The 288358-nt window shown below is 37.5% G+C and overlaps 1 long non-coding RNA gene across 2 annotated transcripts; it reads right to left on the reverse strand.

Moving 5' to 3' along the window:
- Positions 1 to 22653: 22653 nt before the first annotated feature.
- LOC127527950 (uncharacterized) lies at positions 22654 to 163586 on the reverse strand. Of its 2 annotated transcripts, none has more exons than XR_007935140.1 (2): positions 163542 to 163586; positions 22654 to 22774 (listed from the first exon to the last, which is right to left on the reverse strand). It is a non-coding gene; the product is annotated as an uncharacterized LOC127527950 (long non-coding RNA). The 2 variants fall into 2 exon arrangements; XR_007935139.1 differs by lacking the exon at positions 163542 to 163586 and adding an exon at positions 104103 to 104201.
- Between the last annotated feature and the right edge of the window lie 124772 nt (positions 163587 to 288358).

Consider the following 288358-nt stretch of genomic DNA (forward strand, 5'->3'; position numbering starts at 1 on the left):
TGCCACTGAAAATTATGTTACTATTCGGTATAACATACATTAATTACTACTTCAAGTGGTAACAAATATTTGCTGGTACATTAATTTTTGTTGGCGTCCTGTTCATTATTGTTATTGAGTTCCCCTCAGAATTTGAGCGCATTGTTATACTGTACATACATTACACCGAACACTGGGATTTCGAGAGCACTGATAGATGCATACAATATCAAAGATCGGCCAGAGGAATACCCATTTGAGTGCGCAGCACACTAGTATATTGGAGCAGGGGCATGGTCAGAATGTGAGGTGCCAGTGTATAACCATTTACTGCAGGCACTCAGCTGCTGAAATGGAATACTGGAAGTACACTGTACTGGTGCATACCGGTCCACTTCAAGCACTGTTTTTAATTATCATTAAGAAAATCTTTGAGGTATCTAATTTAATAAAATGTTGTGCAATCTGTGAACATATTCAAAGAGGCCTGCAATATACATAACTCATATAATACATAAAAAATATTTAGTAATAAATCTTGTTTATAGTATGGGGCTTTAATAACATTTCAACTTTTACCAACTATTTTTTTCCATAAAAGCATATTCAACTTTTAACTTTGACATAGACAACAAAAAAATTGTGTGCAGACTTTTTGGTCTTCTAGGAAAAGATGATACTTGCACCCAGGTTTGATATTTTTCTACATAAAAGAAAAAAAATAAATGTAAAAAGAAAAGAAATATATGTACTGAAAATCCTCTAAACTATGACAGAATGAATGCTTCAATATCCAAGTATAGAGTAACAATTATCAAACATAAACAATTCAGTTTTATGCAAGATAATTTTATTTCGACCTTTCAAGTAAAAAATTCTTGTCTGTATTCATTATTGTCTTAATCATCAGTGTTTATCAAAATAAACTGTATATCATTGTAGAACAAAAATTATTTTGCTAGTATTTTTCACAAACATTTAATACTTTAATAAATCGTCACAAATTTTTAATCTTTACAAACAAGCACATGTTCACTTCCATTGAAAAAGTTAGTGGTAATATATTGAGTGGTTCCAGTTTTTTTTGGACCAAATCCATTTCTAATATTAACTTCTACATTTCATGGCTCATGCTAGATGTCATCATTTATAATAAGATTATATCTATTAGTGTATCCTGTAATGGACAGATGTCATATTCAGAGTTGATTTCTGCCTTATGCTTATGGGGTAGGTTTTGTCTACTTATGTAATGGAAAATGGATAAGTGAATAGATTTTTCGGTTGATACTATTACCACTTTCAACAACAAAAAAAATCTTTCCTTAGATTCTCAAACTAGAAACTCTACAGTACTGATGAGTGAACTTCATGGAGTTTGCTTCACCGTGAATTGGTAAAATAAAGGAAATGTTGGAGAAAGTCACTGAACTCCACCAAATGAATTGAACTCAAAGAGAAAGCAAGAAACTGAACTTGCCTTGAGAGGCATATAATAGTACAATGAACTTTTACATGTCTCTGGGGGATAGGAAAGTATCATCCAACTATTCTAGGCCAAAAATATGATCTATATGCTATGAGGTAGAAGTGCTAACCACAGTGCCACCATGCCTCAAACAACAAATGACACAGATGGAATGATAACCATAAGCAAAATACAACAAATGGCTACAAACTCTCAATAAGTTAAAGAAAAATATATAATTTCACTCAGAGAGTTCCAATATTGGGACATGTCTTGCAAATAGTAATAAATCTTCCATTATTATTATTATTAAGCTGTCCTGTGTTTTGTTATAAGAAGAGGGAGGCCCCTTTAAGGCTTGTTTTAACTTGTAGTTGTGGCACATGGCTAGTTATGCATTCATGTTTGTGGGGAAATCACAGGGACTCGTGTTATATATCCAGTGGCATTAGTCATAATACAGTGATCCCTCGCTATATCGCGCTTCACCTTTCGCGGCTTCACTCCATCGCAGATTTTATATGTATGCATATTTAAATATTTAAATATATATCGCGGATTTTTTGCTGGTTCGCGCATTTCTGCGGACAATGGGTCTTTTAATTTCTGGTACATGCTTCCTCAGTTGGTTTGCCCAGTTGATTTCATACAAGGGACGCTATTGGCAGATGGCTGAGAAGCTACCCAGCTTACTTTTCTCTCTCTCTTGCGCTGACTTTCTGTGATCCTGACGTAGGGGGATTGAGCAGGGGGGCTGTTCGCACACCTAGACGATACGGACGCTCGTCTAAAAATGCTGAAAGATTATCTTCACGTTGCTACCTTCTGTGCAGCTGCTTCCTGAAACGACATGCTGCACGGTGCTTCGCATACTTAAAAGCTCGAAAGGCACGTATTGATTTTTGATTGAAAAACAAACTCTGTCTCTCTCTCTCTCTCCCTGCACCTGACGGAGGGGGTGTGAGCTGCCGCCTTCAACAGCTTTGTGCCGCGGTGCTTCGCATACTTAAAAGCCAAACAGGCTGTTTGAAACAGCCCTATTGATTTGTTTGCTTTTCTCTATCTATGTGACATTCTGTGCTCCTGACGTGCACTCCTTTGAAGAGGAAGATATGTTTGCATTCTTTTAATTGTGAGATGGAACTGTCATCTCTGTCTTGTCATGGAGCACAGTTTAAACTTTTGAAAAAGAGACAAATGTTTGTTTGCAGTGTTTGAATAACATTCCTGTCTCTCTACAACCTCCTGTGTTTCTGCGCAAATCTGTGACCCAAGCATGACAATATAAAAATAACCATATAAACATATAGTTTCTACTTCGCGGATTTTCTTATTTCGCGGGTGGCTCTGGAACGCAACCCCCGCGATGGAGGAGGGATTACTGTATTCTCATGATCAGTTACCTCTCAAATGAAACACATACTTGTTTTTTTTTTAATGCTTTTGAGGTAGAAAAATGGCTGGAATACTGATAGGGTCATGATATCTGGCATGTGTGAAGCAGATTGAACATTCAAGTGGCAATGTCCGATCAATATGATATTAAACATTGTTAACACTGATCAGATCTTCTTTCATACTAGATATTTAGAGCAATTTGAATTGTTGTTAATAAATTAAAATTGAACCAGATATTTTCCTGGTGCAATGCTGATATAGATTTTATTCTAATTGAATATTAGTCTTGCTTTTGGAAAATGAAAGCAGAACATATTATAAATGATGTTCATTATGCATTAGCTATAATGCATTAGCTATGAATTTGTTGACATGTTTTTTCTAAAGTTTAAAATCCGAGCCACCTGCAGATAACATTCATTCATTCATTTATTAATTCGTTCATTCTGTCCTCTCTGCACCAAGTGGTGCTTATCTCTATCAGCCAGTGCAGTGTAGGAAAGTCAGGCCTTGACTTCTGAGTCCTTTTCCACTGTTCTGTGCCTGCTTTCTTGCATTGTGCCACAGTTTCTTTTATCTTGCATTAGTGTCCTTTAAAAAGAGTTGGATGGCATCCGGTTGATATGGCCCAAGCATCTCCATCGACCCAACTGTACAATCTCTGTAATAGTTTCCATTCCAATCCTGCGCCCGAGGTTCTCATTCAAGATGGTGTTTGGCAGATAGTATTACTATATGACAAATGCCAATGGTGTCCATTTACATGAATACCAAAATGTGGTGACTTTTGCTCAGTGCATTATTTATAAGATGCCATAGATAAGGCAGCAGCAGAAGATAAAATCATAAAATGAAAATAGGCATAAAATCATAAGAATAAAAAGCATTTTACACTATGTTTCTCTACAATTCTAGTCTCTGTAGGGGAGGTAAACTTATATAACTAAACCACACAATTTTAACACTGTCTATTGTTCAAATACCTTGAAATATTTTGCAAGAACTTTCTTTGCATAGTTTTATGTAAATTGATTAATAATGCTTACTGGCTGGTGCAGTAAAAACTTTCTACCAGATGATGCAATTTTGTAATGGCATATTGAGTTTACCGAGCTTTCATTATTGTATTTTCTCTTTTATTTTAATCAAAGCATTCATGATCTCAGATTTATAATACAAAAGTCACATATGATGAACAATAAACTGTATTATAAGCTCCTTTCAAAAATACATCAAAAATATGGTTAAAAGATTTTAAACATTTGCCACTATATTTCACAACACATGTCATAGTAGAGCAACTCATTACTGAAAAGTGTAAAATAAAGATAAACCAAAATACAGATTAATGTATATATTTCTCATTCTGTGCATAGTCAGTGACAGGTTTATTGTTACCATCATCTTTATTTTCATGAATTGGGTCTTACAATCAATTGTATACTTCCATCTTCAATATCAAACATAAGCAAGGAAATTATCCTTCTAAAAATAGTGTGGCTGCACATAAAGAACTCATAGAAGACTCTTTCCTGTACAATTGTACTTATCTTTATTGCCCCCTCAGGATAAATCTGTTAAAGAATTACATCAACAAAAACATTACCAGTGTAGCAGTACAATAAAAATGGTAAACAAATGAAATAAATGTATCTGTTATATCTTTAACTTGTGCTTTCCTAAATCTATTTGAAAATGAATTATAAATCCAAAAAACCTTCTACACAATTTTCTTAAAAAATTCCAAAACTTGTATCATAAGCTAAATTACAAAATAAACAAGTTATGTTAACCAATGAGAATAATAATAACTGCTGGCTAATTATATTTCAGTACACTGGGGTACTTAAGCAGCAGAAAAAGAACACAGTGTTTTCTTGCCAAATACAGAGAGTTAATATTGTATGCCTGGTGGGAACTGCCAAAGAGCAGTTTCATTAGCACTGAGAAGAAAAGGAAAGTCTGCAAACCAGTGGAATGAATCTTTTTCACAGTGAAGGGGTAAGTGCTTTCTCTTCTGGTGTATAATGTGATTAAAATCCTTGAAGAAGCAAGATATCATCTGTGGAGTATACAGGCATAAATGAGCAATTAAACTCTTTAAAGCATTAGAATTCACCTACATTATGCATTTTATGGACACATAATCTAAATATGAGCAAAGGTTGAAGTAAAAATTAGAAATTGGAGTATTAATCTCTCAGATCATGATTTCCTTTCTCTTGAGAACTTAGCAAAAAGTTGTTTCATTTTACCCTTGTCTCTGTGTATACTCTTTCATCATGTTTAATACATAAAGAGGGTCTTCTGGTCCTTCAATAATGGTAATGCAATAAGGGGGCCTGCCATCCATATTCAGTTTGATCTGTTAAAATGTTTGACCTTGAATTGTAGAAAAAATTAATTAGAAATAGAGACTGTTTGCATGAATATTAAAAGCAGTGACATTTACTGCTTTTGTTTCTTGTGTGATCTACATTATAAAAAGTTATTACTGCAGACTTAATAATAGTAATTACTACACAGGAATGTCATGTAAAATACAATTTTGGAGGAAGAATAGCAAATGCACGTTCTTAGAATAAAGTTCTAAGGCTAGTGGAAAACAACTTACACTCAGAACAATAAAGGTACTTTAACAGTTGAAGTGCAAGCATGTGCTTCCACGAATATTTTAATTTTGCTCCGGCAGGACCACTCGGTATGATGCCAGCAGCGGGGCATACATAGGTTCAGGAACGGCCTAATGGACATCATGTGTGCCCGGTCAAAACGTGAGCATCTTCATAGCCACCTGCTGCTGCAGAATAAGTAGCGTGCTGTTACTTTAAAACATGCATTATTTCAGAGAAAGGGACCCTGAGTTAATTAAGAATATGAAACAGCAGATTACATCCGGAGAAGGGTTGGCTTGGCTGGCTGAAGCACATTGTGGGTGTGCTTGATCCTCTGGCTAGGACACTGGATATCTCTGGGTTCATTGGTCTTGAGGCTGATCCTCCAATTAGCTGTGAACCACCCAGTCTCACTGAGATTGCACAGGTGGTGAACCAGCTGAAGGGAGGAAAGGCTGCAGGGATCTGTGGTATCCGGGGTGAACTTCTCCAAGTTGGTGGTAAGGCTGTCCTCCTGGCATTGCAAGCAATCTTTGCTTCCATTTGGGAGACTGGCATCATCCCAACTGACTGGAAAATGGTACTTGTCGTCCCTATGTGGACAGGGAAGGGTGATCGCCTGGACTGCAGTAACTACAGGGGGATAACACTGCTCTCAGTACCGGGTAAGGTCTTTGCTAGGGTTCTCATGGAGCGCAAACGCGAATATTGGCAGAGTTTCTTTGCAGCAGTTGTCGATTTTTGCCGGACTGTACAATGGTACTGTTATTGCTGTGCAGGGTGGAGGCAGGACCTCTGTGTTTTTCCCAGTTGATTCTGGGGTTGGTCAAGGGTGTGTTTTTGCTCCTACTCTGTTCAATGCTTGTATGGACTTGGTGTTGGGCAAGGTCATGGGGTCCAGCGGCTGTGGGGCATCTGCTGGTGAAGAAAGATTCACGGATTTTGACTTTGCTGACAATGTTGTGATCTTCGTGGAATCAATGGAGGCTCTGATCGGGGTGCTTGAGAGACTAAGCAAGGAGTCTGAGTGTCTTAGCTTGAGAGTGTCCTGGAAAAAAACCAAGATCCAGGCCTTTAATGACCTCATGGGCACAGCCATCAGCAGTGTGTCTGCGGACAGAGTGTTGACTTTTTTCGAGAGGTTTACTTACCTTGGCAGTGACATTCATGTCTCTGGTGACTCTTCCTATGAAGTCAGTAGACAGATTAGGAGAGCATGGGGGGTCATGAGGTTGCTGGAAAGGGGTGTGTGGCACTCCCGATATCTATGCAAAAGGACAAAGGTCCAAGTCTTTACAGCCCTGGTACTTCCTGTCTTGCTATATGGTTGCAAGACATGGTGTGACAATGCGGGTTTGCTGCATGCTCCCATCGTCCATCTGGGAGCCCTTGAACCCTTCACCGTCGGTAATGTTACCAATGAGCTTGGTAGTGAGGCATAACAATGGAGCAAAGGGGATGGTGTAATTGTGCAAAGTGCTTTTATTTAAAACAACAAAACAGTATCCAAATTAAATAAAGTGCAGTGCATCAAAAAGTCACTAAATAAATAATCCATAAAATTGAAACGTGGAGGTAAAAACAACACAGAAAAAAAACAATCCTTTAAAATGAGGTTAAAACAATGCTGGAGCAGTCTCTTTAAAACCAATCCAAAGCCTGGTGTCTTTTACCTGGCGGCTCTCCTGCTTCTCCCATTTGGGCCACGCAACAGTAGAGTCGTCCTGTCTGCAGCTGGCCTTCTCTCCACATGACTGATCTGGAGGCTCCCCGATCCCTGGCTTCGGTTCCGCTCTCCCGATCGAGACTTGGCTTTAAACCCAACGGCCAGGACGCTCACGATGGGACTCCTACATCCAAGCCTCCCGACTCCCGCTGCTATCTTGGCCTTATGTGGCCAGCCGCCCTTCTTCTCCGGTCACTCCAGCTCCACGATCGCTCAGCTGGAGCGACTGCTTCCTTCTGCCCCACCTAGTGTCGGCCAAACACCCCTGCTAGGGCTCACTATCCAGCTGCCTGCCTGCGAGTCTGCGCTTGCTCGCTCTCTCTCACACCGGTGCTGTCTCTCTCGATGCTTCTTGCTGGTTCCTGCAACCTCCGTCTTTTTTCCTTCCTTCTTTCTCCTTTTTTTTCTCCCAATAGCTGCCTCGTGCTTCTATTTATGCAGTGGACATGGCAGCTGTGACAAATCAGCAGCCCCAGGAACAATCACGGATGCAGACGTTTCTCACCTATGCACTTAGGTGAGAAACGCCCACATCACGTATTCCCCTGGAACCGCTCGAGCCACACTACCACCATGCCACCTCACTAAGCTGCAAGCATTGCGATTATTTATTTAAAACCGGCCTTTTGACGTGAGCTGTGGACCCGCTACACCACACATGGACACTATCCAGTGACCTGAGATGAAGACTGGAGTCCTTTGGCACTGCGTCTCTCCAGAAAATCCTTCGGTACCGTTGGTTTGACTTTGTGTCGAATGAGCGGTTGCTCATGGAGTCCCGAATGAGGCACATTACCTGCATTGTGAGGGAGCATCAGTTACGGCACTACAGCCATGTGGCACGTTTCCCTAAGGGTGATCTGGCTCGTAAGATCCTCATTGTTGGGGACCCGAGTGGCTGGACCAGGTCAAGGTGTCGCTCACGTAACACCTGGCTGTGGCAGATAGGGGGTCATTTCCGGAGGGTGGGACTGGACAGCGTGTCTGCCTGGGGTGTTGCAAACCGGGATCCTGAGTTGTTTCGTCGTGTAGTGGGTGCTGCAACACATTGTGCCAGTGCATGCTCCCCAACTTGACTTGACTTGCACACACACGCAAGGCTGCCATGTAATTTAACAAAGTTGCTTTGCTTTGACCATCTAATTTCCTGCTAAAGTATAAACGCCAACCTCTTTTAAAGTGTGTACCGATCTCACATGCACACTCCTGTGTCCTGCTGGGGACAAAATTCCTCTCAGTAATATTGCCACAGGTTCATCTCAATAATAGGCCTGTTTTTTGAAAACTGCATTCTAAGAGACTAACATGACTGGTGGTTTTACATTAACATTTTTATGGTTAGAATGCCTCCAAAATTGATACAAACTGGGAACTGTTGTGAAAAGGAGTAACAAGCATGGCAAAATGAGTTTTGAGGCCTCCTAAAAGATCCATAAAGCAGGCCAGGACTTTTACTAGTCAGCCCAGAAGATGCTCACACCTGACCAGCTTGTTCCCCATCTACTACCTTTAGGCTTCAGAATGACAAGGCCCAAAATAGTGGAGATGGTTTTAAAAGATCAAAATGTTCTAAATGCCTGAACTCTGGTCTGTAAACAAGATGAAACAAGTATTCTTTATATTTGTTTATCAAAAATCAAAGATAACGAAAAACAATTCAAAAAGAGCAAAAATGTGTTTCCAATAAGGCAATCCAATTAACAAAGTCCCAATATGTAATCCAGAAGAATAATCCAAAGACCACAGCAGAAAGGAATCAGGAATTCCACTCAAGAAATACAATATTTACTGACTCTAAAAACTTGTATGCACCACTGAATAAGTTTCCTCTTCTCTGGACTTAAATAGCAAGAGAGAGGGCTCAGGAGTGCTAATGCTGAGGTGCCCTCATCTCTTGGGGTGCCCCTCACAGAACACATGGAAGAGACACACATTTAAAGTGACAGGACGCAATTACAGAGTAATAAACAAAACTAACAGTAATCACAAAAATATATGGAAAATAATAACTTAAATTGAACAAAAACAGTAAGAAAAAATAACACACATAAACATGGTACCTGCAATTTCCGTAACACTTTTCATAATCTTTATCATTGAGATGATGTCCCATACAAGCAAACTTTAATATCTACATAGGGATGTCATCCTAAGAAAGTCTCAACCTTCTTTCTTCCACCATGTTGATATAAAGGATGTACTGATAGTCCTTACTGGCAGACTGGTGCCATTCAAACATGTAATCTCACCAAACCTTCTGCTACTCAAACATTTAGCTCCCACCCAGCCTCTCACTCATGTCACCACATCCAGACAGTGAAGTGCTTGAAAGCTGCTACCTTTTAGTTTAGACCGTAAAGAGATCTCTGCCTTCTGTCACAATATATTCTCACAAACTTAATAATGGGTACTGAATAATTTATATCATCACATGTCATGACATCCCAGTTTCTCACTGATTTGTTTAGCCTAAAAATACATAAAGTATTTATTTCTATTTTAAAAAATTAAATATAATTTTTCAGTCCCCTAAGCAATTGGATGGATGGTACACAACCAGTGTTGCACCTCTTCCAGAATTCTCTCTTTCTTGATAAGCTTGGATAACACATAACAGTTTAAGCCAATAACCTATACATGGTTAGTGACATTTGCCCAAGAACAAGTATGTGCGGATGTGTGAAAAATGGATGTGTAAAAAGAGTAGAGCTAAATGGAAATGATAGTCCCTTGTACTTAGTACAGTATGTATTTCATGGGGCTTTGATATTCACATTATATGTGTATAGATACGTCCTGAAGTGGACAAAACAGTAACTTAAGATGAAGGGATTTGTATGCATGCTTTGGTTAATAATTAATGTTGATGATGCCAAACTATATTTCTGCAATAATAATTTGTGAATTTTTTTTCTTAAGTGACTGAAATTTTATCAATGTGTTGACACCTTAGTATGTGAGCCTTAATGCTACATGCATACTGAAACTTATATATATACAGTTTTCCACAGGGCAGAAACTTTTTTGCTTGATGCCTCTGTAATATATTCAGAGAGTACAGTATTTGTGAACAATGGAGCAAAAGAAAGATGCGCATCCTAAGACCAAAAGAAAGACAGTCACATTCAAACAAAGACTCACAGCCCTGCATTCTTCACCTTATGCTTCACTCTTACTATATTTATCTATTGTGGTGGATTGCCGATTTCCCATTCCGGCCCTCACCCCCAGGCCGCCAGGAGGAGCTCTCCCGACAGCATGATCGTGCCCCGAGTTCCAGCAGGGCCTCATGGACTATGTAGTGTTTATACACAGCCCTGCTGGATACCTTGGGGGCCACCGGGAGTCGCTGTAGGGGGGCTCGTGGGCTCTTATGTGCCCTATAACCCGGGAGACACGTGACCGTGACGTACTCCCGGGGTGAAGAAAAGAACTGTTTACCTTGACCCGGAAGGAATACGGACTTGTGGGTAATGGAACAGAGGCACCTCCGGGTCAGGGTGTATAAAGGACTCATGGGAAAGCCCAGACACTGAGCTGAGCTGGGAGGTAGGAGGGCGAAGTGTCTGGGCAAGAAGGAAAGAGTATTGAGAGTAGTGTGATTTATATGAGTAGTGTGGTGTGTAGAGTGCTTTGTGCATGTTATTGTTATTTAATAAAAAAGTCTTGGACTTTTATCCAGTGTCTGGAGTGGTACCTGAGGGTCCGAGAGGTGGACAAAGACCTCTACTGCTACACTCCCTACAGATGCTTGTTGCAGAATAAACAACTGTCACCTGTCCTGAGTATCTACACTAATAATTCTACTAGACAGTATACTAAATCAGTATATATGGGCTTGAAAAAAAATATTAATGGTATACTGAGCTAATAAACAAGAAAGCAACAATAAAGTGCATAAATAGCAAACAAAATGCATATTTGGAGCTTTGCTATGCTGGGAACATGTTTTTATTATAATATAGTGATATCTCTAAAACTATTAATAAGGCATAATTATTTACTGATAATTTGCATGAAATGTATTTTGAGACTCACAGGAAGCAACAGTACAATTGCATAGTAAATCAGTGTGATACATGCATTCATCTGTATACTATTTCTCAGTATACACATCATTTGTACTATATCAATACATACATATACTGTATGTGCATTTTAATTATACAGGTAGTATTTAACAAAAAACTATGTAAGTAGAAAAAGACTAAATAACATGTAATGTCATTACAAATCATTAGGCATTAGGAGGGATTCTGTGCAATTTTATCAACAAGTTAAATTCATTCTCTCTGTGTATTACTGGCTTTTTAAATGACATTTTTCTCAAATTCTAAAGTAATAACAATGTAAACATACTGTATATTAAAAGCAAAACAATTGTGGTATATTGTTACAGTTACTAATTTAACTTCTAATTAAACCTTTAGGTTTGAGTCATAACCATCACCATAAAACCATGTTCTTATGTGTGCTTTTGTATGGTTTATTTAAATTGTGTTCCACTTTGCTATAGGACCTGTTTTCTAATGATTTATATCTAAAATAAGATGAAAAAACTGACACCTGTAAAACAGTGTTGTACACATCACTCAGACTGAAAGCAGCATTCTAGACCATGACATAGTTTTTTCCTTTAATCAGTTACTTAATCACTTATGAATATTATCCCTCTGATTATATTTTAATTAATAATCTCTCTTGAGGAATACCATCAACCTCATTTGAAAATGTAGGAAAACATTTAGTACAGAATAGTTTTCTTTTCTTGCTCTTCAAGGAAATAAAAAACAAAAATAGTAAAATAGGAATGGCTGTTCCTAAATAAGCGATGCTTTTTATCTTATCTCCATAAACAAAATTTCTTATGCCCAGTATTGAAATAAGAAGCTTGCGATGTGCTTTGTATGGTCATTAGTCATGTCTGTTTCAGTTCTCATTGGCAAATTAAAATGCAGCCCTAAAAATGGAACATAAATGAAACATGTAAAATTTTACCACATGTTGGAAAAATAATGCCGTAATCAGGTTTTACAAAATTATTTATCTTAAATCCATATCACTTCAGTTTAACAGTGGGAAATTGTAATAACTTGAAAGTGGTGCATACTTTTGCATTATTAGTCCCACAGCAGAGAAAACATGATTTTTTCGAATGATCACTATCTGTGTGATGTTTCCATATTCTTCCCACAGATCTTCGTTTAACTGGTAGGTCCACATCTGCCGAGTATGGGAGTATGAAGCTCATTAAGTCTGCATGCCCAATGATGAAGGAGTTTTGCATCTAGTGTTGATTCTTGCATTGGGTCAGGTTCTCTTGTAACAGACACTGGTTCCCTGTCATTCTTTAATGAGATGAGATTATAATGAGGTGTTAATGTATAATTTATGTGCAAAAGATTTATGTAAATTTAATGACTGTCTACAACTCCATTTGAATAAAATGAAGGAAATTTCTAAACATAGTAGAAAAAACAGAGAAAGAAACAAGGTAATGAGGAGGTAAAAAGAGATGAATCTCTGAAAGAAAAAAGTGAGGAGATGAAGGACATGTTAAGAGAGAGACCAGAAGAAAGAAAAGAGGGAGAAGAACAAGCAAATAAATTACAGCAGAAAACAGAAGATGGAGAATGTTCAGTGCAAGAAATACAGTGAGTCCAGGAGTAATGTACAAAAGCAAAGAAGAAAAAAAAATTTAATGTACTATCAAGGCAGAATTATTCACAGGAAAATGAAGGTCAGCTTACAAAAAAACAAACAAAAAAAAAGACATATTGAAATTGTTTGAGCATGTTTCCATTTCATTAGCCCTGTACATTTAAAATCTTAACTTGTTTATCTGTCTAACATACATGGTACTTTTATTCTTAATAAATATTTGCAACTTGCAGTTTTTGAGGTAGTGCACAAACTGTGTTACATAGCATGTTAACCTAAAAGTTATCATGTCACAAATGCAGTCAACCGGATAAGGAAAAAAAATATGAATTTTCTTTTTAAGTCAAATTAAAACCAAGAAAACCTATTCAAGAATTGTATCAAAACGACCATTCAAACTTAAATACCAACATGGCATGACCAGTACAAAAACATTTCACAAACTCGTTCATTAGCTCTTAAACCTGTATTTCAAATAGTTTTGAGTCCAACCTTTTTAATTACAAAGGTATAAGGCCAAACGTACTTGTTACCTACTTTTGTACAAATTGTACCCTAGATATTACACAGCAGGACTTACATGTAAATAAATAACAACACAGTATCACTTCTGCACTGAAAGATGGGACACATAATTAAAATTAGAGATGTCTATTAATACATTTTCACCAGTTAAAATTAGAAATATTAATGTGTTTCATGGACGTGTATTAAAGATATCTAAAACTAAAAATCTAAAGCTGTATAATGCAGTTTTAACAAGTCAATGTGATTTTTCAAATCTGGAAATTTAATGCACTAGAATGTAATTATTCCTTAAATTCTTATCACTAAACAAACCAAAGACACTCACAGAATTTTAGAATGTTCTACCACAAATTTGCTTTCTTCTCAAAACATGTAGATTTGCTAAATAGTTACAAGTGAGCATGCCTTATAAAAGACTCATGTCTCATGTGGATCTGAGTAATGTTTTACAATTAGTTCCACACTGCCCTGGATAAGTAGTCACATTATCTGGGGGTATGGACACCTTTTGATATTTTAGATAATTAATTAAATCCTTTGGAATTCACCAAAAGACAGAATGAAACATAAAGTCTTTCAATACCTAAAACCTAATTACACATTACACAGCCTTTAAAATCCAATCTTGTAAAATATTTATTTTTTACTTTATGTTGGTAGTCTATTTTATTCCCAGGAAGAAACATTTGAAGAAGACATGTGGCTTCAAACCTAAAACTTGGTTAGACAGGTAAGACAAAAGTGGTAAATTGGTTTTTGATAATATTTGTTAGCATTTTATTTATTTATTTTATTCTATATAATTAACAGAGGATTATGAGATGTTAAAGTGTAATTTAGATTGAGAATCAACTAAACCGAAACTGTTGTTAAAGTTAGAGGACCCTTAAGATGTCATGATATAGCTGAACTTAAATCTTTAAAATGCTCACACAGTAAGATTTCTTTGAAGTGTTAGATGAAGACTGCAGGAAAAAAGAAGTACAAATGTGATCAGCCTTTATCTCATGTAGCACACAAAGTGTTCTAGAAAGTGCTAAGGCTTATGAAAAGGATTAAAACATTTTAGGAATGGATAATTAAACTAACAATACTAATTATAAACAAACAAAATATAACAAAGTTGTAGAACAGTGAAAAACTTTCAGTTAAGAAAAGTTACCACTCAATTTATTATCGACTGTAATGTCTACTTCTCACCAAACATTTTTGATATGACAGTGATTTGAAGTGAAGGTAATAGTGAGATGTAAGAAGCTGATTACTCAGTACACCTTAAATTGCATTAATTTTACATCTTGCATTGAATAAGGTACTGGCCCCTCTTTCTTATAAGTTCAAAAAAGAATCAGAGCAGAACTAAAATACATATGCCATCTCCAAAAAATGTTGCCTATGGATGACAAGATACAGTAATCCCTCGCTACTTCGCGGTTCACTTTTCGCGGATTCACGACTTCGCAGGTTTTTAAATACAAGTGATTGCCCGCCTATCGCGGAAGTTATGTTCCAGACCCATCAGCAACAGGAGAAAATCCGCGATATAGAAAGACCATATAAATAAACATTTTTATAGTTTAAGCCTTAAAATACCCATCCCACATGCTTTAAACACATGTAAACTTATAAAACACACTTTGTTAACACATATGATATGTGGATGTCGGGCTAAGGATATGAGTAACATCTCACTATTATAAAACATTTTAACTTCACGCAAGACAAGACAGTGAGACAGGAAAATTGGTGATGTACAGGCTTAAAATTATTGACACGCAGAGCGACAAGCAGCACAAAGCCAGCACAAAGTCCACTTCTCCTTAGCGGTCATTCAGCTCCCCACCCCCTTGACAATGCGAAGTGGCAGGAGCGTACTGCACTTCAGGGGAGGGGGGGTTTGAGCGAAGGTGCGTTCAGCTCTCACACACCCACACACACACACACACACTCCTCCTTCCGAACGCGCAGAGCGACAAGCAGGCATTTTGGCAGAAGCAGCACAAAGTCCATTTCTGCTCAGTGAGTTCAGCTGCCCCCCTTCACAAAGCGAGTGCAGACACATTGACGTCTGATCGCTGTGTGCAGTGTTGGTCTGAGGTGTTTAAGAATGTAAAAAGTGTTTAAGAGCATAGGAAGTGTTTATAAGAGTGTGGGAAAGGTTAACAAGAGAGTGAGAAAGGTTTATAAGAGTGTGGGAAGGGTTTATAAAGCCTTAAAATATGTATAAATAATAAAATAAATATAGGTCGCTACTTCGCGGATTTTCACCTATCGCGGGGGGCTCTGGAACGTAACCCCCGCGATAGGTGAGGGATTACTGTAGTGAAATTTAGACAGTTCCCTGTATTGATTAAATCAAGAAAGGCACTTGAAAAATGTGCAGTAGCTCTTTTACAGTTTTAATTTTTGCAGCTCAGCTTAGTTTGCATGCAGTGTAGTTGCCAAATATATGCTGTTCACGTATATGGTACCGTAGACTCAGATTTTTATGAAGCTAATAATTATTCATTACATTTTCCCAATGCTCATTTTAGAATGATCTGCTTTCACCTGTAGTAAGATGAAATCTCCATTAAAAAGGGATGAGAAATTCATTGCCAAATGTCCATATAGTATAGACTGTATGTTTTCAAAATGTGTTCTGAAGTGATAGAAGCAAAGGAAAATGACTAGCCTAAAATGGCCCTATTAAGAGAGAGAGGGGTCTTTTAATACCTTAGGTACTAGTGACATATTTGTTGTTGAAGGTCAGGCAATTTCCAAAAAGTTATCATAGTTAACAGTATATACTATATCTCAGGAGTGGAATGTAATGGAATGCTTGAAAGAGTGTAGAAAATTGTTCTTCACCAGTTACTGAAAGAGGAAAAGCTCAAAAGAAATAATCACACAGTGAAACTGTTTGACAAGTGGTATCTCTATAAGCAATCTTTCAACTGTGGATTGCTTGACACTGAATGTTTGTACCAAGTATAACTGAAAATTGAATATATCAAAGGAAGAGAAATGCCACTGGCATCAAGATAAAAAAAGTGATTGCTACCAACACAATGCCCCAATTTTTTTAGCTTAATAGGAGATTCTTCCCAAAAAAAGTTTTTAAAAAAGGCTAGTGCCAAAATACTGAAGTAATGTGGAGACTGGCTGAGCAAAGCAGCACTTCCTATATCATGCTGAAACTGATTTTACTGAAAAAAACTGTAAATTTGAATAATGAAATTATATAAGGAATACTGCACATAACAAGAAAAACAAAACTGCATCCAACAGATGCAGACTTTATATTAAACTCTCTTAGACTTCTGAATTTGAGTATTAAAAGTAAGCTTCACATGTTAAACACTTCCATCCATCCATCCATTTTCCAACCCGCTGAATCCGAACACAGGGTCACGGGGGTCTGCTGGAGCCAATCCCAGCCAACACAGGGCACAAGGCAGGAACCAATCCAGGGCAGGGTGCCAACCCACCGCAGGACACACACAAACACACCCACACACCAAGCACACACTAGGGCCAATTTAGAATCACCAATCCACCTAACCTGCATGTCTTTGGACTGTGGGAGGAAACCGGAGCGCCCGGAGGAAACCCACGCAGACACGGGGAGAACATGCAAACTCCACGCAGGGTGGACCCGGGAAGCGAACCCGGGTCTCCTAACTGCGAGGCAGCAGCGCTACCACTGTGCCACCGTGCCGCCCTGTTAAACACTTATAAAACATAAAAGAACCATATTTTAAAAGAATCAAAATATTTACCCAGTTACATTAGGTTAGGTTTATTAACAATAAACTAGCCCAATACAGAATCCAAGGTCTGTCCCAGGCATAATCAGTTAAAAATAATGGCATTTTCTAAATAAAGAATAATGACACAAATAGTTTAGGGCTATTGCTTAAAATAGTGAGGCATACCGGATCAGGCTGGCTGTTTACCAACTGTGGCACCAGTGAGTCTCTCCAGTTACCATCCTGTGCTTCTCTTCTGAGGTATGGGATATTTCTTTTTTGAAATAATGTGATTTTGTACATTTGTTTTAATAAAACATCGCTACTTAAATCACCATTTGTCCAGTTAGTAGGTAAGATGTATTAGCTTACATAGATGCACTTTAAAGCAATTTTTTTTAACTATTCAGTAATATAATAGTTGTAACTAAGAACAATGTAGACAATATGAAGTAATGAAACCTCACTCCGTGTTTATAAACACTTTACTGATTCACATAATCACATGAAGAATGGCAGCAGAGCAATAGTATCAAGTGCAAATTCAGTGCCGATTTTCATCCAATCAGAGCAATGAAAAGACCTTGCAGTGTCATACCGGTTTATATCCAGTATTGTCATAATGGTCTGAACTCTTGTAACATTTTAGCTTACCTGATCTTCTCATAGAGTTGCAAGTAACAGTTAAAGTCTGTCTTTTGTATACATGGGTTAAGATACAGTGTCTTATAGTGTCTTATATAATGATGATTATTGTGGTTCATAAATTGACTTGTATTTTCTTGTGGAATTACACCATGACTCATTTCAGTTCAGACATCTTTACTTTGGTAACTGCCGGTGGCCAGCTTCATACAAATGAAGTCTGGATTTCAGTGACCCTCAAAAGCAGCTCCCTTTTCTGCGCCATCAGCATAGAACCTAGGATGCAAAGGATAGTCCAGTTCAGAGTCAGAGGGACAGAAACCTTCCTTGGTATCATCTGGCACAAAACAAAAACAAACTCTGAATGAAATTCCAACTCCACAGCAGGATAAATTCAAGCATACAGGCACACTTATTCATAACAGGCCTGTTTAAAGTGTCTGATTAACCTAATGCTCATGACTTGGATATGTGTGAGGAAAACTGGAGTTTAAACATAGAAATTCTAGCATTGCAAGTAATGTTCAAATTGACAGTCTTTATTCATAACTGTAGCGGATCAATGACAAAAAATAACTTTCACAGATAAAAATCTTTTAACTGTGAATATTTCAAGAAAGCCTGTGTCAATGTGCATATGCAGAAGGAAAAAATTGACTTGGTAAGTGTAGCAACCTTGGTAAATTAAGCATGCTTCCACCAAGTGACATTTTTCTCTGAGGTGTGCTATCACCCCTTCTCATTGCATTTCTGAGGGCACATTTTCCTGGCGTACTTTCCCTATAGCAGCCCTTGCATTCCCGAGATAGCATATATGAGACACCTCCAATTGCTAATTTGTCTCTTTCTCTTTCATGGAGACTTTCTGTAAGACTTCCTCTTGTTTTTTTGCCATAGCATACTGGAGAATGCTGTAATTTACCACATTTTACCAACATAAAAGCAGCATATTTACTGTCTGTTTGGAGTGTTACTTCAGACACACCAAAGTGGCCATGTTGCTGCTGCCAGGCTCATTTCTGCTTCTCCTTGAGTGTGACATCAATCAAACTTTAATAAAAACTATGAATTTCAGATACTCAACTTTTTTTTTCAACATGATTTTTCTTTTTGCCTATTTTTGGTTGTCCATTAAGAATTTTACCAATCCTGACACTAACTCAGTCATGGTTTTCTGCCTTTGGCCTTGGGTATAGCATATTTTTTGCTTTCTAATCACTCTCTACTGCACTTTAGGCAGGCACTCGCACTGAACATGTAGTGTCAGGTAAGCGAAGTAAACCCTTATGGGGTCCACTGTAAGGTCTTTGTTTTGAGCTCCTATTTCTCGGTCAAGTGACTGGATTTGTCAAGCATTTTTAAATCACCAGTTATTCTCTTTGCCCAGTCTTTTTACTACTCCCAAAAATTCATGTGATTTAGTGGCTATTTTTTGACTCTGTTTTTTGCAGTTTTTTTTCCATGGTTGTTCCTATATTGTTTTTGTTGACAGACAGGCCGTTAGGCACATTGACAACATTGAGCTGAATGTATAAAGAAGGTGGCACTTCTTCATAAAGAATGATGCAGTTATAACAGATAAAAAGGGATTTCTAGTCAGTGTTAGAACCTGCTTTTCACTCTTTTTTACCTCAATATTTGACTTTGGATGTTACTACCTTTGACATTTTGGCCTTTGCCCCTGCTTGTTTAAATGACTGCTGTAATGCCTAGTCCTTTTAAAAATCTTCATTTACTGGTTCAAATCTTGTTCATATTTGAATCAACCACTTCCATCCAGATTAAAACATCCTGAATAGTTTTATACTATTTGTAAATCGATATTTGCTAAGGTTCACACATTAATTTGATACACTGCACTGGTGAAGTCAACAGTGTTGTATTTCATATTTTGTATTATGAACATATGGTGCTATGAACACAGGAGAATAATCATATATCAAACTAATATATAAATAATTACTAATTTTGGGTAACACTTTAGTTTAGGTACTGCAAAAATGTATATATTTCTCATTTACTATTATGTAACAAGACCTTAACAAACACTTCTTTGAGTCTTCAATAACACTTACAAAGCATCAGTGAAGTGTTTTTTTATTTCTACACTGTGACCGGCTAATAAAATATCCCTTTGGAGTGGTCTGAGGTGGCTTAATTGAGAGATACTTTTCATGATATTACATATTTAGTATTATTCCCGTGAATCCTTTATATTATCAAGTAATTTTACCATCATGTCAATATGCCACACTGCACAGAGATGAATACCCTATCTACTGATATTTTGTGTCATTAAAACCAAAAGAAGCCTTTTTTAAGGTCATCTTATTTAACAGTAAATGAGTAATTGATACATTTTTAGCACTTAAACTAAAGTGTTACCTAATTTTGGATGGAAAGCATCCATATTATATAAAATTAATATTTGCATAATTACTAATTTACAATGGGAAGCAACCACATTATACTTAGAAAAAACTCTGACACTCTTAATTTCTTTAGGTGAGGTGGGGTGTTGGGTGCAGATTACTGCTAGCAACCATTTAGTTAAATCCTTTAAGCTTCCCAAAAATTCAGGGGCTTCTCTTTTTTTTTTAATTTTATTTATTTATTAATTTTTATTGTAATCATTCCATACAAATAGATCAATTTATAACCAAACAAAATTGAAGACAGGGGCTTCTCATTTTCAAATAAAAATATCCAAACAATGGTATGTTTTTCCTATTGCTAAATTCAACATAATTTAATATATACATTGTTAGATGATGCTTGGTAAAAGAACAAGTTTTTTTAGTGTACTATTTTATTTTTATATTTTACGTATACAGCATTACTCAACATATATCTCTGTTGTGATAAAGCATGTACTATAAAAACATTAAGGTTTACAAGAAAACCATTCACTGTACCTTATCAGTTAGTCTACAAAAAGAGCTTGCTTGCTTGATCTTCTTACTGCATGACAGGTCGGTACCAGCTAAAGAGAAATATGAGGTCTTATGAAAAGTCTACTCCTTGTCACAGGATGATCACAGCAGGATGGTGTCTTACTAGTTATATTAAACCAAAGGAATCAGCAGCAGTCAAAACATTAGAGGCTCATAGTTGTTTTAAATTAAAAATACCATAGTTTTATTGAGGAAGAGTCACCCAAACAAGTTTAATGCAGCCAATATGAACAAAATAATCAAAGTTATTCCAAAAAACAAATAAAGTCAAAAACAAAGACTTTAGATCAGCCATCAGCTGATACCCACTGGTATTATGATAACTCAAACCCCGAGAATTTACACACAGCTTCAAAAGCAAAATAGCTGTTTTTAAATGTAGCCACAGACAACTAGTCAGAACTCCCACACTACTCTACTCTCCAGTCACCTTCCTACAACTGCTAAGCCCGAATAGACTCAAGTGTAGGCTTTTCTATCAAAGAGAATAGCCTCCATGCGGTCAACTTCAGGTAGGTATGTTCCATCTATTATCAAGGCATATTGGACACCTAGACCCCTAAACAGAAGAACTGCTATCCATCCAGATTGTATGGTGTAATTTACAAACACATTTACTTTGCTTTCGCTAAAATCAATATCAGTGTTAAATTTATGAGTCAAAATATGCTTCAATCTGAATTTGCTCTGTACTGTATCTGACTGTCTGGGAGCTACGGGATTAAAATATAAATGAATAATCAAAATCATTAGTGCAATCAAACCTTGTGTAGTCTGACTGTGAACTTTACCATCAGTAAAGAAACACAAAGTGATTGAAAACAGGCAGGTGAGTAAAAATATTGGAAGGTAATCTTTGTATTTATAACTACATAATAACAAGAGGACTAGGATTATCCCTTACAACAAAACAATAATGCATTCAAAAAAGAAACGGCATAGGAATATTGGCTAAATGATTAAGTCTTGAAGGGGGTCTTCCCAGACTGTCTTAAGACTGCTGTAGTTAAACCCCTACTTAAGAAAAATAATCTTGACCCCTCTGCTCTTGAAAATTTTAGACCCATCTCTAACCTGCCTTTCTTAAGTAAAATTCTAGAGAAGGCAGTCATTATGCAGTTAAATGACCACCTCAATGAACATGCTATTCTTGATAAATTTCAGTCAGGTTTTAGAACAAATCACAGTACAGAAACTGCACTCGTTAAAGTAGTAAATGACTTGCGGGTAAATGCAGACAGAGGCCATTTATCTGTTCTCATCCTCCTAGATCTGAGTGCCGCATTTGACACCATTGATCATAATATTCTTAGAAATCGCCTTAGTCAATGGGTGGGCCTCTCTGGCAGTGTCTTAAATTGGTTTGAATCCTACCTGGCAGGGAGAAAATTCTTTGTTAGTTGTGGTAATTACAACTCAAAGACACATGATATCCTATACGGTGTTCCACAAGGCTCTATCCTGGGTCCGCTGCTCTTCTCAATCTACATGCTTCCGTTAGGTCAGATTATCTCAGGGCACAACGTGAGCTACCACAGCTATGCTGATGACACACAGCTGTACCTATCAATAGCACCTGATGACCCTGATTCTCTTGTTTCACTAACAATGTCTTACTTGTATTTCTGAATGAATGAATAGTAATTTTCTAAAGCTAAATAAAGAGAAAACTGAAATTTTAGTGATTGGCAATAATGGATACAATGAGGCTATTAGAAATAAACTGGATATATTAGGATTAAAAGTCAAGACGGACATAAAAAGCTTAGGGGTAACTGTTGACTGTAATCTGAATTTTAAATCACATATTCATCAGACCACTAGGACAGCATTTTTTCACTTAAGAAACATAGCAAAAGTTAGACCTCTTATATCATTGAAAGATGCTGAGAAATTATTTCACGTGTTTGTTTTCAGTCGACTAGATTACTGTAATGCACTCCTCTCAGGACTACCCAAAAAAGACATAAATCGTTTGCAACTAGTGCAGAATGCAGCTGCTAGAATCCTAACTAGGAAAAGAAAATCCGAGCACATTTCTCCAGTTTTGATGTCACTACACTGGTTACCTGTGTTATTCAGGATTGACTTTAAAATTCTGCTTATGGTTTATAAAGCCTTAAATAATCTTGCCCCACCTTATATATCGGAATGTCTGACATCTTATATTCCAAATCGTAACCTTAGATCCTCTAAATCCTTAGAATTCCAAGAGCAAAACTTAAAAGAAGTGGTGAGGCGGCCTTCCGCTCTTATGCACCTAAAATCTGGAATATCCTGCCAATAGGAATTCGCCAGGCTAATACAGGTGAGCACTTTAAAAAACTGCTGAAAATACATTATTTTAACATGGCTTTCTCATAACTTCACTTTAATTTAATCCTGATACTCTGTATATTCAATTCATTATAATAACTATTCACGGTGGCTCTAAAATCCGTACTAACCCCTACTCTCTCTTCTGTTTCTTTTTCCGGTTTCTTTGTGGTGGTGGCGCAAAGCACCGCGATGTTCCAACATTGATGGATTAAAAGTCAGAAGTCTGCATGACCATCATCATCAAGTCCTTCCGTGAGAACCCTAAATACAAAGAGGACTATTTCATTTATGTTAGGTAGAATGCCCAGAGGGGACTGGGCGGTCTTGTGGCCTGGAGCCCCAGCAGATTTTATTTTTTTCTCCAGCCATCTGGAGTTTTTTTTTTTTGTTTTTTCTGTTCTCCCTGTCCATCGGACCTTACTCTTATTCTATGTTAATTAATGTTGTCTTATTTTAATTTCTTACTTTGTCTTTTATTTTTCTTTTCATTATATAAAGCACTTTGAGTTACTTTTTTTTGTATGAAAATGTGCTATATAAATAAATGTTGTTGTTATTGTTGATGAAGGGCCTGTGCTCATGGTAAACCACCTTGAAATATGTAATATTAAGGATAGGAATAGCTTGTTCTTTTAAATATTAAATACTGTAATTTGTAATGTGTTTCTTTGATATTCCTTCCTATAAAAAGAGCGATCATGTATAATGTTAAGAGGGTACTTTGGGCATGAAAAATGCTCTAAAAGATTCTGTGTATTTTCAGATTTCTCTGATATTGGGGGTGTTCCTAGGATAGATATGTGAAAAAGGTGGCTGTTTTTTTATTATGGGCTATAAAAGATAAACCAAATGGTAAATAATAAGAATTTTGCATATTTATTTCTTGTTAACATCTATGTATTAGCTAAAAGAAATGTTCTATATGATAGAGGTTTGAGTTAACCTGTAAATTATTTTCAAGGACATTAAATGTTCTAAAACCAGACTATTACAAGAGAACAGATAAACAGATGTTTACATCTGGCAATGAACAATTCATGTAATGGAATGTGCTATGTCATCAACAAATTATACAGTACATTAAAAACATACATATACACATATATAGATATACAGTGATCCCTTGCTATATCGTGCTTCGACTTTCGCGGATTCACTCCATCGCGGATTTTAAATGTAAGCATATCTAAATATATATCACAGATTTTTTGCTGGTTCACGGATTTCTGCGAACAATGGGTCTTTTAATTTATGGTACATGCTTCCTCAGTTGGTTTGCCCAGTTGATTTCATACAAGGGATGCTATTGGCAGATGGCTGAGAAGCTACCCAACCAGAGCACATATTACATATTAAATAAAACTCCTCAATGATATAAGATATGCTTCCCACGCGGTGCTTCGCATACTTGAAAGACTGAACAGCACGTATTGATTTTTGATTGTTTGGTTTTCTCTCTTTCTCACTCTCTCTGACATTCTCTGTTCCTGACGGAGGGGGTGTGAGCAGGGGGGCTGTTCGCACCCCTAGACGATACGGACGCTTGTCTAAAAATGCTGAAAGATTATCTTCACATTGCTCCCTTCCTTGCAGCTGCTTTGTCAAGCGACATGCTTCGCGCACGGTGCTTCGCATACTTAAAAGCTCGAAACGGCACGTATTGATTTTTGATTGTTTGCTTTTCTCTGTCTCTCTCACTGTCTCTGACATTCTCTGCTCCTGACGGAGGGGGTGTGAGCAGGGGGGCTGTTCGCACACTGGCCTGGAGGATACGGACGCTCCTCTAAAAAATGCTGAAAGACTACCTTCACATTGCTCCCCTCCTTGCAGCTGCTTTGTCTGGCGGTGCTTTGCATACTTAAAAGCCAAACAGCCCTATTGATTTTTGATTGTTTGCTTTTCTCTCTCTCTCTCTCTCTCTCTCTCTCTGACAGTCTCTGCTCCTGACGCGCACTCCTTTGAAGAGGAAGATATGTTTGCATTCTTTTAATTGTGAGATGGAACTGTCATCTCTGTCTTGTCATGGAGCACAGTTTAAACTTCTGACTAAAGGGTGTTATTTCATGTCTAGAGGGCTCTAATAATGTTAAAAAACGTACTAAGAAGGCAGTAAACAGGATTTCTATGCTGTAACTGCGAAAATATTCGATTTATAAATAAAGAATCCTACTTCGCAGAAATTCATTTATCGCGGTAGAGTCTAGAACGGATTAACCGTGATAAACGAGGGTTTACTGTATATGCGCATACATACATACATACACACACATTATATATATGCAAAAAATAAAGAAGTCTTCTAGGAGAAACATGCAATATGTCACCACTCTCCAGCACCATTATAGAGATCTTATTTCTTTCCAAAAAAAAATAGAAATAACACATACTAGGACAAATATTTACATATATATATATATATAGTCACAAGAACGACACAAGACTGTTGCAAAGGTTTGAGGTAGCCACCTGTATAATATTCTCTGGCTGCAAAAGCTTGAATTGAAGCAAGTTGTTTACAAGACTGAGTCCAAAACAGAACTGAATATGTGGAAGTAAAATGGCGGCCTTAAAGGCTGGTGGAGAAAGTAATGCCATTTTATGCCGTAGCCGGAAGTGATGTCATCACAAGCTGCGCGACCAGAAGTGATGTCATCAGGGTCCCAGAAACTGGAAGTGGCATCATTGGGGCACCAGAACTGGAAGTGACTTCATCAGAGGCGCCCCGATTTCGCGGGAATGGTTTGCAAGGAACTGAGAGAGACAGTCAGCACACTCCGCCGCCCCCTGGACTGATGTTCAATTACAATTACTCAAGCCCTTTAGCTGCCTCCTATTCGCACGTGTGTGACAATATATATATATATTTATATATACTGCTCTAAAAATTAAAGGAGCACTTTTTAATCAGAGTAAAGCATCAAGTCAATGAAACTTCTGGGATATTGTTCTCGTCAGTTAAGTAGCAGAGGAAGTTGTTAATCAGTTTCAGCTGCTTTGGTGTTAATGAAATTAACAACTGGTGCACTTGAGGGGCAACAATGAGACGACCCCCAAAACAGGAATGATTTAACAGGTGGAGGCCACTAATATTTTCCCCTCCTCATCTTTTCTGACTGTTTTTTCACTAGTTTTGCATTTGGCTATGGTCAGTGTCACAACTGGTAGCATGAGGCGATACCTGGACCCTACAGAGGTTGCACAGGTAGTCCAACATCTCCAGGATGACACTTCAATACATGCCATTGCCAGAAGGTTTGCTGTGTCTCCCAGCACAGTAGGTTATATATGTATGCTGCATACTATGTAAAATCTGTGGTCACCTGTACACTATTAAATATAAAAACCAGGAAGAAAGCTCACTGCTTTATAACTGCAAGTAAAATGCTAACAGCAGTCGGAAAGTGTAATTATAGGGTATTTATTGCAACCATTGAAAACAGATTATCTAGGGAATCAACAGATGAGTTAATGACAACAATTTCAGGGTTGGTTTTGACTTTTACCACATGATGCTAATTTGCAATATTGCACTAAACTTATTGTATAAATAAACAGGTTAAAGGTTGAGTTAACTTGTGATGCTGGAGGAGGGTGCTGGGCTAGGTCATTAATTTAAGTAGTAAAAATAAGTTTGAGGATACAAGAGCATAAAGTAGAAAAATAAACAATTCTAACAATGTTTTACAAGTATTAGTTCAATAATAAGAATGTTTTTCACTCTTGACAGTGTAATTTGTGGCTTGAAAATTGTAGCTATTTGTTATCCAACAGACCAAAGTGCCAGAGAAATACCAAATGCTTGTTAAGTAATGAGATCCAGTTAATGACTGAAATAAGAAATTCCAGATTGTCTAAGAGAGCTTTCTGAAGGACAGTAGGTGGATAACACATTTAATAATCAATTAGTAGCTGAGAATTTTAATAGTTAAATCATGCAGGAATAAAAATAGCTGTTAAGATCCCTAGAATATAAGAATTCCAGCAATTAGTGGAGCCTGTCTAGTGAGACTGTAGCAAGGATCACTAAGCCATCTTATCTACTGGAGTTCAAACTTAATTTATTCATTTTATTGTTATTGGTTATTTTTTTAGTCATTTCCTTTTTTGTGATAGCCATGAGGTGTACAACAAAATAACATAATATGTGGATCTAAAAAGGATATCATTAATTTTAGTGCATTTGGAAACAAAATGACTTTAGCATTTTGATCTTTACTTCAGTTATGAGAATCTTTGACAGCTTTGGTGGATATATTTAGCAATCCAAAGACTTTAATGCTCCTTCCTCATCGACCCTTAAATTGTCCTATTGACTGGATGCCAGGTGGTCCATTACCTAAAGGTTGGTTATATGCTTTGTCAGCACCTACATTTAAGAAGTGCATTAAACATGTTTTGTATGTCAAAAAAAGATGGATCTTGCAGCCATGTATTGATTTCTGAAGTGTAAATGAAATCAGCAATAAGAACAAATATCCATGTCTGCTCATGTTCGATTAAAGAAATTGATTTAGAAATTTAAGAAGTGCATAGAGTTTCATTTGCATTGCGAGAAGAGATGCATTATGATTATTATTTTAGAAAATATGGACTTCCAAACACTCTTTTCATTTCTGTGAAATATTTGATATACCTGTATAATCCTGGAAGTATATACAGGAGATAATGTTTTGATTTCCTCTTAAGAATTACAATCAACATAATGAAAATAGTGAATTTATCACACCTCAGACAAAATGATGTTTTTATGATACTTAAGAAATGTAGATTATGTATATCACTGCTTGTGTTTTTGGGTTGCAGCATTTAAAAAAAGGAAATAATTGCATTTTATTTTGAAAATTACAAGCTGTCTTTAATTGGCCTTCAGTGAATTCAAGCAATTTCAGTAGATTTATGAATTATTATTCCTAATTTTAGCTATTGGTTGTTATTTCAACATAACTGTCATGACTTTCTTTGGAACTAATACTAATAAATCATTAACCACAAATCACCACCATAACAACCACATTTACTAAACTGATGTAATTATTATATTATGTATAGTGGGAAAGAGATGTCCAATAATATTAACCTACTAGCCATCTTTTATTCCTTATTCTTTATTTTCTAATTGCCCTTTTTGGATCTTTAACAAATTTAATAACTTATAACATGAGATGATCAGTATAGATTTTAACTGTAAATCTCATTTACACAACCAAAATCACCAAAAATGACTTTTGTACTGCAATATTAAGCTGCTTTAGGGAAACTTGGAAAAGTATACAATCCTGCAATATATAGAAACGTAAAGTCTGACTCCAGCTGCTGCAGAGTCTCAGGCAACAGAGCATATCTGAACACGATACACTGATCACATTTAGTAATGATATTTGTGAGCTGCACATCTGCCCACTGAGCATTGTAACTCCAAATTGAACAGCAGTTGTGTGGAAGGAAATGGAAGCATTGAGTGATAGGAATTAAACTTTAAAAAGAGCTGCTTCTAAACATTTTAATTTACATTTAAATGCCCTAACCCTGCAGATTATTTTAAATGAGGTTTGTTGTTCAAAGCTGTTGAAAGGATCACTGGCATTACTGAGAAAAAGGAGAGATTAAACAACAGCTAATTACTATCTGCGGAAATTGGTCATTAAGCTATAATGTACCTTTGTTGCTACACTTACCACATAACTATTTTTAAAGTATGATTAACAATGCTTCACTTAGAAAATATCCATATATCTCATTTGTTAAAACGTCTTGACTATATATCCGTCCTCTTGAATATTTATCCATTTTTTTACCCTGAGTTTTTTGGTGGAGAACTGATGAACATTAATACGCAATAGTACCTTATCATCTTACTGCTTATGAAATGCTACATGCATTAATTAATTTATTCTTTCATTTCCAGGGTTGTATATAGGGTTAGCCCCTGAAATAGATACTTCAGGGAATTAACCAATGTTAAATGCACTGATTTTTCTGCTTTTTCTATTACAAACTGTGTGTCAAAGCATATCCTGACAGAACTGTGTTTGTAGGAGGATCTACCCGGATCTCACAGCATGCTGATACCTACATTAACACTCACTAATAACTGGACAATTTAATGTCAACCAATAATTAAACTGCTTGCCTTTTGACCTCAGGAAAAGAAAAACTTCAGCAGCCATTGAAAACCCATAGATACAGTACATAGGAACAACCTATCTGCTGTCTGATAATGAATAGATAATTCAATTCAATTTGTTTTACATGGTACGCTGGATATTGTCATGACCATATTAACTTATTCATAAAGACTAAATTAATGTGGATATTTTATTAGATAGATAGATAGATAGATAGATAGATAGATAGATAGATAGATAGATAGATAGATAGATACTTTATTAATCCCGATGGGAAATTCACATTCTTCAGCAGCAGCATACTGATACAATAAATAATATTAAATTAAAGAATGATAATAATACAGGTGAAAAAAACAGACAATAACTATGTATAATGTTAAATATTAACGTTTACCCCCCCTGGTGGAATTAAAGAGTCGCATAGTTTGGGGGAGGAACGATCTCCTCAATCTGTCTGTGGAGCAGGACAGTGACAGCAGTCTGTCGCTGAAGCTGCTCTTCTGTCTGGAGATGACATTATTTAGTGGATGCAGTGGATTCTCCATAATTGATAGGAGCCTGCTGAGCGCCCTTCGCTCTGCCACAGATGTTAAACTGTCCAGCTCCATGCCAACAATAGAGCCTGCCTTCCTCACCAGTTTGTCCAGGCGTGAGGCGTCTTTCCTCTTAATGCTGCCTCCCCAGCACACCACTGCGTAGAAGAGGGCGCTCGCCACAACTGTTTGATAGAACATCTGCAGCATCTTATTGCAGATGTTGAAGGAAGCCAGCCTTCTAAGGAAGTATAACCGGCTTTGTCCTTTCTTGCACAGCGCATCAGTATTGGCAGTCCAGTCTAATTTATTATCCAGCTGCACTCCCAGATATTTATAGGTCTGCACCATCTGCACACAGTCACCTTTGATGATCACTGGGTCTATGAGGGGTCTGGGCGATTATTATGTGATTACCAAAGATTGTTTTGGGTTATAGTCAATCTTAAAGTGAAAAGGCATGCAAGGGTCAGTGATCTTGTAGGCAATTGTGATTAGGGGCACAAAATAAACTTAAAGCAACTTTATTTCTTAGGTGTATTTCTATGGTAGTAAAGTACTAGATGTAAGTGCTACATTTTTGATTAGTTTTCATTTTAATGAAAATTCTGACAAGCTTCAATGAAAGGTAGGCATATATGGTTGAGACTTAGAGGTGGAGTCCGAGAGGGTTACCTATTAGGTGGCAGCAAATGGTGCTGAAGTAGGATAAGGTTTATGAAAGGCTCAGGAGCTGTCAAAAGGCAAAAATCCTTTGTAGTCTTGTGACTTTATAGCTAGAAGTTAACTCAAGAAGTCTAAACATGCCTCATGCAGGAAGCACTTTGAGAATACATTCAGGAGGTGAACTTGGCTAAGGGTCCACTGGCAGAAGGAAGAGAGGCCAGAAGAGAAGGTATGAGAGAGAGAGATAAAGGGTCACAGAAGGGAGTATCTCATGGTATTAGAATAATTGGAAAGTGTGCAAACTGGTAGATCTGGGTTTGCATCTCAGTATCCAGCTGAAAGGCTACACAGTTCCCGTGTTATGGTTGCTTAAAAGCAACTTTTTTGGTCTCTCTAAATTCATCCCTGCTTCTTGTTTGTTTGCTAATAACTGCTTTACTTTCGATTAATTTGACCTTCTTGACATTTGTTTTGGTTGCAGAGAGTTGCTACAAAAGGGCCCTCTTGTGCTGCATGATTAAAAATGTTAGCTATGGAACTGCAAGTAGCTCAAGATCATATACATATGTGGTAATGAATGTATACACTATTGATTCAATAATAAAAATGCCTAGAAAATAGGGAGACCTAGCATTTTTATTTAGAATTTATTTACTGTATATATACACATGCTAACTACAGTTTAATATTATTGAACAGATTATTGAACACAATAAACATAAATATATTTTAAAAAAATCATGGAAATTAATAAAGTTATATTTTAAAAATGTGATATTTAAATTCTTTATTTTTGAATGTATTTCCTGACAATGGTTTAAACTAGTCATTCATACTTAATGGTATATATTGAAACACCATTCCAAGGCACCTTACACTCACATAGCTAGGGACTAAATCTGCAGAGTTCTGATATCCAGGCCATGTTTCCCATCCAGAAGGCCATATTAACTCTTAGATTGTGTTCCCTAATAAATGTACATGAAGTCAGGTGGACTATAACATCCAGTGTGCTGGTTAAAGTGTATTACTTCTTGTTTTCTGGCTTGTGATCCTGCTACATTAGTACCAACTATACATTCTAAAAATATATACATTATACAGTGACACGTATGTGCGCATGGGAGGCAGCTTAAGGGCTCTAGTGAATGTAATTACCTGATGAGCCAGGAGTTGGCACTCTCTCTTTCTCCCGGACGACCACCAGAAGGGCTGTTAATCACCACACTGGGTGATTATTGGCCATTCCATCACTGACATCATCTCTGGTATCCGTCCTCCTGGGCCTGTCCCTTCCTGCCATCTATCTTCATAACCCGGAAAACTACCTACCTGCTTCAGCTCTGTTTTGAACTTGTGTCTGCAAAGACATCTTCATAATTAATTGTTTATTTCCCTCAAACATTTCAAATTATATGGGGTCACCAAGGTGGTACCGCAACTTTTATATGTGTTCCTTACAAGGTTATTATAGTTTTGCCTTTTTATATTAGTTTTTATTTCTATATTTTTTCTGACCTTACTTGGAAATTCAGTTTAGTTTTAGTTTTCCTTCATCGTGTATTTTTAGTTTTAGTTTAGTTTTTATTTCACAAAGACATTTCTATTTTATTTTTATATATATTAGTTTCAGTTTTAGTTTTAGTAATTATGACATGGAGCGCCTACAGAGTTAGTTTTGTGTCACAATCAGACAGAACTGTACACTTAACAGATTTGGATATGAGTTTAATGTTAGTGGAAGCTTACTACACCACATAGTTTATTATCTGGTCTTGATTTTGTCTGATAAAAACAAGCATAATCAAAACCAGACACTGAATATGAACAATTTTACACAATTTTATACTTTTTAAAATATTTTCTCATGAAAATCACAGGGGCTTAGGAAGAACAGGGCTCTTAGACTTGAATGAGTGTGCTGACCCCACCTAGCTGTATTGAGGGAAACAAAGAACAACAAGCATATAGTGTGAAGGTTAAGGGCAGTGAGTCTTGAATAGACCACCATAAAGGACAGTAAACCCATAATGAGCAGAGCAAGAGCAGGTAATAGGAATACGGATAGGCATAAAACAACAGAGACAGCGTTTGAGATTAAGAACAACATATACATTATCTAAACCTGTTTATCCAGAGCAGGATCACAGGAAACCTGGAGTCTACCACAGCAGGTTTGGATGCAAGGCAGGAAAAATCCCTAGTATGCAATATGTATGATAAGGCTGATGTTAAGAACAAAAAGAATATGATGATTTCAGCTATCTATTTTGAGAGAGGGGGAGAAAAACGTTGAAAAAAGGGAGACAAATATTTTAAAATTCTGCTAATGGATTACTTTCACAATATCAGGTATTTTGAGTTGTGAATATGAACTAAAAAAGATAAATTAATAAATATGGAATAAATACAAAAACCCATTAGTATGTTTAGTTTTTCATCACTTGTCAGACTCTCTACCTTTGTTTGTATCGCTTTGTTGTTAAACGATGTTTTTAAAGCAAAAGTGATTGATCAGCAACAATATGCTGATCTTGTATGATGACCTAGTCAGTCTCGATCAGTGCCGTTTTATTTTCAACAACCGGGAGTGGTCTCCTCGAGACTTTCTTGTATACTCAGATATGGGGATGGATATTTGAGGAATAAACCGCAAGACAATGATTATATTTTTATATTATGTACATTAAGGAACCATCAACAACAAATCAAATTAATAATATATTGAACAATTATTATAAAAGTAAAATTGAATAAATCGGACTCTGCAGCTGTATTAAAAAAAAAATCGAGTATGTGTTCAGGTAAAGTACCACTTCCGGGTGATGGATTTGGCCCAAAAGTTAATACAGATCTATGGTGTAACAACCACATGCCGAATTTCATCCATCTATCTAGTTGCATTTTTGAGTTATCGTGTTTACACACACACAGACACACACACAAACACACACACGCACGTGCGTACGCACACAATTCCATAAAAAATAGTATTGTTGGACACTGGTTAGTCTATAACGTCAAGATTCATCAAAATATCGAGGTCGAATTTTTTCATGATTACTATACTTTCTCAATACTTCGTATATGAGAAAGTAAAAACGATTTCTCCTTTGCGAAGAGGCAGGTGAATCGCTCTCAACAAAAAGCAAACACCTGAGAAATAAACTGAAATGTTACTCACTCGTGATTTTTCCAACCATATGGTAAACATTTTGTTGACCAGTACATTCTGATTTCAGCCATTTGAATTACATCTTGATATACAACAAGCACAAAGAAAGGCGGCACGCATATCGCTTTCTATTTCACACGCATTATGCACCCGCACTCAGCTTGCTCTGTCACCGCAAATGCTGTGTGAACAGCTGCCCTCCGTCACCAGCCACCGTTCACTGGATGAATATGTGCGGGCGGTTCGTGGTCGATGACTTTCTGTTTTAGAGTTAAAACTTACAAGGGTTAAAGACTAACGGCAAGAATATTCATTCAAAAACGAAAACTAAAAATATTTTAGTAAATTATTATTTTATTTCAGTTAGTCTTTCCAGCTACTTTAATAGTTTCGTTTAGTTTTAGTTTTTCATTTCGGTTTTGTTAATTATTTTATTTCAGTTTACGAAAATGTTTTTTTAATAATAGTTTCAGTTTTGATATTAGTTTTAGTTAACTATAATAACCTTGGTTCCTTATATAATTTTACCACAGGTAAATTTGTAGTATGCTGTATTTCTAATTTGAACATATTTGTAAAATCAGTGTGACAGGTTCAAAACGAACTGAAATTTGGGTTTTTATTGCTCCCAAAAATTAAAAAAAAAAAAATCTAATAACAAAGTCAATTTATTTTAAGAGATTCTAAATAAGTATAATAGTTTACAAGTTCAAACTCAACTTTATTTTCATGTGTTCAAAGTTGTCACTTTTTAGCATAGTTCAATTTTTGAAGTTTCATTACAAAATCCAATTAAATGTTTTTCCATCAAATTATATCATATGATTTATTTATATATCATTTACTTAAATGTCAAAGTTCTCACAAAGCTGTTGCCTAAGTAGTTATACTTGAACTGACATCTTCAATTTCATCAAAGCAGTAAATGATTAAATAAAAGCTACTGAAAAGCCAAATAGTTATTTTTATGAATAATGTCATAATATAACATAATAAAGTATCTATCTATCTATCTATCTATCTATCTATCTATCTATCTATCTATCTATCTATCTATCTAATAAACCATACTTTGTCTCTACTGTCTATTTTTCAGGTTAATGTTAAGATTTGTCAAAATTTTTCTACCTGATATTTTCTTTCTAGCTCTAATTTCTCTATGGTCATTTTGTGGCATGTCTTGAGGCCTCAAGAGTTTTTCTTAAATTTTGTGCCAGTTTAGTAATAACACTGCAAAGCGTGCCTCCTGTCTCTACCCTTGGTTATTATTTTAGAGCACAGCCAAAACGTGTGTAATATCTAGGTTAGCTATATCAATGCAGTTTGTGGATGATATGGCCTAGTATGACTATAATAATCAAGAGTGACTTAATCATGTTGAAAATAAGCACCTCTAAATCTGAGGTTATAGTCTGCTCTTGAAAACTGTTTGCATTCTCTTTGTAAGACAAAACAAAGCAGCTTCCCCAGGTGTAGAAGTTTAATGGCAGGAAATACCATTTTTGGAATTATGTCTGTGTGTGTGTATGTAAAAACAATAACTTGAATTTTGCATACAAGTAGTACGTACAAAATGTAGATGTCTATCAACTTTTGGGCTATTTCCGCTAACCGGAAGTAATACTTTACATTTTATTCGTGCAGATGCAGAGACTGATTTATTCAACTTTCCTTTTATAATAATTGTTCAATATATTATTAATTTGATCTCATTTGTTGTTGATGGTTCTTTAACGTACATAATATAAAAAATATAATCATTGTCTTGCAGTTTACTCCTCAAATATCCATCCCCATATCTGAGTATACGAGAAAGTCTACGGGAGACCACTCCCGATTTTTAACTTGATAAACCAGAATGACTAATTTGAACTGTTGCATTAGAAGTGTCACTTACAAAAGTACATGCTGTAAATACTTGAAAGTGAATCTGAAGGTTTCTTATTCTGCTGTTCTAGGCAGCTTTCTTATAGAATACTATATAATTGAATTGACATTTCAGTTGAACCTTAAATTATTCTCAAAATCATAACTGGCTAATTCATCTTTAATTTTTTCTAAGAGACCTTTATAATATGTAGTCTTTAAAGCTGCTTCTTCCCATTTAGAATAATGAAGAAATTTTTAAAGGTTATACTATAATCACATCATTTTTCCCTGATTTTATTTTTGGTGCATCAAAAGCAACCTGAAACTTCTCTAATGGAGGAAACTTGTTCACTACACACATTTTTATTACTCCAGAGAGCACTTGTTCAATTCATGGCACAATAACCAGATAACAAGCAAGTAATAAATGACATTTTAGTTCTTTCAGCTGGAAATGAAGAGAGTGGTAGTTCAAAAGAAATTAGACATTGCATGAGACGTCTGTGATGCGTGCCGTAAGATTCTTCTGCTCTAGATTCATTAAACTTTACATTTATAACAAAATGATGCTGCGTTGCTGGACCAGGCAGGTTGTGTGATTTTAGGATTTCAAATTTAAAATGCACTTCTGTATAATTTGTAACATAATTTCAGATGTTTTGCCATACTAGCATCTCCATTTATATGTTTGGTTTCTTGGCTGCTGTTGGCAATGATGTGCCATAGTGTCTGTATCCGCCGAAGTATAAGGCAAGTTCAAGCACGGGTAAAACGCGTGCTGAAAGAAATCTCTCAGTCCAAAAGTTTTTTTTAAAAATATTTAGTGAAAATTAAAAGCAAATAATCCACACAAGAATAAAGAAAGAAGTTGTTACATACGTAGAATAAAAGGCAAAAAAAAGGAAAAATATATCTTCTCTAAACTTAGCTTTTCTTGAGAAACTTTAGTTATTTCTGTACTTAAAAGTTCTTTACTTCTTCTTCTATACTTAAAGATTCTTAACTTCTTATATACTTCCTTATATACTTATAGCTTCTTCTTCTGCACACTTTAAACGTACGGCGCGGCACTTAAATTAAGTGCGTTTGTCTTACATGTTGCTTAACACACACAAAAGGCACGTAGGCATGGTTTAAAACCATGTGCCCTCTACACCGTACACATGGCAAGGCTGGTCACTAACTGAGAATAATGTTTAGTCAGAGCTGTTAGAAATGGCTAGAATATACTAATTCAGTTCTACTTTTGGGGGTTATAGGAACCTCCCATAGATTATGCATATTCATTTAGTAAAACATTTATGATCAGGGGTGTGGAAATCAAATTTTTTTCTACTTGTCCACGGACAAGTAAACTTAGAAAATCCACTTGTCCGCCAGTTAAATTCACTTGCCCATAAACAAATAATAAAAGTGAAAAATAGTTTATTTTTTCTGATCTTTTTTATTGATACCAAAACTGCCTTCCATTTTAAAACTGAAAAAAGTTCTTTCAGGGAGTAGTATTTTGCCATCTTGCTCTAGAACATTATATAAAAGATTCTCTTATCATTTTAACTCACTAATAAACAATGCCTTCATTATAGCTACACTAGTTCTGTTTCACATATTACAGTTACATAACAGAACACTGTCCTGATTCATTTTTTGGCATGTTCTTCAGCTTTTGTCTTGCAACATCTTCTCCCCCAAGAATCTTTACCATCTCAGGCAGCATGGGCTGAATGCTGTTCATTTCTGCTTGAGCTGAACTGCATGGTTCCTGGACTGATGATCCTGCAGAAGTGGATTGCTGATGACTTGTCAGGTTTTTATGAGTGATGTGCCTGTTGCCAGATGACAGCCAGAATTCCACAGCTGGTAGTGGGTCATACTCTTCTAAAGGTTTGCCATTAACAACAATGCGCATCTGGTTTTGAAGGTTTTCCTGAGTCAGGCGGGTTCTTAGAGAACTCTTTACTAAATTCATATTGGAGAATAATCTCTCACAAGAAGAAAAAATAATCACGTCTAAGTGAAGAATTTTATAGATATTTCATAACATTTGGAAACCGTTTGAATATTTTCTTCTTTATTTTTAATAAACTGACAGCGTGAAACCAACTTGTTTTATATGTAAAATTCTCTAATCAAAAACGATCTATAGACAGCTCATCAAAATTGATGTTGTCACGCAATAAATTTCTTAACTCCTCAATATATCACAACCTACACGAAATCGCAAATTTCAGGAAAGATTAACTGCCTAACAAGCTTTGTTATGTGGTGAAAACATTTGCATTGTAAGTAAAATGACCGCTTTTTTATGTAGAAACAATGAATTTTATCAATCGTCTTCTATAATACGCTACCGTGGCTGTTCGTTTATCTGTCCAGGATTTTAAATCACCTGTAGCTCGCAAACCGTTTCACCTATTGACTTGAAATTTGGTACACATATACTTCGTGACGTCTACTATCCGCTTTCGGGGTGATGATTTGTATTACTCTTCATTTTTATTTTATTGTTGAATCAACTCTCAGCACCGCGCAGCAGGGAGGCTGTGTGGCGCATGCGTATATGCGCCGTTCTCATTCCCCACCGCCTTCGCTAATCATTCTTGTGGCAGATTGAAGACTTAAGTGCCAGCTTAAGTGAAAAATTAAAGAAAACATACTAAGTAATTGCTACACAAAAACTAACTTAATCAGTTTTAACGCGAAAAGATGCCAACGAAAGAAGAGAAGCAGTGTGCCGCTAGGGTGGAGAAAAGAAAAGCTGCTCAGGAAGCAGCAAGCACATCAACCTCTGAGCAAACGAATTGTAAATGTACAGAGAAAGAGGATGAAAACTAGGAATGCTCAAGTCAAGTGTATTCACTGCACGTTATCGTGCAGTACGCCGTTACTGGTAATATATAAAAGTTATTGATTAAAATGAAAAATCATACGACTGTATCATAATGTCAGCATGAAAAAAATGACCGCATCTCCAAGCATGTAAATAGTACGGTAAAATACTTATGTAAGACCATAAGAGTGCTTCCCCTTTGAAAAATCAGCCGTCATTTTCTAAACAATATTGAAGACCAATTTCAGACATGAAGAACATGCTTAAGTAGACGGTTTCCGCACGAAGTACATACCCAAATGTTTAAAATTTGAAAGTAGTGGTAAAGATGTGCCCTTCACAGCACATATAATTATTTTTTCTCTTGTCTCTTGCACTTGTCCGCAGACAACTGAAACCAGAAAAACACGCTTGTCCGACGGTCAATTTACCCGTGTCGGACGAGTAGGGCGTTGGATTTCCGCAGCCCTGTTATGAATCTTATGTAACTAGGAAATGGCTCTTACAGTGTTTCCTTTACAGGCATCACAATTTAGGATGGTGGTGCAGTAATAGACACATCAATATTTTGAATGAAATATATTTGTCTGTTAGTAAATCTCTGTAACTTTACTTCAAGAATTACAAGCAGCTTAAAGGCACTACCAAATAAACTTTAGGTGTTGGACCTTTTTTATGTTATCTGGACTTTCTGGACCCTCCATATTTCATTGTTGATGGTGGGTAGTTGGGGCATTTGTAATTACTTCCATAAACTACGCACCACTGATCTACAGCATAGCCAGTGTGGAGTCATCTAGTGTTTGTTAAGAAGTATATGATAGGTAAAACCTCAAAAATGGACTTCCAAAAAATAAACATGGCTGGGAATGATGGGCCGCAATATGAAAAACCTGGAGAAACTAAGTTTTTTTCTGGGGAAACCCAGGTGTATGGTATCCCTAAAATAAACCAGCAACCCGGTATAATCAGATAAAGTTGGAAAGTACAGCTTAATGCACTACCAAACCTACCTCTGCTTCCCAATATTCATTATGCAAATAGCATCATCTACTAGATTTTTATTTTAGGATTCTGTCACTAAATTATAACATCTACGTATGTCCCACAACATAGATAGTGTCAGCAACTGAAATTTAATGTATTGTATAAGGAGTGCAGTCCTTTATACATTAGTATATCATCCATCCATCCATTTTCCAACCCGCTGAATCCGAACACAGGGTCACGGGGGTCTGCTGGAGCCAATCCCAGCCAACACAGGGCACAAGGCAGGAACCAATCCAGGGCAGGGTGCCAACCCACCGCAGGACACACACAAACACACCCACACACCAAGCACACACTAGGGCCAATTTAGAATCACCAATCCACCTAACCTGCATGTCTTTGGACTGTGGGAGGAAACCGGAGTGCCCGGAGGAAACCCATGCAGACACGGGGAGAACATGCAAACTCCACTCAGGGAGGACCCGGGAAGCAAACTCAGGTCTCCCAACTGCGAGGCAGCAGCGCTACCCACTGTGCCACCATGCCGCCCCTAGTATATCATATTAATACAAAATAAAATGAATCACAATTACACAAATTATTATTCATTTTTAAGATTAAACAAAAATCTTGAAAAAAAATTGAAATATGTCACCTATCTGTACTATTTGTAAACAAACCACTTATCCCACCACTAGCTCTTCTGCATGAAAAAAATGCATGCACTCCACCCAACCAAACACCACTACACTGGAAAACATAGTTACATAAAAAATACCTATATTATGTGAAAACAAAGCACAACTCACACATTACCATAAGAGTAAACACTTACTAGTCCAATTATGGATCCATGCCATTTCCAAAGGCATCTTCAAACTGTGAGTCAAACAGACATAAGAGCTATCACTGTTGCTTTCTTCTAACATACTGTTAATAGCTTCCTTATTGGCCATTGCTTTTTAATAGTGATGACCAAACCCCAGTGAATTTGCCTTGCCTCAAGTTCAGCTTGGGTCAAAAAATGAGCGCATTTGGTAGGTTTCAAAGTTTTTCCTCCATGCCCCATAGACTACAAATTAAAGCACTGGTGAGGGTAAAATATATTTTTTTAATTTATAGAAAATGCTTAACTTTAGAACACAATTGTGTATGGCAAATGCATATATTTATAAGTGTTTTTTGGTAAACTAAATTCCAATGTTTGTTTTAAAACGTACAAAAAACACAGTATTATGCTACTGAGACCTAAGTAGCAGGATATTTAATTGTGGATTTCCTGGTCACATAACCAAGGCAATCAAGGTTTTGATTTTGTGGTTTTCCATGCCCCATGAGGTTTTTTCTTTTTTTTAAAGTTCTGTTTAATAAGGTTTTTCTACGCTATTATGAACTAGCCTTGCATTACTTGCATTAAAATCTTTAGGAATTGTAAGAAGCAGAAACACTTCAATAACAAAAACTGTAATATGTTCATAGATAATATTGTGTACTGTGCACCGATCTTTATTTCATTCAACATTATGATGTTCAACATCTCTAAGGTGATAAAATTCAGTCTTTGGAATAATGTTGATTGATTTTATTTGAAGAGAACAACATTCCATGCAATCAAGTCAAACTTAACAAACCAGACAGGAGAGCCATCTGCATGATCAAATCTTTAAAAACAACAAAGAAAGAAGCATGTCCTTTTCCCCGATATAAATTCTTATTCTAGGATTTGAATAATTAGATCTTATCATATTTTTAAAAAGTTTTGTACAGATTCTGTAAGTGAGAATTTATTTTTTTATAATTTGATATAGTATAGAGCAGCAGTTATCCACAGACTTATAACAGGTGAGCTAGGATTCTTCCATTTGAGCAAGATAAGTCTATGTGCTAGTAGTGTAGTATAGGCAATTGCGATCAATTTGTCCTTCTCCACTTTAAACCCATCCAGGAGTACACAAAACACAATTGTTAATTGGTTAGGAGTGATTTTAACACCAAGGCAGCCTGATAGGCATTCCAAGATTTTTGTCAAGAATGATGTTAATTTGGTGCATGCCCAAAACATTGTGGCTCAGTGAGGCTGGAGCTAGATTGCAACATTCACAGGTTGAATCTTGCCCAGGATACATTTTGGACAATTTTAAACAAGATAAATATGCTTGATAAAAACATTTCAAGTTAAATGATTCTTTGAGCATATGGAGCTGGAGTGTATTCTCTGCATGGCTGCCTTCCACTCCTTTTCTGAAATGTTAATGTGAAAGATCCTTTCCCCATCTTACCCTGGGGTCTTTGAAAGGAAGAGACTATAAAATGTTTTTATATATTATTGAGAGGCAGTCTGAGTCTTCAAGTCTGATCAGTATTGCCTCTAGAACAGAAGGAGGGGAGGAAAACTAGGCAGATTCCTTTTTGCAAAGTTTCTGATTTGGAAGTATTGGACAAATTGTGTTAAATTAATGGGAAGTTAAATTTGCATAGTGATTTAAACTCCATGATTAAAGGGTTGTGGTCGGCAATAACAATAGCATCATACTTATATAGCGGGTAATAAATTATTATCTATAAAGAAATAATCAGTTCTTGAGTAACTGTGATGTACTGATGAAAAGAACAAATATGCTCTTGAGTTTGGATTTAAAAATCTCCATGGGTCTGATAAGTTATGGTCCATTACAAACTGTGTGGTTATTTTAGCACTGTTAGATGTTATCGCTGCTGTAGTTGAAAACCTATCCAGGTGTGGATTTAAAACACAATTAAAGTCTCTGGCCATTATTATTTTAGAAGTGTTCACATTAGGAATAGATGCAAACACATTTTGGATGAAATTTTTGTCATCCACTTTAGGTGCACAGATACTTATCAAAATTACTTTAGATTTAAATAAATTACCCATTGCCATCACATATCACCCTTTTGGGTCAGATAATACTTCTGATACTACAAATGAGATTGTTTTGTGTATTAAGATTCCCACACCTCTTCTTTTCTTTGTATAGTAGGAGTGAAAAATATGGCCAATCCAATCTCTTTGCAACTGAAACTTAACTTACTTAACAATAGAATTCCTGAAGCCTACAAAAAAACTCGTAATCCCAGCCCACCTTAAATTCCTTTGTACCTCTCTATCAGCGCCTTTTGTTTTGCAAATGTGTTGATCAGCACAAGCAGCCTGCTATTCCGACAACCCCCCACAGGCCCCCCACTGGAGCAGAGTTCTTCACAATATTCTCAAAGCTCAGGTCTCTTTATCTGGGAGTGAGATGCCTGGAATTCTGTTGGGTAAATAATATATCGTTATTTGGAATACATACATTTCATGTGTGTTCCGTATCTACAACAATCTGTGTAAGTGTAGGATGACAGGAACTGCTGAACACATTCCTAAAGCGAAAACATTTTCCACATTATACTAATAATGACGTGAACTGCATAATGTGTGAAGACTTTAGTCAAATGACAGGAAGTTGATATGTATTCTTGAATAGTGTAGAGGTAAGAACTGCTGCCTTATAACCCAAAGGTTCCAGGTTCTTCAAGATGACCACCAAGTATTCTAACGATTTTACTCATATTTTCCTGTATTTTTTCATCAATTCTTGCCAGAATGTTTTTAAAGCCTACAGCAAAATTGTTGCTTAAATGGACCTACTGATCTTTTATATCCTGAAATGGTATATCTGTTCTGTTGTAAGTTTTCTCAATTCTCTTGTGTATATCCTTCTTTATGTCACTCTTTATATCATTTATATTCCCCCTGAGTGCAGTAATTATTACCTTCAGCTCACACAGTTCGTTTCCATCTTCTTTGTGCTCTCTTCTAACTGAGTCTCTGGCAGACCATATCATGAACTTGAGAACGGTTTAGACTTCGATGAAACTTTAGCTACCTTTCCTTCTCTTTCTGAACCCATGGTCTCCTGCTCATATTATTAATATACTTGTATATAAATCATCTTGAGTTGACTGAATACAAGATACCTCAGAATGATAGCAAAAAGAAAGCTAAATAACACAGCTACCATCAGAGTTCAGTCCTAGACATCCATCTCTTACCATGGATAAGACCAATTCCATCAATTCAGTTTAAATTTACTACTATTTTCAATTATGGAATTAGAAGTACTGTACCTCAGTGTACCAGCAAAAACAGCTTCGTAAAAGATATTTTACAAGGTTTCCTTTTCAAAGGCTATACGACTTCTTTACCGCTACTGGAGAGCTGTTTGCTGCCATATATGTATGAAGGTATGACTGCTGTACTGTGTTCTTATAAATACAGTATGCATTTGTGTTACACCACGGCCCTGTACAGGCACCTGAGAGTGTTATGCCTTATTTTCCCAGTTTGCCCTCGAAAACATGTGACCACCTTGAATGTAGTACTTTGAAATATATATTGTCTTTCTGACATTATTCTGACATTTCCCAGTATAAGGAATCAGGAAGTAAATTAGAAAGCTAATGAAAATGACTTGCTCATAGAGAAAAGTACTGTATTTCCCTCTTTATTCACAAAAGATAATGTGGATAATGCACGTTTGATGCATGGATGCTTACCTAATAGAGCACAGATACATCTGTGTGCATATGTATATGTATACATATGATACAGTATCTGCCAAGTGATGTTCGATCCCTGTAAGGGGATGCAAAGGTGTATACACCTGACAAGTACCAATAACGGTGAAACACGTGTCGTGTACTCTTTGTATTATTTGGTAGATACTGTGTCACATAACTATGATCTGCTTCTCGCAACTGAGAGGATGTGGTGGATGTTTGCCGACTTGATAACCAACCACAAGCGTTACCTGGTAGGTAACCACCCAAATAATCATATTTTGACTCAGACCTAAGAATGTATATATATATATACCTAATGAGATATGGTGAAGCACTCAGCATTCCTACTGAGTAACTAAACGTAAGGGGCAAGTCCAACCTGTAGTAAAGACTAAGAAAAATAAAACAAGTATCTCTAGTGTAAATAGACTGCTAGCACCAAATTCAAGTTGGGTGAATTCTGTAACTAATCTGCAGAAAATCCAGAGTGTGGATATTAGTCTAATACAAGAGGCTCTGAATATTGGAGGCAAACTAAACAGCTCTGAAATTAGGAAGATCTGAATCCCATATGAGGACAGGCTTATTAAAAATGGGTGTAAAACTATGACTGAAAACTGCTATGTCAAAAACTGTCTCCTTAGAAACCCTAATGATCAGGGGGACTGAAACGTCAAAGAAACGTCAACAATGTAATGCAGCTGTAGATTGATAATGGTGGTCAAAGCTGAAACAGCTGAGAGCAGATTTTAAGCCTTCATTCACATAAAGGATTATTGGATTGGTTGTTCCCTTTTCTGTCAAAAAAGTTTAGCGAGTTTGACATAAATCCTGTCATATTGCTACATGTGTAATTACTTAAACAAAAAAAGCACACATTTAGTATATTTCAGTGTGTGTTGACAGGTTCAGGCATCTTTTTTGCATCTGAAGAAGTTATTTACGTCTCTCCCTATTCTTTTTTAAATTCTAATGTAGGTAATCAAGAATTACTGTCTAATAAACTCATTTCCTAGGACTTAAACAAAAGGCAAAACAACCCTTTATGATAAGCCACCACTATATGTATTATTTAAAGACTGCTAAGCATTTAAGCTCCTTTTGAGCCATGTGAGCATTATTTTTAGATTAAATTTTATGATTTCTTACAAACTTGGAGATTTAAAAAGTTAAACGCTATGTTCAGACTTCTGCAGTTCCCTGTGTTATTTCAGCATCTGCATACCACATAGAATCTGCAGCATACTAGTAAAATCAGTTATATTCTATTGCCCTCTTTCATATTTCTGCTGAGGAACAAGCAGAATATTTTCTGCACATCTGAACTTAGAAATGGTTAATTGAAATTAATGTTGATACATGAAATTACACATTCTGTATCTTAAGTTTTAGCTTGTTATTTTCAGCAGGAACCAAAGCAGCAAAGGACACTTATCCTTGCCATTCCTAACAATGTACCTTTCATATTTCTGTCAGTTCAGACTGAGAATATACACACTCCTAGGTGCTGTGAAGAAAGGTCCAGTGCTGTGTTCTGAGGGCCTGTGCTGTCTGTTGAGAGCTCTCTCTAAATCTTTCCCTTGAACAAGCAAGCAAGATAAAGGTTTTAATAAACCAACTTTGAAAAATGAATTTGTGATCATATGTGGTCAAATATATGTGCACATTTTCTTCTAATGTATATTTTACATGTAGATAGATAGATAGATAGATAGATAGATAGATAGATAGATAGATAGATAGATAGATAGATAGATAGATACTTTATTAATCCCAATGGGAAATTCACAATGTAGCACAATAGTATGTCACAGACGTGAGTCATGGAGCTGTTGCAAGTCGGGATATGTGTGACAACACTGTTGGGCAGCTGCCGAAACTAAAGTAATCATCATAAGTAGCAGAACATTTTTTATCACAACCTATCACACAGCTTAAATATATATAATCTGGTCATAAAATATGAAGCAGCTCTGAAATGGAGCCATGAGCAAGACAATTAATCTTGGGACAAATGTGGTGTCCTGTTGTGGTCTAAGATTTTGAATTTCATGTATTCATATGTAATTTGAGTTTATTATGGATCTCTGTCTTTCAAACAGGTATACCACAGGCTTCATTTTGGTAGGTGTTTTTAAATAATAAGACACAATTTGAACCACTTAAGAAGATTACCCATAGCAAAAGGTAAATGAAAGGGGAATACATATGTTCTTTGAGATATAGAATGATGAACCACACAATAAACCTTGTACGTATGGAACTTTTGGTAAACACTATTACATACCCCAGGACTTTAGTGATCTGGCAAAAATCAATCCACAAATAACCATAACTGTGCAAATTGTATTGAAAACCCTTTCCCTGAAAACTATACATCTTTTTAAACTCTTTTAATATTTTATTATTTATTACAAAACCTAAATAATAAAAACATTATACAGTCATAGTGTGCTACTCAGTGCAATAATCACAGACCACTTACAATTTTGTGATCATTACAATGCTGCTCATGGCACAAACTGCAGAAATGTACCGTTTTGCTTCAGATAATGTGGTTTGTGATGTTTTACTCTGCAGCTGCTTCCATACCATCACCTTCAACTTCCTCATCCTCATCTGAGCTCTACCCTTCTAGAACTCCCTGCCCAGAGCATTCTGGATCCCTCTGCACTATCTCACTCTTTTGCCATCAACACCAGGGACTCTGTCACAAGGGTTTGCTGTGCTAATAACTGTCCTGGCATTTCTTTTATCTTTTATCTCTCTAAAGTCATAAAGTCATAAATACCTATAATAATAAGTAACAAGATAGGAATGCAATTGTAATGAACAGATATAAAGAAATCCTAAAAAAATATTTGTAAAAAATATATAATGTTATAGTGCTCTTTGCAAATGTAGTACTACAAATGAAAATATAACAATACTGACACTTGACAGCATTTGGGGTCGCTAGAGACCCTTATAGGCTTTGGGTGAATAAATTGTCATAATAAAATATTTTTAACCTCTTAATCGCCCTCTGCCGGATATATCCGGCTTCGTAGCGTTATTGCTGACGCCTTACTGCCGGACTTATCCGGCACATTTGCCTATGGTTATGTGAATGCCTGGCGCGTAGTATAACTGACAGTTTGGCGTGGGTATTATTACTACATTGTATTTCGACAACTCTGTGGTTGTATTGGCCGGTCACGTGATGTGATTCGGAAGTGATAGCTGTGAATATGGCGAAACGTAAACTGACTTCAAGTGAGGTATTGCAGGCGATTTTGGACAATAATTCTGATCATGATTGTAGCAGTTCTGAAGAAGATTTTAGCGACAATGATGATCAGCAATGTGCGCTGCATGATACTGTGAATGACGACGCATCAGATGATGGCGATGAGTGGGTATATCCCTAGCATCTCAACTGGACTGCTGCCCGTGGTGAACTACCATTTCTGCATCCATTTGAGGCAACATGTGGATTTACTGTTGATGTAAACAATTACACTGCTGAGCAGTTTTATGAGCTGTTTGTGTGACTTGATCAGACATTTTGTTCATCAAACACATCTGTATGCAGCACAGTTTATTGAGAAAAATCCCAATTTACCTCCACATTCCCATGTTCATGCTTGGGTAGACACTGATGAAAACGAAATGAAAAAATTCATTGGGATTTTGATGTTGATGGGAATAATCAGAAAACCAGATATTGAGATGTACTGGTCTACAGATCCTATGTATGCAACACCTATTTTTGCAGCTATCATGAAACGTAACCGATTCTCTTTGCTGCTGAAATTCTTTCATTTGAATGACAACAGCAATGAGCCAGATAAGAAAGATCCAAACCGTGACCGCTTGTTCAAGCTACGTCCTTTGATTGACCATTTATTTGAAACATTTCAGCAGGTATTTCAGCAGGTAAATACTGCTTGAATAAATGTAAAAAAGTAAAAAAACGAAAATTGTTCAGATTTCGCCCGGCATGGGGAATATTTAGGGAGTTGGCGGTTAAAGGGTTAAATTACTTTGGCATATTTTTGGTAGAAAACTGTTGGGGACCTGCTTCTACACTGCATTATTTGACCCCTTCAGGGCTGTACAGACAATGTCATGGGTTGCAAGGTCAGTTACTCGGACAGACTTTGATATTTTTTGTTTGCTGTTTAATACAGTATGTTATCAAAATATCTCACCCAGATACATTTTAGAAGTCATCAAGATTTCTGCTTCAACCTGGGAGTTTTAAGTTGCCATTCTTGAGTATCTGATTTACTATTTAATTTTCATAATTCTGATTGATTATTTTAGGTCAACGACTTTTAGAGAACCCTGGATATCAGATCCCTGCACAATCAAAAAGGGAAATAAATTGTAATATATATGCTGTAGAATGGATAGCCACCAAGCATCACTTCATAAATACAAGGAGGCCTGACCTCTTAGTAAGTTATGTCTCTGTTTTAGTACTGGAGGCTTTAAACTAGTATTGTAGGACTTCCATAAATGTCAGGCAGAAATGTGGCAAAAAAGGACGCTTTTCTTTGTTAACTGCACAATGTAGACAAGCTCTATGATGTTTCACTTGAGTACTGCGTTCTTGGGATGGATTACTTCACACTCTCTGCTTATTAAGAGATGGAATATTGGAAAAATACAATGTAGAAAAAAAGAGATACAAAAGGGACAAAATATATTAGGCACATGGACATTTTAAATTCCTTTGACTGCACAGGTTACAGGCTTGTGATGCAACCAAATATACAAGTTTCTATACAAGTTTAAAACATATATGGCAGATCCTGTGGTTTTGCAAAAACTGTTTTTCAGCAAATTTCTTTAGTGCTGATTTTTTAAATATCTAAAGGAGTGGCACTTATGTACAATTTATATATTCCTAATCATTATTTAGGTGAATATAAATAAAACAAATGTGTTTTTGGCCGATGGTCACTTCCTGAATGTGGCATTGATGGCAGATGGATTGGCATCTAAAAATCAGACCAGTTTACATGAGCATTGTGATTAGACAATTTGACTATGTAAGACCTATTAAGTATTTGTATGCCAGGACAAATTCAGCTGGGAAAAATATAAAAAAGTAGAATTTGCACATCTCAAAGATAATAATAATTATAATTAAAAATAAAAACCCTGTTTCATTTTCCCCTGTTTGTTTAATTTATGACTGAATATAATTGCTAATTAAATCTATGCATGAAATTGTGTAAGTGGACAAAACTAGTGTGGTTTAATACTACAAACGGATAAAAACTTGTTTGTTTTGAATGTTTGAGTAAGAAGCTACTATGGATACATTTGTTGACACAGAGGTCATTGCCTTACTGTAGTGGGGTAACCAATTAAAATGAAAATAATTGGGCTGTCATTAAATATTTTAAGTATTTTTCAGCAAAATTGTTTACAGGACTGAAAAACTATATTTGTCATTTTAAACAGATAAATATTTTTTTAAAAATGTTAGAAAGTAGTTTGTTTCATCTAATACAAAAACAATTATCTCATTTTAATATGGGATCATTTATTTTAGGGCAGGTATTAAGAATTACAGTATTAACCCATATTACTTGTCTACACAAAATGATTAATCACAAAGGTATCATTTTGCTTTGCTTTTTTTATGTACCGTAGTATTATAAATTTTGATCTCTCGGATGATTACAAATTCCAGTAAAATAAACAGCTCAGGGTATTTTGTTCAACATTTCCTTTGGTGTAGTTTTGCCTTTTTTTTTTTTTTGCTTTGCTTCTGATTCTGTCGAGTCAGATTTTAGGTAACTTGGATCTAAGAATTTCAAGTATTGACCTGGAGCCAACTCAGACTACAGTTTTGTGATTTATTCTCCTTACGTCTGCTGCTGTCACATAAAAAGTAACACGAAGATTTTATTTATGCTTGTTTTTTTAACTCACACAGTTAATCATAAGGTCATGGAAAGAAAGAGCCTTTCTCTTTAACATCAAATGCAAAGCAAGAATTAATTTTGAATTCAACACAAGTCCATAAAAGCAATCGTTTACATTACTTTGATTTTTTGGATTCAAGGTGTCAGTTTGACTTCATCAACTTTGGGTTTGGTAAAACTAAACTGAAGTATAATATACGTTTGTTTGTTGCAACCATAAGCCTTTAAAAATTCTATTAGAGTCATTGTGCTTCTTTTAACATGTAAGTGGGAAATTGCTCAGAGAAGGAGACATTCAAGACCATGAAAAGTTATGGAGCTAAGCTGGAAAGATCAGGTGCCTCACTACCCAAGATGACATGCCAAAGGTGGATAAAAACATATTACACAAATCAAGAGTATGTGGAGTTGCCCAAAGCAAATCTATATAACATTAAGTTCAGCAAAACCCAAGACAGTAACTGACATGGATTTACTAAGAGGATACCTGAAAATCTAAATAGCAAAGAAATAGAGGGTAACAATACTATGGCATTGCACTATGGAGAGGATCATTAAGGAATGAAAAATCAGGGATGCAAAATCATCTCAACTATAATTTAATTGAGAGGATATGAAAAGGCCATATAGAAGTTATTTATTGCTTTTGTCGAAGTGAGCACCACAGGACATTTATGGTCTGGATACAATATATGCTTGTGAAAAAAAGGATATTAGTGGAAGAAAGATTGGGTGGATGGATAATGAGAGCTAGAAAAAAATCAGTTTTTGGGATAGGTTATAAAAATAACAGCAATAATAAAAAAGAAAAACACAAGTAGTGCTCTAATCAGGTAGTTCACTGTTCATGACTAAGACTACCTGGAAGAAATAATGATCCAATTTTGCTGTCTTTTTCAGTCAATCAATGGAAACAATAAAACATACAGATGTGAACAGGGTTTATGAGCTAAGTTTATGATAGGTTGTCCTTCTACTTGAACTTACCTTAATAAGGTCTTACGATATCAACACAGGAACTTCCTTCAAGTAGCATGAATGTCATCTCTGTGCAGCTACAGATTTATACTTTGAATCAAAAGCTTATAGTTAACATCTGTATAAATGTTTGTCTAGGCTCCTGGCATAAAACTGAACCCTCAAAATTAAGTAGATAGGCTATAACATAACGTTTCATTGTATAAAGCAATACAATATGTTGTATGAGAATTCAAGAAAACTCAGGTCACTTGTGTTTTTTATGAAGTCTCACTGGAACAACATGCACGGCTGAACAATAAAACATATTAAGCAAAAAAAAAAAACCCAAAAAACTAATAAACTATGCCATCAATAAATTCATATCGTGGCCATAATAAAAATTCATCTTACATACTTCTGTTTTTTTAATCAATATAGCTAGCCGTAGTTGATATTTTAAGTTATTGTAATTATTGATTGATTTCATTCAGATGGCAAATTTTTTATATACACCGTCATTACAGATCAATCAAAGATAACAGCAGTCTATCAGAAGTGCTCTTCTGGGACAATTCATATTTTGCTTAGATGTGTGAGTCTAATACAAACGATTTTCAAGGTTACTGAAATAAGAGAAAAAAACAGATGGGCAATTAGGTTATTTTATGTGCTTTAATTCTCTTAATCAATAATACATTTGGCTAATTAAATGACAAACTAAAAAAAAAAAAATATTTTCCTGGGGTCTTTTTTTTTTCTGGTATAAAATATTACGTTGCATTTACTGGCTAAAATGATTAATGGAACAACCTGAAGTTTATAGAGCTTTATTTATGTTTCGTGAATTTAATGCCTCTAAGCTATTAAAACATATGCTATACAAACATATGTGTCAACAGTTTCCATAAAAGCTTAAGCATTTTTCAGAGTTACTTCTCAGCCAGATGCCAGTGCAACTGAATGTTCTTTAATGCAAGCAGAATTCAAATACTGCAGTACTTAGATTTGCAACAGATGTTAATTGAATGTCTTGATCAGCTTTAATTAAACATAAAGGATAAGTACTAAATGTGTATGGTAGTAAAAATACACACTTTGAATTGAATCAGTGAATAGTCTTCATAAAAAAAATGAATTTTTTATTCATTTTTTTCTCATTTAAAACCTGGTTTATATTTAAAAATATCTATGTATATATGGGAAAGGTAACACGTTAATTTTTGTGATTAATATGGCCTGCTAACATGTTAAAAAATATTGTCGCATCCAGGGCAACAAGGCAAGCATCTTAGGCAGTGCTTTGGTCAGGGTGGTATTTTCTTGTCATTTTTTTTTTAACTTTATTAAACAACTACCTGTGTAAGCCTGTGCTGTAAAAAGTATGGGGTCCTAGAAACTATTGAAATCATCAGAAAAAAACAACTGAAATGTACGGATGTCAAGTAATTGAAAGGAACTACGCTGGGCATTTCTCTCCTAGGAGGTTTCGTTTTGCCGACGTGCTTGCCTCGCTTCTGTATTAGCGAATGACTCTTTCTTCAGAGATTTCACTTTGCCGATGTGCTGGCCTCGCTTGCGTATCCTCGGAGGTGGAGCACTTAAACCGACTTCACCTCTCACTTCTGGGCGGGACAGACACACACTTTCTTGCTTAGACGTTTATATATAATACTGTACTGTATTAATCCAGCCGGAGACTAAGAGGGCCATGGGACTGGACAGCTACTCAGCTCTTTGGTTGCAGAAGGTGCAGTGCAATATGCTAATGAAACACCTCAGCAGGAGGAGGAGGTCCCAGAAGAAAGGGTGGAAGGTGTGCTCATTTTGTTAGCATTGGGGACAGAAAGAAGGAGAACACTGTGCAGTAGTGACACATGTGGGGATGAGAAGGAGCAGCATGGTATGGAGGAACAGTGCAGAGTGAATGATATAGTAGAGGGGAACAAGAGTCAAAGTGGGGCATGCTTTGGGGCCATAACAATGAAGCGGAAGAGCAGTGTAAAAGAGTCGAAAGAGTCAGATTGTGAATAGAAAAGCTGCGTTGTCTCACACGGTTAGAACAGTGAACGTTTAGCTGGGAAGCAATTAATAAAAGCTCATCAGTTTCAAACTTCTGAAATGTGTACTGGTGTTTTTCCTCCCTGACTGATTGTGGGTGTTCCAAAACAAATAAATGAAGTATGTACCTAAAGAATTATGTACACATCCAGTACCGTATTTGTATACTACCTTTAAAAATTTTATGAAATAAAATGTTCATTTAAAGGTTTAACATTTTGCATTACCTGATTCACAACAATACGCCACATGTCAATATGTAGCACTGGTGTTCATTTTCTTGATTTATACAAACTGACATAGGTGCAGGGGAGTCGGGGGAAGGGGGAGGGGTTTTTTTTGGCAGTCCTGGTGCAATAGAGAAAAGCAGCAAAGATAAAAATTATGCTGTCTTTTTTTCCATTTCATGCTTCTGTAAGAAGAGCAAATCAATGTCATATCACATAAGTGTTTAAAAAGTTATTTTGGTTTTAGCACACTTATAAATAGGTCTCTAGTACCTCTGCATTTAACTCGCTGGTCTGCCAGGTAGCTTACAATGCTGACTGCCCTAATATAATGACATAAGTCGTTGAAACAGTAGTGTAATGATATCCTTACCCATTATTCCAGTCTGTAGTATTTTGGCTAATTTATGCAAAGAACACAACATAACCATCCAAGTAATGCACAGTGTCAGTTTTTAAGCAAGACAGCAGCTACAGAGATCTTTTTTGGCATGCCAGGAGCAAAGGTGTAGATAGAGCAGTTTTTTCCAACATATTTTCTGTGGTGGCCCTTTTTTTGTAACCCAAAAAATCTCAAGGCACACCACAATTCTACTAACCACAATAGCATTAAATCTATACATGGGATAAACTGTCCAAAGGGGTTGGACAGGGGGAGGCAAAAAAAAGCAGCTAGGAGTTTACCATTTGCAGACATAGCACTTAGTGAGCACTTTGGACGCATGTCCTAGCTGCTTCGTCCCTTTGTCCACTCAAACTGGTAGTCCTCTCTCTGCCTCACTCTACTGACCCGGGGTCAAATGTAACTCATATGCCCACTGGCCCGCAACTCTTTTAAAGTCGTTGCAAACATTCACCCTGGCAGATGAACCCTGACACATCTGCTAGCTGCTGCAAAACAGCAATCATGGAGCTGCCTTTCATGTCGGTTTCTGCAGGTAGACCCATACTCCTTTCACAGGTCTTGACCACCTGACACTTGTCTCTCTCAAGTCTGGACACAGGGGTGCTACACTGTTATTTCCATGGTGCACCAGTGGAAAAACACTTGTGTATACTGTAGTATAAAGTCGTTAAAAGTGATGAACAATTGAGGATAGTATTTTGTGGAGTTTTAACACAAGTTTTAATGTATTCCCATTTAAGAGATTCTTATTCTTTCAATCAAATCAGTCTTCAGTAGTGAGTTCAAAGTCAACAGTTGTTTTGATCATTTTTTTTACTTTGACTTATATGTTATGCCAATTTGACAATTAATACATTGGCCTTGTTTTCTTATTGCCTTCTTTTCAACCTACCTTTTAGGAAGGCATTCAAATTCAGTTTATATTTGCTCAAGTAGTATTTTGTTCAAAGTTTAGGTTTAAGGTCATTGTCTGAGTTTAAACTATGCCATTCATTTTTTTTTGTAATTCCATTGTGTTGATTCTACATTAATTTTGTGATTTAGTGTGTATTTACTTCATGATTTATGTATTAATTTTATATGTTTTAATGTTAGATGTGAATATAATTATTGTTTTTTTAATTGATTCCCAGCCCTAATATATATATAATACATAAAATAATAAAAATAAATTTTATTTATATAGCGCCTTTCCCATGTGCATGGTGCTATCTATCTATCTATCTATATATATATATATATATATATATATATATATATATATATATATATATATATATATATATATATATATATATATATACAGTGATCCCTTGCTATATTGCGCTTCGCCTTTCGCGGCTTCACTCCATCGCGGATTTTATATGTAAGCATATTTAAATATATATCGCGGATTTTTTGCTGGTTCGCGGATTTCTGCGGACAATGGGTCTTTTAATTTCTGGTACATGCTTCCTCAGTTGGTTTGCCCAGTTGATTTCATACAAGGGACGCTATTGGCAGATGGCTGAGAAGCTACCCAACTTACTTTTCTCTGTCTCTCTTGCGCTGACTTTCTCTGATCCTGACGTAGGGGGTGTGAGCAGGGGGGCTGTTCGTACACCTAGACGATACGGACGCTCGCGCGTCTAAAAATGCTGAAAGATTACCTTCACGTTGCTACCTTCTGTGTGCAGCTGCTTCACATACTTAAAAGCTCAAAGGGCACGTATTGATTTTTCACTGTTTTGTTTTTCTCTGTCTCTCTCTCTCTCTCTCTCTCTCTCCCTGCTCCTGACGGAGGGGGTGTGAGCTGCCGCCTTCAACAGCTTTGTGCCGCGGTGCTTCGCATACTTAAAAGCCAAACAGCCCTATTGATTTGTTTGCTAGAGATTGTTTTCTCTATCTATGTGACATTCTGTGCTCCTGACACGCACTCCTTTGAAGAGGAAGATATGTTTGCATTCTTTTAATTGTGAGATGGAACTGTCATCTCTGTCTTGTCATGGAGCACAGTTTAAACTTTTGAAAAAGAGACAAATGTTTGTTTGCAGTGTTTGAATAACATTCCTGTTATGCAGGCTTGAAAAGAAGAACACCTAAATAATAAAAAAGACTTTATGACCAACACTTTCCAAACCTCTCCTTATTGATCCATCCATCCTTGCACCCCCACTCCCCTCATTTGCTATATATTGTCTTTGATTCCTATATGTCTAATCATTTTCCTCTGATGATAACATCTGGTACGTTGTCGAAAGCTTAAGAATAAAAAACTATTTTAAGATACCCGATTCATTTTCTCCCTAGTAAGATATGTGATACAGTACCTGTGGAATAATACAAAGAGTACATAACACGTGTTTCACCCTTATTTGAACTTGTCAGGTGTATGCACCTTTGCATCCCCTTACAGTGACTGAACCTCATTTGGCAGATACTGTATCATATACATATACACACAAATGCATGTGTGCTCTATTAGATAAGCTTCCTTGTATCAAATTGGGGATCATCAGGTATACGCACCTTTGCTTTTCCTTATGGGGATCAAACCTCGGACGTCAGCTCCTGAGGCAAAGCCTCTGATGTTGTGCCACGGTGGCTGGTTCACTTACTTGACAGGGTGAAGTTTGGAGTATTACATTCATAGAACATATACTGTATATATACACACCTATACATACAGGAAAATCTTAGGATATAAACTTTTAATTTATAGATACAGTACCAACATGAAGATGTACATACTGATAAGGTTAAACAGTTTGTTACATATTACCAAATAACTACTTGCAAAAAAAAAATAACAAAATCTGTTCCACCTAGTAAGAGAAATGAGATATAATTCAAGATACACATTTATTTCATAAAAGGTGAAAAAAAGAAGAAAATAAACAGAAAAATATTCTGACAGAGCAAAATATAATCTGGAGAGCCCATTAACATGATTAAAATATTCTAAAAGAGCTGAAAAAATGTAAAAGGTTGCCAAAGTGAGAAGAATGAACCTGAACACACTGAATTTATGTAAAACTGGAGAAAATGGTTCCCCACTGAACAACATTATCTACAAGGGTGGCAACACAGTGAATGCTAGTGAGTCTGGCAATCATTTTTATTAACAATGTATTCCTTCCCATGTGATGTTCAAACTGCACAGTGGGTTCAATCTTATATTTTATAATAACGTAAACTAATTTTAAACGTAAAGTAGCTAAAAAAGAGAACTTGTAGGTTACAACTAAAATGCATACAGGATTAAAACACTGATTTACCTGGGTGTGTCTCAACACCTAGAATGATATCAGTAGAGCCTTAAATATTAAATGTGATGAATCTACTATCAAAAAATGCAATGTTTATTTTAGATACAGTAGATGCCTTTACAAAAATTTAGCATTACAAGTTGCTGTTAAAAGCAAACAAGAGAATATTAGAATATAAGAAGAAATACTAATTCAATCCATAGAAAATAAACTATACTGGAAAAAAATGAATTGAAACTAAATTGACAATATGAGATGAGAATAAAGTAGGAAAGTAATCATTACAGTTAGTTCAGAAAGTAGTTAGTTAACAGGTTTAACATCATCACACATAACTTGTGGAGAACCAAGTAAACAAAACTAAACTGCTAACCAAAACTAATAGTTAAAATTATTTCAGATTTGAAACAAATAAAACTTGCATAATTACTTTATTTTCTTGAAGCACTCCAGTGCAATAATACAATTGTCCTTTGTTTTACTGCATACTTTGGACCCCAGTTTGTGTGTGATGCCTTTTGCTTTAGCAAATACATATCTTCCTCAAGTTCCTGCATCTTTTTCAGACTATCCGCTCATATATATAGAGAAGACAGTCCAGACACAAACAGACGGACACCGGCAGTTCTAAAAATCACACACATTTTATTAACAAGGTCCCTAAAGTCCAAGTCCCGCACACACACAGTACTCCAGCACCAAACACCCTTCAATTCAGGGCCACTCAATGGTCCTCCTTGGGCCGCCTTTCTTCCTCACTCCCAAGCATTGCCTTCTTCCACCGACTCCGGCTCCTCGATTGTAGAAAAGTGGCCCCTTTTATATTCACCCGGATGTGCTCCAGGTGCTCCCTGACGTCCTTCCGGCAGCACTTCCTGGTGTGGCGGAAGTGTTGCATGAGCACCCGGAAGCACTCCGGGCATCCCTGGACGTTCCCCCACCAGCACTCCCAGGTGTGGCCTGGGGGTTGCATAGTCCGCCTCCCGGTCCTTTCAGGCGTCCTGGCTGGGTCTGACCCCCAGCCGCCTGCCACATTACAGTGGAACCTTGGTTCACGAACGTCTCAGTACACGTACAAATTGGTTTATGACCAAAATGTTCGCCAAACTTTTGCCTCGGTTCACGACCACACACACTCGGTATACAAACAAGCCAGTTTCCCTTTCGGTTTGTACATGTTCAGTCTCTCCCTGTGAGTTTCCTGTGCAGCGAGCGAGCGAGCAAGAGAGAGAGAGCGCGACACACACACACAGGCGTGCGAGAAAGAGGCGCACACACAGGAGCGCGTGAGAGTGAGGCAAACACACAGGAGCGCGCAAGAGAGAGGCGCACACACAGGAGCGCGCAAGAGAGAGGCGCACACTCACAGGCGCTCCAGGCTTGCGAAAGAGAGACACACGCACACACACACAGGCGTGCGAAAGAGACACATGCACACACGAAAGAGAGAGCGAGCGAGCAAGAGAGGGAAGACTGGACACATAAGGTAGAGAAGGCTTGTTTTTGTTTTCAGTTCTGTTTACAGTGATCGGTTTGTAGCGTGCATTGTTGCAATGTTACTTTTCTTGGTGTTTTATTAAATTACGGATTTTTCAAATGTTCATTTTTTTCCCTGTGCTTAAAACTCATTAAAAAAAAAGTGTTTTTAGCGAGCAGTTCCTAGCACTATAGCACGAACTATTGCAGTGTTAGTTTTCTTTGTTGTTCAAGGTTTTCTCAGTGTTATTCAATGTTTTTACATTTAGTTTACTATTACGCTGTGCATTGTATGGTATAATTAACTATATTTGTGCTTAAAAACTAAAAAAATATATATTTACATACAGTTTGTACGATCTGGAATGGATTAATTATATTTACATGCAATCCTATGGGGGAAATTGCTTCGGTTCACGACCAAATCAGTTTACGACCAGAGTTTTGGAACAAATTATGGTCGTGAACCGAGGTTCCACTGTATATATATTGTGTGTATACGGTATATATATATATATATATATATATATATATATATATATATATATACACATACTTTTTTAGAAAGACTAAAGGCCATTATGAACAATGAACATTGTGTGTATTTCTGAATTATTCAACATGAAAGTATTGAATAAGAAAAGAAGCGCTACTGGGGTTAATTTATACCTATGACAATATGTCTTTATAATATCTCACTGTGACTTATTCCTTTATGTTTACCAAGTCTGATTTTTTTTTAGTAATTCTGGTGTGTATTTCATGGAGTTGTTTATTTTAGTTGTTTTTACTGACCTTCTGTAAAAATCTAACTGCCTTCCTTGGGAGAAATAAAGTAATGTCTATCAGTCTATACAAGTAGATCTAAATAACAACAACAACAACAACATTTATTTATATAGCACATTTTCATACAAAAAGTAGCTCAAAGTGCTTTACATAATGAAGAAAAGAAGAATAAAAGACAAATAAGAAATTAAAATAAGACAACATTAGTTAACATAGAAAGGAGTAAGGTCCGATGGCCAGGGTGGACAGAAAAAACAAAAAAAAACTCCAGAAGGCTGGAGAAAAAAAATAAAATCTGTAGGGGTTCCAGGCCACGAGACCGCCCAGTCCCCTTTGGGCATTCTACCTAACATAAATGAAATAGTCCTCTTTGTAGTTAGGGTTCTCACGGAGTCACTTGATGCTGAGGGTGGCATGGTGCTACCTAACGTTTCGTTTGTCTTTAACCTATTCAGAATTCAGATTATGAAAGGCATTAAGCATCCAATTTCTTTAGAGATCTTTATATAACCCTTAACAACCCTTAAACAGCTTTCAAGCTTCTAGTTCATAACAAGGGTGTATATTTGACTGAACTGTGTGTTACTACAGGTCAAATCCTGTTATAGCGAATACCAAAGTAACAAAGATTTTAGAATAACAAATACTTTTTGTTGGCTCGGATAAACATTCATACAAAATTATATTTAACATATTTCATGTTAACAAAATGTAAATTTCAGTGTAATGAATGTTTTTTTGACCAAAAATGGTCATAGAAGATAATAATGGAATGCAAACAATGGTTAATACTGCACATACACTTTCACCAAGTCTCAGAAACCCTGCAGCAGGCTGTCTCTTTCATATTAGACTAAAAGAAAGACACGGTTTATTGTGAAATTTATGGTCTCATTGAGTCTCAGTGAGGGTTGGTATGAGTGTAGGCATGACATCATACAAGTAGATAGATAGATAGATACTTTATTAATCCCAAGGGGAAATTCACAATCAGTATAGCCGAATTCTGAGTCCGCGCTCCACCAAGTATCTGTGTGGGTAGTTGTGTTGTGTGCAGAAACTGTACTGTTTGAGTTTCATTGCGCTTCTCAAAGTTTTCTTTGCAATGAACAAAAAAAGTGAGAAAGAAGATGCAGGTACTTTATTACTGTATAGAGAAGGCAGGTATAGTCATGATTCATGACTCAGGCGCCGCCAAGAGTGGCAGCCTTTCCAGCAGCTCCATGTACGACTTTATCTTTCTACCTTTTTATCTATTTTATCTTGTGAATTTCCCCTTGGAATTAATAAAGTATCTATCTATCTATCTAGTCCCAAGACTTCATTCAAAATCGGAGCGGTTACTTCAGCACTAAAGCACATGAGATAGGAGCAGCGATATGGGCTATAGTTTAACTTTAACTCTCATCCTCAGATTAGAAGAACATCAGCGGCTTGGAATCACTGCAGTGGCTGACAAAGAGAGTACAAGGAAGGAAGGACAGGTCAAAGCCCAGTGTTAAATGTCTTAAACCTTGTGCAACAAGCATGTTACGTGATAAGCCCGATCCTCCAGAGGACAACCAATTGCCTTTGGTTTACAGTTTACCAGAGCAGAGAAGCTACAGAGCTGTCCTTGCACTGCTGCCTATACAGATGTGACCCCGGTCACAACAGTATACATATTTTCCCTATATTCGGTATAACAAAATTTCTGTTATACCGAAATATTTTTAGGTTCCTGTGAATTTAGTTATAATGGAATTCCACTTAAAAATATGTATATGTTATTATCATAAACACAAATTAAATAATAATGCATTTGGAAATGTAATTGACAGTGTAATGATACATTATCTATACTTTCTCAAGATGTATGAACTCAATTCAACTTTACCTGCAACTTTGAAATATTATAGTCAAAGTCAAAGTGAACTTTATTGTCATCTGAACCATATACAAGTATACAGACAGATGAAATTGTGAAGCTCAGGGTCCACAGTGTAAAAAGGTGAAGTGCAAATAATAAAATAGAATTAAAATTAAGCTTTAAATTTAAAATTAAAACACAAACAGGACAAGACATCGTGCAAAGACAAGACAAAGAAATAGCAGCAATATTGACGTGTAGTTAGCAACATGAACATTGATGCAATGTATGGTATTTGCAATCTAGATACATAAATATAGTCAAAAGATATGTAATATAATAAATAAAAAATAGCTGTAGATAATAGAGAAATTATCATTGTATGATTATAGTTGTTTAAGACGTGTAAACAATGACAAGTCAGAATGTTTCACAGCAGAAGGATATCAAGAGTGTCAAAATAAGAGTCAGTATGAGATTTTCTGTTCTTCCCTACATGCACACTAGGAAGGAAAGGAAAGTGGCTTGCATGTATAAAAGTTCTGTTTTTAGAAGTGGTTGAGGCAGTGCGGAAGATCCCAGGTAGCAGCATGGTGTTAAGGAGTCTGACAGCTTGGGGGTAAAAACTATCCTGCAGCCTGGCAGATCTGGCTTTGATGCTGCAGCATGTTCTCTTGGATGGCAGAAGTGTGAAAAGTCCATGTGAAGGGTGTAAGGGGTCCTGCACAATGCTGCAAGCCTTGCGGACACTACGTTTGTAAAATATGTCCTGTAGTGAAGGGAAAGGCACCTCAATAGTGTTCTCTGCTGTCTTCACTATCCTTTGCAGGCGCTTGCGTTTGGATATGTTGCAGTTGCCATACCAAACAGGGATGCAGCTGGTCAGAACACACTCAATGGTTCCTCTGTAGAACATGGTGAAGATGGAAGAGGGAAGACTTGCTCGCTTCAGCCGCCTCAGGAAGTGTAGTCTCTGCTGAGCTTTCTTGATTAGTGATGAGGTGTTATGTGTCCACGTAAGTTCCTCCGCACACCGAGGAACTTGGTACTCCTAACACTCTCCACATCTAGACTGTTGATGCTGAGTGGGATGTGGGCAGGATGTGATTTTGTAAAGTCCACGATTATCTCTTTTGTCTTGTCGACATTAGGAGATAGATTGTTATCTTCACACCGTGCAGACAGCCGTTCCACCTCATCTCTGTATGCTGTTTCATCATTCTTGCTTATCAGTCCCAGCACCATTGTATCATCCACAAACTTCACGATGTGGTTGGTGTTGTGCGTGACTGTGCAGTTGTGAGTCAGTATGGTGAAGAGCAGTGGACTAAGCACGCAGCCCTGTGGCACTCCAGTGCTCAGTGTGATGTTGCTGGAAGTGTTGCAGCCTATCTGAACTGACTGGGGCCTCTATGTCAAGAAGTCCAGGATCCAATTGCAGAGGGTGGTGTTCAGGCCCAACCTGCTCAATTTTACAATCAGCTTTTGAGGGATTATTGTGTTGAAGGCAGAGCTAAAGTCTATGAATAGCATCCTGACATATGTGTCTTTTTTATCCAGATGTGTCAGGGAGAGGTGAAGGGCAGAGCATATGGCATCATCAGCTGACCTGTTTGAACGGTATGCATATTGAAGAGGGTCAAGGGAGGGAGGGAGATTAGTCTTTATGTGTGACATGACTAACCTTTCGAAGCACTTCATGATGATTGATGCAAGTGCAACTGGTCAGTAGTCATTCAAGCATGTCACTGATGACTTCTTTGGCACTGGTATGATGGTGGTCGGCTTGAAGTATGCTGGGACTGATGACTGGCTCAGAGATGTGTTGAAGATGTCTGTGAGGACACCAGCCAGTTGACTGGCACATTCTTTGAGCACACGACCAGGTATGTTGTCAGGTCCTGCAGCCTGGCATGGATTGACTCTGGATAGAGTCCTCTTCACGTCAGTTATGGAGAAACAGAGTACCTGGTCAGTGGAGGGAGGTGTTGCTTTTCTCGTAGGCTCTTTGTTTTGCACCTCAAACTGTGCGAAGAAGTTGTTCAGCTCATCCGGTAGGGAGGCATCACCATCGTTGCTGTGTGGGTTGGCTTGTAGTTTGTAATTGTCAGAACGCCCTGCCACATACGACGTGCTGCTGAAGTGTTTGTTAACCCTCTGCCTGTATGCCCACTTAGCTCTCCTTATAGCACGAGACAGGTTGGCTCTGGCCACCCTGAGGGCAGCCTTGTCTCCAGATATGAAGGCTACATTTCTGATCTTGAGCAGCTTGTGCACTTCTCTCGTCATCCAGGGCTTTTGGTTGGCTCTTGTGGTAACATCCTTGGTAACAGTAACATCCTCTATGCATTTGGAGATATAGCCGGTCAAAGAGTCTGTGTACTCCTCCAGATTAATGGAGTCACCATCCATGTGATGTGACTTTTTTTCTACTTGACATTTTCAGGTCCACAACAAGACATTACAGCGAGTCATTTTTATTAACGTATACTATATAATATGCTCTCTCTCCTTAACCAGATAGGAGGACATGATAAGAAGAATGGGAGGAAAACCTCCTAATTGTGTATGTTTTCATCCCCCATCTGCTAGATGGCAGCATCCCAGGACCTCGGTAACCATGTGGAATGTGTTTCCAGGGATTGGGGATCAGAGGTGCCCCCTATCTGTCACAATATATACTGTATATTTATGGGTAATTCCAGTTATTTGAGTTTCTTTTCATAAGGTGCAAAGCAAGATTAAACATATTTGGTTTAAGAAATTATACTCAGCTCTTCTCATTTTAAGTAAGCAATATTGCACAACACCTAACCCATTTGATTTGTTCTGTCTTTACTGACAAACCATTAACAAAAAGTAAGGGATTTTCCAAACTGGATGAATCAGAACTTTTTCGCCCAGATTTAATTGGAATATTTAGCTCTCCATCTTAACTCACTTTAGAAGATAAACACACTTACTACTGTCTCAATGTAAATTCAAACGTCTCAGATCACACCAATATTAAGTGAAGCAGAACACATCTACCTGGAGATACGGCTTTATTATTGCAACATCTATCTTGGTTTTCCTGCAGAGAGGCAATCTAAACCACACATGAACTAAAATTAATCATGCTACCTCCCTGCAGCACAGCAACCAGCATTATCAATCACTTTTTATCCATAATTGTTCCCTTTGGGCACAACTTGATGGTGCTAATCGGCTTCATAGCAAAGACAGTGACATGGAAAAAATCATTTCACCTTCAGAAATTTGATTGCACAGGTCACATTCTGACTGGGCTGAATATGGTAGCCCAAACCAGTACTCCAGCAAAAGTGCTGACTCTTTAAAAATATATTACCAAAGTAAAAGTGAAATTACATGTTCAAAATTTCCTTGAGAAAAAGTAAAATTGAATCAAGTGAAAAATATAATAAAGTACTCAAGATAATTTAAGTGAGGCTTTTACTAAAACTATATGTAGTAATGCTGCAGCACAAATAATGACAGAAAGGGTTGAAATTGTATAATAATTGAAAAGCTTGACCTGGAATTTACTAGCAAGCCTTAGAAATATGTTTTCAGTCAAGGTAGACTGGGCTTAAAACTCAGCAGTCTTCAAAGTCTGTACAGGCTCAAAATGGGGCTCAAATTTTAAAAATTAAAAAGTCCAAAGGAGAGAGGGAAAACTGTAAAACAACCTCTGGTCTACAAAAACAAAGCAAGTTCCCTAAAGGGATACTCCACCCAAAATGGATATATTTTTTGTAAGTAATTTACATCATCTAATTTTTAATGGAGACTGAGAAAAAATGTAATCTCATATTTTCATAAAGAAATGAAGTCACATTACTCACATCACCTAATGTACTGACAGTTATCCAGTCATATTCTCAAAACGTGCAAAAATTAGTGCTTTTTTCTAAAATATTGTTAAACATTTACTTCCAGAATAAACCTTTTAAATCATAAACTGGAAACTAAAGCATCATGGAATGGCCTTTATTATTTGAAGACCGGACTCTTGACCAAATAATGACAGGGAGAGGTAAGTCATCAATTCAAAAAATCTTTCACATGATCCTTTAGTTCCTAAAGGCTGCAGACTTTGCTACTAAGTATAAAGAGCAGCACAGTGAGTGGTGAGAAAAGAGGAAGTAGTGAGTGTGTGTTTGAATTTACTGCCAGAACTAACAAGCAGGAAGGGCATTGAATTTCTATAGAATCAATACTATGAACAATAAATATTTTATCATTTCAAAATTTCAAAATCGATATTTACAGATAAATAGATATTACCCCAGACATATTTGTGGTTGGCACAAAAACGAGCCTTGGTGAATGCGTTGCCTTTTGTACCAACCATAGAAACACGAGATAATAGTGTTCAAAATTCACCCTCTTATCTTAAAAAACAAATGGAGGTAAGTGTGCTCATTTGAAATTTTGTTTGATTTGCAGTTTGAATACAGTATATTGATTATTAAAACAATAACTAAAAATCAATTAAAATAAATTATGAGTATTAGAGAAATATTTTTCAATGACATTATTGGGATAGGTTACTAAGTTAATCTAAACATGGTGTGGACGTGAGTGTGCAAAACAGATTTTTTATTTTTGTTGATACTGTATATAAATAACCACACACATATTGGCTAATGTTGATAATGATATCAGATGGCAGAGATATGGGGAGATAATCAACTGTAATGGAAGCCTAACAAATAAAATGAATTCAAGCCCATTAATTTTAATATTAAAATTAAGTTTAATATTAATTAATTCAAGATTGTTTTATAAGTAATTTATAAGACTTCTTGACAGATTTTTGTACGTAATTGAAGCACATAATGTATTTTTGTTTTCATTGTATTTAAACATCTTTTTTATACCTGATTCTTAATCAGAGCAATTTTCAATTAAAGGAAATTTTTACCTTTATACTCAGAAGTAAATTTAAGAACAAGTAATTTTATAGTTTTACTTGAATAAATATGATTAATGCATACTTTGACTTTTACCAGAGTATTTTTTATAGATGAAGACTTGCACTTTTACTTGAGTTATGCATTTCTGTACTTCTGCTACCTCTGCAAGTTGTAAATCTTTTAATTGTAAGACGTGCAGTACCTTCATACTCACCTCTCTGTCTCTCTCTATCTCTCCGATTGCTGATGATTCTCTCCCTCTATATCACTCTATACCATTCATTTACTCTTCTTTTTATTACTGAGATTAAACCAGAAGTCTGAAAGTGACAAATTTAAAATTGGGTGCATGCTTTACAAGGACATTGTATATTGCATTGTTTACGTATATTTCTCTCTATTATATAAAAAAATCTTGGGATGAGACTTTTTTCCGGTGACGAAACATGATCTTTTGAAGAGAGACAGAGAATCACTTTGGAAGAGAGGCACTACTGAAGAGAGATCTTTTGAAGAGAGACACTTTCGCATCCCGCGAGACAGGCATGTCACGTCATACTTACAACCATTGTAAGTCCCGTGATACACATGCAGAGCAGGTTAGAGATAATGGAACTAGGAAAATCCAAAAGTCTCAAAAAAATTAGTGAAAAAATCATACTAGCAAAAATAAACGGAAAATATTACCCGGTGAAATAACGGAAAAGTGAAAAGAGATCGCATAGTGTTTGAGAACAAAAGGACAGGTGCTGTACAGGTTTTTAAATGTTTGAATCGCCATCCGAAATGCCAATCATGCAGAATGAATTCAGCAGCAAGCTAGCAGCAAGCCAGTAGCTGATCAAGCAAAGAGGAGGTAAAAAAAAAACAACTGTTACTTGTTTCCCAATATATCACCATTTAAGAGGGGTTTCAGAGGAACGACTGCGTCACCTTGGAGTGCATTCAGCCACACTCTTCATAAAGGCACGTCGGAGGGTGGGGTTTGGGGATTGGTATGCGAGCAAAGTTCAGATCACATGGCAAAACAGTAGCAGCAACCCAACAGCAGATCGAAGCAAAGAGGAGTTAAAAAACCATTTATTTGTATCCCAATATATCACCGTATAAATGTGGTTTTGGAGGATTGGCCCCTCTTCACAACTGTGCAAAGCGCAAGTGGGGGAGAGGAGGTTGGGTTTGGCGAGCAAAGCAAGCAGGGGGAAAAGCCCCCAAGTACTTAAAAAAAAAAAATTCTGTATTAGTGTGACATAATTGAAAATTAGAGGAAAATGCATCTTTTGAATTTATGGATATAGTGGAGCCTCACTGTTTACCTTTTATTGTCATTTTCTGTAGGTTTAAATTGCATGAGTCAACTTGAGATTATTAATTTGAATTTTAGATTTACAAATCTAGACTGTTTTCTTCTTAACTCCTGCCATCATAGTTTTACAAAATAGGGGCCCCCAAAGAGAATCTTGCATAGGGCCCACAAAAAATCTAGAAACCATCCTGATCTGACCACTTTACATTTGGCTTCAAACTGCTAAAGATGACAGTCAGATGAGGCAAAAGACTAGCACCATCCTTAAACAATAGAGATACCACCCTCATGTCCCCAATAGTTGACAATCTGAAAAGACTGACTGAAGTTTACTGTAATGCCTATGCAAATCACCAACACAAGTGGAGGAGAGACACACAACACACAATGGGGAGTCTTTGGCTTACTTAAAAGGCATTTTCGTTAATGTGAAAAAATGAAGACAGTTTTCATTCAACTAATACCAGGAATGAATGACACACAACAGCAGTGTCTAAAACTTCGAAGTTTTTGCCACATCTTTCAAAAAGAGCACTGTGATTTTTATATGTCTGGAAAACACATATGTAGGCATAACAAAATGGTCCACTATTATGATGGCAAGATCTGTAAGACAAGGAAGTGTGATGTAGTAGGCAGGCAGCGTGGTGTGGTGATTAAGGCTTTGGACTTCAAATCCTGCAGTTGTGGGTTCAAATCCAGACACTGACACTATGTGACCATGATCAAGTCACATGACATGCCTGCGCTCCTTTGGGAAAGCCAAAAAAATATAAACAATTGTATCATAAATGTTGTAAGTCACCTTGGATAAAGGCATCAGCCAAATAAGTAAATGTAATTGCAATAGTAGGAGTTTCGGGACCACATGCAAGTGCAAAGGAATTCTGTTCATGTCACACTGAACAGATGCATTAGTCAAAATACTAAAACAATAAGGAATATGCTTCCCTTTAGTATTCTTGGGTATACACTAGGGCAGCATTACCACAATAGAGATTCTCAGTTAAAACGGTGACCATTGTCACAATTCAATCAGGCAAATGACAAAAGAAAACGAACACTTTCTTTCCTCTAGATGCTTTCCACATTGCTGATTCAGTGTTTCATGGGATAGAGGCTAAACTAGTAATTCAGAGTTCATTAGGAGATAGTTGCGCACGTTATATTGTACATTGTAAGTTCAACTCACACTTAAACTAAGCACATAAGTTTATTATTTTCATTTATAAGTATGCTAATATCTCTAAAACATACTGTCCCTTGAACATTACATGCCATGCTTTATTAAAAAAAAGATTTTATTACTTCAGTAAATATCTAGTGAGCTCAGAATCTGTTTAAATAATTTTTGTATAAATAATTTTTTTCCCCCCAAGACAAAAATGTAATTAATGCAGTAATATGGGTTTAGGCAGGGTTTCAGCTATACCTATACAAAATGCAATAAAGAAGCACAATAAAGTAGTAACCACAGACTGCAATCACCAAATAGACAGAAAGCTTTTAAATCTTTGCAGACTGCTGAATGGTAGCTGTATCCATCCGACAGCAGGAATTATATTGGCTATCTCTGATGATCCCTGACTTGAAAATCTTATGGTGCTATCAATCTTCCTAGACTATTGATCAAGTTTGTCTAGGTTATAATCCTCCTGTGTTTGCAGTTAGCCTGATGATACACATCTAGTGTGCCTGTCTGATCAAAAGAAATCCAATACAAAATGGGAGTCATTAAACTAAATGAAGATTATCATCTAAGCATTTATAAATGAACTAAAATAAAAGTAGCTTACAGTGATCAATGTTCATATGATTTATTTTGCCTAATTTATACTTCAGAAATGGATAGCTATGTACAGTAAACAGTTTAATTTTTTATCTTTATGTACTATTAGTGAAGATAAACAAATAATATTCTCTAAAATATATTATTACATGTGTCATTCTGTGTGGTTATATCTGAACATATTTTGTCTACATAATACTCCAAATAGATAGATAGATAGATAGAACATTGTACCCAGCGGGAAATGTTGCTTTTTCAGAAGTTCATTAAATAAATAAAAATAATAATCATTTAATAATAATAATACACTAATCTGTCCATAAACCACTACATGTTGCATAGAACCAGAGCTTGTTCTGACAACACTGACAAAGGGGCAGAAGCAACTTGTGGATAGGCTGTCACTATTTAAAATGGCATGCTTATGCACATCCCCACTCATTCACACTCCCCCAGATTGGAGACACCAATTTGATTATCCATTTCTATAAAGTGGTCTACTAAAATAACTTCAACTTGCATGATGTGGCTTAAGTGAGACATATTTCTCTTGATATTGCATACTTCAAAGTAAGAATCCTTCATATTTTACTGCCATTTAAAAGGCTCTTTACATGCCATACTGCATTTAAATGAATAACCACTTTACTCATGCTTTATAAGTGTTATTAAAACCAAAAGAAGTCTTTGGTACATAACAGTACATGAGTAGTAGATTATTTTTGCAGGATCTAAACTAAAGTGTTAGCATTTAACATAACACACATATATTTAGCGTAAAATATGAAGCCAAAGTACCAGAAGAGAACTTATTTAGACATTTGGAGAATATACCCACTTTTTTAAGGTAGAGGTTAAATTGAGATATCATCAAAAAGTAAAAAGTATCATGTAAAAAAAATTGCATTTTTAGAATTTGATTCATTTTATTTACATAGGGAGTGCTGCTACAAGTTTAAAATATTTATATTTATATGATCACAATAAAAACTTGTTGGGGAAAGAAACGTTTCTCCATATATCACTTTATAGTGCCATCAGGGGAATTGTAGGTAAATTAACAATTTGAAAAATGAAACCATAGCAATTTGAAAAATCTCCAAGGTTATTATTCTATTGCTCTTGTAAAACATGTAATTCACCTCCAGAGAGTGAGGTGTCACTGTCACCAATAACCTCTCTCCTTTCCCTGGCAGAATAGAAAGCTCAAGACTAGAAGAATATTGACGTCACTTCCACTTTCAGACCAGAAATGCTGCCTCTTCTGTCTCAGGCCTCGTAAAAGAGTCAAGAGTTTCTGGATATCGGCGTTAAACCAGGAACCAGCATCTGGAAGACTCTCCAATCTAGGAGAAACTTTAAAAGAGTTATTTTCTGTTGACTGCAACAGCCATATTTTGTTTATTTTTTGATTATTTTCCTGTTTATTTGACAATAGGCTTGCCTACTAAATGGGACATACCACAAAGGTACCCCAACTCTTGTCTTGATTTTTTATGCTATGCCTCTTTATTTAGAATGCAAGGTTAAAAAACTCACTTACTCATTCATCAGCAAAAATACTTTTTTCTGTTTGTTTAAAATGCTACAATTTGGCAGGATTGTAAATCTGAGTCAGTAGGCATCCACTAAGAATGGTCATTTTGATATATCAATATGTAGGGGTAATATAACTCCCCCTACAATAAACAAAATACCCCAAAATCTCAAAAATATTTTAACTGATTTGACTGAAATTTGGTGAAGTTACAGAAAAAAATTAAATTAGCTGACTTGTCTTTTTTACATGTCTATATTTATTCATTTTTGCTAACATACATGCTACTCTGCATCTCGCTGAAAAGGGGCTTTATGCAAACAAAGGATGCAACAGAAGTGATTGAAAGTTTGCACAAACAGAACCACTAACCAAAAGGGTAAACTGATGACTGAAGAAGTGGAAGTTTGCCATGTAAACCACTAGTAAACCTTAAGCATAGGAAAGCAGATTAGTCTTTGCCAGAAAACATTTTTGTAAAAGTCCACCAGTTATGGAACAATTTTCTTTGGACAAAGGAACCTAAGATCAATGTACGCCAGAATGTTTGAAAGAGAAGAGCATGGAGAGAAGAAGACATGGCTCATGATCCGATGAATACCACATTATCTGTGAAACATGATGGAGGCAGTTTTATGGCATGATCAGTCATGGCTGCGAATGTAAGTCTTTCACTAGTGTTTTTTGATATATGACTGCTGGCGGAAGTAGCAGGATGAATTCTGAAGTGTATAGCACTAAACTATCTGCTCAAATTCAGCCAAATGCTGCATAACGGATAGAATGACGCTTCACAGTACAGATGGACAAAGATCCAAAACATACTATGAAAGCAAATCAAGTACTTTTCAAAACAAAAAGTGGAATATTCTTCAAAGGCCAAGTCAATCAACAGACCTCAAAACTGATGGCAGAAAGTCCAATGAACGACTTTTTTTTGGTTTCGTCCGTTTATAGGAGATGGACGTCTGAAGCAGAGCTCCGCTAGCAGCGGCTTTATTTTCCCACGTATTTCATATTATTTAGAGGTATCCTGTATTTAACCCGACCAAGGAACTTCCACTACAATATGCAAGCATGAGTAACAAGAAGAAAAGTCAGAAAGAACCGGAAAAGAAACTTAAAGCTGCATCGAAGTCCAGACAGACTTCCGGCCTGAGTGCAAGTGTAAGGTATGGCATCACGGAGACTGACCTGGAACAGGCAGAAGAGTGCGCAGAATTCCTGGGGCCCCGCTCCATTGTATCGTCTCCAGTCGAGAGTGAAAATGGGAGCGAAGGCGCAAGTGATACAGGTCGCAAGGGATCGCCGATTTCTGAGGATCATTCGAGACTAGAAAGGGCTCTGCAGGACGTGCTCTCATCTACTCATCTCGAGCCTGTAACAGGAGCTGCATTTTCACTTGCGGAGCACGAAAGCAGAAGCGAACTGTCCGAACTGAAAGAGATGATCGCTACACAGATAGCTACACAGAAAGAGATGAACACTACACTGGCCACTGCCATGGTTACAGCCATGAATGAGCTTAAGAAAGATAACACAAATGATCTTAAGAAGGTGGCCACTGAGCTCAAGAAGGATAACAAAGATAAGGAAACGCGTCTATTTGAACGTTTCGACGTGAACTTTAAAGGCATGTTGGAGAAATTAGTGGAACACATTGAAGAAACTAACTCCAAACTGAAAAGGCTTGATGATCATATTAATGACGTTTCAGATCAGCTGGAAGACGTTAAGCAGGGACCTCACGGCTCGAGTGGAAACAGCGGAACAAATGGCATCTAACGCCGATGAAAAAGCCACAGCTGCGAACTCGGAATACAAAAAACTTGGAGACAGACTTGCAACCCTGGAGGATGGGTGCAGAAGAAATAATATAAGAATTGAGGGTATACCTGAGAAACGAGAAAGCTCAAGCCCAGTGAAATTTGCAGTAGAATTACTGTCTAAAATAATGGAGATGACTTTAAACTCGACAATGAGATAGCCACGGCTTATCGCACAAAGATACCAAGCGCCTTTAAATCTAGGTCTTTTATTGTCCGCTTCGAACGACTAAGATGTAAGCTTGATGTGATGGCACTTCTCAGACACAAGCAAGAGATTATATTCGAAAATAATCTTACTCGTATTTTTCCCGACTTCTCACCATCAACAGCTGCAAAACGCAGATCCTACAACGACATTAAAAGGATGCTACGGGAAGCCGATATCAAATACAGCCTCTTGTATCCTGCCAAACTGAAAGTGGAAGTTCAAGATGGACATTATATTTTCTTCAGCAAAGAAGAAGCTGAAAAAGAATTAAAGAAGCTGTTTCCGACACTTTTTTGAAAGTTAATTAAAATTAAAGAGCCGTATTCTATCAAGGCACGGGAAAGACCTATGATCTGATCGCTGGATCCATGTTTAAAGAGACTGGTATTATAATTATACATCTCTTATTTTCTTTTTTTTTTCTTTTTTTTTTTTTTTTATCTGGACTTTATATGTTATATGTTTATGTTTTAATCAGAGTTATAGAGTTATAGACGTGAGTGTGAAAATGTGGAAGTGATTAAAGTAGGATTCGTTTTATTTATTTATTTATTTATTTATTTATTTATTTTTATTTATTTATTTATTTTTTTTATTTTACTATACCTTAAAGTAGACTGTTTAACTTCATACCCTTGGTTTAATGCTTGTTCTACTATTTATACAATTACCATTATACTATTACAGTATGAATTACCAGGTTTATCCTAGACTAGTTTTTAAAATCACTCCCAGGGTTGTTTTTTTTTTAATCTTAATATCTTAACTTAAAAGCGCTGAAGATTATTTCAAGCTTAAATATTGTTAATGAGAACATTTTCGGCAGATAGTATTAAGGATTTAACTGTAAAAGATATCTCTGTTTTAATTCTGTAACGCCGCTGCAGGGTGGGGTTTGTTTTGTTTTGGACGTGCTCTTTCTCTTCGTATGTCAGAGGACTGGAACATCGCGAAGTGGGGTCTAGCCTCATGTGGGGAGGCAAAATGGGGGGGTGGGGGGATAAAGGGGGGAGAGAAGGAGAGCAGGTTATATCTAATCTATTCTTATAATCCTTATAATTATAAATATCAATGCAGCAACAGGCTAACATGCAACAACTCCTGGGGAATCTTGAAACTAAGATTAAAACTGCCATATTACCAATTAAAACTATAAAATGACATTAAAAACTCAGAATCAATGTCTCCATGATGGGACAGTTAACTTTGTGAGCTGGAATGTTAAAGGCCTGAATCACGAATTAAAGAGAAAGAAAGTATGCTCTCACCTAACAGGCTTAAACGCTAAAATAGTATTTTTACAGGAGACCCACTTACTAACCAAGGATCAGTTCAGATTACAAAAAGGACTGGACTGGCCAAATGTTCCATTCTAGCTTTATAAAGAAAACTAGAGGGGTGGGAATTCTTATACATAGAACAGTTCCATTTGTAGCATCAGAGGTAGTGTCGGACCCTGAAGGGAGATATGTGATGGTCATGGGCAACTTATATAACAGTAAAATGATTTTGATAAATGTTTATGCACCCAATGTTGATGATAAGGAATTCATGCAAAATCTATTTGCATCCATTCCCAATGTGAACACTCATAAAATTATAATGGCTGGGGACTTTAATTGTGTTTTAAATCCACTCTTAGATAGGACTCCTGTGACAGGGGGGACGACATCTAATACTGCAAAGATAATTACACAGTTTTTAAATGATCACAACTTATCAGACCCCTGGAGGTTTCTTAACCCAAACTCAAGAACATATTCGTTCTACTCACCAGTGCATTATAGCTACTCAAGAATTGATTATTTTTTTATAGATAATAATTTCCTGCCTACAATTAAATCATGCAAATATGACACAATTGTTATCTCTGACCATGCCCCTCTAGTCTTGGAGCCAAAATCAATAAGCCCCTCGTACTCACCTCGCAGATGGCGTCTTAACCCTCTTTTATTGGCAGACGAGAACTGCACAGAATTTATATCCAAACAAATCAGCTTCTTCCTAGAGACAAACACGTCTACAGAGGTTTCTGCAGGAACACTCTGGGAAACTCTAAAGGCCAGATTATTTCATATCTTTCCCATAGAAATAAATTAGAAACCAAGAAAGTGTCAGAGCTAAGAAATGAAATTACTAGAATAGATGAAGAACAAGCCAGGCGTCCAAGTGAAGCTCTTCACAGGAAAAGGCAGGCCCTGCATACAGAACTTAACATCTTAACAACTAAAGAAACTGAACAACTTATTTATAAGTCTAGACAGCATTACTATGAACACGGAGAAAAAGCTAATAAGCTTTTAGCTCAACAAATTCATAAACAAGAGGTTCACAATGCAAAACCAGTAATCACCAACAAGAATGGAGAAGAAATCATCGACCATAATAAAATAATGCACACATTTAGAGATTACTATAAGTCTTTATATTCCATTGAGCCCAAAGAAGACAACACGCAATCTAATGCATTTCTGGATAATTCACAAATACCACAAATAGATGCTTTAAGTGCTGAGGAACTAGATAAACCTCTAACGCTAACAGAATTACTAGACGCTATAAAGTCACTACAAAGCGGGAAATCATCAGGCCCTGATGGTTACCCCGTAGAGTTTTATAAGAAATTCTCAACTCAGCTAGCTCCACTCTTATTGGTAACATTTACAGAAGCTAAAGACCACCAAATACTACCTCAAACATTTCGACAAGCATTAATCACCGTCTTTCCTAAACAAAATAAGGACTTGTTACAATGTGCATCATATAGACCAATTTCACTCCTGAATAATGATGTTAAGATACTCTCAAAAATCCTAGCTAGAAGGATGGAGAAAGTGCTGCCCTCGGTAATATCACAAGATCAAACTGGATTTATTAAAGGCCGACATCTATCTTCAAATCTCCGACGCTTGTTTAATGTTATATATTCACCAGCAAAATCAAACACCCCAGAGATATTACTATCATTAGACACAGAAAAGGCATTTGACATGATCGAATGGAATTACCTTTTCACTGCATTGGAGAAATTTGGGTTTGGCCCGAATATTTGTGCTTGGATTAAACTACTGTATACCAGTCCAGAAGCTTCAGTTTGTATTAATAAAATTTGCTCAGACTACTTTAAACTAGAACGTGGTACCAGACAAGGATGTCCCTTGTCGCCACTGTTGTTTGCAATCGCTATTGAACCACTGGCGGTTCACTGCCAAAATTCTCATCAGATAAAGGGGATTGTCAGAGAAGGACTGGAACAGAAAATTTCTCTATATGCAGATGATATGGTCTTATATATATCGGACCCAGAAAACACTGTCCCTGCTGTTTTAACAGCACTAACAGAATTTTAAAAGATATCTGGTCTTAGAATTAATCTGAATAAAAGTATACTCTTTCCAGTGAACTCACAAGCATATAATATTAAATTAGACACCCTACCTTTTACCATAGCAGATCAGTTTAAATACCTAGGGGTAAATATCACAAGTAAACATAAAGCTCTTTATCAACAAAATTTTGGCGTCTGTATGGAAAAAATTAAGCAAGACTTGCATAGATGGTCAACCCTTCATCTCACTCTAGCCGGAAGAATTAACATTGTTAAGATGAATATCCTTCCTAAGCTTCTCTTTTTATTTCAAAACATTCCAATATACATCAATACATAATTTTTTAAGCAATTAGATTCAACCATAACCTCATTTATTTGGAACTTAAAACATCCACGTATCCAAAGAGCGAACCTACAAAGACCTAAGGCAGAAGGTGGGATGGCTCTACCTAACATTCAGTTTTATTACTGGGCAGCAAACATACAAGCTATAAAAACCTGAACATGGACACAAATAGATGAACATACACAGGCTTGGTCTGCAATAGAAATAAAATTCTACATTACTTCTTTATATTCCCTGCTTTGTGCCCCTATAAATGCAAGTTATTGCCAATATACTAACAACCCAATTGTGCTTCACTCTTTCAGAATATGGAACCAATGTAGGAAGCATTTTAAGATAGAGAATTTTATCTGTGGGACCTCTGCACAAGAACCACCTTTTTCAACCCTTGCAAACATATGCAGTTTTTAATATCTAGAAAACATTTGGGATTAAATTACTTAGAGATCTTTATATAGACAACATCTTTGCATCCTATGAACAATTACATTCTAAATTTAACTTTCCAGCAACACATTTCTTTCACTATCTTTAAATTAGAAACCTTGCTAAACAGAACCTGCCTGATTTTCCTCATCTCCCACCTTCCTCTATGCTGGAAAAAATATTTCGAGGACTCAGACAGCATTTCTGCAATATATAAAATCATTTTACAGTCCCTCCCTATCAAAGATCCAAGAGGACAGTGGGAAAAGGATCTCTCAATCAACATATCAGAAAAGGAGTGGAAGGTAGCAATGCAGAGAATTCACTCAAGCTCCATATGCTCAAAGCATACAATTATCCAACTCAAAATTATATATCAAGCACATCTGTCTGGTTTAAAATTGTCCAAAATGTTTCCAGGGCAAGATCCAACCTGCGAACGCTACAATCAAGTTCCAGCCTCACTGGGCCACATGTTTTGGGCTTGCACTAAATTAACATCATTCTGTACAAAAATTTTTAAGTGCCTTTCAGACAGCCTTGGTGTCACAATCCCTCCTAACCCATTAACAGCTGTGTTTGGTGTACTTCCAGATGGACTTAAAGTTGAGAAGGACAAACAAACTGTGATCGCCTTTACTACACTATTGGCACGTAGACTTATCTTGCTAAACTGGAAGAATCCTAACTCTCTCTTAAGTCAGTGGGTAACTGATGTTTTATACTATTTGAAATTGGAAAAAAAGATCTGTGCAGAACTTTTTCAAAACCTGCCAGGATCTAATCAATAACATTTTAGATTAAGCTCTTAAAACACTGAGGAAGCAGATTGTCTTCCCATTTCTTTTTCTTCTCCATTTATCTTTATCTGCTTATTAAACTCACCAATTTACTTATTTTTACTAGCTTTAAGTTTTACTCCGTTGGCTATGCTCTCTTTCTCAGGGGTGGAGGTTGATTTTTTTTCAATCCTATTTTTTTGTAAAAATTGATCTATTTTTATGGAATGATTACAATAAAATCAATAGAATTTAATAAAAAAGAAAGAAAAAGAAAACTCAGTTAAAGAAAACATGCCATTTTGTTACAAACATGCACATACTATCTTCAACTCCTTTTCCAGCTGCATGCACACTTACAATGAAACAGTACAGATCAGCAGGCTCACCATAATGATTTTTTAATGAGATATGCAAAAAGTTAAAGTTAAAAATAGCATAACGACAGGAAGAATGTTAATTAATAACAATGTTTCCTTTCCTGTCTCAATACACACAATAATACTCAAAAACAATTGCAAAAAAATAAATATCACCTTTACCTTATAAAAGAGTAACAGTCTTTCTTGTTCCATCTGCTTCAAGTTCTTTAAGTATCTTAGCATCTTCTCTCTTCTGTACATATATTAGGTTTGTCTTGTGTTATCAATATCTAGCAGTTCTGCACTAGACATTACTGTGTGGTATTACCATAGTTCGTCTGTAGACAAACTCACATTTTCCAGCAGCTGACGTTCCTCAGGTCTCACACTTGATCAGTTAGTTGAGCTCTCAAATGATCCAGAAATTGGGGGAAAGTCTCCAGTATTTCTGGCATGGCACCTGGGATATTTGATTGTTTCATTGGTATGTCCACATACACATCAAAACACTAAAGGGGTAATCTTGAACTTGTTCACTAAATCACTTATAAGTCAGAAAATGTAGAAACATCTCACTTGCTGTCCAGCAATAACACAATATGCCTCTTTTATTCTCTCGGTTTGACCAGGTCACATGACACATTCTGAAGCAAATTGCTTGGGGGGTGACATTACAGTAAACCTTGATGCACAATCATACTGATTATGAATCTAAAAAATTCTAATTCTCTCCTACAGGAAACTGCTACATTAAAGGTTGATAACAGGTATCTGAAAATTTAAGCAACCTTTCATTTGTGTTACGTTCACTCAAGAAACAATTGAGTTATTTCGGTGATGTGGTTACAAATGACACAATTTCTTTGACATAATCAAATTCATTGCAAATAACAGTATTTTTTAAGAGTATAATGGCTGAGTTCAATGCATTATCCCAGCAGTGCATATAATGCACGGATGGATGAAGTTTGCATCCCATTGATTTCCCCAATCACATTACCAGCCTCATCATAGTCTTGCTGCACCATGTAATTACAATTTAAGTCAAATCAGTCTAGTATAATCAATTTAGACAGCGCTTCTCCTGTTATGTCTATTTTTGCTAAGAAACCCAAATGTTTATCCAACTGTATGACCCTTAGAAAGCATTCACATAGCTAGAGTAACTTTCTCAGGTGTTAGTTATGTCAGCGGTTTCACCATGTATTAAGTAGAACCATTTGGTATTTCAATAATTCACTACTACATTGTCTTGTATTTGTTTATCACAAAGTTCAGTGAATTAATTTTGAATCCTGTTGCTGCAGAAGTTAGCATTCACAGGAGCTAGCTGTAAGTACATTCTCAGGGTTTTTACTCATAAATGGATGCACATTGTTTATGATAGATGGACAAAATGAAATTGTGGGGGAGTTGCAACTTAAGGAAATGAGGAATTGAATGAGCGATGAGTCATACTGTATCTTGGTGAGATACTGGGATTCAAATACAAAGCATTAGAGATAGAGGCCTGATTTTGTGAGTGCGTTAATAGAACCCTTCTTCCCCCAAAACCATACACACAAGTTTAACTATGCTTTTTAAAATAATATTTAAAAAGAAAGAATAGAAGAGTAATATACTAAGTGGAACTTTACTTAGCATGATCTTTCCTGTTACTATTTGACTAACAGTGGAACGCAACAAGAGGATTTCATAGATGCATTCGATGGCCATTTAACACAGTATATTAAAGTACCAAGGAAAGCAGAAGCCTATCTAGATGCATTATTCTGTAACCAGTAATGGCACACTGCACCGTTTTCATACTCTCTGTACGTGTAACATTCATTTGCTCAGAGGTTGATGTGCTTGCTGCTTCCTGAGTAGCTCTTCTTTCCTCCACCCTAGTGGCCCGCTTTTTCTGTTCTTTTGTCTGCATCTTTTCATGTTAAAACTGATTAAGTCAATGTTTGTGTTGCAATTACTTAATAAGTTTTCTTTAATTTTTTACGTAAGGTGGCACTTAAGTCTTCAATCTGCCTCAAGAATGATTTAAGATATGAAGAGGTAGGGGAAGTGACGGCGAAGGTGGTAGGGAATGAGAACGGCGCCCGTACGCATGCGGCACACGATCGCCCTGCTGGCTGCTGCCGAGATTTGATTCTACAATAAAATAAAATAAAAACAAAAAGAGGAATAACCTTGGAGGTCAATCATCAAAGCGGATAGTAGACGTCACATAGTTTATGTGTACCAAATTTCAGTTCAATAGGTCAAATAGTTTGCAAGCTACAGGTGATTTAAAATCCTGGACAGGCAAACGAACAGCCACAGTAGCGTATTATATATAAAGATAGTCAGGCTAGAACTCAAGGGGTAGAGATGACCTTACTTCATGATCTAGGGGGCATAGTACAATACATTTCACAGTGTTTTGGCAGAGAGATAATTTAAAAACTGCAGCTGTTGAACTGAAAATTGGTAGGGCAATTTTGACCAAGAGTGGCAAAATCCAAAAAGGTAAGACAGTTTGTCAGAGAACAGATGTTGTTTTGTCAGAAGTAGGGAGGAATGACAAGAGTGTTGCCATACTGACTATATCACTTCTTTGTACCAGCTAAAATAAAGGTTTTTTTTCTTACTGAAGGATATTTAAACCTCTTGGGTAGGAATAAAAGATGATCATTATTTTTCTCCCAGCTATTTTTCTTGTCTGATGTGACATAGACTTGAATAATGATGAACTTCAAATCATTTGGAAATTGCTTTAAAACCAACCCCAGACTGATAAGCAGAAACAGTTGCTTCTCTGAGATAATTGTAAATATTGTTTGTCCCTGTTATGATGATACCTCAAGCCTGAGTGCCCCTGACTGAACTGACAGTTGGTTGCACTGAGTTGTCATCATCTAATCCAGTGATTTGATTAGCTGCACCTTCTATATTTAGGTTAGGTATACTTTATTATCTACCATCTTACTTGATAACTTACTTGACTTCCTTTTTCACATGTCTTCTTTTAGATAGGATTTATTCAACAAAAAAGTCAATAACAAATCCTTTTTTTAATTTTATAAGTTGATAATGACTAGATGGTTGTTATTGTCTAATATAGAAAAGTGCAGAAATGAAAAAGGTGTGTTTAAGTTTCACATGGCTATATACTCATTCATTATTTTGTATCATAAACATATCTGTAATTCCTCCATTTATGCAATTTATTATGCTATGTATATTTATAACAATATTACTATGGCAAATTATTTTAGACTAACACGACTAGATGACAATTCAACCAACACTATCTGAATATTTTATCATTTCAATTCAATATTTTATTCCCTTTCAAAAGTATTGATTTATGTAGCGCAAACAGTTTTTTCTTTCTTAGTGCCACGATTCTTGACATTTTTTCCTTGTGAATAGATATATTTTCATGTTCATAGTGGTATTAATTATTTTTAAAACTGTTCTTTTTTTTGTTTACTTACACCTATAAGCTGCTGCTATTTTGTGGCTTAGTAGCCATTTCATGTCAGTGGTGGCCACATAGAGTGGTCCCACAAGTTATTTGTATCATGTCAGTTATCCAATGGTTTAAAGATTGGTGCAATGGAACCATACTATCAGAGTTTGAAGGGTTCTGATAAAAAAATATTATGCATTTGCTGTCATTAATTCCTTGTTTGACTTCATGGCTCCTGACTTATTGCTATTGTTTTTCGATTATGTTTCTAGGGTATCGTTTTAACCTGTTATCAGATCACCTGCTTGTATGAAAGCCCTTATTACAAAAAGTCCCAACTAACCTCTTAGCTTTTTTTCTTACTGTCCACATTGTGCTCTGTTAATTCAACTGTATGACCCACTAATGGCAGGCTACTTGGTGACTGGGGCTGCCTTTTATTTTCATTTCTTTCCTTTACCAATGCAGGACTTGGCCAAAGTTATCCTTTTGAGCCCTTAAGAGCAGCAGCTAGATAACAATCAGACAGACACTGGCTTAAGCATTTACTTAAATTATATATATTTGTATCAAAACCAAAAGAAGCAAATATAAGTAATACAAAGAATGGGTGGGTTCATGCAGCATTCATTCAGTTGCAGATGACATTTCTCAGATTGCCTAGTTCCTTAGTTACAGATTATACTGTATATTCTTAATTGAAAATGAAAAGGAATATTTCTTGGTAGAGACAGAGCTTCTTGAGAAGATGTCCATTTTTAGTTGTTAGTTGATATGAGACGGGCTTTTACAAATGTATTTTTCCAGCATGGAATGGTCCATACAGTACTTTCATATAAGTTACACTTTAATGACACTGTATTAAATCACTAATTGGAAGGTTTAACAATACTTCTTGCCAATAATACAGTGAAACAATAATACAAAACAACACTATAGAATTAAGTACATTAACTTATAATATTTATTATGTATCATCATGCATGCTCACCAGAAGGTTGCCTTCCAGATTCACCTAAGGTATGTGGTACCACCTAGGGACAAGAGGGGGCATTATTGCTAAAAACCTTACCTACATTTTTCCTTCACAGCCTCGAGAAACTGCCCCTTGTGGTGCAATGAAGCCAAGGAAGTTTCACCAGTTCCGGTGCAATTGGTATAACAGGGAGATGCTTCTGGAAGAGGTTGTCTCATTTTAGACCTGACCACAATATAAAGAGCACTGATTCAAGGGAATTGTCCCTAGCTAAAAGTGCCTATGAGCATATGTTTTTTGTTTGTTTTCTTTTTTTTTTTTGTTGGCATTTAATAGTGTTTTGTCCGGTTGGCACCCCAAGCATTTGATTTTTGACCTGTCTCATCATTTGACCTTCTACAGTAAACAAATAAAGTAAAATGAATGGGAAATTGAATGAAATGAACAACTGAAATAATATTTAATTTGAAACTTAATATATTGCATTAAGTGAAGTAAACAAACTGCATAGATAGATTGGGTGGCTTAATGCCTCTGTCCATGTTGATCTTTACAGATCTAGGTATGTGTGTGTTCATTTTTTTTTCTTCATTATCAAGCATATGGTCTGGTAGGGCAAACAAGCTATCAGTTAACTTACCTTAAAATGTCTTTGTGTGCGCCCGTGGGTGTACATGGATGCACATGCCTCCATGTGTGCATACATGTATATTTAAATACATTACGTATCTCAAAATCTTCTCTTGCAAAAATTTTGCAAATCAGTAGGCCTGGACCCATGACTAAATGAAGCAGACTGCAAAAATCCCTGTTTAATTAAACAATTTCTACAATAGTTATCATTGGATACAGGTCAAATTGTTTGTGAATGATAGGACGATAAATAGTAGACCAAACTAAACCAAAAACAATAGGCCTGGGGCCTGTAATAAGGCAAATATCATGCAACTTGTTTAAAGAAGATATGTCAATTTTTCAAACGTCATTGCTGAACATAAGTCTTGGGATTTGGTGAGAATAACTCTTGTTCTAAATTGTTCTATCTTTGTAGTGTTCCAGGAACTCTACACAATGTAGAAAATACATACTTTTTCCATGGAGATTGAAATTAAAATATCTGAAAATCAATTTTTATTTTCCAGCATCACTAGTGCTGGTTAATCTGACAGTCAACTTTAAACTGACCCCTTGTAAATGTGTGCATGTGTCCAGCAATGGACCTGAAGTCCCACATTGACTAGCCTTTTGTGAACTAATAAATAATGTGTGAATAATGATATAGAAGGGTGCTTCAGTGAAACAAAAAAGATGAGGTGACTTTTCATGCAGATCACATTAACAAACTGCCTGTGCATTAAAAATAAATATGTACAGAAAGTTGAGAAATACTCATACAGAACACTTACTAAGACATTGATTAGAATGGAAGGTATTGTAATCTAACTGTATCTCGTATGCGTAAGAAAGTTTTACATACATTAGAGATAGCAGTGCAAACATAGTTTTTATATCATACACTTCAGATCTTCCATAGCATCTAAACTATTAAAAAAAACATATACTGTACAAGCAGGCAAAAATTTGTGCTCATGAAATATTAATTTAATGTAATAAACTCTTCCATGGAAAGTGTCCCTTTTCCACATTTGAGGCCATTCCCATCAAACAATCTCTTTATGTTCCTGTGCGCTACTTCTGACCTACTCGATGTTTTAAAATGGTCTTACAGAGTATGCTTTGAAATTATCATGTACAAAGGTGTGTTTACATTTTTGACTATGTGTGCACTACTCAACATGAAGAAATTTTGTTAAAGCGCATTTGTGTTACTTAGCTCTCAGATGCCATCTGCTGGTAAAAATGGTTCATTAAATGTCTTGCATCTTGTACGCCAGTTCACGCTAGTAATTGCTGCAAGTTATCAAGTAACGGATACTGTACAGTACCTTTTCATAAGCTAGCTTACAAGTACAAGTACGATTCTTTAACTAGCCACAATACCCCCGGCACTAAATCAATAGTTGCACTTAAACTCTGCTAAATGACAGTACAGAGTCAGCCTCTCATACGTGAATATTTGGAGACTACGTTGCATATTGATAGGCATATGTAAGCAATAATTTCATTGTGCTCTGTACATCTGACAATAGTGATAAAACTATTGTCAGTGATAAAAAAATAAAACTGCTAATATATTCTTAAAGCTAACAGAGAGGCAAATTGAGTGACAGGCACATACTGAGTCAGCAACAGACACTGAAATCATAGGGTTGTTGTTAACAGTACAATGCCAGAGACACTAGGCCACTACATTAACATTGACAAGGGATGATTGTCACTCAGCCACCTCACTAATTTCCAGACCATAATAACAAGCAATAAACAACAGCATGGCTGACTTCCATCTTTACACAACCAGCTTAACAAAGATAATGGTAGTTTATTTAATCATTAATTCACTGGTAAAATACTGAGTGTTTTTTCTCCTTGGTTCATTTTCCTCTCTTCTAGTTATCTGATGGATTTTCTCTTGGGTTCAGTGTGGCTTTAAAGTGCTTCTAAAGGCGGCTTATTTCCAGATGAGAAAGAGCTCCAATCAGACACTGTCAATATTGCTTATCTGAACAGTTCAATGCTTGGGTTGCTCTTCTATATTTGCTTGTGCAGTTGAAAAAAATAAATTTAAGGGAAACACAAATAAAAGTATTGGCAATAAAGCTAAACTATTTCTGCTGTGCTTCTGTATCCTCTGTAAATTCACCAAAAGTTCTTATTGTCATTTCCTAGTTACGTAGTACTTTTCAGCCATTATTAAAATCAGGAGGCATTTTGATACACTTCTTGCTTTTTGTGAAGAAGTATTAATGTCAGAATGGCTATTCATTACTGTTCTGAGCTAAAACTGTTATACTTTATTGTATTAGATCAAAATACTTGTCTGTTAAAAAGAAAATAATAACTCTTGAGGGATTACCCTGGTGACCACAAGGCTGTAAGCAGTCAGCTAATTGTTTACGAGAGGAAACAGACCTGAACACTATGAGAAATTCATTAGGCAGAAAGGAGAAAGGAAAAAAAAACATTAACACCATTTTAGCATGGACCTTACATAGGGTATGCAGGGAATATTTCTATGTCATAAACTCTACTGAAGCAATAATATCATAAACACAATCTGCATATAAATGATGAAAAATGATACATGTCTATTATGAAAGGGTCAATTATGAAAAATCTAGAAGGTTATAAGCAGCGGACACTTTGACAAAAGTGAAATAATGAACCTATAAAAAATAAATGTAACAGCATTCTCAAATGTGAGGTGTAGAAATGATTTACATGAAAACAAACTCTTCAGATATAGAATTGATGGCTTGCACAAGTTGTTCAGACATCTGACCAAGGACAAAACTAAGCTATTGAATTAACCAGAACTGCAATTGACTCTTGAGATGTGCCTTAAAAAACATAAAATGGCTTTAACCAAAAGGAGACTTGAAAAGAAATTCTAGCCTAGGTGTAATACTCTCTCTCTCTCTCTCTCTCTGGGATTTTGGAGGCAAACTGTGGATGGGATGCATTTCTACAGCAATTATAAATTACAGAGCAATCGTGACTGCAGTGTCTTTTTTCGATCAAGAAGCAGATAGGCTGGCACATAACAGCATGAAGGCTTTTATTAAAGAGGTTTCTCCTTCTAACAGCACCTGCCGCTGAGCTAAAATGTTTTCATTGTGAATGTATTGGTTTAGTTTTAGGCTGTATATTCCTTTGATTTTTCTCCCATGAACACGTCCTGTCATTTCTTTCTTTATATTATACACAATGACCACCTGTGCTGCACCCCTTGCTGATCAAGCTCTTGTTCCCTCTCAACTCCAAAACTATACCAACACTTCCAGTAAATGTTATGAGATCTCTAGCTGTCAATACTTAATCTGCTTAATTAACTGAAGTGCAATGTTTCTTGTGTTACCCACACTACTACAATGCTTGCCTTTTTCCACTGGCTTCCGAACGTTGTACGGATCTAGTTCAAAATTCTTGTCTTCACCTACAGATCCCTGCATGGCTCTTCTTCTCAACAAGTCTACAGGTTTTCATTAGGTATCTTCAAAAAGTTTCCGTTCTGTCTGCAGACTATCCCTACTCCTGAAAGACATGGTAACAATGGAAGATGCTCCAGGGTTCTTGCTGTCAAGCTGTAAAATGATGAAACTCTCATGACCTTTGAAACTCCACCCAATCCATCCATCCATTTTCCAACCCACTGAATCCGAACGATATTCAAAATATACCGTCTTATAAGGTGCCTTGGAACTGCTTAGATTTTTTTCCTTGTGTACTCTTCCTGGATATCTGCAGCTGTACCAACTATTTTTCATCCATTCTTAAGTACTAGTACACTTCTTCTGCTCTACTTTAAATTAAACTGTATATACTGTATATAAATATATTTGTTTTCTGAATCACCTTGGATAAAGACGTCTAATGAGTAAACAAAGATAATAGTAAAAAGCCCTGGCAAATTTTTGTATAAGTGTGAGTGGCTTATTGTAGCCGAAGAGAACAATTAAAACAAAAACAGGCTTTATTACTAGAAACTTGGACAGGTGCTTCCACAGCTAACATACAGCTGTTGTAACTGAAAAGCCCACCAACACACAACTGTATGCCCTTTTCTTTTACCCCAATCACATAAAGGCAAAATGCACAAGGGTTTGTGGAAAATAACTAAGAAAGAGCTGAAGTGTATGCATTTGCCCAAAATCCACCAGGAGTACACAATCTGGCCAAGCTGCAATCAACATTTTTCAACTCACTTGTGGGCTGACAAACCTGACCTGTGTGGTAGGGGAGTGATCTTGATCCTTTGTTTCCCTCAACTGAGTGCCACTATTCATCTTTAACTGTTGTATCCCCTAGGATTCTCCAGAACACTGTTGATTGTGCAAAGGCAGATATAGAACCAACCGGTCTCGATGTAATACAAAAATTCAGTGCCTGGTTAGGAGATGTACCTGAATATACACTTACGTCAGTGCTTCCAACACCTCTCATGGGCCCTTCCAGGTATTTTGCAGTTTAGGGGAATGTCCTCGTTTCCTCCTTGAACTTTACACTCACATCAGGTTTCCAGTGTGGTATACTTAACATTGGCAGCAGGTATCATAGTGCCACTTGTTTTTGATCCCAGCTCAGGTGAGGTGTCCTGAAATAAAGACATATGTCCCAAGCAGACATTGTCTGAGCTCCCAGATATATTCTGATCTAAAAAGGGTTTTCTCTGTAGGATACAGGTGTATGGTTCTCTCTGCCAAAAGCATGTAGGCAGGCATGCACCCTGTGGATTCCTGGATTGCTGTTCAATAATCTTACATGACCAAGGGTTGGGGATAAACCCAATCCCACTATTGTTGGGAAACCAAGGTAGCCACCTGAGTAGAGAGTGTTCAGTTGAAATGCTCCACCAGCCTATCACATTGTGGTTGCAAGGGCGTGGTGCATGTCTTCCTAATACCCAATCACTCGCAAACCTCTGGGAACACTTAGGATTATAAGCTCCTCCCCTGATCACAGTGAAGCTCCTCTAGCACCCCCCATCCTAGAGAACATTTTATCCAACAGTGTCTAAACTACAGTGGCTGCACTTTGAAATGTAATCCACTGACATCAAAACATATTTATTTCCCCACTCAGTGAATGGAAAATGGCCAAGCACATCAACCCCACTCCTTCCATTGGATCACACTCACACCTGCATCTGTTGTAGTGGAGCCTTGGACTTACATAGTGAGCCATTTTGTGCCACACATACATCACATGTCGCCACATGGTGGGCTGCATCTTTGTGGCAGAGACTCCGGTAGAAGTGGCTGCATGGCCTTTTCAAAGTGTCTGCTACTCCAAAGCATGTCCATGTATGGCCTACTGCATCTTATTACAGAGTATTCTCAGATCAAGCTGTCGGTATAACCGTTGCCCACTACAGGGGACCTTCCAACCATGACAAAGCAGACCAACTGTGATTTCAAGACCATTCCAAACAGTACACAAAGTTTTCAATGCCTAATTAAAATCAATAAGGATGTCCTGAGTTTACCAGTTCTTACCAGCCTTCCAATCTTGGGGTCCTCTTGTTGTAGATGAGCCTCCACTTTGAGATCTATCCCACTTTGCCCCAGCTCATCAGTAGTGGTGAAACACCTGCTCACCTCTATGTTGTAGAGTGCTTCTTTTTCCTGTTCTTGTAAATAGTACCTACACTCAACTGAAGCACAAGGCCTCCAGGACAATGCATTACCATATTTTTTTCCTGCCCACTGTTTAATTTCAAAGTCACACTACTGCACGAACTCATGCTACCAAGCCATTTGCCTCTCTGTCTAAGGGAAATTGAGTAGCCTTGTCAGTGAGGCATGGTCTGTGTGCAAATGGAAACAGTAGTGATACAGCTAGGAACAAAAATGCCAGGTGACCTGCACTACCACTTGGAGCTCCTGCCTAGTGACACAATAATTATGCTCAATTCGGCTGAGAATCCAGCTATAGTACATGAACAACTGCTCACCCTTTGGTTCATCTTGGAAAATTACAGACCCACCCCTGTACCACTTGCATCTGCATCAACAATAAATGTTTTCCCTGAGTCTGGGAAGGATACAACTGGAGCTTTAATCAGTGCAGGCTGTGGCTGATTAAATGCTGTCTCACACTCTTTATCCTATTTGAATTGTCAATGCTTTTAAGTTAAACAATAAAGGGGGCAAGCAAGACTTGTAAAAACCTGAAAAGAATTAGCAAAAATAAGATGTTGATCCTACAAAAGCAAGTAGATAAGTAAGGCTTTCAGGGTGGTGCCAGTCTCTCACAGTAGCCACCTTGGCAGGGTCTGTAGCTACACCACCTGGGCCATCTACATGCCCCACAAATGCCACTTCTCTGTGCAGTAACTTTCAGTTCTTGGGTCTGTTTAATGCAGTCTAGTACTCTGTGGAGGTGTCACCTCAAGGTTAAGAACATGCATCAGCAAATCTTTCAAATGTATCACAACCTGTGTATGTGGGACAGATGGCAGTATCTATCCTCCTTTAATTTCTGTTGAATCAGCCTGGACTATTGTCATTTAAAAGTCACTATTAAGTTACAGTGGAAGCTGCTGGTGCATGAACATAAGCTGTGGGGTCTGTAGAATAAAATAGATTCAGGTCTAGACTGCAAACATCAACTATGTCTGCCAAGCAGTAAAGCTGGTGAGTTTGTCTGTTGCAAATGGTAATGGTCAAAAGCTTGTGGGCCATACATTTGAGCTTGCTGGCCAATGAGAGTCCTGAGGCTCTGCTGCTCACCAGCGAGGTTTTGCCCTTTTCCTTTGGTAAGAGTTCCATCTGAATTACTGAAATGGTGAATCTAGTGTCTATGAATGCATTGCTTCATTGACCCTCAATATTAGTGTGTACGATACATCTTCTAGATACCCTGGAATACATCTTTAGTGGTGTTCGTGAGGTCATAGGGTGTTTTAGTTCTTTCAGCATCAGACACCCTCACCCAGATGACCCACCCAGGGTTGATCAAGCCCCGAATTGCATCCCAGCACCAGCCACCCATGGATCAGCCCTCTTAACCCAAAACCATCTGGTGGCTTTCTCTGCAACTTCATTCCTCTTTGCCTTTCCAATATTGCCCAGTTGCTTGAGGATTGAGGACAGAGTGAACGTCCTACAAAAGAGGTTAGGTTTGTGGTGCTCTTCAGTTGAAATAAAAATACAATTTGGTTTTTGGCTCTTCACATCATAGATCTATTTAAAATGAGGATCAAAAGAGATTTTAGAAACCCTAAGAAGAAGAGTGGTTGAAGTTCATAAAGCTGAAATTCCAGAAATGCATTCTTAAGACCTATAGTAGGGATCCTTCTGGCCACAGCCAGGCAGACAGAGGGCACAACCTAAGAAACATTACTAACATTGCTACTCTATCTAGGAATGGACAGCCTGCAAAGATCTCTGTACCAGCTTCCTGTAGGGTGTAGGAAATAAACAAGAACCCTTGATTGACTGCTAAGGATCCGACTTAACCTCTTGCACTTCAGAACATCTACAGTATGTCCATGAATATGAGACTCGGGTTGCTGAAAAGAAAATATTTTGGGGATTTTAATTTTATTTATCATACCATTCTTTTTTGTGAAATTATTCTCATCACCATTATTGTGATGTTTCTATGACACTACATGTTGCAAAGCCACACTTGGCATGGCATCAAGGTGGCTCTTTTTTACAAAGTCGAGTTTTTTTTTTTTTTTACATCTGTCTCGCTTAAAACTGTCCAAAATGTTTCCAGGGCAAGATCCAACCTACGAACGCTGCAATTAAGTCCCAGCCTCACTGAGTCACATGTTTTGGGCCTGCACCAAATTAACATAATTTTGGACCAAAATTTTTAAGTGCCTCTCAGACAGCCTTCGTGTCACAATCCCTCCTAAACCATTAACAGCTGTGTTTGGTGTTCTTCCAGATAGGTTTAAAGTGGAGAAGGACAAACAAAAGGTGATTGCATTCAGTACACTTTTGGCACGCAGACTTGTTTTGCTAAACTGGAATCCTAATTCTTCTCTTTTAAGTCAGTGGGAAACCAATGTTTTATACTATTTGAAATTGGAAAAAATCTAATTCTCAGTTAGAGGATCTGTACAGAACTTTTTCAAAACCTGGCAGGATCTAATCAATATTATTTTAGAATAAGCTCTTAAAGCATTGAGGAAGCAATTCTCTCAAGACATCTCAGCATTTCTTTCTCTTCTCCATTCATCTCTATTGCCCTATTAAACTAATCAATTTAGGTATGTTTACAAACTTTAGGGTTTACCCCATTGGCCATGCTCTCTTTCTCAGAGGTGGGGGTCAATTTGTTTTCAATCCTATTTTTTTGTAAAAACTGATCTATTTGTATGGAATGATTACAATAAAATTTAAAAAATATATATTAAATTATTTTGGTCTGTGAATTTGTTTTTCTGAACTTTGTTGTTTAGTGTATCAACTCCCACAATCTATTCAGATCAAAACAAACAAACAAAAAAAAGAAAACACTGAACAAAGCTCTTTGTTATTTGACATGTAATGAAAGAGAGACTCCTTTGTTGGACTCCTCCCCAGAGTCCACGTCAGAAAAGCAGACTGTCGAAAAAGAATTTCAGTGGTCAAATCTATGTTATATTGTCACACCAGACATGTACAAATGTTAAAAAACACTAAATAATACAATTACAGCTAAGAGGTAAAATTAATTTAACATATTAATTGTTTGAAGTTGTGGATCTGGGTGCAGCAGGAACATCTTTTTTGTTTCTGCTTTATGTGTGTTTATACTTTGCACTTTTCCTTCCATCGAGAACATACAGTCATATGAAAAAGTTTGGGAACCCCTCTTAATTCTTTGGATTTTTGTTTATCATTGGCTGAGCTTTCAAAGTAGCAACTTCCTTTAATATATGACATGTCTAATGGAAACAGTAGTATTTCAGCAGTGACATTAAGTTTATTGGATTAACAGAAAATATGCAATATGCCTCATAACAAAATTAGACAGGTGCATAAATGTGGGCACCCCAACAGAGATATTACATCAATACTTAGTTATGCCTCCTTTTGCAAATATAACAGCCCCTAGACACCTCCTATAGCCTTTGTGAGTGTCTGGATTCTGGATGGAGGTATTTTTGACCATTCTTCCATACAAAATCTCTCCAGTTCAGTTAAATTTGATGGCTGCTGAGCATGGACAGCCTGCTTCAAATCATCCCATAGATTTTCGATGATATTCAAGTCAGGGGACTGTGACGGCCATTCCAGAACATTGAACTTCTCCCTCTGCATGATTGCCTTTGTAGATTTCAAACTGTGTTTTGGGTCATTGTCTTGTTGGAATATCCAACTTCTGCATAACTTCAACTTTGTGACCGATGCTTGAAAATTATCCTGAAGAATTTGTTGATATTGGGTTCAATTCATCTGACCCTCGACTTCAACAAGGGCCCCAGTCCCTGAACTAGCCACACAACCCCACAACATGATGGAACCTCCACCAAATTTGACAGTAGGTAGCACGTGTTTTTCTTGGAATGCAGTGTTCTTCTTCTGCCATGCAAAGCGCATTTTGTTATGACCAAATAACTCCATTTTTGTCTCATCAGTCCAAAGCACTTTGTTCCAAAATGAATCCGGCTTGTTTAAATGAGCATTTGGATACAACTAGGGAATCCCTTCCCTGGCTTCCATTCCCGGACATTTTTAATTCCTGCATTCCCGGGAATGAAACTGCTGTAAATCCTGGGAAAACGGGAACGGCCAAGCTCGTATATATAGTGTGTAAAAATCGATCAAGAAATAACAGAGTTATAATTGAAAATAATTAAGTGGCACGGTTTTTTAGTCCATGGTGTAGTGTGTTGCCAATTAATTCAGTCAAAAACATACCAGCAGCAGTCAATCTCCCGGCAGACTGAGCATAGTGGACTGGGAGGAGTCTGCACTCTGCAGCGCACGAATGCCGGGACGGGGCAGAGTTCATTGACGTCTGAGCTGTTGCCAGCTTTGAACAGCAACTTGAAATTGCAATGCGTCAGTCTGTTGCATCCGCATTATCTATGCTAAGGAACTTGGCATCACAGAATGATGACAAGAAACTGGATGCATCAGTAAAAGCTGAAACGGCGGTGTTTCAGAGCAACGGCAAGCGCGGGCATTGTTTAGAACAAGTGTATCGGTATCTGATGACTGTGCCGCTTACTTCAGTGGAGGCAGAGCGTGCTTTCTCAGTGGCTGGAGTACTCTGCACGAAGGTGCGCTCTCGCCTCGCAACTAACTAGATACATGTACTTATATGACAGCATGAACTGCTTGTAGTTAAGGTTAGTCTTTTATTGGTGTCAACATATTGCAGTAGTTTTATTAAAAATAAGTGTCGCTCGTTCTAAAACCATTCACATGTGAGATGCCCATGCACTGTGTCATTCCCAGGAGCCCGGGATTCCCGGGAATGACATGCGGGATTCCAGAATTCCCGGGAATGGATAAACCCGTCCGGGAATGGATTCCCTAGATTCAACAAGCGACTCTGTGACGTGAGTCCAGAAAGGGCTTTTTTCTCATCACCCTGCCATACAGATGTTCTTTGAGCAAATTGCGCTGAATTGTAGAATGATGTACAGATACACCATCTGCAGCAAGATGGTCTTGCAGGTCTTTGGAGGTGATCTGTGGGTTGTCTGTAACCATTTTCACAATCCTGCGCATATGCTGCTCCTGTATTTTTTTTGGCCTGCCAGACCTGGGTTTAACAGCAACTGTGCCTATGGCTTTCCATTTCCTGATTACATTCCTTACAGCTGAAACTGACAGTTTAAACCTCTGAGATAGATTTTTGTAGCCTTCCCCTAAACCATGATACTGAACAATCTTTGTTTTCAGATCTTTTGAGAGTTGCTTTGAAGATCCCATGCTGTCACTCTGCAGAGGAGAGTCAAAGGGAAGCACAACTTGCAATTGACCACCTTAAATACCTTTTCTCATGATTAGACACACCTGTCTATGAAGTTCAAGGCTGAATGAGCTAATCCAACCAATTTGGTGTTGCAAGTAATCAGTATTGAGCAGTTGCATGCATTCAAATCAGCAAAATTACAAGGGGACCCAAATTTTTGCACAGCCAATTTTTCACATGTGATTTAATTTCACACAACTAAATACTGCTTCACTAAAAATCTTTGTTCGGAAAACACCCCAGTACTCAAGATGTTCCTAAGAAATGACAGACATACCACTGTTATCTTTTTTTGTTGAAAATAAAGTAAATTATTTTGCAGGCTGAGAGGGGTTCCCAAACTTTTTCTCTTTTTTCTCTAACCAATGTCTCTCTCTCATTCCTCCTAGGGCACGAAGCAGAAGCAGACAATGGCCGACAGTGAGATGAATCGCGTTGCCGTTGTCATAGAAGAACTCCAGGCACTCGACGAACAGATTCAGAAACTCCTGTCCAGATGAAGATACCTTAGGGATCTGAAGGCTCAGCTACTGGATAAACCGTCCTCGCCATCTGTAATCGGAGTAACATCAACCCCGCGTTGTGCCGCTAAAGTAAACTTCACCCCCGTGCCTCATAGAAGCAACGACGACTCCGACGAAGACCTCGGCGGATTTCAGCTATGCAGGCGGGGGTTCAAGGCTAGAACACCTCCATCGGCACAGGGGAGCATTTTGACTCAGAACTGGTTCGACCCTCTCCGTGTCCCCAGTTTGCCTTCAGCCCCTGGTGATGTAATAGTGGTAGGTGATTCTATAGTTAGAAACCTCAATATCGCATGCCCTAATCGAAAATCGTTTGTTTCTTGTTTTCCCGGTGCTCGTGTCTGAGATGTGATGAGACGTGCACCGGCAATCTACGAGAAGCACAAGGAGAGGGCATTTGGAGCGATTGTTTTGCATGCTGGCGTGAACAACATAAGGCATCGACAGTTGGAAATCCTCAAGGCTAACTTCGCAGCTCTAATTAAAGACACGAAGGAGAGGACACCATCAGCAAAGATCTTCATTTCGGGTCCACTACTTCTCGTCAGACGATCAAATGAGTACTACAGTCGTCTGCTAGGATTAAACAACTGGCTGCAAGGCTTCTGCAAGAATCAAGACATTGGATTCATCAACAACTGGGACCTCTTTTGGGAAAGGCCGCGTTTCTTCAAGAGAGATCGCCTGCATCCGAACAGTTTCGGTGCCCGGGTCCTCTCCAAAAACATATCTAAGGTAATTCGTTTATCTTGACTATCTATCTCTACTCTAAAACCCTTCCGAAATGCTATTGCTGTGCTAGGACATGATGATTGTTTAATAAAATCTTCCGTAAAAATGCACAACATTAATACTCTAACAACCAATCTCAATGCACGTAGAAAGTCTAGGCAATACGGTATAAACACCAATAATTTAATTAAAATTCCTACTTTAGATGAGCAATATATTAAAACTATAAAAACAGACTATAGATTTAACAAAAAATAAACAAACAGAGCGGGGCTAATAATAACTTAGTTCCTGTACCAAATATCAATAACGCACATAGTATTCATCTTTGCCCCTCCGAAACATTAAATATGGCACTATTAAATGTTAGAGCTCAATTTACCAGTCGATCTATGTTCCTACCCTCACCTATGGTCATGAGCTATGGGTAGTGACCGAAAGAACGAGATCGTATATACAAGCAGCTGAAATGAGTTTCCTCCGCAGGGTGTCTGGGCTCTCCCTTAAAGATAACGTGAGAAGCTCAGTCATCTGGGAGGGGCTCAGAGTAGAGCCACTGCTCCTCCGCATCGAGAGGAGTCAGATGAGGTGGCTCGGGCATCTGATCAGGATGCCTCCTGGACGCCTCCCTGGTGAGGTGTTCCGGGCACGTCCAACCGGGAGGAGGCCCCAGGGAAGACCCAGGACACGCTGGAGGGACTATGTCTCCCGGCTGGCCTGGGAACGCCTCAGGATTCTCCCGGAAGAGCTAGAAGAAGTGGCCGGGGAGAGGGAAGTCTGGGTATCTCTGCTCAAGCTGCTGCCCCCGCGACCCGACCTCGCATAAGTGGAAGAGAATGGATGGATGGATGGATGGATGGATAAATGGTAGAGCTTTAACTAACAAGACGTTTTTTATCAACAATCTTATTAGTGTTAGAAAAATTGATTTCATTGCACTAAGTGAAACGTGGCTTAGCTCACAGAGATAAATCAGAGTAAATCAGAGATTTACTCGTGCGGACCGCCAAGGAAAGAAGGGTGGCAGCTTAGCAAACATTTACTCGAACCGGTTAAAATGTAAAGATGTCAGTTTTGGTAAATTCAAATCCTTTGAGTATCTCGCCGTTGTTATTCATGGAGATTCTCACGTTCTAGTATTATCCGTGTATAGACCTCCTAAATTCAACGCATCTTTCTTTGAGGAATTATGACACGCTCTTAATAATTTGTTGGCGACTTTAATTTTCATTTAGATATTCAGTGTGACCAAAAAGTAAAAGAATTCATGAACATCCTGGACTCTTTTGATTTGAGACAGCTCGTTAATCAGCCTACACATAAAGCAGGTCATACGTTAGACTTAGTGATTACTAAAGGACTAAAAGTTGATATAAAGCAGATCATTGATATTGGTGTATCAGACCATTTTCTTCTACTTTTTAATTTAGAAATAATGTTAGAAAACACTCATGAGAAGCACATTGATTCTAAACAATCAATCCGTTTATAGTGCCAACTATAATAGCGAGGATAATGTAAATAATAAGGTGGAAAGATTTAATACTAAAGTGAGAGCTGCTGTTGACATAGTTGTAAAGACAGTTAAAAAATCTTCTAGCATTGTTATACCATGGAAGACCCAAAGAGTGTCTGATTTAAAGAGAACATGCCGTAGAGCTGAGCGTAAATGGAGGAAGACTAAACTAACTATCCACTATGAAATATTAAAAGTAAAAATAACAGAATACAATAACACAGTCCGTCTTGAGAGGCGCTGATATTTCTCTAAGATTATAAATAACAATGCTAGTAATCCCAGAGTCTTATTCTCGACAATTGATCATTTGCTAAACCCAGGTAACTCAAAGGAATGCCTCCTAAGTACTTCCAGTAAAACTTGTGAGGCTTTTGCTGTATTTTTCAATCAAAAAATTAATGATATTAGAAATAACATAGTATATCTTCCCAACACTAAGGATCCTCCTAAACCCCAGTATTCCGTTGTAAACAAATTAAACTCTTTCACTAGGATAGATTTACCTGATTTACATAAAATAATTTCTCAACTGAAACCCTCCACCTGCGCCCTTGACCCAATACCAACAAATTTTTTCAAAGAACTATCCGACGTGCTAATCTATACTAATAAAAGGCAAAGCCCTCACTGACTGACTGACTGACTGACTGACTGATTCACTCATCACTAATTCTCCAACTTCCCGTGTAGGCAGAAGGCTGAAATTTGGCAGGCGCATTCCTTACAGCTTACTTACAAAAGTTAGGCAGGTTTCATTTCGAAATTCTACGCGTAATGGTTATAACTGGAACCTGTTTTTTGTCCATATACTCTAATGGAGGCGGCGGAGTCACGTATCACGTCATCACGTATTACGCCTCCTACGTGATCACGTGAAGTGAAAACAAGGAAGAGATTTACAGCACGAGTCAAACGCGGGAACGAAGGTAAATGACGTTAATTGTTGAGTGTCTTTTAATACTGTGTAAGCATACATATTAACAGATGTGCAATTAAACGTGTGCATTTACAGGGTGATTTCTCAGGCTTAAAAGCTCGCCTTTTATTAAAAAGGTAAATGCTGTTTTCATTCTGAAGGGCACAAACCACGTTAGATTTCATGCTCAAGAGTAAGCTCAGCACACAGCTTGGTCATATTACAACCGGAAGGGTGAACTGAAAATATGGTATACAAAGAGATCCTTAAGAAATAATTATTGATTCATTTTCCCTCAGTTTAAAAAGGTTTACTTTTCTTCTTAATAAAAATTTTAAAGTGGTACTTCGCCGCTGCAAAGCGCGGGTATTTTGATATATATCAAAATATATCGCGTCATCACGCCTCCCATGTAAGCACGTGAACTGACCCGCTGCCGTTTGCAATGCCATATTCGCGAGATACAAGTTTAATGACAAGACACCAGGTATAAACGACAGTTTGGATCACTTTGGGACAGAGTTAAAATTGCTGTGGCCAGAAACTTTTAACTGCCGGATCTTAGCTAACATTAAATAAACCCGTGGACATCGCAACATCACACAAGACAGCGGCTCACGTGAAGTGACTGAACGCAGCAGGAGTGATCACTTCAATGAATCAAACCTATTCAAAAAACACATTTCACAATTGATAAGGTACGAAAACAATAGATAGATAGATAGATACTTTATTAATCCCAATGGGAAATTCACAATATGAAACCAATTGTGGATTTCCGTACAGCCACTGAAACTTTGTGACGGCACGAGACTTCAGGTGACGTGTCTGCAAAAGAACCTCATTCAGGCAACTATTTTTACTGGCGGTGGCTCAGGGGAGAGAGTTTTTATTCCTCGCATCCCCGTTATACCCTCTGATCTCCAATTTCAATTCAAACGCCTCCAATTTACACTAAGGCTCTGCTTAGCAATGACAATTAATAAGTCTCCGTTGTTGAGTGTCTTTTAATACTGTGTAAGCATAGATATTAACACATGTGCAATTAAACGTGTGCATTTACGGGGTGATTTCTCAGGCTTAAAAGCTCGCCTTTTATTAAAAAGGTGAATGCAAACTGTTTTCATTCTGAAGGGCACAAACCACGTTAGATTTCATGCTCAAGAGTAAGCTCAGCACACATCTTGGTCATATTAGAACCGGAAGGGCGAACTGACAACATGGTATACAAAGAGATCTTTAAGAAATAATTATTGATTCATTTTCCCTCAGTTTAAAAAGGTTTACTTTTCTTCTTAATAAAAATTTTAAAGCAGTACTTCGCCGCTGCAAAGCGCGGGTATTTTGATATATATCAAAATATATCGCGTCATCACGCCTCCCATGTAAGCACGTGAACTGACCCGCTGCCGTTTGCAATGCCATATTCGCGAGATACAAGTTTAATGAGAAGACACCCAGGTATAAACGACAGTTTGGATCACTTTGTGACAGAGTTAAAATTGCTGTAGCGAGAAACTTTTAACTGCCGGGTCTTATCTAACATTAAATAAACCCCTGGACATCGCAACATCACACAAGAGATCGGCTCACGTGAAGTCACTGAACGCAGCAGGAGTGATCACTTCCATGAATCAAACCTGTTCAAAAAACACATTACACAATTGATAAGGTACGACAACAATATGAAACCGATTGTGGATTTCCGTACAGCCACTGAAACTTTGTGACGGCACGAGACTTCAGGTGACGTGTCTGCAAAAGAACCTCATTCAGGCAACTATTTTTACTGGCGGTGGCTCAGGGGAGAGAGTTTTTATTCCTCGCATCCCCGTTATACCCTCTGATCTCCAATTTCAATTCAAACGCCTCCAATTTACACTAAGGCTCTGCTTAGCAATGACAATTAATAAGTCTCCGTTGTTGAGTGTCTTTTAATACTGTGTAAGCATAGATATTAACACATGTGCAATTAAACGTGTGCATTTACGGGGTGATTTCTCAGGCTTAAAAGCTCGCCTTTTATTAAAAAGGTGAATGCAAACTGTTTTTCATTCTGAAGGGCACAAACCACGTTAGATTTCATGCTCAAGAGTAAGCTCAGCACACATCTTGGTCATATTAGAACCGGAAGGGCGAACTGACAACATGGTATACAAAGAGATCCTTAAGAAATAATTATTGATTCATTTTCCCTCAGTTTAAAAAGGTTTACTTTTCTTCTTAATAAAAATTTTAAAGCAGTACTTCGCCGCTGCAAAGCGCGGGTATTTTGATATATATCAAAATATATCGCGTCATCACGCCTCCCATGTAAGCACGTGAACTGACCCGCTGCCGTTTGCAATGCCATATTCGCGAGATACAAGTTTAATGAGAAGACACCAGGTATAAACGACAGTTTGGATCACTTTGTGACAGAGTTAAAATTGCTGTAGCGAGAAACTTTTAACTGCCGGGTCTTATCTAACATTAAATAAACCCCTGGACATCGCAACATCACACAAGAGATCGGCTCACGTGAAGTCACTGAACGCAGCAGGAGTGATCACTTCCATGAATCAAACCTGTTCAAAAAACACATTACACAATTGATAAGGTACGACAACAATATGAAACCGATTGTGGATTTCCGTACAGCCACTGAAACTTTGTGACGGCACGAGACTTCAGGTCATGTGTCTCCAAAAGAACCTCATTCAGGCAACTATTTTTACTGGCGGTGGCTCAGGGGAGAGAGTTTTTATTCCTCGCATCCCCGTTATACCCTCTGATCTCCCATTTCAATTCAAACGCCTCCAATTTCCACTAAGGCTCTGCTTCGCAATTACAATTAATAAGTCTCAGGGACAGACCCTACAAAAGGTTGGCATTGATTTGAGGCAGGACTGCTTTTCACATGGCCAACTGTACGTTGCATGCTCAACAGTAAGCTCAGCACACAGCTTCGTCATATTACAACCAGAGGGGAGAACTGAAAACGTACTATACAAATAGATCCATAACAAATAATTATTGATTCATTTTCCCTCAGTTTAAAAAGGTTTACTTTTCTTCTTAATAAAAATTTTAAAGCAGTACTTCGCCGCTGCAAAGCGCGGGTATTTTGATATATATCAAAATATATTGCGTCATCACGCCTCCAAAGTAAGCACGTGAACTGACCCGCTGCCGTTTGCAATGCCATATTCGCGAGATACAAGTTTAATGAGAAGACACCAGGTATAAACGACAGTTTGGATCACTTTGTGACAGAGTTAAAATTGCTGTAGCGAGAAACTTTTAACTGCCGGGTCTTATCTAACATTAAATAAACCCCTGGACATCGCAACATCACACAAGAGATCGGCTCACGTGAAGTCACTGAACGCAGCAGGAGTGATCACTTCCATGAATCAAACCTGTTCAAAAAACACATTACACAATTGATAAGGTACGACAACAATATGAAACCGATTGTGGATTTCCGTACAGCCACTGAAGCTTTGTGACGGCACGAGACTTCAGGTCACTTGTCTCCAAAAGAACCTCATTCAGGCAACTATTTTTACTGGCGGTGGCTCAGGGGAGAGAGTTTTTATTCCTCGCATCCCCGTTATACCCTCTGATCTCCCATTTCAATTCAAACACCTCCAATTTCCACTAAGGCTCTGATTAGCAATGACAATTAATAAGTCTCAGGGACAGACCCCACAAAAGGTTGGCATTGATTTGAGGCAGGACTGCTTTTCACATGGCCAACTGTACGTTGCATGCTCAACAGTAAGCTCAGCACACAGCTTCGTCATATTACAACCAGAGGGGAGAACTGACAACGTACTATACAAATAGATCCATAACAAATAATTATTGATTCATTTTCCCTCAGTTTAAAAAGGTTTACTTTTCTTCTTAATAAAAATTTAAAGCAGTACTTCGCCACTGCGAAGCGCGGGGTATTTTGATATATATCAAAATATATCGCGTCATCACGCCTCCCATGTAAGCACGTGAACTGACCCGCTGCCGTTTGCAATGCCATATTCGCGAGATACAAGTTTAATGAGAAGACACGAGGTTTAAACGACAGTTTGGATCACTTTGTGACTGAGTTAAAATTGCTGTATCGAGAAACTTTTAACTGCCGGGTCTTAGCTAACATTAAATAAACCCGTGGACATCGCAACATCACACAAGAGAGCGGCTCACGTGAAGTGACTGAACGCACCAGGAGTGATCACTTCCATGAATCAAACCTATTCAAAAACACATTACCTAACTGCTAATGTACGAAAACAATATGAAACCGATTGTGGATTTGCGTACAGCCACTGAAACTTTGTGACGGCACGAGACTTCTGGTCACGTGTCTGCAAAAGAACCTCATTCAGGCAACTATTTTTACTGGCGGTGGCTCAGGGGAGAGAGTTTTTATTCCTCGCATCCCCGTTATACCCTCTGATCTCCCATTTCAATTCAAACGCCTCCAATTTCCACTAAGGCTCTGCTTCGCAATGACAATTAATAAGTCTCAGGGACAGACCCTACAAAAGGTTGACATTCATTTGATATATATATATATATATATATATATATATATATATAATTTGCAGTTGGAGATCCAAATATGCAAACCGTATCACAGACCTTCTCTTCCATGTATATATATATATATATATATATATATATATATATATATATATATATACATATATATGTCAATGTATGTATGTATATATGTATGTCTAGATATATGTAGATATGTATATATATGTGTATATATGTGTAGATATATATATATATATATATTTGTATATATATGTAGATATGTGTATATATACGTAGATATGTAAATATATATATATGTGTGTGTATGTATGTATGTGTGTATATATATATGTATGTGTATGTATGTATATGTATATATGTATATGTGTGTATATGTATGTGTATATATATATGTATATGTGTGTATATGTATGTGTATATATATGTGTGATATGTGTGTATATATATATATATATATATATATATATATATTTGTATATATATGTAGATGTGTATATGTATATATATATGTGTATATGTACATATATGTATATATATGTTTATGTGTGTGTGTGTATATTATATATATATATATATATATAATATATATATATATATATATATATATATATATGACAACAACACTCATAACAGTGACAACACAATTACATATATATATATATATATATGTACATATGTATATATATATCTGTCAATGTATTTTTGTATGTATGTCTAGATATATATGTAGATATGTATATATATATATGTATATATATGTAGATGTGTATATATATATGTAGATATGTGTATATATGTAGATATGTAAATATATATGTATATATATGTGTCTGTGTGTGTGTATCTATGTATGTATGTGTGTATATATATATGTATGTGTGTGTATCTATCTATGTATGTGTATATGTATATATGTATATGTATCTATGTATGTGTATATGTACATATGTGTGTATGTATGTGTGTATATATATATGTTGATATATATATATGTGGATGTGTATATGTATATATATATGTACATATGTCTATATGTAGATATGTATATATGTATATATATGTTTATGTGTGTGTGTATAGCAACACTCATAACTATGACAACACAATTACATTGACAATCATGTTACATTATTTTTAAAATGTTTCCTTTTCTTTTTCATAACCTCTTTAACACACTACTTCGCTGCGAAGCGCGGGTATTTTGCTAGTTGATAATATTCTTGACATAGTAAATTCGTCATTAGATACGGGGGTCTTCCCAGACTGTCTTAAGACTGCTGTAGTTAAACCCCTACTTAAGAAAAATAATCTTGACCCCTCTGCTCTTGAAAATTTTGACCCATCTCTAACCTACCATTCTTAAGTAAAATTTTAGAGAAGGCAGTCATTATGCAGTTAAGTAACCACCTCAATAAACATGCTATTCTTGATAAATTTCAGTCAGGTTTTAGAACAAATCACAGCACAGAAACTGCACTCGTTAAAGTAGTAAATGACTTGCGGGTAAATGCAGACAGAGGCCATTTATCTGTTCTCATCCTCTTAGATCTGAGTGCCGCATTTGACACCATTGATCATAATATTCTTAGAAATTGCCTTAGTCAATGGGTGGGCCTCTCTGGCAGTGTCTTAAATTGGTTTGAATCCTACCTGGCAGGGAGAAAATTCTTTGTTAGTTGTGGTAATTACAACTCAAGGACACATGATATCCAATATGGTGTTCCACAAGGCTCTATCCTGGGTCCGCTGCTCTTTTCAATCTACATGCTTCCGTTAGGTCAGATTATCTCAGGGCACAACGTGAGCTACCACAACTATACTGATGACACACAGCTGTACCTATCAATAGCACCTGATGACCCCGATTCTCTTGATTCACTAACGATGTCTTACTTGTATCTCTGAATGGATGAATAGTAATTTTCTAAAGCTAAATAAAGAGAAAACTGAAATCTTAGTGATTGGCAATAATGGATACAATGAGGCTATTAGAAATAAACTGGATATATTAGGATTAAAAGTCAAGACGGAGGTAAAAAGCTTAGGGGTAATTGTTGACTGTAATCTGAATTGTAAATCGCATATTAATCAGATCACTAGGACAGCATTTTTTCACTTAAGAAACATAGAAAAAGTTAGACCTCTTATATCATTGAAAGATGCTGAGAAATTAGTTCACGCGTTTGTTTTCAGTCAACTAGATTACTGTAACGCACTCCTCTCAGGACTACCCAAAAAAGACATAAATTGTTTGCAACTAGTGCAGAATGCAGCTGCTAGAATCCTAACTAGGAAAAGAAAATCCGAGCACATTTCTCCAGTTTTGATGTCACTACAATGGTTACCTGTGTCATTCAGGATTGACTTTAAAATTCTGCTTATGGTTTATAAAGCCTTAAATAATCTCGCCCCATTTTATATATTGGAATGTCTGACATCTTATATTCCAAATCATAATCTCAGATCCTCAAATGAATGTCTCCTTAGAATTCCGAGAGCAAAACTTAAAAGAAGTGGTGAGGTAGCCTTCTGCTGTTATGCACCTAAAATCTGGAATAGCCTACCAATAGGAATTCGCCAGGCTAGTACAGTGGAGCACTTCAAAAAACTGCTGAAAACACATTATTTTAACATGGCCTTCTCATAATTTCACTGTAATTTAATCCTGATACTTGGTATATTCAATTCATTATAATAACTATTCATGGTGGCTTTAAAATCCGTACTAACCCCTACTCTCTCTTCTGTTTCTTTTTCCGGTTTCTTTGAGGTGGTGGCCTGCCTGGCGGTTCCAACATTGATGGATTAAAAGCCAGAAGTCTGCATGACCATCATCATCAAGTCCTTCCGTGAGAACCCTAAATAGAAAGAGGACTATTTCATTTATGTTAGGTAGAATGCCCAGAGGGGACTGGGTGGTCTCGTTGCCTGGAACCCCTGCAGATTTTTTTTTTTTTTTCCAGCCGTCTGGAATTTTTTTTAGTTTTTTCTGTCCTCCTTGGCCATCGGACCTTACTCTTATTCTATGTTAATTAATGTTGCCTTATTTTAATTTCTTACTTTGTCTTTTATTTTTCTTTTCTTCATTATGTAAAGCACTTTGAGCTACATTTTTTGTATGAAAATGTGCTATATAAATAAATGTTGTTGATGTTGTTGTTGTTGAGGACAACCCTAGCAAGGACCTTACCCGGCACTGAGAGCAGTGTTATCCCCCTGTAGTTGGTGTGTCACTTGCTCACAGATTCCTCTAACAAATGCCTCTTTATCTGCCCTCAGAGCCCTCGCAGCCCTCCTTTTCTGTTCCCAGTACAGACCAGAGTTGCCATTGAGCCGTGCGCTATATTATATCCAGGGTGCCCTGCGAGATGAAACACCTTCTTCTGGGAACATCGGTAACACCAAAACAACCCTCAGCAACCTTCAGGGTCTTGTCACAAAAGGTCTCCTACATCACATTAGGATCAGCAGTCGCAACCAAATCTGCAAGTTCCTCACACAAACTGCCTGCAAACTCATTAGAAACAGCTTGGTCTACCATGCTTTGAATTCAGACACTACTTTGCAATAACCAATTTTTTATGTTTTGTGTTCTAAGTATTAAAGTTGAATTAATATTGATAATTACAGATGGTAGTTATCAGGATTTTTTTATGATATAGCAGTGAGGAGAGTGTTTAACAGTTGTAATGGTTATACATGGTTATATAATAAGCCCAACAGTTCCAGAATGTTCTTGCCATTTTCACTTTCAATAAAATATATTTAAATCATGGCTTTTTTTCATGTCTTAGGTAAAACATGAGATTACATTGTGTGATAGTAGACATTTTTCTTCAATAGTTAAAAAATACACTCTCCCTGCTGTCTGAAACATTAATTAAGGATTAATCATTCATTTATTAATGTCAGATAGGCTATTTATGCATTCTAAATACATCTGTAGTACAAAATTTCAGTATAGACTCTTATTATGAGGGAAATCTTGGCCCGGGTCAACTTTGATCATACTGTGAAGGCATGAAATATGAATAGTATGTAAGGGTTAAAAAACTTGAATATTGATTCAAAAATTAAAAAAATAACAACTGAAATAACATGTACCAAATATTGAAAGGGAACAACAAAATTATAAAGAGCCAACAAAAAACCTGTAGATTATTCAACTTAAAAGTAATGCGTACAGTAGCATTTACCATTTACTCAGCACTCATCTACTACATTCATAATTCTAACTGTTACAATTAAAAGTTTATGATTCTGAAAATACTGAATAAAAGTAATTGCTTGATGATTTTTTGTTCATTTTAATTTTAATGTTTTCTTTAAAATATGGCAGAAAGCATAACGGTGCTCCCTATGGATGCTATTTCCGGTATTGTGTACTCAGAATAGTTTATAAAAATATATACATAACTGTATGACATTCATTATGTTTGAGAAAGTCTGATTGTTAATTTTAGTCTATTGTTTTTGTGATTCATAATAACCCTCCTGGCAAACAAAATTTTACACTTGGGACAATAACATATGAATTGAATGGTATTTTTGAATGCCATTAAAATGTTACCTCTTTTGCTTTCCTAAGTATATTCATTGTGGAACAGACAATAAGGCTCATGAAGTGTAATTTACTTTCAGCTTTTCAAAAAAGTGGTGGACAAAAGATACCAACAAATTAATCTACCATAGCAAAATTGCCTCTTTTATGAAGGGAAAGTCCAATAATGTGTTTGTGAAACTCTTATTTTTGACTGCCCTTCATGTTACTCAAATGGAGTGTTTATCATTTAGGATGGTGTGCACTGAAAAATTATCACTTTTACTTTTTAGCTAAAAACACAGCTATTGTACAGCACAAAGGTTAATGCTATTGTTTTACAGCTGTAGGAATTGATTTCCAGATTAGTATTACTGCTTCTCTGCTGAAGTGACCCACATTGGAGCCACAGTCTAGTGACTGTCTAGAGACTGAAAAAGTCTCTGTTAGAGTAGCCCCAATGGAGACAGCACACTACATAACTCTAGTGTTTCAAACTTTTTTTCTTGGGGTCATCTACTTCTTCATTGTATGTCTTCTTTAGAACAATTGCAATAATTCTAGTGATTTCATGTGCCCCAGAATCACAAACTTGTGGTTGAAAGAGTCAGCTATTTGTTATGGTTGAGGTGCCCTACTAACATATTGGGAATTACTTTAAATCATTCCAGAAGGATACTAGAACATCACCTGCATTCTGAAGCTCATGCAGTTTTTTTCCTGTGATACCTCAGAACATGAACTTGATCCTTCCCAGAATGCTGGCCGAGTTTCGATTTGGTCAAATAACCCAATAAGGAATGGTGTAAATAGGATTGATCCATTCCAGACCCCCAAATGAATTGCTTATGTATATCTAATATATATATAGGGGAAGGGGATGTCATCAGGACCGGAACTGGAAGTGACGTCGTTGGCTGCCCCAGAGCCAGGCGGGATTTCCCTTGAATGGTCTGTAAAAGATCGAGAAGTAGAATTAGTGCACTTCGCCACCCCCTGGTCCGGCATGGAATTACATGTACTCAAGCCCTTTAATTGTCTCCTAAACATGCATGTGTGACAGTGTTTTAAATTATGAAGGGAATTAGTACAGTGGATCAAGAACATGGAGACACAGTTGGAAAAGTTTCGCACAAACATTAGGAAGTTTTTTTTTACACAGAGAATCATAGACACATGAATTAAATTACCAAGTTGTGTGGTAGACAGTAGGACTTTAGGGTCTTTTAAAGCCCTTTGGGAAGACAGTTAAGCAAATGCATAGTAGTCTAGACTTCTGTGATGTATTTTAATAGTTTGTTTTTATAACCATTGTTACATTCAACAAGAATATAATGTAATAATAATATTAATAGAAATAATATAATAGTTTATTTCTGCTGGCCCACAAACATGCTGCTGTGACATATAAGTTGTGACAATTAGAGGCACTGTCGACCCCTTGAACCCTCAGACCAAACGTCAGACACCAGATAAAAGTCCAATTATTATTTATTTTATAATAATAATGTGCACCAAGAACCCTCCACTCCACTATACTCATATACAATAAATCACTAATCAATGCAATAATCACAATCCTCCACTCCCAGACATGTTGCCACCCTTCCACCCAGCTCAGCTTCCCGTCTGGGATTTCCCATGGTCCTTTTATAGTCCCTGACCCGGAAGTGTTTACAACTCCCCAGTCCATGTGACTTTCCAACACTTCCGGGTCAGATAAAAAGTTCTCTTCTTCTTCATCCCGGAAGCATGTCATTCCTCCTGTCGCTGTGGCTAAGACGTACTTCCGGGGCATAGGGCACGTAATAATCCTTGGGCCTCCCTGCAGCATCCTCTAGTGGCCCCCATGGTATCCAGCAGGGCTGTGGATAAAAACCCCATTGTTCAGGATTCCCTGCTGGCCTTCGGGGCACCTCCATGCTGCAGGGAGAGCTCCACCTGGTGGCTTGGGGGTATTGGCCGGGATGAACAGCCAGCCATATTCCACAATACCCCAAGCCCCCCCAGTAAGTAAAGAATTATAATTCGGAACGGACAGCCTAGCGAGGGAGGTCTTCCTCCAGGAGGAGGTGTTGGTCGGGCCTTGGCGACGTCCAGAAAGCTCCCGGGAGAACCTTGGAGGAATATTATATAAAAAGGACCTCTGATCTCCTGTCCTCCGAGGACAACTTTGCCATATGTGGCCCGGTCGGCGGCATTCGTAACACAGCCGCCATTCTCCTACTGGTCTCCCTCTGCGAAACTGGAAACAGTCAGGAAACTTCCGCTCCGCCCCTTTGTCCAATGAGGAGGGTTCCACAGCCGCAGTTAAGCTCTCAGTTCCCTGCTCTACTTTATCAGGAGACCCCCATTTTATTTTTGGGATTTCCTTTTTACTCTGGGGCTTGTGCACAGTTTGGGTCTCTCTATTAGAGGAAGAGAGCCCTTTTGCTGTCTGCACGTCCTTTAATCTTAAGCTAATTGGAGGCGGCGTCTTCAGCACCGCATCGCTCCGAGAGACAGCACTTTTCGGCTGCTCCGGTTCGATCGGCGCTTCCCCCGCCCCTTCTGTCATTACACCATATTCCTTTTTAGGGCTCACAGTGACTTGGCACCTGCTACTAAATAATCGCGGGCCCGGTTCACACTGCGTCCCTATTTCATTATATACGGTACCGGTTGAACTCACCTGTACCACCGCATTTATCATGACGGGAGGCTCCCGATCAAATCGCCGCAGGTACTCGTCTACCTTTCTTAACGGTGCTTCAGCCGCTGCTCCCAGCTCTCCAACAATCTTCTTTATTGTTGCCACAATCTGCAAGAAACTGTGCACGGGCTGAATCAAATTCTCCAGCTCGTGCACATCCAAAAAGTTATTTAATTCAGCCAGAGGTATGCTCAGGAGATCACTAGCCTTACCCTCCGGCTGGGAGCCAATGAGCATGCCCGCTCCTGGCACGTGCTCTGATGGGTTCCGCAAGGGAGCCTGGGATTTGGAGTTCTTTTCGGAGGTCAGCGGTGCCGCTTTTGGCTGATTGCGATCCGTCTGTCTCAATTTATCGAAGGACCGATCAATCATTTCCTGGACTTCCTTACCGTTTTGTAGGGAGAGTGGTGCTTCGCTCGCCTTCCCTTTTCCTCTTCGGAAAAACCAAGTCCGTCTTCGTGTGGGCGAAGTCGAAAGTAGTAGGACCCGTACCTCCTCCTTTCCCCAATCCTTCAGGGTGGGTCACATGTCCCTCGCTGGCACCCGATATGCGGAAGTCCTCTGTATTGTTCGTCTGCCCGAACAAGAGCACAACACCGTCCTCGGGATTCTCTTCTGCATCTCGCAGAGCCTTCGGATGATCTTCTCCTGTGGCTAAGACGTACTTCCAGGGCGTAGGGCACGTAATAATCCTTGGACCTCTTGGCAGCATCCTCTAGCGGCCCCCATGGTATCCAGCAGGGCTGTGGATAAAAACCCCATTGTCCAGGATTCCCTGCTGGCCTTCGGGGCACCTCCATGCTGCAGGGAGAGCTCCACCTGGCGGCTCGGGGGTATTGGCTGGGATGAACTGCCGGCCATATTCCACAAAGTTTAAATAGCTACAATAACACTGAGACACACAAAACACTAGTTGCTTCTAGAACACCTTACATAACCTAAAAAAGGAGGCTAAATAGAAGCCCAATACAGCGGTTGAAAGAGCTGGCTTCACTTACTGATTCTGCAAAGCCATAACAATACATAGTCTGTGATGCCCCTATTGATGTTATTAACAAGAGAATGAGGCCATACAAAATGGAAAACAAATGTAATAAATGAACAAGCACACAAACATTCCCATATCCTAGTAAAAAGTGTTTCACCACAATTTATATGACTGACTGAATAGTTAAGTGCAAATGGAAATACAATAATGACAACTCTAAACTCTGAACTCTTAAAGTTAATTCTTGCTTAATCAAACCAGAATGTAAATGTTATGCTTTCTCCCATTTCATAAGTTACAGAAATAAAATTGTCTGCTCTGTAAGTTACAGTAAAAGCTACTACACTCATTTAAGCAGAATGGACTGCTGTAATGCTTTACATTTGGGCTGTTAATATTATTCTTCTTCTGCCTTAGAGTCAGTAAAATTATTGTAACATGAATTATAACTAAAGATAATAGGTATAATCATTCATCTCTGGCATTTAAGCCTGCTCCAGTTAAGTTTTTAGCCAATTTCCAAAGCAGTTTTGTCAAATATAAAGGTGAGAATGGTATGCCTCCTTCATACTTCCAAAGTTAATTTACACACATCATCTAGCCCTGTGTTTCCCAACCTTTTTTGAGCCACGGCACATATTTAACGTTAGAAAAATCCCACAGTGCACCACCAAACAAAAATGTCAGAAAAAGTATATGTAATGAAATATAATGATCTTCTAGTTTCAATTTACTCACAGTTTACTTACTGATTGTGAAACCTGGGCCTGTTTAGTTGAACACAACGCTGAGATCTCTCTCTTTTTTTAGTTTTAATAGCAGTCATGCTTGAAAAGCCAAGCTCGCATAGGTAGGTTGTGGAAAATGGGAGCAGGGAGCAGAATATGGAACCCCTTTGGCAGCAGTCAGCCAAAAACTATCCAAAGGTAGATCAGCAAAGCTCAGCTTTAAACCACGATTTTCTCTCAGTACAGTTATTTTTTTCCTGCTCCTGCAAAGTCATGTCCTTTCCAACTGCAGTTGAGCTATATGGGTTCCTAACCCAGTCAAGGCAATCAGTGGAAACTGAAGGAAAATAAAATGACAACTTCTGTTCAAGAGTTTTCAAATGCTTGCCTATTGTCTCAAACAGTGCAGCAATGTTGATACCTTGCCATTTCTGGATGTGTAGGAACATGTCAAGGTTGGCACTTTCCACATGTTGTTGCCAGAGCTGCACCTTTGAATGAAATCCATTTATTTTATCTGCACTTGTGAGCAGGTTTTCATTTCGGTCTTGAATCCGTGTGTTCAGGTCATTCAAATGTTGAAATATATCTGCCGGATATGCCAGTCTTGCACACCACTCATCACTTGAAAGCAACTTAGCGTCATCACACCTCTCATTTGTCAAAAACACTTTTAGTTCTTCCCGCAGCTCATACACATGGGCTAAAACTTTGCCACGGACAACCACCGGACATCCGTATACAGCAATAGCACTTTATGCTCTGCTCCCATTTCCTCACACAATGATGCAAACATGCGACTTTTTAAAGGTCTTGTCTTCACAAAGGTTATCATGCGCACAACATTGTCCAATATAGGAGCTAGGTCTGCTGGTAATGTCTTGGGAACAAGTGCCTCACGGTGCAGAAAACAATACATCGCAATAACATCTGGATGTTGCTCTTTCACTCTGCTTGTAAATCCTTTGGTGCGCCTGAACATGGCGGCTGCTAAATCAGTGCAAACACTTATGCAGTTGTCCCACTTAAGTCCTCCTTGTTCAAGGTATTCTGATACAACTCAAAAAATTTCCTCTCCTGTTGTTCTTTCTGGCAATTCCTTGCAAAACAGGACATTTTCTCTGATGGTGTCTCCATCTACAAAGTGCACATTTGCCAAATGTTGTGCATGTCTACTGATATCCATAGATTCATCGAGTTGTAATATATTTTTATTTTATTAATTTTCATTGTAATCATTCCATACAAATAGATCAATTTATAACCCAACAAAATTGAAGACAAATCAAACCCCACCCCTGAGAAGGAGAGCTTAGCTAAAGGAAAATTGCTTAGGGCTTTTTAATAAGGCAACATTAAACAAAAGAAAAGGAGAAGTAAATATATATGTAAATAAGAGATGGAGAAGGGAATTAAATGCGGTAATAGTTATTTCTCTTATTCTAAGAGAGCGATTCATCGAGTTGTAATGCAAATATTTCACTGACATGCAACTTTTCCAAAACAATCCTTTCAATGTCTGTAGACATGTCATCAATATGTCTGGCAATTGTATTATTTGAGAGAGGGACTTGGGCTATTTCTTTAAGAGCGCCAGGGCCGAGCATCTCATTTACAATGATTTTGCAGGCAGGTAGTATTAATGTCTCTGCCACCGTGTGTGGCTGTTTTGATTTGGCGATGAGTTCAGCAACTTGGTAGCTAGCTTTGAGAGCTCTCACATTCATCTGTGTGGTTTTCCTCACTAAAGCTGCCTGTTTCTCATTCTGTTCACGAAGTTGAATAAAATAGTCTGTGTTCTTATTTTGAAGTGATAGGTGTTTTGTTTGGAGATGGCGTTTAAGTTTGCTAGGAACCATGGCACTGTTGGACAGCTTTTCCCCACATACCAAGCATAACGGAATTGGCTCGGTTGGTTCCCCGGTAAAAGTAAATTCAAAGGAAAGATAACTTTCATTGTATTGTCTTGAGCTCACCTTTTTTGCTTTCTTCTTAATACTACTCATACTAGGGCCTTCATCTGGGTGACAATTTTCTCCAGGACCCAGTTCGGATTGTGTACTTTTTCTTTTCAGATTTTTATTCATCGCTCTCACTGCTGTCACAGCCAAAGCATCACTAATTCTACTGTTTGAATGGCAACAGGTAGATACACAGATTAATTAGCCATCTGCTGCCACCTAGTGGAAGAGTATTTAATTGTTCTGCCTGTCACTGTCGCATAGACGAACGAAGACAAATTATTTGCAGTAAATAAATAATAATTTTCAGACCAATTAAGTGAAATTGGATAATTTTCCACGGTACAGCTGATGATCTCTCACGGCACACTAATGTGCCGCGACACAGTGGTTGGGAATCACGGATCTAGACCAGGGGTTCTTAACCTTTTGATGACTCCAGACCCCCAATAGATTGTCCAATATGGTCCCATACCTCATTTACTTGACTGTCGAAATAATCATCACCATTCCTTATATTAGTTACCAGAATGAATGGCGGCACGCAGTCGCTGCCGTTATATACAATGCAAAATGCGCTTCTAGAGTCTTCGAGATACATACATTGCCAATAAACGAGTAAATACACGCTTGTTCAGTAAATATACATTTATTAAATTTAAATATTAAAATTAAAACGTATTAAATTTTAATTGTAGTAAATACACATGTGTAAAATTAAATACAGGAAATGTCGAATGTTCTTAAAGATTCTATCACGTTCCATTCACATACTTTCCAAGTATAAATTAATACATTAAATAAAATAAATACCAGTACCCAGAGATCGAGTCCCATACCCCCAGCATTTGGTTCGAAACCCCCGGTTAAGAACCCCTGATCTAGACCTTACACTGTGATCATAAAATGCAGATTTTCCTAGTAATATAAGTTCTGTGCATCTAGAATTAACTGCCTAGCAGAGCATACTCTACTCATGTAAGAGTATTAGTGCAACTCCGAGCCTTGGAAAGATGGTGTCTGAAAAATAAAAGTGTATTATTTGTCTTCTTCTTTCTATTATTATTATTATTACTATGCAATGTCTAAGGGCATATTAATATCTAAATGCCGCCATGGATTTTCTGCTGACATTTCAGTGCAATAGAACTTTTTTCCCTTCCTGCAAATGAAGAGCAAACCCTCTGATACCTGTAGCTCTCAAATCCCTTAAAAGTGGGCTCCTCTGTGTCATGGAGGACATGAAGTAAACTGTGACAATATATTTGCATCTATAATACAGTAACAGTAAATCACTAAACCTTACATCAATTACATACATTACATAAACACACATATTAAGTTAAACACACAGTAAAATAGGATTGAATCACAGTGATTAACATGAACAAATCAAGACTGATTTTTTAAATAGCTAAGATATAATCCAGCATCAACTCCAGTGGATACAAGTTAAGACATCTCTCAAAGTTCACTCAATTTCTCCTCATTTTTATAATCTCTTCCTTCCTATATTACCTGACAAATATGCACTGATCTCTCACTTACCAGCTGGAATTCAGTGATGTCACCTGGATCGAGGAAGTCTCAGTTTGACATCTCCAGTCTTGTAAAGAAGTCTCTGCGTCCATGCAGGAGCACACTAGTGGAGCAAACTTGGACACTTTCTGAAGTGGTGAGGCGGCCTTCTGCTGTTTTGCACCTAAAATCTGGAATAGCCTGCCAGTAGGAATTCGCCAGGCTGATACGGTGGAGCACTTTAAAAATCTGCTAAAAACACATTACTTTAACATGGCTTTCTCATAACTTCATTTTAATTTAATCCTGATGCTCTGCATATTCAATTAATTATAATTACTATTCATGGTGGCTCCAAAATCCGTACTAACCCCTACATTCTCTTCTGTTCTTTTTCCGGTTTTCTGTGGTGGCGACCTGCGCCACCACCACCTAATCAAAGCACCATGATGTCCCCACATTGATGGATTAAAGGCCAGAAGTCCATGTGACCGTCATCATCAAGTCCTTCCATGAAAACCCTGAATGCCATGAGGACTGATTGATGTCATTTATGTTAGGTAGAATGCCTAGAGGGGGCTGGGCGGTCTCATGGCCTCGGAACCTCTGCAGATTTTTTTTTTCTCCAGCCGTCTGGAGTTTTTTTTGTATTTTCTGTTCTCCCTGGTCATCGGACCTTACTTTTATTCTATGTTAATTAGTGTTCTCTTATTTTAATTTTTACATTGTCTTTTTTCTCTTTCTTCATCATGTAAAGCACTTTGAGCTACATTATTTGTATGAAAATGTGCTATATAAATAAATGTTGTTGTTGTTGTTTGTTTAAATTTAAACAGTTTGTGGCTGAGCAGCTTCTTTCCAAGTGTGAATCTTTACAACAGAGCTTTTATTTTAGGCTTAGTATTGTCTGAAGAGATAGAAAGGATATTAAAGCCGAGCAGAAACAGATTTCACTGGAATGTCAAATGCTGACTGATTCAATTGTCCTCCAATTATAAGCAGATCACTTCACTGGAAAGGCAAGTGGCATCACTGACTACAAAGCTTACAGAATTGGAAGATAGGAATTGCAGAAATAACATTCACCTCCTAGGAATTAAAGCAAATGTTAGAATAGAAATGCCAATAACTTCCTTAAAAAGTGTATCTGGCATTATTCAATTCTTTGTCTAACTTCACAATAGGTATTGAGAGATGCCATAGGATCTCTACATCCATCCCATCCAAGACGATAAATAATAAAAGTTTCTCAACTTCAGCGACTGAAACATGTAAAATGTAAAAAGCTATAAACATATTCTTCGAAGGTCAGTACATATTTTTCTTACCTGATGCCAGAAACGCTATGGAATCAGTTGTTATGAGACGGAATCTCACACATGGTGAAAACGGATTGAGGCCTCCAAAATGAACATGAAACAGGCTAGGACCTTTACTCTCCAGCCTGTCCAGCTTCACCCCAGCTTGTTCCTGACAGCCACCTGCTGGCTTTTAGCATAGCAGGCCTCAAAATTGGAAAACTGGTTTTACACTTCAAAATAGCAAAACAGTCCAAGGAATATCAACATGCCTCACAATAGGGAAAAAGTGTGAAAACTGTGGCTAGTAGAAGCAATTCAGAGTGCAATTTTTTTTATTAAATAAGAATCGATCCAGGGCGGCACGGTGGCTCATTACCCGATAACTGGTGACAAATAAAATGTTGTCCAAAATCCCAGGAGGGTGCTTGATGAAATCAGAAATGCACCTCAAACTATAATCATGATTAAATTAATTACATGAAATAACTATATTAATTATAAAGGCATTTATCACTTTGCTCATGCATAATACATTAAAAAAAACTCTATAAAAAGTTATCCACTATATCTAAACCATAACATTCGCTAAGTCAAGGAACACATAAAAATATGTACATTTACACTCCTTATTTAAGCCAAAAGAAAAGAAAAACAAACATATAGAAATTATACTAAGCAAACAACCAACGCATACATATAATTTCAAATCATATATCCAACACCAATTCCTAGTATTCGAAAAATATAGTACTGGGATACATATTCCAGATCTCAGGACAAATTATACCAGTTTTCCATTTACATAGTGTGGGAAACAGCCCGGACACAGACAGTTAGACATGATTTTAAAGCACCACACACGTTTATTTACAACTATTTACACAGGTGAAACACACACAACCCAGTGCCACAGCACCATTCACCCCAAAGTCCTGGCCTCTCACAATGCCTGTACTCTTCTGAACGCCTCCACTCCTTTCCTCCGTCTTCCATCCTTCTTACACCCGACTCCAGCCATCGAATGGCGGGAGTCAGCCCCTTTTATACACACCCGGACGTGCTCCAGGTGCCTTCTGATGAGCTTCCACCACCCCTTCCTGGTGTGGCGGAAGTACCGGCTGCACACCCAGAAACACTCCGGGTGTCCCTGGTCTTCTTCCTCCCAGCACTTCCAGGTATGGCGGAAGTGCTGAGGGCCAGGGCTCCACAGGCACAGGGGCGCCCCCTGGCGGTGACCATGGGCCCCTATAGGGTTGAGTTTCTAAGCTCCATTCCCATGGTCCCCAAAGCCACCAGGGCGGTCGCCCCCTCATGGCCTGCAGGAGGCGTAAGCCCTCCTCCAGTCCTCCTGGGCGTCCCGGCTGGATACCACCCCCAGCCACTTGCCACAGTGCCCCATCGCCAGCTGAGACCCTAGAGGCCAGCGGCCCGTCCCGTGAGGGTGGATCTCCCACGAAGCGGGTCCTACTGCTGGTCCAGGGTCCAGTCCTGCAACACACAAGGAAGAAACAGGGGTGGAGATGCTGTCTGGACACCACCACCTGGCGTCCCTCCATGCTTCGCACAGACAGTACTCCCCCCTCCGAACGGCACCCCGGATTTTGCCTCTTTGGCACCCCCTCCGCGGGTTTCGTGCCCCCCTGGCTGGGACATTAGACGGGACCTATCCACCCTTATTGGAGGAACCGGCTCTCTTCCTTCGATTCCTCCTTTTTCTCTGGGACGCTATAGGAAAGGTATAGACCCTGTCCTGTCTGCGTCCTTGTGGAGCGGCGTGAGACTGTCGCTGGCTCGGGGTGTAGGGTGCTAGGACCCACAGCACTCATCAGCTCTGTGTCTTGCCTGCCCTCTCGCTCTCTCCCCCCTCACCACGCGATCGGCTCCCACCGCCGCGTCCACTATCGGAGCACCCCCTACTTGGATCCGATCACCTACATCATGGTTCTTTTCGGTGGGGCCTCCCTTATCCTTTACGGAGCTGGTTCCACTCACCTGCCCCGCCGTGCCGTTCCAGCCAGAGGATCCAACGTCGTGCCGATCTGCCCATTGTCGCAGCGTCTTCACGGATGCGACTCTATTCCCCTCCAGCTTTTCCAATTCCTCTCAGATGGCACATAAGACCTGCAATAGTGACTGAAGGCACTCCCCGAGCTTGCGCAGAGGTGCGGGCAAGCACAGACAGTCAGCCGATGGTGGACTTACCTGTCGATCAGTCACACACGCCGGCTGCTTCCTGTGGGGCCTCTCCTCCGGCCCAATCGGGCCCTTCCCTGGCTCGTGATGGGCATATGTTTGTCCATCCTCCATCCAATCATCGGCAGGCATGCAACACACAACACCCAATCCCTTGCCTGTGTCGGGGAGGGATTTCCGGTCCTCAGCCATCCTGGTGCAGTGGTGTGCCTCTGGGCAGCCTCGCTTCTCGAACTGCAGTGACTCCTCCTCCGCAGCTTCTCCTGCTGCCGCCGTGCTGACAAAGCCCCGCAGATCGGCACGTATCTGCCACCGACGCGGATCCGGGCAGTCCCTGCTTGCAACACAGAACGTAAGTCCGACCCCGCAGGGCTGACCATCGTTGGGCAGGGCACTTATCTCCCGGGTCCCATCTGTCCGAGGCACCTGCCTTGGCATGGCCTTCCTAGACGTGATGCCATCCCGGATGTCCTCAGCCGCGGCGCGCTCGTAGGAGCCCGCTGCACTCCGGCAACGCCCGTTGTCGTCCTTCTGCACCAGGGGAAAATGGCCCTTCTGTGGACCGGTGGCGGTCCGTGGGGTGAATCGCTCCGGTGGGGTTGTGTGCGTGCTGCTCCCGCAGTGCGTGTGTGGGCTTACCTGCTGTGCTGGACTGCCCACAAAATTATTTTTTCGGACGGGTCCCCGCCTTGAACCAGGCGGAGAGTCCCATCTGGGATGCCATTGTGGGAAACAGCCCAGACACAGACAGGTAGACCACCCCCAGCCGCTTGCCACAATAGATTTACTTACTTTAATAGCAGACTAAAAATGGTCATTGATTGAGAGAATCAGCAGATCTGCATTAAAGGTCACATACTTTTATGTATACTTTTGAATATTAAAGGTTTCAAATTCATCACTGCTTACGCTGTACTTTTTGATTTAAATGTGTTTTAACTTCATTATCCTCATTATCTTCATTATTCATTATCCTTCTTTTAACATATAAATCATTAAATGGTCGAGGTCCGGCTTACTTGTCTGAACTTATCATGACTTACAAACCAGAGCGCACATTAAGATCTCAAGATGCCGGTCTGCTTATGATTCCAAGGATTAATAAAATAACAGTGGGGGGTCGAGCTTTTAGTTACAGGGCCCCTAAACTGTGGAATGGTCTGCCTGCTACTATAAGAGATGCCCCTTCGGTCTCAGCTTTTAAATCCCGGCTGAAGACTCACTACTTCAGTTTAGCATATCCTGACTAGAGCTGCTGATTAACTGTACAGACTGCATCTCTGTTGTTAGTCATTAGCACTTAAACATAAGTAACATGACAGTTATAATTGTATACTAACCCTCACTTATTCTGTTTTTCTTCTCGGTACTCAAATGTGGCACTTGGTGCCACGGCCCACCTGCCCAGTTGTTTTGCCTGCCTAAGGAAAAGTCATCCCAGATGGAGGATCGCAGGAATCGTGGGAGAGAGGGGTCCTTTCATCGGATTGGCTGGCCCAGCACTGTTTCAGCTGTGGAATGGCCAAATGGGGGAGGCAGCTTGAAGGATGAGGTCTCCATGACTCTATACAAATACAAATCTTATTATGGGATATATCATCTACTGTTAAATTCTGCTCTGTACTTCTAAAATTTATATATTTTTTTTTTTATTTCTTACTATATTGAGAAATTGTTCTGTGTACTGTACTGTATTGTATTGACCCCCTTCTTTTGACACCCACTGCACGCCCAATCTACCTGGAAAGGGGTCTCTCTGTGAACTGCCTTTCCCAAGGTTTCTTCCATTTTTCCCTACTAGGTTTTTTTGGGAGTTTTTCCTTGTCTTCTTAGAGAGTCAAGGCTGGGGGGATGTCAAGAGGCAGGGCCTGTTAAAGCCCATTGCGGCACTTCCTGTGTGATTTTGGGCTATACAAAAATAAACTGTATTGTATTGTATTGTATTATCATCTTGTTTTGAATATCCCCACAGGGAATCATTGCCATTTTGTGGCTCCATTGCCAGGACAAGACAATCCGTTACTATTTTTGCAGTCCCGAAAGTCACAGATTACATATTTAAAGTGATAATTTAGAAGCAGCTTGTGCATGTTTACAGCCATCGAAGATTGTTTATATTCTTAAATCTAATTTTCTCATGTGCTTCTCTATAATTCTTTTGATTTACATTCTTGAAATAGCACTTCTCCTTCCTTTGAATTAGTGGGTTTTGACCCTGCAAGTTTTGTGTTTGTGGCTTCCATCTCTTGGTCCTTTTATTCAGCTCTTATGGCCTGTGTTCTTTCCCACCTTTGACAGAACAATGAGAAATGTGAGACAGGCTAGTGTACTGGTGAAAAAGTGGTGGCTATTTGTTGATCTATCATGAGAAAGTTGGAGGCAACTTTTTACATTGAATTGAATTTGAATGTTTAATGCCAGACAACATTGTTGCTAGAAAATTTTCTTGGTGTTATCATACACATGACAAGGTATATATACTGTAATTAAACAACACAATACAATACATGACACCATCACAATATTACAAACAGTAAGAGTGAAAAATATATTGCACAAAACACAAATATTTAAAACAATATTGTAAAGTAGGAGTTTACTTGATATATTATTGGGCCAAAGTACGTCATTGTAATATAAACTCAAAATAAACATAAATATAATTTAGATTGGATGGAGGAGTTCAGAAATTGGGAAAGGGCATAGTTAAACCAGAGTGATGACAAAGGGAAAGAAACTGATTCTATGTCTAGTAGTTTTTGCCTATAGTGATCGCTAATGTTTCCTCGATAGTGTTAACTTATAAAGGCTGCTGCCTGAGTGGGTGTAGTCTTTGGTAATATTTCCAAAATAGTTGCTGATCTGTGATATATACAGGACCTTAATGGAGTCCAGTTTCAAGAGAGAAATGCACAATTTACTGATCTATCTATACATCCAATAATTCATTGCCTATTACTGTTAGCAGGGGTACTAGCATTCAAGTATTTAGAAAGAGTTTTAAAAATGTAGCACTTCTACAGATCTTCAAAGGGCAATAAAATCCATCAGCAGAATCAAGGAGCAAGTGTCAGTAATAAAAATGACAAGGAATTTTTTACATTGCAGCATCTGGTTATACAAAAAGTTAGCCAAAGAGAGAGTCATGTTATAGGCATCTGAAGCTAATTTATTTTGAATTAATATCTCCCAATCCAGTGCTCAGTAATGCAGACACTTTGCTGCTTTTGCCATCTATAGCAACTTATATGCTTAGATTTTTCTTTCTAAATGGGGCAAAATCAACTGAAAACTCTACTCTACTGCAACTGCACTCTAATGCATTGAACATGACTGGACTGAATACTGTACTGTAAATACAGAAAACAGACTGACTGGCCCAAATAAGCATGTAAATAAGAAAGTGGGTGTATCTCTTTTATTAGAGTACACATACGGGTGTTTATTATTTACAGAGCTAAATTAGCTAGAATGCCTGATTCAATTTTGGAGAGAGTTCAACTGCTAGAGTAAACAATTAATAAATGTTAATAATTCTAATTCTGTATTTTTAAACAGAAGTTGTGTGTGTGTACATTGGTGTGTGAGTGTGATCTGCCTCTGGTGTATGACCTCTAGTTTTCGTGGAGTTTCTGTCAGTGCTGGCAGAATACTCTTATGATGTCAAAAACTCTGGAATTGAAAATAGGTTTAGAAAACAAATGGGTACATGAAGCAAATGAAATAAAATCATGCTTGTTTTTAGTTTAAAATCTGAAGTGGACTAAGGTATTACCTTATCCCAAATACCATGCATGTAAATCTGCTTAGCAATTTGGAGAGACGAAATAAGCAACCTCATTCTGTTTTAAAGAGAAAGCATTTTAAATGTAACAGATAAAGTCAGTGTTTTTATGACATTTCTTATCACCATGCCGCCCATATTTGAATATCATCCACAAATTAGTTGAACCATAAAAAAGCAAAGAAGGTTTGATTTGCCATGAGAAGATTTGGAAAATCTTCTAAGTTTTAGAAACTCTTTCTAAATACTTGAAAATCTGAATTAGTGTAAGCCACGCTAAATCTGAGGGTTTATAAGAAATGTAATAATGTCTCTCTATTTAATAAAAATATCTTGAGACGAGACATTTTCAGAGAGACACTTTCATGTCTCGCAAGATGAGACTATGTGCCAAGAGATTTAACCATGCTCAGGGCCGGAAATAAAAGACAAAGAGTAGATGACAAAGATTAGAACGTTGTAAAGAATTCAAAAACATTGGCACAATACACATGCAGAGCAGGTTAGAGATAATGGAAGTACAGTAATCCCTCGCTACTTCGCGGTTCACTTTTCGCGGATTCACGACTTTGCGGATTTTATATGTAAGCATATCTAAATATATAACGCGGATTTTTCGCTGCTTCGCGGGTTTCTGCGGACAATGGGTCTTTTTACTTGCTTCCTCAGTTGGTTTGCCCAGTTGATTTCATACAAGAGATGCTATTGGCGGATGGCTGAGAAGCTACCCAATCAGAGCACGCAGTTAAGTTCCTGTGTGCTGCTGATTGGCTCATTGACGGAGTGTTGCATTAACCAGGAAGTCTCATCTCACTCATTCAGCATTAACGTGCTACTGCTTCAGGGGCCGTGTCCAAGCACCAACAGAAGATGCAAATGATTGCAGAAAAGGTAAAAGTTTTGGATATGTTGAAGGAAGGGAACAGCTACACTGCTGGAGGACACCATTACAGCATCAATGAGTCCACGATTCTTTTTATTTAAAAAGGAGGAAAAGCATATAAGATCTACGGCTGCAGTGTCCTTTAACCAGGGCGCAAAACGAGTTGCAAGTGGACGTGATAAGGCAGTAGTCTGGATGGAATCTGCTTTAGGAATCTTTGCAACAAGGTCGACGACGTCATGACTGCCTACAAGCTGCTACGTGTACTTCACTATACAGTAAGTGTAAACCTATCTACCGATTTCATATTGCTTAGCAGTTGTCCCTGTTATTAATAGAGTAAATGGTGGGTTGTAAACAATACAGGGAGGGTTTAAAAACGTCCAAATACACGTTAAATAATTAAATAAATATGGTGTCCCTACTTCGCGGAAATTCAGTTATCGCGGTCGGCCTTGGAACCTATCTCCTGCGATAAGTGAGGGATTACTGTACGAAAATTCGAAAGTCTCAAAAAAATGATAGTAAAGATCGCATTACCGCGAAACAAATGGAAGTTATTACTCGGTGAAATAACAGAACAGCAAAAAGAGATTGAATATATTGTTTGGATTTAAACTTTAAGTCGGAGACCTTACATGCTTTATTTTGAATTTGAATTTTATTTTTTTTATTTTTAAACTACTGGGGTTGACTCTTACAGAGCTAGGACCACCAATGAAGTATCAAATATCAAAAATATTGTCATATTCATAATCAGTAACCTTGAATAGCATGAAACTACACTCCATACTCCTATATTACCAAACCCCCATATTTTGAAATTTTGTGAAAAGGAGTAACTTTGACTCATCTTATTCCATTAGGAGATGAACGCCTTGTGATATGCTGAGTCCACAGAGATTTTTGAATTAGCAGTTAGTATAGCTTATCATAGTTTTTAGCACTTCAGTGAGTGAGAATGCTCTGGTGGGGCAATTCTGCAGAGGCATTTAGTGCCCTTTTGAGTCACCCCTCATAAGAAGGCCTGTGAATTAGAGTGTTTCTCAGGGTTTGAACCAGTACTACTCTGAGACGTGTGTCCAAAGCTGCCATATTATCAATAGGTGCACTTTCAAACTGAAGAAGCCCCATGACAAAGTGCATGCCTCAAGATGCTGTGGGAAGGAAGGAGCAGAGCGCTGTGAGGCTGCCAGCAGAAAGAATACACTTGCAGAGATAGAAAATAAGTGAAAGTTCACTTTGAAACTTATCTGTAGAGGTGACCGAGCAGCCGGCACAATTTGGTTGCAAGTATCTATGCACACGCGAGGAAATGAAGATTTAAATTAGTGACATGCCACTGATCAAAGGAGAATGTGAGGTGAGTGAGTCAACATTGTCTTCTATTGGGGGACCCCGAAAGACATAAACAATGATTGGATAGACAAACTTACTAGCAGTATAAAACTAAGGTCCAGACCTCCAGAGGTTATCTTTTGACTGGTCTTTGGGCTTGCAAACACTTGTTTTTGCTGACCAGGTAGGGTTGAGAGAAGAACTGTAAAGATGGTATATAATAGTGAAGACCATTTACTTTCAACTTGTATATAATTTTTGGGTGGAAGTAATGTGTTTGTGGGTGCTCATTTTTTAATAATTGTCTTTTTATGTATTTTTTTTTCACTTTTTGTTTTTGATTATTTTGGTGTCCATCCTTTGTAAACTGTCTAAAGAAGAAGGAGGAGAAAGTAAAGGCTTTTTGTTTATTTTTGTTGTTTTTTTTCTCTCATCACTTTTTTCTTGTAATTATTGTATATACCACTTGCACTTATTTCTCTTTTTTTTAATGTTCTTGCACTGAACTGTATATATTTGCAAGATATTACTGTAAATAGTTATTAGCACATCTGGAATAAACCAGTATTTTATTTTTGGAACTGTCATCATTGTCTGTGTCTCTGTTCTCACATTCCCTGGTCATTTGGTTATGGCTCCAGCTGCCCGAAGTCAGTAACTGCGCAACAAGTGGCATTGCATGTGCACCACAGTTGGGTGGCAGTGGTGGAATCTAACTCCAGGGAAGAAAGACAGATACTGTTTTATTTTTTAGCACAGACAAAGACAGAATTTTGTTTTGTACAGTATGGCTCCTTAAAGACAACCTATAGTCGGTACTTCAGACCGTCTTCCAGGGAAATGACACAGGTGTAGTCCCAGGTGGCGATGACACTACCAGTACAGGGGATAAACATTCCTTGGAAGCACTTCTGAGACAGTTTATCTCTGTGCAGGAGGATAACAAGCAGCAGATGGATCATTGCATCAGGAACCTACAGCATGAGTTCAAACACTCGCGGTCCCCAACCCAACCCAAACTGATGTCCCTGTTAATGGTGTCTTTGTTTTAAAAGGCATTTTTCATCTTCTTTCTCCTGACTTTGACCTGGCCCAAAGTATTGCTTAGGAAAATGAAAACCACCTGTAATACTGCAATTACATCCATCCATCCATCCATTTTCCAACCCGTTGAATCCAAAAACAGGGTCACGGGGGTCTGCTGGAGCCAATCCCAGCCAACACAGGGCACAAGGCAGGAACCAATCCCGGGCAGGGTGCCAACCCACCGCAGGACACACACAAACACATCTACACACCAAGCATACACTAGGGCCAATTTAGAATCGCCAATCCACCTAACCTGCATGTCTTTGGACTGTGGGAGGAAACCGGAGCGCCCGGAGGAAACCCACGCAGACACGGCGAGAACATGCTAACTCCATGCAGGGAGGACCCGGGAAGCGAACCCAGGTCCCCAGGTCTCCCAACTGCGCTACCCACTGTGCCACCGTGCTGCCCCTATTGCAGTTACAACTTAAGCAAACAAGTGAGTAAATAAATGGGAAACATACACATATATAGCACACCTCTACAAATTTTTAAATATGGAGCTTTCCTCTGGAATTTCCCAACCTTATAACACTTGTTAAAAATTGTATTTATTATTTGATAGCTACAGAATATAAATATCTCCAGACACCTTGACAAATATTGCTTTGAAAAGTTAGCACACAGATATTAAAGAACAATCCATTGTAATCAAGTTGGTTGAATAAATGAAACCTGAATGTACTACTGAAAAAAAATATTTATAATTGGGTTCTAGTATCAGCAAAATCGTGCATAGTTATCAACTTTAGAACCTATTCATTTTCTTAGAAGGATGTCAAGAGGTATCCTTTATGAGATTAAGACCAAGGTTGGCCACTCCCCACTCAGCATCAATGGCACCACAGTGGAGAGAGTGAAGAACACCAAATTCTTTGGTATTCACATCACAGAGGACCTCTATTGGACCAGCAACACCGGTTCCCTGACCTGCACTTTTTGTGTCGACTGAAGAAAGTGCCAATCCCCAAACCCATCCACACCACCTTATACAGAGGCACCATTGAGTGCATTCTGACCAGATGTACTACAGTGTGGTATGGAAATTTCCACGCTTCTGCAGAGCTCTTCAAAGGATAGTACAGACCGCTGAGTACATCATAGGTAGCTCTTTACCAAGCCTTCAGGACATTTACACCTCCCTCTCCCTACCATCTGGAAGAAGATTCTGCAGCATCAGGAGCAGGTCTGTTAGATTGCGAAATAGCTTCTTCCCCCAAGCAGTCTGGCTCCTGAACATCATGCTGCCCCCTTTCACACTGGACTGTTTTCTCCACAAATTGCTCTGCCGTATTTAATCTCTCTGGCTGCTTCTTATACCGACAATGCAATGTTTACATGCCAATATTCTTGTCCATAGGTACATCCTTACTCTCTCAACTCAATGTATACTTGCACAATTGTTCATATTTTGCACAGTGTAATTGCACAATGATACATGCTTTGTGGCGAGTGGCTGGGAGTGGTACCCAGCCAGGATGCCCAAGAGGACCGGGGGAGGGCTTACGCCTCCTCCAGACCACAAGGCGGCGACCACCCTGGTGGCTTTGGGGACCACGGGAACAGAGCTTAGAAGCCCAACCCTATAGGAACCCGTGGTCACCGCCAGGGGATGCCCCAGTGCCTGAGGAGCCCTGGCCCTCAGCACTTCTGCCACACCCGGAAGTGCTAGGGGGAAGAAGACCAGGGACTCCCGGAGTGCTTCCGGGTGCGCAGCCGGTACTTCTGCCACACTTGGGAGTGCCGGCGGAAGATTATCAGGAGGCACCTGCAGCATGGCCGGGTGGGTTTAAAAGGGGCCGCCTCCCTCCATTTGATGGCTTGAGTCGGGAGGAAGAGAGACGGAGCTTGGGAGAAGAGGAGTGGAGGCAGCCTGAAGAGAGGAAAAGGCATTGCTGAGGCCTGGACTTTGGGGGAGTTTTGGGGTGGTGGGTGGTGCTTTATTGTTGTAAATATTGTAAATAAACGTGTGTTGGGTGTACTAACGATGTCTGCCTGTCTGTGTCCGGGCCAGGTTCCACAGCTTACACTACTTAGCTGCCATTTTGCACTGTTTCTTCTGATCCTTAGTCTATAGTCTGCATTTGTTAATGCCTCTCTGATGTGCCTCCCTCCCCAAAGTCATTTTTGTTAGATATATTTTCATATTTAGGTATAGGTATTTTTTATTTTATTTGTGTACTAGCTGATTACCCAGTGGTTTCACTCACTGAGTGCAAGGGAACAAAATAAAATGTAGTCTGTAAGTTATTAAACAGTAAAACATTAACATTTAAGAAGTAAAGATACATTGAGCACTACTGGAGTGGTTTTTGGTAAACTATATTTTAACAGCAGCTAAAATGTATTTGGATCATTTCTCGGTAGTAGATCCCTTGTGAAAGGCGCTACACAACCACTGTGGTATAGAAATTACATTTCTATGTGATCGTCCAAATTTCTGCCTGACAACCTTGCACTACGTACCTGTGATTTACTTCTTAAAATAATTCATCACAAAAGCAACCTTGAATGTTGCGGGGTTTTAGTGACCCAAACTCACCTTAAGGGACAGTAAGTAGTCGTGAAGGGCAATTTACAAACAGAGTCCTGCTTCGATGGAGCCAATTACACTCATTCGCAAAGATTTCCACTCTCCCAGGAGCCGACGGGGGACTTGAAGTGTCACAAAAAGTGCGAGAAGAGAGGACACTGCCCGAAACTGCGAAGCTCTTGACCCGGCGGAGCAGCCTGACATTCCGCGCCTCCCAGCGTTCACTTTGTTCTCATGACCCCTCGCCGCTGAAGGCGATCTTGTCTTCACATTGTTTACAGCTCAGCGCAGTTAGAAAGTAGAAAGACGCAAAGCTGTTTTCCTCATCTCTTCTACTATCAAGTACTGGCAACTAAAAAAAAATTACAATGTGGCAGTTTCCGTGACAGTCACGTGGATGAATAAATAAAACTTCTCTGTCAGAACGCACCTGGCGGTGGACGGCTCAGCACTGTAGTCCAGACAGGAGGACTGGGAGAGGGTGACGCGGGGCGCACTTCTATGAGATAGATCGGCGTGTTTGTGTTAACTTCTTTTCAATATCAGTAAAATAACTCACACACAAATAATAACAATTCATAAAGACGATATAAAAATGGCGTCCACAAACAAAGTGATTAGTTCCTGTATTATAATATGTTCTGTGGTCATACGTAATTTCCATATCGCATGGTCATACGTAATTTCCGTTTCATATGTAATTTCCATATCGCATGGTCATACGTAATTTCCGTTTCAAACACAAAAAGAATTTTATATATATAGATTTTGTATGTATGTGCAGCTATATGTATAGATATCATATTATTTATTTGCCCCTCCCATTTATCCTCTTGTGATCGGTCTGAAGTGCTATCTGATTGTGCCGTTGTCTTGTCATGTTGTACATTACACCTTTGGTCAAGGAGGACATTGCTTCATCTAACTGTGTGCTTTAATGTATATGGTTGAGATGACAATAAAGCTCTACTTGACTTGACTTGAGATAACATTTCTATTAATACAGCATTAGTGTAAAATATATATTTAATCAGCAATAGCTGGCACTGTGTGCATTGGCTGCCTAAGTAATATGTACTTCTCAACTGGTCTGGAGGCTGTGTAATGAGTCTACTTCAAGATGTACCATTGTGAACTAAACCATTAACAAAATGGGAGATATAAAGTTCTGATGCAAATAATGAAGTTGATGTAATTTCATATCATTTTCACATATTCAAAATAATTAACTATGAACTGATACGGCATGATTTGAAATGATAAATGTACTGTAAATGTAGGCTACTTCACAGTGTTCCTTGTAAGAGACTGCATACACAATACTACACTGCAGTTAACCAGTACAAAGACAGGCAGTATTATATGTGATTATTGTTAAAATCAATCAGTCTTTTTACTTTGATCAACAAATAAAAGGTAAACCAAAAATACTAGTCTTTGATCATTTTATTTTTTTTGTGCAATTCTTCCTGTGTATTGTCAAACTGTGGAGCTGCAGGCCACTTACTTATTGTCTCTCAAGAGATGGATGGCTGTCATTTCAGTTTTGTGTCTTCTGCTGATAGTTTCACTGAGTATCTAATATACATGTTGCACGGCTTATTGCTCTGCTGAAAAATGTTCCATCAAATGACAAAAGACCCCAGATAGCTGTGACAGGGGATTTAAAACTAAATATGAAATGTAGGTGGCAAAGGATCACCCATGCATAGATGTGTGACCAGACCATGAAGGGGAGATTTGTCCAATTTGCATGGAAATCAACTGTCACAGCCAAATTCCTTTTCACCTAACCCACTGTGATTCATTATGAATGAAACACTAAACTTAGCAAATGAACTGTACATGTTTGTACTTCAGCTGCACACTAGATAACACATCGCAGAGAGATCTCATCCTAAATCAATAATCCTTTACATTCATTGAGACATAAAGTAACTGAAAAGAGACTATTTCTTAATATCCATAACATTACACTGTAGATATTTTTTAGAAATAGTCTAGCAAAGTAACCTCATTTATTTTCACCAGAAATATTTTGTTATATCTCAGTGAAATCTTTTATAACAGAGGGCATTTTTAGCTTTTGCTGAAAGCTGTAACACAATGATTTGCTTAAATAAGGAAATTCAGTAGGTGGGACATTTGAAGTTAAACTTAAATAAAAAGGAAGTAATAATATTAACAAAAAACTATTTTTTTAGATATAAGGATTCATATCTCTAAGTAGAAAATTAACAAAATCATAACATACACACAGCATTTTATATAAGTTTGTCACACCCTTTTATTTGTCCATTCCAACATGTCTGAAAATCCTGACTCTGCATATCCTGTTTTCCAGATTTTTTAGATAACAGGTACTGTTTTAAATGTTTGACAGTACGGAACATAAGAAGGAAGGTAGTTTTCCTGTTTTTCTTTTTTTTACCAAGTCAAAAGTGCTCATTTAATGCAAATTTAAATAAAAAGAGTTTACATTTAACTTCCATAATAAATAAATTACAGATCAGGGGGGTATTTTTCGTACGTGGATTACTCGTTTAGCCGGATGTAATTGTTGACGATTTGGCCTGATCCTGGATCTGTCGGTTTTTTGAAACTCTTGCTGGAAGTGTTGTCATAGCAACACATCCAAATCCGCAAACCTGCTCGGAGCAGGTTTGTTCTGCGTAAACAAGGATTAGTTTACACACGTGATCAGTGACGGTGTGGAAGTCATCCAGTCAGGGCTTCGCCGTTCATGAATGAGCGACCAATTGATATTGATGTACAAATTATAGGAAGAGAATTTCATATAAAGAGGGTTTTGCGCGATCGGTAAGATCCTTTATTGCCCCCGGAGGAAATTCTGTACGAAAGATACCGCTTTAGCCGAGGGGGAATATTGTACCTCAAAGATTTATTAGCTCCGTATATTCGAAGTCAAACTAGGCGAAGTCGGGCTCTCACAACCACACAGACAGTATGCATTGCTTTGAGGTTTCTTGCAAGCGGCACTTTTTTTATATACTGTAGGCGATGCGGAACAGCGATCGAAAAGTGCAGTTTTCCAGGCAATTCGTAAAGTCTGTTTGGCTCTGAAACATTTTCTTCAGGTTTTCATTGTGTTTCCTGGACACCTGCGTGTGCAGACAATAAAAGAGGCGTTTCATGCCATTGCAGGTAGGTAATACACAGGTAAAAACACCCACAGTTCCACGAAGAATCCCACAATCAGCCTAACATTCTCATTACCAGGATTTCCAAATGTGATTGGGGCACATGGGACTGATCAGAGTGGAGTTTGATCAAACATTATTTGGAAAGTGTACCTCTCCTCCTGATGAATAATCAGACACAGTGTCTTCATCAAATATTTGACCTTAGTTAATATCTCGTTGGTCAGACACAGGTTCAAAGGATATGACATTCCCTGCAACTGACCCAACGAAAAAGAGGGCTATATGGAACATACCTATAGCACACATGGAGGACAAATATGCAATGACCATCCTTTACCTGAAATTAAGTGACCACTGCATCCTGCCACTGGTTCTGAGGAGGAGCTTCCCCCTGGAATGCCCTCAGAAACAGGGCGATGGGCATTTTGCTGGAGAGCCAACTCTTCTGCAGGGGTTAGGTCTGGACCGCGTGGACCTCCACCTGTTTTTTGCTTGTCTGCCTCCTTATTAGCTTTAAAATTAATGTTTTTTATATTATATATGATTCTTTATGTCAACAATTCTTTAAATAGTTATATACCAATATTTACCAGTTTGAAGTATATTCTTGTACTTCACTTTAACCTGTTCCCATGTTCTCCTTGTGCTCACATTTGATCTGGAATTATGACATATTAAATAATAATTAATCTGACACATAGGAAATGAAACGTTGCATTCACTAAGTACAATGTACACTACTTAGCGTTTAATTTTTTTGGCCACTTTTTGCCAGCCGTCTTTTCTGGTCTGGGCTGCTTTTGCAGTGTTACCGCTTGTGCATATTAAATCTTGAAATTCTTCGTGTCCTTCGAATAAAAGGTCTTGCGCCGCGTGTGTGAAAAAAAATGCGCCCGTTCTTTCGTCATTTTGTTGCAGCCTATCAAAGACTTGCTGATCATGTTTTCTAGACTCAATATATATGGGCTTTTCACTCAGCGCGGGCGCGCGCATTCATCTCGTATGATTAGATCCAGCTACACTAATCTAATACACATCTGCGTTTGAAAAACCGACTTATCTGGATGAGTTTCACTGGCATTAACTCATTCAAGATGAGGCACCTGATCTCGGATGGTTTAAGCGACGTACGAAAAATACCCCCCAGGGGGGTATTTTTCGTACGTGGATTAGTCGTTTAGCCGGATGTAATTGTTGACGATTTGGCCTGATCCTGGATCTGTCATTTTTTCGAAACGCTTGCTGGAAGTGTTGTCATAGCAACACATCCTAATCCTCAAACCTGCTCGGAGCAGGTTTGTTCTACATAAACAAGGATTAGCTCACACACGTAATCAGTGTCCGTGCGTGGAATTCATTCAGTCATGGCTTCACCGTTCATGACTGAGCGACCAATTGATATTGGTGCACAAATTATAAGACGAGAATTTCATATAGAGAGGGGTTTGCACGATCGGCAAGATCCTTTATTGCTCCTGGAGGAAATTCTTTTCGAAAGATACCGCTTTAGCCGAGGGGGAATATTGTACCTCAAAGATTTATTAGCACCTTATATTCGAAGTCAAACTAGGCGAAGTTGGGCTCTCACAACCACACAGACAGTATGCATTGCTTTGAGGTTTTTTACAAGCGGCACTTTTTTATATACTGTAGGCGATGCGGAAAATCATCTAAAAGTGCAGTTTGCCAGGCAATTCGTAAAGTCTGTTTGGCTCTGAAATATTTCCTCCAGGTTTTCATAGTGTTTCCTGGACACCTGCGCGTGCAGACAATAAAGGAGGTGTTTCATGCCATTGCAGGTAGGTAATACACAGGCAAAAACACCCACAGTTCCATGAATAATCTCAATCAGCCTAACAATCTCATTACCAAGATTTCCAAATGTGATTGGGGCACATGGGACTGGTCAGAGTGGAGTATGATCAAGCATTATTTGGAAAATGTACCTCTCCTCCTGACGACTACCTGAAATGAAATGATCACTGCATCCTGCCACTGGTTCTGAGGAGGAGCTTCCCCCTGGAATGCCCTCAGAAACAGGGCGATGGGCATTTTGCTGGAGAGCCAACTCTTCTGCAGGGGTTAGGTCTGGACCAAGTGGACCTCTAGCTGTTTTTTGCTTGTCTGCCTTCTTATTAGCTTTAAAATTAATGTTTTTTATACTATATATGATTATTTATGTCAACAATTCTTTAAATAGTTATATACCAATATTTACCAGTTTGAAGTATATTCTTGTACTTCACTTTAACCTGTTCTCATGTTCTCCTTGTGCTCACGTTTGATCTGGAATTATGACATATTAAATAATAATTAATCTGACACATAGGAAATGAAACGCTGCTTTCAGTAAGTACAATGCACACTACTTAGCGTTTAATTTGTCGGCCACTTTTTGCCAGCCGGCTTTTCTGGTCTGGGCTGCTTTTGCAGTGTTACCCCTTGTGCATATTAAATCTTGAAATTCTTCATGTCCTTCGAATAAAAGGTCTTGCTCCGTGTGTGTGAAAAAAAAAATGCGCCCGTTCTTTCGTCATTTTGTTACAGCCTATCAAAGACTTGCTGATCATGTTTTCTAGACTCAATGTATATGGGCTTTTCAATCTCGTATGATTAGATCCAGCTAGACTAATCTAATACACGGCTGCGTTTGAAAAACTGACCTATCCCGGATGAGTGTCACCGGCATTAACTTATCCAAGATGAGGCATCTGATCTCGGATGATTTAAGCGACGTACAAAAAATACCCCCCAGTAGAGGTCAGCTAATCAAGTTTGGTGTGACAATGTGTTTGTTGATGATCAAATATTTCTGTTTTGCTTCTTTAAAGTGACATTCGGTGTTTCTTTTTTTCTACTTACTTAATAGCACCTTTTGAACAACAAACACCATTTTAAGACACTTTATTAATAAAAGCTAACATTCAATTATTTCCTACAACTAGTGCTAAGGCACTAGAAAAGCATTAAAATTGGAAGTCTATTATACTTGCCACAAGGCCACAGTGCCTGACATAAATTATAAATTGACTTTTCACCTTCTAAGAAGTAATGTCATCTGATTCTAGTTTTAGGAATAGGGGTATTAGCTTTGTAAAGCTAATAGTTTGTTAATCTTGAAAAAAAAGTATTTCTAATTCTGCTTGCATTAAGTATATGTAATGAGCTCATCTACTTAGGTATGACTTGACATCAAGAGGTAGTGATATGGCAGAACTTCCAGCCTGCACTAAGCTTTCATGTGACAAGAAGTAATGCTGAAACTTTAAACAATATTGATATGATGGGAAATGAGATGTAAGAGAAAAGAAAAAAGTGCCTGAAACTACATGCCTCTTAAACTAAGAAAAACAACAACAATAGTATTTATTTATATAGCACATTTTCATACAAATGATGTAGCTCAAAGTGCTTTACAGGATGAAGAAAGAGAAAAAATTCAAAATATAAACATAAAATTAGGCAATACTAGATAAGAATAAAAGTAAGGTCCGATGGCCAGGGAGGACAGAAAAAACAAAAAAAAAAACTCCAGACGGCTGGAGAAAAAAACAAAATCTGCAGGGGTTCCAAGCCATGGGACCGCCCATCCCCCTCTAGGCATTCTGCCTAACATAAATGACCTCAATTAGTCCTCTTGATTTTCAGGCATCACATGGAAGAACTTGATGATGATGGTCATGTGGACCTCTGGCCTTCAATCCATCAATGTAGAGACTGCACGGTGCTTTGATCAGGTGGTGCTGACGCAGATCGTCACCACAGAAAACTAGAAAAATAACAGCAGAGAAGATAGGGATTAGTACGGATTTTGGAAACACCATGATTGATAATGATAATTAAATGCATATACAGAATATCAGAATTAAACTAAAATGACACTATGAGAAGGCCATGTTAAAATAATGAGTTTTTAGCAGTTTTTATAAAATGCTTCACTGTATTATCCTGGCGAATTTCTATTGGTAAGCTATTCCAGATTTTAGGTGCATAACAGCAGAAGGCTGCCTCACCACTTCTTTTAAGTTTATCTCTTAGAATTATAAGCAGACACTTATTTGAACATCTAAGGTTATGATGTGGAGTGTAAGGTAAAAGGCATTCTGAAATATAGGATGGAGCGAGTTTATTTAAGGCTTTAATTCAGAGTAACAGGAATTGTGGAAGAGAAGTGAAAAAGAGAGTGCAGGCAGGGTGGAATGGGTGGTGAAGAGTGTCAGGAGTAATTTGTGACAGACGGGGGTATCAGCAAGAGTGAAAGGGAAGGTCTACAGGACAGGAGACAGAGCTGGAGGTGGCAGAGTTAAAGATGTTAAGATTTGCATTGGGTGTGATAAGGATGGACAGGATTAGAAACGAGTACATTAGAGGGTCAGCTCAGGTTAGAAGGTTGGGAGACAAAGTCAGAGAGGCAAGATTGCGATGATTTGGACATGTGTGGAGGAGAGATGCTGGGTATATTGGGAAAAGGATGTTAACGATAGAGCTGCCAGGAAAGAGGAAAAGAGGAAGGCCTAAGAGAAGGTTTATGGATGTGGTGAGAGACACCATGCAGGTGGTGGGTGTAACAGAGCAAGATGCAGAAGACAGGACGATATGGAAGAAGATGATCTGTTGTGGCAACCCCTGATGGGAGCATCCGAAAAAAGAAGAAGTAAACCATAGGCAGTATTTTAAAGTCAGTTCTAAATAGCACAGGTAACCAATGTAGTGACATCAAAACTGGAGAGGTGTGCTCGGATTTTCTTTTCCTAGTTAAGATTCTAGCAGCTGCATTCTGCACTAGTTACAATGGAGTTATGTCTTTTTTGGGTAGTCCTGAGAGGAGTGCGTTACAGTAATCTAGCCGACTGAAAACAAAATTGTGAACTAATTCCTCAGCGTCTTGCAAAGTTATAAGAGATCTAATTTTGCTATATTTCTTAAGTGAAAAAATGCTGTCCTAGTAATCTGATTAATATGTTATTTAAAATTTAGGTCAGAGTCAATAATTACTCCTAAATTCTTTACCTCCAACTTGACTTTTAATCCTAATTGATCAAGTTTATTTCTAACTAGCAAAATACCCACGCTTCGCAGCAGAGAAATAGTGTGTTAAAGAGGTTATGTAAACATATACAGTATATACATATACATATATATACATATCTACATATACACATATCTACATATACATATATATACATATATATATATATATACATATACACATCCACATATATATATATATATATATATATATATATATATATATATATATATATATATATACACATATCAACATATATATACACACACACACACACATACACATATATACATATACACATACATACATAGTGCGTTGTAACATGGGCTGTGATTGTTACATGGGAGGGAGACGACAAATCACAGCTTCCCGCTTTCTAATCGGGCTTGTGATTGGTGCTTTGACTGATGCCCAGATCCCACAGTATCTCCCCTTAGGAGAGGCGTTAGGCAAGTGTAATTGAATAGCGGTGCTGCAAGTTTAGCTTTACACCTGTTTTTAAGGCTTATTGACTGAAAGGGGCTTTCATGAAAAAAGTTAGGGCTTTGCTACAGGATACACCCTCCACAAGTTAAGGAAGTAAAAATAAAGGTATATATTTCTGTTTTATTTAAACCTTTTAAGTTTGTATGCGGGCGGTATGGTGGCGCAGTGAAAGGTGCCAGTTAGGAGACCCGGGTTCGCTTCCCTGCGTGGAGTTTGAATGTTCTCCCCGTGTCTGTCTGGGTTTCGTCCGGGTACTCCGGTTTCCTCCCACAGTCCAAAGACATGCAGGTTAGGTGCATTGGCGATTCTAAATTGTTCCTGGTGTGTGGGTGTGTGCGCCCTGCGGTGGGCTGGCACCTTGCCCGGGGTTTGTTTCCTGCCTTGTGCCCTGTGTTGGCAGGGATTGGCTCCTGTATTTAGGATATAGCGGGTTGGATAATGGATGGATGGACATTTGTATGCATAGCCCCATTTGCCCGTTTTCGTTTTTTTCTTTCTTCAGTAATATTTCAGCAAACCCGGAGCTTGTCAGTTCAAATCCTGGTACTGACACCACTGTGTGACCCTGAGGAAGTCACTTCACCTGCCTGTGCTGCAAAAAGAAAAGTAATGTAACAAATTGTACCTCAGATGTTGCAAGTTTCTGGAATAAAGGCATAAGTCAAATAGATAAATATGTATTATACACATAGGAACTATTCATTTATTTTCAGTTAAGTCATCTGCAGCAAATCTTTATAAATGAGGGTTTCTCCTTTTTAGATAGTGCAAACTGTTTCTTCTTCATTGAGGTTTTCTCTTGGAGAGCTTTTTTCATTTCATTGAAAATTAAAGCAGCAGCTGCCAAAATATGTAGCTTTCTTATTAATTTTTCAACATTGTGTAAAATAACTTAATAAAGTAACATAAAAGGTTTAAATACTGGTTATCCTTTTACACTAAAATATTACTAAAGAGATACAAAAAAAGTAAAATGCATATGTTGTTTTTCTTTAAGGAGATTAAATATTAATGAAGAAAGAAAAAAAAAAACAAACAGCCAAATGGGGCTATGCATACGAACTTAAAAGGTTTAAATAAAACAGAAATATATACCTTTATTTTTACTTCCTTAACTTGTGGAGGGTGTATCCTGTAGCAAAGCCCTAACTTTTTTCGTGAAAGCTCGTTTCAGTCAATAAGTCTTAAAAACAGGTGTAAAGATATTGACAATAAGCTACGCAAACCCACCAAGACATGCAATCGTTTAAATCAAGGCGTGAGTCGAAAAACACCATCCCATACTATTAGTTAACGATTAACACATTTCTATATGTATTGTAAGCATACAATACAACTGATAATATGTTGCGCTTATTTATCTGGTGTACCGACATTTTTGCGCGTTTAACGGCTGAAATCCAACGTGGTTTGTGCCCTTCAGAATGAAAACAGTTTGCATTTACCTTTTTAATAAAAGGCGAGCTTTTAAGCCTGAGAAATCACCCCGTAAATGCATACGTTTAATTGCACATGTGTTAATATGTATGCTTACACAGTATTAAAAGACACTCAACAATTAACGTCATTTACCTTCGTTCCCGCGTTTGAGTCGTGCTGTAAATCTCTTCCTTTTTTTCAGTTCACGTGATTACGTAGGAGGCGTGATGACGCGATACGTGACTCCGCCTCGTCCATTACAGTATATGGACAAAAAAGAGGTTCCAGTTATGACCATTACGCGTACAATTTTGAAATGAAACCTGCCTAACTTTTGTAAGTAAACTGTAAGGAATGAGCCTGCCAAATTTCAGCCTTCCACCTACACGGGAAGTTGGACAATTAGTGATGAGTGAGTCAGTCAGTCAGTCAGTGAGGGCTTTGCCTTTTATTAGTATAGATACCTTCATTATATCCATTTTTGCCAATCACTAAAATTTCTGTTTTCTCCTTATTTAGTTTGAGAAAATTACTACTCATCTACAGTAATCCCTCATTTATCACGGGAGATAGGTTCCAAGGCCGACCGCGATAACTGAATTTCCGCGAAGATAGGGACACCATATTTATTTAATTATTTAACGTGTATTTGGACGTTTTTAAACCCTCCCTGTATTGTTTACAACCCACCCTTTACTCTATTAATAACAGGGACAACTGCTAAGCAATATGAAATCGGTAGATAAGTTTACACTTACTGTATAGCGAAGTACACGTAGCTATATATGACGTGATGATGGTGATGAATATGCTGCGCAGTAAAAATGATGACGATGAATGTGATAATCCCCTGAATGCAGTAGCAAGAGCACGTTAATGCTGAATGAGTGAGATGAGACTTCCTGGTTAATGCAGCACTCTGTCGCTGAGCCAATCAGCAGCACACAGGAACTTAACTGCGTGCTCTGATTGGGTAGCTTCTCAGCCATCCGCCAATAGCATCTCTTGTATGAAATCAACTGGGCAAACCAACTGAGGAAGCAAATACCAGAAGTAAAAAGACCCATTATCCAGAGAAACTCGCGAAGCAGCGAAAAATCCGCATTATATATTTAGATATGCTTACATATAAAATCCGCGAAGTTGTGAATCCGCGAAAAGTGAACCGCGAAGTAGCGAGGGATTACTGTACTCAGAAACACAAGTAAGACACTGTGTCAGTGAACCAAGAGAGTTAGGGTCATCAGGTGCTATTGATAAATACAGTTGTTTGTCATCAGTATAGCTGTGGTAGCTCACATTATGCCTTGAGATAATCTGACCTAATAGAAGCATGTAAATCGAAAAGAGCAGTGGACCCAGGATAGAGCCTTGTGAAACACTATATAGAATGTTGTGTGTTTTTGAAGTATAATTACCACAACTAACAAAGAGTTTTCTACCTGCCAGGTAGGACTCAAACCAATTTAAGACACTGCCAGAGAGATCCACCCATTGACTAAGGCGATTTCTAAGAATATTGTGATCAATGGTATCAAATGCGGCACTCAGATCTAAGAGGACGAGAACAAATACATGGCCTCTGTCTGCATTTACCCGCAAGTAATTTACTATTTTCACAAGTGCAGTTTCTGTACTGTGAATTGTTCTGAAACCCGACTGAAACTTATCAAGAATAGCATGTTTATTGAGGTGGTCATTTAGCTGCATAATGACTGCCTTCTCCAGGATTTTACTTAAGAAAGGCAGGTTAGAAATAGGTCTAAAATTTTCAAAAGCAGAGGAGTCTAGATTATTTTCCTTGAGCAGAGTTTTAACTACTACAGCAGTCTTAGAAATGATCACCTCATTTGTACCAGCACATTTAAATCAGAAAATGAGATCATACATAATAGTAAACTTTTTATTTTGTTCATTGATAACAGTTTGCATATACAAAGTCTTATTTGGTGTAATCAGGTACTTACCCATGACTCTTAATAATTAAGTATTTTGGGACTTCACATAATAATTAATGCAAAGGGGTCTTCCTGAACTTTACTACTTATCTGTATGCTGATTGGTATAATTGAAATGATTCATAATCATTTTATGTAAATAAAACTAGCTTATTAAAAACAGCTTCCTGGTAGATTTCTTTAGTCTGCCATGCTGTATTAACAAGAGCATGTGGTACTCCACCAACTGATGTACATTGTAAATAAAGGATGCCCATGTTTGGAGTTCATTCAGAACGATGACTTGAGACTCTTCATTATTTACTGAGTATTTTCCACAACAGAGCTTCTTAACAAAATATCAGTTTTCTCTTTCCATGAAACAAACGTTTCCATCAGGTCGGGTGCCAACTGGAGTTTTCAAGAGACGTAAAGCAAAATGAACAACACAGCAATGGTGGCATGAGGGAAGAACAGGCAGTGAACTGGGGATAGCAGTTTGTAAAACTATGAAAGTGCAAGTAAAAGGAACTTGCACTTTTTTTTTTTTTACACGATTGTGCACTGGAGCTACTCACTAGAGGAAAAAGGATGAGCCATACCTCAAAAAAGAAGTAATAGCTAACACCTATCAGTTTCCTCAATCAAGCAATCATGTGCAGCACAGGAATATCATACTGTCAAGGTCTGATTAATACTTTGGGCTTAGTTCTGTTTGGAAAGTGCTGTCCATTTGCAACCTTGGTTTAGCTAAAAGAGGTTTTAGAATGTTATGTTAAAAAATACTAATTAATCTTGCATTGTATGTGATAATCAGCCATTTGTGCAACACTAAGAATAGTATTCTTTAAATAACACTGTAATTTTCAAAAATATTTTTTTCTGTCTTAAAGGTTGTATAATTAGCTTTTGTTGTGAAATGACAGTCTTCCGTTCGGTTTATAATTCACTACCTGCTGATCCATGGGATTATGAGTTTACCAGTATGCGTTGTGGCAGTAGGGGCAGGCAATGTAGGCGGCTATGTGGTATTTCAGACAATGTGTAGGTGAAAGGAGTACAGGGTTTTCAATTAGTTCTAATTGCTTCTTTTGATTTAAAAATAGATGTACTACTATTTAAATCTATGTCACATTTCTGCTTTGTCTTAGTTTGTGGATAGATGTTTAATGTGCCTCACTTTTTCATAAGAGAATAACATTAAGCTTTAAGTAAGTGTATATAAGTCAATCAGTCTTTATCTTTTAATTCAATCAACTGGAATAAAAATGAAAGCAAAATAAAAATATTCAAATACAAGGCAAGCAATAAGGAAACATATGTGCAGTGAGGAAAACCTATTGATTTATATGTGTATATATTATGAAGGTTTACTCTGTGGACAAAGGGTTGCCAGTCTGGAAATTGCAGCAATAAGAACAGGACCAAAAAATGCCATTTGAGGCATCCAGAAGGAATGACACCACCAGGAGACAGTAACCCATGAAAATGCATTAGATGTCCCAAGAGGGCAACAAAAAAGAACACCTGGGAACTACAGACTGAGTTGTGTCCTGGGTGGAGGTATATAATACTGAACCAGGACACTAGTTATAAGGTGATCCGACAAGATGCTAGAGGGACTTGACTCTTCTTCTAATGAGAAAGTAATGCCAAAGAGGACTTGAACAAGTGCACTTTTTGAACAGGACAGAATGATTTTTGTAAAGGACTGGAAGAGAGAACAAAGTCAGAGTCACTCAAAGTCTGCTAATCAGATGTCAATTCTATCTTTTGTCAGAACAGAAATTCAGAAAGAAAGAATTCTAAAAGAAAACTCAAGGAAATGATTGCCAAACAGATGACAGGTTTTCATCCAGTCTCATATAATTTAAAAGTAAAAAGAACAAACTTTAAAAAGTCTTGTCGATGACATCACTATTGCACTGTCAGGGGGGATTGTGGGAAATATTACCTGGATAATGAACGACATGAAATCCACAAAGTAGTTGCACTTATTGCCCATATAAAATAGAGTTAAATGATAAAAATAAAATATATAGTTTTTAATAAAGTCTTTGGGTAAAATACAAACAAGATACAAACTTGGGTCTGAAAAGATCCAAAAAGACCCCCAGAAGACCATGATCACTTTTAAAAAGTGCATTAAAAAATTAAAGAAGAATCCAATCATAATAATAATGATGAGTGACCTCTGGGTCTATGGAAGGCAAAAGTGTTGCCAGAGCAATAGATGTTAAAACATTGTTTATAATAATATTTATTATTATTACTTATATGTAGAAATTGAGCATCTGAGACATCACTGCTATCTTTCTTCAGGGAGAAAAACAACATTTCTCATTCTTTTTTGTAAAGAAAGCAGTCTGTAATACTTAGACGTGATTACTAGAGCATCACCATGTTTTAAAGTGGCAATCATCCCAGTCAATCTAACAAGCATTAGACATGTTACCATAGACAACATGGTGATTGCCATAAAAAGATGCAATCAAAATAATGGCACATGCAAACAGTGGCACACAAAAGGCAACTGCAATTAAATGATCCAACAATAATAATATAATAAAAGTTCCTAAAGTCCAATAATGGAATCAAACAAAACAAAACAAAACAGAATATTAATGTGTTCCTAACCAAAAGCTGTGAAAAAATAGAATGAGTTACCCTATTAAGAAATTGAGTATTCAGAGACAGAGTCTTTCTAAATTAACTGAAGACTCTCAGATGCTGGACTAGTAGAGCCCACTAAAGGGAGGTTAAGTCTGGTGTTCCAGTATAAAAGGAATGACAGCCCAGACCCCAGAACTATTCTGGGAAACATTTGAACACAGCAGGAATAACCAGAAATATGGGGAGAATGTGAAAAGCCACAAAGGATGGGAATTAAACAGCAGTCAATTCATTGTAAGTTAGTAACCCGTCTTTTGAGCCTCAATCATGCACTATATCAAACAGATTAATACATTTATATACAATATACTTTTGAAAGCTTGTTATTGTTCACTTCATTTACAATTAATCAAATAAATATTTTGCATCTCACCATCTCAAAGAAAGTTATAATCAATGCTCATATATACATCTTATTCCAAAAACCATTGCAAATTTAGGACCTTATTCTAAGTGGGCAAGTAATCTTGAAGATAAATGTTTTAAGAGTGTTAGTGTCTTCTTCCATATATAAAACATTGAGAATAGTAATAAGCATACATCCTGCTGTAGTGTTTGTGTCAATATAATTTTTTTTAGTAAAACATTGTTAAGCTTACATGGTCTTTGAAAGTCAGCCTTTACTAAGCATATATATTGTTTTTGGCAACTAGGGTAGGATGAGCTAAATATGAAAATTATGTATGGAAGTGGATGCCACAAGGACAATCATTGGACCACGGTCACATATTGATAATATTGAAGCACAAGTAGTACATTAGGATTAAATATTTAAAATTTTCAAGACAGAGAAAACAGCATTTGGTTAGCTGATAGTATTTACTTAAAAAATAAGAATAGGAAGTGTATAAGCAAAGTTCATTCTGGAAAAGCTGAAAGGCAAAGCAGAATTCAGAGTATTTTACATAGTTAGCCAGTCTGTTTGCAACCTCAGGCAGTGTTTGATTTCCATGGGATTCAACCTTGACTTGGTGACAATGAGTTAGTGCCATTTTTCACTCTTTTGAAAAACTGTCTGTTCTTCTAGCAGAAAGAAAACAAATTGTGTGCACTTATTTGAATGAAAAGCAAAAGAATGTCTGTCTTTGATTAAGCTTTCTTTAAGATGTGTTCTCTCGGTTTAGTTCAGTTGGTGCTTTGTTGAAAAAATTGAGCTTTCAGGTGCTTTTCTGACATGCTTATAAAGAGCTCAGCTCAGTTGTAAAACTGGACAGTTTGAGTGGAGCCACGGACATTTAAATGGAGTTTGCTATTTGCTTAGCTGTTGATCGCATTCTAAAGAGTTCTGTCTCTGGCAAGAAATCATTATTTTCATTTTTTTAATTAAGGATTTATAATCTGTAACTACTGAAATGGATCATCTGTGGAATGTCATCTGGGACTGAAGGAAGACTGTATGAACCACCCCTGTTGTGCATTTTTTTGTATTGCTTACATATGATGCTGTGGGTTATTATGCAAATAATAAAGTAAAAGTTAAATCAATGCCACTGTCAAACTGCCCTAAGCAAGCAGAGAAGTTAAGATCATTTCTCGTCTAACTTAAGGGCTCAAGAGGATGGTTTTGAAAAGTTGTCTATTAGTGGTAAAGTAGGCTGAAGTAAAGGAGTTAAAGAAAATGACAGCTATAGTCAGTGAAGCAGCCTGCCATTAGAAGTTCCCAGGGCTGAATATGTGGGGTACAAAATGAACACTGAGACAGCTAAGAGGTTAAATGTAACAGTTGTATAGCTGTTTTTGATATTTCTTCCTATACCCCATTAAGAAAAGAACCTGAGAGGTTAGAGGATACCTTTCATGTTAGGTGAATGTCACAGGTGATCTGATAACATAATAAAAAAAGAATAATATTACATCCAGCAAAAGTTTTTTTGTGATCACACATAAGGATAGATTAGTGCTGTGATTGCTTTCTGCATAACTTTCTCAACCCTAAAAAGCAATAAAAACAAAATTAAGATCATTTAGTGCATATTTGAGTGTTGTACCTCCACCCAAACAAATTTTGTGAAAGACTATGTTGCTAAAATTTGCAAGCCAGCTATGGATTGACATTATGGCTTTATGCTAAAACAGATGCTGAGGGATAAGACTTCCTGCAGCATTAAAGATGATGCAATATAAAACCCAAGACTTAAAGGCACTGTAAAGCAAATGTTTTCAAAAGAAGCAATAAATAAGAATGTGAAAGACCTGTAAGAAAAAGAATGTGGTCATATCATAAATGAATATAAAAATGGACGCATACTCCAAGAGTACTGCCAAGATGGAAAGCAGAGAATGTCACAGATGCAAAGGAATAAATCACATAAATTCTAAGTATAGCTGCAAACATGAAAAATGTCATGCTTTTGGAAAAATAGGGCACATGACAAGGGCTTGTTGCCAGAGAAAACAGATGAAGAGAAAGCTGTAAAAGGTGCACTGCACTGTACACACAAAATGAAAGGCAATGAAAATGAAAGTGACAGTACAGACAGTACATTAAGCTGCTTTATGCACTGTTTGAGGAATATGAGCAGAAAAAAGCCTGAGCAGAGTGGATACATGTATTATTGAAATGACACTGAATGGTAAAAATGTGAAATTTGAAATTGGCACAGACAAAAGTGTCAATGTTATGAATGAGAAAAACTTTAAAGGAACTCAAAGACATACAAAATATCCTCAGATGAGACTGTCAAAGGTTTTTACTTGAGGTTACCATGGGTAAGGGAGAAACCTTAAATATCAATAGCAAATTAAAAAGAATGAAGCGTGTGAGACCAGTGAAACCTGACAAAAATGAAAATAAGTCATTTCAATTTAATCTATAAAAATGTGTCAATTTTTGATAACGAATTTGTTTAAAAGTCACTACGGCAACAATGTATGTTTCAGCAGAAGTCACAAAATTCTTTCACCATAGGGTTACTACCTTACATTTTGTGTGTAAATATGAATAATAAAATAAAAACACCAATAAAGGAATATATCATTGCACCTGTTAAGTATGCTTATGAAAGTCACATGTTGTTCCAGTATCAAAGAATGATAGTTGTATAAAACTCTAAGAAAAGTAAAAAGCTCATTGGAAACATGCCTTCTGATGTCACATGTTGACAAACTATTTACTCATTTACTTGGCAAGACATTTCCTAGACTAGGGGGGCATTTTTCGTACGTGGATTACTCGTTTGGCCAGATGTAATTGTTGACAATTTGGCGTGATCCTGGATCTGTCGGTTTTTCGAAACTCTTGCTGGATGTGTTGTCATAGCAACACATCCAAACCCTCAAACCTGCTCGGAGCAGGTTTGTTCTATGTAAACAAGGATTAGCTCACACATTTAATCAGTGTCTGTGCATGGAATTCATTCAGTCATGACTTCTCTGTTCATGAATGAGCGACCAATTGATATCGATACGCAAATTATAAAAACAGAATTTCATATAGAGAGGGGTTTGCGAATTGGCAAGATCCTTTATTGCTCCCGGAGGAAATTCTTTTCGAAAGATACCGCTTTAGCCGAGGGGTAATATTGTACCTCAAAGATTTATTAGCACCTTATATTCGAAGTCAAACTAGGCGAAGTCGGGCTCTCACAACCACACAGACAGTATGCATTGCTTTGAGGTTTTTTGCAAGCGGCACTTTTTTTATATACTGTAGGCGATGCGGAAAATCTATGTAAAAGTGCAGTTTGCCCAGCAATTTGTAAAGTCTGTTTGGCTCTGAAATATTTCCTTCGGGTTTTCATAGTGTTTCCTGGACACCTGCGTGTGCAGACAATAAAAGAGGTGTTTCATGCCATTGCAGGTAGGTAATACACAGGTAAAAACACCCACAGTTCCATAAAGAATCTCACAATCAGCCTAACATTCTCATTACCCAGGGTTTCCAAATGTGATTAGGGCACATGGGACTGATCAGAGTGGAATTTGATTTGGAAAATGTACCTCTCCTCCTTATGAATAATCAGACACAGTGTCTTCATCAAATATTTGACCTTTGTCAATATCTCGTTGGTCAGACACAAGTTCTAGGGATATGACATTCCCTGCAACTGACCCAACTAAAAAAGAGGGCTATATGGAACATACCTATGGCACACATTGAGGACAAATATATGCAATGACCATCCTTTACCTGAAATGAAGTGACCACTGCATCATGGATATATATATACTGCGGTGGGTTGGCACCCTGCCTGGGATTGGTTCCCTGCCTTGTGCCCTGTGTTGGCTGGCATTGGGTCCAGCAGACCCCCGTGACCCTGTGTTCGGATTCAGCGGGTTGGAAAATGGATGGATGGATATATATATATATATATATATATATATATATATATATATATATATATATATATATATATATATATATATATATATATATATATACATACAGTACATACACAGACACACACACACACACACATAAATACATACATTCACAGGTCCATAAGTATTTGGACAGAGACACAATTTTCATAATTTTGGCTTTGTATGCCACCACAATGGATTTAAAATAAAGCAATCATTATGTGATTGAAGTGTAGGTTGAAGTGTAGACAAAGTCTACAATCAAGAGAAAACTACATGAAAGTAAATATAGGGTTTGTCACAAAGTGCAAAACACAGGTAACTGTCAAGCATAGGAAGGACAGATTAGACTTTGCCGGAAAACATTTTTTAAAAGCTTGTCCAGTTCTCAAATAATTTTCTTTGAACAAAGGAAACTAAGATCAATATGTACCAGAACGATTGAAAGAGAAGAGTATGGAGAAGAAAAGGAATGGCTTATGATCTGATGCATACCACATTATCTATAAAACATGGTGGAGGCAATGTTATGGCATGGGCATGCCTGACTGCCAATGGAAGTTGGTCACTGGTGTTTATTGATGATATCACCGCTGGCAGAAGTAGCAGGATGAATTCTGAAGTGTACAGGGACAAAGCTTCACAGTACAGATGGACAATGAGCCAAAACATACTGCAAAAGCAAACCAAGTGCTTTTCATCACAAAGAAGTGGAATATTCTCCAACGTCAATCAACTGACCTCAACCAAATTGGACATGTACAGTATTTGACTTGTTGAAGACAAAACTGATGGCAGAAAGTCCAATGAATAAGCAGCAACCAACGACAGCTGCAGTAAAGGCCTGGCAATGCATCAGTAGGGTGGAAACCCATCATTGGGAGTTGGCCATTGGTTCCAGACTTCAGACAGTCATTGACTGTGAAGATTTTCAACCAAATATTGAAAATGATCATTATATTTATTTAATGAGCCACTGAAAATAGGTTGACCATGTATAAAAATATCTGTCATTTCCAAACAGCTCATATAGTATTTTTGGTAAACCCCTTAAATTAAAGATGAAAGTCTACACTTCAATCCCATAATGATTGCTTTATTTCAAACCAATTGTGGTGGCAAACAGAGCTAAAATTATGAAAATTGTGTCCCTGTCCAAATACTTATGGACAAACCATCCGCCATCCAGTATCTGGCATTCATGCTCAGGCATAATGTCCTTAGCCATCCACAAGAGAGCTGCAGTTGCCAATGAACAAAGACAACAAGATGCCCAAAGAAAAAGGGACGTAAGGGCTAGCATATCTGTTAAACAGAGGTTCCTAAATGCACAATGCAATTAAAACTTACGGATTTAGCATTGTGCCCGTTTTACTAAATAGGTGTTTTGCTATGCCATAAATTTATATATTTACTCAGAGCGGTTAATGAATGTTTAATACCATTGGTGTCAAAATGAAATATATATACTGTATATGTATTTCATATACTGTATATAAATCAATAAATTGTGAAAAACATGCATAATTAAACAAAAGTCACCTAATTATTATGAAATACAAAGACATTATTTTATTTTTATTACAGAATTTATTTCACAATGGTCTTATTTTTACAGATCAATTTTATTTCGCAATGTGACTTTTCTGAACAGCACATTTCCAAATGACTATTATTCACGTGAGCATTTTTTTAAAGTTTATTATCTAATTTATATATACAACTGCACTTTTGCATGCCATTATTTATTTCTTAATTGCTATTTCATTTATTTAATTTTGGCACAAATGGTATTCCATAAAAGAAAAAGAAGAAGAAAAAGTGAGATATATAGGATGTAAAATAGATACATAAGGTTAGCGTCCAGTGAAAGAGATACTGAAATATGTAAGATTGTAAGACTTACATAGATGTGTTAAATTTCTACCACAGGTTTACTGAAATATCCCTTTATGCTACCAAATGTATGAACTTTTGAGGAAAGATATGAATTGGGAACTGGAAAAAAGGCAAGATAATGCATTCGAGACATTAAGAAGCTACTTAGATAGTCAAAGTTTTAGTTCAAAATACTTCCTATAAGGAGCTCATTTGTGTAATGATTCAGATCATGCAAGAGGTGTTATGTTATGACACATCATGGAATATAAAACAGACAAATTAACACCTCCTCAGATCGATTCAAATGTAGTGAAAATAGACTTTTAATAATCCCACATGAATATAAATTTGTATATAAACTGGGGAAGTACTGTGATGATGTAGATGTGTTGGGCAAACTACAAATTCCAGAAGAGATATCTGAGGATGACCAGGTTGAACAAATTTTAATGCTAGATCATATACTGTGCATATTGTTAAAGAACAGATAAAGACATAAAGCTTAAGCTATGATGTTATGTCTAGTGCATTAATGCACATTAGAATGATTGTCTAAGGAGTAGCATTTTTGCAGCAAATTTTCCAGTTTCATCTGCGACCTTGCTTGTCACATTTGTACCATAAAATTCACTGCTTAGACCTGCTTAGTTAAACGTTCTTTTTTCCCAGCATCCAATGATGCTTTGTGAGGTCAGAAAAACATCACAGAGCCTATATTGGATAGAACAGCCCCCCAAGTGTATAATGCTGATCCCTTGCTCATCTAAGCGTATGTCTGTGTTTACTTATAATGCAAAGTGTGCCAAGTGTATGATATAGCAGCAAAGCTGTCAGTATATAAATTGCACAGCCAGCATCAATTTATGTGGGGAAAGGAGAACACATAAGATACCACATTGTTGATGAAGTGATCCACGGGTGAATACAATGTAACACGGCAGACAAGACAATGTATGCAAAAGCAAGAATAAACAATTGTTTTTCTTTGCATATGTAGGCACCTGCCATTAAATCATGTATATAAATGAATGTGATTCATTGTTTGTGTATATAATTAAACTAGCAAAATACCCGCGCTTCGCAGCGTAGAAGTAGTGTGTTAAAGAGGTTATGAAAAAGTAAAGGAAACATTTTAAAAATAACGTAACATGATTGTCAATGTAATTGTGTTGTCATTGTTATGAGTGTTGCTGTCATATATATATACATATACACATATACACACACATATACACACATATACAGATATATTATATATACATATACACATATATTTTTTATATATATATTTTTTATATATATATATATATATATATATATATATATATATATATATATATATATATATATATATATATACATACATACATACATACATACATATACACACATAGATGCACTTACAATAACATAGAAATCAATATAAACAACATTAACATCATTATCATATGAGAATATGAAGTAATATATAAGAAGCACATTTCATATAAATATAAATTATTAAACAGTAAAATCTTCTTCTATAATTTGCTACCGTGGCTTTTCGTTGGTCTGTCCAGGATTTTAAATCACCTGTAGCTTGCAAACCGTTTCACCTATTGACTTGAAATGTGGTACACATATAATACGTCACGTCTGCTATCCGCTTTATGGGTGATGATTGTATTACTCTTTTTATGTTTATTTTATTTTAGAATCAACTCCTATCTGCGCACACCAGGGCGGCCGTGGGCAGATGCGTATGGTGTATTCACTCCATGTTATCGTGCATTGCGCTGTCAGTGGTATTTTGATAAAAGAATTTGAACAATATATAAGAAGCGTATAAATTATTAAACAGTAAAACATTAACATTTAAGAAGTAAAGTTACATTGAGTACTACTGCAGTGCCTTCGGGTATACCTCATTTTTTCTTTGCCCATTACATGCTTAAATGTATACATTTTTTGGTGTACCTACCCGAGAACACGCGACATATAACCGACCATGGGAGAAGCATGGATTTTAAACATGCGTTGAGTTCATCTGCTGGTCTCCCTCGTGGAATAACTGGTAATGTTTGACTAAAATGTACAGCGAGTAAAACGACATTACCTCCTTTTTTTTTTTTATGATCTGTGAGATCTTGCTTTTTTCGGTTCAAGGCTTCATAAGCTCTTTTATGTTCCATGGTGTACTTAATAAGTACTAATTATCCCAAACCATCATCTTTGAATGTTGCAAGACTTTCGCCTTGTATGTAGATCGGGGTAATTACATTCATTGCATTCCTAGTCTGAATCACAATCTGATTGTATGGGTGGTTACCTGGCACTGTAGGGTTGCCACCCGTCCTTTAAAATACGGAATCGTGCCGCGTTTGAGAATGAAATTGCGCGTCCCGTTTTGAATCAATACTGGACGGGATTTATCCCGTATTTTTTTAATCATTTTTTTTTTAAAGCAGCGTCTCATGCAAATCATCCCACACGCATTTTATGAAGATGCCTCCTTTCCTACTTTTGATTGGGTAATACTTGATGTCATCGTTAGTTTGATTGGTGTTTTTAACTGTCCAGTGAGGAGGGCGTGTCTTTTAAGTACAGTCTGCAAAGTGTTGGCACTGAGATGTGGCGTCAGCGTCATATTTGAAGCCCCTAACGTTGCGGTCAGCAAGTCGGCTAACATCCGCCATGTGCCGTCTTTCAGTTGCGAGAAGCAGATCATAGAATGGTTGAAACTGTTGCCCCTAACGTTGCGCCACGGCGTGTGGTTCGTTTATACCTCGTGTCTTCTCATTAAACTTTTATCTCGCGAATATGTTATTGCAATCCGCAGCGGGAGCGTTTCTATAAACTTTATTTAAACTTACGTTTTACACCGTGGTTTGTTTCCCTTATGAACATGCTTGTATGCTTAACTCGCTCCGTTCTCAATTGTTTAATTAATTTTTTGCTCTTCGCTGTTTGCGGCTGTTCCTCCATTTCCCCCTACTTCGTTCTTTTATCTCGCGAATATGTTATTGCAATCTTTAACGGGAGCGTTTCAATAAACTGATTGAAAATAGTTTTGCATTTACCTTTTTAGTAAAAGGCGAGCTTTTAAGCCTGAGAAATCACCCCGTAAATGCACACGTTTAATTGGACATGTGTTAATATGTATGCTTACACAGTATTAAAAGACAGTCAAAAATTAACGTCATTTACCTTCGTTCCCGCGTGCGACTCGTGCTGTAAATCTCTTCCTTGTTTTTAGTTCACGTGATTACGTAGGAGGCGTGATGACGCGATACGTGACTCCGCCTCCTCCATTACAGTGTATGGACAAAAAATATGTTCCAGTTATGACCATTACGCTTTGAATTTCGAAATGAAACCTGCGTAACTTTTGTAAGTAAGCTGTAAGGAATGAGCCTGCCAAATTTCAGCCTTCCACCTACACGGGAAGTTGGAGAATTAGTGACGAGTCAGTCAGTCAGTGAGTGAGTGAGTCAGTCAGTCAGTCAGTGAGGGCTTTGCCTTTTATTATTATAGATACGTAAGCAATCATTTCAGCATAGCTGTGCTAAAATCTTTTTTTTTCTACTAACATTTACATAAAGTATCACGTTGCTTTGGTTCTTCTATTTTCACAAAAAACCCATCATTTATTTTTGCATTTCTATGCATTGTCAGGTGTGATGTGTTTGTAATAACTTTGAGAGAGTGCCGTGTTTACTGCTGCTCTCTGTCCACTATGAGCAACTCTACATGTTCTCCCTATCTCACGTCAAATAAATGCTGGTGGTGTATTTTGTATTCCATTGTCATTTTTTACCTCACTGAAATAACTGGATCACTGACAGTTTTCAGATTTGTTTTTTTCTTCATCATAATGAAACAATGTAAGTGATTATAAGTGTGGCATTTTTTGTTGACTACTTAATAGTTGTCTGCAGAGGACAGACAGTGATTCAGATCTGGGAAACAATGTTCAGTAATGTCTAACACCAGCAGGAGAGGATTTGGCAAAGTAGAAAGAATATTGAAATGCAGTCAAGTGAGAGAGAGGCAGAGGAGAGAGACAGCAATGCACACCTGGGTACCAATGTAAAATAGTGCTCCATGTGGTGGTAATATGAGGTGTTTCATTTATAAAAAAAAAAAAAAATAGAAAAATATCAATCATATGCTTTGAATATAATCTTAGAATAACAACATGGGCATTTGAAGTGCATCAATTTAGGAAAAGTCAAAGAAGTGCACACTATGCTATAAGATGCCATAAGATATGAGAAATTTGTGTAAAAAACAGTTGACCCAACATTTTTATGACTTTTGTCTGTGTGACAGTGATGTTTTCTCTGTAAATTAATTGATGCCTGATACATGACATAATTTTCTCTTGCTTAGTACTGCTGCCTCACATCTCAGATCACATTTTTAACCACAATAATCAGTCTAGCATAATCGACTAACACTTCTTTGCCCTCAGGGACACTTTACAGCTTTAGCTAAAAGAGACTTATGGCTTCAGCATGCGCAGATGCTGCTTCTAAACATTCCAAGGAGAGCACATCATGGTGACGTCAGCTGAGCTATCTACTTTGCCCCCATCTTACAGTTTGTCATCACCTCCACAAATACTTATGACAATGTTATTGCATTTGTATCACATGCTGCCATTTTGTTTTTCTGTTTGATTTTCTGTTACAGGTGCATAGTTCAAACCCTGCGGGTATACTGATGATGACAATATGGCACAGCTGCTACTACAGGGCAGCCAGAATTGTCAATGCATGATGTAATTGGGACACTGATATACTGTATAACATGGTGTACGGGGGATGTTTTAACCTTTTCAACTGATAGATTTCAGGTAAACGGCCTTAATCCTGAAAGCTTCATCAACCTGAACAGAAGTGAAACGTATTCTGGGAAAGCTGAAAGGCAAAGCAGGACCTTTGAATGTTGGCAGCGTTGAGTGGCTTTTAATTCCCACGGGAATGGACTTTGGTGTATGTGATAATGTCTTAGTAATATTCCAGTGTTTTGAGAAACTGTCTGCTCTGCTAGAAGAAACAAAACCAGGTGAGTGTGCTTAATTGGGGTGAGAAGGAGGGAGAGGGAGTGGTTGCCTTTTTCAGAATTTTTCCACAAAGAGTTCTGTCAGTTCAGTTTTTAGTTTAGTTCAAGAGCTGCTTTGTTGCAAAAAATTGAGCATTTAGTTCAATTGCTTCCTTTCTGACACAATGATATGGGCCACAAACGTTTACGTGGAGCTTGCAATTTCCTTAGGAGTTTGATACAAGGAAAAACAGCTTGCTCTCTAGCAAGAAATCTTTCTTTTCATATTTTGATTAAGGATGTAAACTGTACAGTTAACTAAGGAGCTCGACCAACTGGGAAATGTCATCTGGGACTGAATAAAGACTGCATGAACTCACCCAGGTTTTATCATTTTTTGTATTGCTTATATTTGTTGCTTCTGGTTGTTATGGAAATATAATATTTAAGTAAAAGCTTAAACGCGATGTCTCAATCTGATTAATCATAAGTAGCATAGCTAAGAGGCTGGATTAATTATTATATGTCTAGCTGCAATGACTTAAGAGAACAAAGGAATCTTTTTGAAGCCTTCCTGTGGTGGAAAACTGGGCAGTAGTAAAGGAGTTAAAGACAGTCCCAGTCAGTGAGCAGCCTACCATTAGGGGTCCCTAGAGTTGAATTCAATATGGACCGTAAGACAGGTAAGAGGTTTCAGGTAACAGTTATACAGCTATTTTTACATTTCTTCCCATCCTCTGTTAAGAAAAAAGCCTAAGAGGTTAGTCAGTACTATTCCTTTTATAAGCATGTCACATGTGATCTGATAACACGATAAAACAGATAGCCTTACACTATCATTTGTTTGCAAGTGTCTGAATTATAAAAGATCTTTGTGCATTAGATATTTCAAACTTACCTAGGGATTTAGAACATCTTGCATATTTCTGTTGACTTTCAAGTTTAGCTTTTATTTTGGGCTTTGGTAATAGATTTTCTCAGTTTTTTTGCCTTTTTGATCCTTGCTTTGTTTACTGGCTTATGTACTCTCAAATCTCTCAGTACTGTGTCTTTTGCCTTTTTTTGACCTTCCATTTTCCACTTGGCAATAAATGTGTGGCATAAGTATCTTTTTTTCACACTAGACAAACTTCCAAGTTATACTCTTTTCAAAGTATAATCCAGAATGTATTTCATTAAAAGAAGAGTCACTCTAGTACACAAAAGTAAACACAGGTCACCAAAAAAATAACTAAATCACACAGGTTTTTGTTATCATTATTTTTTTTTTCTTCTAACAATTCTTCTAAAAAATAACATGGTCTAGCTTGGAAAGTCGTTAAAGTTCTACTGTCAACCACACTACTTGGTAACTTATCCCATATGAGTATGGCTCTCTGTGTGAAGAAAAACTTCCTAAAGTTTGTGTGAAATTTACCCTTAACAAATTTCCAACTGCATTCCAGTGTTCTTGATGAACTCATTTTAAAGTAACTATCTCAATCCACTGTACTAAATTAAACACTTTAATCATGTTACCTCTTAATCTTCATTTTCTCCTCACAGGTGGCGCAGTGGTAGTGCTGCTGCTATGCAGTAAGGAGACTGTGAAAGATTGTGGGTTCGCTTCCCGGTTCCTCCCTGTGTGGATAGCACTTTGAGTACTGAGAAAAGCGCTATATAAATGTAATGAATTATTATTATTATTATTATTATTCATTTTCTTGAACTGCTCTTTAACAGCTCTTTTAAACTTTCCTCACAACTCATGCTCTGGAATGAGCCTAGTTGCTCTTCTCTGGACCTCATCTAGCGCTGCTATCTCCTTTTTGTAGCCGAGCTGCACACAGTACTCCAGATGAGGCCTCACCAGTGCATTATAAAGGTTGAGCATAACCTTCTTGGACTTGTCACTCTACACATCAGGGCGCTATATAACCTAACATTCTGTTAGCCTTCTTAATGGCTTCTGAACACTGTTTGCCAGTTGATAGTGTAGAATCCACTAAGACTCCTAAATCCTTCTCATAAGGTGTACTTTCGATTTTCAGACCGCCCATTGTGTATTCAAACCTAATTTTTTTACTTCCTTTGTGGAATACTGTAATAATTTTCTTTGTTTGTTTAAAAGTAGATGCTTTAATATTTTTTTTTACAATATTGAAATTCCTTCCCTCTTTTCTTTTCTTTCAAACCTTAGATTTTTTGTCCCATCTTTCAAACACTACAACTGTTTTTCTTTTATATTTTCTTTTTAACTTAAAATGTGTCCCTTTTTTCTTTTAAACTATAAAATTTACCAACCATGAAGATAGCCTTCTGTTTTAGGTTTTGTAGCCCACTGATAAGGAAACTCTGCTCAACATGTTTTATAATTACTGTATGACATAATACAGGGAATAGTAATAGCATTGTCCACTGTGCTACGATATTAAAAAATCAAAACAAACCAAAAGTAAAAGACAGAAGTAAATATTTAAACTATGATAAAAAGAGAACCAAAACAGCATCAAGTATGTCAAAGTCAGGATATTAAAGTCTTATTTCGGTACAGTGGGCTTTGTGGATCTTGACAGATTGTACTTTGAAAAAGTAACTGAAAAAGAAAAAAGATAACAGGAAAGAAGTACTAATTTATGAAGAAGAACAATAACAACAAATGACTGCACCTTTACATGCAAAGGGATGGTGACCTATTTTTTTCATATTTAATTTTCATAGAACTGACAGAAACTATGGGGGATACATTAAAGCAAGACTTAACATGATATAACTTTGATAAGACATTCCAAAAGAGTGGAGTATTCATCAGTTCTGAACAACATAAAGACTAAGAAAGACAGTAAGATTTTTTTTACTTTTTTAATATGAAACCATACACCAATGATGACATTACAGTACTTGTGCATCAGTGATGAATGGGCTATACAGTACTTCAGATAAAAACATTAATTTGGTAAATGTTCTGATTGCTAATAAAGTTTTAAGATTTAAAAAGAGAATAGTATTTTCAGCATAAATACTCTTTATATGTTTTGCATAAGTAGTACTTGTAACAGATGTATCAAGTACACATGCTTCACTGGATAACAGGGTAGCCATAAATATACTGTACTCATTCATATCTCATGCAGATTATATGAAATGAAAGTTGTAGGTGTGTTTCCTGTGCTTTTTCCAGTTTCATCTTCTTTCCTACATTTTTATAAAATGTTTGCTCCTGAAAGTCACTCTTTACTCAGAAAACAACAACATGGAACCATATATGATTTAAATTCAATGATCCAATGAAACATTCACCACAGAGACAGGCCTTAATTGCTCGCAAACCCTTCAACAATTTCATAAGCCACTTCGAGAGTAGAGATGGTGATCAAGTCGTTTAAAGGCTAAATGCACTACGCTTTTAGAAATTATTTAGGCTTAAAGCATACACTACACTTAAATGAACCCTGAACTGACTCGCTACCATGCAGTATTTTGTGCATTTATTTAATTTTTAAAGAAGGAATGTGATTTGCATAGCAAGGGGTATTTTTGTCACAAGATGGTTTAGTCTTTTTAGCATAACATTCTGAATTACAGTTGAGTCAGCAGTACTTTTGTTTACAGTCTTCATTTATTTATCACATATGATGAATTTTACAATAAGTTGGCCGATTTATTAAAAGAGCATTAACTAAAAGGAAAAATGCATTAAATTTTCTCTTATGTTAAATGTAACTTTTTTCAGCTTCATAGCTACAAGATTAAAAATTATATTTGGAGAAATAGGCTTCATTTGAAAAGTACATAAATTCAATGTTCATATATGGACCATTTAGCAAATTTTATGGGACTGAAATTTTATAGTCAATTACATGTTTAGTGATCTGTTATGCTTATGCTGATGCTGCTGTCGATGAAATTAATTTTATATGACTTGGCACATAGCTTATATACATGACAGGTAGAGCGCTTTTATTGGTGTGATTTTTTTACCTTTTTATTGTTCAAAATCAACTTTGCGTGCTGAAATCTTTTCTTCTAAAGCTGCATTTTTTTTTAAACAATTAAAGTTTAACTGTAAAGTTAAGCACTTAAAACATTTTTATTTATAAATTGCTTTTAGAATGATAATGCCCTATAAAGTTACCAAATGCTTAATTAATTAAGGTAGATTAATCAGATGAATTACTTTACAAACTTAAGTCACATATTATTCTTAGTATTCCAACAAACACATGGCATGTTCAAAAACTGGTTACCTAATATAATACTGGTACTCCAAGACAAACCCCAGACCTTTATAACATTTAGAAAAAACCAGCATATTTTGCCAAATATCAGCTGAAGTCAAACTGTGGAAGGTGGGAGATCACATTGTACTTTACAGTCATGAGAGGCCATCTTCCTACTCCAAAACAGAGACTCATTTCTTAATTCTCTGATCCAATTCACCTCCCAACACTTTATAGAAAAATTGCTACTTAACATCTTTGACAAAAAATGTCCTGATTGTGGGGAAGAACCAACTCCTCAGCTTTAAATCTGCCAAAGAAACTACAGTATCCATCTTCAGAATTCTGCAACAGTATGGACCTGTACTTGAACTCAATGGGCAGCCTTCTTGAACATAACACAACATTGAAAACAACCATGCAGACCTGCTTTACATATATATGTGCCGAACTGGTTGACTTTAAAGAAAAGCAGGCAAATTAAATAGAGGTATTTGGGGTTTCCAGTCCATTGTATCTTTTTATGACTCAAAAATGAACATGCAGCCTAATGAGGTCACATACCACATAAATGGTGACAAAGTAGTCAATTACTATACTGTTATGGGTGTTTTGTCAAAGTTCTTCCAACCCGTAGCCTGAAGTTTAAACTGTGCCACTGTGATCTGAGGTTTATTCCACCTTACATTATTTTACTTAAAATGGATAATTGATGCCATTAATAAATACAGCTGAAGCCACACAAACCATCTGACAGCATGAAAAAATGACTGCCATGTAAGCAACCTGACAGGGAGATGTAAAGAAACAAGTAACAACAACTCAGGCAGGCTATTAAAAGAGAGTAGGTGTACTGCATGATCTGATGGTCAGTTTATTGTCAACAGTTGCAAAGTACTATTTCCATTTAACTTAGGCCAGCAAAACATTGTATCACCATGTTTGAAAAATTTAATGTTCTTATTTTGGAACCAAAGACTGTGAGAAGAATATAGAAGCCCTGGCACTGCACTGCACTGCAAAATTGAAGCTTACTTACGGACAGATGGGAAACTTTGCTCATGCTCATACCTAGGAAACATGTCTCCCATACTCTTAAAGTGGCCAACATTTACTACAACAATTCCACAACTGCATGCTTTGCAAGGAGCTTTCCTTCAAAATGGTGTTATTATGAGTGTCAGCCAATATTAAAAGAAGCTAAATGTATCAGTTCTTAGAGTTCATTTTCTTTTATAATTACCACTGTACCATTAGAGACAAATATATTTAATTTAATTTATATATATATATATATATATATATATATATATATTTATATATACTTATATATTATATATATATAAATATATACTTATACTTATATATGTATATACTAGGGGGCTTTGCACGTTAAGAAGATGAGGTCGGATCAACTGCTGGCTTGCTGCTGCTGTTGCTGAGCTGCGCATTTTGCTTGTCACGCTGTGTGTCAATCATTTAAAAGCCTGTACAACAGCTGTCCTTTTGTCTCACTGCCTTGTCTTGTGGGATGTTAAATTGTCTCCGAGAAAATCACGTGTGTTTTTATCAGATGAGAGCATAAAATAGAACTGATTCAAAATGGCTGAACTTCTGCTCACAGGGGTTTCAGGCAGGAAGGGGTGGGACCAGAAGGGCGGACAACGGAAGTCATGTCAATGGTGTAATGGTCGTCAATCTTTCGTTCTGCAGAGGGAGGAAGAGAGAAGGCATTAGAATACATCCCCTGGGTCAGCAGGTAATTGCCATCACCAAAGCCCTTAAGCTGCCTTTCACGTGCACACACGTGACTATATATATATTTATATATTTTTGGTTTAGTAAAAGCAAAAATCTCAAACAAACATATTCCCAGGGAGCGTACTCCCCCTACCAAATTCACAACCACATAGATGGTTGCAGAGAACTTTGGTCAGATGGCCATAGTGCAAAACATTACTGCTTAAAAAACAGAAGGAAAAAAACAGGATAGAAGAGGTTAGTAACTATTGCAAAACTTTAAAGTTCATAATACTGTAATATGGACTAATCTATTTGAATTATAAGTAAACCCATCCATCAATTATCCAACCCGCTATATCCTAACTACAGGGTCATGGGGGTCTGCTGGAGCCAATCATAGCCAACACAGTGTGCAAGGCAGGAAACAAACCCCGGGCAAGGTGCCTGCCCACCGCAGTATAAGTAAACCAAATTTTAAAAAGTTATCTTTTTTTAATATTTCATATTATTAACCTGGGGCGGAGGTGTCAAATATATACACCCAAAGCGAGTTGAAATCTGTGGCAGATTTTGAGGTCATGAGACTATAATCATAGGCTTTATTAGGGTCCTGTTACCAAAAAAAAACAGAAATAATTTTAACAAACTCTAAAAAGACCACTTTTGCCCAACAGTGTTACTTTAGATTTCAAATGCAATATGTGACTCACAATACTATGGAATCAGGTTTTTGTTCCAACAAAGTTCAGTTTTTTAATTGGACTCCTAATCTAATGAGGCAAGCTGTTATTTCCTAGTTTATACATTTTAAGGTCAATGTAAAAATAATTAAAATTAGTTTGGTATTTTTATTAGAATGTACCAAGCATTTATGAATACTATATTGGAATCATTTACAGTTCTTTTTTTAACTTACTTTTTACAGATTTCATTCTCCATTATTTAATAATGAGCACATAACTGAGGATGACAATGAAGTAGTTGCAATCTTTCAGCATTCAGTGTTGTGAAACTGGTGGGAACAAAAATTTGCAGCCACATGCAGTTGCAAGGATTAAGTTTGACTGAGTTTGCTATAGTTAAAACAATTAATGTAATTTAACAGTTAATTGGCTGGAATTCCAAACATTCAACCAATAAAAAAAGAATCACAGTCCTGTGTACTGTTTATGTCTATATTAAAGTATTACTATTAGACTGAACTATTCATTATCCATTAAAGACCAGTATTTAACTTAGCTGCTTACACTTTATTTGTAGGCACTGCTTTTAATCATATATAAAACATTGTTAAACAATTTAGAATTTTATTTAAGGGTGTTTAATAAAATATTGCAAAGTGCTTAGTGTTAAAGTTTTTTTTTGAGAAAATAACTAAATGAGATTGATCAGAACTTTAAGATAATGCATGGATTCTACATTTTTTCTGCATTATATACTTTATTTTTATGGCCTTTTTAAGTCAGCGACACTGTGAGTCTATCGAAAAACAACAATACAGTAATCCCTCCTCTATCGCGGGGGTTGCGTTCCAGACCCCCCCGCGAAAGGTGAAAATCCGCGAAGTAGAAACCATTTGTTTACATGGTTATTTTTATATTGTCAAGCTTGGGTCACAGATTTGCACAGAAACACAGGAGGTTGTAGAGAGACAGGAACTTTATTCAAACACTGCAAACAAACATTTGTCTCTTTTTCAAAAGTTTAAAAAGTGCTACCTAACAAGACAGAGATGACAGTTCCGTCTCACAATTAAAAGAATGCAAAAATATCTTCCTCTTCAAAGGAGTGCGCATCAGGAGCAGATAATGTCAGAGTGATAGACAGAAAAAAGCAAACAATCAGAAATCAATAGGGCTGTTTGGCTTTTAAGTATGCGAAGAACCACCGGACAACGCAGCTGCTAGGAAGGGAGCAATGTTAAGGTAGCCTTTCAGCATTTTTTTAGAGGAGTGTCCGTATCGTGAAACGTGGCTTAGCTCAGATGGCGCAGCTGTTTTAATCGAATCTGCGCCTCCGGATTACAGTTTTACTCGTGCTGATCGCCAAGGAAAGAGAGGTGGCGGACTAGCAAACATTTACTCAAGCAGGTTAAAATGTAAAAATATCAGTTTTGGTAAATTCAAGTCTTTTGAGTATCTCACCATTGTTATTCAGGGAGATTCTCACGTTCTAGTATTATCCGTGTATAGACCTCCAAAATTTAATGTGTCTTTCTTTGAGGAATTCTCTAACTTGATGTCAATCTTAATTACGAACCATGACACACTCTTAATAGTCGGCGACTTTAATTTTCATATAGATAATCAATGTGACCAAAAAGTAAAAGAATTTATGAACCTCCTGGACTCTTTTGATTTGAGACAGCTCGTTAATCAGCCTACACATAAAGCAGGTCATATGTTAGACGTAGTAATTACTAAAGGACTAAAAGTTGATATAAAGCAGGTCATTGATACGGGTCTATCAGACCATTTTCTTCTACTTTTTAATATAGAAATAATAATAGAAAACACTCATGAGAAGCATATTGTTAAAAAACGCTTCTTTGACTCATCAGCAACTTTAAAACTTACAAACATTCTAACCAATCAGTCCGTTTATAGTGCCAACTATAATAGCGAGGAGAATGTAAATAGTAAGGTGGAAAGATTTAATACTAAAGTGAGGGCTGCTGTTGACTTAGTTGCACCTGAAAAGACAGTTAAAAAATCTTCTAGCATTGTTATACCATGGAAGACCCAAAGAGTGTCTGATTTAAAGAGAACATGCCGTAGAGCTGAGCGTAAATGGAGGAAAACTAAACTAACTATTGACTATGAAATATTAAAAGTTAAAATAATAGAATACAATAACACAGTCCATCTTGAGAGGTGCTGCTATTTCTCTAAGATTATAAATAACAATGCTAGTAATCCCAGAGTTTTATTCTCGATGATTGATCGTCTGTTAAACCCAGGTAACTCAAAGGAATGCCTCCTAAGTACTTTCAGTAAAACCTGTGAGGCTATCGCTGTATTTTTCAATCAAAAAATTAATGATATTAGAAATAACATAGTATATCTCCCCAACACTAACGATCCTCCTAAACCCCAGTACTCCATAATAAACAAATTAAAGTCTTTCAGTAGGATAGATTTACCTGATTTACATAAAATAATTTCTCAAATGAAACCCTCCACCTGTGCCCTTGACCCAATACCAACAAATTTTTTCAAAGAAGTATCGGGCGTGCTTATTGATAATGTTCTTGACATAGTAAATTCGTCATTAGATACAGGGGTCTTCCCAGACTGTCTTAAGACTGCGGTAGTTAAACCCCTACTTAAGAAAAATAATCTCGACCCCTCTGCTCTTGAAAATTATAGACCCATCTCTAACCTGCCTTTCTTAAGTAAAATTCTAGAGAAGGCAGTCATTATACAGTTAAATGAGCACCTCAATAAACATGCTATTCTTGATAAATTTCAGTCAGGTTTTAGAACAAATCACAGCACAGAAACTGCACTCGTTAAAGTAGTAAATGACTTGCGGGTAAATGCAGACAGAGGCCATTTATCTGTTCTCATCCTCTTAGATCTGAGTGCCGCATTTGACACCATTGATCATAATATTCTTAAGAATCGCCTTAGTCAATGGGTGGGCCTCTCTGGCAGTGTCTTAAATTGGTTTGAATCCTACATGGCAGGGAGAAAATTCTTTGTTAGTTGTAGTAATTATAACTCAAAGACACATGATATTCTATATGGTGTTCCACAAGGCTCTATCCTGGGTCCGCTGCTCTTCTCAATCTACATGCTTCCATTAGGTCAGATTATCTCGGGACATAACGTGAGCTACCACAGCTATGCTGATGACACACAGCTGTATGTATCAATAGCACCTAATGACCCCAAATCTCTTGATTCCCTAACACAATGTCTAACCTGCATCTCAGAATGGATGAATAGTAACTTTCTCAAATTAAATAAAGAAAAAACCAAAATCTTAGTGATTGGCAATAATGGATACAATGAGGCTATTAGAAATAAACTGGATGCATTAAGATTAAAAGTCAAATCGGAGGTAAAAAGCTTAGGGGTAACCGTTGATTGTAATCTGAATTTTAAATCGCATATTAATCAGATCACTAGGACAGCATTTTTTCACCTAAGAAACATAGCAAAAGTTAGACCTCTTATATCATCGAAAGATGCAGAGAAATTAGTTCATGCGTTTGTTTTCAGTCGGCTAGATTACTGTAACGCACTCCTCTCAGGACTACCCAAAAAATACATCAATCGTTTGCAATTAGTGCAGAATGCAGCTGCTAGAATCTTTACCAGGAAAAGAAAATCCGAACACATTTCTCCAGTTTTGATGTCACTACACTGGTTACCTGTGTCATTCAGAATTGACTTTAAAATTCTGCTTATGGTTTATAAAGCTTTAAATAATCTCGCCCCGTCTTATATATCGGAATGTCTGACACCTTATATTCCAAATCGTAACCTCAGATCCTCAACTGAGTGTCTCCTTAGAATTCCAAGAGCAAAACTTAAAAGAAGTGGTGAGGCGGCCTTCTGCTGTTATGCACCTAAAATCTGGAATAGCCTGCCAGTAGGAATTCGCCAGGCTAATACAGTGGAGCACTTTAAAAAACTACTGAAAACACATTATTTTAACATGGCCTTCTCATAACTTCACTGTAATTTAATCCTGATACTCTGTATATCCAATTCATTATAATAACTATTCATTCAAAATCTGTACTAACCCCTACTCTCTCTTCTGTTTCCTTTTCCGGTGTCCTGTTGGTGGTGGCATGCGCCACCACCATCTACCCAAAGCACCATGATGATCCAACAATGATGGATGGATTAAAAGCCAGAAGTCTGTATGACCATCAGCATCAAGTGACTCTGTGAAAACCCGAACTACAAAGAGGACTATTTCATTTATGTTAGGTAGAGTGCCCAGAGGGGACTGGCCGGTCTCGTTGCCTGGAACCCCTACAGATTTTATTTTTTTTCTCCAGCCTTCTGGAGTTTTTTTTTTTGTTTTTTCTGTCCACCCTGGCCATCGGACCTTACTCCTTTCTATGTTAACTAATGTTGTCTTATTTTAATTTCTTATTTGTCTTTTATTTTTCTTTTCTTCATTATGTAAAGCACTTTGAGCTACTTTTTGTATGAAAATCCATCCATCCATCCATTTTCCAACCCGCTGAATCCGAACACAGGGTCACGGGGGTCTGCTGGAGCCAATCCCAGCCAACACAGGGCACAAGGCAGGAACCAATCCTGGGCAGGGTGCCAACCCACCGCAGGACATTGTATGAAAATGTGCTATATAAATAAATGTTGTTGTTGTTGTCTAGTGGTGTGATCACCCGTCCCACCAACCCCGGTTAACACGCCCTCCATCAGGAGCACAGAATGTCAGAGAGAGACAGAGAAAAACAAACAATTAAAAATTAATACGTGCGTTCGAGCTTTTAAGTATGTGAAGCACCATGCAGGAAGCATATCGCTTGACAAAAGAGCCACATTTAAGCCCAGCAAGGAAGAGAGCAATGTGAAGGTAATCTTTCAGTGTTTTTTTGAGGAGTGGCCGTATCTTCTAGGGGTGCGAACAGCCCCTGTGCTCACAATATATTTGAGGAGTTTTATTTAATACGTAATACATGCTCTGATTAGGTAGCTTCTCAGCCATCTGCCAATAGCGTCCCTTGTATGAAATCAACTGGGCAAACCAACTGAGGAAGCATGTACCAGAAATTAAAAGACCCATTGTCCGCAGAAATCCGCGAACCAGCAAAAAATCCGCGAAAGTCGAAGCGCAATATAGCGAGGGATTACTGTATATATTTGATGCCATTTATAACATTAATTGTACTACATTTTTTACTAAAGATACACGTTAATTTAATATATTTTAAAGGTGTTTTTTATAATTAGTCATTCCTAATTCTTGTGGTGTAATTATAAATATAAATCTTACCAGCCTTGTATTGTATGATACACACAGAAATTATAAACACACTCAAAACACGTTTTATTTCTTTTGCACGAAACTGTTGACTACTTTGTTAAAATGTTTCCGAGCAGTGCGATCTATCAGTAGAACCTCTCCATTAGGGTCTTTTGTTTTGTAAATGTGTCGATCAGTACAAGCAGCAAAAAGCCTGCTATCAGATCCACCCCACCCAACCCCACCGACGAGCTCAACACGGACAAAAATTTCTATCAGCTCAAGTCTTGTTTATTTGGGTGTGAGGTGCCTTGAGTTGTATAGAGTAAATAATATATTGTTATTTGGAACACATACATTTCATGTGTGTTCCGTGTCTACAATGATCTACGTAAAATGTAAGATGACAGGAAATGCGAGAAATGCAAGAAATGTTGAACACATACCTAAAACAAACTTTTTTCATGTTATAGTACTAATGATAAAATTTGGACATGAAGTGTATCATATGTGAAGACTAAAGTTCAAACATCAAATGAACACTTTCACAAAAAGTACACCTATATAACAAAACAAGTGATCTTTTTTTCAAGAATATAACCGAAGAAAAAGAAATCGGGTTATGGCACAACTACTGAAACAACCACTTGGGTGGTGCAGTGGTAAGAACTTCTGACTTATAATCAAGAGGTTATGGGTTAGATTCTGGCCGCTTCCCAAAAATGCCCATTTTCAGTAGTGAGCTGCTCTTATTGTTACTATTATAGAAAATAAACATTTGATTTGAGTCTGTAACAGCTGGTGTAAATTTATGGTACTTGTAAAGGTTAGCATTTTTTTTCAGTTTTATTCTCTCAGTTACGTTCATGCTCCCCCTGATCTGACACAGATATTTTCAAATAAAGGTATGCTATAACAGCGGTGAACTCAGATGAGTATGAGAGTTCTACATCAAAGGAAGAGAACAGAAGCCCTCCCCAAAAGAAACGTCTACTCACGCATAAGAACAACGCAGCTGCACCAGGCGTAAAGGTGAAAGATGGCACTATTTGGATGCAGCAGGAGGTCGGGTGTCATACTGCTAGTGGATATTATTGGTGAATCTGCCTCACATGTCCTTCAATGAAACAGCAGGACATGCCGAGTTCGCCAAGGTATCATGCAAAGATCTGTTTGCGATTATATTTTGTGATGGTCTTTATATATTATAATTATTATAATTATTTTCATATTATAATTATTATCTTATTATAAAATTTGCAACACGTGATTGTTAGTTACACCTGATTGGCTGGCTGTCAAAATGAATGATGAATTCGCTCAGACTAATATTTTTGAGTATGTCCATTTTCCCAAACAAAGTTTTTGATGTTTTAAGAATCTCCTGTCTGAAGCTGTAAACTGGTTTGGCCATTTCTAGTCCCACGGTATCTCATTCTGTTCGCAGGTTGTGAAGTAATTGGGTACAGCTTGAAGCCTCGGCATGTCTTCCTTTCCCAAGCTGCAAACCAATTTAGTCCTGGTGCCCATCTTTTCACAGGTTTTAAAATTATCAATAGAGCTTGAGGCATCTCCTGAATTTCTGGTGAATTCAAACAGATGTTACTGTGATTGATACTACAACAATTCAGGAAAACAAAATGCTTTGATGTTAAACTGCCCATGCAAGTGTCCTGTATTTAAGTTCATCTTGTTTTGTCATGAGCAAAATATAAAGAAAATATAGACATAAATTTGAAGATTTTGCACACCACAACACCACATCAAAGTGGATACATTTTGCATGTTTGAAGGCTTTTGTATCAATGCTTGGACCTCAGTGCCCTACAGGCCCATTGTAAACTGCAAGACAATTTAAAAAATGTATTAAAAATGCTTGACTTCAGAACACAATTTTATGTGGCAAATTTTTATATTCCATTATTTAAAAGTAATAACTCTTTTATATCGAGTCCCTATGTCTTTGGACTATGTGGTTGTTGGAAAGTCCTCAGGGTTGGATGAGCTACTTCTTATTTTTTTTGAAGCAATTATCTCTGTGCCTCTTTTATATGATTTTTCAGACCTTGTTTTCTTATGAACTCAGATGGAAAAATGGAAAACTTGAACCTATGTTCTAAGGCTTGCTGCTTACAAAAGATTAATTGGTTAATGATTCATCTGTTTTTTTGATTGTGGTTGACTTCTGATAGCTTCTGCAGACTCCTACACATTACTGATTTTTCTTCATCCCTAACAAGCCAAAGTCTTTCCTTCACAACAGAGAAGTTTCTGATTGCATGGATTGCCCTTTCTTAAGACAAATCATTTATAGACTGGGCTTAAGAATGTGGTGAGAATTAAGACTCAATACACTTTCTCCTCTACAGTTTTCCTGACCAATTTTAACATCTCTGACCCCTTACCAGATAAGCAAGTCATATCTGACCTGTCCCCCCTCATTTATTATTCTGCATTCACCATTTTAAAATCCACACCAATAATAGTTTTTAATTTCTATCATATAATACACTTTAATAAAAGGATAAGTGTCTGTGTGTCTGTTGGGTTGCTATGTCACTGTCATTACAATAGAGGCACATTACAAAAATTAAGACTGCTTTTACTAATCCTATATTAAATGGCATATTACAGAGACATATGCATTGCATGGTACACTGCAAACAATAACGCTAAGGTCTACGTTGATTATTTAGATTTCAACTTATTTTAGACGGTTAGTACAGCTAGTATCTTTATATGCAAGTGATGACATTTACTTAGGTAATGCCTCATCTACAATCCATGTTGTTTTAAAACTATTCAGGACAGTTTCATCTGGTTACAAAATTACAGTAGAGTCTTGCTTATCTAACTTTCGCTTATCCAACATTCTGTATTATCCGACGTCACACTGCAAAAAAAAAAAAAAAATGCATCAATCGGCAACAAGAACTGCAAGTTGCGAGCATGAGCGTAGTCTATTTTTTGTTGCTAAGTTCATTTTTTCAGTTAAATTTTTCTGTTGTTTTGTTGTAAAACATGATTACAGTGGATTATGTGGCTGGCCCTCTCTGGCATGCATGTCTATGTGCGTGTGCGTGCGTGCGTGCCTCTCTCTCGTGTGTGTGTGTGTGCGTGCGTGTGTGTGTTTGTGCGTCTCTCTCGTGTGTGTGCGTGCGTGCGTCTCTCTCGTGCGTGTGTGTGTGCGCATGCGTCTCTCTCGTGCACGCATGTGTGTGTGTACGTGCGTGCGTGTCTGTCTCGCATGTGTGCGTGTGTCTCTCTCACGTGTGTGTGTGCGTGTGTCTCTCTCTCTCGCACGTGTGTGTGTGCGTGCGTGCGTGTGTCTCTCTTTCTCTCGTGTGTGTGTGTGTGTGTGCGTGCGCGCGTATGTGTGTCTCTCTTTCTCTCGCGCGTGTGTGCATGTGTCTCTCGTGCGTGTGTCTCTCTCTCTCTCTCTCTCTTGCATGTACATGTGTCTGTCTGTGACTCTCTCTCCCACTTTCTCTCTAAAGCTGCACAGGGAATGCACAGGGAGAGACTGAACACGTGCGGAGGTAATCATCGGCATGCACAAACCGAAAAGGAAACTGGCTTGTTCCTATACCGAGTGTGGTTGTGCACAGAGGCAAAATTTTGCCGAACTTTTTTGGTCATAACCCGATTTGTACGTGTTAAGAGATATTCATGAACTGAGGTCCCACTATATTAGGCTCATAATGTGTAAAATTATAACATAGTTTGACGTTTAATAGGCTTTTTCTTAACACCTCCCATTATCCGACATTTTCGCTTATCCGACGTTCTGCCGGCCCGTTTATGTCGGATAAGCGAGACTCTACTGTAATTAGTCTAAACCTTCTTTTTTACTGATCTTTGTCACCAAGTCTGTCTAATTGTTTTAGGCACTTTGCAGCTGATATCTGTAACTCAATTACAGATATATCTTTTAACCACTACCATTGCATCTTCTCTGATAAAAGAAATATATTAATATATTGTCTAAATTTTCAGTTTTCAGTCTCATCTTGCCATTATCAGATGAACAATGTACCACATTGTAATTTTTGACTCTGTCGACTCAGTTGTGTAAATCATTGCTTGTTATTACACAATGACATATCACTCCTTCAGTGCTACTCTTTTGTCCGGTGGTGAGATACAATGACAGTTTATGTTTGCTCCTTTTAATTTGTTAGTATTTATTGTTTTTTTTAATCTTATCTACTCCATATATATAAAATCCTAAGCCTAAAAGTGCAACGATTTTGTGCAACAATTTTATGTGTCGTTTTTATGTCACTTTTTTGTCACGCTTTAAATCTGGCTTATTTTAAAACCTACATATATATGTTTGGTATCATTCTTTTCAGAATTTATCAAACTTTAATGTGATGTTGTTAGATTTTCAGATTCTTATTCCGTTTTTAAATTATAAACTAAAAAATATCAAGAACTCATGTCCCGCGAGACGAGACTTTGTGCCAAGAGATTTAACCACGCCCGGGGCCGGAAATAAAAGTCAAAGAGTAGGACAGCTGCTGTACCGGCTTTTAAATGTTCAAAGTGCAGTGCGAGATGCAGATCATGGGCACGGCAGCAGCTGATCGAGCAAAGAGGAGGTAAAAAAAAACCAAACTATTTGTTTCCAATTGTTTCACCATGTAAGAGGGGGTTTCAGAGGAGCAACCACGTCTCCTTGGGGTGCATTCAGCCCCCCTCTTCACAATGCAAGCGGCAGAGACGCGTGGTAGCTGGTGTGTAGCGCAGGCGGGGGGTTGGCGAGCAAAGTGAATAGGGGGCAAACCCCATAGTATATTTATATTATAAGGGCAACATGCACTTCTTGGCGCAGAGGTACCTTGATATTTTTGTGAAAATATTTACTGTTACTTTTTTTGTTTTCTTTCCCATTTACTTTTTTAAAACACACTAACTTATTGAAGATGATTAACACTAGAAACCTGCCAAGAAATTAAAGCAAGTGGTTTAGTATTGAATTCTGAGATTACATGAGATTGAACATTTTTTGCAAAACAGCATATTCATTTTGTTTCATGAATGAAGCAAGCTAAACATTGAGCTATTTTAAAAGGAGCCCAGCGGCGTGGTTCATCTTGTTGTTTGTTGTCTATCTCTGGAACAACATCAGGGAACCGATTTCTGTTCAAAAGTCATCTCCAAGCGATGTTATTAATGTTACTGAATGCTGATGCCAACATGTGAATTGCTGGCTCAGCCCTTCTTCATTAATCATTAAAAATAAGTCACAATTACAATCACTCATGGTCTTTCAGTATGTGTGATAAAAATAGTTAAAAATGAATGCAAAAATTGTTAAGAAGCGCCAATAAGCACCAGCTCATTATATTATAGAATTGATTAAATGTCTACCAGAAACAGTTAATCTCACTACTGTAATAATATTTACTTCCTCAAATACTTTGTCCCTAGTTATTTATTACCATATTCTTAGCAATAGCAACTTGACATGAGCTATAAAAAATGATAATTGGTTTATAGTGCTCCAATCTGTTATATGATGATTTGGCTTAATCGCATAATCTGCCTTTTATTTTCTCAGTATTTTTTACCATGTGTGCACACAACACATGCCAGAAAGTACAAAGTAACAACACAGAATTCAATTGGAGAAAAGTTTGTGCAATTTAGGGAAAAATCTTATTTGAGTGCATATCTGTCTATAAACTACAGTGTGGTTCAGTATATTGTGCCAGTACTGCCTAAAAAATTATGAATTGAGTACACATGACATAAGGAAATTATATGATTTGAGTGTGCTTGTTCCACTGCTGCTGCTGAACGTTGTGAATCCCAACAAATGTGTACTCAAATTAGAAACTAGAGATTTGCCACTAAATCAGACACTTGATATGCTTTTGTACAAAGAATTATTTGTCACATGCCATAAAATAGTATAAACGTTGAAGAAACAGAACTGCAGAGTGTGCAGCCTGAAATTTTATGAATTGTAAGTGCAGTTGTGAAAAAGGTCAAAACTCCTTCCATGATGGCCGTAGTGAAGAAAAATAGAACCAAGAATCTGTGGCAAAATGTATTACTTACAGTTTACTTTTGTTGTCACCAGAAATGGAGGAGGCATTTTGTCTTGAAGTAAAACCTTTGCTGCTTTGAAGTGGGCATGTTCAGTAACTTTTAAGGATTTTTGTTTTATGTTTGGACATTTATTCTTTGGCTGTATCCTTTGCCAGGTAATTTTTATTTTCAAACTTTTTTACTGGCATCTTGTAGAGGTGACTAAGGCCATGTATGTGAGTGCAGTTGCAGTATTCTTGAGTGTAAGGTTTTTTAGGTTTAGAAAGATATATATATGAGAGAGAGAGAGAGAAAAGAGAGCCATAATCAATGGATTTAGTTGCTCTAATTTGTGACACACAGCTAGTCCTCACTTTCAAACCACTAAGGTTCTTTCATTTTATCATCCCATTAAAAAATCAATTCTTCTTTTTAGCATTAAGAATATTCACAGTATATTTTATGTTATGTTTATCAGGAAGAAATTTTTTCATTTGAACTATATACTGATATTAAGAAAAGTGGGTTTAAAAATATGTTCTCCAAAGGTGGAACCAGTGATATTCTCTTTAGATTGAGCCCAGAAAATCAAATAAAACTGTGGCAACTGGCAATGAATGACTTCCTCACACAGAAAAGGGATTTGTCTAAATAAGCAAAACAATTTCATGCATTGAATGTAATAAGTGCCTTCTGCCAAATGAGGACAGCGTACACATGAGTTTTAAACATTTGACTGATAGATTTGCATTTGTGCCAAGCTGCTCTCCAAAGAAGATGTCAGCTTTGTTTGTAAACCTGAAATGTTATATTGATGATGTAACTGCATTTGAAACAACTTCAAAATTGAGTTTAATACATTTAAATGCAATAGAGAACCCAAGTACACAGCAGATTGCTGTGCAAATTTGAAGAAATGTCATCTTATATTAATTGTTTTGTCTTCTGTAAGACATGTAGCCATGCATTCTAGCAAGAATCAAGTCCTTAAAGTATGTCATTTCTGTCATTTACATGCGACAGCTCACAGATTTTCTAGCACTCTGCTCATTTCTAAGACTGACACCTTCACTGCAAATTAAACATCACTCAGAACTATAGTGCTTCTCTAGAAGAGCCTACACATTGATCAAACCAGAATTATTTACATTTGTATTCAGTGTTTCAAGAATAAAATTCATTTAGTATCGACTTTTTGGTTTAAACTACTACAATCTTTTTTTTTTTGCTTAAGTGTAAGGGTATAATACTGCATCTTAGCATTCCATTTCAAATTAAACAAATGAAATACTCTTAATGATAAATCAGTTAATCTGTGAAAATAAAACATATAGTGGTGTGCACGTCATCTTGTCAAAGGCTGCGTTTAATAGAGTATATACTGCATTGTACTGTATATACAGTATTGTGACATCTTGTAATTAATGTTTTCTATTTACTGTGTTTAGGAGAGGCTCTGGTGTGTCTATGACTATGTAGAAAGACAGATGTTGCGTGCGCAGGAGGGGAGGAGACAGGAATGAAGGAAGTGCGTGTGGATAGAGACTCGAAAGTAAAGAAAGAAAGTGATTAAAAAGAGCAGTTTACGAAATGGGGTAAAGACAAAAATAGTGAAATTTAGTTCTTTTTTAGAGGTGTGCCTAGCAAACCTAAACAGCGGGCTGAGGACATTTTTTTTGCTGTTCTGTTCAGTTCTTGTTTTCAATAAACTCAGCATCTTTGGAGCAGCACGTAAACGCCCTGGATATGTATTAGTCCTTTCTAGTGCTAACATAGGAGAGTGCACACTTACTCATGTGTATGTGGTGTGTGTGTGTGTGCGCATTTTTGGTGCAGTTTAACTATAAAAAAAGTTGAACATTGGCTATTTATGAAGCAGGGATATTCTGATCATATTGATTGCTGATCAACACTGAGAAGAAATAGCACAACTCCAGTGTTTTCCTCCATAAAGAGGCTTGTCCTTTCAGCAGACGGCACTCATATCCTTCCTGATGTAGATCATCCTTTAATGGAGCGCAGCCAATAAGGACTACCAAAATCACTGCGCGGCTTTCAATGAATGATAAACTTTTCATGAGGTGAAAAAAATGGGACATACTAAGGCTGTGAACAATGTTTTTTGATAACTCTGCTTTTGAGAAAAATCTATCATGGGAGGGACAAGAGGGAGTGAGTGAGGCTGGCGCAACAAGCCAGGGCGGGATGGAACGGGGCAAGGAAGCAAGTATCTGTATGAATGTTTTAAATAATGAAAGAAAAAAAGTGCTTTGGAATCAAGAACCACCCAACCAAGATGGCTTACGAAATAAAATGCAACCGACAGGCATGTGCTTCTTGTGTAAAATATGTACAATAATGATAACAATGTTAAAGCAGTGATGAAGCGAAACAGCGATGCTAAACTAAGATTCCCGTGCTGTGGCTGCCTGTAAATCCCAACCATTCTATTCAAACTGATGTATATATCTGAACCGATCTGTTTAAACTAATATAAATGTATATATAAATATATATGTATGTGTATTATATATCTAAACCAATGTATTTCAACCAATTTATATAAATATATCTCAAACAGTGTATATAATGGATGTATTCAAACTAATGTATATATCTGAACCGATATATATATATATATATATATATATATATATATATATATATATATATATATCTGAACGGGTGTACAGTATTAAAGACAAAGTATATATTCAAACCATTGTATATGAACCAATACATATATCTAAACCAATTTATATATTTACAAACCAATCTTTTTATCCTGAATGGCCCCTCATAATTATATATGTATATACTGTATATTGTGGCAGACAGTCAGGCCCTTACCTGGCTGGGACTCCCTGACTATGAAAGGGCCAGGGGAGAGAGTACTTCCAGGACAGTTTCTCCCCAAGGACCAACAGAGGGCAGCCCCCTTGGTTTCCAGCTGGGCCACGGGTCATGAGCATAGAAGCTCAACCCTGTTGGGGCCCGTGGCCACTGCTGGGGGGCACCAGCACTTTTACAGGGCCCTATGTGGCAGCATTTCCACCACACCTGGAAGTGCTGCCAGAAGAAGCTCATTGGGCACCTGGACTCCTTCAGGGTCACATATGAGAGGTTTACTTCTTTCTTACACAGACTAATCTAGAAAGTACATGGGGTAAGCTTTTGAAGGTTACACAGTGGCTTAACCTTCTCTAACTTCCACCCTTGGGCCAGAATAACTTATCAGTGGACCCAAGATGGCAGCATAAGCCAAGTCTCCAATTTTGCCCTTTCCAGCCTTTCTGTAATAAAAGGATACCACTACAGGTCAGCACATCAGGTGACGGTGCACAACTTCTCCAGTTAATTACCCTAAGTGGCTGCCGTTTAACAACAACATCAGCATTAAACACGTTGGCCCATAGCTTCTCATTCATTTGTTAACATCTTTTCATTTTCTTGATGTACTTTTTACTGATAGATTTCAGGTAAGAGGCCAAAGCAAAAATGGATTGTTTAGTTCTTATGTGACGCTGATACTGGTAAACAGCTCAGCTGTTTGAAAGTATAGACATTTACAAGCAGTTTGCTATCTACTTAGTTGTTGGACATTTTCCAAGAAGCTCCATCTCCAGGAAGAAACCTTTCTTTTCATTTACAATTAAGGATATACAGTATAATCTGTAACTAAGGAAAAGGACCATTTGGGAAAGTTCTCTGAGGCAGAATGAGGACTATATGCATCCACCAAGGTTGTATAATCTTTTTATATTGCTTATATTTGCTGATATTGGTTATTATTCAAATATATATGATTTTTAAGTAAAAGCTTGAAGCCAGTCTTTCTCTGATTGATTATGAGCATTGCCAAGTGCTGGATTGTCATTTTAATCTATCTTATTCTTTACTTTGTTTTTCTTTTTTTTTACCTTTCTCTTTGACATCTTCTAAGACACTTTGTCCTACATTTTTTGTGTAACAATGTGCTATATAAATAAATGTTGGTGTTGTTGTTGTTGTTGTTGTTGTTGCAGTCTCTTAAAGGCTCAAAGGATGCTTTTGGGAAAGTCCCCTGTTGGTGAAGTAAAGGAGTGAAAGTAAGAGAAACAGTCCCAGTCAGGGAAGTAACCTTAGAGCACACTAATGTTGAATATGCATGGTATAATATGGACATTGAGACGGGTAAGAGGTTGCAGTAGGGGCTGCATAACTGGTTTTGACATTTCTTCCTACCTTTATTAAGAAAAGATCCTTCAAGGTTAATTGGTATCTTTTGAGTTAAGCACATATCACAGGTCATCTTATAACACAATAAAACAACTATGTACAGTATAGTTATTCTCAGTAATCATGTGTTGCATGTTATTAGCATACGTAAGTAACAATTTCACTGTACTGGCTTCACTGTGCAACCACAGACTTACAGGAATAAGCAGTATAGAACTTCAGCCTAATCAGAATTAAAAGTTATACAACTGTTTGACAATTAAAGAACAGCAAAATGTTCATTCTTCTGTAACCAAATAGAAAAAAGAAAGTTTATGAACCACATGCACCAAAAAAGACTAATTTTCTAATAGCCTGTATCAATTCTTTCAACATATTTGTCAGGAAAAATTGAGTCCTGTTTTATTTGAATTTATGAAAAGATGAAACAAAGCACAGTCAGCATTAGCAGGCCCCCATCTTTCCTATTTTCCTCAACCTACTTGGCAATTACATTCCTTGCTTTAGGCTGTTTAACACCATAAACTAAATATAACATTTTGAAAACTACTGTACTTTCAAAGAATAAAGTACTACAATGAGCATGCTTCAAACACTGGACTTTAGGGTTTCTGCATAATGTGAACGTAGGTTACCAAATAAACAAAGTCATTTAATTATAAATTGGAAATGATTGATGTAAAATAAAACATTTGCAGTATTGTAGTTGGAATATCAAAACACTGTTTTATATACAGTATCTGTATTCTTCATGCGTGGAATGGTTTTTGGATGGCATTGTATTTATTAAATTTGCAAAGCAGGAAAGATATTCCTAAATGCATTTAAAATACATTTACCCTAAAATCTTGGAGTTGGCTTTTGATTGAAACCTTAACCTGTCCTAAATTGTGCAGTGCAGCATTTTTCCAACTAGTAGTTGTAGGTTTCCATTACTCCAAAGCCTTCAAGTTATTTACAAGTGATGCTTGTAAACTGTATCACGGCAAGTAAAATATTTTTCTAATTTTGATTAAAAAATAGTTATTTATGACTCTTGGCATAATAACTTGTTTTAATTTGTGTTTATGTCTAGGATTATCATCATCTGTTAGAATTGTCCCCCACAGCTCCTCCACCCTCATGCTTAGCACCAGCTCCCCTCAGGGCTGTGTACTAAGTCCACTTCTCTATGCCCCATACACTTATGACTGTACATCTAATTAATCTATCACCACTATCATCAGTTCGCTGATGACTTCACAGTGATAGGTCTCATAAATAGTGACGAAGAGTAGCATACAGGGACGAGGTGCAGAAATTGTCAGTGTGGCACTCCAGGGACAATCTCTCACTTAACACCCACAAAACTAAAGAGATGGTTTTTGACTTCAGGAGGCACAGAGCAGAGCCAGCCCTTCTATATATCAATGGGGACACGGTGGATAGGGTCACCTCCTTTAAGTTCCTGGGAACTTACATTTCTGAGGACCTGTCCAGGACAGCAAACACTCTGGCAGTGGTCAAAAAGTCTCAGCAGTGAATGCATTTCTTGAGATTTCTGCAGAAAGTGGAAATGAAGGGGAAGCTGCTGTTGACCTTCTACCACTCAACCATTGAAAATGTTTTAGCATGCTGTATTTCAACGTGGTATGCCGGCTGTACAGCAGCAGACAGGAAACCTCTGCAGATGGTAATATCCATAACAGAGAAAATCATTGGCTCTTTGGGCCATCAGAATTTTAAATTCTAAAAATTCATAGAACTGTTAGAAGTTTTTTCACCCAGTATGTACAATAAATACTTTAGTGGATAATAATTCCCATCCCTTATTTATTTATGTATTTATTTTTCTTAGGATGCGTGCTTTTTATGTTATTTCTTTGTCGTTGTTGTACTTGCACCATTTACAAATGTAGCTTTTACAATTTCATTGTACTGGTACAATGGCAATAAAGGCTTTCTTCTTCTTCTTCTTCTTCTTCATGATGGTGCAGTAGTCAGTGTTAATGGCCCAGAGCTTCATAAAAATGGGTTTAAAATCCTATCTGCTTAGCTTTTTCCTCAGGGTCCTATATATTACATTATATATATATATATATATAAATAAATAAAATGTATTATTATTAAAATTATATATATATATATATATATATATATATATATATATATATATATATATATATATATGTGTGTGTATCCCTACATATATATGTATAAAATTACACAAAATCAGATCAGATCTAAATGGGAAAAAAAGTCATGCTGGATATCTATGTGAATTTCCCCCTGGGATTAATAAAGTATCTATCTATCTATCTATCTATCTATCTATCTATCTATCTATCTATCTATCTATCTATCTATCTATCTATCTATCTATCTATCTATCTATCTATCTATCTTGATATGGACTGGGTAACATGTTAGGAACGAAAGGATGCCACATCATTTGATGGAAATAATAATAATAATAATACATTTTATTTATATAGCGCCTTTCCCATGCTCAAGACACTTACAGAATATAATAGAGAACGGCACAATATACAGTGTATAGCATTGTACAAACCAGATAAATAAATAAAGAAGATTAAGACAGTAAATTCTGAAAAAAAACAGACAACATAATTGATGGTCTAGCACACACATACAGGTTACATGAGCATCTTGACAGAGAAGTAAACTGAGAGAAAGGTAATAAAGTCAAGTAGAGCTAAAAGCCTTCCTGAACAGATGAGTTTTGAGTTGTTTTTTAAAAGAATTCATGGAGTCAGCTGACCTGATTAATTTTGGTAGGTCATTCCAGAGTCTGGGCGCTATACAGCTGAAGGCCCTGTCACCCATAGAGTGTAGATTAGTGAGGGGCACAACAAGATTACCAGAATCAGAGGACCTTAGTGGGCGGGCAGGCACATAGTGATGGAGGAGGTCACTGATGTAGTTTGGTGCGAGGTTATTTAAAGCTTTGTAGGTTATTAGTAGGATTTTATATTCGATTCTGTAGGACACAGGGAGCCAGTGAAGACGGAGCAGGATGGGTGTGATGTGCTCGCTGCTGCTGGTTCGAGTAAGGACTCTTGCAGCTGAGTTTTGAATAAGCTGGAGCTGTGATATAAGATTAGAAGGGACACCTGCCAGTAGGGAATTAAAATAATCGATGTGGGATGTGATAAAAGCATGGACAAGTTTCTCAGCATTAGAGAAGGAGAGGAAGGAGCGAACACGGGATATGTTACGGAGGTGAAAGTAAGAAAGTTTCTTAATGTGATTTATGTGGGTGGAATAAGTGAGGGAGGAATCAAAAATGACACCAAGATTTTTTACAGTAGAGGCAGGTCTGATGAGATCACTGCCAAGATGGACTGGGAAGGAGCTCATTTTATTAAGTTGCATTTTAGTCCCAATTTGCAGGAGTTCAGTTTTATTGCAATTTAATTTTAAAGAGTTCTGCTCCATCCAGGTTTTAATTTCACTAAGGCAGGTTGTGAGCTGAGAAAGCTCTGATGAAGTTCCACTTTTAACATTGAAGTAGAGCTGGGTATCATCTGCATAAAAATGATAACCCAATCCATAACTACGGATAATATGGCCAAGGGGAAGCATGTAAATACAGAAAAAGCAGAGGACCAAGGACAGAGCCCTGAGGGACTCCTTGTGTGACTGGCACGGAGTTGGATCTGCTGTTGCCAAGACTAACAAATTCTTGCCTATCAGTCAGATAGGACTTGAACCACTGGAGGGCAGTGCCAGAGATACCCAGCATGTTCTCCATTCTGGACAGTAGGATGTCATGTCTGACTGTGTCAAATGCTGCACTGAGGTCTAACAGAATTAATATGCTAGTTTGTCCAGAGTCTGCTGCCATAAGCAAATCATTGGTTACCCGTAGCAGAGCAGTTTCACAGCTGTGCCGCGCCCTGAATCCAGACTGAAAGGGTTCCATCAAATTATTAGAGGTTAGGTAATTGGTGAGTTGGGAAGCTACAACACGCTCAAGAACTTTTGACAGGAAAGGTAAGTGGGAAATAGGCCGGAAATTGTTAAGATTGTCAGCATCAAGGCCAGACTTTTTTAACATTGGGATTACAGAAGCAATTTTAAAAGTGAGCGGCACGGAGCCAGTGTCAAGGGATGAGTTTATTATTGTTGTAACAGTCGGGATTATGGCATGAAGGCAGGATTTAGGTAGTGTGGTGGGGATGGGGTCCAGTACACAAGTAGTCGGCCTCATCTTACAAAGCAGGTTATTAACAAACGCAGAAGTGACTGGTGAGAACTTAGAGAAGGAGCTGGATGGAGTGGGAAAACAGGGAGAGATATAAACAGATGATATATTTATGTTATGAAAATTATCAACCTACAGAGGGCTGAATTCAAAGACACCCCGAAAATCAAACTGAAAAAATGTGGTGGCAGGCTTGTCCATTTTGCCGAAATTTCATTACAGCAACTCAAAATTGTACTCAATTAGTTTGTATGGCCCCCATGTGTTTGTATGCATGGCTGGCAACGTTGGGGCATGCTCCTAATGAGACGACAGATGGTGTCCTGGGGGATCTCCTCCCAGATCTGAACCACAGCTTCACTGAGGTCCTAGACAGTCTGAGGTACAACCTGGTGGCATAAGATGGACCGAAACATAATGTCCCAGAGGTGTTCTATTGAATTTAGGTCAGGCGAGCATAGGGGCCAGTCAATGGTATCAATTCCTTCATCCTCCAGGAACTGCCTGCATACTCTCACCACATGAGGCTGGGCATTGTCATGCACCAGGAGGAACCCAAGACCCACTGCACAAGCATAGGGTCTGACAGTGGTCCAAGGATTTCATCCCAATACCTAATGGCAGTCAAGGTACCATTGTCTAGCCTGTAGAGGTCTGTGCATCCCTCCATGGATATGCCTCCCCAGACTGTCCCACCACCAAACCTGTCATGCTGAACGATGTCCACGGTGCCGGGCATTGAGCACAGGGCCCACTAGAGGACATTGGGCCCTCAGGCCACCCTCATGTAGTCTGTTTCTGATTGTTTGGTCAGAGACATTCACATCAGTGGCCTGCTGGAGGTAATTTTGTAGGGCTCTGGCAGTGCTCATCCTGTTCCTCCTTGCCCAATGGAGCAGATACTGGTCCTGCTGATGGGTTAAGGACCTTCTACAGTCCGATCCAGCTCTCCTAGAGTAACTGCCTGTCTCCTGGAATATCCACCATGCCCTTCAGACTGTTCTGGGAGACACAGCAAACCTTCTGGCAATGGCACTATTGATGTGCCCTCCTGGAGAATATGGACTACCTGTGCAACTTCTGTAGGGTCCAGGTATCCCCTAATACTGCCAGTAGTGACACTGACCGTAGTCAAATGCAAAACTAGTGAAAAAAAGTCAGAAAAGATGAGGAGGGAAAATGTCAGTGGCTTCCACCTGTTAAACCATTGCTGTTTTGGGGGTTGTCTCATTGTTGCCCCTCTAGTGCACCTGTTGTTAATTTCATTAACACCAAAGCAGCTGAAACTGATTAACAACCTCTTCTGCTACTTAACTGACCAGATCAATAGCCCCGAAGTTTCATTGACTTGATGCTATACTCTGATTAAAAAGTGGTTCTTTAAATCACATTTAAATAAAATGTGGTATTTTTTAGTAAAACCACTCATATGTTAATTAAGCCCTAAACAATGTACAAATGAGAAAAAAAAATAAACCTGTAAACTCTGTGGTAGTAAAAATCTATCCCTGCTTGTACTATCATTATAAAGAACAGAATGTTCTCTTTTGGTAATGAATTATAATTCAATTTTAAGAGTATGAAGGGGTAACTGTCATAGACATTTGTATAATCAGAATCAAGCTTTTTCTAAATAATAATGAAATTATACTGATCCCTCCTCATTTATGAACATGCAATGCATTTTTCACACATGTTAGCAGATAATAATTCTGCTAATTCTGTTTTAAATATGAATATAAATAACTTATTTCACTCATTATATTGATCACAAATATATATAAATGGGCACTGCTTAAAATACCTTTCTTGATGTATCTTTGTTATTTTTAAACCTTTCATTAGTGTTCTCAACTTTTGTTTCAAATGTATTTTTATTGTGGGAAGAATATTGGCTTTTAAAAATACTAATACCTATTAATTTCTCTTATAATTAATCTTCTGTCCCTTAATGAAGAACCCAGTATATTTTTAAATGTTTGTGAGTCCTATTATTTCTATAAATATCTCTTTTAATAAAATATGTGATTATTTAATTTATGTTTCAGCAATACAAATTGCCTACTATTTTGATCATGCTTACATTTTAAATTTAGTTTTAACTTTCTTTGTTGGTTTAACTATTGCAGCATAGTGTCTACAGTACAGTATGTCTGTAACTGTTTATCCTTAAAAATCATCATGTGCATCAGCTGTCTGTCCAGTTTACATAACAAGTCTGTAAGACACTATTGTTGACAGCCTCTCAGTGGTAATATATGCTGCACGTTTCAAAATGCATTTTGACACTTTATCCCAAGGAGGTCTACAACAGCACAATTGATCAGAGTTATTTCTGTTGATGGCTTTTATATGTTTCTTCACAATAATTTGAAACACTTGCAGAAAATAGGTCCTCAATTTATTTTGATAGCAAAGTCTTTTACCCTATTCAAAGGTCATGAGCTTTGCATAGTAAAGGGGCTTATGCGGCTCAAAGATTCTTTGCATAATGTTGCTTGGGGACAAAAACAATTTAGAAATACTACCATAATGAAGGTTATAGAATGTATCCCAACCTACACCTAATCAAAGACTGAGAGTGTTGTGCCAATAAGTACAAGGAGGCTGTGTTTTTCATTCAATCCATAAAAGCAGGTTGGAGAGACCATGTCAGTTCACTACCTGCATGATAAAGGATAAGGGTTGAATGCAGCCCCAGACAGGTGACAAGCAAGCTATCTCTGTTGGCCTGGAACTGTTATAGTTTCACCATTGGAAGATGAACTACACCTTTTTCAAAAAGAGATTCTCAGTTTACTTTAGTTCAGTTGGTGCTTTGCTGCAATAATGAAGTATTTAGTTAATTTCATTTCTGATACTTTTGTAAAGAGCTCAGCTCAGTTTAAAATAAGGATATTTAAATGGAGTTTGCTATCTGATTAACTGTTAAACACTTTCCAAGGAGATCTTTCTTTTAATTTTTTCACTAAAATATATAATCTGTAACTATGGAACTGGACTATCTGGAAAATGTTATCAGCACTGAATGCAGAAAATCAGCCATATATTGTTTTTATTTGTTGCTATTGGTTATTACACAAATAAATATAATTTTTAAGCAAAGACTTGAAGTCATTCTCTCTCTGACTGATTACTGGTGTTTCTAAGTGCTAGATTGTCAATTCTTGTCTAGCTGTGGTCTGTTAAGTGTACAAAGGATGCTTTGTAAAGTCTTCTACTGGTGGTAAACTGATCTGAAGTAAAGGAGTGAAAATAAAACACAGTTTGAGTTAGCAAGCAGTCTGCCATTAGAGGTCCCTAGGATTGAATATGCGGGGTACTTTTTGGACAGGGCAAGAGGTTAAAGCTAAGAGTTGCATAGCTGGTTTTGACATTTCTTTCTGGCCTCCATTAAGAAAAGAACCCAAGAGGTTAGTTGGTGCCTTTTGTGTCAGGTGCATGTCTCAAAGGATTTAGTAATGCTATAAAACAGGGTTGCTGGCTAACACCCCTTATTCTCAGCGTAAAAAAATTAACCTTTAACTTTAACCTTTTTACAGGCAGAGCTATGCAATACAAGCCAGTGAAGAGGTTCAAAAAGTCCAGTACCATTTACTGATTTAAACTTTATCATAATCTGGAAAAAAGGCAGACCAATATCAGGAATGCTTCAAGCACAATTACTCAGAATTGGGCCAAGAGGCATCTTGATCTTCCCCCACCACTGAGGAGGACCTCCTGATAGTACTAAATTTGAAAAAGCCACCAAAAAATGCATCATATGTGCTCCTTTCATTTTGTATAAAAGAAGCCAGCAGCACAATGCATCTGTTTCAAAGAAGCCCTTAAACAAGATGTGGAAATAACAAGTGTGTAGGAAATCCATCCATCCATCCATTATCCAACCCGCTATATCCTAACTACAGGGTCACGGGGGTCTGCTGGAGCCAATCCCAGCCAACACAGGGCGCAAGGCAGGAAACAAACCCCGGGCAGGGTGCCAGCCCACCGCAGTGTGTAGGATATCATTTTTTTAAATTCTTTGCCAGCCTCACACTGGCCATTACCAAAGGCCTTTACTAATGCTACCAGACAGCCCCAGTGTCTCATGCAGTGTGTCTAGTCTGTGTGCTTTTTCTATGTTATTATGACTAGTTTTTCAGATGATGACCAAACTTTTCTTGTCAAAGATACCACTAATTGAGATGCAGTAAAGAGAGAGATGTCTAACTTAGAAATTAAAATTACAATCTCTTCCACTAGTTACAGTGAACGGGTTGCTCATATTTGCTTTATACCCGAAGACACAGATCACATATTAAGAGTACATGGGAATTACAAGGCACATATTAATCCTTGATTAATATGGAACTATGCCCTTTGCCTTGAACTCATGGCTGGTGTGAGAAATTATCATGTGTAATCATTTACAAAGATAGAAACTTGAAATTGTTACCACATCATGAACATGCACTAGGGATTGTCTACACATAATATATTTCATTAATGCTGTTTCTAGTGCTCCTGCTTGACATTCAAGGGATACAAGTGTGTCTTACGTAATGCATATTATACACGAAGCTGACCTAAATCCCACAAGGAAAAAAAGAACAGATTAGAAAAAGGACTTGGACAAAAGGACCTACTTCATTTTTAGCCTTGTTTTTTTTTTTTTTTTTTTTTAATTTTTTTAACTATTAAGGCAAGTCCATTCTGAATCTTGCATCAATAGTAACTCTATTGCACAAAAATATGAAATGGGAATGGTCAGAAAAAATGGACGTGAAGTGAAGTGGATTTCAGACTACAGTTGAACAAGGTTCTAGTTTTCATTTGATCATATTAATTTGTGATAGTTTTCCTGAAGTAGTAAATTGTGTAATTTCATAAGTCATTGAAGAAGACAGTGGAAGACTTTTGTTTTTTTTTTCCCATTGTGTTATCCAGTACTGAAACAAGTTAGTTCTATAGAGAAAAAGAATAGCAGTACTTTACATTAAGCATATTTTATTATTGAGTACTAAGGGTGCGTCTCTACTGGCACCACTAGATGCAAAGCAGTACATAGCTCTGGAAAGGGTTACAGTGCACTGCACTCATGCACACGGTCACACTCTTAAACGGTCAATCAGAAATAGACAGATAACCTATCATACACATTTTTGTAGGAGGAACACTGACACAGACACAGAGAGAATATGCAAACTGCATATAGACAACAAACAGACTTGCCAACCCAGCATTCTGGATCAGTGGATATTATGCCAATCACTTGCACTATAAATTACTAGCTCGGCTACAATGTAACTTTTTGTGTACTTTCTGTATAATTGCAGTATTAATAATATTTCTCATTTTTATCCTATACCTCATTTTGTACTTCCTCATTCTTTTTTAAATTTAATAAAACTTAATAAGAAAACACTATTCAAGTGAAAATGGCATACAGTATAAAATGCAATAGTATGTTCCATAAAAATCATCACTCAACCTCCACCCACCAGACAGAGCTACACAGTTACACAGTCCTATAAAAAATGGTACTTTACAAAGAATACAAGTACAATTAAGATAAAAAGGTTAAGCTTAGACACAACATGTTAACTTTAGAGTTATATTCATTATTCTGGAAAAAAAAATAAAATAAAACTTGTAAAGGTGAATTTGCATGAGTATCACACTGAGTCATAGTGAGTTGATTGGGATTTCTTGCTGGCTTTCTGAAAGATGTATACAAATACTTTTTACCAAAATGGTTTAAGTTAAAACATCTAATCTACCTAGTGATGCAGGTGCATGATGATATTTTTCACCACTTGGATCTTGCCCTGGGTACATTTTAAACAATTTGAAATGAAGGTATATGTGAATGCTAGACAATTTTTATGGCATGCTTGGCATATATTGAACTGGAATGTGTATTATGAATGGCTATGTTGCCTTTCTGTTCAGAAATTTTAAATGACAGACTCTAATGACATTCTCTAATATCACTAAGGGATAAGATCCTTAAAATTTCTTTCCTATAGTCTGGTGATACAATACTTTTACTTGAGTTATACAGTTAGCAAACACATTGTTACATTTTGGTTAAACAAGTAGTTACTGAATAATTACAGTGTACATACACTATAATAAGATAAATTTAACATAAAGGTTTGACAAAGAAGCATTAGGACTTGTGTTTGGAGCCATAAATATCTATGTGTTACAAGTTTACCTGCTCAATGTATTATTATCATGGGTTACAATATTCAGTTATACTAAGCCTAGCAGCTTCTAGAATGCATCTGATTCATTACCTTTACTTCTAATGAGAATTTACAGTAATGATCTTTGACATCCAGTGTATTGAGTGTCATACCTTAATGAATTATCTAAAACTTGTGAAACTTTAGTATTTAGTGTTTATAGTGAGTCATTTCATAATGTTTATAATGAGAACATTCATAGAACTATATAGGGTTAAACATAAGTTGCTTGGAAATTACCTAAAAGGTTAAAAAATGGTACAGAACTGAAAGCTTTATGTTTTGGTAGTTAACAATATTTATACTAGTATCAGTAAGGTACTAGGTGAGACAAATCAGTACATTAGATTAGATGAGATAAACTTTATTAATCCCAAGGAGGAAATGTAGACTCCAGTGATTAAACCACAGTTTTCAAAGATAATTCAGTATTCAACCATTAATTATAAAACTTAATTCAATTTAGTGTCAGGGGGCCAGCATCTGTTCTTGTAGGGCTGAGAGCAAAATAGGAACCACCCCTTGACATCCACTGCAGGCCAAGCTCAAACCTACACCCACCCTCATTTACGTGGGACCAATTTAAAGTTATCAAATAACCTAAAGTGTGTCTTCGTTTTGTGAGAGGAGAACTGGAGTATCCACAGAAAAGTCCATATAGACACAAGGAGAATATGTAAACCGCACAAACAAAATGGAATGTTATTTCTGAGAAACTGAATTCAGTTGTCAATACAGTTTTATTTAGTTAATGTGAAAGGAAAGTGTGTAAAATGACACTCAACTTAAAACTGGGTACAAAGAGATTATTCTTCTTATGAAGGAGCAATATGCAACTTTTAGGAAATAGTACAATGACAAAAACAATGCCAGTGCCAGAGAGCAAAGCACTGATAACTCTAAGAGTGTCACACCAACCCTCTCAAGAGGTTTAGTTGTGAGCATTTCAAGCTAGGAAAAAAGATGTTCATCAAAGACTGCACAACAGTGATTGTTTTTAAGCCTTTAACAAATAAGAAAAAGATTACAAAGTTCCTTGCTCTGAAAAAGTTAAGAATTTACAGAGCAAGTAAAAAAGAGCAGTGTGTCACTAGTTGAAAAGCTGGAATTGTACAATGTTTTCTAAATAAGAATCCACACCCAGTTTAGCAAGTAATCTTAAGACAGTATAAGGGCAAAGTAAGTGCAAGTTTGTTAAGGTCACACTAATTTTTGACAAACTTTGCAATTATGTTTCTGACAGTAACCCTTCTCTGGTGTTGTAAAATGTAAACTCTTAATACAGTATATAGCAATGGAGAAATCAGCTTACAATCAGAAGCCTTTTACTATCCAAGAACAATTAAATGCTCTGAATCAATTAAAAATGGAAAGTAAGTCAAGTTCTTGTGTCAGGATCTATCCATTTTGCTAACAAGCAGATTGCAGATCTGCTACCAAATTGAATTAATAAATTACCGAAAATAAAACACTAAACTTTTCTTCTTTTCATATTGACAGTATTCTTATTCTGTTAGCATTATTAGTATTAATATTATATTTGTCGCATACATGTTTTTTAAAGATCAGTCTGTTTCCTACATTTGTAATTAATGAAAACCTTTTTTCCTTTTCTCATGCAGTGGCTCTCGTCTCTTTGTTCGGTGCTTGGTTGTGTTAAAGTATGTGTATGTAATATGTGCAAGGTGTGCTAAAATGGATTGGTAACGTCATACGGACTTGCTTAATCTTGGATTACAATGTCATATGGACATTACAAGCACTTACCAGTGGATTCACAACATATCACAGGATATAATAAGGCCTCCTGGTGCTCCTTGGATTGTTATCGGGTCTGAGAGGTGGTGCAGGTGGCGTGATGAGCGCAGGCAGAAGTGAGGATGCTAGTCGGGCCTACTAGTTAGACTAAGGAAGCAGCTGCATAAGCCCCCATTATACAGAGCGACTTCCTCACAAATGCAAGATCCATCGTCCACAAATAAGAATTACTGTTGGCTGCAATGTTCTGCGTCCATGAATGTTGTGTGATGATCATTACAGAAACCTGGCTGCACCCACTTCTGCTTATCCCGGACACCACAGGTCAGATGGTGGGCCGTACCATCTACCTCTTTGACAGGAAAAAAGGTTGGGACATTTGCATGTGTATATAAACAATGACTGGTGTACAAACAGTAAGATTATAAAAAAACTGCTTTTCTGATTTGGAAGCAATAAAAGTTTTATGCAGACATTTATATCTACCTAGGGAGCTGACTACAGTAATCATTACTGCTGTTTATTTCCCTGCTAATGCTAACATTACCTCAGCTCTCACCTGCATACATGATATGATCAACAAACATCAATAGGCTTATCCCAATGGTGTACACATTGTGGCTGATGATTTCAAGCATGCCTAAAGACTGTACTCCCCAAGTTTGTGCAATATGTACAGTGTTCCACCATTGGGAAGAACATGCTGGACCGTGTTTATTCCAACCTAAAGCATGCTTGCAGAGTCCTACCTCTCCCTCATCTAGGCATGTCTGATGATTTCTAACTGATCCCAGCATACACTCCCCTCCAGAGGAAAATCAAACCAACCATAAAAACTATCAAAACTTGGCCTGAGGGAGCCCTGTTGCAGTTGCAGGACTTTTTTGAAAACACATAATTGGTCATATTTGATTAATTAGAGCTAGAGGAGACACAGAAGCTGTACTAGGCTATATTAAGCACTGATATGGTTACAGTGGATAATCACATAAGGATCTAACCCAACCAAAAACCATGGATGACCAGTGGGGTTCAGTCTCTGTTGAGAACCCGAGACATTGTCTTCAGGTCAGGAGATAGGGCCCAGTAGAGTGAAGCAAAAGCAAATCTGAGGAGAGGTGTCAAAACTGCCAAGATGGCCTACAAGGGCAAGGTAGACGCCCATCTGACAGACAATAACCCATGGCAGGTGTGGCAGGGATTACATCAAATCACCAACTACAAAAGCAGTACACATGTGCCAGTCTGTGCTGATGCCTCATTGACAGAGGAACTAAATATTTTCGGTACTCGCTTTGAGGAAAAGTGGTCTCACACAGACACACTGCCCCCGCTGACTCCCAGATACGACATGGTCACTTTTCAGGAGCTTCAAGTGAGACAGGTGACAACGAGTCAGCATACATAGACGTGGTGCAGAAGCTGTCAGTGTGGTGCTCCAGGAATAATCTCTCACTCAACACCCACAAAACTAAAGAGAGGTCATTGACTTCAGGAGGTACAGAGCAGAGCGAGCCCCTCTATACATCAATGAGGACCTGGTGGAGAGGGTCACCTCTTTTAAGTTCTTTGGAACTTTCATTTCTGAGGACCTGTCCCGACCAGCAAACACTCTGGCGGTGGTCAAAAAGTCCCAGCAGTGACAGAATTTCTTGAGATTCCTCCAGAAAGTGGAAATGAAGGGGAAGCTGCTGTTGACCTTCTACCACTCAATCATCAAAAGTGTTTTAGCATACTATATCTCTACATAGTATGCTGGCTGTACAGCAGCAGACAGGAAAGCTCTGCAGATGGTAATATCCATGGCTGCTCTCTGTCCTCCCTGGAAGATCTCTCCAGTGCCCAATGCCTCTGCAAAGCCAAGAAAATCATTAAAGACCCTTTCCATCCTCCCCACTCACTGTTCAGTACAACAGCATTAAAAGTAGAACAAAAAGATTATCCTTTGGCCATCAGAATTTTAAATTCTAAAAACTCATATACCTGTAAGTGTTAGAATTTTCTTTTCACCCTGTATGTACGATGATTAGTGGATAATAATTTCATCTATTACTTATTTATGTATGTTCTTATTTGTCATACAATTTGGCTTTTTATATTATTTGTTTGTCGTTGTTTGTTGTACTTGCACCATTTACAGATGTAGCTTTTAAAGATTCATTGTACTGGTACAATGACAATAAAGGCTCCCTTCCTTCCTCCTTCCTTTCTTCCTAATTGAAAGACCAACTGAAAAATAAAGATTTTTCTTAGCCTCAATATACTATACATATTGTTAGACATGTGTACTACAGGAGTGCCTTCAAGGCGCCAAGCAAGTGGGAACTCAGGGACATGCAGTTGGTGACTGATTTTTCTTGTTCCTGTATAGACAGGAGGATGAATTTAAAGAAAAGATGAGGTGCCACTTCTGCCATGGACTTGGAAGACCTTCCCCTTTCATCTCGCCATCTATATAACCAAAAGAGAACCAAGAAGTCATCAATATCATGTTTAAGATGCAACTCACAACTAATTATTCTTGAATCACATAATTCCTAACTCTTATTTGAATATCTTTTTGTTTTGCTTACAAACATCAGTAAATGGGGCTAATGTCGTGAACCCCAAAGTTTTGTCTTGTGTTGCTTATCTTTCTTTACATACTGTATATACTACATTTATTTAAAGTATTCTGTTTAAAGTGAAAAGAAAGCACACTGCTCCTGCAGATATTTATTAAAGTGTACTTTAAAAGATTTTTGCGGATGACATTGAGATCTGTAGCGAGAGTAGGGAGCAGGTTGAGGAGACCCTGGAGAGGTGGAGATATGTTCTAGAGGGGAGAGGACTGAAGGTCTGTAGGAACAAGACAGAATACATGTGTGTGAATAAGAGGGAGATCAGAGGAATGGTGAAGATGCAGGGAGTAGAGCTGGCAAAGGAGGAGGAGTTCAAATACTTGGGATCAACGATACAGAGTAACGGGGAGTTTGAAAGAGAGGAGAAGAAGAGAGTACAGGCAGGGTGGAATGGGTGGAGAAGAGTGTCAGGAGTGATTTTTGACAGACGGGTACCAGCAAGAGTGAAAGGGAAGGTCTACAAGACGGTAGTGAGAACAGCTATGTTATATGGTTTTGAGATGGTGGCACTGACCAAAAAACAGGAGACAGAGCTGGATGTGGCAGAGATAAAGATGTTAAGATTTGCATTGGGTGTGACAAGGTTGGGCAGGATTAGAAATGAATACATTAGATAGATAGATAGATAGATAGATAGATAGATAGATAGATAGATAGATAGATAGATAGATAGATAGATAGATAGATAGATAGATAGATAGATAGATAGATAGATAGATAGATAGATAGATAGATAGATACTTTATTAATCCCGATGGGTCTAGCACAGGATGGACGGTTGGGAGACAAAGTCAGAGAGGCGTGATTGCATTGGTTTGGACATGTGCAGAGGAGAGATGCTGGGTATATTGGGAGAAAGATGTTAAGGATGGAGCTACCAGGTAAGAGGAAGGCCAAAGACTAGGTTTATGGATGTGGTGAGAGAGGACATGGTGGTGAGTGTAATCGAGTAAGATGCAGAGGACAGGAAGATATGTAAAAAGATGATCCACTGTGGCAACCCCTAACTGGGGCAGCCAAAAGAAGAACAAGATGGTATTTCAAATTATTAATATTTTTAAAAGATACAGGATAAATACACAAGAATAATATTAAGAGATTTACACTGTACATGAATATGTCAATAGGCATACCAAGCTATTGCATATGCCCTGGTAGATGCTTATAGAAAGGATTTTAATTTTTTCTTAAATTTCTAGTAAAATGGCTTCAGTTTCCTTCACATATCAATGAGATTACATTGCAGCCCAATATTGTTTTATAGTCTGACTCATCAAAGCACTTTGTTATATTTGAGCCTACTGCGCTGTGGGAAGAATGCATGTAGGAGGACAATGAGCAGATACGAGCCACAGAAGAGGCTGGAGAGCCAAATGTTGGCTGATGGAGGTTGGGTGTCATGGCTTTGCAAGCCAGTCACTCTGCAAAGAATTTGCGGCACTTGGAATCATAGAAGAGTGAAGAAGGAGAACCATTTCTACAGTCTTAGGTGTGGCTGAGAAAGTGTCAAAATGGCTCTGGCTAAAGAGGGCAGATCTGTGGGTTACTATTTGAGCACAGGCCAACCTATTTATACTGATACTGTATTGATACTGAACAATTTCTAAGTTTCTCTTCACTGATTAACTTTTTTTTTCCTTTCTAATTTTAAGTTTCTGTGACAATACTTTCACATTTTAACATATTGGTCAGATTAGGATTATTCTAAAAAGGCAAAATGCATCATCAGGCTAATGATGTAGTGAAGATTAACAAATTACAGTGTTCATTAAGTAATAATCTAATGGGTCATTAAAAGGTCAGCAACTTTAAAATAATTGAAAATAGTGACACGTTGCCTACTAAGCTGCTTGAAAATGTAAAAATTCAATATGAAGCACATTATTAAAATTCACACAATTATTTATTTCAATATAAGCATCCACCTTACTAAAAGAACAAATGTGTGTGTTTGTGTGTGTGTGTACGCATCTGTTTCTTCGTCCTGTTATTAGGGTTAGGAAGAAACGTGTAAAAATAGGCAAATATGTAGAAGAAGGGTAAAAAAAATAATGATAAGAAAAATAAATAAGGTTCTAAAATAAGAAAATGGTCCTTATCAGCCAATTCTGTAGTCCAATATTATACATTAGCAACAGCAGCGTGGTAGCCACTTTCTTACACTCACTTTGGGTCACATGAATGTGGTTTGATCAACCTCAGTCGGTTTACCTGGGCAAGGGTGTAAGTTGACTGAAAGACATTACTGAAGATGTGCTCTAACTTAGTATCATGTAGATATTTCTGTATGAATCACTTTATAAAGTACTTTCAGTGTTGGTAGTGAAATTTATCCCTGCCCATCCCCTGGTACTTAAACTGGGTCCCATGTACTTGCCTATTATGCAGTCAACCATTTTATGATCTGCTTTAGAAATAGCAGCAATAAATATTAAACTAAAATTTATAGGTGATGGAAATGTTAACATAATGACAAAACTTTAAATAGGAAAATAATCCAGTGTAAATATGCACAAATATTAGTTATAAAAATGTGGTTTTAACATAAATCATTTACTTTTTATTTATAACAGATAAAATGAATCTCTTTAAATAGAAGGTTGTATATTATATGTTTACATATATGTTGTTCAAATTATACGTAAGCTGTACTTCAAATTATTTTTTATTTAGACTTGCACTGCAACCATCTGTACCATATATAGTTTGATTAAAAAAGTAAATCTTTTCATGGAACATGCCTATAAATAAATAAGCCAGGGCAACTGTGTACTCATCACAGCTGGCTGCACTTTAAAAAAAGAACAGGACAGATGGTACAAATGACATTTATCACACAGTTCTGAACAGTTTATAACTGGCATTCAAAATGACAAGAGTGATGTTAAAGGAAAACTGCTGAGTATTTTATAGACTTGTTGACAAGTTTTGTTGTGATTTGTTTCAGGTTCATTTACTTTGAAACTTTAAAACAAGCATGTCAGGGTATTGTGTGAATGAGATAGAAGCTATATATGTGAAAAAAGACAATAATCCCTTCAAGCATGAGTAAGAAAAATTGGGTTTAGAAATGGACAAATGGATGGATGAATGGTTTCTGAATCTATTAGTGCAATAGCCAAGTTACCTTTTAACATTCAGAATCTAATAAAAAAGGGAATATGACATGACATTTTTAACAACTGTTTTTCATCTTTTATTGATTTCAATATTTCATTACAATTCATGTATTACATATTTCAAAATCAGCTGTAATTGTACATTGAATATACGATGTAGGCACAATTAAATCCTTTCCAAACAAAATGAAGTAAATGGTGATAAAGACAAGTGAGAAAGTATGTATGCAAAGAAGGAAGACAAAGGAAGAAGCATAATACAGTGGTGGCAGTTAAAGATGTCATAATGGCTAGAAGTGATTCAGAGTTTAAAATATTACTTTCAAAAGTGCTAGTAGAGGACAGTATTGATGCTAACCAATTTCTAAATTTCCATGTACTATGTAAATTTAATTGTTCTCTAATTTTAAGTAACTGTGTCAATGCTTTCTCATTTTAACACAGTGGCCAAATTAGGATTATTGTAAAAAAAACAAAATGAGTCATCATTTTAGTGGTGTAGTGAAGGTTAACATGTTACAGTATCCATTAAGTAGTAATCTAATGGGTCATTAATAATGTCAACTTTAAAAAAATTGAAAATTGAGGCACATCACTTACTAAGCCACTTGAGAGTAGAAAAATTCAATAGAAGGCACATTTTTAAAATTCACACAATTATTTGTTTCAGTATAAGCAGGCCACCATAATAGAAGCTCAAGTGTCTTTGTGCGTGTGGCATATTTGTTGGTCTAAGTTAGGAATAAAAATTTTAAAATAGAAAAATCTTAAATAAGAAAATTGGTGTTATCAGCCAATTCTTTAATCTAATTTTATGTGTTGGCAACAGCAGCATGGTAGTGACTTTCTTGCACCCATTCAGGCCGCATGAACATGATTTATAGATGTACAGTAGACCCCCGCAAGGTTACGGTTCAGAGTTCGTGGCCTCAGTCACTCGTGGATTTTTCCTTAGAACCTAACTAATAATTGTTAGCAGAAACCGCAAATATCCATCACAATTTTTATGGCTTTTATCGTGGCAATACTGTACTGTAGAGAAAATAGGAAGCAACTGCAGAGGAAAACGTGGCTTGGGATGGTGAAATTAACCAATTGAATTTGAAACTGCAGCTCCCAGCAGTCCCTGCAGTGGCTCTGATTGGTCTTCTGCTGAGGGTGCAGGGGCTGTTGGGGTCAAAGGATGTCAGCGCGGCTTTTAAAAAGAGCTCCTAAACCCATCCACCCGTCTTCACCATTTCAGGAACTACCGGTAGGACTAACTTTACATTCCCATTCAACGTGCGGATCTCTGGACTATCTATTTTCATCAGTACATTTCATCCATTGCCATTTTTTATGGACTTTACTGTGTGTGTTTTGTTTGTGCTTTGTTGTATTTAATGTGTAATTGCTGGGGTGATATCGTTGTTTTTGTTTTACATTCTTTATTTGCTGTTTCATTACCAGATAGCTTTGTTTTTGTCTCTGTTTTTGAGTGTGTGTGGGTCAGGCCAAGGCTGGGTGCGTCCCTGGAATCTCCACCATAAAAATAAATAAATCACCATCTTCTCGATGGTGTGAATCTTAGCGGCATTGGACCACTACAGCGTTATCCATTTCTCCTTGCTGCTGATTGACTGCTGCCCTGTGATGCATCTCCAGCTGAGTGTTCTTGTGTTTTTCGCTTTGTTCTTCTTAAAGCCCCAAGATGCCGCCGAAATGCCCTGCACCTTAAAGCTTCTGGCAATGAAAATGCGCTTGCATGGATTACTGTACATAAAGCAGTAACATCGGTACAGTAATCCCTCGCTATATCGCGCTTCGCCTTTCGCGGCTTCACTCCATTGCGGATTTTATATGTAAGCATATTTAAATATATATCGTGGATTTTTCGCTGCTTCGCAGGTTTCTGCGGACAATGGGTCTTTTAATTTCTGGTACATGCTTCCTCAGTTGGTTTGCCCAGTTGATTTCATACAAGGGACGCTATTGGCAGATGGCTGAGAAGCTACCCAACTTACTTTCTCTCTCTCTCTCTTGCGCTGACGTAGGAGGTGTGAGCAGGGGGGCTGTTCGCACACCTAGACGATACGGACGCTCGTCTAAAAATGCTGAAAGATTATCTTCACGTTGCTATCTTTTGTGCAGCTGCAGCTGCTTCCTGAAACGACATGCTGAACGGTGCTTCGCATACTTAAAAGCACGAAGGGCACGTATTGATTTTTTTATCTGTCTCTCTCTCTCTCTCTCTCTCTGCTCCTGACGGAGGGGGTGTGAGCTGCCGCCTTCAACAGCTTTGTGCCGCGGTGCTTCGCATACTTAAAAGCCAAACAGCCCTATTGATTTGTTTGCTCCTTTGAAGAGGAAGATATGTTTGCATTCTTTTAATTGTGAGACTGAACTGTCATCTCTGTCTTGTCATGGAGCACAGTTTAAACTTTTGAAAAAGAGACAAATATTTGTTTGCAGTGTTTGAATAACGTTCCTGTCTCTCTACAACCTCCTGTGTTTCTGCGCAAATCTGTGACCCAAGCATGACAATATAAAAATAACCATATAAACATATGGTTTCTACTTCGCGGATTTTCTTATTTCGCGGGTGGCTCTGGAACGCAACCCCCGCGATGGAGGAGGGATTACTGTATTTTACATTCTACATATAGCAGTAACATCGGTATTTTACATTCTAGCACTGCGGGAGACATAGCAGTACAGTACTGTACAGTATACTGATTTACCTTTACATTTTTTTAGGTAATGTATTAAGCTGAGTTTGAAATAAAAGTAAAGTGTTTTTAGGGTTTAAACTATAAAAATAGGCATTTTTTTAACCACATCCAAAATTTGCGGTTTTTAACAATTCACGGGTGCTCTAGGAACATAACCCCCTGTGAATTTCGGGGGTGTACTGTAATGCTAATAACTGATTACTTCATGTGATGGGTAATGGAAGGGTGAAAATAAAAATAAATTGATGTGCACATTGGGAAATCAAATCTCTGACACAACTAGGCTGGTGTCACTAAACCAGGCAAATTCTGACCACCACCACATTTTCCCAACAAAGCACTCCTTCTATAACAGAGGTCAGCTTTACACGTGTCACTGAGGACAAACAATGAAAACAGATGGATCTATCCAAAGAGGAAAAGGTTGCAACAAGGGAAAGGAATTTGGGTGTGTATTATTACACCAAGCGAAATGGACAACCAAATATCAAATAAAAAACATGAGGTCTATGTTGATTACTTAGATTTAAGGTAGAGCTGTGTTTTTATTGTTCCTTGTGTTTGGAACAACATAAAATGGCAAATGAAAATACTAAATACTACAGAGGTCCTTCTAAGAAACAACAACCTGGCTACAAATGATAAGCTCTGAGATAATTATGTATCCTGGCCAGAGCAGACATTTGACCTGAAGCTAGCAAGACTACGAGGAAAAACCTACTGGACTTAACTAATAGTTATTAATTAAGTGTTAGCTGCAGTTCACATCATATGGAAGTATAAAAAATGCACTTTTCATTAAGATACATTAAGAAAAGGAGGAAGATAAATTGAGATCTAGAAACAGGAAAGATTCATAACCAGAGAATCTAACTAACTAGTACCGTATTAACTAAAACCAAGTCACAAGAAATTTAAATCAAAATGCTGGAAGAGATCTCATAAAACAAAAATAACTAAACAAAATCCCTAACCCAGACATTTTCTGAAGATTGGATGGAAAGTTAAAACTTGGGATAATATCAGATGATGATATAGAGCTGAATGTTCTGCCATCTTATCTAGGTGGGGAGCCACGACACAATTCTCTCAGGTAACCTCTATGCCATGTGACCAAGAAGTAACACAGAGACTGCAAACGGTATGGCCATGGCCTGGCAACAATATTACAAAATATCAATGACATACAGAACACAAAATAGTTTCACTAGAAAAGACATGAAATGTAAAACAAGAAGCAGAAAAAAAATATTAAAGCACAAAACAGATCCATCCATCCATTATCCAACCCACTATATCCTAACTATGGGGTCACGGGGGTCTGCTGGAGCCAATCCCAGCCAACACAGGACGCAAGGCAGGAAACGAACCCTAGGGACAATTTAGAATCACCAATGCACCTAACCAGTATGTCTTTGGGCTGTGGGAGGAAACTGGAGTACCCGGAGGAAACCCACACAGACACGCGGACAATATGCAAACTCCACGCAGGAAGGACCCGGGAAGCAAACCCGGGTCTCCTAACTGTGAGGCAGCAGTGCTACCCACTGCACCACTGTGCTGCCACAAAACAGATGAAAAACAAAGTCTGTGTGATGTGAAGAACAGTGTGAACACAATATTCTTTGTATTTGGGGATTCAATAACTTCACACTACAGTGGAACCTCGGTTCACGAATGTCTCGGTACACGTACAAATCGGTTTATGACCAAAAAGTTCGCCAAACTTTTGCCTCGGTTCACGACCACACACTCAGTATATGAACAAGCCAGTTTCCCTTTCGGGTTGTACATGTTCAGTCTCTCCCTGTGCAGCGAGCAAGAGAGAGAGCAAGAGAGCACACGACACACACACACACACACACAGGCAGCACGAGAGAGAGTCAGACGCACACACACAGGCAGCCCGAGAGAGAGAGAGCTGCGCACACACACAGGCAGCGTGAGAGAGAGACAGACGCACACACACAGGCAGTGCGAGAGAGAGCTGCGCACACATACAGGCAGCACGAGAGAGCTGGACTCATAAGGTAGGAAGGCAGTTAAAGAATGCACTGGGCTTGATTTTGTTTTCACTTCTGTTTACAGCGATCGGTTTGTAGCGTGCATTGTTGCAATGTTACATTTCTTGGTGATTTATTAAATTATGGATTTTTTCAAATGTTAATTTTTTTTCCCTGTGCTTAAAACTCATTAAAAAGAAGTGTTTTTAGCCAGCGGTTGGTAGCGCTATAGCGCAAACTATTGCAGTGTTAGTTTTCTCTGTTGTTCAAGGTTTTCTCAGTGTTATTCAATGTTTTTACATTTAGTTTACTATTATGCTGTGCATTGTATGGTTTAATTAACTATATTTGTGCTTAAAAACTTAAAAATATATATATTTTCATAAGTTTGTATGGTCTGGAATGGATTAATTGTATTTACATACAATCCTATGGGGGAAATTGCTTTAAATTGGTTTACGACCAGAGTTTTGGAATGAATTATGGTCGTGAACCGAGGTTCCACTGTATTCTACAATATATATATATATATATATACATTGCTTGACTCAGGCGCCGCCGAGAGTGGCAGCCTTTTCAGCAGCTTGTGAATTTCCCCTTGGGATTAATGAAGTATCTATCTATCTATCTATCTATCTATCTATCTATCTATCTATCTATCTATCTATCTATCTATCTATCTATCTATCTATCTATCTATCTATCTATCTATACCACTATGTGTGCTAAAGTGAGAATACCAGCCACATCCATACAGATGCACAGATAGGACTTCAAGGAATGTTTCATGGAATGTATGAATGCAATCCATGGCTGTCTGAGTGTCACAGTTTGGGTTCTATTTTCTGCTACTTCGTCAATGTGTTTTTCACAATTCTCATTTTGTTCTCAGTGGCCAGTTGTGAGACAGATCCCTAACAATTAAATATTCTTTCCACTTTTTGTCAGTTTCTATACACCATTAAAATCAGCTCACTCTACTCTGTTAGGCCCCAAGCGTATCTGCATCTGAAATGTACAGTTATTTATGTGTACACCTGTAGCAAACAATCAGCTTTTTACTGAGCATATTTTGCTTTTCTATATAACCTTTTATACTGCTTATAACCATTATTACTACATTTTATGTTGCCTTCTTAAATTCCAAAGACATGATATGCTAACAAAGTGTTAGTTTATCAGAACATTTTTAGAAATGCCATAAATGAAACAGGTATTAATTCTTTAGCGATGTTTAAAAATTTTTGATTTTCACATAAATTTCACATTTATTTTGCAGTATGTGTTACAGGCTGTCTTTTCTTTCAAATCTGCAAAGAAATACACTTTTGTTTGTACTCTCAGAACTGAATTTTAAGGTGTAACTTATTTATCATAAAGCTGCCGTCTTAGCTTGGTGACAACACTTGATGGCAAGTATTATTTCTACATTGTGGCCGTGTTTCAGCAATTAGCTGATGAATAGATATTGTTGTTTTTCTTTTATGTAAATTAGTTTCAACTTTTTGTTGATGTATTGGAACAAATTTATATCCTTACATATGATAGTTCTGTATTTAATATTTTAACATTTTGCCTTGAGAGTTGTCATGATCTGCACCTGCACTTGGTGAGGAGTGCTGTGCAAGAATAAAGTAATTTGTACTGTTGTATTGTATTGTATCGAGGTGGTGATAATAGATTGGCCATCTAGATCTATGAAGAGGATTACTTGTGTTCTGTTTTGTGTGTTGTATTTACAACATTTTTTGACATTAAATTGCCTTTCAAAAGAATTCTTCCTTTTTTTAGGGGAATGGGGGTTTCTTGTCTTCTTAGGGAGTCAAGGCCCTTATCAAAAAACAGGGCCGGTTAAAGCCTATTGAGACATTCCTTGTGTGACTTTAGACTATACAAGAGATACATCGCAGTTGTTCACCACGTGGCAAATATCAGGTAACCCAAGAGAATAATCAATTGATTGTACTGTCTAGTAGAAGCCAAACATTAGTGTTATGTAGAGCCATCCATTATCCAACCCGCTATATCCTAACTACAGGGTTCTGCTGGAGCCAATCCCAGCTAACACAGGCAGGAAACAAACGTGCATGGCGCTAGCACACCGCAGGGCGTGGAAGTTCATGACCACACACTTGGTATACGAACAAGCCAGTTTCCCTTTCGGTTTGTGCGCGCCGATGATTTCCACACCTGTTGCATTGTTCTCGGTCAGACGTGCGTGCTTTCGCTGTGAACTCTTTGTGCTCTATTTCATTTCCCTTCCAGTTCGTGCGCGCCGATTACTGTATTTAAGCACGTGTTCAGCCTGTCCCTGTTCATTGTTCTCAGTCAGACGTGCGTTCTTTACCTGTGAACTCTTTGTGCTCTACAGTATTTTGTGTGCTTTTGCAGTTAACCATGGCTTCTAAGCAAGTGAAGAGTGGTGAGAAGAAAGTGTTGCAATGTTACTTTTCTCTTTTTTTCAAATGTTTATTTTTTTCCATGTGCTTAAAACTCATTTAAAAAGAGTGTTTACAGCGATCCGGCTGTAATGCTATTAGCGTGAACTCCTGCAATGTTACTGTCTTGGTTGGCTTTTAAATAAAGTTCGGATTTGTTCAAATGTTCCTTTTTTTTCCCCTGTGCTTAAAACTCATTTAAAAAAAAAAGTGTTTATACAACGATCGGATTGTAAGGCTATAGCACAAACTGCTGCAATGTTACAGAGAGAGAGAGAGGGCTTGCGTGCTTCTGAGAGACAGAGGAGGAGGGGGCTCGTGTGCTGCTGAGGGGGGGGGTGCTGGGGAGGCTCGCGTGCTGCTGAGAGAGAGAGAGAGCCTGCGCATGCATCTGAGCAGTGAGCCTGGGTGTTTGTGTCAGTATTATTCAATGTTTTTACATTACTTTACTATTACACTGTGCATTCTATGGTGTAATTAACTATATTTGTGCTTAAAAATCTTTAAAAATATATATTTACATACAGTTCGTACAGTCTGGAACGGATTAATTGTATTTACATACAATCCTATGGGGGAAATTGCTTTGGTTCACGACCAAATCGGTTTACGACCAGAGGTTTGGAACGAATTATGGTCGTGAACTGAGTTTCCACTGTATATTGAGTCTAGAAAACATGATCAGCAAGTCTTTGATAGGCTGCAACAAAATGATGAAAGAACGGGCGCATTTTTTTCTCACAAGCTGGGTGGGTGGGTGTTAGTTAGTTAATTAGTTACTCGAAGGATTTCAAGATTTAATATGCACAAGCGGTAACAATGCAAAAGCAGCCCGAACCAGAAAAGACGGCTGGCAAAAAGTGGCCGACAAATTAAACGTGTGTGCATTGTACTTACTGAAAGCAGTGTTACGGATTTTGCAAATGTTCATTTTTTCCCTCTGCTTAAAAAACATTAAAAAAGCGGCGTAATTATGCGCCGTATACTACACCGCGGGTTGGTATGCAGCGTGTAAAACAGTTTGTCACGGATAATTTGCCTTTTACTTTAACACGAAGACAATTTCCTGTTAGATTTGCCTTTGCGATGACAATTAATAAGGCACAGGGCCAAACTTTCAAAAAGATGTGCATGTATCTGCCAAAACCAGTTTTCAGTCACGGACAGTTGTATGTTGCTCTCTCCAGAGTTCCATCTTTTCATTCACTTACTGGTATGCCTGCAGGAACACGTGCAGCGAGCAAGCGACACACACACACATACAGGCGCGCGCGACAGAGAGCGAGCGCTGGACGAATAAGAATACTTCATTACCATTGATATACCGGTGTTTTCAGTATTCAAAGCACTATCCACACAGGGAGAAACCGGGAAGCGAACCCAAAATCTTCCACAGTCTCCTTACTGCAAAGCAGCAACACTACCACTGTGCTACAAGGCAGTTAAAGAATGCACCGGCCTCGATTTTGTTTTCACTTCTGTTTACAGCGATTCGATCGTAGCGTGCATTATTGCAATGTTACTTTTCTTGGTGGCTTATTACATTACGGATGTTTCACATGTTAATTTTTTTCCCAGTGCTTAAAAGACATTAAAAAAGTGTTTCTCAACTGTGACTCTGGAACAACTCCGTACATAAGCTATATTAAGCGTCAACAACGAAGACTCGCTACACCTTAATGAACAAGTGATGAAACTTATCCCTACCGACGAAGTAACTTTCACCAGCGTGGCCTCCATTGTCACAGACGATCCCGCTTTCAGTCACGGAAAATTGTATGTTGCTCTCTCCAGAGGTCCATCTTTTCATTCACTCACAGTGGTATCCACAAACCCACCCCATTTGGACAACTGTGTCGTTCAGGAAGTGTTCACCCATCAATACATAATTATGCGGCATATGCTACGCCGCGGGTTGGCTAGTATATATATATATATATATTGTCACAAACTCGAGACAGAGTCATATAAAGGTTTGGGGCAGCCACCTGTATAATTTGGTTTCCTGGCTGCAAAGTTGCTTTCTGAATAATACAGCACTGATGTGTACAAAAGTTCAAACAGAACTCAAGGAATAGGGAAAAGGTGGAGGCTTTACAGGGGAAGACAGGAAGTGAAGTCAAAGGGGTTGGGCTCTTGTAGGTCTTCTGCCATTGGTGCGAGCCCGGATGTGACATCACAGGGTCTGGAGCCGGCAAGGTCTTTTTCCATTGGCTCGGTCCCGGAAGTGACGTCAAGAGGACCAGGTGGAATCTCTCGTGAATGGTCTGCAGGCAAGGGAGAAAAAGAGTCAGTGCACTCTGCCACATCCCGGTATGTCTCGGAACTGTTCCTACTGAAGCCCTTTAGCTGCATCCCATGCGCATGTGTGTGACTATATATATATATATACTGTATATATATATATATATATATATATATATATATATATAATATACTAGCCAACCTGCGGCGTACCATACGCCGCATAATCAGGCCGCTTTTTTAATGATTTTTAAGCACAGGGAGAAAATTAACATTTGAAAAATCGGTAATGTAATAAATCACCAAGAAAAGTAACATGGGCAGGAGGGTGGAACAGGAGGAGAGGGGAAGGATGCCCATTCCACCCCCTCCGTCATGCTAGTCTGCAGTATGCACTGCCTGGTCATGTGCCCACCCCCAACTCGTCACCTGAGTCGTTTTCCTCTTTGCACAGTCCAGATGCACCTGTGAGTCACGTAGACTTTTCATTGTTCTTTGCGGTTTTGGCTGCTTTTCTATATATAATCCACCAAGTCACCCGACCACGGTAGTAGCGAGGGGGGGGGGATGGGGGTGTGTACAAAGGGCAGGGATGTAATCAGTGTGAGCGTATGACTCGCACTTACTGGGAATTCCCCGGTTTGCAGCACGAATGGGGTTCAACGGCTTACCCACGCCTCTCTGCGCCGGGTAGACACACGTTGATCCATTCAGTGTAGCACGCGTGCAGTTACTTGATGCAGGAATCTGTATAACATTGAAAGAAGTGTTGTTTCCATGAAATACATTTGAAGTGGTGGCCATGGAAGGCAAATGAACAGTCAACGCGGCTTACAGCTGGATTGACGCCCGTGTTTTGTGTCACCCAACCATGGTAGTAGAGGGGGGGGGGGTGTGTACAAAGGGTAGGGATGTAATCAGTGCGAGCGTATGAACCGCACTTCCTGGGAATTCCTCGTTCGTGGGGAACAAATGCAAGCCCCGGTTGATCCATTCAGTGTAGCGCGAGTGCAGTACGGGACATCTAAGGGCATCACACACCTGTTAATGCTCAATCTCATGTATAATTATTTATTGAATGCTAAACACTTCCGGAAAGACATTGTTGTCTAAAACGGGTTGGTCTGAGAATACAACAGTAAGTGGATGAAAAGATGGAACTCTGGAGAGAGCAAAATACAACACAATAGTGAACCCGCGGCATAACAAACGCCGCATAATTATTTATTGATGGTTGAACACTTCTGGAAAGACACAGTTGTCTAAAAAGGGAGGGTTTGAGGATACAAGAGAAAGTGAATGAAAAGATGGAACTCTGGAGAGAGCAACATATAATTGTCCGTGAGTGAAGACTGGTTTTGGCAGATACAGGCATATCTTTTTGAAAGTGTGTCCCTGTGCCTTATTAATTGTCATCGCAAATGCCAATCGAACAGGAAATTGTCTTCGGGTGAAAGTAAAAGGCAAATTTGAATCTGACGGGGTCAGGCATATCCGGGGAATAAGGACAGTTTGTGAGGTTGCAGATGTGATAGTTTTACACTCCAGTACATTGCGGTGAATGGTGCTAATAGACGGTCTAGTGCCATTACAAAGACCTTTTGCAGGCAGGAGGTTTCTGAGAAGCATGATGACGGATCCAGTTTTAATTTTGGGTTTATGTGGAGGCATGCCAGTAGGAGTAAGACTATTAAGAAATTCCTCGGGGAATGAAAGTTGATCTGCAGGATCATCTGTGACGATGGAGTTCATGCTCATGAAAGTCACCTCATTGTTAGGGATAAGTTTTAGCACTTCTTCATTAAGGTATAGTGAGTCTTCGTTGGCGACGCTTAATATAGTGTTATGTTCTTGGACGTGAATGGCGGTATCTTCTTGAAAAGCTGCAGAAAACTGAATGCGATGTTTGTGCATGAACGATTTAGTGCTGTGTTAACACTGAAGGGAATTGGAATGAGTTGTGTCGAAGCATTGCTGGCAATGTTCACAGTGCATAATTCGTTCAGTGGAGTGTGTTTTTAAATGCATGTTGAGATATCTCTGCACTCGGAACGTTTTTGAGCAAATCGTGCATTGAAAGATCTGTTTGGAATGCGTTTGTTCAGTGGAGTGGGTGTTTAAATGTGCTTTGAGAGATTTCTGGCGCGTGAAGGTTTTGGAGCAGTGTTGACACTGAAAAGAATTCATCAGGGAATGTGTTTTGAGATGGTTAGTAAGGTATTTGCGTGCGTGAAAGTGTTTGTCATAAATTTTGCAAACAAATCTTTGTGTTGAATGGATTTGCATATGGTTGTGGAGATCCATCTCACCTGTGAAGTCCTCGTTACAAAATGTGCAATTGAAGGTGAGAGTGGAATGAGTTCGTAAGTGTTTCTTGAGAGTGCGAGTTGTTTTGAAGCATTGTTGGCAATGTTCACATTGCATAATTCATTTAGTGTTGTGTTTTTTTAAATGTGCATTCAGATATCTCTGCACTTGGAAGCTTTTGGAACAAAAGGTGCATTGAAAGTCCTGTATGGAATGCGTGTGTTTAGGGGAGTGTGTCTTTAAATGTTGTTCAGGAAGAGGAGAGTGGGAAGGTGACGTCACATTAGTGTGGCAAGCAAGTGGGTGTGCACCCTGTGTGCACATACCGACAGCGTCAAAAGATGTCACCAGAAGGTTATCACGTGTGTATTTGAGAGGCATGAGAACCTCATAATGCCCATGATCCAAAGGACCGCTAAAGAGCAGGGATATGGAGAGATGCTGGGCCAGATTGTAAACTCGAGGAGAGGCATGAGGACGTTCTTGGAAGTAAATGCTGATAGTAGCTGGAAGGATTTGGGACATTGCCACAATTTCTGCCTCGCCACCATAGACTCCGGACGTATTCATGTAGTCAGCGTATTGTTGAGCAGACTGTATAACAATGCCTCTGTGACTAACAACAATGGACACCACGTCACCGAAGTTAGCCCAATGTTGGCAAACAAAGCCAACAGCCATGTTGCGAAGTTTGAGAGCAACAGTTTCGTCAATGACACTTTTCCAAAAACACCCGACTGATAGAAACAAACAGTTATCTGATGCAGGAATTTCTATAACATTGAAAGAAGTGTTGTGTCCATGAAATACATTTGAAGCAGTAGCCATGGAGGGCAAAAGAACAGTCAACGTAGCCCACAGCTGGATTTGGACAGCAGCACATAGCAAAGCGAGTGAGTATATGTTTGATGAGCTGTTCGAGTTGGCGGGCAGTGCTCTGAGGTGCGTTCCCGATCACGTGGGAGGAGGGGTAGAGTTTCTGGGCGGGGCTTCGTTGTTCCTTTCCCATGGTTTTCGATGGTGGATGCGGTCGGGTGTCGTAACCGAAAAGAATAATGAAAAGTTAACGTGGATCAGAGGTGCATGTGGACTCCTAGCACAGACGAAAGGGACTAACTGGGTGGTAGGTGAGTTTTTGCGTCCGGGCACATGAGCAGGCAGTGTGAATGCCTAGAGAGCGAGGGTAGACGCGTGCCGTGGAAAAAGGAGAGTTGGTGGGCGGGGAAACATCTTCCGTGTTCCTGCAGGACCATCTAAGAAGACGCATGTTTGTAGCGGATGCGAATTGCTGTATGTAGCGTGTAAAACAGTTTGCTATGGTGCACGCGGTCGTGCGTCGTAACCGAAAAGTCAACGTAGCTCAGAGGTGCATGTGTACTGTAGCACAGACAAACATAAATGACGGCGTTTTTTCCCAGTCGTCGCGTCCGAGTTGGTGGCCGTGGCTCTGCGAGTTGTCTTCGTATCCAATGGTCTTAGAGTTGGTGGGCGTGGCTCCTTCCTGCGTGCGCCATGGGCGTCTTACTTGTCGGCGGTTTAGTGAATCCACGCCCCTTCTGGCATGCTTTCCATGGGTGGTTACTTGTCGGTGGCTTAGTGAATTATATATATAGATACTGTATATATACTAGCTGTGTAAGCCTGTGCTGTAATAAGCACGGGGTCCTAGAAACTATTGAAATCGTCAGAAAAAAAATTGAAATGTCGAGATGTCAGGAAATTGAAAGTTTCTTCGGAGGTTTTGTTTTGCCAACGTGCTTGCCTCACCAATTGTCAATTTTAAATATATAGTTTTTTTTTATTATTAACACATTACTCATCTCATCATCAAAACATTCTATGCCTTACTTGATTACCAATATGGTCAATATTGATAACATAGTATTTTGCTATGGACAGTGCCAGAACAGAATAGATTTGGGGCAAACCATAGGATAAACCTCACCTCAAATATTCTGCTTGTATCAGTACACAATACACTGAGGTTTATACAGTATACAGTTGAGAATGGCAATTAAAAATTTTCACTTTTAATTTTTGACACATTGTTTCATAGTTTTTTCATTGTTTTTTTCATTTATTCACATGTACATATGTAGATAATTTAATAACCAGGCTGCCTGCAGACTATTTCAAGGTTAAATTCACTCTTTAGTCTTATGTACTAGATAAATAATGTGAGTCAATTAAACCATTTGCATTTAAATAAATCCATTTTTATGTAAAGAAAATCACATATCTCTGCATGAAATACTAATTAGCATTTTTTCCTGTGTGTTTAGAAAGGATCACTTTTCTGCTTATGAACTTCCTGGGCCAATTATTATTTATAAATCCCTGAACTTAAATGTGGACAGAACCTTTGTATTGCTGAATATATCAGTACTGATTAAAGGCATTTTCACTGACAGCCATCTGCTTCACATTGCACTTTGATCACTTAATGTGCAGCATCAGCACTTTTTAAAGGTAAACTTGTGTTCATCCTAAATAATGCTAAGGTGATAAGAGAAGCAGTTGAAAATTCATTCAGGCTTTAAGGACTAAAAGAAAAAGAATGGGAAAGATTACAAATTGATAGTTATGTACAAATACCATAAGCAGATTTTCTGTTGTGGATTTCATTTTTTACCAAGCTCTTTAGGAAAATATTCAGTCATTTTAATCTAGTAAAAATATAATAGGAGAAAGGCAATTGCATTTTACAAATTCATTTACATCTGAGAGTAGATCAAGTTGTAGATGTGAATTTGCTGTTGTAATTTTGTTGTTTGATTATTATATGTTTCCTGCTGTTAGGATTACATTTTTCGCTAGTAATAAACACTAGATACCTTCATCCTCTGATGCTTTAGGGATCATTTAATGAAGAGAGAAGAATCAAATCTTTTCTGCCAGAAGAGAACTTGAAGCTGAGGCTCAGTTCAGTTCAATTTATTTTAATTTGTTTTATAAAACACTGTACAATACAATAAAGTGTGAAAGAGCTCCCACTGAAAGTGGTTGCCAAATGTAAGGACACCACCTGAATTGCACATGTACATCCAGCAAAATGTCTCCAGCAAAGGGTGGAATCCACACTGGCAGCAAACTGAACCATGGGGGACCTGAGCTAGAAATGAGAAAGAAGATCAGAACTGGCAAGGCAAACATTTGGAGTGCAAAAGGCTAAGGAACTATAAGAGATGGCAATAACAGCTGAAGGTTCAAGTAGAAGCAGGTAGAAGCCTGGCAGAATAATAGTGTAAAACAATGATAACATGGGGAATGGGGTTGAAAAAAATTATAGGGAGAAATTATTTCAAAGGTCTGGATATCTCATTCAATGACTGTCTAAAGCAGGGGTGTCAAATTAAACTTTACTGAGGGCCAAAAATCGCACTTTATATACATAACATGGGTTGGAATATATCGACAAACATCTCCTGCCACATTTTCTTTACAAATAAGACACACAGGTACCTTTCTACTCATTATAATAGTATGTTCTGCCTCACATCTCTCTTGAAACTGTCTTATCTATCAGCTTTTCAGTCTTGGACACTGCAGCAAAATAATAACACTATCAGCGGCAATGGGAATAAAATCAGCGTTTAGTGAAAAATCGATGTCGGTGCATAAAGTCGTGTGAGAGCAGCAGTCTGGACACATGCAAGAAATTGTAGTTAAGTGGGTTAGAAATGACATGACATGTAAGACTTGTACTGATACACTACCATTACCTACTGTGACAGATAGGGGCCGCTGTCATCCCCTTGAACCCTCAGACCACATGCCAGACACCAGATAAAAGTCCAATAATTATTTATTTTATAATAATAATGTTGCACAAAGCACCCTCCTCTCCACAATACTCATAAACAATAATCAATACTCAATAAACAATCCTCCACTCCCAGACGCATTGCCACCCTTCCTCCCGACTCAGCTCGCCCTTCTGGGATTTCTCACAGTCTCTTATAGTTCTTGACCCAGAAGTGCTTCTGCTCCCTCAGTCCATGTGACTTCCCAGCACTACCGGGTCAGGCGAAAACTCTTCCTCTTCATCCCGGAAATACGTCATTCCCTCTGTCGCTGTGACTAAGATGTACTTCCGGGTTATAGCGAACATACAAGTCCTTATGCCTCCCTGCAGCACCCTCTGGCGGCCCCCATGGTATCCAGCAGGGCTGTGAGGGAAAACTCCAATGTCCATAATTCCCTGCTGGCATTCGGGGCACCTCCATGCTGCAGGGAGGGCTCCATCTGGCGGCCTGGGGGTATTGGCCGGGATGAACAGCCGGCCATATCCCACACTACTTTCCTGAAGTCTGACACATACCCCCCTGACACTCATCATTATCTGCATAAGTTTACTGTCTCTGTTTTAGTAGTTTTACAAAAAATACACAAGAGATGTTAAACCTATCTGGTTGTTTTCAAAATATCAAAACTGTTAACAATCAAAACATCCAGAAATTAATTATTTGAATATTCCGTTATATTTTTGTGGGTAACCCTTCTTTTCCCAGCACATTAGACTCAGGGGATCATAGGGCAATATTGGCAATAATCTCAACACATATGTCTTCAGAAAGTGGGAGAAAGTCAAAATGGATGGGGATTGTCTATGTGGATTCAGAGAAGTATATATAATGTCCTCACCGAGTGGGTTGAAATTTGAACCTAAGTCTCTGCAAGAGTTATACTTTAGGATTACGCAAAGCCCAGCATGTCTTCCACATTCAAAACAGACACAACAAAATCACTGTCAAAATTATTGCACTTTTTTTCTTTTATTAAGCTATAGATGTTTTCATCATCTAAGAAAAGACATTTAAAAGGCATTATCTTTTCCCAGTTCATTTTGTGAGCTCAGATAGTGACTTGGGAACATTTTAACATAAAGGCTGGTCTGACATTTTTCACAAAGCTTCATGGGATGATGAATAAATTAATATTCCTCCATTGTATCCCCTTGAAATGTTTTTTTTTGGATGACAGTTTTTTTCCTGTTGCTTGTCATGACAACGAATAAAGTAGATCTCTTTGCTGACAGATTTTACGCACTAGCCTGTCACTGCTTTTAACCTCATAATGATTTACAACCAATATTTGGAAGATAACATTTTATGGGAAATTTTTCAATTATAAATATGACCTTTAATAACACATTAAACCCAAAGAAGGTGACATGAAATTATTAAAAGTTAGACTTCTGTTATCTGATAGCATTTGAGCTTCAGTTAATATTTAATAATTGCTGTTGAGTTTTTTATAATTGTTGTACATTATTATCCCTACTGACCTGCAATGTAAATCATGTTAATAAAAGCTCAGTAAAATGCTTTGCATATAAAATATAACTGATAACTTGTCAACATAAAGTAATTAGTTCAAGTCATATTTAATTATTCTCCGTTGCATACAGCATATGTGAAATGTGACAATGGCTTCAGTAAGGTGAGGAAATCAACATTTACTCCAATTTTAAAATAATTTCCCACACTAAAATATAATATTTACTTGGGAGTTTCTTTAGAAATATTATTTAAAATGTATATTTCTCTAGAAGTAGTGTATAGTAGGTAAATTTAAAAGAAGTCTGTTTTTTCAGTCTTTATTATATGATACTGCATTAGACAATTATTTTACACAATTTCTTCAGTTTTTTTAATTTTTAGCAATATTACTACAGGAAAGAAAGTTATTTTTTCAATAATAAAATATTAGTCTTTATTATTTAAGTAAAGCAAACAACATTATACATGCAGGTGAGAAAGTACGCAAGTAATGATAAACAGATCAATCAATAAGTGAATATGATTCCATCCAGTCACTTTTATGCTCACCTTATCCAAATAATGGGATGTAGGAACCCAAAGCATGTGCAGGCAACACTTAACACAAGGCAAGAAATAAACATAGATGGGCTGCCTGCCCATCACCAAACGTATCTGTATACACACAGCATTTTCACCTACCCGTTTATACGTGAGGCCAATTCTTCTAACATGTATGTCTTTTAGATTTGAAATGAAAACCAGAAAACTCACCCAGACAAACAATGAATATATAAACTCAACCTTTTGACCTAGTCACCTGGAGTTGTGTTACAGCAATGGAAGTTACCAACAATAAAAATGACACATACAGTAGAGGCTGAAAGTGCTAGATGGCTAAGCAATAAAATAGTGAAGCATACAAAACTTGGGACAATGGGACAAGACACATGTCAGAGGAACTACTTGCCCTACCACTAACCACTGTGCAATCATGAATATGATACAAAAATGAACAAAATATCCTACCACGTTTAGAGCCAAAAGAAACAGAGCATATAATGAACAGGCAATAGAAAAACTACGTTCATACATTTGTCACAATATACATTCACATATTCAAGAAAACTGAAAAAAACTAAATGCTTATTTTGATACAAGATGCAGAGATTTTTTTTAACAGGATGAAAAACTCACAATCAATTTATTATACTGTAGTAAGTCAGGAAATGAGGGTTACTTTAACAAAACAATTTCTGGTTAAAAACATCATTGAGAAATAAATAAACCTTGCATTTTTAATTTTTTTATATTATTTGCATATCCCCATCCATTTAAATTTAAACATGTCATAGGACAAAGTTGGATTGCCCTCCTATTCTTTGGCATGTTATGTCAGCTTCAGAACTGAGAAGCAATTTCTGACGGCACTTCTGCATCAAACCCCTAATTGAACCAAAGTGAAATTCCTTAGAAAATAGAAGATTGAATTTCTCTCTAGAACTAAGTAGGTCTCTTGTTATGCACAACTGGATCTCTACTTCTAGCAGTATCAATTACAACAGGTTGATAGTCTTGAAAGCACCCAAGAAGCCAATGGCAAAATACATACTACTTCTTTTATAATTACTGTTAACACAGGTTTCCTGCTCCCTGCATCAGCTAAGCCTGGAGTCAGTTTCTGCTCTCTGCAGCAGGCTCCCTGTTGCCTAGGGTGTGCTTCAGCACTCCTCTACTCCAACAAGGATTCTAGTATTGAACCTCTGCAGTCGAGTACAGCTGTAATGGACTTTGGAGTGGGTGTCCAGCCTTGAGAAAGGATAGCATTATATGAAACTTCAGAACTGTAACTGCAGTACAGCTGGCCACCACAAGGTGTAACTAAACTGAGAGAAAAACCTGAACAAAGAAACGCAAAGCTCTTCCTCCTTTTGTGCCAGGGATATCTCTCTGTGGGTCTTGTAGACCTCAGGACAAAGCAATACCTCCATCCCTTGAGATGAAAAGAACCATACAAAGACTATGTGTCATTGCTGTTTTGTCTCAGTTGATTCTGAAGTTAATATTTCTAATAAGTTCATAGGTAGGGTAAAGCCAGTGAATGTTCTAGCATAAATATTTCTGATTGCTGGTGTTATTCTGCAACTAATAACCTGCATGACAACTTAATCTTCAGCTTTAATGAATTTCTTCCTCCAAATTTAACAAAAAGGCTAAAATCAAGCAATATTCAAGTACATTAGCAATGAGAAACTTGTAAACTAAACAAAGACTTACACATTTAACCAGCTCATACGCCAGAAATCTTAATAGGCTGTCCCAAATTAATATTTCCTTAGTCAGTTACTTAGACAGGAATTGCATAGGAGCAGTAGTATTTTTGCATTAAACGTCATTGTGGCACAGCCCCACCAGCTATTGTGCAAAAGAAATAATAAGTGATCTTCAATAATTTAACTTTTTATGAAAATATTATAATAACCCCTAACATTGTCTGGTTAGGCATTTTTTTTATAATTTTCCATCATATTCCTAGTCTAAATTAATTTGTTGTATGTGAAGTTGCCAGATTCTGCAAGTCTGTTTGTAGGTGATGGGGCTGGACCAATTGGCCCTTCAATGTTCTACTAACATTTTGGTGTATATGTTACCGGCAATGTATGAAAAGCAGGTATTGTATAGAATACCTAGGCAATGTATACAATACCTGCCGTTTTTAGGCAAGGTATGAAATATCTGCGTTGTTACATACTTTTCCTAGGCATTGCATAAAATGCCTAGGCATTATAAATAATGACAAGTACTATTTTACGCCAAGTGTGAAATGTCCAGATTGGAAAGGTCTTTAATAACAAAATGTCTAAAAATGAAAGAAGAAATACAAAATGAACTACAGGATATGCTTACTGGGAGAACAAAAGAATCAGAAGTGTCATTACTTAGCCTACTATTTATTGCAGCTAGAATGGCATTTTGAATTGCACTTAATTTTCTTTTTTACGCAAAGGCATTTGTTGTTTTGGCACTTAGTCTTGCACATACACCTCACAAATCCTTTTTTTACACCTTTTTGTTTCTTCTGGCATGGCTCACAAAGGTGAATATATAGTTCAATGTCATGACGGGTAATGTTCTTGTATTTGGGTGCAAGCTCTTTCAACATTCAGTCTTGTCCTCCATGGCCAATGGCCAAATGAGCGTCGTGAAGTACGTCAAATAATTCAGAATCTCTGACGTAAAACTGGATAGCACTGATGCCTTCTTTAACAGGATAAATCAACTTGCTTTTGTTCTCTACCATCATCACATCGTAGCGTTTTAGCAGCCAATAGTCCCATGGTTCCTTCTTAGTAGTCGTTTTAGCCTTTGTTACATCATTCACTAACTTCTCATAAGTGGCTTCTGTTAGAAAAAACACAATTTTTAGCAGCGTTGGCTTGCATTTGGGATAGTTCTTTGTAGAACCGTTGTCGCATGTCGTGATTCTTGCCCGTACACTACATTCTCTTCTCCCATCTTCACACAGCACAATATGGGTCAGCTTCTGTAGTGGTACTTCACCCACCACAATATACAGTATGGAACAGTCTCTGCTGCGGCACAGCAAGCAAAGCCATGGGACAGTGGGCATACAAGTGTGTTTCCAAACTGATTTTTTTGATGGCGTCTCTAGTAGTCAAGACCCTTTGGATAGTTTAGCACATGTCTGACATTTAATGTTTTTGTAGTTGGTAAAATTGTGGTGTGGTTTGCCTTGTAATTTTTTGGGTTACTAAAAGTGTGCCACCACAGAAAAAAGGTTGGAAAACATTGCTGTACATCTTTGTTTCTGGCATGCAAAAAGTTCTCTGGAGCTGCTGTCTCATCTAAAAACTAACACCATGCATTTCCTGGGTGGTTATATTGCAATCTTTGCATAAATTAGCAAAGATACTGCAAACTAGAATATTGGGTAGGGATAATCATTATACTTTCTTTCTCAGAATGTTTTCATTTTATTAGGGCAGTCAGCACTACAAGCTACCTGACAGACTGGCCAGTTAAATACAGAGGTACTAGAGACATATTTTGGTTATAGTGCCACTCCAAGATAACTTATTTTGCACTCAGGTCATATGGCTTTGATTCAATCTTATGAGAAAAAATAGTGTAATTTTTATCTTCGTGACTTTTCTGTAGCATTGCACCAGGACAGCCATAAACCCCTTCACCACTTTCCTCCCACTCCCCTGCATCTATGTAAGTATGTATAAATCAAGAAAATTAACTGCAGTATAAGGTGATTGCCTCGTTGCCTGCGACAATATTTTTTTAATGTATTAAACTGACCAAATTAATGCGTTAACCTTCCCATGCCTAATATGTATATATATTTACATATATATACATACATATATTTTTTTTTTTTTCAATTTTTTGCCAGACTCCTGCACCAGCAAACACTAGGCCATACAGTGGTTAGCACTTCTATCAGACAGCCCAAGAGTTTTGTTTAAGTTATGCTGTGTTTATAATCTTCATGTTGTTTCTGTATTATTGTGCTTTTCCTGTTTTCACTTCAAAGCTATTCAGTTCTAAATGTTTGGTGCTGCTGTTTCATTTTAGGTTGTTCACAGCCAATGCATTTTCCCAGGTATTTGGTGGTTACAAAGCTCTTAGTTTATTTAATTTTTATATATGTCTGTATTTTGTCAGATAATGAGGATGACAAAGGGTATAATAGTCGGGTGCCTGTCCAGCATCTCATTGTTTGATTTTGTGTCACAAACAATGCTAACTTGCACGTTTCATTAGTCATTAGAAGAAGAGGGGTATATACCATAGTGTGGTAAGGCAAGCATTACAGAAGACCAATTCTAGTATGGCTCCACTAGAATTTTCAGGAAAAAAAACTGGTTAAATAAGGGTAATACAATTCATAGGTTTGTGCTCTGTTTATTGGAAAAAGAGAGAAATAAAAGCAAGTCAGCTTAGATTTATGTTTTGTGATGCTCATTAGTGTCCTGCATCTATATATACAGTCCATGCTTATTTACATGTTTTATGATCCTTGTTTAATAAATAACAGTATTATTTTGTTTATTAAAGCAAGTGTATTTGGGTTATTTGCTGTGATTGTTGTTCCAGCACACTAAAATTGAAATTTGTTCATAAACTTAAGTAAATCAGTTTCCTTGTGTACATTTGGTGATAGTTTTCAAATTAAGCTGTCAATTGCATTAATGGCAATCTTGAACTTTTCTTTATACATGTGTTGATGTTTAAAATCACTTTATTTTGTTATAAAGTGCCCTTTCCAGCAGCAGTAATCGGTACCTTGAACAAAAAGTCACAGAATAGTTTCACACATGAGCAAATAGGGGACAGCCAAAAGGCCCGATAGAACGTGAAAGAATGAAAGGTGGGGGATTGGAACGGAGTATTACCTTACATAGCGTCCACGTGTGAAAAGACTGTTCTGGCTACAGAAGATGACTCAAATATCGGCTTCCAATGATTACTTCACTTCCGGTCTCCTCCTGATGACTTCATTTCCGTCTCCCAATTATGATATGATAATCGGCCCCTTCGATCATCATCACAACCGCCTAGATTATATTTCCTGTTTTCTCATTGTATTTCCTGCCATGTAACCATAAAACCACCCAGAAGCTACTTTGTGATTGTCAAATGTCTATTTCATGCAATTTTGACCGTGACTTCAGTACTATTGTGAATCCAGGATCCACCAACATTATATGGGGCATTCCCCCAACTCTTGATATTTCTTGTTTGTGCTTTATTTTATCACAATGGGAATGAATAAGGAGTTTAAAAATAATGATAATGCATTGTATTTATATACCACCTTTCTCATGCTCAAGGCACTTAAAAAAAAAAAGTTCAAATAAATGTCTACTATCTTGAACACGAATACAAACAGTAGTGGCCTTCCGACTAGAAAGCATAACAGTGGACTATGCCTTTAGTTTGTTTTTAAGTCTATTTGGGGATCAAAATAAAAATATTCGCAGAGATCCCCAAATTGCTTGGGTTTAGTAATCAAACATTGTTTTTAGACCAGCCTCTGAGTCCCAGATGCAGTGCTGGGTTAGATACATAAGTAAGCTCTTGTATGGAAGTTTATGGGATTATATGGATTGTCCAAACAATAATTATTGTTTTACAAGACACAATATTCCATCCAGATGTCTTTCACTGCAACATACAGCTGTGTTGTGACCTTTTATACTCCTTGTGAATGTGAAATGTTTTCATAAGCTTAACTAGTACAGGTTTTATGCTCATTAATTCAAGACTGACAATTAATATGTAATGGTTTTTTGTCTAGTAAATATGCTTCATATGTTTCTTGTAGTGAAGGCTTTTGCTTCATTTATTAAAATGATAATTGAACTGAAATGTAACCTTTTTTCCAAGACTTTTTTCCACATTATCTATAAATATGAAAATAATTTGCCTTGTTTATACTGTTTGAGTAATGTCCTGTTTTTTCTAGAACAAAATACATATTTTAAATAAGTATGAACTGTCAATCATAGTTATCATGTCATTAAATACCTTCTGGCTAGTTTAATTTTAGAGTACCTAATCTGCATATTTATTGTTTTGATGGGATAAAAGGCTATGTTGGTATTAATGATGTCCCTGTTCTCTGTGAAATGGATTTAACAATTCACAAATAAAAATAAAGTTCCCTCTGATTCAAATGGTAAACTGAGTGAAGAATAATGGTTTTGTCTTAAAGAAAGTAAAAATAAAGGTAAAGTAAGATGTTGATAGCTAATGTCAAATCAGAATGTATACTTCTTTTTTGTAATTTATATTTATGTTTACATATATTGCATGGGTATTGTTATGTTTCTGATATTCTGAAATTCAGCATTTTCTATTATTCAGTGTGCTGACATGTTATACTGTCATCATTTATCTATATTCTGACTCACCTACTCCAATTCAGAGTCACAGTAAGCTGAAACCTATCCTAGCTGCTACAGGTACAAGGCAAGATTTCACCCAGAATGAGATACAGGAGAAAGTAGGGTGAAATGACACCTTTTATTGGCTAACTAAATAGATTACAAATGCAAGCTTTCGAGGCAGCTAAGGCCCCTTCATCTTTAGCTGCCTCGAAAGCTTGCATTTGTAATCTATTTAGTTAGCCAATAAAAGGTGTCATTTCACCCTACTTTCTCCTGTATCAATCTATGGCTAACACGGTACAACACTCTACTGCCAGAATGGGATGTCAGTCAGTCACTCATTCATACACACAAACCCATTCTAACTTATTTAGAGTCATCAATCAACCTACTGTAACATGCTGTTTTCTTTATTTTGTCTGAGAAGATAACCTTTGTTAATAAAATGGGACTATATTTGAACATATGACTGGTTTGGGTGTAATTGTGTCTGGGGTTTGGGGCTCAGTGGCACGCCCTACTGGTTACTGTTAGTATAAACCCATCCATCCATCAAGTTTCATGACTTGCTAATCCAGGGCAGGGCCCCGAGACAGCTGAAGCCTTGATGCATATTTTTCAAAAATTCATTACACACAGGTCACTTCCTACAGACTGGAAGATAGCAAATGTTGTTACTTAAAAACAGTTATCAGGCAAAATAACTACAATCCAATCAGCTTAACTTGTATCATAGGTAAGTTAATGTAAGAAATTATTCATGAAAAAATTCAGTAAAACATGTCAAGAACATGTATATAAATAAGCAGTCAGTATGGGTTTAAATTGGGGAGATATTTCATTAATATGTAGAAATTTACAAGATCAGAGAGGCTCATATGATATTTTAGATCTTGATTTTTGGAAAGCTCTTGATAAGGTCCTGCATGAGATGTTTGTAATTAAACTAAAGCAGTAAGAATTCAAGGTGCACTTTGTAGATGAATACAAAATTTGCTGAAACAGTAGAAGCAAAGGATTACGGGGCAAGAACTTTTTTCAGAATGAGGTGGTGTTAGGTGTCTACAAGGGTTCAGTGCTGGGGCCCACCGCTCATTAATGATCTTTACAAGAATACAAATAGCAAGTTGGTTAAGAATGCAGATGACCAACCTGGATGGAAGGGTAGAAGAAACAGAACGAACCTTATCATTACAGGTGGGCCTAGATAAAATTCACATGTGCAAAAATATGTGGAAAATGAAATGTAATTTAAGTAATTGTAAGGTACTATATACAGGAAGTGAAAATACTATTTTTGAATACACAGCGAGAAGGAATTACTAAAGTGGATGTAAGCTGTTATTTTAAAATACGTTCCTCAACAAAAGTATGGGGACACAGGCAGCAGCTTATTGAGTGTGAAGTTTTTGTGAATGTTAAAAAAATTTTTCTTTGTACAAAGAACCATGGACACTTGGAATAGGTTAACAAGTAGTGTGCAGACAGAAAAAGTTTAGCGCCCTTCAAAACTCTACCTGATACAATTCTGAAGAAATTCAAGCTAAATTGCCTTTTCTCATCTAAACTGTTCTATCATTGAAAAATTCACTCCTCCAAATTAAGGCATGAGCACAGTGGAAGACTTCCTAATGGTCAGACAGGTGGTCAGAATTAGGAGATGGATGAGCAAATTTAAATTTTTGCATTTCAGAGTCAATAGGTTACACAGCGTTCATGTGGCAGGACAAAATTAATTCATTAGCAAAGGCGATTCATCCATTTTGTAAAAAAAGTGTGAAAAATAAATTAGACATTATAAAGAACATGGAGAGACTTCAGGAAAAAGACAAGACTGAGCTTTAAAGTCTATTCATGCCATTTTAATTATTCACAAGTGATGCAGAGTATTTTAAAACTGACTTTGTTCCATTTTCAACTTTTTCTGATTCCACTGATGAGAGTTAGTTACATATTACAGCTTAAAAATTAAGATGGTGTTAACTAGATCACCGATTCTCAGGTTCAATTCTCGGGTACCACTATGGATGTCAGTTTTTGTTCTAACTACTTTCAAAGCCCATTATTCATTTTATCTTTAATTGATCTCATTGGTGCTTTTTCCTTCTCTTCTGCATTAGAAAAACACAGTAATGTGAAATGCACATTTATTATAACTTTAGAAATATTTGTGTTTGTGACGTGGCTTTAATGCTTACATTTCTTTTGTCAATTTCCTATTCATTCACCATTTTCTGTGTAGTTTGCTCTCTTAATTGTATCCCAGCAAACACAAGAGCTGTATCCTGTAATAATTTGTATTAGAAAAGACTAGGTTTCATTTTGACTAGAGATAATCCACACAAAGGCTGCCAAATTAGTGACAAGCACTTTTTTGATAAGTGAAAATATAGCAGGCAGTGATGCTGTTTGATAGTATGCTTAAATGGAGAGATGTTCAACTTTAATTAAGCATAATGTTGCTGAAGCAATAGAGTGTGATGCCCTGGGTGCCCGCAGCTTTGGGCTTCTTCTTGTTTGCAGGACATTGATAGTCATAACCGATCATGACAATGAAGAAATAGACAACAAGAAACGATGTAAAATGCTCAGTGCAATTAATTAAAAACAAAGCAGTGTCCCAGAAAAAGTGCAGTGCAATCAAATCTTAAATAAATACAGTAAATGATCCATAGAAACAAGTGACCATTTGGGGTTTAAAAATCAATCAATAAATAAACCCTGTGGCAGACGACCAGGGACCTTGCCCCACCAGGACACCTGGAGCAGGGAAAGACCGGGAGAGGGGCAATATGTTACCTGGGCACAAGAGGGCAGCCCCCCTGGTTTCCATCAGGGGGCTTCTGGATGGTTCCCGAGTCCTGGAGGACAGCACTTCCACCACACCAGGAAGTCCTGCCGATCCAGAATTGTGTACACCCAGAGTGCTTCTGGGTGCAAGGGCAGCACTTCCGTCACACCAGGAAGTGCTGCCGGAAGACCATCACAGAGCACCTGGAGCATATCCGTGGTGGAATAAAAGGGGCTGCCTCACTCTATTCAAGGAGCCGGAGTTGGGAGGAGGAAGACAGAGCTTGCGAGAGAGGAGTGGAGGCAGCCGAAGAGAGGAAAGGACTGAGTAGTCCTGTGGATTAGTGGGGACTGGATTGCGCACTTGTTTTGTCTTGGTAGAGTAATATATTGGTAGAGTAATATGCAGTAATATATTACTCTACTTTCCCCTATTGTATTATTAATATGTAGCCTTTGTCAGATTGCCTCAAATCTCACAGACATACCACTGTTTTTAAGGTATTGTACCATATACAGTGGAACCTCGGTTCACGAACGTCTCGGTACACATACAGATTGGTTTACAACCAAAATGTTCACCAAACTTTTGCCTCGGTTCACGACCACACACTCGGTATACGAACAAGCCAGTTTTCCTTTTGGTTTGTACATGTTCAGTCTCTCCCTGTGCATTTCCTGTGCAGTGAGCAAGAGAGAGAGAGCAAGAGAGCGCGACACACACACGAGAGAGACACACACACAGGCACGCGAGAGAGAGAGAGAGAGAGACACACACACACACACAGGCAGCGTGAGAGAGAGAGACACACACACACACAGGCAGTGCGAGAGAGAGAAACGCACACACACAGGCAGCACGAGAGAGAGAAAGACACACACACACACAGATAGCGCGAGAGAGAGAGCTGGACGCATAAGGTAGGAAGGCAGTTAAAGAATGCACTGGGCTTGATTTTGTTTTCACTTCTGTTTACAGCGATTGGTTCGTAGCGTGCATTGTTGCAATGTTACTTTTCTTGGTGGTTTATTAAATTATGGATTTTTTCAAATGTTCATTTTTTTCCCTGTGCTTAAAACTCATTAAAAAAAGTGTTTTTAGCCAACGGTTGGTAGCGCTATAGTGCGAACTATTGCAGTGTTAGTTTTCTCCGTTGTTCAAGGTTTATTCAGTGTTATTCAATGTTTTTACATTTAGTTTACTTTTATGCTGTGCATTCTATGGTTTAATTAACTATATTTGTGCTTAAAAACTTAAAAAAAAATATATTTACATACAGTTTGTATGGTCTGGAACGGATTAATTGTATTTACATACAATCCTATGGGGGAAATTGCTTCGGTTCATGACCAAATCGGTTTACGACTAGAGTTTTGTTATTATGGTCATGAACCGAGGTTCCACTGTAACTCAAGGCAATTAGGTGTAGTAAAAGACAAGCAGGAGTTAAGTCAGAGGCATGACCACGGGTGGGCTGGGGTGGGCACTGCCCCCCCAGAGACAAGCTGTGCCCCCCCCCTGCAAAATGCTCTGTCTGTCCAATGAAAACTCTGGAGAAGAATAACATTTGATTTTCAAAACTGAGTTGCTTTCCAATTGTCCCGTTTGAATTTGGGGTGTATCCGTCAGTGCCTCCTCCACTAGACAGGCACAGTTCATTTCGCCGCACATTTTGCAGCACGTTTTGAACCTGTTGACCGCATTCTTTAATTAAAATAGCGCATACGTTCCATTCTTCTTTTATTTTCTGGTTGGTAACACCAAAGTCTATGCATAGGTGGCTTATTAAAAAGCAGACATCTTCAACCTCTGTCCCTCCGCAAGCTGCTGGCTCTGCGGTTGAGCGCAGCACCGCCGCTACCAACACGGAGCACAGTGCACCCACGTCGGGAACTGAAACTCCAAAAGATGTAGAAAAGTCTAAACAATCCTCCAGCTCTGCGCCCGTGTCGGGTACTCCAAACCTCTGTCTTCAACAAAATACACAGTCCGGTCTGCCTGACTTAAATATGGATAGCCCATCCCAGCCCATTTTAATTAATTATCCCAAGCACGCATTCGGAAAGACACTCAGATGTTTTAGTGCAAGCTGGTATCAGTCTCGACCAATATTCAATATGGCTTGAATATTCTGTTGTTTGTGATGGCAGCTTTTGCTTTGCCTGCCATAAATTTAGTATTTCCAATTCAGACCGCGAGGACATATTCACCAAACACGGCTACACTAATTGGAAAAAAGCTCTAGAAAAAGACGGTGGCGGCTTCCACAAACACGCGTCTAGTATCCCGCACGTCAGAGCCATGTCTGCATCACAGCACTCATCATTGGTGTGTCTTCAGCTGCATATGAAAGCTTTTTCTCTACTTTGAACCGCATTCTCACTCCACTCTGCCGAACAATGCTGCATTCAAGGAAGAGAAATTTAGTCATTCTGGCACATGAGAAAAACATCACAGAAAATCTAGACATGAATGAATTTATTTCAGAATTTGCGAAGAGTAACCGCAGACTGGTCCTGTAGATAATATCCAGGTTAAACACTGCAAACTGATGTCCTATAGCCTCCCATGAGTACAATAAGCCACGTTTATGTTCTTGCTCTCATATGTTGTATACATTTGACTTTATTGATATTTACCTTGTAGATGTAGTCCTATATTTGTTCACAAAAAATAATAATACAAGTTCCATTGCCTCTGTTAATTTTATTGAACAATAGGTTATGATTTATGCCACAATTTTTGCTTTTATATGTTATATAAAACTATGTTGTTATTATTATTTGACCCCCCTGCAAAAATGGGGATGGATGGATGGATGGATATTTTTTGCCCCCCCCAGACAAGCCAAATGCCCACCCACACATGATGTTCTGGTCACACCTCTGAGTTAAGTTACACTTTAAATAATGCATTATTGATAATATTCATAAATAATAACAATATGCAAAGTACATTTGAATATTGGCAACCATACAACCTGATAAATGGTGATGTGTAGTTTCAGGCGGCACACAGACTTGTCAGTTACTTAAAAAAAAATGTCTCTAGTTAGGTCCTCATTTATGGTCAGCTTTCTTCAGAACAGGCCGCATGCCCGTCTCAATATGGTGGCCGAGCTGTGCTCTTCATTGTGTTGTCCTTTTCAGTTCATGATGTGTGAGATGGTCTTCATCATTTGGTGAGAGAGAGAGTGAGGGAGTGAGCAAAATTATAGGTTTTCTGTCCAACCCCTAGAGCCAATAGGACGTCATGGTACATAAAGGCTTCTGATACAAGCCAGTTTCAAACAGCCATACTTCAGACCAATGGGGGAATAGAACACCTTCACACCTGCCCTGAAAACCATATGTTAAGGTAAAGCTTGGCAGTTAGGCAGCCTGGCTTTCCTGCAGGGGGTTGAGAGAGAGACTTTAGCAGAGAAACACCTGCCAAACTGGATTGAGGCACTTACCCCAAATCCTGTCGTAAAATTCAAAAAGACTCAGTCCTGGTTTGGGGGGGATTGGTGGAGGGGGAGTTGTAAACATTAATGCTTCTCACTAATGTAACACTAATACAGTATTACATTGCTTTGCCTAAGTTACAAATAAAGACTTAAAAAATATTTATCAACTTATATGCAAAATCTCACATCACAACAGCACTAAAAACTGTAAATATTGTAAATAAACCGTGTGTTGTGGACATCTGGTGTCGTGTTTGTCTGTGGCTGGGCAATGTTTTACAACCCAAAAGAATATGTTAAAATCAAGAATAAAATCACAGAGTCAAAATCGGCAGTGCATCTCTCTCTCTTATCTCCCTGTGTGGCAAATGTGATCTTCCTTCATTGGCTTTTTTCCAGTCCACCTAAACCAATACCCGTTGGGACACCCAGCTCCATCACCAGACCACCATCCTCAGGAACATATGAGACAACTCTCAAAGCCAGCGGCCACTGCTGCTCCTACCAATACTGAACAGGAGCAACCCAACCGGGAGTGCTGGTCCTCTCGCTCCCTGCAGGGCCTCCCAACCAACTCACCTCCTTGTCACCACACCAACTTAGTCTCCTGATCCTACTCTTTCCCAGTCATCGTTCTTGATTTCTCCCTTTATCTTTTTCTTTCTCCCCATCTGTTGTACTCAGATCCTTTTTATGCTGGCTGTACTGTAGATACTTTCCTTAACGACAGACAGTCTGGGAGGAATGGCTGTACTGTTTTGATTGTACGTGAACGAGCAATCAGCCAGTTTCCCTAGTGAACACTCCACAGAGGCACCCACACCCACAATTTCTGAGCCTTACTGTTTTCATATATATATATATATATATATATATATATATATATATATATATATATATATACAGTAATCCCTCCTCCATCGCGGGGGTTGCGTTCCAGAACCCCCTGCGAAAGGTGAAAATCCGCGAAGTAGAAACCATATATTCATATGGTTCTTTTTATGTTTTAAGCCCTTATAAACTCTCCCACACTATTATAAACATTTCCTGCACAATTATACAGCATAAACCCTTTGTATTCTCTTAGATATTAGGTAAGATTCATTGAAATTATGTATGTAAACACAGTTTATATACAGTAAAACCTAAATATTATTTTAAAGATATCGAGCGTCTCCGATATCACATATGTTACAGCCATTACGACAGACAGGCCACCAGCAATAAATATGTACAATGCAAGAAAAATTTTATACATTAAAATGTGTGTACAGTGACACTAAACTATGTACATGTAATAAGTACTGTACGTAGATAATTAATTATGGTTACTCACCAACAATGACACTTGTCCGATAACGATGAGTTTAATTTTACTGCACAACAAAGGAGAGCGTTACAGCTCTTCTAAAGGAGCCTCTTCAGGCGATTGTGTAGCACCGCCGTTGTTCTCCTTCCGGCAGTCTTCAATCCAAATCCCTACAGCAGATTCCATCCAGACTACTGCCTTATTACGTCCACTTGCAACTCGTTTTGCGCCCTGGTTACAGGACACTGTGGCCGTCGATCTTATATGCTTTTCCTCCTTTTTAAATAAAAAGAATCGTGGACTCATTGATACCGTAATGGTGTCCTGCAGCGGTGTAGCTGTTCCCTTCCTTCAACATATCCAAAACTTTTACCTTTTCTGCAATCATTTGCATCTTCTGTTGGCGCTTGGACACGGCCCCTGAAGCAGTAGCAGGAGCACGTTGATGCTGAATGAGTGAGATGAGACTTCCTGGTTAATGCAGCACTCCGTCGCTGAGCCAATCAGCACACAGGAACTTAACTGTGTGCTCTGATTAGGTAGCTTCACAGCCATCCGCCAATAGCGTCCCTTGTATGAAATCAACTGGGCAAACCAACTGAGGAAGCATGTACCAGAAGTAAAAAGACCCGCGAAGCAGCAAAAAATCCGCATTATATATTTAGATATGCTTACATATAAAATCCGTGATAGAGTGAAGCCGCGAAAGTCGAAGTGCGATATAGCGAGGGATTACTGTATATATATATATATATATATATATATATATATATATATATATATATATATCGTGGCAAAGGCGCTATATAGGTGTCGACCCGACACAGACTGACAACAGAGGCACATGTAGAAATAAATAAAAAGGTTTTAATTTTTCTTCATCTGTGGGCTACGCCTTACTCGTACCCACAGACACAACACAGTCCCAAAGCACACAAAAGCAAAAACACCACAACACACTCTTCTTCCTCGACTCCTCCCAGGGCAGCTTTGTCCATCTCCTCCCGACTCTGGTGCCCTGAGTAGTGGCTGCAGGCTCCTTTTGTAGCCCTCTTGGAAGTGCTCCAGGTGGTAATTGGCCTAATTAGGCTGCACTTCCGGGTGTGGCTGCATTCCAGCACACAGGCTCGTTAAGCCATGCAGCTCCTCCAGGTGGTGGTCATGGAGCGAAACAGGTCTGAGCCCTGAAGTCCCATGCCTGTGGCCCTGATGTAACCCAGGAGGGCTGCCACCATGCATTCCAGGGGACATAGTGTGCATCCCATGGCTGCTCCCCTGGTCCCACTGTCAGAGGGGTGCCCTGGCTGGGCATGGGTCCCAGCCGTCCGCCACAATATATATATATATATATATATATATATATAAAATCACACACCGACATAGACTCCTGACACTCTGTACCACTTAGAGATGTATAGGTACATTAGGCATTTATGGCACAATAACTACCAGAACAGCATACGCTTATCTAAATATTGGACTGTGGTGCCTGTTTATGTAACTAAATTGTATCATTAAATGAAGGTAAATCAAATAAATTCCTCTTTAAAAGTAAAACAACTGGGTGATTTCTGTGTCTTGATTTGTTCCTTTCAACAATTCCTCCCATTGATGGTGGCAAGTATTCGCACTCTCCACATGTATAACCTTAAACTGTTAAGCTTTCAAAGATTGACCCATATTCACTTAAATTCTACTTTAATATAGCGGGTGTTTTTGTACCTGTAAATTACAACTAAGGTTTATTTATAAAGCTGCTTTTAATGTTAACTGCTCTTTATACATGTCAGATATACTTCCAAGTGCAGTAGCAAGATTTGTCCATTCCTCCTTGCAATATTGCTCAAGTTATGCCAGGCCAGTTGAGGTTAGGCAATCAGCAGCGATTTTAAGGGCTTGCCACAAATGTTCAATGGGGCTAAGGTCACGATTATGACTGGGCTACTCAAGAACATCAATTTTTGTCATTTTAACCATTGCATTGATGCTGTGTCTGTGGCTACTGGGTCATTGTCCTATTGACAGACACACTTCATCCCAAGTTAAGTTTTCTGGCAGAAGCAAGCAGGTTTTCCTTCTGTATCTGTCTGCATTTTGCAGCATTCATCCCCCACCACCACAACACTATGGTGCCACCAGTATATTTTACAATGGGGATATTGTCACCAGGCTGAAGTGCATTGTTAAATTTATACTGTGTGTTTTTCTTAGTGCTCAAGCCAAAAAGGTGCAATTATTAAAACAGTTTTATTAGAACAGAATACATTCTACCATAACTTTGCATGATATTTCAAGAGTTGTTTTGCAAGTTTTATTTATTTATTTATTTTTAAACAAGCAAGGACATATTTCTTTTTCAACCAGGGCTTCTTTCTTGCAAGTCTTCCTTTTTGTGCAGTGCCTTGTGAATTGGAGTCCCAGATATAGAAAAAATGGGAGTAAGACCCCCAAAGTACAGCCACAAAGTAGGCCAGCAACTTCACTGACCTGCCCAGAAGAAGCTCAAACAGTCCAGCTTACTCAGAACGAGTTACTGCTGGCTTCAGGCATAGCAGACTCCAAATATGGAGAGCTGGAAAAATAAATTGAAATGTTCCAAAATATATCAAAATGCCCAAAAGAGAAAAGCTGACCATAAAGCTTGTACACAGACAGAAAATGAAATGATTTTTACTAAGGAAGAGTTTATTAACAAAACAAAAGAAAAAACTATTAAGAGGAGCAAAAATGAGGCAAAAAGGAGTTGCCTAAAGGTCAATCCACATGTAAATAAATTTCAAAATCCTAATCCAGAATCAGAATCCAATAACTTGAGCAAAATTATCAAAAAATGGAAAAATCCCAGGAAACAATATTCACAATACAAAACTTCTTCAAACACAAACATTTAAACTCTAGCCTAAAAAACACAGGAGTGGTGATGCCAGGGTGGCCCCTCCTCCCGGGGATCCACCTAGAAAGCACACGGAATGGAAGCACGTTTAAAAACAGTATATAATTAAACACACTACAGAAAACACATGAAAATATAAAAGATAACTCATGAACAACACAACAATAATAATATACAATAAATTAAACTGAATATCCTCTCTTACTGCAGTTATTAACTTCTGCAACTCAGTCAGAATAACAATTGGCATCAGAGCAGCCTCTCTCACAAGAGCCATTCTTGTTCAGTAAATAAGTTTAGAGGGTCAGCTTGACACAGGAAGCATGGCTGCATTTTAATATTTTTCTCTTTTGTATGATGGATTGCAGTAAGCTCCGAGTTATGTTCAGTGCCTTTGAGATGGTCTTGTACCTCCCCCACATCTGTGCTTCTCTATTATTTTATCCCTTAGTAGTTTTGAATTCTATTTTGTCTTCAGTTTAGTTTGCTTTGTGGAAAATCTCTGCCATACTGTTGGATGTTAGTGAGTTGGTAAGTGAATACACTGCACTTAAGCAAAGTCTGCTTTAAATTTACAAAGGGTATGGCACTTTTTAAATCTAACATTTCTGGGTTTTCCTTTTTAGCAAATGGTTAAAATGTTTGCAGTTTGTTTCTTTTGATTTTGCCATGATACACATTGTTTTGTAGATCTTAGTTTAAAATGTTTTACTTTAATATAAATTTAGAAAGTGAGACAACAAAACGTGAAAATAGTTTTGGGGGCTGAATAATTTTTCAAGGCACTGTAATTATTTAAATGTAAATAATTAATGTTTAGCCCAACTGTGAGTTTTAATTCAGTCTAAAAAATGTAACTCTACCAATCATGAACATAAAGCCCTTTAAATCCTAAACACGTGTGCATGTTCCATGTTCAACAATCAATCATGAACAAACAGCATTTAATTTACCAGAATTCTGTAATAAAAACAAATCATAAGGCACTGTACAATTAGACAGCCATAACACAGCTGGCTTGCTCTGCATTTTTCTTTGTTGCAAAGCAAGGTTAACTGGCACAATGAGTCAAAAGTGGAGATTGGACTGTCAATTCTGATGGTTAAAATCCAGTGCCTTAGGCAACTGGCCACATTGCTCATGAATTCATTTATTAAAGTTCTCAGGTGGCAGCAAATAAACAGTACTGTGGTACAATAAAACTATATAGAAATGGAAATCTTCTTTCCAGTATATTAGGCATGTATAATTTACAATATTATCCTTGTTAAGGAGCAGCACGGTGGTGCAGTGGGTAGCGCTGCTGCCTCGCATTTGGAAGTCCTGGGGACCTGGGTTCGCTTCCTGAGTCCTCCCTGCGTGGAGTTTGCATGTTCTCCCTGTGTCTGCGTGGGTTTCCTCCCACAGTCCAAAGACATGCTGGTTAGGTGGATTGGCGATTCTAAATTGGCCCTAGTGTGTGCTTGGTGTGTGGATGTGTTTGTGTGTGTCCTGCGGTGGGTTGGCACCCTGCCCGGGATTGGTTCCTGCCTTGTGCCTTGTGTTGGCTGGGATTGGCTCCCGCAGACCCCCGTGACCCTGTGTTCAGACAATGTTTTTTGGAAAATGGATGGATGGATCCTTGTTAAAACTTTCCAGAATTATCTAAGTATAAAGTAGTTAATCATATTATAATAAATATATACTGTGTTAAATGATAAAATGCAATTAAAACTTTACTGAGAAAGTGGAAAAAAGCAAAATTTAATGAGAAAGACATCAGATAAGTTTTTTGGTTTTTGTTAAATATTTTAATGATGAAAACTTAGAATTAGAAACAAACTATGGCATATTTAACACTACCAGCTGTGTTATTACCAGTGTAATAAGAACAGATTGGTAAGTAATCCAAAAGAAAGAAAGTGTGAAAGCTGTAGTTTGATGTAATGAGCCAAATTGTCTAATAGAGATAAAGAGAGTGACTTCTAACCCCTGCTACTCAGGAGAGTGAAACAGACTTGAACAAAGCATTAGACCATTACAAACTCCAACTAAATCCTATACAAGCTCACTAACTTTATTCATAGGACAGTGTTCAAATAAAAGGTCAAAAATCCCCAATTAATGAAACTGACAATTTGCATTTGTAAGGAAACTAATCATTATTTCTTCCAAGTAATCATAAAAGATGAGTCTGTTCAAGGACTTGTACTCTAATCCACTCAGTTAACAAACTCCAAAGTTAAACATCTAATAGTGTCATATGTAAGAAGCAAAAACAATCTTCCCTTTGTTAAATCATTTTCAGTTTCTTCAAAAAAGTCTTAAAAGATGCTACTAGCTTTGTCAGCGAAAATATTAAGATTTCTGAACATACCATAAACACAAAGGTGACTTGATATTCTTTAAAAACTACCGCTTTTTAAAGGCTCACAAATGTACGCTCATGACGTGGATTTTTGTAAATTAACTGGAGCAAAATAAATTAACAACCACATAAACAAAATAATTTTTTTTGACATTTCCTTAAGCAGTTAATATTTTCAGTAGCAGTGGTGCTGTTTTCCAGAATGTTTGCCTGGTTTTTGGACTAGATTTTCTGGTTAGTGTTTTTGTTTATTCAGTTTTATTACTTCTCTGGTTTTTTAACCCCTGCTAATTTTGACAACGTTTAGTCTTGTCTTCGTTTCCTGGCCCAGTATCTCTCTCGCTTGATTTTTTTAGGACTGCACTCTTTTTCACTTGGCAGAACTGTGGATATCATGAAGATATTTTATACAGTTAAGCATAATTTTTCTATTTAGACTATGTGCTTCTTAAAATATCAATTTTAAAATTATATCCTTTGTCTTCTGAGTAATAAACAAATTTGTATTATTAAAATATGAATAAAATGCAGGGAGCCAATTAAAATATAAAAAATGGTAGAACCCATGATCAAAACAATACAAAATGGTAGTAATAGAATAATAATATTAAAATCAAAATAAAACTAGAAAGCAAGTTCAGAATTGGATTGAGTATGGTCAAAAACCATAAATCATAACAAAGGCTGAATATACTGGTGGAGACTACTGTAAGAGCCAATCTTAGAAAGTTAAAGCTTTGAGTAAGTGTTTGCTTAATTAGAATGGAATATACATTTCTTTCCTAGTCATAGACAATGTTATAGTCTTTTCCCCCTGTAAGTTAGTATGAGATAGAATTTTCTTTCTATAACTAAGATACAGTGTGCTAATTGTGTCAGTTGTTGTTTAGAGTAGTCCCAGTACACATGGACTTAAAAGACCAATTTTCAGCATAGAAATGGGTAGGCATAAAGTTTTCTGACCATTTTGAAATGGTTCAGATATGTTTAGAAATGGTTTAACTGAATAAGCTAACTTAAAGAAGTGAAAGAAGAATTTTATCTTTAAACAGAACTTTTCTTAATAAGAACCTTTCTTTTTTTGCTATATCAATTTTCTCTTTTTTGTGTGAACTGAATTTTTACTAAAGCTTTTAAAAATGAAGATGTTTTGTTTGTGGAATCATTTCAAAGTGTCAGGCTTTTGCTGAATCCCATTTTGTATGCTAGAGCTGCTGAACTTTGGTAATTTTGGGAAAATGCAGCTACGACTACCCTTCTCCTCCTCTTTTTCAATTATAAGTTTTTGTATTCCACACTAAATGCCTTTTTATCCTTAAAATTTTCACTATGATTCAAATGTGTATATTTCAACAATGGTAGTTCTAACTTCAAAATTCTCTTGGCTTGACACACTAGGACATTCTGCTTAAATTTTTATTGTACTGTAAACACAAATGTGTCTTTAGTGCTGCATTCAGGATTACAGTGAGACAGAAGTCCGTACTTGAAAGGGTGCTGAAGTGATCATTACAATTATAATTGTAGAGCAAATATTTAAATAAAAAACTAGGCCTCTGAAATGGTATAACGGGGTTCAGAAAATGGATTCATAGACATTTTTTTTGATAAACTAGATAATGTACTACAACAACATAAGCAAAAAATGTATTAAATGCATAAATTCTCATAAGACATAATTATGCCAAAATTGCTCAAGCCATTATATATTATAAATAAATAATAATAGTTACAGTACATGTTTCATTAATGTGCCCTCCAATTTAAAAAAATGCACATACTGCATATGTTTAAGTTGCTCTTTAACATCCCATGTGAAAATGAAGTAATTTTACTACCGCTCTTCAGATTTACATTCATTTACTTTCAAGTAACTGAAACCTCCAGACATTTTCCCAGGCTAAAATCCAGAACCCTACCACTGTACGAGTAAGCTTTTTTAGCATATTGGGAACTAGTAGCAGGTGTATGATTTAATTGTCAGCTCATTAGGTTTTTGCTAACACTTTCAAACACACATATTATACATTGCATTATTTTTACTTCGACAGCACATGTTAAGGTGCGCTTAATGCACTACATTTAAAACAAACCAAGGAGCTCCAACAAACAGTTTCTGCAGCAATTGTCCTATGAATACAGTCAGTTAAAATATTTATCAATGTTGCTTATAACTGTTTGGAGACAGAAGACTTCTGGAAACATTAACAGATTTAATCACTATGATATGTTTTTCAAGTCAGAGCTATCATTAAGCCATATGTTCTATTATGACATCTTTAAATACAGAAATATTCACATTTTTACCACCATGCTTTGACTCCATTATGAAACATTATGAAACATATTATAAGTAAAAATTAAATGACATAGGTATTTAGTTTAATAAAACTTTATTTGTCCCCAAAAACGCATTTGGCTTTTCCATAAGCTCTTTAAATAAATAAGTACAGAAATAAGTAGATAAGTAAGTAAATAAATAAAAATAAATATACACACACATTTTGGTCTGAAGACACACCAGAATGACTATAAAGCAAGAAAATTCAAAAGAAACAAAAGTTCTGACTTGGCTTTCACAGTCACAGTGAGGCATACCATTAATTTTTACACATTCAGTTTTACAGTTTTAAAATATTGTAGTGGAAAAAAAGATTACAATATCTAGATAAATGAGACAGTGAGCCACATGGTAGCTTACTATCAGCATGTATTATTTTGCCAACCCTTATTTGTATTGTGTTAATTATTTTGTGTATATTATCTATAATACAGGGGCGGCACGGTGGTGCAGTGGTAGCACTGCTGCCTCACAGTAAGGATACCTGGATTTGCTTCCTGGGTCCTCCCTGCGTGGAGTTTGCTTGTTCTCCCCGTGTCTGTGTGGGTTTCCTCCAGGTGCTCCAGTTTCCTCCCACAGTCCAAAGAAATGCAGATTAGGTGTGTTGGCGATCCGAAATTGTCCCTAGTGTGTGCTTGGCATGTGTGTGTGTGTCCTGTGGTGGGCTGGTGCCCTGCCCAGGGTTTGTTCCTGCCTTGTGCCCTGTGTTGGCTGGGATTGGCTCCAGCAGACCCCTGTGACCCAGTGATAGGATATAGCGGGTTGGATAATGGATGGATAGATCTATAATACATAAATAAATTGTAACATTTTTATAAAAAGGTGATGTAACATATGAGGGCTATAGCCGGGATTTGGAGGCATAAGGTCTACATAAGAAGAAGGGGAGAATAGGGTCTACCTCAACAAAACAGATATTAGTAAGAATTGGTGTGGTATTGTATGTAGCAATACCGCCTCTCAAGGCTTGCATCCTTCTTTGATTCCAGACTGTGGGCTTTTAACCTAAATTCACCCACACCAATTTCCCATATTTCTGGTAAGTCTAAATTTAAAACAGAACACATTTTCTCCAGGATCATCTGCACACTATTTCACTGTTAATGTTTGCATATCCTTATAAAACCATGTCATGTAGCTCCTTCATCACACCTAAATTAGAAAGCCTTCAGCATCTGTTTCTTTTGCCCCTCATATGTCATGTTTACTTTGATTCTTGATCTAAATTTTGGTGACTTTACTCTAAAATCTATCAGCAAATCTGAACTAGGCCAATGAGATGGCAGCAAGAATATTTTTATTGTCCTGTCTATATTAGGACAATCTAGACAAAAACAGGTCATTCAGCCAAACAAAGTTTGCTGTTCCTATTCACTTAATTCTTCTAAAATCACATCAAGTCTAGTCCCTAAAGTCCTGCTGTCTTCCCCACTACTTCATAGCTTATTCCATGTTTGTATGACTTTTCTGTTTAAAAACTTCTTAGTGTTTGTGCAACATTTACCGTTTATAAGTTTCCAACTGTGTCCCCATGATCTTAATTAACTCATTTTAAAATAACAGTCTTGATCAACTGTACTAATTCCCTTCATAATTTTAAACACTTAAGTAATGTCTCCCCTTAAATCTTCTTTTGCTTAAACTGAAACGGCTCAGCTCTTTTAATCTTTTCTCATAATTCATCGCCTGTAGCCGTGGAAACAGCCTAGTTGCTCTTCTATGGACTTTTTCTAGTGTTGCTATCTCCTTTTTATAGCCGAACTGCACACAGTACTCCAGATGAGGCCTCACCAATGTGTTATAAAGTTTGAGCATAACCTCCTTGGATATGTACTCTACACATCATGCTATATAACCTAACACTCTGTTTGCCTTCTTAATGGCTTCTGAACACTGTCTGGCAGTTGATAGCACTGAGTCCACTACAAATCCTAAATCTCATAAGGTGTAATTTCAATTTTCAGACCTCCCATTGTGTATTCAAACCTAACATTTTTAGTACCTACATATAATTCTTTACATTTACTTACATTAAATTTCACCTGGAACAAATCTACTCAGGCGTGGCATGGTGGAACAATGGTAGCGCTGCTGCCTTGCAGTAAGGAGACCTGGGCTTCCCAGGTCCTCCCTGCATGGAGTTTGCATGTTCTCCCCGTGTCTGCGTGGGTTTCCTCTGGGTACTCCGGTTTCCTCCCACAGTCCAAAGACATGCCGTTAGGTGAATTGGTGATCCTAAATTGTCCCTAGTGTGTGCTTGGTGTGTGGGTGTGTGCGTGCATGTGCCCTGCGGTGGGCTGGCGCCTTGCCCGGGATTTGTTCCTGCCTTGTGCCATTTGCTGGCTGGGATTTGCTCCAGCAGACCCTGTGACCCTGTGTTAGGATATAGCGGGTTGAATAATGACTGACTGACTGACTGACAAATCTACTCAAGCCTGTATGCTGTCTAAGTCCCTCTGTAATGATTGAACGGATTCAAGATTATCTGCCAATCCACCCAGCTTGGTATCATCTGCTAAATTAACCAACTTGTTACTTATATTTCTATCCAAATAATTTATATATATTAAAAATAGCAGCGGCCCTAGCAGTGACCCCTGAGGGACACCACTCTAAACATCAATGCTGATAGGATTCCTCACACCATTATCCTCTGCTTCCTCTGTCTGAGCTAATTCTACACCCATCTACACACCACACGCTAAACTACCATTTTTTTAGTTTGATTCCCAACCTCTCATATGGCATTTTATCAAATGCTTTCTGAAAGTCCAGATAAATAATATGATATGCGCCACTTTGAATATATCCTTAAGTTATTTCCTCATAGAATTACAGCATGTTGGTAAAACATGACCTCTGTCTTCTGAACCCATGCTGACTGTTCAGTAAACCTCCTGTTCTTGCCATGTGTTGCTCAATCTTATCCTTAGTAATTCCTTTCATTAATTTACCTGTGAAGCACATTAAGCTTACAGGCCTACAGTTGCTTGGATCTGGGATAAGCTTATCCCAGTCTATCCTCCTTAGACGTTGCCGTATCTTCTCAGAATTTGCCGTATCAAAGTTAAACTTTTGTCTTAGCAGCTGCACTCTTCCAAAACACTGAGAACGGTATTATATTATAGTCAGTTGACCCTAGTGGTTTAATCACCCGTACACCCTCAGTTCTATCCTAATTATTACAAAATACTAAATCTAGCTAGGCTTCACTCTGCATTTGTGCTTTACCATACTTTGATATAAAAAAACATAACAAAAAAAAAAAACACAGTTGCTGATTCTATCCGAAAACTCCTGTTCTTGTGCTCCGCTATTTGTAAGATGATCCCAGATTACTTCTTGCCTGAAGAAGGGGCCTGAGTTGCCTTGAAAGCTTGCATATTGTAATCTTTTTAGTTAGCCAATAAAAGGTGTCATTTTGCTTGGCTTTTCTCTACATTCATAATGGCTAACACGGTACAACACCCTAGTACTAAGATGATCCCAGTTAATATTCAGGTAGTTAAAGCTCCCCTTGGACATAATATCCCCCCCTGTAAACTTGCCTTTTTAATGTTACCAAAAAGATGTGCATTGAAAATATTGTCTGTGTTTGGTGGTCTATAACTCCAACCTAAAATAAGGCCTATTTCCCTAATGCTTTCCAGATGAAAACACATGTTGTCACTAAGGTGGGAGTCATCATCCAACTGAAGAGGACTTTAATAAAAAGTTCTTTTAACTATCTAAGATAAACATGATTAAAGTCACTTTATTTTTCTTTCATCCAGGTGAATAAAGTGCTAATGTTAGTACATCAATGATAAGCAATGCATTTACTATATCTTTAGTGAAGTACCTCTTTTTAATGAACCCATCCTGCTAACAAACTTCTTTTTGGCCTGTAATGTTTTTCTTTCCAATCATCAGATTTATTATCCAGATCAAAGAATGTAAATACTTTCGTAATATAAACATATATTGTGACAAATAAATTAAAGAGAACAAACTCCCCATATCAATAAACTTTATTTTAAATTGTCTTATATAAGTTTCAGTAACCACTTCCATGGCAATTCCACCATGCTACTCTCATTTAAGCACCAAGTTAACATTTTTCTATTATATGGCTATGTATAGCAACCGATCTTCATAATTCCAGGGTGCTCACACAAATTTTATTCTTATGAATCAAAATATTTTGCATATTTTGCTTTGAGCACTTATTTTTTTAATTTACAAATTTTAAAATCGTGACTTCCCAGTCTTCTTGCACATTTCTTAACAGATGTCCACAAAATCCATCCATTCACTACGAACTAAGCCTAGTAACTATGTTCAGGATCTCTCGTTCTTTGACTACTGCAACACTCCACTGGCTAAACAAATCCTTAGTATCATGTACCAACTTAGTTTCATATACATCTCTGATTTGCTTTTTTCACTGGCTTTAAATTACTGCTTGAATCCATTTCCTAGCTCATGTTCTAATCTACAGCACTGCTACCTTCAGAATTAGAAAAAGTTGCAGTGGAGCAAGGCACTACCACAAGAAACATGAGGCTCATAATTTATTTGGGGGATAGCTCGGAAGTAAAGCGGTTGTAGAGTTCAAAATACTAATAGAGTTGTTTGTATATACAGTAGAGCAATAAAAATAGGAGGAAGGGCACCAGCAAAAAGCAAAGGAGACAAGTGGGGAGACAAAAAAGTATGGGAAAGCTGTCAAGCTGTTGATAAGATACCTTGGGCTCATGACACCATTGTAAGTAGGTTCAGAATTGTTATTTTTGTATTTTGTAGTATTATTTCCCTCTTGCTGAATTATTATAAATCATAATTTTTTCTCTGCGGTGGGTTGGCACCTTGACCGGGATTGGTTCCCTGCCTTGTGCCCTGTGTTGGCTGGGATTGGCTCCAGCAGACCCCCGTGACCCTGTGTTCGGATTCTGCGGGTTAGAAAATGGATGGATGGATAATTTTTTCTCTCAGCATTTATTTCTGTCTTTGTATTTATGCAGAGGTACAAGATAATTATGTATTCTTGAGTGATAAATTAATAGTATTCAGAGTTCTGTTGAACTGACAATTCTGCACAATATTTGACTTTTTTCTGATTTTACCTTTGCTGTATACTACTAATATAATCACTCACATGCAGCTGTCTTATACTAAGCATGGAATGATCTTTTTTTTTGATCTGATTCCAGGATTACCCAGCTTCAAAAGGATAAATCATTTTTTCAATTGCGGTTATTATCTGCTTTTAAACTGCAAGCCTGTGATGTGAACAGTAGAAACTACAAAACCAGCTTCCCTAGATTTCACAAATTTTGAATTTCCATTTAATCACATAAAATACTCCTCTGAAAGTGTAAATCATTAATTGCTTTAAGAATTTATCTTTGGCATGGTGATAGGCAGCTTGTTTGCTACTAATCTGTGCTTTAGAGTCAAGTGCATGCTGACTAATTAAAATATTCCCATCCAAATTAAAAAAAAACTATAAAATGTAAAGCATCTCACCTTATTATATCGTGTTCTACCTTAAGCACTATTTTGAACTGTCAGTACATATTGTTTCTGGCTCTGCCTTTTTCACAACTGTACTTCACCTTCTCTTCAACACTTGTTTCCAAGCACTCTTTGATAGCATAACCTTTACTTAGCACTGAAGACTTTGCTTCTTCTGAAGTGACAAAGTTTATGGCTGTTCCTCTCTCCCCCTCTTTCTGAAGCCACTCTAACCAAAACAGATACTCGTCAAGGTTATACATGTCAAAGTCAAGGTGAACTTTATTGTCATCTCAGCCATATACAAGTATACAGATAGACAAAATTGCGAAGCTCAGGGTCCACAGTGTAACAACATGATGTACAAATAATAAATTAAAAAAAGAATTAAAAATGTAAATTTAAAATTAAAACACAAACAAGACAAGACATTGTGCAAAGACAAGACAAAGAAGTAGCAGCAATATTGATGTGTAAGATATGTAATATAATAAATAAATATTAAATAATAGATATACTGTAGATAATACAGAAATTATCAGTGTATGATAATAGTTGTTTAAGACATGTGTAAACAATGACAGGTCAGAATGCTTCACAGCAGAAGGAAAACAAGAGTGTCAAAATACTTAAAGGTCAGTATGAGATTTTCAGTTCTTTTCTACCTGCACACTCGTCTTTGCAGGAAAGTGGCTCGCATGTATAAAAGTTCTGTTTTTAAAGGTGGTTGAGGCCGTGTGGAAGGTCCCAGGGGGCAGCCTGGTGTTAAGGAGTCTAACAGCTTGGGGGTAAAAACTCTCCTGCAGCCTGGCAGATCTGGCTTTGATGCTGCAGTATCTTTTCTTGGATGGCTGAAGTGTCAAAAGTCCATGTGAGGGGTGTAAGGGGTCCTGCACAATGCTGCAGGCCTTGTGGACACTGCGTTTGTAAATTAGGCCCTGTAGTGAAGGGAGAGGCACCCTAATAATGTTCTCTGCTGCCTTCACTATCCTTTGCAGGTGCTTGCGGTCGGATATGTTGCAGTTGCCATACCAGACAGTGATACAGCTGGTCAGAACACACTCAATGGTGCATCTGTAGAACATGGTGAGGATGGAAGGGGGAAGACTTGCTCACTTCAGTCGCCTCAGGAAGTGTAGTCTCTGCTGGGCTTTCTTGATTAGTGATGAGGTGTTACATGTGCCTGAAGAGGGAAAACAAGGCCAAGAATTAACATTTGCACAACCACAGTTAAAATAGCAGAAGAAATCTGTAGCCATATCTGCGGTATACTTTCAAAGAACTTTAAAAGAACCGGTAAGCATGGGGTCCTCCTGGCTCTCCTGCCATAGCGTTTCATTTCGTTCAGATGTCGACGGATAGTTCAAGCTGACACTGTTGCACCCTGAGTCTGCAGAACAGCTTGAATATGTTTTGAAGTAGATTGGGGTTGTTTATCCACCATTCGGACTATCCGTCATTACAGTCTTTTATCAATTTTTCTCTTCCATCCACGTCCAGGGAGATTAGCTACAGTACCATGTGTTGTGAACTTTTTGATTATGTTGCACACAGTGGACAAAGGAACATGAAGATCTCTGGAGATGGACTTGTAGCCTTGAGATTGTTGATATTTTTCCACAATTTTTGTTCTCAAGTCCTCAGACAATTCTCAGCTCTTCTTTCTGTTCTCCATGCTTAGTTGTGGCACACTCAGACACACAACAGAAAGGTTGAGTCAACTTTTCTCCATTTTAACTGGCTTCAGGTGTGATTGCTATATTGCCAGCACCTGTTTCTTGCCACAGGTGAGTTCAAACGAGCATCATATGCTTGAAATAAAACGATTTACCCACAATTTTGAAAGAGTGTCACAGGGGTTTTTTTGTGTTGTTCCAATGCACATAAAGGAAAGAAACATGTATATACAAAAACATTTGTAATTGCAACAATTTTCTGGGAGAAATGGTGCATTTTCTGGGAAAATTCCAGGGGTGCCGATAATTTCGGTCATGACTGTATATTATTCATTTTTTAAATGTTAACAGTTTTGCCATTGCTGTTTGAAATGTTAGGGTCTCTTCCATTATCTACAATACCTCTCTGTTAGCTAACAATTTCTCTGCTCTCCTAAGTTAAGAATTGCTTGTTTTGTGTATGACTGGATTCTGTAATTGTGGTAACTCCATTCTGAGTTAGAACCATGAATGCTGCTTCTTTGCATTTTCTGGTGTAGTGTGGAGTGGTTTCATAAACAGAAGTCTAATCATACAGATGTTTAAGAAGGCATAGCAGTCCTTTCTTTTGTTTTGTATTGTGCGCTGTTTTTGTTGCACTCTCCTTTGTTAATTTTAACATTTATTTTGGATTCTGCATCATACCTCACATGACCACATATAGTGCAGATCGTTAGCTTTATATTGTTATGTGTTAAGAGGGAATTTGTTCTATCCTTTAAAAATGTTTTGTCTGTCTTTATGAATGATAGTGTCCTTTAATGTTAATTGTGCAGACATACTGTAAGACTTTTTGAACTATTTAATATACCACCCATATTAAGTAGTTTTGATATTACTATATAAATGTGGTTTAAGGTAGGCAAAAGTCAAGAAAGCTTCTGGTTATTGTTTTATTATACATTGTGCATTGTGTTCTCCATTCACAAGTGTCATGTTTAAAAAGATCATTATTTTTATAACATTTACTTCTGCTTGGCATTATTCTGGATGTAAGGATTCCATCTACCCCCAACTATTAGAAGCATTTTTACTGAGTATAAATTTTGGTCAATAAATACAGCCACAACAACATTTATTTCTATAGTACATTTTCCTAAAATGTCCCATGTATTACCCTGGCATATCTCTATTGGTAAACTATTCCAAATAACATAAAAAGGCTGCCTCACCACTTCTTTTAAGCTTGGCTCTTGGAATTATAAGTGGGCTGCTATTAGAAGATCTAAGGTTACGACTTGGAATGTAGGGGGACAGGCACAATACATCAAGAAGTGAGTTAATGAAGAGATAGATTCAAGAAGATGCACAAAGGACATGATGAAAGATCAGAAACACGATTGGTTGGACGTTGATATTGCTCTTGAGCCGTACAATTTCATTACCTAGCCTGTGAGGAGGAAACATATTGAACCTTGTTCTATTAATAATGTTGGCCTTTGTGTTTCATTTTAATATGAAAGGTATGTGTTGTTTAGGATCTGATATGCTGGAGGATAATGAAAGATTTATGCCTGTATTTAATATCAATATAAAGGATTTTGTAGAGCACGTTACCATCATTGTCTTAAAATGCTGCAGAAAATTTGTTTGACATCATAAGTTGTGGAACATACATAATAATACCTGATTGTTACTAATTTCCATTTGCACATAGTCTATTAAATGTTACATTTTATACATATTTATATAGCTGAAGAGAGCACTGCATATAGAAATAAAAGCTTTACTAAGAAAATATAACTGAAGGATGAAAATGTGATCTAAAAACAAAATGTTTCAAGTACACATCAATAAAATCCTATGTGCCTCAATATCCCAAGCTTTACAATGATGATAGCCCTGACTATCTTGTTGGGTTAACCCATCTACTGAACCTGAAATAGCTGTCCAAAACAAACTCGTTTCTCACTTTCAATTTCTCCACTTCACTGGCCGCACAGTGGCAAGTACTTCCCCATGATTACGTACTTTTGGTTACAGTGGAGCTGCCCGTACATTGACATGGGCAATAATGAAAATGAACAGGAGGCATATATAATTAGTGGATTGCTGGTGTGTGCAGTTACTCTGCAATGTACATTAATTGGGCTGAGTGATGTGTCTGCCTGGCCCAAAGCAAAGAAGTAATTGCCATAATTACCAATTCAACAATATTTTCATAGCACACATGTCACAACATAATGAGAATGGGGAAATGGAACACACATATTATAGATAGATAGATAGATAGACAGATAGATAGATAGAGAGAGAGAGAGAGAGAGGAAGATAGACAGACGGTACACATCAGACAGTCATGTCAACGATAACATACTTTGCCCACAGCAAGCATAACATCTCACTGATCAACATTTATTTAGAAATGATAAAATATCAACTATTGCAGAAATCAGTTTGAAATAAGGCACATACTACCTAGATGTAGTTAATATATGTAAATGCTGAAAAAAATGGAATAAGTAAATAAATAAAAAAGTACCATATGCAGTCATACATTTTAAAGCAATGGAAAATGTTATTATTTGTTAAATATGAAATTGTGTAATATATCCAGCTTATGGTTTGAACATAATTGTTTGACTCCATTGCCATACACTAGAACATTACATTTTTATTGGTTTGGACACAGAATATTATTTAGCTGCAAGGTTGAAAGTTTTATGTGTTTTTACTTCTTATTTCTTTTTTGTTTCTTGGTATTTTTACTGGTGCCATTCTTTTCTTTGCTACTTTCAACATATTTGTTCTATGGCTACAGATTTATAATGATTAATGTCATGTGTGCATCCAAGTAATAGTGTGTTATATTATAGAGAGTAGAAGATGGCATCCTGAGTACCATAAGTGATGCGCTAGCGATCAGTAGCATTGCCAACAACAGAGAACAAATAAAATGCTGGCACTCACAGATAAAAATTATAATGGCATATCAAAGCAAAATAATATTATGAAAAGTAATAATAATAACACAAATAAACCAATATAAAAAATAATTTAGCATACTTCAAAACTAAAGAAGACTATTAAAAATAAGAAATACAGTGAACCGAAGCAATTTCCCCCACTGGATTGTATGTAAATACAATTAATCCGTTCCAGACCATATGAACTGTATGTAAATATATATATTTTTTTAAGTTTTTAAGCACAAATATAGTTAATTAAACCATAGAATGCACAGCGTAATAGTTAACTAAATGTAAAAACATTGAATAACACTGAGAAAATCTTGAACAACAGAGAAGACTAACATTGCAAGAGTTCACGCTATACTGTAGCCTTATGACCCGATTGCTGTAAACATTTTTTTTTTTTTGAGTTTTAAGCACAGGGAAAAAAAAGGAACATTTGAACAAATCCGAACTTTATTTAAAAACCAACCATAAACCACCAAGAAAGTAACATTGCAGGAGTTCACGCTAATAGCCTTACAACCTGATCGCTGTAAACACTCTTTTTAAATGTGTTTTAAGCACAAGAAACATTTGAACAAATCCAAACTTTATTTACAGTGCATCAGGAAAGTATTCACAGCACATCACTTTTTCCACATTTTGGTATGTTACAGCCTTATTCCAAAATGGATTAAATTCATTTTTTTCCTCAGAATTCTACACACAACACCCCATAATGACAATGTGAAAAAATTTTACATGAGGTTTTTGCAAATTTATTAAAAAAATAAAAAATTGAGAAAGCACATGTACATAAGTATTCACAGCCTTTGCCATGAAGCTTGAAATTGAGCTCAGGTGCATCCTGTTTCCCCAGATCATCCTTGAGATGTTTCTGCAACTTAATTGGAGTCCACCTGTGGTAAATTCAGTTGATTGGACATGATTTGGAAAGGCACACATCTGTCTATATAAGGTCCCACAGTTGACAGTTCATGTCAGAGCACAAGCCAAGCATGAAGTCAAAGGAATTGTCTGTAGACCTCTGAGACAGGATTGTCTCAAGGCCCAAATTTGGGGAAGGTTACAGAAAAATTTCTGCTGCTTTGAAGGTCCCAATGAGCACAATGGCCTCCACCATCCGTAAGTGGGAGAACTTCGAAACCACCAGGACTCTTCCTAGAACTGGCCGGCCATCTAAACTGACCGATCGGGGGAGAAGGGCCTTAGTCAGGGAGGTGACCAAGAACCCGATGGTCACTCTGTCAGAGCTCCAGAGGTCCTCTGTGGAGAGAGGAGAACCTTCCAGAAGGACAACCATCTCTGCAGCAATCCACCAATCAGGCCTGTATGGTAGAGTGGCCAGACGGAAGCCATTCCTTAGTAAAAGGCACATGGCAGCCCACCTGGAGTTTGCCAAAAGGCACCTGAAGGACTCTTAGACCATGAGAAAGAAAATTCTCTGGTCTGATGAGACAAAGATTGAACTCTTTGGTGTGAATGCCAGGCATCACGATTGGAGGAAACCAGGCACCGCTCATCACCAGGCCAATACCACCCCTACAGTGAAGCATGGTGGTGGCAGCATAATGCTGTGGGGATGTTTTTCAGCGGCAGGAACTGGGAGACTTGTCAGGATAAAGGGAAAGATGACTGCAGCAATGTACAGAGACATCCTGGATGAAAACCTGCTCCAGAGCGCTCTTGACCTCAGACTGGGGCGACGGTTCATCTTTCAGCAGGACAACAACCCTAAGCACACAGCCAAGATATCAAAGGAGTGGCTTCAGGACAACTCTGTGAATGTCCTTGAGTGGCCCAGCCAGAGCCCAGACTTGAATCCGATTGAACATCCCTGGAGAGATCTTAAAATGGCTGTGCACCGACGCTTCCCATCCAACCTGATGGAGCTTGAGAGGTGCTGCAAAGAGGAATGGGCGAAACTGGCCAAGGATAGGTGTGCCAAGCTTGTGGCATCATATTCAAAAAGACTTGAGGCTGTAATTGCTGCCAAAGGTGCATTGACTAAGTATTGAGCAAAGGCTGTGAATACTTATGTACATGTGATTTCTCAGTTTTTTTATTTTTAATAAATTTGCAAAAACCTCAGGTAAACTTTTTTCACATTGTCATTATGGGGTGTCGTGTGTAGAATTCTGAGGAAAAAAATGAATTTAATGTGGAAAAAGTGATGCACTGTGAATACTTTGAGGATGCACTGTAAAAGCCAACCATAAGCAACCAAGAAAGTAACATTGCAGGAGTTCACGCTAATAGCCTTACAACCTGATCGCTGTAAACATTCTTTTTAAATGAGTTTTAAGCACAGGGGAAAAAAAGGAACATTTGAACAAATCCAAACTTTATTTAAAAGCCAACCATAAGCAACCAAGAAAGTAACATTGCAGGAGTTCACGCTAATAGCCTTTCAACCCGATCACTGTGTAAACTTTTTTTTAATGAGTTTTAAGCACAGGGAAAAAAATGAACATTTGAAAAATCTATAATTTAATAAACCACCAAGAAAGTAACATTGCAACAAATCACGCTACGGACCGAAAAATGAACATTTGAAAAATCCGTAAAACAAAAACTAATCATAAACCACCAAGAAAACTAACCTTGCATGAGTCGAGTTCTGGCATGAAGTGAGGAGGAACTGGGTGGAGAACAATCCGGTCTCATCGTAGTTGAAGACTTGTTGCGGGATGTAGCCTTCGTCCTCCGCTAATTTTGTGAAATTTTTAACAAATTCTTTCGCAGCTTCAGCGTCGGAACTAGTAGCCTCTCCATGCCTTACCACACTATGAATGCCACTTCTCTTGCAAAACTTTTCAAACCATCCTCTACTGGCTTTAAATTCCTCACTTTCGCCACTCGTAGAAGGATAGTTTTGCAGCAAATCGCCATGAATCTTCCTGGCTTTCTCGCATAACATCGCCTCACTTACGCTATCCCCTGCAAGTTGCTTCTCGTTCAGCCACACTAGCAACAGTTTTTCCACCTCTTCCAGCACTTGAGGCCTCTGTCTGGTTAACGCTGTAACTCCTTTTACAACATCAGCTGCTTTAATAGATTCTTTCTGCTTTAGAATAGTCGAAATTGTAGATTTTGACTTCTTGTTCTCGGCCGCAAGATCAGTAACACGAACGCCACGCTCATACTTTTCAATAATTTCTTTCTTTACTTCGATTTCCATTTTCTGCAAAACTTTCTTCTCACCACTCTTCACTTGCTTAGAAGCCATGGTTAACTGCAAAAGCACACGAAATACTGTAGAGCACAAAGAGTTCACAGGTAAAGTGTGCACATCTGACTGAGAATAATGAACAGGGAGAGGCTGAACATGTGCTTAAATACAGTAATCAGCACGTATGAACTGGAAGGGAAATGAAATAGAGCACAAAGATTTCACAGCGAAAGCACGCACACACGTGCAAGCACGCACGTTTGACCGAGAACAATGCAACATGTGCGGAAATCATCGGCGCGCATAAACCGAAAGGGAAACTGGCTTGTTCATATACCGAGTGTGTGGTCGTGAACTGAGCGCAAAAGTTGGGTGAACTTTTTGGTCGTAAACCGATTTGTACGTGTACCGAGACATTCGTGAACCGAGGTTCTACTGTATAGCACATTTTCGTGCAAAAATTATTTACAAATACTGTAGTACAATTAAAAATTACAATAAAAATGAATAAAAGGCAATTTCCTAATTGAAATTAACATACTGTAAGTTAAGTTACAGTTTGATTCAGATACTTCCTTTTTAAATCATTACCAGCAAGGCCAACACACACTGTCTAAGCTAAGTTAACGAGAATGCTGTGATCTATAGCATCAAATGCAGTGGCTATATCTAAGAGAACAAGGACTAATATGTTTTTTGCATTAGAATTAAGGTGTAGAACCTGTACCCAATGCAGTTTTTATACTATGATTAGATCTAAAACTTGACCGATACTTTTTCAAAAGTAAAATTTTTGTTCACATAATCATGTAATTGTTGAAAAACCACTTCTTCCAGAATTTTGATGAAAAAAACAAGGGTTAAAGGTACAGTAGGTCTGAAACTGTCCAAAACATGTTTATTGTTATGAAGCAGGGGTTTGGCTGCTGAAATTTTTTATGAATGTGGAAAAAATATTGACCAGTTACCTATGCCGAGAATGTTGCTCATTAATTAACTTATCTGAGATGTCCTTGAAAAGGCCTGTAAAAACTGGATCTTACTGGAACTGGCTAATTATTCCATGAAGTACTGTACATTTATTTTGCTAAATGAGTACAACTTGGTGTGTTCAATTGAAAGAAGTTTAACTAACTCTGTTCCTGAGGCCCATATTATTTTAATCTTTCTTATCTTTCCAGTTAAAAAAACAATTGCAAAGACTTAACACCCACTGACTCCTTGTTCGTAATTTTAAAGGAGGAATTGAGTTTAACAGACTCAATAGTTGAGAATGGAACTCTAAGATTTCCTACATTGTCATTTATAAATTCTCCTTTGTTATAGATTCCTCATAATTTCATAGTGTAGTGCTAGTTTAGTTTTTCTCTGGTTGCACTCAGCTTTGTGGCACTTGTAATGGATGTGGCATCCCTGCCAGAATGGACTCCCTTCCAGGAAGCCCATGTGGCAAATAGACACAAAACGAGGCAGGAGGTTCCCTGCCCACAGAAGGGTCTGGGCAAAGGATGCTATCTGAAGAGTGGGTACACTGGCATCCCAGCAGGATTAAATCAAGGAATATTTCCTACCCGGGAGTATATTTTGAAGGAAGGGCAGAGTGAGCTAAATTTGTCCAGTTACATGCTCCCCCAAACTGGCAGCAATCCTGGAATCAGGTACACCAGTGGACACCCGCAGGTAATATTGGGAGGTGTATTGCCATAGAGCAGCTCTCTTGGGATCCCTGGGTGCCATCATGGGTGATACGAGGAACTGTGCTCCTTGGTTTTTAGGACATCCAATTGACCCAGAAGTACTTCCATCAGGCTATGCTCTGGCACCGGAAATACTCCCATGTCCAAGATAAAAGGAGCCACTCAACTTCATCCAGGTGAGTTGGAATCGGGTGGAAGAAGGACAAAGTTCACCTGGAGGTGTGGAGGAAAGAAAAAGCAAAAACAAAGAGGAATTGTGTGTGTGGGAAGAAAGCCATGTTAAAGTATTATTGTTAATAATACTTTATTTGAGCCCAGGACTTGTGTTTGTGTGGTGATGTTTGTGGTTTGTGGTGCTACAACTCCCTCTCTGGTCACACACTCTATTTTGAGTTTACAGACTGCTTGTGTTTTCTTATACAACTGTAATAGCAGTTGAGTTTTTAATGAAGTTTTTGGGCACTATAAAAATGTTCCAAATGGCTATTTACGTTGCTGGCAATAATAAAAAAGGTATCGAAACCTTATGGTGTACAGTATTAAAAATACTAGAAAAAGTGGAGGAAGCCAATGCATCAAGATCAATGCTTGTTTTTATTTCTAGTCAGAGACAATGACATGTCAAAGAAAACACAGTAGTGATCTGAAATGCCAGTGTCCACAATCTGTATCACATCAATGTCAAACCCCTTCAGTGTAACTTGTGACCACCATAGTGTGTAGGATGAATATACTCCATACCTTTGGGTTCACTTTGATTATCAATGATTAAGAGCTTGTACTTGTAAAGGCTACTTATTAATAAAATAAACCTTACAATGCATAGATAAATAATGCATTATATTATTTGGTGAATGATGCATACACATTTAAAATAGAGACAGTACTCTAAAGTTATTAAGAGAGAATATATTTTCTTTTCTTTACTTGGTAGACAGAATGAACAAAAAATTAAATTCAGGGGTCTAAGTAAGAATACATGTAATGAATTTTAATATTTTTAAAAATGTACAAGTATTGAATATTGTTGTCTGTCTGATTAGTGTCAGTAGCATTCTGTCATGAAAGCATAGGGTAACAGTGAACACATTTCAAGGTTTTGGAAACACACTTGTATAAAATACAATAGAAATATCAAGACTGTTTAATCACTCATACAATATGTAAAAGATGAGAAATTTCAGTAAACTGGAGAGCTTATTAACTGCTCAAAGTACTTAAATTTCATGACAATAATTTTAAAGGACTACAGGGAATTTTTTTTTAATTTGGATGTAACATTTATGACATAGGGCCTTTGATTAGGGTGCCTGCAGAAGGCATTTGACACAAACCATTTCTACATAGTATTTCTACTGTGTAATCCAGAGATCAATTTAATTAAGATTTAATTATGATAGAATCAATGGCCTAGGAGCTGAAGCTCAATAGTAAGATTTTTAATGGTGTCTCTAGGCAACAGCTGGCTGTTGTGACCTCAGGTTCATTGATCATCATCTGTATAAAAGCAAATGCATGAGCAAGATTGTTTTATTAGAATTTGAACTCAATTTCAGCACTTCATTTTTGCCATTTTAACAATTTTATACCCTTGTGTAATAGATCTATTCCTTTGCATTCTTGGATACAATTTTAGTGGCATATTCTGTAAATATCAAACTCATAGTATTAGTATAATAAATGTGCTTGAGCATCAACAATTCCACTTTGTCTCTATTTAGTCTGAAGCTAATCCTGAAAGGCAGTACAATGGTGCAATGCCTCACAGCATCAGAGGGACACAGTTTGAAGCGGATTCAAGTCACTCTAATTGTGAAGTTTATACATTCTCACTATTTACATGTGGATTTTCTCTGGATACTCCAGTTTCCTCCCATATTCCAAAGATTTCCGTGATAGGTTAATGGATCTGCACACTAGTTGTCGTGAGCAAGTTAGTATGACTGTGAGAGTGTGCCCTGTGATGTACTGGCATTCCTTGCATCAATGAAGCAGGTTCAGAAAAGAAATTAATGTATTCCTGTGCTGAAAATAGCAGCAAAGATAAGGGGAAGTCTTTCACAGAGAGCTCAGCTCAAAGCACAGGTTAAGTCTGCTGCCATTAAAATGTGTACCTGCAGGTGTTTAGGGTCAAGTGGCTGTTGAAGGTGTATCAAATGCTGGCAATCACATTTCTGATGACAACTGCAAACTGGTCATATTAGATAGGAATTAAGCAATGAGTTCATGGCCTATGAAAAGTTTCATTTTTCACAATTACATAATTACAGAAGCATACAGATGCTCACTGTTTAATGTAACTAACATGGTCACCTTTTACATTACAGTTAAGTCCATACATAACACAATTTATAAAAAAATGGTTTCAAAAGGAACAATAATTAATCTAATTGATTTCATTATAATTATATTTAAATGGCATGAAATGATAAAATGTTGGATAAAGCTCTGAACACAGACTACTTGGGTGTTAGTGAATAGGTATGAGAGCAAGGAATATTTAACATTTTGACTGAAATGAGAGTGTAGTCAAGATAAGGAGTTAGAACAGAAAAATCTCAGGACACACATTACATTTTAAAAGCTAGGACTGGGGTAAGAACAGGAAATTTAAAAAAAAATGATGATACATAACCATATTTTCATTGGGATCAAAACCAAACCAATATTTTGGTAGATTGAGGATAGTCTACAAAATAAATACATCTATAATCCTTTTCTATAGCAGATACGGTTATATATACACCATTAATGTGTTGCTTATAAAGGCAAGAAAATTTACATAATGGGCAGCACGGTGGCGCAGTGGTAGTGCTGCTGCCTCACAGTTAGGAGACCCGGGTTCGCTTCCTGGGCCCTCCCTGTGTGGAGTTTGCATGTTCTCCCCGTGTCTGTGTGGGTTTCCTCCGGGCACTCTGGTTTCCTCCCACAGTCCAAAGACATGCAGGTTAGGTGCATTGGCGATCCTAAATTGTCCCTAGTGTGTGCTTGGTGTGTGTGTGCGCCCTGTGGTGTGCTGGCGCCATGCCCGGGGTTTGTTTCCTGCCTGTGTTGGCTGGGATTGGCTCCAGCAGACCTCCGTGACCCTGTAGTTAGGATATAGCGGGTTGGATAATGGATGGATGGATCTACATAACAATAATGTTTGGCTTCTACTAGACAGTATAATCAATTGATTATTTTCTTGGGTTACCTGATATTTGCCACGTGGTGAAACAACTGCAATGTATCTCTTGTATAGTCCAGAGACACACAAGGAATGCCTCAATGGACTTTAACCGGCTCTGTTTTTTGACAAGGGCCTTGACTCCCTAAGAAGACAAGAAACCCCCATTCCCCTAAAAAAAAAGGAAGAAATCTTCGGAAAGGCAATTTAATGTCAAAAAATGTTGTAAGTACAACACACAAAACAGAACACAAGTAATCCTCTTCATAGATCTAGATGGCCAATTTATTATCACCGCCTCGATACAATACAATACAACAGTACAAATTACTTTATTCTTGCACAGCACTCCTCACCAAGTGCAGGTGCAGGCCATGACAACTCTCAAGGCAAAATGTTAAAATATTAAATACAGAACTATCTTATGTAAGGATACAAATTTGTTCCAATACATCAACAAGAAAGTAGAAACTAATTTACATAAATGAAAAACAACAATATCTATCCATCAGCTAATTGTTGAAACACGACCACAATGTAGAAATAATACTTGCCATCAAGTGTTGTCACCAAGCTAAGATGGCAGCTTTGTGATAAATAAGTTACACCTTAAAATTCTGAGAGTACAAACAAGAGTGTATTTCTTTGCAGATATGAAAGAAAAGACAGCCTGTAACACATACTGCAAAATAAATGTGAAATTTATGTGAAAATCAAAATTTTTTAAACATAGCTAAAGAATTAATACCCGTTTCATTTATGGCATTTCTAAAAATGTTCTGATAAATTAACACATTGTTAGCATATCATGTCTTTGGAATTTAAGCAGGCAACATAAAATGTAGTAATAATGGTTATAAGCAGTATAAAAGGTTATATAGAAAAGCAAAATATGCTCAGTAAAAAGCTGATTGTTTGCAACAGGTGTACACATAAATAACTGTAAATTTCAGATGCAGATACGCTTGGGGCCTAACAGAGTAGAGTGAGCTGAATTTAATGGTGTATAGAAACTGACAAAAAGTGGAAAGAATATTTAATTGTTAGGGATCTGTCTCACGACTGGCCACTGAGAACAAAATGAGAATTGTGAAAAACACATTGACGAAGTAGCAGAAAATAGAACCCAAACTGTGACACTCAGACAGCCATGGATTGCATTCATACATTCCATAAAACATTCCTTGAAGTCCTATCTGTGCATCTGTATGGATGTGGCTGGTATTCTCACTTTAGCGCACATAGTGGTATATATATTGTAGAATAGTGTGAAGTTATTGAATCCCCAAATACAAAGAATATTGTGTTCACACTGTTCTTCACATCACACAGACTGTCTGGAACCATTTTGAAGTGGTAACATAACTGCGGTAAAGAATTAAGTTTTGTCACAAATGTATTACTATTAAGACTTTAGAGTAATGTCCCTTATGAAGAGGATATAAATAGGTTCGCTGAATAGATTTTGTAAATAGGTTCTCTCAATTGGACAGAATTTGTCTTCAGGTGATACTATGATATATGTAAATCACATTATATTATTATTTTTATTAGATATTTTAACATCTCCTCAAAAGAGAAGACTGAAAATTACATGAAAATTACATGCTAGGAAATATAAGCCATTCTTGATGGTGCTGGCAACTGACTGTTCCTGATGACCAAAAAATGAATGCTTCTCTGATCATGACAGAAGTTACTCAAAAAAAAACTCTGGAGTACTTGAAGTTGAAGTCACAAGCCACAATCACAACACAGAAGTGGCGTGGATCATTCTGAGTTATCAAGGGATATTTCTACATCTAAGATGACTGAACATGGTTGGCAAAGCAATGTCATCTTTCACAAGGCATGTTTTATAGTCCTGACCATGGGTGTCCATCAATCTCCAGGCTTCTGAAATGTGTCACATGACTGTCGAAATTCCCATGTGATTTTCAAGTGCCATGAACAACAGCAAAGGAGTAATGAAATTGGTGTCGAGAATATTATAATATTATTATCAGCAGAGAAAGTTACTAATGGGACAAAAGTAATGTGAAGTGAACACCTCTACAGACAAATTCAGGTAAGTGGAAGGGAACATTTTTATTTCGATGATTGTAATCAAGTATGTGAAAAAGTATGGCAATGGTGTATAAAATACAGCTTATACTGGTGATTTAAAATATTTTCAAAAAATATTGTAGTAACATTTAAAATACCATTAAATTCAAAAGTCAAAGTAACTAAGCATGAGAAAAGATCAGTTAAGGGGTGATAGCAGTATTGGGTTTTAAAAAAAAATTAAATAAAAATGAAATACCTGAGCAACACAGCAGGAGAACTGCTTCTCATATAATTCCAAAAAGTAAAGTTGTGGAAAAGAATAAGAAAGTGAAGTGTAAATGGAAAGGCATTACCTACTGGTACTATTGCCACCTCAGCGTCTGACGGTGATTCGACTTCTAACTTGGTTACCTTTTTGTTTCAGTATTGGGCATTTTTGTGATTATTTCTTTTGGCCTTTGATATGGTTTCTTTGTTTTGGCAGTGTTGATGAATTCATTGTATAAGACATGAGTATGTTTTTATAATGATGTGCACATTTTTTAAACGCATATGAAAACATGGACTGATGTGCACAATGGATTGATGGATACAATTTCTACAGTATATACACACATGACATTCTAATTCACTGAATTTTTTTCTTGAGTTAGAAGAGTAAGTACCAAGTCAGTAGACAAAATCTATCATAAAGAAGACAGGGGTCAAACCTTATATACCCTTTTATATTCACAAATCTCAAAACATAAGACATAATTCATTATTGGATAGATCAAAGAAGTAAGCCTGAAATTCAAATCATGTGTCAGAACATCTTTCCAAAATGGAAATATAGAATTTCAATCCTGGCACAGTTTTGGATCTAAATCATAAATTCCTTACAGAAAAGAAAAAGATAAGTTACTGGAAACAGAAGAATAACTTAAAGAATATAACATCATAACATACATATAATCATGACTGGCTGACTATGTAGACAGGAGTAAAATAAGACTAGTGCTGCTTAAAATGTGGACAAAAGAGAAACAAAGCAAATCCTCACAAAATAACATTAAAAATGGCTATCAGTAAACTGTTCAGCAAAACGGTCATGACGACAACTAGCCAATGACCGACTTGGCAGATAACACCAAGCACCTCTCATTGACTCTGACTAAGTGACTATGACCATGTCAGCGCACTGACTGAATGAATGAATGCTACTGATTTTGAGAACCATTGCAAGTTCATTCACACACTGCAGACAAAAGACTCGCAGTACAGAACACTGAACAAGTTCATCAAAAGAATCAGATTCAAATAATTTTGGTGAACTGAACAAAATAAATGATATCACTAAAAAGAATCATTTTGCACATCACTAGATTCTACCAGCCCTTGAGTTTCTGTTTCTTGCCCCTCCCATTGACGCTGAAGATCACATGAACAACTAATATAGTTTGCACACTGAATCGATATAGTTCATACACAAAGCTGCAATAGGGTGCATACGCATATCCAGCATGCTTCGTATTGCGAAACCAGCATAGTACACACATAAAAGCTGAGAGAGTTCAAGCCCAAAACTGACATGTTACCCACCAGTATAAGACTTGCATGAAACCAATATAGTGCATACACCAATCCATTGCTAGACCATCACACCAGTAGTATATGAATGCAAGCTAATATAGTTCATACGTAAACTGATAGCATGCAAATGTAAACTGATGCAGTTCACTCACAAACCAATAACAATCACTGGGACCAGTGATATACATGTACAAATCAATATAGTGCATATGCAAACCAATGGTATGCCTATACAAACCAATATAGTTCACGCACAAACAGATAATATAGGGACATGAGCAATATAGTTCATATGAATGAAACTAGTATTGTATAAACCAATTAAGTAAGCACTCACACCGACAGCAAATATTCAAAAACCAATATGTTCACATGTAAACCAATGCATTACACACATAAATATGATTTCTGGCCCATTTTCCCATCATTAAGAATCTTTATTTGGTGACCTAAGCACGATCTAAGTACTGCTGCTCTGTAAATGTCATGACGTGATCTCTAGCTGAACCATGCCTGAAATAAAAGAGAATTCAAAAGGTCCGATCTTTAGCAACGAAAGCAGATCGCTAGTCACTGACAGAGTGTGCATGTAATGGGAGAAGAAAAAACACATCTATGCTCTCTAATTTTGATCTGTGAATGGCATTGATAATTAGAGATGCCTTTTTATGTGGTATTATGCCAGAGCAGTCCTGACTATTGTCAGTCTCATCTTGACATTACAGATGACTTGTGTGTTAATGGAATGTCATAGTTTATGGTTAAAAAAGCAGCTTCATCCTCGCTAGCAATATGAGTGCAAGAAAGCCAGACACTGCTGAAAATTGCCTTTTTATGCTGGTAACAACATGCTAAGATGTACATGCACCTATATCATACAAAGACTGGATGTAACACTTCATCTATCAGTTAAAGGCGTATGGGAATGACAGAGTGAAGCTTAGTTAAGATATTCCTGACGTGTCGGTCAGTTGCCTGAGAAGTGACAACAGGTAGTCTAAACTGACAACAAAAAATGAAAAAGTTCATCATATTTATCACATTTGAGCATCAATGTGTTTATCACCTCAACATACTTAATAAGAGATTGGTACTATGAATTACTATGTGCGTGAGTCGTCATTTAGCTGGTTTGGCTATATTTCCCAGTTTCTCCAAAATGTTGCAGACATAAATTCCCCTGTCAAATTTTCCTTTATAAATCCTAATATTTGCATGTGAAGTTGTGTACGCACATTTCAAGCCTCTTTTTGTGTAAATGTAAGTTTTATAAATGAGGCCCCATTTGTTTTGTTTTTTTTTAATAGCTCCCAAGCCATCATGTTAGAATCCACATGTATTTCTTTATTTCTTGATGCCTACAGCATTGCATTAGGCTATTAAAAGGAACTCAATGAAGTGATCATTGTGAGACAATGTAAGCACCAAAATGTAAAATAAAAAAAAACTTAAAATGAGAAATGTTCATATTAGAAAAAAAACTGCTCTCAAAATCCACCAGATCATTCCAAAGCACTCTCCAGTTTGTCAAGAGTAAGAATTAATGCCGCATTAATTTGTTTTACTATTTCTTAATAATGTACAGTTATTTTGTTGATTTCACATTGTTACTATTTCACTATATACTGCTACTTTTCTTGGGAGCTTCCATTTGCCTAAGCATGTGTGCATATGCTACATGACACATGAGGTCATGATAACCATAGTTTAAAAAATGGCAGCACAATATAAAATGCATCTGGACCTTCTTAGAAAAACTAATGAAAGACTTCTCAAACACAATGTCCTATCTTAGAAAATCCTGATATTAAGTTTAATTTTGCTATTCAATCTAAATTTTGTGATCTCCCTTGAATCTGGTTAATTTCTTGTCAAATTGTGTTTTTACCTTGGTAATGTCTGACTTCTTTTCAGTAACATCCCTGAGGACTGTCAGGATTTTTCCATGTACTCCTAAATAACCCCATTTACTTAATGAGTAGTAGAGATCAGATTAGATTAGAAAAGATTAACATTCTAGGTAAACTGATTATGCTAAATTCAAATTCAAAACAAAAGAGAGTCATAATCACATATTTGCTAACAAGAAGACTGTTCAGAAATGTTTTTCAATGAAATCTATCTATCTATCTATCTATCTATCTATCTATCTATCTATCTATCTATCTATCTATCTATCTATCTATCTATCTATCTATCTATCTATCTATCTATCTATCTATCTATCTTCATTTTTATATTGGTAGAAAATTTAGACTACAACTTTAATGTTAAGGTTGTCTTATACAGAAAGGCTACAATGGTGTCATCAGTAATATTGCATGCATCATGAGGGATTCAGTAGAAGGCACACTAACTGACATGCATGTAAGGAAATGTTGTTTCAATAAAGATTTTTTGTTGCATCTGAAAGCAGCGTGAACATGCATAACAGTACATGGTAACAGGAATTAAAAACTAATCAGCAAAGTGAGTGCAAATTGTATCTGACAGTCAGACCATTTAAAACGAAATGGAAAAGTTCACGAAAATTGGAAATGTTTTAAGCAAAGATTTGACCTGAAAGAAATAAACACCAAAAGACTGCACTGCTTCTTATGATTGTGGGCCTGGCTGCAAGGGACATTTTCAACACATTTGAATTTCCTGAGAACGACAGACATAAATACACAGCAGTTATGGCAAAATGTAAGCAATATTGTACGCCAAGAAAAAAATGAAATGCGCAAAGGTACGTTTTCTGCAAAAGAATTAAAAAAGAAGCAGAATCCATAGAATAGTATGTAACAGAATTAATTACGCATAAAAACTCAGTCAGATAACTTTGGCACATTGTGTGATTCAATGATAAAGAGATCAGATTGTCTTGGGCATTTTAGATAAACTATTGAGAATGCAGCTATTCAGAGAAACCAAATTGAGTCTTGAAAAGGGAATTAAAATTTTCCAGGCCTCAGAAAGCTTGCAAATGCAGCTAAAGACATTGAATCATGACAAGAAGTGTGCAGCGATAGATGCTGTGCAATAATGTACAAAGGGGGTTAGCAAGGAAAAGTCTAACAAAATCAACCAGAAAGTATACAACTGTGGTTTGTGGCCTCTGCAGAACAAAATATGCACCAAAGAAATGCCCAGCTTGTGGCAAACATTGCTGAGAATGTGGAAAGAAAAAGCACTTTTCAATGTTCTGTTTCTCCCAGAAAAAAACACAAGTAGTAGAACAAAACAACCACACCAGTGATGAGGGCAACTTTTTCTTTGCAGAGGCTGTGACTAACAGGAGCAGCAAAAAGGACGAGTGGATAGCAAATTTAAACATAAAAGCAGGTGAAAATACTGCCAATAAGAAACTTTAGTAGACTGTGTATAAATATTAAAATCAAAGTTAAAAAGATACATTTGAGAACTTACAACAATGAACTGATTCCTACTAAAGGAGTATGTAGTGTCACTCTGTCGAGTAATGAGCATGTAGTCACAGCTGTTTTCGTACTGGTTGAAATTAAATAGTCAGGCAATAGTGGGCCTGAAAGCTTATAAGAAACAGGGGCTAGCCAAAAGAGTCAGTGTAAATGATAACACTCAATTTACACCTACAGACTTAAATATAAAAACAGAGCGATTCAAGAGTAGCAGAAATACAAGAGCATGTGAGTAAATACAGTGAAGTATTTAAAGGTAATGGCTGCTTACCTAGTCAGTACAAAATTTATCTAAAGGATGATGCAGTTCGAGTAACTCACCCTGCAAGAAAAGTGCCAGAAGCTTTTAAAGCATGCCTGAAGTCAAAGTTACAGTCCTTAATTAAGAAAAGCATAGTGAGAAAAATATGGGAACCAACTCAGTGGGTTAATTTTCTTGTAATAGTGGAGAAAAAGAATGGCAGTATGAAACTCTGCATAGACTCAAGAGACTTGAACAAATGGGTTAGAAGAAACACTACAGATTGTTGGCAATCGCAAACATTACAAGAGCTATGCCAGGTGCTTGTTTATTCTCTAAACACAGATACATCATCAGGATTCTACCAAATTGTCCTGAATGAAGACAGTGCCAAATTGTGTACTTTTCACAAACTATTCTGGAGACATGTATTCCTGCATTTACCTTTTGGAATTTGTTCAGCACCAGATTGTTTTCACAGAACAGTGCAGTAGCTGTTTAAAGGTATGGAGGATGTAGAATCCTTCTTTGACTTCATAGTGATATGGGGGGAAAACTCATACAGATCATGACCAAAGGCTGTGTAGAGTAGTGGTGAGTAACATCAGTCCTTGACAGCAATAGTGGCTGCATGTTTCTGTTCCAACCTGATTACTTAATGAGAAGTTAATTATTGCTGATGAAGCACTTATTGCTCGAGTGACATTTTTATGCTTCATATTAGTTGTCTCACTTGTTAAGACTTTGAAACCTTAATTGCTTATTTGAGTCTAAAACAACTGTACTCACTGTTTTTAAATACTCTTTATTTGCAAATGACAAAGAAACCAGAAGTTCTCCATCTAGCTTGTTTCCTTTTACACCTGTGTGTATTCATTGTGCATGATTTGGTTTAATAAATTACTTAGAAGGAAACTGGAGAGAGAAAAAGCAAAGGATTGAAAATTACTCATCTGTTTTAGGCTTCAAATCATTTGGATGATAACCTTAGAAAAAATGTATGATATAAGAATAACCTGACATTATAGAGTTATAACACTAACAATCCGTGAAATTAAATAAGATCTGTTATTGGCAGTGACTGTTTTTTAATTAAAAACCTAGATCAGAACAAAAAGATGCAGCCAGTTCAGCCCTTCTTGACCGACATTGCTCACACCTGGTATAGAATGTTATTAGCACAAGCACAAAAATCAGGACTAAAACTAAACAAGCAAAAGTGTGACTTTGTCGTAACTGAGATCACTTACTTTGGTGATAAATTGTCAGCAGCAGGTATACAGCCTGATCCTGAAAAGACTGGGGCAGTATCTGAACTGCCAGTGCCTAGAGATAAAGTTGAATAGCAAAGGGCTTTAGGTTTAATGAATTACATGAGAAAGTATATTCCAAATCTTTCAGCCAGTGCAAAGGCTTTGCATAGCTTATTGGGAAACAATCATGAATGGCAGTGGAAACATGAACATGCTAAAGAATGGGATTTGCTAAAAACCTATCTGATCAAAGAGATAGCTAAAATTGTATGATACAGATAAGCCACTAAAACTATCAAGGGACACATCTAAGGATGGATTGGGAGCCATATTACTTAAACAACATGGCACAGAGTGGTTTCCTGTAGCTTATGCTTCATGAATAATGACAGCAGCTGAAATACATCAACAAAAATCAAATAAGAGACACTGGGTGCAGTTTTTGGCTTTAACAACATTTATGAATATTTTTATGGCAGAGAAATTATACTTGAGCCTGATCATGAACAGCTAATAGTCACTTGGAAGAAGGCTCATGGATATGCACCACCTCATCATCAAAGATGCCTTAAGTACAGAAAGTTTGTGCGACACAGGGCCAGGCAGCAGCGAACTAAAAGGTACTGTTCTGATCTGAGTGCCCTTCTATAACAAAGAGGCTGTGAGGCCTCCTAAAAGTTCAACAAGCCAGGCCAGGCCAGGCCAGGCCTTACCTTCCCTGCCTGCCTAGATCCATCCTAGTCCAAAACAGTTTGACCCCCCCCCCCCCCCCCCCAACAGTGAGAATTTGGTCTACTAGGCACACAATAAGGAACTGACTTAACAGTTCAAAACAATCTCTTTAAAGTCCAAAAATCCATAAAATACACAAAATGGCTCTTCTAGAGAAATGAATCATAAAACCTTCGGCTAGAAAGGACAAGTTAAAGAGCAAAACATTCATAAATAATAATATTTATTAATAAAATGTCAAAAAGGGCAAAAATAGCAAAAATGTAAAAAGGAGTTGTCTAAAAGGCAATCATTGGCAAACAGATCCCAATGCATAAGCCAAACACTCGCAGTAATGAACTTGAAAGCACTTCAATGGACCATTAAGAGATTTGCTCTCAGCCTCTGATGATAAAGGCTGCGGGTAACCTTCAAAGGTGACATCAGGTTGCACAAAGCATAGGAAAACATGTCACCACACATGGAAACTTAACTGCATACTGATTAAATATTATAACATAAATGGACATAATAAGCACATTAAAAATGCTTGAATTTAAACAATAAAGACATAAAAAAGGAAGTTGAACAGAAAACCAATAGCATGCACAAGCAAAAAATATACCATAACCTCCCTATTAAGGGGTGGATTTCAGATACATCTTGTGAACCTCCTGAACAACTTCCCCAAAAAAGTAAATAACAAGTCCATACATAAAAATCAGTTTTTGGCTGGGGTGACTGGCTCAGACAACTTTGGAACATAAATGCCAAAGCATAAAAGCAAGCAGACACTGGTCTGCTGGTAGGGCTGACCTGGCACATAGACTTTTGGCTGGTGGGAATGACCTGGCTATGTGTTGGACGCCTCCTGGCTGGAAGGACTTGTCTGTGGGCTGGGATGACCGGACACCAGACAGGACTCCTCTTGGCAAGAACAATTGGACTGTGGGAACAAAGATAAGAGGTGAGATTTTTAGATTAATACTAACTGCTTGACTGTCATGGTCCATAGGTGGTGATGCTATCTTGGTACACTCTGGCAGCAGCAGGGCAGAGATGACCTCCTGGCAACTCTCTGGCAGTAGCGAAACTGCACCAACAACTGGAAAACCCTCTGGCAGAAACGACATGGCAATGACCTCCTGTTAGCACTCTGGCAGTAACTCAGCAACATCCCCTCCATGGGATGCAACATGCTCAGGTGAGAAAAAGAAGGTAGAGACACTAGGCCCACATTGAGAAGCAGATGCAAAAAATAAAGGCCCAGGCTGAGCAGGATAGGTAGGTCCAGATGCCCCAAACAATACAGCACAGGAAAAAACTGGAGGCTAAAGTTCCATGGAATGAGCATGCAGAGTGGTGGTAGCAGAAACACAGGTAGGTGGCTAAATCATGCAGACAAAAGCAGGTACAGGACATTATAGTTCAGAAAAAGGGCAAAAGATACTGGAATAGGTTGGTCTTTAAATGCATAGACAGGAAGTGTAGCTCCACAGAGAAGGCAGCACAAACTGGAGATGGAGATTCAAAAGTTTCAGCAAACAGCAATGGAGTTAAAGGTTCAAAAGAAGCAGTAACAAAAATGGACACATGGACTTAGTTTTCAGTGCTGATGGTTGAGAAATAAACCTCACTTCCTGGGTGTGCTGATTCAGCAGACACTGACTAATACATACAAAATCCTCAACATCAAAAGAATTAATCTCTTTCTCAAAATTAGTGATACTGGCTGTAAAGGAGGATGCTTCCAAAAGTTTCTCCACTACGTCTTGTAAGCATTCATAATTACTGAAAATAATTATGATTGGGAGGTAGAAGAACTTTATGAGCTGCATAACATTTTTGAGAAATTGTGTTTACCTCCCTCAGAGATCTTTTCAAATATTTTAGCTCAGCTTTTTTTTTGTAGCAGTGGTTCATTCTGTTCTGATTTGAGTGACCCTCTATAGCAAAGAGGATGTGATGCCTCCTAAAGTCTCCACAAGCCAGGCCAGGCCTTCCCTAGAATTGGCTTTGTCCTTAGTAGTTTGACCTCCCCACTCCACAGGAAGAATATGGTCTACTAGGCCCAAAATAAGAAACCAATTTCAAAGTTCAAAACAACCTCTTTAAAGTCCAAAAATGTACAAAATACCTAATTCTAAGAAAAGGAACCTTAAAACCTTTGGCTAGAAAGGATAAGTCTCAGAGTAGGTTCTAAATAAATGAGAATGTTAATTAGGAAAATCTTCGGAGGAACAAAATGCCAAAAGGAGTTTTTAAAAGGCAATCTTAGGGGAAGAAGTCCAAATTTTCAATCCAAATATCAAAAACAAACAAAAGAAGCAAAAAATACTAATACCAGAAAATGGACCAATGAAGGATTTGCTCTCAACCTCTAAAGATAAATGCAGAAGGTGGTCCTACAGCAGTGATATCAGGGTGTGCCTGCCTCTTGGGGTATCCACAAAGAACAAGGAACATAACAAAACATGATCACACATGTACTGAAAATGTAAATGAACATAATAAACATATTAACAATTCTTAAGCTTAAACAACAAAGGCATAAAAGGAAGTTGAACAAAAAGCATAGAACATTCATCAGAAGAAACATAACAGGTACAGATTAATGTAAACTGTGTAAAAGCCAAATTCCCTATGTCTATAGAGAAATGGATACAGGTTTCAAAGGCAGCCGAGAGAGACAAAGAATTGCAAAATGTCAGTCAGATAATTTGTTCATCAGATGTGAAGCTGCCTAACCTGTACCAACACTTCTGAGACAAACTATCAATAAATGATGTAGTTCCATGAAAGATAACAAAATAATAGTACCTACCATAAATGACACCACAGATAGCTAAGCTTGTACATGAAGGCCATGTAGGGATTGAAAAATGTAACACATGTGTATGTGATATTATGTTTTGGCCATTTCTGATTGAAGACATTGGATACAACTGTATCACATTTTCCAACAGCAACACCACTTTTGGCTCATAACAAACCAAATATGCCATGGAAAAATGTGGGAACAAACTTGTTTCATTTAATGGAGAAAGACTATTTAATCGTAATTGACTACCACATAAAATACCTAGAATATACCTAGAATACCATGGCAGAGCAGATACTTTTACATTCCAAAGCTATCTTCATAAGGCATGGTATTCTAGTTACTCTAGTGAGAGATAAAGGAGTTTGATGGCCAAGAGTTTAAAGACTTTACAGAACTGTATGGATTTGAACATGTAACCTCTGCCCATTATACCCTCACTCCAATGGACTAGTTGAGAAAGGGGTACAGATTATAAAACAACTACTGAAAAAAGAAGTAGAGGCTAGTGAGGACCCCTATCTTGCTAGGGTTTCCATATTTTTTAAAGGAATATTTTAGCTTTTTCATGTCTGTGACAGTCTGTCTGATGCATTCAGAATTCATTTTGTAATATTACCCACTGTACTTAGTCAATTAAACCTGCTTATGAGGTAATCTAAGTTATAACACAACTATGTTCTCCTTCTTTAACCCCAAGAAGCACACTGCAACTGCACTTATTCTTAGACTTGGTCTGCTGCTAGCATGCAGCTCTGTGGTGTTAAACCCGAAAGTCAGTTATGTTAACTTAATACATTTTAAGATCTCGTCAGCACAGGATCATCCCGGGCTGGTAGCATCCTGGAATTAGATGATTGTGGTGGCATTGGGTTCATGCTGTGCTTTCTTCAATCTGAAGGGCTGTCTAAATAGACCACATTTATTCCTAAAATGGCAGAGATTTATTTAACATTACAGAAGGAATGTTAAACAAAAGACATAAATCTAATCAACAAAATAAAAAATCTAGAAAACATGCAGAAATTACCAAATAATTACAAGGTACAGAGGAACTATAATAACAATTGGACATGGTAAATAAAATTAAAAAAAATTGAAATAGACAAAACTCAAAACTCAGCAACATAATTATTTTTTAACAAAATTCAGAACTTCTAAAAAACATAAACATAAAAAAACTAAATTGATAAAAATTGAAAACATGTAAATCTAGCCAGTAATAATTTTAGGGAAGCCTAGGACCTACTCAAAATGAGAAGGGGTCTTAATACAAGAGACTATGACCAGAGTCAGACCTTATATCTCCATCAGGTGATTCCATTTTTAATTAACATAGCACCTGCGGGGAGTAACAGGGCAAAAGATATAAAGTAACAAATTGTCCATCCATTCATAAATCCATCTTCCTAACCTGCTTTTCCAGCACTAGTGGTTTTCAGATATTGACGGTATTTAATTTGAGTTTCAGGGTTTATATAGATAGGAATTGCAATAATATGACTTAGGAGACAGCCAATGATGAACACTTTATTTTTATAGTATTTTTTTTTGGGGGGGGGGGTAATCTGATGACCCTAGGGTCTGATATGTCTGACCATCATTTATTTGTGTTTAACACTCCAAGGCCAAATTGGTGTTTCTGATTCTGGTATTAACAAAAAACTGAATTGATCTATTTTTCAACTTTCTTAAAAGCTATCAATATTCTAATGTATTTTTCCAATACATGGATCTTTCCCATCATTTCTAAGTTGATTAAATATTCTACACAAGTAAAACCATCTGTAATGTTGCTATGAGAAATTAATCTATGCAGTCTGCAAGGCACATCACAAAAGGGGAGAAAATGTAACTTATGAAGAATGAATCTAATTTACATCTCTATGCTTTTCACTGTATGGGCAGGGGACTACAGTTGGCTGAAAGCTGCAGGTTTGCGATGCAGAGGTGTAAGTTGGCAGGAAGCAGTGGTCCACAGTCTGGAGGCTTATTTCAGTCTCCTGAGGAGTAGTTTAATTCATGACAATGAGTGTTGGCTGCAAAAGCAGTCATTTACTTCATAGTCAACCGCTCACTTAGTTATCGGATTTCTGCCCCAGTCTCTTGCTGTCACATGGCTCAAGTCAGCTATTGTCAGATAACTCAGTCTAAGTATAGAATAAAATTATCAGATAGAAAGATAGATAGATAGATAGATAATGCTTTGAACCAATTGGAAGGCTACTTACTGCGAGACATTTAATTTCTGTTAAAATTAATTTTTAAGAGGTAGTTTTTAGTTGTTAGCTGATTGGAGTGGCATGGATGACTTCATGAGTGAATAATTTAGCAATGCAGTCATTCACTGTCTCATATTTAAAGAGCAATTATAAAATGTATATGCGCTTTAGTGACACAATTATACAACAGAGCAAAATTGAGAAAACAAGATCATCAAAAACTAAAAAATATATATTACTTAAGTTTCAAAAAAGGAGTTTGAGAAACATTATTCTAAAGTCATAAAGCAAAATTGAAATTAGTTTTAGTGTAATAAAGAATATAATTTTCAATTACACTGTAAAAATGTTTAGTCAGTTTAGTGTATAAAATATACTTCATGTGGTAACTTTTAATTTAATTAATATTTAATTATATCCAAATGAAAACTCTAGAGTGGATTTGGCCAAATATTTGACTTCAATGGAGACATTCAATTAAATTAAGTAATTGTAAAGTACAAAATTAGGTTGCGTTGAAAAACAACAAAATTGACAATGCTTTGCTTTCAAGTCAATGTCATGTTGTTACATCATACCACTTTTGGTATTAACAAAATGTGTTTACATTTTGTGGCATGTAACAAAATGAAATTCCAAAACAATACAATATAAATAATTTACACATAAATCATGATACTGTACTAATGTTAAGGAATGTACAGTATTACATTATAAATCTGTAGATGCATTTTTGTCATCTGAGATTTAAAAAACTTAACATCTGCAAAACTTTAAATTCCAACTTGTGTCCATTAGGAAAAATGTTTAATATTTCCAGGTAATATTTGTGTTTCAAAACAAAAACAAAGAACACACCCAGACAACTTCAACCTGACATTCAAAACTGTAAGTACTGTGACCAGAATTGGGCATAGCAGCGCCCCAAACCCCCAAACACAACTTCTCAACACAGTCCTGGGTTCAAACAGAAGATAATGTTTTATTTTACAGTACAGTACAGTAAATATTTTCTACAGTATTACAATACACAATATTTGTATCTCATTCCACTAATACAAATCTTTCTCTTTCCACACCTCCCATGTAGTCTCATCCACTGACCTCCCAACTCTGACCCCATACACAGGAAACTCAGCTTGTTTTATGCCGGATCTGGGAGTACTTCCAGTGCCACCACATTTCTTCCAGGAAGCTCCATGCAGGCACCATAGCCCAGGAAGACTGCTACCTATTGTATTGGGGGAGCAAATGGTCCGTCCAATGGGTTTCCCCAATACCTGCATTAGACCGGCCTCCCAGCCAGGCACAAAATCTTGAACCTTCCCATTCCATAACAGTACTGAATGCTAAGAGTACAGGAGCTTCAGTGATTAAGTCTAACTATAAGTTGCTTCCTTAAGATTATTGTGACTTGTCAAAAAAGTCCCAATAAAAACCATCAGTTACAATGCAGAACATGTCACTTTTTACTTCACTTCATTAGTGTGAATGTGAAGCATACATAAAGTCTGTACTTTGCAGTACTTCTTTTGTCCATTAAGTTCCTTAATGATTTTTTTTTTGTATGTCCACAAAGGTGATTTTCAGATTACGAGGGTAAGTATCTATCTATCTATCTATCTACTGTAGCTCAACTTTAGATTTTACATTAGGCTAAACAGCATAATGGTGATGCAATTGGTCTCAGTTGATTTATTACCTCAGCACCTTCAATGTTGATCTCTGCATCTTCTGACAAAACAAAAGGTCTCTAATCCACTTGTACATTACAATGATGGCTGCTATTTGTTTCTGTTTTAACAAAGAAACAGCACTATATGTAGCACTCATTTAACCAGCATACATTCAATAAAATGGAAGGCTGTGTAGCTAGGTGGTCTGCTTTCACTAACATGGATCTAGAAATTGGTCATTGAAACTTACCTAGCTAGCCAGCTTGTTTGTAGTCAATACCTCAAACAAGGGAATTTTTCCAGTCAACACATTTATCTAGAATTTCAACATAACAATGATATCTGATAATTCTTCAAATGGTAATATATATCGCTGAACACAAAATATTGTGAGTACCTAACTACAAACCACAATGTGGTGCAGCAAATATTTTGTAGAAGCTTGGCATAATAATTTCATATCAACACGTTGTGGCGGGTGGCTGGGTGTCTGTGCCCAGCCGGGATGCTGAGAAGGACCACGAGAGGGCAGCTGCCCTTGTTTGTTTTGCGGCACGGGAATTGAGTATGGAAGCTCAACCCTACAGGGGCCCGTGGCCACCGCCAAGGGGCAGCCAGACGAGTAAGGAGCCCTGGACGTCAGCACTTCCGCCACACCTGGAGGTGCTGGCGGATGAAATATCAGGGACACCCGGAGTGTTTCAGGGTGCTCATGTGGCACTTCCGCCACACCAGGAAGTGCCGCAGGAAGCTCATCAAGAGGGACCTGGAGCACATCCAGGTGGGAATCAAAAGGGGCCATCTCACTCCAGTCGTCAGCCAGACTCGGGAGGAAGAGGACAAAGCTCAGGAAGGAAGACAAAGGGAAAAGAAGGGTGGTTGGTGCAGGGGCACTATGTGTTGTGCGGAACTTTGGACTTGTAAATAGTGTAAATAAAAGTGAGTGTTGGACTTATTGGTGTCTGCCTGTCTGTGTCCGGGCTGAACTTCCACAACGTACTTGTGATTCATTTGTAAGGTTAAAGAGTATTTTCCATATCTTTCCAAGTTTTAAGCAATCTGTTGCATTCTGCTGGATTCTTTTAATAAACCGGTGGAGAATCAAAATATATCCAGAAATCCATCCCAAATGACACTTTGATGATACCTGTAGCTGTGTGACAAACAAGAGTGAGAATTTGGAAAGTTTTTGTTTGTTCAAAATAAATGCATTTGGTGAGACCAATAAAATCTTATTTCATGTTGAATATCAATGAAAGTAACTGATAAGGGTCAGATCAAGAAGAAATAATTCTTTAAAATAACTGCTACCAATATTCACTTTTTTTAGTGTATTTTTCTGTTCTACAGTGGGGTTTTTTGGAATCAGAATTCAGGTGGGCCACAGGCATGTGGGAGAGAGGCAATGTCATAAGGGGCATAGCCATTCTGCGCAGTTGTGCAAAGCATGTGTGATTGAGATATGATAAAACACTTAAAAAGCAGCACTTATATGAGACATGCTACCTTTTCTTAAATCTATTGGATTGGATACATGGCTTCCCATACTGTCAAGAAAGACCCTGGCTTGGAATAGCCTACTGGGATAGGTGAAGTGAGTGCCGATGGTGTTGCTCTGCCCAGAGGTGAACAGTGTGCATGCAGGCTTGATGGCATGGATGTGCAGGCTGTAGAGAAAAGATGGCAGAGAAAAGATCATTGCAATGGAACCACATGGAAAGAGCTGTGGAAGATCAGAGCAGAGTAGTGGTATTAAAGGTGGTCAGTCAAGGAGATGGACTCCAGTAAACCTCACATGAGGAAGCTAGAGAGAGATACCGTGCATCACAATGTATTAGCCTACTAGCACCAGTGACGATAAAAAGAAAGCTGAATAATTCAATAAATCCATGCAAAATAAAGATCTGTCAACATATTATCATAATATAAAACCAGCAGATGACAGTATTAAAAGATATCTCAGCATTAAAATGAAATACTCAATACCAAGAGCAGAAATGCAAAATGAATGTTCAGAAATTTACAGTTTTTCCTCAGTGGGCAAAGTGCTAAATCATATCGCACATAAGTAATTGATTAGATTAATGATAATGAGAACAACTACTTCAAAATGGCAAGATTTGCACGTTCATGCACCCTTCAAATTCATAAAAGTCAACCAGTGGATCTTTTAAAATGATTATAGCCTTTAAGCCCCAAGGTGGAACTGAAAGGTTGAGGTTGCATGTGTACATAACCGGAGTCAAGGTTGGGCAGGAACACTGCAGGATCAAAGGGTCTGCCTTGCAAACAGGTTTGAGGTGTTAGGAACATGAAAATTTCACATACTCCAAAACATAAATATTTTTCTAGATATGAAATAATTTTGGACATCTCATGGGAAATTGTGAAAGTTGAATATGAGAACTAGGTTGAGTTTGCTGTACGCATTTTAACATTACAATAAATTACTGAGGCAAGTTTATTACTTCATTAATTTCTGAACGACAGCACCATCTGCTGGGGGATGGTCTACTGTGCCTCACCTTGATTAATACAAAGATGCCACTGCTATTTTGTAGTGTTATTTGCAACATTGATATATTATCTGTGCTATTTATAAATTTAAAGCACTAAGTTAAGGGCTAAGTATGAACTTGCTAAAATGTACAACATTTGGAAAAAGGGAATAAAAACTTAAGGTTAATAAAAATAAAAATGTAATAAATGTAATATAAGGAAATTTCATATACAGTGTTTTTCTACTGTATGGCACATATTTTTTTAAATGTCAGTAGAAGCTACATAGGCTCATTCCCAATGGTAGCATGGAAAGATATGAATGTCAATTTGATTAGAAATTGACAATCGGAGTCAACATTGCTTTTTATGACAAAATAGGCACAACTTAATCATTCTTGTGTATGAATAACCAGAACTGAGTTTAGCAAATAATATCATTGTAATAAAATAAAATATGGAGAACAAATAATATTTTTAAAATGCACTATAAATGTATTCATTGAATAATTAATACATTATTCAGTATTATTTTATAATGCCTAATTTTTGTTAACAATATAAATATATATTTGATAGTGTGACGGATGGCTGGGGCCCATGCCCGGCCGGGACGCCCTTGCAGCATATGTACCAGGGGAGCAAGCATGGGAAACACAACATCTCCCCCTGGATGCTAGATGGCAGCCTCCCTGAGTTGCAGCGGTGCCTCAGATTCCCCCAGGGCTTCATGGGGGTTGGAGTTTTGTGCAGCCCTATTGGGTTTCACAGGCGCCGTCAGGTGGTGCTGCAGCAGGAGCACCTGGAGCACTTCCGGGTGCCCAATAAAAGGAGCCAGCGACCACCACTCAGTAGCCACAGTCTGGTGAAGGAGGATGAGGTTGCCTGGGAGGAGTGGTAGTGCAGAGGAAGAGTGGTTTGCTTTTGTGTGTCCGTCTTTTGGGACTGTGTTGTGCCTGTGGGGATTATGGGGAAGACGTGCCCCACAGGTGAAGAAAATAAAAGTCTCTTTATTTTATACATGTGCCTCCATGTCCAATCTGTGTTGGGTCGGGTGCATATATAGCGCCTTATTACAATAGATTATCCAGAAGCGATGATTGCTGTTCTTTTTCGAATTAAATTTGATTTCATCATCATAACAATTACATTAAATGCTAAAGTTTTCTACGTTGTGAAAAAAAGAAGAAAAAAATGGTGAAAAGCCCTCATGTAGTGTTCTTTGAACATTTATGATATTATGAAAGTGTATTTTTTTAGTCAGAGAAACTGAAGCATAGAATTGTAAAAGAGATACTGTGCGTCAAATCATAAATTCATTTGTCCAGAAGACAATGCACAGAAGTCTTATTCTATAGTCTGGTGATCTATCTATCTATCTATGTGTGCATTCAGTCCTTTTTGGAGATCTCCCGTAAACACAAAGCTCTTACATCCTCATTCTGTTAATTGACTCTTGTAGTTTAATATCAGTTGTGTCAAGAGATGGGTTAAGATCATTTAATGTTAACCAGGCGTTCTTCGGTAGTACTTTGAGCATGTTTCTAGCAGAACATGGGCTTAATTTAGCAAGATGATCTTTTCTTGGCAGACAGAATCTTTAAGGAATTGGAAATAAAAAAGACAACATAAAATTAATAAACTGTTAATATTTTTTCCATTATTATTTAGACTCCTCTCAAAGAAGTAATTTAAAAAATGTAGAAAACACCCAAGGTTTAGTAAGGAAAAGGGTCTTAGGTGAATTCCAACAGAGATATTAGCTAAAAGGGTTTAGTGTGTAGCATTGCATTGAAAATAAGAAATGCTAAGAAAAGCTGTTTTTAGTTAAAAGTGTAGTCCAGAAAATCTCTGCGGAGTTTATTGATTGGAAACATTTTAAGAATGATTTTGTTTGCGTAAATTAACCATGCAAGAAATGTAGATCTTGGAGGAATGTAAAACAAGTCATTTTTACTAATTTTAATATGTCATGGGTGAAAGAAAGAGATTAAGATAAAAAAGGCTGCAGAATTCACTATGCTCATACTTACATAATACATAAAAATGTAATATGTAAATTGTACTCTACTTCAAAAAAATTTTACTTCTTATTTTTTCATTAAACTTCTGCAATTGTAAAACCTGCTTTCTGTAGGCAGTTTAATGTAGAAAGTATTTTTATTGAAGTAGTTGCATTGTCATATTAAATGTTTTGCTTTAGAGCATGGGAAATGTTAATAGGTGACATTTTCTGATATACAAACTTTTGTTTAGGTTAAGTTTTTACTTTTTTGATACTGGGAATTTCAGTAGCATAACTTACTTACATTCATTAAGTTGACAGGTAGGTTCTATTGTTTACACTGCCAGTATCAAATAAGAAATGATTTTTGGTAAAAGAAAAGAAAATATGCTGGCAATGAGCAGCAGTAATGTTATTTAGCAAAACTCTGTATATTATTACTATAACAGTGGTATTGACCAAAAGCAATCATGAGTTAAATTGTCAGATATTCTGGGAAATAAACTTTATAGAATGTGTTGTATTTCAAAAACTAATGGAATTTCTCCTTTTCACTGGTATGGTGAATATTTCATTTCATTAGCAGATATCAAATGACACAAAAGTGCTAGTTTCACAAAGAGGTTTAACATTAATGAACAGTTTTTCAGCTCATGGCTTATTTTCAGTATTAATTAACTGCAGACCTCCCTTTGATTAGAGCATCTCTACTTTATTGTATGCTGTAGCAGAACTATATTAAACTATTATACAAGTTATGCTCTTTCTCTCTCTTGCTCCTGTGCTTGTTGCTAATTTTTAGTGTTCTGACTTGTACTAGGTAGTTCAACTAAAAATTAAAATGTGTAAGTGTCCCAATAATGTAATCATTATGTATTTTCAAACTGTTGGGAAAAGTAGTTCTACATAAGTAGTGTAAACTGTTGGCATTATTCAAATAAAAAAAAAATTATATTGAAATATTTGCATTAAAACAATGGTACAATTACATCATCAACCTCTTTTACTTATTTTATTTAGCATATGACACTGAGATAACTGAATGTCATTACATTAAAATATACTTTTAATAATTATTTTGTGGTTTTTGAAAGAAATCAGTTCTTTTTCACTTAAACATGTGAGTTTTAAGTACAGCAGCTTAGATATATCAAACAATAATGTTTTACTTGGATTATATTTTACCTATAACACATCAGTTTTTAATTAATAAAAGGCAACATCATTTCAAGTAAATATAATGACTGAAAAGACTAAATTACAGTGACAATTTTATGGATTTCTAATTAAATATATACAAAAATTAGAAAGATAAACGGAAGAACTACACTAAAACTATCCTGGTTTCTGAACAATCCCTGTATTGCTAGAGTGTCCATTGTTTCCAGAAAAATAATGCTGTAAAACTATTATGGTTAAATAGCAAACCACTGAGCAAAAGAGCAACTACCATCACATTCTGGATCCTGCTCGACCCAATTTAAGGGGTCAGATTTTGTCCTAGCAGCACCAGGCATGCCCCCTCATACTCACGCTCACACCTTCTGGGTTACTTCATAACTTGCACTCAGTGGTTTTATGCTACCATCCAGCGTACCACAACCCTAAAATTTGATGAAGTGGATTGTAAAAAATAGATGCATAAATGCCTAAATGATTGCAAACATTATCTTTAATGATTCATATAAATTAAAAAGCAGCAGGTATTCCTGCAGGTCTCCCAGATTGAAAACAACATTAAAAAATTGTGCACAATGGGATAAAAATGGAAATGAATAAAGCAGAAGATGGATAGGCAGAGATCACATTTAAACAGACAAGGGTCATAATATTGGTAACAAGCATATGTCAAAGTTACAAACACAAAAGTAAAAATCAAAGCCAGGATGCAAAAGCAAAGACTATGACACTAAAATATTCTCAGAAGAGCCTTTTAGCTTCAATTATTATAAAGAAATAGGTTAGAAAAAAGAAGTGGGTCTTAAAGTTTGTAAAATTAGTTACATGTACCACCATCTTATATAGGTGGTGTAATAATACAGTATACATGTTTGTTTGTGTGTTTTAAGGTTTACTGCTAGTTATGAATTAGGGTTAGGGCAAGGAGTCACTTCCCATGCTTTATTTTTAGATTCAAGATGGATTAAAAAAGTAATTTCTACTACTGTCTTTGTTTCTATAGTCATGACACCACAACAAGACTGGGGAGTGATGTATATATACATCTGCAGTCCATTAAGTCTTCATCTCTCTGTGGATTCTATGCTCTCTACTTTCTTTCTGTAGTTAGATAAATTCTAAGTTGGCCATCGAGTTACTGTATGATTGTTTTTTGGTTTCAGTCTTGATTTTGTGTTTTACAGACATATCTTTATCAGCCCTTTGATCCTATATGACAGGCTTTGTTTGAGTATTCATGGTTTTCAGATTTTTTGGCTGCATCTTGCCTAGTGTTTATCAACCTTCAGATTTTACCTCACAATAATGTCTATTAGTGGAGGGCACAATGGTACAGCGGTTGTACTGCTGCCTTACAGTAAAGAGACCAGGGTTTGCATTCTGTGTCCTTTCTGCATAGAGTTTGTATGTTCTCCCTGTGTCTGATGGGGTTCCCAGTGTGCTCCAGTTTTCTTCCACAGTCCAAAGCCATGCAGCTTAGGTGAATTGATGCTGTTACATTGGCCCTAGTGTGTGTGTGTGGTGTGTACATGTTCACCTTGTGATGGACTAGCACCTTATCCAAGGGATTGTTCCTGCCTTGTGCCCTATGCTTGCTGGGACAGGCTCCATGCCCCCATGACCCTGGTCAGGGTTAAGCAGGCTTAGGAAATATTATGATATGGTATGGTAACAATGCCTATAACAGTTGGGACCTGAAGACAGTTTATTTTTGTATAGTGCTCTTTATTGACTGATGGCTCAGGGTATTGTAACAAAATATGGCATGTTGCTTTTGAGTGAAGTGACCAACAACATGCATGGCAAACATAAACAACATAGTTGCACCCATGGAAACAGGACAAAAAAAAGAAGAAACCATGCAGAATGTTTCAGATTAACTGTAAAAATTACAAACAACAAAAATCGGTCCAAAAATGAAACAAGGAAAATCTCAGGAAGCCTAAAACCGAGATTCACAACTATTTCCCATTACCATCACTTTAATCACTTTAAAAATAATTTTGCATTTTTTAGTTTGGTAGATCTTTCTTAACGGATAAAATGAATGTGCTGCTCAGCAGTCTATTAGGCAATGGCTTTGCTAAAGCTGGAAAAATTTCTTTGTTCTTTGTGCTTTGTTCAAATTAAGAGTCTCTGTGCTTCATCCAGCTTGGCCATGAACTTCACCAAGTAAGGGACTCAATGGGAAAGAAAGACACACCTTAATATTACATTTCTGAAAACGTGATTTGCTTGAATTTCCATAGCACTGATTTACACATCTCTCCCATCTTTTAGTTTTTGCACTGACTATTGTTGTTGCCTGGAGACAACAGCTAACTTGATATACTACATAGAGTCTGACCCTACACCAGGCTTATTGCAAGACCACTCTGACATGTTTGCTTCTGCCTGCCTCAATTACCATATGAGATTTGGCAGCTGCTTGAAAAGTTGGTGTAGAATTTCTCCCCCGTTCTTGTGAATACTGGCTTATTTTAGACTTTGATTAGAGAAGCTCTGGAAAGTGAGCTTGTACTCCTGTCTTGGACTTTTCTTGACGGTAATATACAAGTCAATACTGAAATAACCACTAAATAACTTTATTGTAGGAAGTTGTTGATGATGTCATTTTTCCTGTAAAATATAAGTTGTACAAGATATTATATATTGTGACTGGAAAATTCACTTATAGAGGTGACCCAAAAATAATAGGAAGGAAGGACAAAAATGAAAAACAAAATGTGTCCTTTTCAATAACAACCACAAAGATGGATTAAAACAGGATGTAGAAAAAAAGTGCAAAAATGAAACATAAAAAATATTCATCTTTGCCCTCATCTGTCTGGTGTTGTGAACTATCCACACACCTTCCACAGTACTACAAAAAAGCCATCTCCTTATCACCATCTGTCTAACTCTCTCTCTCTTTCTGTCTTTCTTTATCCAGACCTTTGTCTCTGTCTACCTCTAACCATTTAAGTGTTTATGGCACTCCCCTTCCATCCTAGTAGACAGCAGGCCTCTGTCTTTGAGGTGGTTTTAATTATAACTATAATTTCTGGGTCGGAGACACCTTCCCTTTGCTCCAGGAACAAAGGGTCACAACTGCCCTTTAGTCATTCCTGGTGTTTGTACACATTTGAGGCTGTTCCTCTGCCTTAAATGCACAGCTCTTCAAGGCAATTCCCCAGCTGTATACACTGAGAAAAAACTCAGTCCTATACATTGCCCTCTGAAACAACATTTCCTTTACTCTCTCTCTCTTCTTCTCACTCATAACAGGGTTAGGTAACCGTGGCAACCACAGGGTCACCTGCACTGTAGTTTCACATCATCCTTCCACCCAGACTCTTCTCTTCCCACATATGCCAGTGCCCTGGGATATTACCTTTCTTGGACACTCTGTAGGCATGCAGGGCTTATAGTATACTGCCTTTCTAGAGTGCTCAGTAGTGTGTTGAATAACCCACATTCTTACATTGGCAGACACAGGGCTTCTTCTTTTTCCAGTGTGCTTCTTCTTGTTTAAGAGGCAATTTGTGAGAAATAACTTTGCCCAAGGTCATCCTGGTGGTGGCCTTGTCACTGACAACCTTTTACTAATGGGCCACCCCTTACATATCCCTCCTATAGCAGGGTGGTGATAGTGTTATCAGCAGAAGAATGGTAGTGTTGACAAAGGGAGTCAGTGTTCTAACTCGACTTTTTCCAGTTTTTCTCCCTCCTCAATGGGCACTTTCTCAACTCAACCAGAGTTCTATGACATTCCTTTTTTCCAATATTCAGCTTATCTGACCTTTAAATGTATCCAGTAGTATATCACAGGACTCTTCAAAGTCAGTTGCAGATCTTTTGAAATGGGCAAGTTTTGAACTTCTTTTTTTGCTCTGGGCATAAGGTGTCAACATTAGAATTTGGTATGAGTCCAATCTGCTCTCTCCTACAGCTGCCTGCATGCTGTAATATAACAGATTTGTCAGGACACTCCAGTATTCCTTAGGAGAATTTTTCTCGCTGGATGTTCCTAAAAGTATTCAATAAGCCATTGATTTTTCTGTATAGTTACTCCTCTACTTGTTTTAGCTACAACAACACAGACTGAAAACAAAAGTGAACAACTGATAACTGCTAACTCTAATAATGGTTCTCTAGCTCCACAAATGCCTATGGCATCGCTTGCTATTCCTCCTGACTGCTCCATTGCCCAAGGCATTGAGTGGTACACCTCCTGGTGTTGAATCATGCTTTTGTATATATCTTGGCTCTGCAAACATCTCCAGTTAAACAGTAACTCAATCCTACTTAAGACCATCCTTTTGTTAGATTGTTTTCATGTACGTCACAGGAACATCTGCAAGGACACCTGATCAGTTTGGGCTAAACAGCTGGTAAAGAGCAGCTCACTTTCTCTTTGCCTGTTCCATCAATCAACAATCTCATCATATGCTATTTTAAGTTAGAAATAGCGACTGACTCCTCTGAACGATAATCCCACAAGTTGAGCTGTTGCCTCTGCTCTTTCATTGCTAACTCCCTGATCAGCTGATATGGCATTCATTATTTTTCAGGCGACATACACTAGTAACAAAAAATATGCCAGCAGTTTCTTTTGTAAAGCAATCAGCACATCCCAGACACACTCTGTAGCACCATGCAGCAGAGCCAGTTTATCTAACTGAATACTGTCCTTGTGGGATCTGCATAGATTGTCCAACCAGTGTGCCACATTGGGAATGTTACTTCCTGCTTTGTACCACGTTTTCTTATTGTATGGCTCACAGGTGCTAATTCTGATGCCATTGTAGGTTTACGAGGAGAGGGTCTCTTGACTGAGAGCCTTGCACATTTTAATGTGGAGAGAGAAAACAAAAAGCAGACAAAACATGCACTCTACTTTGGATGATTTTAGTGGGGGAATAGAAACCATTGTATATAACTGTCAAAGTATGCACATCTTAGTTCAACATTAATAAACAATCTTCCATTACAACAAAAATAAAATACAATTGAGTATATTGAAGTAATTTATATTGTTTTTTATTAGTTTTTTCGGCTGTTTTAAATTTTAAGCATGTATTTTTATTAGCTTTATTAGCTTGTCTATGATACCTGGTATAAAAGGAACAAAAGAATAATATTAAACTGGATACCAGAGGTGAGCATTTTTAGCTGCATTATGGCAGTTGGTAAAAAACAAGAAAAAAATTGACTCTGGTAACACCAGTGTGCCTTTTCCTATGATCAACATGCAGTTTGGTAGTATGTCCTGGTTTTATGGTGTCAGTAATGGAAGAGGCAGAATTGAAGGTGGTGTTAGAGAGGATATTGCTGCTTCTTCTTCCAGATCATGGTATTGATGGCTGTATTCAAAAGGGGAAAGCGGATGACTATCTGTTTCACAGTCTCTGCACTAAGGTCCCACATTTGACATATGTATATGAAGGCTACTGCAGATATATTTTTAATAAGGGTTACTGCAGAGATTGCTGTAGAGATCAGATTTTTTACTAATTGCAGTAATCAGAGTAATTTTTTTTACTAATCAGAGTAATTACTAATCATACATGCATTGCTTGTTGGTCTTTGCACGTGTCATATGTCTTTTATTGATGACCTTTCCTATTAGTGCTATGCTTACCACTAGGTCAGAGATAGAAGTTCCTCTTGATTAAGGTAGACACTAGGTTATTAACTGATATATCTAAGCGTCAATAATATAGGACTAACAGGAAATTATTTGGTGGCTAGCTTCAGTGCTAACAGTGAGTGATGATGATAAGGCCCTTAATATGCTGTTGAGTCCAAATTTACATTTCTTTATTGGACCCACTCTTAGGCTTTACTTCGTACCAAATTGCCCCAGTAATTAATGGAATTGTATTTGTTTGGATTTCTAGTGCAGACCAGCCTTTCTGTGCTACTTCTCATTTGTTAGTCGTTTTATTCATTATTTTCTTTAATTTATGAAACTGGCAGAAGTAATTTACAGTACTCAATCACACTGAAACATTTTTCGACATTCTGTGCATAGTAACATCTATAAAAAGGGGTTTGACTGTCACAGTTTATTGCTTTTTGATTCAGAGCTATTTTTAAATTTTTACGGAGAAGATAAATATTCCAACATACATTATATAGTTTCTGAAATATATGCATTAATTTCAGATTCTTATTTTAATAATGTCAGTTAAGGTTCTGACAGTATACAATTAAGAAGAAATCGGTAGAAGGATTTGTTTTATTGTGCAGAAGCACATCTCATTCTCAGCTCTATTGTTGTCTCCTGAGATGGCTTGGCTAGAGCACTCTGTCTTTTTAGAGATAAATCTCTACTCACATGGTAGTGCCATGTGCCTGGCTTTCTAATTTCTTTGAACTAGCTTGTGCCTATTTCACAAAGCAATCACGTTCACAGTAGGTTTACAACACATTCCAAACTTTACAGAAGAGGAGACATATATTCCTGCAAATAACAGAACTAGACAGTTCACGGGTTAAATGAAAATCCTTGCAGTAAGTCCATCATAATATAAAATCTAGACACACATTCAAAGATAGCCTTACGTACAGACACTTTGCAGCTTGTAGAAAAAGTAGAAAAAGATGGGCTAATAAAACTATACAGTATATTAACTAGTGTAACATTCTATATTAACAAACCAATTATTATAGTAAAAATATAATGTTTTAAATGTAATAAAAAACTTTAAATCCTATTCTGCTCTATTGTGGTTTCTCTTTTAAAACATCAAATCATTTAAGGTAAATCATATATTCAAATTTACATTGTAAATGAAGACACAATACTAGTAATGCTTAATTCTGGGCAAGTACTGAATTGAAGAAAAGTCTGTTATAATACTAAAGCCTAATGTGTGCTTTAAGGACTAATATGGACACACATACTGTAAATCCCAAGAAATTACACTGGTGAGCAAAATAGGATATTTATAAAATAATATTATGTCAAAGGAGGAAATAAAGGAAATCAAGCAATTTTTATAATGAATGGGGAAAAAACAAAAAGCTGATTTTCATCTTTTTAGATCTAGCAGGTAGTTTTCTCTTCTTAAACATTTTTCATCCAAATATAAATTAATTTCACTATCCCAAAGATAGGTGTAGCCTCAGGAACGCCTATGTGGGACCAGGCCAATCTTGATTGATTCTAGGTCTACCCAATCAGACCCAAATACAATGGGTTTGTGTTTTACTTAAGTTTGAAAAACAATTTTTTTTAAGTTATAGACCCATGTTCTGTTGTGGTCAGGCAAACACATCACAAGCCTTCATAGTTCTCAGATTTACACTATGGGAACTGCCGGCAAACAGTCGTAAACATGAAACGTCTGGATTCTAACAGCCCTCAGAATCAGCCTCCCTGTCACTGTGAGCTAAAAGAAGTAAGTCCACTATCTCTATGTGCAAGGATAGGCTGTAAGTGCAATGCTTCTTGGTGATGTCAGCCGAGTTCTTTCTCACCCAGCCCTACTTTACAGCATGGCTCCATAACAACACCACACTTCTACACCACCATAGTACAAATACTGCCGACTACGCCAATGTTCTCTCATGGGCTATCACACACACACACACACACACTACAAGCCTTCTCATTTTGCAGATTTGCACTGTGGTAACTTTCAACAGCCAAATACAAATCTGTAACCACTGGATTCTAATGGCCCTCAAAATCAGCCTTCTTGTCAGCTTGAGCTAAAAGAGTAACTTCTCTACCTGTAGCTACATGGACAGGATGTAAGTGGAAAAGATCATTTTTTGGTGATGTCAGCTGAGCTCTCTCTCACTCAATCCCTACTCTACTATACAGCTCCCCACTGACACTACAACCCTTAGTATATTTTTGCTTAAGTAATTCAGAAGTGGTCAACACAATAGTAGTGGGCAGTCAGGGGAATTATTGCTTCATCCTTGTGTGTATGTGTGTGTATGAGAGAGAGAGAGACTTTATATTATGTAACAGGGCTTGAATTTCAGTGTTGGTCTTCTAGAATTGCTGCTAGTAAAAAAATTGCATTGTTTAATTTATTTAAAGCAGGAAAATTCTACTCCTCAATTAAGGTAAAAGGATTTGTTCATAGCTATTTTCATCCCATTACGGAATTAGTTCAAAAGTAAAAGTTTATGATTTGTGCATATATTGAGAGCATAGCAATGTGACCAAACAGCTATCAGTGGTGCTCATTTTATCCTATAGTGTCACATATCTGAAGATGGAAAATATGAATCCCTTTTAATACAGCTCCATACACAAGCCCTATAGAGGAAAAAAGTTTCACATTCATCCTCTGAATGCAATGATTATGGCTGAAATTGTCCATCAAATCCATCCATCCATCCATTTTCCAACCCGCTGAATCCGAACACAGGGTTGCGGGGGTCTGCTGGAGCCAATCCCAGCCAACAAAGGGCACAAGGCAGGAACCAATCCCGGGTAGGGTGCCAACCCACCGCAGGACACACACAAACACACCCACACACCAAGCACACACTAGGGCCAATTTAGAATCGCCAATCCACCTAACCTGCATGTCATTGGACTATGGGAGGAAACCGGAGCACCCGGAGGAAACCCACGCAGACACGGGGAGAACATGCAAACTCCACACAGGGAGGACCCGAGAAGCGAACCCAGGTCCCCAGGTCTCCCAACTGCGAGGCAGCAGCGCTACCCACTGCGCCACCGTGCCGCCCTGTCCATCAAATCATGCATTTATTTTCTAACTGGCATATCCAGCTCTATATCATGGGGAACAGGTGACCTTGCTGGGTGCACTGACAGGAGCCATCCTTGGAAAGTGGTGCCATGCTATTACAAATCAACACTTACTCATGTGAGGCCAGTTTAATGTCATCTAAACAAAAATGTCTTTAGTAGGTGTTAGGAAAACTGCAGTATCTGGAAATCCAGATAGGTAACTGCTTTCAAAGCCATTTCTGAAATGTTCCAAAATTCAAGCCACAGCTTAAACTTTATTGTTTTTTCTTCACCATCTGACTTGAATTTCTAGAAAAAGATGCTGCTATACTTAGAATTACACTCATATATACAGTGGAGTCAGTGGTATTGTCTAAAAAGGATTGGACTGTAAGGCCACTGGGTACACTTCACAACCTATTACTACCCAGCTCATGCGCAAGTCTCCTGTGTTCCCATTTTTAGTGTTATCATATTAACTGTAACATGCACCTAACACCCAACTATCCATCCATCCATTTTCCAACCCGCTGAATCCGAACACAGGGTCACGGGGGTCTGCTGGAGCCAATCCCAGCCAACACAGGGCACAAGGCAGGAAACAATCCTGGGCAGGGTGCCAACCCACCGCAGGACACACACAAACACACCCACACACCAAGCACACACTAGGGCCAATTTAGAATCACCAATCCACCTAACCTGCATGTCTTTGGACTGTGGGAGGAAACCGGAGCGCCCGGAGGAAACCCACACAGACACGGGGAGAACATGCAAACTCCACACAGGGAGGACCCGGGAAGCGAACCCGGGTCCCCAGGTCTCCCAACTGCGAGGCAGCAGCGCTACCCACTGCGCCACCGTGCCGCCCATACCCAACTAACATCTTAGTTTTTTTTTCTTAATGGAGTATATGAAGAAATGTTAAAACCAACTATTAACTGTAACCTTTTACCTGCCTCACTGTCCTTTTTGCTCCCCGCATATTTAACCCTAGGGCCTGTGTCAGCAGGCCATGTCACTGTATGGGGTTGTCTTTTACCTTCAATCCTTTATTCCAACCCAGTTTACTATCAATAGAGGACTTCACCAAAACATTAATTTTCAGTGCTGAGCAGATAAAGAAAAGTACTTTACAAGTGTCCATTTTTGCAACTAAAATGAACTCTTTGCAAACATGTCAGAAGCAAGTGGATATTTAACTGAACAGAGGAGCTCTTTTTGAAAATAAACGTTTAATTAAAGGCAGCCACTCTCTACCTCTCATTCTCACATAAATTAAGTGCACGTACCTGGCCTTCTTTCTGCTACCACAGCAGACATTTTCTCAAAACACAGAAAATAGTAGCAATTCTTTATCACACACAAGCTCGAAGTGGATTATAATGGGAATCAAAAGCTGCTTGAAGCGAAAACAGACAAGCTATTCAAAAACATTCTAAGGTTCTCATTCACTTTATATGTAAAATAATCTGAATCCTTCTTTTGCCTTTCAGCTTTTCCAGAATACACTGCACATCTGTTTACCATGACAAGACTTTTAGGCTTTGGCCTTTTACCAGAAATCTGTGAGTTGCAAAGGTTAAAATATCTCCAACATAGTGCCTAACGGAAAAAGTTCTGCAAATATCCTGTAAATAGGGGATGTTGACATTTTCATGTTACTGTACAGGAACTCATTTGTTGATGGTCTACCACTGTGGTACCAAAATGTTCAGTCCTCCATACAAGGGGATTACAAGGGGCTCTTTGCCATATGCCAAAGTAGCAGAGTGACTTACTTTCTCTTTTAAACAGTTTGGAATTCCATGACATAGTGCATATGTTCGTAATATGTGAGCAGGGACATTTCCAGGAATTCATTTCAGGGAGATAAGAAAGTACATGAATTATAATTTTGTCTAAGACCAATCAGTCTGATCACTCAAAAAATATTTAGAAAGTGGGGTTCTAGACTGCTTTCCACCCTCAACATCCCTGTTTATGCCTATGTATGGGAGATGTATTTAAATAAGAAGTTTAACTTGGGGCTGTGCACTTTAGGATGCCTTGGCTCATTAGAAAATGTAAGGTAAAGAAATAGGACCTGAAAAATGTATGTTCTATACAGTATATGCATAAAAAGCAATGCTTTCACAATATATTTATTCTGTCATGCATACAATTTTCAAAATAATATATACATTAATTAATGCTTCTGTTTCAGTTGTTTGAATGATTTAGGACTGTTTTTGTGTTTTGACAATTGATATTATATGAAAATTTTGAAAGCAGGGGATTAAAGTCAGCAGTAAAATTAAATTCCTGTATTTTCTTACATTTTTCTTATACATTTTTCACTTTTACAGTATAACTACAAGTAGGTACTACAGATAAAACTGTTAAATAAAAAGAATCTAAAAATACTAATTAATAGGTAACCTTGCAATACTGCTAAGCAACAAATGCAGTACTACTAACAACAAATATTACTGATCATGCAGGTATCACACCATGGTTCCCACTCCATTTAATGAGCTTTAGGCATCGGGAAGGTCATCCCGAACTCCAGATCAAAATATTTAGGTGGGGCATATGAAATATTATGGGGGCGTGATATGATAAAATTCCAAAGACTCAACAAGTAACATTATACCGGACAGCGTAGATGGCGGAGGGGGGGGGGGGGGGGGGGGGGGGGGGGCTTGACATATTTGTGGGGCTTATCCCTGCTAAATGAACCTCTTGAGTCTGGCCAATATATGTTGTGAATGAGACTACTGTGGTATGATAACCTACTGTGAATCAGTCATCTGAAGTTGTGCTAAATTGGGATTCATCTTTCAAGAAGAACTACTTGTAACCTTTTTTTCTGCTACGAATTGGTAATTGTCAAATCATTTTCACTCCAAACTCCAAAAATTTGAAAGAGCATGTAAACTTAAACTTTAAAAGAAAGAAATCTTATGTGTTCTTGTTGTTAAAAGTGTCATTGTTTGGGTATGAAGCACATAAAGTTGACTTTTGAGATGTGTTGTTTGCTGTGTATTCTTTAGTAACGTAAAACACAAAAATAGGTATACAACAGGAGATTTCACTACAATCATCATTCTGAATATTTTAAAGAAAAAACTTTAAATATATTTGTGAACTAGGCGGACAGTCCTATTGTGCCTTACGTAGCAGTAATCCAACTCAAACTAAAAATAAATCCAGTGGTTAATCTTACTGAAGAGTGCTGTATTTTATTACAATTGGAGGAAGAATTGCTAATGGTTGATGAAACAGCTCTCAAATGCCCATCATATGTCTCAGCCAGAAAGAAAAATTGTTGCCTCAAGGGCTAAGTAATTTCATAATGCTCTTCCATCTCAAGGAACTCATTTAGGGAATCAAAAAATGTAGCTTAAAGATTTATCAGAGGTGCTTTCCCCAAAGATTTATGGGCCTCAATCCTTCTGGAACAGACTTATTGCACAGATGGAAATCAAATAGTAGTCCCAGGAGAGACAAAAATACTGTTTCTGAAAAAGTTCTGTCAAGCAATCAGTTATCCAAATCACCTCTTCACCTTCACATTGTGTATAGAAGTTGAGAGTGGTGTATTAAGGTAAGTACCTCAAAACTGGGAGCAAGTAGCTCAAGGAAAGGCGAGGGCACATTTGGCAGGAGTGAGAGTAAATTGTAAAATATGTACAAAAGTATACAAACAATTGAATGAGAATATCAAAATCAAATAACAATAGTAGGAATTAGGAAAGGTTTAACAAACAAAGGCAAACGAAAAGACAAGTGGGTTATGTCCACTCAACTCCATCTATAATATAGGACATTTGGACAGAAAATCAGCTTACATCAGGGAGCATAGATAAATCCAAACTGGTCACAAATACAAACAAGTGACAACATAATCATGCTGTGTTTGGTGGTAACAGGTATTTAAAGGTAGAACATTCACTGCAAAGTATCAAAAATAACTTGGATTGTTTAACTTTTACTTGGAAGATTTATTGATAACTGTTTAAACAGATGACTGTAATAAAATATTTTTCTACCTTATTAATTGAATTTTTAAGTCACTCTTTCGCAGCATGTAAGTGAAACGAAGACAGATAATCCTCGCAGGTGGAGACACTCTAAAAAGACATCAAACTAATGGAAATTGCAGTTCAAAAACGTTTTAAGTGTCTCTAAATACAATAGTTGAGTTGTATGGTACGTAAAGTGGTCCATTTGAAGATAGGAAATATTCATCGGAATGCCTATTTGGGTCCAGTTTACATTTTTAATGTGTATTTATGTTTAGTTTGATAGTAAGTTATAAAAGCAGCATGACGAGCATCACAGACAAAAACCTTTCAGGATCGATTTTCATTTTCCAGTAGCAGTAGAACAAAACTTTCTGTAGTAAGTCAGGGTGAGTCAATGGAGAGTTGCATTATGTCTCTCTTAAAGCCCAGAAAGAGAAAAAAAAAACATCTCTTTTGGGGTTTTTCCTTATTAGGAGAAAGTAGGTGCAGTTAAGTTAACACATCCATCACTATGTGAAAAAAATCTTTTAATTATTTAAGCATTACCTCCAGAAATAAAGGCCAAAAAAGTGGACTGATAGCACAGACAATTATGGGCCTTTAAATGGTGGTAATAGTTTCCAGCGTTAAGATATCATGCCTTCACGATGTTTGGATTAAACAAGAAAAATTAAGCACTGATGAAGGCTTTGGGGAGTCTATACTTAAAATGTGAGTTACAAAAGAATGTCCACTGGCAGAGGAAAGCAGGTGAAAGGGTAAAATGATGCAGAACAATACTCCATTTAACAGACAAGGAAAGACGCTAGAGCTTTTGTGTGGGGTTTAGTGGAAGGTTGATTATTTTGTTTTTGCTCTTTTTGGTTTTGTTTTCTTAAAATGTGCCCATGCTTTGTACACCCTGAAAAACCATTCAGATTTTCAAGTTTTATATCAATGATACTCAGTAAACTTTCAGTTTATTGGATAAGTGGGTACAGAACAATAATACTGATTGACTGTACAGTTTTTTAAGCAGGCCATAGAAGGTAATTGATCGGTAATTACACCTTCTGTTCCATTTACAGTATTGCTGAGTCACCAAGTAACCTAACATTTGCCTTTTTGGGGTGTTGGAATGAACTTTAGATCTGTTGCATTATTTTTGATGATAGCTTTAGTCCTTCATAGGAAGTGACTGTCAGCTTTACTCACTGTTTGGAGGTACATTTCAACTTTTCTTCTTAGCCGTTGTGCTCCTGCTCTTTCAGGTTGTTTATGTACCACAAGTCTGAAGTTGCGTCTGATATTCTCAATGGGCTTCAGGTCACTGCAAATGTCAAGAACTTTCTGTTTTTTATTGTCATGGCACATCAATGCAGGTTTGCTTCTGTAGTTTATATTTCAAAAGAAGAACATTTCAACATGGCTTTAGTATTTAATGGACTAAAACACATTGTGTTCCCATATGTGCCTGTGCTTTGCTCAGTTTATTTTTCTTATACTCTGACAAGTTTACCAGTCTCTGCTGAAGGTGAAAAGCAGGTCCATAGCATGGCAATTCCACATATAAGCTCTATTTTAATTTTATTAGGCTCCAGTACATTTTCCCTGCCTACAGTATATGCTTGATTATTCACATGACATTTCGCAAACATTTCATTCAGGCAGCCTCTACTGTTGACTAAATTATTTTTGCCTCATCTATTCAGCATAGACCTCTGTTACACTTAGAAAATGTAGGTACTGCAATCCCTTCTCTTTCTTGTTAGGTCTCAAAATATGGAATTTGGAGTGGTGTGATGCAATGTCTGATTACTGAGCAGCCTTTACTCGCTATGGGATCAAAACCTTACAATGTTTTGTCTTGTCTTAATCGTGCATTTTGATCATTTCAACTGTAAATTGTGATCTTGTAAGTGTTCTGATTGTTAAATAATTGCAATAACTTTATTGCAAACATGCAGTGGTGTATAGCTTGTAAAGGAATTGTTTTTCTCTTTGAATTAGCCTAACCACATAATCATATACTTTTAATGTGTAAGAAATTAATGTGTACATTTTTTTCATTTCATTTTAAGCAACAGTACTTTTTGCACCTGTTTTTATTCAGTACTGTATGGTTTATGTTTTACATCTGAAAATAGTAGGCTATAAATAAAATTCATATTAAAGAAAGTTTGAAAGCAAAACCTTTATAAAATTGTCAATGTGTCAGAGTACTTTGCTGGGCACTGTACATTGAATGATTAAATGATAAAATGCATTATGAAAATTAATTCCTTTTTGCTTTGTTTTATAATACATATATCCACTATTCAGTTTTTCACATTGAAAACATGAACGTTTTACGGCTTTGTCTAGAAACAGTCATGATTTTATGTAATGACTTTAGAGTAACTCATAAACACAACCCTAAAACTGCCAAGCTAAAAAAAATAAAAGTCCTCTTTAAAATGATATGCATGGCAAATTAGATGGTGTTTGCGTTGTTATAAAATGTCAGTGACTTGAATTTTATTTATATAAAAATAGTAATTTAAGTTGTAACTCCAAATGCTGTGTAGCGAAGGTTAACTTGATGTTGGTATTCACACTGCAGCACAAACAAATTTTTAGTGTCTTTTAATTAAAGGGCAATCTAAGATTCTGTTAATATTTTATTTACATGTATGTTCTTAAATGCACACCAACCATATACTGTGCCATCATTACTTTTACTGACATGTCAATGTCCTTCCTGCATGATGTTAACTAATTACTTTCCTTCCATTTGCTTGATTGTGGTCAAAGGATCAACTGCCTAGGAAATATCTTCTTACAATATGTTAACAGTTTTATTCAGAAGATCATATCAAATCGTGCCTGCTAACCTCTCTGTTAGATGGCTGTCTACATGATCAGCAATGATAAAGCTTCTTTAATCTGTGTAAGATCAATTTACCCTTCAATCTAGTTACCGAAGTAACACCGTTGCTTCCTGTTACACCTCATGTCATGCCTCATTAAATCACAGTCATTCTATCCTAATAATATCGATTGAACCGCTCCCTTATATACGTACTGCATGAAATCAAAATTTATAAAACAACAAGCCATGTTTTATCTTTATACTACAAAGTAAATGCAGGTCAATAGCATGTTCTTTATTGGAAATCTGCAAACAATTCCTGATGCTTTCATTATCTAGTGTCATCTAGAGCTTCTTTATGTTGTTTTTCAGCTATAAATTTAGCTTCACTATATTTTCCATATTGCCTCATTTATTATTTCATGACATTGCCTTGGAGAGCATTAACTATGAAACTCCAAACAGTAAAAACGTAGACCTTTAGAATCTGTCCATTTCAATTCTCATTTTGCTCTTCTACAATTAATGGGCCTCTCGGATGGCGCTCCCTACCTTTCAAGCCTTTGGCAATCTGATATAGTCTGTCAGCTGTTCTCTGATATGACTGATTTTAGGAGCACATAAAGACACACACAGGACTGTTAAAAATAGCATGCTTTTCGCTGTAACTAAAAATA

The sequence above is a fragment of the Erpetoichthys calabaricus genome, chromosome 5, assembly GCF_900747795.2.
Source record: "Erpetoichthys calabaricus chromosome 5, fErpCal1.3, whole genome shotgun sequence".
Lineage (NCBI taxonomy): Eukaryota > Metazoa > Chordata > Cladistia > Polypteriformes > Polypteridae > Erpetoichthys > Erpetoichthys calabaricus.